The sequence below is a fragment of the Chionomys nivalis genome, chromosome 6 (assembly GCF_950005125.1).
Source record: "Chionomys nivalis chromosome 6, mChiNiv1.1, whole genome shotgun sequence".
NCBI classification, from domain to species: Eukaryota; Metazoa; Chordata; class Mammalia; order Rodentia; family Cricetidae; genus Chionomys; species Chionomys nivalis.
Window position 1 is genome coordinate 30,089,906 of NC_080091.1, and position 283,183 is coordinate 30,373,088.

At 44.0% G+C, this 283,183-nt stretch overlaps 4 protein-coding genes across 11 annotated transcripts; all 4 read left to right on the top strand.

Annotated features, from left to right (window-relative positions):
* The first annotated feature begins 9,406 nt into the window (after nucleotides 1–9,406).
* Nucleotides 9,407–130,484, top strand: Grb10 (growth factor receptor bound protein 10). Of its 6 annotated transcripts, none has more exons than XM_057771519.1 (17): nucleotides 9,407–9,602; nucleotides 66,757–66,835; nucleotides 86,654–86,894; nucleotides 90,529–90,612; nucleotides 91,611–91,761; nucleotides 110,189–110,345; nucleotides 114,895–115,010; nucleotides 115,721–115,789; nucleotides 116,097–116,234; nucleotides 116,814–116,924; nucleotides 117,575–117,673; nucleotides 126,973–127,050; nucleotides 127,605–127,721; nucleotides 128,416–128,482; nucleotides 128,669–128,756; nucleotides 129,597–129,690; nucleotides 129,962–130,484. In XM_057771519.1, the coding sequence occupies exons 3-17, from the start codon at nucleotides 86,680–86,682 to the stop codon at nucleotides 130,106–130,108; spliced, it is 1,731 nt and encodes a 576-aa protein (XP_057627502.1). In that variant the 5' UTR covers nucleotides 9,407–9,602; nucleotides 66,757–66,835; nucleotides 86,654–86,679; the 3' UTR covers nucleotides 130,109–130,484. The 6 variants fall into 6 exon arrangements, with proteins under 6 accessions (XP_057627502.1, XP_057627497.1, XP_057627499.1 ...); XM_057771514.1 differs by lacking the exon at nucleotides 9,407–9,602 and adding an exon at nucleotides 19,939–20,013; XM_057771516.1 differs by lacking the exon at nucleotides 9,407–9,602 and adding an exon at nucleotides 19,939–20,013 and having other exon boundaries at nucleotides 86,654–86,879.
* A 25,559-nt stretch (nucleotides 130,485–156,043) lies between these two features.
* On the top strand, nucleotides 156,044–156,553 carry LOC130876220 (60S ribosomal protein L21-like). The gene has a single exon (XM_057772688.1). The coding sequence runs from the start codon at nucleotides 156,071–156,073 to the stop codon at nucleotides 156,551–156,553; it is 483 nt and encodes a 160-aa protein (XP_057628671.1). The 5' UTR covers nucleotides 156,044–156,070.
* Nucleotides 156,554–162,245: 5,692 nt separating this feature from the next.
* On the top strand, nucleotides 162,246–244,091 carry Ddc (dopa decarboxylase). 3 transcript variants are annotated; one of them, XM_057772058.1, is made up of 15 exons: nucleotides 162,246–162,326; nucleotides 174,318–174,526; nucleotides 178,546–178,659; nucleotides 181,538–181,657; nucleotides 189,820–189,954; nucleotides 191,230–191,373; nucleotides 210,959–211,025; nucleotides 219,972–220,066; nucleotides 223,678–223,745; nucleotides 229,601–229,677; nucleotides 233,446–233,465; nucleotides 236,478–236,576; nucleotides 238,899–239,000; nucleotides 242,601–242,818; nucleotides 243,691–244,091. In XM_057772058.1, the coding sequence occupies exons 1-14, from the start codon at nucleotides 162,269–162,271 to the stop codon at nucleotides 242,799–242,801; spliced, it is 1,509 nt and encodes a 502-aa protein (XP_057628041.1). In that variant the 5' UTR covers nucleotides 162,246–162,268; the 3' UTR covers nucleotides 242,802–242,818; nucleotides 243,691–244,091. The 3 variants fall into 3 exon arrangements, with proteins under 3 accessions (XP_057628041.1, XP_057628040.1, XP_057628042.1); XM_057772057.1 differs by lacking the exon at nucleotides 162,246–162,326 and adding an exon at nucleotides 163,523–163,633; XM_057772059.1 differs by lacking the exon at nucleotides 162,246–162,326 and adding an exon at nucleotides 168,068–168,116.
* Nucleotides 244,092–251,930: 7,839 nt separating this feature from the next.
* Nucleotides 251,931–257,488, top strand: Fignl1 (fidgetin like 1). Its single transcript, XM_057772441.1, has 2 exons — nucleotides 251,931–252,026; nucleotides 255,103–257,488. Exon 2 carries the CDS (start codon nucleotides 255,113–255,115, stop codon nucleotides 257,132–257,134), a length of 2,022 nt encoding a protein of 673 aa, XP_057628424.1. The 5' UTR covers nucleotides 251,931–252,026; nucleotides 255,103–255,112; the 3' UTR covers nucleotides 257,135–257,488.
* The last annotated feature ends 25,695 nt before the right edge of the window (nucleotides 257,489–283,183 follow it).

Below are 283,183 nucleotides of genomic sequence, written 5' to 3' on the forward strand. Positions count from 1 at the left end.
TTTCCAAGATGGAACCTAATGGGAAGTCACCGGAAGCACCAAAAGGATTAAGGTAGGTCCCAGAAATGCTGTTTGTTCTCACCAGGGGGCTCTCACAGAAACAGTAAACACAGTCACGTGAGCTCTGCCATTTACATTCATTTAAACTGCTATTCTGATACTGCTGCTTGAGGTCCTTGCTAGAGTGTGCTGATGCCACGTTACATACACCCTTTCCCCTACAGAACTCTGAGCTGAATAAGCTTCTTTTCTCTATGAAATTACCTAGCCTCAGTTATTCCCTTCCACTGACGGACTCACACAGTGGGGTATGTTACAGTTTGAAACTCACGATTCCCAGTCGGTAGAGACGTTTGGGAAGATCATAAGGTCTAGTGAATGGAGATGGGTCATGGAGAGTTTCTTCCACACTGCCTCTGTTCTAATTCCCGGCATCCTGATCTGGGAAAAGCAACAGGTGCACTCATTCACAGCCTGAGCCACTCTCCCATACGTTCTTCTCAATGAAGAACAATGTCCTCCTGAAACCACAATTCAAAACAGGCCCTTTCTTCATTAACAACCTATTATGTCAGGAATTTTGTCACACAGAAGAGAAAAATAATGAATCTAAGTAAGAGGTACGTAGTCATGCTTGCTGCTCTGTCTTGTGATCCACAGTCCTGGACACACAATTCTTATATGTGATTTAGTATGAGTGGTTTATGCTATATTATGTTATTGAATAATTAGGGACATCACCACGTAAAAATACACAAATCCATCAGAACAACCCAATTAAGTAAGACTTATCCTGAGGAAATTGCATCAGTAAGTCTGGAGAATTTGCTCATAGCTCAATTCATACGAAATCAATTTGGACCTATTTTCATCTAACACCAAAGCACAAGGCCTTTTCCAGGATAGAACATGTAGCCCCAACAGGAGCATCTCCATGGTACCCAGGTGAGTTTTCTTCAAGAGTGATGGGCTTGTTGCAGAAATTCCCAATGGCTCCAGCTTACGGACACACAGAGATGGTAGCTCTAGCGGAAGCACCTGATAATTGCTGTCTGTGCCAAACAATCTACAAAGTCCCACAGTATCCTTGAACTCTAGACTACTCAAATGCGTGGGGTCCCTCGGTGGTCCAGAGTGTCCATGCAGTTCTCCCTGTGAGAGGACTCCTGGGGCACCTCTGTTCTGGACATCCCAGTCCCCCACCCAGAATCTTGCCGCAACATTCCTGAGGTCTTGAGAAGAATGTAAATACTGCATCCTACCTGCCTACCCAAGAAGCTTGCCCAATGTCAGCATTTCATCCATGCTTGGCAACTGAAGTTGTCAGTCCCAAGGCCAATGATGCTGTGTAGTGAAGGCTTTCCTATTGGTTCCACTTTTTCCCACTTGGCCATCTCTCACCTCCATCAACAACCCCTGTGATATAGGGGTTCAGCTTGACCTAAGGGTAAACTGAAGGAGACCCTTTCTGTTCTGGAAGTCAGTCACGTCTCGGTGGTTGGTACCTATCTTCTCTGTAAATTAATCTTGAGCTCCTAGCCCCATGTCCTCCTGATAAGGACCCTGTCTTCTTTTGGTCTAGGGCTTGAAGCCATGATCTAAATGTCAGTCCATAAATAAATTGCTACCCTTACTAGCTGGCTCCATCCACTTGACCTATGTTATAGTTTTGAATGACACCTGATGTCTCAAGGCCCATTTGTAGGACAGGTCCCTCTTTTAGACTCTTTAATACATTGGTTAGTTGCACACCCGCTGCCCTCCTCCTTCCATAGCATTTTGAATGGCTTTTCAAGCTACCTAACAGGGTACAATTCCCAGCATGTGGGTGTCTCTAAGCTCTGAGAGGTCAGAATTCCCAAGAGGGCATTCATAGCCAAGACCTCAAATTCTCCAAAAGCAAGAAATCAAGAGGTGCAGGAGAGACAAGTTAGAACCCTGCTCAACAATGAACTTAATATTTTCTTTCTATGACTGTCCCTTTTCCCCACCTTGGATCCAGGACACACTGTATCACCCGAAAGTAAACAAGAATACTTTTCCTGTAGAGGAAATATTAATGATACTAAAATCTAATCGCAGAATTACACACAAAAGATACCCTGTGAGGTAATGTGTTGAAATATCTGATTTTAAAATAAAATAATAAAATGGCAAGGAAATGACAAGAGAGACAGCTCTGAGTAGAGAAAAAAGATGCGTAGGTGCAAAGATAGTCAAACGGGTTACAGTAGCTTGCAGTTAAGTCGTCTTGAGACATCTCATTTCTCTGAGCTAGCTTCCTGGGCTATAAACTAAGACTGTAATGTATAGTAAGTATTAACTGAGGCATGCACACAGAATCAGTGTGTACATACAAGAAACATATGTCTAAGTATATGATGAAGCAGATGCTTAAAAGATGCTTGTTTGGGGAATAAAGAGGGAAAAGAAGAAGGAATAAAAAGTACATAGAAAACGAGAAAACACAACTTTTCCTAGAAAAAAATCTTCCATATACAGTCCATAGATCTTTGGTTCAGATAGACTGTCAGTCATGAGGACCCTGGGTTACACCTACACACGAATGAAGGAGCAAGAACATACCCATGACTGTTAAGCATAATTTGCTGTACAACCGACATGATCCCTGACCAATAGAGGGCACAAGGTCCCCAAAGGACACAGACCCTCAGAGCACTGCTCTCCACCTGAGAGAACAGCTCATGGGCCTAAGTCCAACCATGCTGCCTTTTAGCAAGCACGTTTCCAGGGCTATCCTCTCTGTTTTGCAGAGAGATGAATCCTCTTACTGAGTCTATACTGTCTAACAGGCGTTTCTGGTATTAAGAATTTTGACGCTGACTGCAAGTTCTCACTTTACAAACACACTCTTCCTCACTGCCTGGCACACTGCGGAAGGTATGCTTATATTAAATTCCTTTTAGCTCTGCATAATTTTTACTACTTAAGTAATTTTACTCTTATTTGGGGGTCCGTCTGTTAGCCCTGAAACTTACGTTATTAAAACCATGAAATGCATTGGATGAAAATATATTTCATTAATCAAAGTTTGTATGACATTAGTGGTTAATTAGCTCATAATTGAAATAAGGGGCTAAGTTTTTTTTCAGGCTAAAAAGGACCTCACATTTTAGAGACACAACTAAGCATATTCCAGAGTTTATAATTGCATGTAGTCCTCACATTCTAACACCATGTATAATTTCATTAGACTATTACCTTTAACTATAATGGGGCCCTGGATTTTAATGTCTGTAAGGGCCAAACATGTTTGTTTAGGTCCTTCTGGTTGTCTAGTTACCAACAATGTACTCTCTGAACATTATGTCCTGCTGTGTCAAAGCTTAAAATGCTGTATGCTCTCATACCTTTCTACAAGGCTGGGACCTTGTTCCAGACAAGGTGAAAGATGAAATTTCCTAGAGGCTTCCAGCATGCGCACAGGAGAAATGTCCCCTTGGTCCCTTGGACACAGTCACTAGTGTAACAGTTTGGGAGCTATGTCTGTATTACTGCGGACAAGCATTGAGATGAAGCCGGCACCCTGAAGTTGTTCAGGCAAAACTGGAAGTGCCTAGGATTTGGATTGGGGAGCCTTGTGGTCCAAATCGTGTAAACGGATGCTCAGTTTTTCAACTCGGATCAAGATGTCTTGTGGGGCAACTCTGCCCTAGACTCTATCATGGTGAAATCTTCCTAAGTGGCCTGGACTATGAGCTCTCCTTGCATCCTTCGCCTGTCTGCATCAGGTCTTGTGCGGGCTGCCCTGTGGTGTCTATGGTGTATTCCATGCCCTGAAGAATCAAAAGGGCAAATATCTGTGATCTCCACTTTTATCTGGAAAACTAAACCTCCAAAAACAGAGCTCAGTGGGATCCTTCAGAGGCATCCTTAGAGTCTTGCCCCGAAGGCACAGAGCCTGGCTCTCAGCTGACTGAACCTTGGTCCTGTTACCTGGTCTCTGCAGCAGAAGCACTGGCCTCCACGTGAAAGGTTACAGCTCTTCCTTAAAGCAGCTTGGTGTTTACATGTATGCTCCTCTGTGGATCCATGTGTGGGTGAAGTTACCTCAGCCACCAAGCTTCAGACTATGGTTGCCATGTGAGAATGTAGCACACTGTTGACCTTCCCCGTCTCAGCAATTCTTCCCAATCTGTAGAGAAATCAGATGGGATTTTCTAAAAGCACCTGGCGTCATCTAATTCCTTCAAACCACCCATCAAAAAAAAAAAAAACACAAAACAAGTTAAATTGGCTTATAATGTAAATGTAAGAGCTAGAACTAAAGAACTTCTAATAAGTTTCTGTATCAAGTGAGGCAAGAGTTTCTTAAACAGGACTCGAAAAACAAGCCATTAACAATAAATTGATGGCTTATCCTCCAAAATACAAAACCTTCCTTTTGATTCTTGAAACAGTGGGAGGGGGAGAAAGAATGAGAGAGAGAGAGAGAGAGAGAGAGAGAGAGAGAGAGAGAGAATAAGCAAAGCATGCATCCATATTAAAGAAACTCTAAAACTTAATAATATGAAAACAACCCAAAAGAAACATGATTTGAGCAGACACCTCACAAAATTATGGACAGACACAGCAAGTAAGCACATGAGAAAGTGCTTAACATACTAACTATGATAAGAATGCAAATTAAAATCCGGAAAGACATACCACTACACGCTAATATGGACGGCTACAACTGAGACGACTGATGAACACGTCTGGAGGAGGTGGAGTAACTGGGACAGTCATGATTTTTGGTGCAAATGCAAGTGGTATAGTTACTTTGAACATAATTTGGCAGCTTCTGATAATACATACCGCAGGACCTCTCTGCTTTGCCTCGCTGTTTACCCTAGGGAAACGAAAACTTGTGTTTCCACAAAAAGCCTCTCACGAAGAATTCTAGTAATTTTATTCATAATTGCCTAAAACTGAGACTGACCCACATTTCTCCTCACCAGCGAAGGGGTGAACAAATTCACACACACATCCATATGGTGGGATCCTGCTCTTCATTTAAAAGGAGCATGGTACAAAATTGGGAAACAACACAGGTGAACATCAAGTACATTGTACTGAGTTACTTTCTACACTATCGGTGCATCTCCCCCAGCAAAACCACAAGGTCACACAGCAGGTGGGTGGTTGCCTGATGTGGGGCCCAGGGGGTGGGGTAGGGTGGGTGTTGACTGCAAGGGTGGGGTATGAAGCAACCTTTCAGGGTCAATACTGTCCAGTGTCTTTACTGGTTACACAACTGTGTACCATTCTAAACTCAACAACACGTACTTAAAAAAAAAAAAAAAAAAAAAGAGTGAAGTTCCCAGTCAGCAAATTATTTCAATAGGTGAAATTCAAGGAATATTTTCCAGTGAGCCCTTGTTTTGCTTTGAAAAGTTCTTCTGATTCCAGCTATTTTTAAAAAGGAGAGTTTCTTAAGATGTCAGTAAACAGAATTAAATAGGTAGCCCAAAGAATGTCATACTATCCCAAGCCGGACCAGAAGACAGGAATTGGAGGCTCTATTTGGGTCTACCAAGCCCCACTCCATGGTCCTCACCTGGTGTCCTTTGTCCTGACTTCTATAAATACTCCAAGTTCATAATCCCAGGTGTAGCGTCTGATTGCTCAGCTCACCACTCTGTCCACTGACTAACCTACCTAGGAAATGGACTTCTTGGTCCTGATCTGTTGGGGATCAAAAAAGTCAGGATTGTTGGGGAAGTCATGATCTTCTAGTGTCCTTAGGTTATGTGCAAATGCCTAAACCTGATGAGTAAGGTACTCCTTACCCCTCCCGCCTCGACTCTTCTGACTCAACCTCACCACCCCATCCTCCAGCTGCAGCTCCTGTATCCTATGACCAAATGTAACTACTGGGAACTTCTCCCCAAAGGAGCCAAGATTTCTCCTGGCACAGTTCTGAGATACACGCTTCTCCCTGGGCCTAAAGACCATTTTAGTTTCCTTTTTGCCTCACCTTCCGAGTTTGAGATTCTAGGACTCTGTGGGGTCACTGCCACAGCTGCAGCCAGAAAAACTCTGAATGCCACCAGATCATTCTTCTGTAGAGTCTGGGGGAAGCTTTAACTCTGGCTTAAATGGTTCAGAGAGTTGACACATTTGGACTACTCATGTGCAAGTATACATGTTAGGTTAAAAATGCAGATCAAGCTGGGCCTTGAGACTCATGTCTGTAACCTCAGCGCCACAGACACTGAGGTAGGAGGATCCTGAAGCAGGAACGACCCACGAAGGTGATTGCTGTGCCACCTAGATGAATGTAGGAACCAGTAGTGTAAATATTCTCCTGGGGTCCTGGGGCAGCCACTATGTCAGAATTTGGGTCCCTATATTTTAAAACACTTTAGAAAAACAAGGGAAATTTTTTTTTAAATTTAGTTTGGGTTCATGGCTTCAAAGAATTCTATGCCTTATAGCAGGGAAGGGATGCAAGCTCCCCTTGTGGAGACCAGAAACAAAAGAAGAGGATGAAGTGAGAACCAGGTACACTACCTTTAAAGTTCTGTTTCAAGAGACCTACTTCTGAATCCATCCAGGTCCTACTTCCTGAGTGTCCAGCGCCTCCTGAATAGAGCTCCACTGCTGAAGATTAGTGCACAGTACAGGAGCCTAGAAGAAAAACAAGTCTGTAAATGGCATTTCATATACAAATCATAAGACACTGTGATTTCATTCTGACTGCAGATCACTCGCTGACCCACCAGGGTGTTCTGTTGGACTGTCCTCAGACTGGCTGGTCTCTGGTTTCCAGCTCTGCCTTCTAAGCTATGCCAGAATGCACCATGTGCAGTAGGGACGGAGCGGCATGACTAGCATCTGTCGGGATGCCATTTGCCCTCCACGCTTTCCCTCTGCCAAAGCTACTGGCAACATTTGAGACGATGCCTGGGGCTGAGAGATCACTCCGTTACTCCGTTCATTTACACTACAGAGACATTCATTTGTCTATTATTTTTCCAATGATTTCTTCCACTTAGTTCCCTCTTTGGGCCAGGGTACTCCCCCACCCCTTGCTGACAGAACACTAGCAAAAAGGTACATAGTTACCACTGACACTATTCCTACAATCAGCAAGGGAGACAGATGTTAATCAATTCATTACTAATTTAAAATTAGAGTCTATCAGATTCTCTACTTTCAGCTGAACGAGCCTCCTGAAGCTCATGTTTGGATGATGGAATTCCTCACTACTAGAGAATCCTGTTTCTTGTCTCGACACCCAAGTCTGCTTTATATAGCACCCCTCTGGGAAGTTTGTGAGCCACAAAGTCAGCCTGTCTTGCCCCAGGAGGCTGGGTTCTCCAGGCTCATTTGTATACGGCAAAGCCTTATAACATGTGTGTCTGTCACGGTTCTGTGAGGGAAAATGTGGGCAGGGGACATTGGGAGTCTGGAGATGAGAAAGGTACTAAGGTAGTCTGCCCACAGAATTGGCCAGGACGTCCCCTCTGGAGCTAACTGTAGCCCCAGTGCCACAGCAAGAATGGTAAGGCCGTAACCTTGGTTCAGAAAGGTGCTGTGTGCGTCCTGCCCGCTGAGGTCTACGGGGAACCAGGAAATGTGGGAATGAGGGCCTGTCCAGGCTTTGACACCGACAAGAAAATGCTTGATATTTATTGACATACCATTCGAGTGAGATGTAATGCCTGAAAACACAGATGTTTAGGAACAACGAAATTGAACTTTTTGCCTAGATCACTGCACTGCTCTTGTAAGGAAAAAGAAAGCTCTAACTTATCAGATAAACTGACAAAATTAGAATCTGCGCCTAAATTAACTAGATGTTTCTTATAAAATAAATCTGTGAATCTCAGAAAAGTATGGTGGTTACATAAGGCAACATCTCTATTCTTGGGAAGGCTACATCAACGTACAGAGGGCTGAAGGGTCCATGGTGTTTGGAACTTACCAACAAATCGATTCAGGAGAAAAAAAAGGATTGCGAAAGCATGTAAAATAAAAAAAACTTTCAAACATCTGTAAAAGTTCTATGACCTGCCAGGCTTTGTGTCTGGGGCAGTATGGATCACGTACGAGAGCCTGCTGGAAAACTGCAGTTTGAAGCAAATCAACTCGGGAGAAAGTTTAGCCCAGTTTCCTCTGCTTCGGTTTGCTTTTGAATCCTTTGTCTACAAAAGAGTTCTTGTGTTCCTTTCCCCAGAAATCCAAGATTTATTCACATCATTTTCTCTGGATGTTGTGGGTTTCTGAGTTTGGACCAATGGCCAGAAACAAGACTGAGTGTTCAGTTATAGGAAAGGGAAAACTTTTCATTGATTACATCAGTCTGGGGTCGGAAAAACCACTGTTAGAAGCAAGAGGTACAAAACGGTGCTCAAAAGGAGCGTTGGGACGACACACACAACTTTCAAATCCTTGCCCTGTGCTCACTCCCAGCGCCTCAACCTTCTGGAAGTTACTTCTTAGAGATTTAGTCTCTTTATTCTCTACAGTTGTTTCAGGAACAACCTCAGAGGCCAGGGTGAGGGAGAAGTAGGACTCATGAATGTTTCCCACCACGTGTCTTCTCAACGACGGTGATTTACGGTTGGAGCTGCTTTTACAACGCCAAGACCCAAGAAAAAGGTGTAATTATTGGTACCCTATCTGTACTAAGAAACCGACATAACCCAGATATTAAGAATTTTTTCGACGGGGCCGATTCCCATTAACCCCGTTGCCTTTTCAGCGGTCACTTTAGAAACCAGGTACGGCCCGTCTGGCCATTACTTTCACGAGGGCCCCCACTTCAGAGGTAAAGGACACGAGACTCGCTCGGCTGCCTCAAGAAAACAATGAAGGGCCTCTCAGGCTTCCCTCCTTCGGCTACTCACACGCAGCTGGCGAAACTGAGGCTGAGAAAGGTGAGGCTCGGACCCGACCCGCCGTGAGCAAGCCCGAGTTTCCATCTCCGGGACCGGGACTGCCCACGACGGTGTCGGGCGGCCTCAGCCCGGGAAGAATTGGAACTGTGCGGTTGGGGAGTACTTTCTGAGTTTCGAACAATTCGCTTACGAGTGGCCCTTCGGGACAGGTCCGGTCGCTCTTCCGCCGGCGCGGCCGCGCACCCGGGCGGTGGCGTGGCGCCGGGGGTCCCGCGGGCGGGGAACATGGTGGGCGCGCGCTGGCCCGGGCGGGAGCATCGCGCCACGCCAGCCCCGCGGCCGCTGGGCCCGCGCCCCCCGCGCCACGCCCTGCGCCCAGGCCGCGGCTCCTCCCGCGCTGGCGGCCGCCGAGCGGTCCGGGCGGCGGCGGGAGGAGGAGCAGGAAAAGCGGCCGGGGGAGGAGGCGGAGGCGGAGGCGGCGGCGGAGGCGGGGAGGGCGGGCGGGGCCCCGAGAGTTTAAAGCCCATCGAGGGGGTGGGGAGGCCGGGAGGCGGCAGGAAGGGAAGGGCGCTGCGGCTAGTGGCGGGCGGGATTCGCGTTCCGAGACCCACGGGAGCACGAACTTTCCGCGCACCCTCACGCGCACAGCGACCGGGACCGTCCAGTGTCCGTCTTTGCCTTCGGGTACCCCGTAGAGGAGCGTGCGGAGTGTGGCCGGCGGCCACGCGGAGGCGGCGAGGAGCAGCGCGGCAGGTAGGAGTTGGGCGGGGAGCGGCGGCAAGTTACTTTGTGGTCCGCGCCTCGCGGGGCCCGGCGGCCGGGCGGGTCCCCGCGCCGTCATTGTCTGCGCTCTGGCCGCCCGCGGCTCGGGACGCGGGGCCCCGCGAGGCGCGGCGGGCGGAAGGGCGTCGCCTCGGGGCTGGGGGCTGCGGCGCCCCAGGCCCGCGCGGCGGGCGGCGTGGGATGGCGGGACCGGACGGGACGGCGGGGTGCATGGTCCGGGCGCCCCCGCGGGGCGCTCCCCTGCGCTCCCGACCCTGGGGGGAGGTGCGGGGCCGGGGCAGCGCATTCTTGAACCATCTTGTCAGACGGCGGCGGCTCGGGGGCTGGGGCGGGGGCTGCGGTCAAGGCCGCGCTTCGGGGGCAGCCCGCTCCCGGGGCCACCGCCCTGGAGGGTGGGCGCCCAGGCGCCGCTGGAGCGGCGGGTGCTCCTGCTGCGCCCCGGGCCTCGCCGTGCGCGCCTGGCGGGCCGGGCAGCGGTGCCAGACACTCCCAAGTCCCAAGCGAGCGCGGCCCAGCCGCGGACCGACGATCTTGCCCTCCCCCCCACCCCCCACCCCTTTCTTTCTTTGGTTCTCGTAGTGGCCCTGCTACCCGTCGCTGGGGCCTAACACCAAGTTTTGAGGGCTCGCGAACTAGCAGCCCGCCAGCGGTGGAAACGTGATAAGAGCGGTACCGTTTGCAGAAGGAAATTTCTGATGCAACTCTCCGCCTTTGCTGATTGCCTCTCCAAACGCCTGCCTGGCGAGGGCCTGCAGCATGTGCGTTATGGAAATTAGGGTATTCTTTACTTTTTAAAATTGTATTCGCCTTTTCTTGGCATTGGAAGAAACCCCGCGAACTTCTTTTCGTTTGCTTTGACCGAAACTGGGTAAAGTAGGGGAGCCACAGGTGATTTTTACAAGGCCCTGGTTCTTTAGGATGTTTTTGAAAAACTCTTTTCTTGTAACTCTTTCATTCAAGAGATGCAAAGAAAAAGTCCCAAACAAGTAGCATTCGTGAGTAAATATGTGTTATTGCACAACTTTCTCTTTGCGGCTGTTTAAAAGGCCAGGCCCAGAAGACTTTGTTTCAGAAAATGCTGATTCAGCCATTTGGAGCCCCTGAGTTTCAGAAATGGTGCTCAATTTAACGTTTCGCTGTGCTTTACCAGAACTCCAGTCCTTAGCTCCCCAGTGGCACACGCTGGGGCTTACACTTTAGTGAGGTTCGTATTTTACAGAAGTGGACCTCAAGTTCTGGATTTCTGCAGCAGAGGGAATTGTGTAAGGCGATGGATGGAGAATCCTGAGAGTTTTTCTTTCTTTTTTTTCTTCTTTTTTTTTTCTTTTTCTTTTTCTTTTTTTTTTTTTTCTAAACCAAGAGCACTGCAATCAAATGTGCTCCCAGGAATGATTCTTGCCTACCGAATTTTTGTCTTAAAAATCAAAACTTTAGGATGACTGGAACATAACTTTTTTTTGAGTTTTACTGGGAACATTTAAAGGAGGGCTGCACGGGCCAGTCCGCACATTACAGGGAGGGAATTTGAGGACAGAGTTCCAGCCCAGCAGGCATTGCAGTAACTGAGACGCGGAGCCGCTGATACTTAGGTAGCATTTCGCACTTTACAGGGCACTTTCAAAAGCCCTGTTGCTTTTTAGCCACTTGGTCGGGTAAGCCCCCACGGTCCCCATTTTACAGGTCTGGAAACCAAGGCTCTGGAGGTTAACTGGTGTGCCTGAGGCCATACCAGCTAACAAAGGACAAAGCTCTTGGAGACCTCCTGAGCTTTTCCCGTCTGCAAAAGCACGTCCACTTCTGGAAGAGGGACACCCTGCCCGACACACAGCACAGCAAATGGAGGCCGGGGCCTAGTTTCTTAGTCCAGTTGCTTCCAGCCTTCCAAGATTAATGCCACGTAGGCCAAGCAATTATCACTGTTTATTTTTTTTTTACACTTGCACGCTCATTTATTTTGAGAAGAAACTTCAATGTTCATGAAATCATGAGTTTGATATGGTAACTGTGTTCATTATAATTAAAAAATTTAAAAAAAAATGTGTACCACTCAACTCACTTTTTGCACATTACTTGTGGCCTGTATTGCTTTTGAGGTTGGGTTGGGTTGGTCAAAGTGGATTTTGTTGGTGGACCAGGAAACCAGAAAGCAGGGCCGATTTTTGGTGGCTAATTGTCCAGGACTTTGTATGGTGGTTACTGCTATGGTTGGAAGCCAGAGCAGCTGTCCCTGACCAGTCAACCTCCACTGGGCAGCAAGAACAAAGTCAGAACCAAAGATCCAGTTCAAAACTTAGGACGTTGCTGAACCCGCTGGGCCAGCTTTGCAGAGTTTGGAAGCCAAACTTTGGTTGAACCAAGGCACCCATGTGCCTTTAGCTCATTTTAGAGCTGTACAAATTCTTGGTTGGCTTATCTTTAAAAAGAAAAAACTCGTATTTTATAATTTAGATAATTAAAATTTAGAGAATTGCTTAAAATTTTGTTCAATGTGTAAGAAAGCACAGGATAGCCAGGTGTATTTGCAACTATGTGCGTGCAGGGTGAGATTGGCCATCTATAAAGACTTAGCCCTAACTGCCGGAGATTTCAGCCCTGGCACCTTCATGGGAGGGAAGCCTGTATATAATCCAGTGTCTGTTTCTCAGTCCGTTAAAACAACATGGAGGGCAGGCAAAGCAGCTCAGTGGAGAGCCATGATGAGGCCTTGGCTTTAACTCCAGCGCCAAATCCTCCTCCCTGCAGAAATTCCCCTCACAAAAACCTACAGCAGTAATGGAGCTGTTTGGGAGGAAAAAATCTGACTTGCTTTTCATTTAGGTAGTTGTTCACATGTTCAAATTTAAATAAATCTTTTCCATTAGTGAAGCTGTTCTTGATTTTTTTGGGGGGGGTTTCTTTTCTTTCTTTTTTTTTTTTTTTTTGAGGGTTGGTAGTTTTTACCCATCGTTTTATTTTTCATTTGCCTGTAGAAGTTTATTTTTCTCCCCTTTTTCCGCTTTTGGGCTTCGAAGTTCATCGAAGTCACAGACGTTACAGTGTTCAGAAACTGAACTCCGCTTCAACAAAGACATCTGTTGTGCCTTTAGTTTCATCCAAAAGCCGTAGAAATTCTTAATTTTTAAAAAATTTTGTTATATAAAACCCTAGAGCCCAGATTTTAGACCTCGTTTTTTAATACAGGATTTAAAGCTAGGTGTCTCCCTGTAAGCACTGTTTTAATACAGGATTTAAAGCTAGGTGTCTCCCTGTAAGCACTGTTTTGGCTGCATCCCACAAAGTTTGATATTGCAGTCATTATTTTCTTGTAAAATCAAGTTCATAAATATGGGAGATTATGCGGGGGGGGGGATGAGACAGCCAAATTACCTGGTAGAGCTTGGCAAATAGGTGCTCTGGGATTTGGGGTGTATTCTTCAGGGTTTGTACACTAATGAAAAGGCAGATTGATAGCTTATTTATAAAAATGAAATGAAAATGGCATGATTGTCCTTTGAGATATCAACCACAGAAAGCTTTTTCTAGAGTTCTCAAAAAGCATCTCAGAGGTAGAAATGGGTGCCTCTGTTTTCTCCTTTGGAGGTGTACAATTAGGCAGCTTCCCTTTTGCTCCCTGTGTTAGAATATTCTTTATTTTTAGCCATTTACTTCTCATTAGATTTTGGAAAGACTTTTCCTTGATTGTTAAGATCCTAAATTAGAGGCGCTGGTTATTTGATCTGAGCCCTGCAAAACAGGACTTCTTGTTGCCCACATCTACTGGGGCAATAGAAGTTCATGCTTAGAGGAATTGCCTTTCTCGCTGTAGCACTTCTTTATGATTTGCTTGACCGGCAATTCCTTTGTGTCTCTTGGTTCCACAACTTGCTATTTTTGTGAGTCTGAACAAGTTAACATCATTTGCAGAGTGGAACTTTGTGGAATAGCTCAAACTCAAAAGGTACAAGCTCAGATGGCTGAAAGTTGGTATATAAAGGAGTCTCGGGTTTGCAGGCACAGGAAACCTGCAACATTTGTCTTCAGAGTCTAAAGATTTGCGTCTGGACTCCATAGAGGCTTTTAATCCCAGCCGGGACTGAAATGAGCACGTACACTTATCCTGGACATGCTGACCACGTCCCCTGGGGAGTGGCTGCAGCCCCATTCCAGGGCTGTGCTGGTGGGCAGCCCCACCCCTCACTGACTTCCTTGCAGGGTTTTGAGCCAAGTAATTAGGCCTGGGTAACTGCCATTAACAAGACGCTCCTAAAGCACATGGCACAGAAAGAGCTCTGTTGGTCCTTATCACCCTGCCATCATTGTCACCACAGCTAATGCTCAGTTGGAGGCCTGGGATTCTCGCTTGCTCTTCCAGAGCAGGTAGAGCTGCAAAGTAAATGACTCTTTGGCTGGTCCAGTGTGATCAGGTATGCTCTCTTTCTCTCTGCTGGCTCTGCCTAAGCCTCTGACAATAGGAAAGCCATGCTGGATACCTGCAGGCCTTTCCTCTCTTCCCTTCCTGCCCCTTGGGAGCCCATGAGGGACATGAAACAGGAAGGCTGAGAGGCGACTTGTCACAAACTGCCTTTACTTTTGTGATTTGTAGGGACTTTTGACTTTTTTTATCTTTTCTCTCCAAGTGCTGGGGATCAAACTCAGGGCCTTGTACGTGTTAAACATGTGCTCTATCATGGAGCGAGAACCCTAGAACTTACTTTAATATTTCCAAAGTACCATCCCTGGGCGTTCATGAGCAAGTTTCCAACCAAGGTGCTCCTCAGTATAAAAGTTGTTTTTTATATAATACTGGAGGACCACCCATAATCTAAAAATTAGAAATCACAAATCTGAAAGGTTTTGGGCAACAATTTAATACTGTAACAAATGAACATTCATTTCTACCCTGTGAAATTTATTTTAGGCATGGCATTATTAAAAGTGTTGTTTAAAATTATCTTCAGGCCATGTGTATACAGTATATAATAAAAAAAATTCATTTCATGTGTAGACTTGTGTCTCATCCCTAAGATATCTCATGGCTCCTCTGTGTATAAATATTCTAAAATCCAAAGCCAAATCAACAAATAAATAATCCCTTGCATACCAAATTTAAAACCTGTAGCAATACTTTTAGGATTCTCTGCTCCAGGAAACTTAGAATAACCAAAAGCTACTATGAGTGGAGCAACTGTTAAATTTAGATGTTTGCACAGTAGCCTCATGACTGAGGACAATGCCCAGCCCTGAATCTGGGGCCTGCTTAGAAGTACTGCTACCAAGGAGGTCTTTGTGTTGGGGTGTTGGGTGGGAGGTGGAGCCAGGTGAATGTGGAGCCTCGAGTGTCTCTGTGGGCTGGCTTCACCCAAAGCCTGTAGTGCCCATCTTTCCACTTTGGCGCCTCAGGGGCCAGCATAAGCTGTGGTGTGCTTTCCCCTGAGAGCCTGCAGGTTGCCAGTTTTAGGGAGCTGCTTGCTTTCTTTCAATGGAAATCGTGTGGCCCTTACAGAAATCATTCCAGGGTGTTCCTGGAGAGATGGGAACACTCTGCCCTGTGCTGTGCACCCCCTTATTGTGGTGGTTGAGCACAGGAGGAGGGAGGAGGTGATAAAAGCAATGCCTCTCTCCCTTGCTGGATCAGCCCAAGATAGCAGGTTGTGCCTGACTCTTCTCTAGCCTGCGGGGCTACAAGTGGACTCAGGCTGGGGATCTGTCACCTGGCGCCCTGGATTACTGTGTGGAGGGACACAGGCTCCATTCCTCCCTTATCAGATCAGTGAGGGTTTTTTTTTTTGTTTGTGTGTTTGTTTTTTATTTATCAGAATGATAGATAAGCTACTAGTCGTTTAAGCAAAGAGTTAAAGTATTATTCAAAGCTAGATTTAGCTGCAGCCCCCACGCTTCCCTTCACAAACAGGCTAAATAGTACAAAGAAATCTCTTGTCACCTTCCCCCCACCCCCTGCAGCTCAAGTTTGCAGTTTCCTTTGCTGTAGAAGGTGAGGATTTTACCTTGCTCTGTCCTGAGTACCTGGTTCCCTCACTGTTTCTTTTGGCCAGATGAAGAGTAGGCCGAGTGGGGACAATCCCTCAAGTGCCACTCACATGTCTGCCAATGTAGTCTACAGTGGAAACTTTGTTCTAGACTCATAGGACATTTTACTTTGTTGCTGCAGTTCATTTTGCCTAGGTGTTTTTTATGTCATTTTCACTTCCACTTTTCCCAGACATCACACATGGCAGGTTTCAGCTGCAATAGGTGAGCGCTCTTTTTTTTTTTTTCCAAACAATCTCATAGATACCTATGCCCATGCCTACTGTTACTGAAGGCTCCCTGCACATTGCACACAGCCAATCCTAAATCATTCTTAACATGGCTTTTGCTTTTCTTATAGATCTGGCACCTTTTTTTTTTTTAATTTCTTGGTTTATTAAATCTAGTGGAAGGCACTCTACATCAGTGTTTCTCAAACAGGATACATTGTATGTGTGAAATGTCCTTATTCTAGCCCTGTTTGTTGAATGAATTTCTCAATGTCAGTCAGTTTTCCCTCCAAGAGTTGAACCCAGCTACTACTGTTTTAGGGCAGCCAGAAGCTGAGAATGAAGCTCATTTGCTTCTTTTATTTTTTTTTTTTTCTTTAAATGAAAGAATACCAAAGTGTTTGTTTTGGGGGATGGTGGTGGTTTGGCTAAGTTCTTGTTGTGTCTGGTAACTTTAAGGGATTCTCTTTGTATTTGCTGGGTTTCTTTGGAGATGTAACCTGGTGAAATCTGCATACATCGAACAGGGTAAGTTGAGGACTCTTTCAAGCTGGAAGCAACTTTTTTTCAAGTCTTGGACAGTTGTATCAATTACCTTTATTTTCCAAGAGTGGTATTTATTTGGTTTTCTTAGCCTTCTGGACTTGATCTCTAGTGACTGAACCCAAGGTTTCATTCATGAGAGGTAAGTACTCTCTTATTAATTCCTTATCTGTTGTGTGACTTTAGGTTTGGGATGATATCCTTAATTTTAGCTTTAACTTTTCTATTAGGTTTTGTTTGTATTTTCATTTTTAACTTTGAAGGACCTCTTAATTTTTTCTTTTATTTGTTGTATTGGGAATTGAATTAAGGACTTAGATATGCTGGACAATGGCTATATCCCCAGCCCTCTCTGATTATGTTTTTGCAGTAGGTTTTAGTTTCACGTGTACTTGAAGACAGGGAATACGGCTTTTCTATATGATCTACCATGATGGCCCCTCTCCCCAGCATCTGCCATGGTACTACAATCCCACAGCAGAGTAATAGATTTGTTTTAGGTGGCTCACCTGTGTTGATACCTTGGTACCCAGAGCTAGCAAATGTTCTTTTAAAAATAGCATAGTATTCTAGTGCCATTGTGTATTATTTTGTTATCTCATTCAGAAATAAAACTTCTTTTCTGCATAGTTTCTTCTAATTTAAATCTTTATATGGTTTTATTTGACTTTGTATCTGACTTTTCATGTGAAGTAGTGTGAGCCTGGAGAGATGGGTAAGAAGCAGGGGGCCTAGTGAGCCACCGTGAACCCGAGGGGAGCTGAGATCAGCAGTATGGTGCTGACTTGGACTGACGATGAATCTGGGAAAGCTGGGGTGCAAGGTTGTCTCTCTCATTGGTACCTCTTGCTGTTGGTCGACTATTGCTCCATTGACGCGTCTAGGGACTGAGTGGACAGGGCAGTGGCTCTCACTCATGCTGCAGTGTACCAAGGTAGCGGAGGAAGAAGTTCTGGAGCAGCAATGGTTAGGTACAATGGTGGACAGGTCCCAGGGAGGCTGAGGCCCATAGCTCACTCCTGGGACACTGGAGTGACTTCTGTTCCTGCCATAGGATCCCCTTTCCCATTTTAAAGGCATTGTATGGACCTCTTCGGCCCTTTCTGTTCTTCCACTTGAGAAGCATGTGGCTGTGAAGCCTGTGGAACCCAGTATGAATGGTGGCTTTAGTTGAGCTAAGTATGTGAGGCATCACTGATGCCCATGTCTTCAGAATTCTCCATAGCTCTCTAGGGAATGGTTCTTGGGATCTTTCGCTGGGCTCATTCATTGTTTCTAGTCTAGGAGCAAAGGCTTGTCTAAGTCTGCTGACTCCTTCCAATGATTTGCCCCCCTCCTTCTGGTAGTCTATTGAGGAGGAGGCTGAGAGGTCTCACTTCCTTTAGTTGGCCAGCGCTTCTTGCTTTGGAATCTGCCCTTCCTCTGTCTGCAGAAGTAATGGTGCTAACTTCTGAGACTTTTTTTTTTCAATTTTGCTGAGTATGTCACATTTAATCTCTTTTCCAGTTAGATTTCTGCTCTGAGGCATTTGATAAGTCAGTTCCCTCTTATCCACTAACTTTGATATCATAGCTGAGCATAAACAGGTTTCCAGTAGGTTAGAAGGCACAGGCCTGGCTTCTCTGGATTCCCCCTCATTCATCATTGGGCCATTTCCCCTTTGTTTTTTTTTTTTTTTTTTTCTTGATCGAGGAGAGTGAGACTCGTTCTTTGTCCTAAGCCACCTATGTGAGTTGACTGTCCAGAGTGAACATAATCCTGAAACCCAGATTTTCCCTCTCTAGGCATGAGCTGAAGTGTGTTTTCTGATCTCTACAATCACAAGGTTGACTACTGTTATCTTGTGCCTAAATGGTGTTTGCTTTGCTCAGCACCTCCACTAAAGAAGTACCTAGTCAAAATTAAATTTTCAGGCCATAGCCAGTGTGAAATAGCACACTTTCTAGAGCTGGCCAGCCTGAAGGGCTTGTTGTCTTTGATTTGGGCTTAGCACTGCTGGTGGCCACTCCTAGAACTGCCTCAAACCTGCTTTTGTTTGATTGGCTTTACAGTAAAAGAATTCTATAGCGCAACTACCTTGAAGTCTGTGCTCCCTAGAGAGCATCTTTAGTCCTTCGCCATTGTGTCCCATCCCCCCCTCCCCCCCCCCCCCCCCCCCCGCTCCCGCTCTTTTAGGGACCTGAGCTGATCTCCAAGGCTGCTTACCTCGGTGCACCTTTTCTGTCTTGCCTCAGAGAGTGGCTAGATGGGGTTCTCAAAGATTCTTGCTCCCTTTGCAGATGTAGACCATTCAAATCTGTTGAATGCCCCTGTTTTTATTGGCATCTACAATTTCTGTCTGTTCTCTGTTAGAGGGGAGTGTAAAATCTGCTTCCTAGGTCTGTTACTGTGATAAGATTCACAATCTCTCCCAACCTTCTCTTTTGCTTTCTTATTGTGAACCTGAGTGTGTGTGTATTGTGTTGTGTATTTGGTGCTTTATATTTGTGGGTTCTGTGTCCACAATTTGAGTTAACACTGAGTCAAAAATATTCGGAAAAATTGCTAGTCTGTTGAACATGCTCAGACTTTTTTCATGTCATTGTGTTTAAATATACTATATATTTAATATACTATAGCTACTATTTATAGGTATTTATATTGTGTCAGACAATATAAACCTAGGGATGATTTAGAGTACATGGGAGAAGATGTTCATAGGCTATATCTAAAAAATTATTTTATAGAGGTGACTTGAGCATCTGTGGATACCTGTAGGGTTCTAGAACCAGCTTCCTGAGGCTATGCATGTGTGTGTGTAAAACTATAAGTATTTCCTAACCTTACTGTTGCTTCCTTTGTTGCAGCTGTGTGTGCATATCTCTGTGTGTGTGTGTGTGTGTGTGTGTGAGAGAGAGAGAGAGAGAGAGAGAGAGAGAGAGAGAGAGAGAGATTAGTACATAGCAGATGCTTGCTACAGAATATCTTCTTTGCTAACTCTTTATACACACTTTCTCACCGAGCTATAATAATGGTGTGTTTGTTGTTTCCAGAAGGAGCCTCTCCCTTTCTGGTATTCTTGCTTTGACATTTTGAGGAAGGATTTGAGATGAAAATGATTCTGTATATTGAGGTTGACTGGCTATAGTCAGTCAGAATTCCCCTCCTTTGCAGGTCAGGAAAATGGTGTTGCTGGTGGCTTTGCTGACCTCTGGTGGGCTCACCATCATTTCTGAGCTCTGTATGTGGTTTAACCGGTGGACATGGTGATCTTTTGGCGTCATGAGATCTGTGGGCGGCGTTCCTGTTCTTGCCCATCACAGGGAAGAGGAGATGTGGGGGAGGGGAGGATGAGAAGCTGGGAGCAAGAGGTTCTTCAGGGTTGCCATGAGAACCAGGGATCCGGGGATTGGGCAGCAGAGGGCCCCCGCTGGGCCTCGGGGCGTGGCTGAGTCACATGGGTTTGGTCCTGGGGTTCCCGTAGTGCGCAAGGACCAGCCGCGTCCCTCGTCCTCACGGTCGTCAGGGGTGCTCAGACAGTCCCCTGGAAGCTGAGGAGAGCGGTAGAGGACCAGGGACCAGCGCGGCTGAACAAGCCTTCCAGCACCTGTGCAAAGATGGGGGTGGGTCCAGGCGGGCATGTTCGGGGGCGGGGAGGTACGGCACCCTTGCCGGGTTGGCCTCCTGGGAGGTTACGTTGCTTGGCTTAGCGTGTTGGCCCGTGTCGGCGCGTGTCTGTGTGTGTCTGTGCGTGTGGGCGCGTGTCAGCCGTGTTGGCGCGTGCCGGCTCCTGTCGGCGCGTGCCGGCTCCTGTCGGCGCGTGCCGGCGCGTGTCGGCGCGTGCCGGTTTGTGTCGGCGCGTGCCGGCGCGTGTTGGCTCGTGCCGGCTTGTGTCGGCGCGTGCTGGCACCCTGCCGGCCGCGATCATTCTTATCTGAGCTTGCCGGCTCTTCCTGTTGGTTTACACAGGAGCTTATCGGCTGTGTTGGTTTGTGTTAGCGCCTGTCGGCTTGTGTTGGCGCGTGTAGCTCGTGTGTCGGCACGCGTGTTGCCGCGTATCGGCGCGGCAAGCGCGTGTTGCCGCTTGTCGGCGCGTGCCTGGCCGGCCTCTGCGCTTCTCAAGCCCCGGAGTCCTCCTCCTGCGCTGTAGGTCCTTAGCTGGGGCGGAGCCGTGGCGAACCCGAGCGAGCCGCGCGGCCGAGCGCTGTCCATGTGGAGCGCTGTCCACGCGCTGGGCACTGCCGGGTTCGCGAGCTGTCCGCCGGCCGGTAGCGCGCACGCAGCGACCCCGTGTGGTGAAGGCTGTGCTAGCCGGCCGGCTCTCCAGGTACGCAGGTAGGCTCCGTCATCCGCAACATTCCGGGATCTGGGGGTACAAGGAGACAAGCTGAAGTCACGGTGGTCGTTTGGAAAGGGTTCGCCTCCCGAGATCTGCAAAGGTCTGAGTGGTGAGCAGCTCCGGCGAGCTTGCGAGCACGAATGACCGCGGGCTCGGCGCGCTGTTGCGCTGCTAGCTGCTGGCTCGCTTGCCGGCTCGCTTGCCGGCTCGCCTACGGTCCGGGATCGCGCGAGCTTGGGTAGACCATAGCTGTAGGATAGTCTTATGTAACCATTTTTAATCTCGATTTTTTAAAGTATTATGTAACAAGTAGTAACTGTACCCACGTAAACCTGTGACTGGAACGTGGAGACGTAGCATCTGCTCGCAGCCAAGTGGTGGGCAGTGGTTGTACCAACCAGCTTGGTCTGTGAGCAGACACGAGCATCTGGGGTGACTGGACCTTTTTTCTCTGTTAAAAATAGGATCTAAGATCAGCCTGGTCCTCTTTTAAACCACGGTGGAGAGTAGTCTAGTATAGTATAGGAGCTTGGGATAAATACACATTCTCACTGTGTATCTTTATTCGTAAAACCTCATATTTCACTGAAAGAAAATAGCAATTAGTTAAAATTGAGTGATAGAGATTTTGTCGTCGGTTTTATGTTTTTAATTGAATTCAGCAAATTGTCCACATGACCGTAGCAGCTCTCCGTTACTCCTTGACGTAGATCTTCAGACAGATCACCTGTTTACATTTTGACTGCCCTTCTCATCAGCTGCCATTTTTCTGTTGATGGTGGGAGCTGCTGCCAGTGTATTGATAAGAGAACTGGACGGAACATTCACTCAGGCAGCTACTGGCTGGGGACATTGCTGTCTATATTAGCAAATAGTTTCATTCCTGGACCAGTGGGTAAAAAGTGAGTGTTTTTCATTTTCGTTCTGTCTGAATCTGGAACGCAGTGAATGACTGCAGGGATTTTGACCTGTTGGTAGCCAGGGTGCTCGGACTCGGCCTTTATTTCTTGCATGTTCCTGGTTTTTTTGTTTGTTTGTTTGTTTGTTTGTTTGTTTTTCTTCTTTCTCTCTCTCTCTCTCTCTCTCTCTCTCTCTCTCTCTCTCTCTCTCTCAGCAGTGTTGGCTGGGCTGGGATTTGTTTGGTTGGTTGATTTTAGTAATGGCCCTATGCCATTCCCTTTTATCCCAGACCCTCTGTTTTTTTAGCAAATGGGGTGAGGATGGGGGTGATGGTAGGCTGGGGGGATGGGATTATTGGGATTTTTCCTTTACATCAGGTAAGTGACACTTCCCATTTCGGGTTCCACACAACTATGCGCTTAATTGTGGGGTAGGTGTGGGGTCCCTGTGTGGACCTAGGGCTGAATTCCTGTTGCGCTTCTCACCCCTCCCTTTATCTGGACTAGAAAACGGAATGATAGATCCTGCCTGGCAGTGTTGAGAATCGTGCACTAACGGTTGGAAGAAGGTGGCAGATGGAGTTAATGGCAATTTCACTACCAGTTTGAAGGGGTGGGAGAAGTGCCAGATTGGTAGAATTAAAATGTGAGTTATTTTTGCTTCTAAACCCTCTCTTAAGGATTTCCATCCCCAGCCACTCTTCTCGCATCATGTAATTACCACCCAGAACTGGGCTTCTAAAATTTCAGAGAACAGTGCATCTTTTGAATTTTAGAATTAGGTGACATTTAGGCGACAGTCTGAATTTCACTGACTTTCAACCCTTGTGGTCCCACAAAAACCAGACAGTTTCATACTGGTGACTTAGAAAGAATGTCTTAGGAAGCTTTCTTGGACTAGCACAGTCACACACACACACACACACACACACACACACACACACACTTGAGAGACTGAGGTCTAATGATGCCCAAGGTGACAGGATAGGGGGAGGCCCAGGGTATGGCATTGGAGCGCATATCTTCAGACACATCTTGGTTCCTGCTGGATCTGAGAACAGAATCCACCATCACTGTGAGACCCATTGGAAATTCTTTCAAAACTGTTTTTAAATTTATGCATTTTATTTATGGGGGTGGGGCACTCGTGCACAGACCATGTGTGGTGGTCACAGGACAATGTTAAGTCCTCTTCTTTTGCTGTGTGGGACCTGGGGATTGAACTCGGGTTACTGTGCTTTGAATGCAAGTGCCTTTATTTGATGAATCATCTCACCAGCCCCCATGATTGGTTCTCAATGAACGTGAAGCTGGAGGAGAGATGCTGCGTCTGAGCCTTGTAACCACGTGGGGTTTGGGGTACTAGGGCAAAAGGTTGGCAACCTTCATCTGGTGGAGTTACTGCCTAACTAGAGGGACAACAGCAAAATGAGGGGTGGTGTGGAAGCAGTCGGAGCCCTTTGGACTCTGGGAGGTCTGGGAGAGTGTGTCATAAGAGGCCTTTGTATGAGCCATCTTGTTCTCTATTTCATCATATTTAAAAAAAGGAGTTGGCCTAGGCCCCAGGATTCCAGCTTCAACCAGTGCAGGGCACTGAAAGGCAAATCTGACAGTTGGTGCGGTCACTCATCGCGTCCAAATTTGTTTTGATAGTCTGTTTGTTTGTAATCCATAGAATGCACGACAGAGGGTCCAGGACATGAGAGTTGGGCTCAATTTTTTTAATTTAATTTTTTTTGAGAATTTCATAAGTGAGTATTGTGTTTATCATTCCTAACCCAGACTTAAAATGTTTTCAACTTTATGGTGTAATCTATGCATTCAGTAGAAAGTCTGCCTTGAATTTTGATTGTTTCCTGGGTTAGTGATGTGCTGTATGTAATATTCTCTCATACTTCTGGACTGAGGCAACAAGCATGGCTCCTAGTCAGCTGTGAGAAAATGAAGCTAACATCCCATAGTGTACTGAACTGCAGTGATGCTCTGTAGGTGGGTGTGTTAAGTGCTGTTCAAGTACAGTATTTTTAAGCTTTCAAGCTGCTATATGTTAAGAATTGTGTATGCAGTTGGCATCGACCCATTGACCCAATATTTTGCCTTATTCCTGAAGCCATCAGTTCCTGAACCCTTCCTATGGAGGTTTGAATTTTTTTTTTTTTTTTTTTTTTTTTTTTTTTTTTTTTGGTTTTTCGAGACAGGGTTTCTCTGTGGTTTTGGAGCCTGTCCTGGAACTAGCTCTTGTAGACCAGGCTGGTCTCGAACTCACAGAGATTCACCTGCCTCTGCCTCCCGAGTGCTGGGATTAAAGGCGTGCGCCACCACCGCCCGGCCTTGAATTTTTTTTTCAATAGCATATTCTCCTTCCTTGTTTCCAGCTAAATAGACTTTGTTCCCCTTGAGGTGGGTGGGAGTTAAATAGTAAGAAAAGGAGGAGTTTGCATAGGGAAGTAGCTGATTGACATTTGGGGGGTCCGCCTTCCTGCTTCTTTGAGCTGGGACTTGTTTAGGAATATTCCTAGTCTGTGAAAAGCTGCCTGCGGGCATCAGGCAGTACCAGGGGTGAAGTCAGGATGCTTCAGGCCGAAACCTGATATCAGAGAGGAAAGAAAATCCTGATGGTATAAATGGGACTTTAAGTCACCTACACATGATTTCTCTCCATTTTGGTGCTAGGCCAGGAGCTGTTTGTGTTCGCTAGCCATGGCCGTGATGGCTGATAGAAGCTCAAGCGGTGGGTTAGCACGTAAGTGGGGTGAGAACTGAAAGGAGTGCCTTGATGGCTTTTGACAGGACCCTCTCCTGTCACATTCAACAGATGCTTGAGGAATCAGTCTGTTCTCCCCAACCTAGGTTGAAAGCAATGGCTACAATTTGGCTCCTGTGTTTGAGCACATGGTCCCCCACTGATGCCATTGCATTGGGAGATTGTGGGGCCTTCAGGAAACAGAAGAAGTAGGTTATGGCTTAGTGTGTAGACCTGGTTCCCACTGCAGTTTTCTCTACTTCTTGCTGTAATGTAACCAGCTGCCTCGCCCTCTTGCAGCACAGTGCTGTTCTTCCACTGTGCCTTCCCTGCAGTGATGGACAGAACCCTCACAAGCCATAAGCCAAGAATAAACCCTTCCTCTTGGGAGTTGCTGTGGCCGACATTTTGTCACAGCAGCTATCACAAATGTAAGAGAAAAGAAAGTGATGGAATCATGAAGTCAAAGTGAAGCGGTAAGAAAAGAGTCCAGGGACAGTCAGGGTGACTCACCAGGAAAGCAGAGCAGCCCAGGAGTCCCTCTCATCCATAGGAGTGCACCCCAGGGTCCCCAGAGGAAGCGAGTTAATCACTTTCTATCACACTTTGCAAATACTTGGGGGAAATCAGGGGAAAAAAAGCCTCATTTTAGCTCATGGATTCAGAGGTTGCTTGTCTCCATTTTGGGCCTGTGCCAACATAGTACACCATGATGAGGGGAATGTGTTCCAGAGCAAAGTGTTCACACTGTGAACATTTCAGAGCCCCTTCATAGGCTAAAATCTCCCTCTAACCCCCCCCCCACATCTTAAAGGATGCAGCCATCTTTTGTAGCTCCAAGGTAAAGATCTTTTAACATGTGGGTTTTTTTTTTTTTGAAAGACATTTAGAACTAAACTATGGCAGCACTATTCATATCTATGGTAGAATTTTATTTGTAAATTAGGCACAGTTTACTTATTTCTGGAATTTTACATTTAATGTCAGATCTTGGTTGACCACAAGTAACTGAAACCACAGAAATTAAAGCTATGAGAAAGGAGGGAGGCTCGCTATTAATATTTATTTATTGTCTTAAAGGGAGCTCGCAGGTTTCAGTTCTGACGAGTTAAATGTTAATACTGTTAACTGTTAATATTTAACACTGTTTCGCTGTTTGAAAGTAGTACTCCTTAAGGTTGGCATGCATAAGTCTCTCGGAGCCCTGCTAAAATCTGCAGTAGGTGTGGTGTGGGGCCCAGGTCTGATTTTCTGACCGGTGTTGCTTGACACCTATGCATTTGCGAAGTGACCAACCAGGCTTTGTGCAATAAGGCCTTAGGGTGGTTCCTCCCGTGCTTTTTTTCTCTAGAAATTTTCTGTTAAGGGTACTTCAGTCGTTAAGAACTATCATTAATAGTGCTATTAACCTTGGAATATTTGCCAAAATTTTGCTGTGACTAGTCCAATATTGTCATAAGTAACACTCTTACATGTGCTCAATTATAAATCAGTTTTTCAGTTATAAATATTTGGAGTGTCCTGCTGGACACTTGCATTCCTGTAGATTTTGTGAAGTAGCTCTTCCTTCATTTGGAACAGTGCAATTCTTGGAATCTTTTGAATCTTGAATGGCTTAGGAAACTAGTTGCCTTTGTCTTCCTTGCCATGTTTGGGTGTATTGAACGCAGGTCTTGGGCTCGTTACCCAAGCACGTTATCACTGAGTAGCTCGCTTTACACTTGTATGCTTAACACCTTGCTTCTCCAGGGGCCCATGCCTTCACCTCTTAGAAACAGGTAAGGACCAGAAAGGGCCTTTCACAGTGTCAACCACGACAACAAAGATGTCCTAGTGAAGCTGCAGACTGCGCTCTTTCCCTGTCTTCTGTGATGAGGTTTGCTGTGTCCTGAAAGGTAGGTAGGTCTAAAATGTCTCATTGTTAACCATCTTAGGGAAAATGACATAAAATTAGCTTTCATCTTACTTGTGCATGTGACCCTACATTCTATATTTATTGATCCACTCCACCCCTTTTTAGTGCTACCTTTAAAAAATTCTCACACCAAAATACCTGCCTGGATAATAAAAGCCCTACTGAATTCTTGTATTCATGCCTATTCAAGTTGCTCAATGGATGTAATAATAGAGCCCATTGGACTTTGGGCCCCATTCCTTGTCACCTTTTTATCAAGAATCATCCTGGTCACGTTGAGATATTGGGCAACTTAGTGCTTTCCTGAAGGTTCATGGCCCAGGAAGCTTAGAAACAGTGGGCTAATACAGGTTCTTTGTGGCTGTGCTTTCCAGAAAATTCACTGTGCTACAAAGTACTGTGATACTCTGAGGGGAGGAGCGATTACACTGGCTTGAAGTTGTGGGACATAGAACTCCCTGTTTTGCCTATTACTTCATGACAGTAGCCTTTTGTAGTGTTCTCTTCCCTTCATTTTTACACAGTCACACTTACTGAGGTATAATTTACACACCATGAAATTTACCCATTCAAAGTATTCAACTTAATTGCAATTAGTATTTTTGTAGATAAGTGCACCACAGTGGTCCAAATGTATGCCCCAAAATTCTTGGGTTGCAACTTACTTACTAATGCAATAGCACTAAAAATCGCAGCTCTTGGGAGATAGGGAACATCATGAGGTCAGAGACCTTCTGAATGGGATTTGGACTTCAGTAAGAAGGATTGAGTGAGTAGATCTGCTCTCAACTGCTCTTAGTGCATGTAGAGATGTTTGTCCCTATGGATGGCAGAGCAGTCAGCTGCCATCTTGAAAGCCAGGAGCAGTGAAGACAGCAGAACTACTGGTGCCTTGATGTTATATTTTTTCCAACCACTAGATTGTGACATTTCTATCCAGATTTGGAAATGTTTGACCATTTAGTAGCTTTGTGATTAGCATTTAGGAATTGCCAGACTTTCCTCAGTGGCCAAACCATTTTACATTGTTACCAGCAATATATTAGAGTCTCCCCCTTTCCACTTTCACCATGCTGATACTAAGCTCATCTTAGTATATGAAGTGGTGTCTTACTGATGTTTAAAGTTGTTGTTGAATTTCAGGTTCTCACAGACACTGAAGATCAGTCACCGTAGATGTATTTTTCTTATGAGTTTTATCTGGATAAATGTCCTATAATGAACATTGTTTTTCCTTTATTTGTCGTTGTAGTTTTTGTGGGGTGAACTTAGAGCCTCACGCATGCCAGACAGGTACTCTACCACTGAACTATATTCCCAAGCCCCTCTTTTGTGATGAAGTTAAATTTGTTTCAGTCTTTTACTGGCTCTGCTTCTGGAGTCATATCTGATTGGACCATTATCAAATCTCATCACGAAGATATATTTTTCCCTGTACTTTTGTCTCCGAGTTGAACTGAGATAACTTCACTTCTGTCTTTACAGTTAGGTGCCTTTGTTGTTTCTGTCACTACTTTTTCTCTTGCTTGTCCTGACTAGGACTTCGGAACTAAACTGTGCTACATAAAAGTAGCAAAGGGGAGGACGTGTCTTGTTCTCCGTCCCAGAGGACATGCTTTCACTCTTCACTATTGAGTGTGGCATCATTGTGGGCTTTTCACAATACTAGCACAATATTGGGTAGAAGCTCTTCAGTTCCCCACCCCGATAGTTTTCAAGGAAGAATCCATAGGGGTTGATAGTCCCGTGGGTCCCTGTAACTTACTTTGTTGGGTGTTTGTCACTTTGGAACATGTGTGCCATGATTCACAACATTCCTTACTCTAATCTTTTTTCCATTTCTGAGGCCGTGGAGATAACGATGCGGCAAGTAAGATTGTCTGGACATGCACACCGCCATCAAGTCTCTTAAGCACTCTTCATTTACCATCAGATCCATACGACGTTAAAATTAGGTTGAGTTGGTAACCCTCTCTCAGGGCCAACTCTGGCCTTTCAGGGGAGAACATTGTATACTGTACTATACCAAATCCTCAGGAAAAGTAAGAGGTGTGATGAGGCCCTTGCCCCATTTGGAAAGTGCCTCATGTTCCCAGGTCAGAAATAGATCCTTGAAGAGCTATGCTCAGTCCCGGATGTGGTGACCTGACCACAGGCAGAACGTGGTTGGATGTTCCAACCCATTGGGAGGCCTGGGATGCACAGTTGTTCACTGGAGCCTCACGGTTCATTCCTCCCAGGCAGCAAATTCTGGCCTCTTAACGTCACACATTTGGAACAGATGGACACAGATAGTTTGTGTCAGTATAAGCTGAGCAGTGCTGCTCCTCTGTAGCTAGGAAGATCTAATTTGGGATTCCAATGAATGTTTTTGAGCTTAGCCTCTGAGTTCACATAGACAAAGGGAAGATGGATGAGCTCTCGCTACCTCGGGGTGTTGTCCACCCCTAAGAGGCTGTCAGTTATCTGGGCTGCATTTCAACTAGAGGCAGGGCTAGAATTTTCTTGGAAACTGGAAATACTAGAAGTGTGACATTTTTCCTTCTGCTTCTCCCGATGTGTGTGACTTGTCCAGAAGGGTGAGGTCTTGGTTTTCAGGGGAGCTACTTCAGGTTTGGGGTCTATAGAGACAGTGGACATTGTATGTGAAAAAAATTCTTAGACATTTTAGACCCATTAGTCCTTAAAAATGACTAAGGAGCCTGAAGAACTGTGGGTAAATGGATAAATGTGTTCATCCCCCACTCCTTGTTTTCAGGTAAATCTTGCTATTTAGTTAAGAATGCCCCTGAATCTCTGTTCTTTCTGCCTCTGTCTCCAGAATGTTAGTATTACATGCAACACCATACCCAGAGTTTTTGAGCAGTGCTGGGTAATAAATTCAGGGTTATCCATGGTAGGTAGACACACTACCAAATGAGCTACATCTGTCAGTACTTGACATTTAAGACATCAAAGCAAATATATTTTAGTGCTTTCCCTCCCTTTAAAACAACATAAGTATAATGTCACTTATGGAAATAAATTAATATTTCTTTTAATCTGAAGAGAGACACTGCTGGCCATTTTTCACGTCCTTTTAGTGCCTAGTGTAGAAGAAAGAAGCTGGATTGTCAATCACATGCCCTGTGAATCCAGAATATTCAACCTCTACGTAGGCAAAACTGAGAGAGAAGCAAGAAGATTTCATTGTAGTCTCTTAAATGTAATTACGCCTCCTGAGTCCTGGAGGGTTCTTGTTGCAGTGCATGAGGCCTATCATGTGTGCTCCAAGGAGTATGGGGGTGCTTCAGGAACCTGGAGACCTAGTGGGGTCTTGGCCCCTACAATATCCTACCAGAACCTGCCTGTTCATTGAGGCATCTAGGTCTACGGTGTCGATTGCAGCTTTAGCGATATCTTCCTGGTCACTAAGTTGAAGCGCTGAGTTTCTCAGGGTTCCCATGTTTCTGTTGTGTCCATGGGTAAAGATAAAGGAGCAGCCTGGAAATGTTGATGACCCAAGCCATTTCCCCCCTCAAGAGGAACTGGTTGAAGTGACCAGTTTTCATCAACCATGTAACAAAAGTGAATGGGACCAGACAGGGTTGTACCTGAGGGGTGCAGAAGCTCTACCTTACTCAAGTCTGGGGGGCTTGACACAATGAACTCAGGGAGCTGTTTCTACCTTGTCCCTTGTTTGCTGAACATGTGCCGTGAACTCTGATCTGAAGAGGTCTACTGACAGACAAGCGCTGTCTTCAGTCACTCTTGCTAGTATCATTCCCGTGCCATCCAAAAGTACTTAAGAGCGAAATAGAGCTGCTTGGCAGTGGTTGGATGACCAGGGGGTAGTGGGGTACATGCAAGATTGTAAGAGGTCTAGAAGGAAGGGTGTTCCCAAGAAAACAGATCATCATCAGAGGACTTTGTTGCCTGAAGTGCAAAGGTCAGCAGCTTAAGGTCCCCTTCCATACCCCTGAGGGTAAACTCAGTCAGGACATATTCAAACACTTGCTTACTTGCAGTTTTTGCAGAACTGATAAAAGTAATGGCAGACCATGCACGCCACAAGCTGTTTGTCTTTCCGAACTCTCCATTCTTGGGTCTTGAACAATGATAAGAGTTGGTGATACTGCTTGTGGTTTGTGTTCCTAGGCTTAAGGAAGCAAAGTTAGGACCCATTTTAGAGACAGAACCAAGGCTATTAAGCCTGAGAATGTCATGAGCACCCAGAAAGTATTAATTCAATAATTAATAATGATTAATTAAATCAGTAATGAGATTTATATCAGTGAATTCCAAAGCCTAATATAATCACAACTATCATCTTAGTAACCTTATTCATTCCCTGCTAGATCCAATCCAGAAGAGGAAAATGGGTGTCACCTTTGGAACTGTAGGACAAAGAATAGAAGGGCTCACAGCTTAGCCTTCTTGTCTCTAGATTTTCTTCCTCACACTGCTGGTCTTCAAGGCAGTAAGACTCGATAAGCTACTGCAACATCTGAGCAGCAAAGATAAACTGAAAGATTATTAGTAGTTTTTTTCTAAACAGCTGCCAATTTTTTAGAAACATAATACAAATAGGTTATATTGTTAAGTGAAGTAAATTTAGTTATTATGTCTATTCCTTACATTTTATCAGACCTTGATCAGTCCAATAGAGTGCATTTCAGAGTCACTAATAGTTGTTTTCTTGCTGTTCTTTTTTCCCATTGTCTTTGCTGAAATCTTGATTCCTTGAAAGACAAGATTTCCTCACACTTGCATGTATATACTTGGTTCTGAAAAACTGTTACTGTCCATTCCAGTTGCTTGTGGAATATGCTGGATGGAAAGATGTGATAGAATTTAAAATAGCAGTGCTGCTAAAGGTTGCTGGACTTTGAGGAATGTGGGGTGACATAGCCAGTGTTGATAGTAAGCTAATAAAGTACCCAGAGAGCTCTGACTCCCATCTTTCCAGAGATATGCCCCGTGAGGAGAAGGAACAGGAGACAGACAGATGGAAGGAGGAACCATCTTATCCCGCCACCCGCTCTGCTGCCTCTCGAGCTGTAGCTGCTTCCAGTGCCGCCCTTCATCACTTTCCCTCTCTGTGCTTTTCTTTTTAAAATACATCTCCTTTAGTGAAAAAAAGACAAAGGGAAGAAAAGGATGAATAAAAAAGACAAGAAAATAGAGGGCTAAGTTCTTCCGGGTTTCTGGAAGCAAAACACAGAGCAGGGTCTGTGTAGTCAGTGTTCATGTGACTTGGTCTGAAGCACTTAATAGGCCCATTGTGTTGAGGTGTGAGGAGGGAGGGAGAGCCACTCAAGGGCAGAAGCAGATGGGGCCCTTCCTGCCCTTTACAAAAGAAGGCTGGCAAGACAGGAGAGTAAAGACCACTAGTTTGAACCTTGACTAAAACCCCTCGTACTTCGCAGGATTTTAAGTCTTAGATAAGTCACCCCTGGTCCATATTTTAAAACTTGCAGCCTACAGGTTGGCAAAGTAAGATTCCCATTTCTGCCTGTTGTCTCTTCTGTGTAGTGGCCAGTGTTGGGGGGGGGGGTGTCTTTGAATTGTAGATGTGACCACACACCAATTTGTCATTGTGCTTTTATAAACATGATGCCCTCTTATTTCTTCTCCTCAGCCTTTCCCACCCGTTCCACTTGGTTTCCTTCTGCCAACCAATATGAAGCACCTTTCAGCTACTTTGTTCACATTTTGAGACTGTTGTCTTCTCATTTTAGTGTTGAGGGAAAGAAATCAAGACAGAGAGGTTACCTCCTTTGCCTATAGAGGTTGGCTTCCCAGCCACTTCCATGGCTGCCTGTCAAAGACCAGAGACTCATTGGCACTGTTCCTCTTCTGTTGCATACTTAGAAGGCTACCCACCTTCTAAGAGTGCCTTAGACTAGTACACTGGATTAGACCCCTCTGGGGCCTTTTAAAAATGTATTCTTTTAGTCCTGTCCTAAGACATAGAGTAGTAGTAGTCCTGGTCTTGAAGTGGCTTTTTAATGAAGAAATCACTACAAAATGAGTCCACAAGGGAAAAACAGCAGCAATAGACCTGCTTTTATAGGATAAGGAAGAGGAAGTGAGAAGGTTAAGCACCAGATCTGCTGTGGAATGGGTTAGGAGTTTGTAGGCTGGGTCCATATCATAGGGAGCAATGGAACAGTTGAGGCAGATAGAAGCTTTGCTTCTGCACTGAGGGGTTTTAGGCAGTAAAGGTAGATGGTTGGAAGTATTTTGGAGGACAGAATATTCCAAGGATATAGGAACAGGCATGCCTGGAGGCGATAGGCAAGGCTATTCAATTGAGGGCTATCTATTTTTAGGCAGCCTGAAGTAGAGGCAGGAACACCATGGAGTGTTCAACTTCCATTGAACATTTGGGTGAATTCAGAGTACAGTAAGGATTATGATTTGAATTTTCCCTTTGCATGCTTGTTGAGAACTAAATTTCCAAGTTCATATGTTAGTAGTCTCTAGAGATCTGATTCCTTTGAATGGGTAGTAAGGGTTAGGTGAGGAATAAGATTCCCATGATGGTATTAGGGAATTTAGAAGAAGAAGAAAAAGAGCTTAGATGCAGGCTAGCGTATGTTTTGTTTCACCATGTGATGCTTCCACCATGTTCTGATGAACCAAGAAGGCCTTTGCCAGATGCCAAGCAGATGCCAGGGCCATGCACTTGGACTTGGCAACATCTAGAACCATGAGCAAATAAACTTCTATTTATAAATTATCTAGGCTCAGATATTTTGATATCTCAGCAGAAGATGGGTAGGGATGGCATTTGGCTGGTACTTAACTCATGGGCTCTGCAGTGCTGGGGGATGGGCTGGTTATGAGGATGCTGAGGGATGAAATAAGTTTCTATGTCTGAGAGAAGCCAGCCACTGCTGGCAGCAGTAGAGGTAGAAGTGGATGGCTCTTGGTTGCTTTTATAGCTGAGCTTTGTTAGGCTGGTGGGTTGAGTGAAAGGCATGTAGGAATGGAGGAGGGCTCTTGGTGCACTTTGGTAGGTGCCCAGTAGGTGAACAGAATTGAAGAGGTGAGGATTTCAGCAGGTCAGTTTAGGTTGTTCAAAGTCTTCTATGTGTTCTGTGGACATGAATGTCTCTTCAGCAAGGAAACTAACTCTCTGAAGACTGGGTGTGAATTGAGCTGCGTTGCCCTGTCCCATAGGAATGGTAATAGGAGTAGTTTCCTCCAACCAAGGGAGTGTGTTTCTACATCTGCTCTTTCAGGTTCCTCCATGAAAGCCTTCCATTCTTCTCCAAGAATCTTATGTCTATTTCTGTCTGGAATATGTTATTTTAATGCTTTTGTGAGTGGAACAATTTTTACCATCACATTTTCTAATTACCCTGTTGCTAGTGAGATATAGAAAGAGAGTGGTTGCAGCGTGCTGCCAGATTGCAATCTTATTGAATGTTTACCTTGGTACTAATTGATTATCCATTTCATCTGTAAATAACAATGATCTTTTTTTCAAAATCTCTTTTCCTATTTAGTATTCCCTTTGCGTTTCTGTTTATGATTTCATCATGTGATCTTTGGCCCCTGGGATAGTTAGATTTCATGATGGGTGGGCTTTTTGCCTTTGGTGTAATAGAAATGGCCTTGTTTTGCCCCTTTTTCCCCTTTCCTGTGTGTGTGTGTGTGTGTGTGTGTGTGTGTTGTCTGCTGGAAGTTTCTAGCATATACCGTGTATAATGTTACAGGTATGTAGTGTTTCATACTTTAGCACCAAAATCTTCAAGCAAGCAGAGGATATTTTTTTTTCCCTTTTGCCAATGTGCTTTGGATTTTCGACTTTCTCTTTTAACCATATTTTTCTTTTTAAAATAATAATAATGAGGCTAGGGACATGTCGGTCAGTAAAATGCTTGCTCTGCAAGAATAGGTTGGATTTTCAACACTTACATAAAAAACAGTCATGGCCATACCCATAGGTAATCCCAGTGTTAGGGAGGCAGGAGGCTCCCTGGTTCTTGCTGGCCAGCCAATCTAGATGAACTGGCAAGTTCCAAGTTCAGTGAGTGTTATTAGTTTCTTTTCTGTTCTTTCCTAAAAGAGTTTGTTTTGGCCAATGGTTCTAGAGGTAGAGTCCATAATGGTGGTGAGAAAGTCATTGAAGCACATGGCTGAAGTAGGAAGTTAGCTGATCACACTTTCTCAGATAGGAAACCAGGAGAGTGAAGTGGAACAAGGCTATGAACTCTTAAACCCCTACTCTCATGACTTTCTTACTCCATCAAAGCTCTACATCCAAACCATGGGGATACTAGTTGCACACCAAATGTACAAATACATGAGCCTATGGGGAACAATTTTCATTCATACCACAACAGTGAGAAGCCCTTCCTCCAAAAGTAAGATAGAGAGCAATTGATAAAGATTTCTGACATTGACCTGTTTCCCACATATACATATATACACACACACGAACACATACTTGTTAATATGCCACACACATACATACATGTACTTCACCTTTTATTTTTTGAGACAAGATCTCTCCCTGAATCTGTGGTTCGCATTCTTAACGCTGTACATGGGTTCTGGGGCCCCAATCCAGACCCTCATCCTTGCACAGCAGGTATTTTACTAATAGAGTTTCTACCCAGATTTCTTCTCTTTATTTTCAAGATGCTGGTTTTCGAATTCAGGGCTCTACACAGGCTGGGTAACTGCACCACCACAACTATACAATATCTCCTGTATTTAATTGTTGATACACTTTGAAACTGCCCATATGTTCTGTCCATAGCATTCTGACATTTTGTGATTGCTTTTTAGAAATCTACCTTTTCTCCCATTCCTATTTATTCATATAGTTCTTAATCTATCCTATTAAGTACCTTACTTTGTGAAAACACAGTAGTCTCTGGTATCTTTCCAATTTGGAATTTGCTTTTTAAAATTTATTCTGTCCCCTTTCAAAAAGCCTAGGCTTCCCTGTGGCCAACCAGGTTGAATATCTTTGTTGTGAAAGTTGGAATTTGTTGCGTGTCTAAATAGTCACTGTTATTACTCTAAATATTTAGTGTGTGAAAGCTAGACAGGGGAACACTTTATGTTAGCTCAGGAATTTTTGGAAGATACCAAAGATACCAAACAAGAATCAAGGAGTACCTTGTTTCTGGAAAATCTTGGAGTAAGCTAAGATATCTGTTTTGTCCAGGTTAGTATCTCCCTTAGTAAGATCTTAAATTTTTGTGCTGTCCAACTATACAGCTGCATGAGAACATGTTTTCTTGACCAAAAGGAAGACAGATAAAGGAATTTCATCTGAACTCAGTAGGTGCCTGTTTCCCACAGGATGGTCAAGGTCAGCCCATGACCATGATGTTGGTCTGCTTTGGAACATTACCAGAGCCTGTGGCAGGTCTGGGGTCATGGTAAACAGTGCTCAGGAGAGGTGTTTGTATAGGCTCTGTGACTATGGATCAACCCTGAGGTCATTGTGGTGGGTTGTATATTACTCAGTTCATTTTGTAAGACTTAAAAAGTGTTTTGTTTTTCCAAATACAAAGTTTAACATCTATTTTCTTGAAACTAGACAAAAATAATTGATGTGGTGAGCTTCCTAAATTTTTTAATTTTACCTTCGAGATTAACTTGTTGTGCTCCCACAGCAAGTCTCTAAATCTGAAGGCACATGTGTGGCACCGGCATTGGGAAGTAACTCTGGGGCATTCTACCAGAATCCAGGAAAAGGTTAGATCCAATGGGGGTGGAAATCTCCAAGTATGAGAATTAGACGTGATCCATGAGCTGTCCTTCTAGCGGCTTTAAATCTGTTTTTCAGGGCCATCTCAAAGCTAACGACTTTTTATCTGATAATGGGGGACCATTTTCTATGTCACAGATGGTAACAGCAGGTATTTATTTAATGTTTACTTATGATTAGAGCTTGTCCTCAGTCTTTATGTGCATTAATCCTCACAAAAATCCTATAAGGGATATTCTACTTTATATTTGTTTTGTAACTAGGGACACTGAAGCTCAGTGAGGCAAATAATTTGCCCAGATGTAGCCTGCTGAGTCAGGGTAATGTCAGGAGACAAACTAGGGCTCTGTGAGTCCCATGCCTAGATTTCTAACAACATGCCTAGGAGAACTGACAGGTAAGAGATAGCAAGGGTCTTATTTTCACCCTTAACAATTAGGAAAAATTTGTTGATCTGTCCTTCATTGAGTTTTCCTGTTCAGAGCACCCACATCATAGATAGACCAGTGGAAATGGCAGCAGCCTTGAGTGAGTCTCTGTTTACACCCTTGCTCTATGCTAACAACCACTCTACCAAGTTAGTTACTGTTTGCATCACGTAGAAATATTGAAATACAGTGGCATCTTAGTACAGTTTATTAAGATACACAGCGAGATGGGCTTTTATCAGCCCAGTATCCTGCAAAGGATTTGTGGTTTAGGAGAAGGATGAATTGTCTATCTGCTGCAGGGAAAGGGTTTGTCACTGCTTTCCCATGCTCAGAATAAGACCTTAGGCTATTTGGCACACAAGGCTTGAATATGTAAATGGCACACAAGACTTGAATATGTAAATCTGAGCAAATCATGGGGGCTAGACATCAGACTACAGGCCTTCCTGCTCTGTATCCCTCCTGTAAGAAAGCTCATGGGCCACTCAATGTTCTTTGAGCCAAGAGTCCCCAACAACTCTACCCAGGCCATAAACTGGTACCTGATCTGAGAAACAGGCATATTTCTACTCTTTGGAGTAGGTCAAGGGTATGAATGTAGCCTAGGGGGACTCTGAAAGTGATATGAAATTTGAACCAAGCTCAAAACTTAAATTTTGGGTAAACTTTTGCCTCTTAGGAGGACATAGTTCTATGCTCTATATCCTTGAAAGTCACTTGCTTTTCGAATAAGGGAGACACCCAGGCAGTGAGCTGGAAGCCACTGGTATATTTAGGTACTCATCCCTAAAATTAGTAGACATGACAGTGGAAACCTACTTCTTGTCTGGATTTACTTTCATGTTTTGTTCTTGGAAAGTCAAACAATCTTCTTGGGAGAAGAAATATTCTTTTATATCTTCAGCAGTTTTTAGTCCTGAGTGTGTTCAGATTGAGCATTCTAATCTATACGTGTTCATAGCATGTTTGATAATGACTGCTTGGATTTTCTGATTTTGGAGCTGAGGGGAAGACCCAACTGCAGATTTTGTTTTGTACTGGAGGCTGGAAGTCTATTGTGAGTTGGTGGGTTGGTGTCTCCTAAGGCTTCTCTCTCCTCTTGACTTCTCTGCGTAGTCTTCTCTCTGTCTTCACACACTTGTTTCTCTTTGTATGTCTATGTTTTAACCTCCTCTTCTAAGGGTGTGACATGAGTCATATTGGACCAGGGCCACCCTCATGACCTCATTTTAACTTAGTTACCCCTCTATGACCCATCTCCAAAGACAGTTACACTTTAAAGTATTAGGGTTAAGACTTCAACATATGAATGTCTTGGAAACACAGGTTGGCCCATTACAGGGAGGAGCCAGGTTGGAGGGGCTCATGTGGGGCCAGCGAACTGGACTCCATCAGTTGACTTTGCTGATATCCGCAGCCATTGATAGAGTATTCTGGGATGGTTTCCCTTCCTTTCAAGTGTAGCCTCATGGGGAGCTGTTGAATTACTTTACATAAAGTGTTCTAAGTCCTGCAAGAGCATGGATAGACTTTTCTTGTTTCTCTCCAGACAGATAATATTCAAGCTTGAGAGTCCAAAGTTCTTCATAAATCTTTGGGTCCTGGGACAGGGGTGATGGGAAGGATCTAAGGAACCCCACCACCTCCCATCCATGCCAACCCAAGAATAAACTGACTAGTCACAAATGTTCTGAATTGCTATCCGGGTGGACAGAATGTGTGGTGGGACAGACTGGGTTTTTCAGGACAGAGGTCCATATCTTCCTCATGGCACAGATGAGTATGGGTGTTAAGGATTTGGTGAGATCCCAGGGAACGGTTAGAAAGTGGTGTCTTAGCTTTCAACTGCTCATTATAGAGAGTGCCTGCAGTGCCTCCAGTTCCAGGCTGATATACACCTAGAGAGGATGATCCTAAGTTGGTGGCCAGAACTGGTGCTGTGACATCCAGCAGTAAAAGCCTCCCCCCTTGGACCTCTCTGCCCGTTAATATTACCAGAGAGTCTTTCTCCACAACAAGAATTTATTGTGAGCAACACTGAGGTTCCTTGAGGTGTAGGTCTATTTTTGTTTCTGGCATGCCTTTGCAGGGTTGAAGAGACACATCTGAAATAGGCAGAAGGCCATCTCTAACCACTCCTGGTCCCACTGGGATCATCTGACCAAGTTGCATCTCCTGTGTTTTTCTTTTCTGGTTACATCATTCAAATGGAGCTCTTCCTCAAAGCCTCTGCATTCCAATAGCCTGATCAGGACTGCTTGATGTGGACATGGCATGGAAATGAAAACTCATTTCACAGTTGGCCTTTCTGACTTGAAATGTGGTTATCAATAGCAGCTTAAGTAATGGGGCCTCCTGGCAGGAAAGGCCTTGTGCTGTGGCAGGCCCCACCTTTCATCTGGGTTCCAAGAGCTGGGTCTGTAGATATCCATTGCCATGTTTATTTTATTTGGTTTTTCTGGTATTGGGGATTGAACCGTGGACCTCACATGCACTAAGGAAGCATTCTCCCAGTAACACACCCTGAACCTTATTGACAACTTTTGAGTCCTCACAGGTGTCAGTGAGTAGTGACTAGGGTGTGGCCCACCAAACATTGCCCCAAGGAAGTAATTTCTAGGCTTTTTTAGCTGTAAGATTTTTTTTTTCCAGAGAGGTTGTTTATGAGACCATCTATTGAGCTCAAACTAGCCTTGAACTTATTATATAGGCAAAGATACCCTTGTTCTCTTGATTTTTTTTTTCCTGTCCTGCTTCTTGAATGCTAGAATTATACGTATGTACTACTATGGCCAGCTTGCACACCTCCCACAACTGTCAAATGTGAGCCTCACTGGCTGAGTGAGCTTGTGGTCTGAAGTGCCACCCCATCTACGCTAAACTCGCTGAGATAGCTCTGACTATTGTAATTCTTTAAGGCTAGGTCTAGGGTTGGAAATGTTAGACTTTAGGAAAACCAGTTAATGTTGGTATGCCTATGCTTCTGGCTCTACATTTCATCCTAAATCCTGGCTAAGACAGTGTGATGAGGAAATGGCTGTAGGAGAAGATGGTAGTCTCTAGACAGTACCAGCCCAGCGGGGTACCACCAGAATCCCTCAATATCCCTGAGCCCATTTGTTAGGGGTCTCGCCTGGCACTAGACTGACTGGATTAGGTATGCTTGTGCATCTGAAACTGCTAGTGGATTTGGTCTCACTTTTCCTGTTTTTTACCGTTCAAGCCATGTCAGAATCTGGGAGTGAGTGGAATACTACTCCCAATGTCTCCCTAAAATTAGTGGTAGGGGTCCATCTTTTTCCATCAGTGCTTGGCTAGGAGGTACTGTTAAAAAATAAAAAAACCTGGTTCTGTTGGGCACACTCTTACATACTGTTCCTGTGGTCAGTGAAACAGGCTTTCTTTCCTGAAATCCTCCAGCAGTTCTGGTTTGGTGTTGCCCAGTACCTCGTCTGAGGTGCTTGCTATGTCGGAGGTCCAAGGAAACCTGCCTCTTCCTACCACTTCCTTAGGTCTTCCTTTGCTGCTTAGAGTTAGGACTTGTAGTAATAGTAGGAGGGCCTAAGAGGAACGGCACTGCGCCATCTTGGCAGAATTAGAAACTTCTACTTTGGCTTTTCCCCGTTTTTTCCAATGGGTTTTGCTATGTTGCCCAGATTGGCCTCAAACTCATGGTCTTCCTACTTCGCCTCCCTTGTGCTGGAATTTCAGGCACGCACCACCACTATAACCAGTCCTACTTTGGTTTTTAGTTTCCTATTTAAACATTTTAATTCCCACATAGCTGGTGCATTTTAGGTCGATGTTTAGGGATTTGTTATTGGGCCCTTATGAGGTTCAGCCAGAAATCGAAAATAATTCTCAGAATTCTCACAGTACCTTCTAGAAGTCAAATCTATGGGTATTTAAAAAGCTGCAGCACTTTCCTGAAATGGAAGGACCATAGCTGAGTGATCTTTGAAAGTCTGGTAGTTTGTCAGTCTTCTGTTTCTTCTCGATTTGCTGACCCATCTCTTTACTATTGTTCTCTGGGTTCAGAAACAAATGGTTAATTCTCACTTATTACACCAGTCAGAACTGAAGAAAGATCTGATTGCTAATCATGAAATCATGGTGCTTTAATTTTGGTCACTGCCAGTGGGTCTATAAACCAAGAGTTTCTCCAGAGAATGAAATCATATTGAAATATTCATGGTTATTAGTACATTTCTGGCACTGGAGGGTGTTGGATCATTAGACGTAAAGCTTGATCTTACTGTTTCTAAGCAGTGCCAAGGCCAGTATTACAGTAGGATAGTATAGCGCAAGTCAAGAAGCAGTTAATGTGGCATTTAAGATAAGTCACAGAGATCAAAATCTAGCAGTCTCAGTTCAGGCACAATCTCTGTAGCTTCTGATATCATAAAGTGTGGTCTGGTCCTTGGAACATGTACAGATGTTGGGAGTGGTGTGTTGGGAAGTAGATAACAATACGGAGTACGTGTCAGACGAAGAGTAGAGTAACAGTTATAATGGGTACAGAGACCAGATAAGGTTAATAAGTTTAGCAGTAGCACACCAGTTCAAACGTGCTGTACTTCATATGTGCAAGGTAGTGGTCTGTTTGGTCACCCATAGATTGACACGTGTCAATAGATATCCTTCTGTGGAGAGATGGCAGCATCAAGACATTCAGAAGCTAGACACTCTTGATACTTAATATTTGAGGTTTCTTTGTTTGTAAATTATACTACTTGCTGAAGCTTCCAGATCTATTATTTTGTAGACCTTTGTGGTCAGTCACAGATACACCTGCAGAAATACGAAACATGCATCCTGGTGGAAGTCAGACAAGGATTCTATACTGGAAACCAATGTTTGTACTATGGCCTAGTTGTCATCAGATATTTTATTATTGCTGTTTTAAAGTATCATTAGGCAGAAACATATATAAGACAAACTTTTGTATTTCTCTGTTGGCAAAAATTACAGCCAGAAGCTTTCACAATTCCAGCTCTTTATGCATACATAACAACAGATTTCACAGCCACAATGCTCATTAGAATCTACTTACTTGTTCTTGCTCATTGTTTTAGCTACTTTTGTTGTTTGACAGCAAATGATCTAAGGGAAGAAGGACTTAATATGGTTTATGGTTCTGAGGGACTTATTCCTTTATCATGGGGAGGCATGGGACAACAGGCGCAGGAAGCTGACTGGTCACATGACATCCACGGTCTGGAAGAAGAAGTAGAATTGACTTACCTCCAGTGGCTTCCTTTGCCCAGTGAGACTTTATGCCCTAAAGGTTCCACAATCTTCTCAAACAGTGGCATCACGAGCCTGTTGGGGACATTTCACAATCAAGTAATAATATTTTGCTCCTGCCTCCTGTAGGTTCATGTAAATTTCAAGATGCAAATTTGATCCAACTTGGATAGTCCTTATAGCATCTAATAGTGCCAGACTCCGTACTGGGTCTTGATTGAGTGTGCTCCCAAAAATTAAATAAATCACATATTTCCATTATACAGTGGTACAAAGTAAACAATTCTATGTTAAAAGGGAGGAATTGGGGGGGGGTAGCAAACAAAGATCGACCAAAACAAAACCAGTAAGGCAAACACCAAATCGTTGAGCTCCATGTCTAGCATCTGAGTCTTGATGGAGTCGACTCCAAATGACTAGGTAGCTCCAACACTCCAGCTCTGCTGCCTGTACTACAATAATATCTCTTAAGCTGGCTCTACCTCATTGGTTCCTGTAAGTTGCCTTAGCAGGTATCCTATGGTCTCAGCATCTCCAGTATCTTGGAGGTCTTCGCTGAAACTTGGATGCTTACCTTCACATCATGGCCTCTCAGGGCCTCCTTGTAGGGACTGCAACATTGGCACTCATTGCCTGGCATCCGATGCTCTCCAAAATCATGGAACAATGAACTCTTCTAACTTAATTTTTATGCCTGAAAAGATGGGGCCATGAGGATGGCACTGCCCCTTTGTTCTGCCATCTCTAAATGGAGCCTAGTGCACTTACAGCACAGTTTGCAGCAGGCTCTGTGCTGGCCTGAAGGTTCCCTAAACAGTCACAGTTGAGCAGGAAGTCCCTGCAGTGGCAGGTCTGGGTTTAGGCTTTCTCCAGTTAGAGATTTTATGGGCAGGATCTTGCCATCAGGTAGCTTTCCTGTTGTTTCAGTGAAGATACTTTGTCATCTCCCCTCTCTTTTTTGAAACTTTAAGCTTGCTCACATACTTTCCTCACCAAACTTCACATTTTTTTAAACCTCTTTTTGCTCTACTTATTGCTGTCCCTCCCTGTGGATGTGAATACCAAGAGTGACGACTAAACATGCCACAGGTTGCAATTTCCTCTGCTAAAGAAATTCATCTACTGCTTTTAAATTCATCCTGAAACAAGTTCTCAGGACAGGGGAAGAATGTAGCCAAGTTATTTTTTGTTGTTATTGTTTTGTTTTGTATTACCATACCAGCAATATGGCCTCTTTCTCACCTCCCAATAAAATCTTTGTTTCCTCTGATACCTCATGAGCCAGGCATCTTCCGGCTGTGTTTCTCCTGGCCTTCTAATCTTCCAGACTCTTACCAGAAAAGCAGTACTTTCAGAACCTAAATATTTACCCCTGGGCCTAGCTAGTAAAGGTTCTACCATGTCTCTTCCATCACTGCCACACAGAGCACCAAGCACATGTGCCCTGGAGAGATTGATTTTTATACACAACTGCCGACCTCTCCATGTGACCAGGTTGTTTTACCTCAAAGTCTGATAGAGAAACCACATCCATTGAAAAGAGAATATTACTAATATAAATACGCAGGGAGCAGAAAAATCACATCCGTTGGGGTTTTGCTAAGTGAGGTACCTAGACTGAGAATGACTCACCATTCTACCGTTTTCCAAACTTTACCTGTACTTCTCAGCAGAAATGCCCTCTTGAGTGTTCATATCACACATTAGACTCTTCCCATGTATCTTCCAGCTGATAGGAGATCTTTGTGCTCAAGCTGCATCCTCTGGGGTCTAGGCAAAGGATTCAGCTGATGCCTCAGCCTTTTCCCCTGTCCCTGTCCTCTACAATATGTCCTCTACACAGGAACCAGCACGACCCTATAAGATGGGGACCTGTCTTGCCCCACTGACTTCCCAGCTCCCATATTTGTGGTGAGTCTGAATGGGCAGATGCTCACAATAGGTTCTCCACCCCACTGACCCAGCCAACTCCTCTGTATGGGAAAGGTATGAAGAGAGAGAATAGAGGGCCAAGGTTGAAGGAGGAGGGAAAGAAAGCATAAAGCATGGGAGGGAAGTTAAGTCATGGAAAAAGCGCTTCCTTTCACCTTGCTTTAGAGAGCTGCCTTGCTAGATTAAAGGCTTGAAGACATATTAGGGAAAGCCAAGCCTTTGGCTTTGTATAAAACCCAAACTTATTTTACTATAAAGCCTTGTCTGTTTTGTGGATTTGGAAGGCATGTGGGAACTTTCTCCAGACTTTTGCTGTGCTTTGCTCTTTTTTCCATCAAGAGCATGTGCCTCAGCCAACTTTGGGGTTTAAATTCTGTACCTGCTGTTTCTGGCTTGAAGAGGATTCCTCATCCTTCCCCAGCCTCGCCCACCACCAGTGACCTAGAGAGACAAGACCACTAAAATCTCTAAATGCTTTGGAATCTTTCCCTGACTTACTGTACACATTGTAACTATTTTAAAACAAAGTTCCTGTTTATACCAGTTCTCATCTTTCCAGTGTAGAATCCCACACACGAAACCTTGAGAAAGACCACATCTAAAACTTGTAGGTATGAACCTAGGAGATTGTCTGCCAGGCCATGGTACGTGGAAGCGCTACAGAGACTGTTGTGCAAGTCATAAAGCGCTGGGAAAGAACGCCATTGGAGGTGTTATGGTCTTGAGAGACTGTGATTCGGACTCCTGAGCTCTGTGCATTACAGTGAGTTTTGTCCCTGGGAAGACATGGAGACTTCACATATCTTTCTTGATATGGGCAGTGCACACAGTTATTCAAGATCCAAGGGAAGGAAGTGGTGAGGAGCGAGTGATCACACCTAGGGAAGTTCAGAGCAAGAAAGAATGAGTCCTTCCATTCCTAGACCTGGAGACATAACATGTAGAGTGAACAACTGAAGCGGAGCCAGTCCATGTGTTCTGCTAAGAGGGCTGTTGAAAAATCTTTTGGTTTTGTAGGCCATATCGTCAGTGACTATGTGACGGTCACTGTAGCATGAGAATAGCCATGCGTAATACAAAAATGAATATGGGGAACTCATCCCACAAACTTGGTACTTGAATGCACTAAAAGGAAGAAAAGAAAGTCAGATAACGCCGGCCTTCTTATCTGCTTCTTGGCCACCATGATACAAGGTACTAGCTCGGGTACATTTTCCTTTAAGTGATTTTTTTTCCCCCAATTTCATGGTCACAGCAATGAAAAGGTCTTAAGATAGGAAACTCGGGCTAGAGAAATGCGATCTTCGCTTTCAGAACTGACGTGAGAGAGGTTAGAAATGATTGGAAATGTAGCTAAATAAGCCCAAGATTGTTGTAAGCAAAGTTTAATGGGCAATTCCAGTGGGAGATTAGACGACTAATGTGATATAGCCAGTAACTCTTGTGTTCATGTGGATGGATTTCATGTGGGAACATGGACTCCTATGAACTGGACTAGAGGCCATTGACATTACATTTTGGCAGAGAACATGGTTAAGTTTGTTCATACACTGAAACTTTGTGAGAGGTGACCTTAATAGACTAATATAGCAGAGGAAATTTCAAGATAGTCCAGCATTCAGGCTATGACGTGGTTATTGCTTTCTGCTTTTAGCCAGGTTTATATTAAAAATTGGGAGCAAAAGTAAGACAAAAGACTGAAAAAGTCTGTAGTTTGGGAAGAAAAATTGTAATGAAGACACTTTGTATTGGTGTTGCCAGTAGAACTGGGGTTCCCTCTTTTGAGTTCTTAGTCTTGTTAATAAGGAATTTAGAAGTGTTCTCGGAAGGAGGCTCAAGGACAGACAAGCTGTGCAGCTCAGAAGCAGCCAGAAAGTGGGAGTTGGAAAGGAAGAAAAGGGAAAGCTACAGCACTTAAGTTAGGCCATCATGTTCTGCCGTGGAGACAAGCAGCTGTGTGGTGGGGAAGGGGTTAAGGTGGAAGAGAAAACTTGAGAGAGTGAGTGGAAAAGTCCAGAATGTCAGAAAAGCATGCCCGGGTTTGGGCTACTATCCCAAAGAAAAAGAAAATAAACAGGCTTGATCTTGAGGGTCTCTCTTGGGGTTAAGATGGTAACGGAGGCTGTGCTCAGAGAAGAGAAATCCACAAGTCAGTGCACACACTCATGCACACCACTTGGGCTCTCTTGAAAATCTGCAGTAGTTAGTAAGATTATCCAATTCCATGGCTTTTTGTATAATGGAAATGGAGATAGGTTATACTCAAGTTCATCTTCACTGTTTCCTATTTTAAGAGTTTTAATTTATTCTTATTTTTAGTATATGTTTTTTAAGAAAAAAAAATTGTCCTAAACAAAAGTTCAGGCTGAAGAGACTTTTTTCCATTCCCTACAGGATGAGCTAAGTACCCAACAGGTATTTTTTCTCAGTTTCTCCTTGTGGATGTTATCATGGCAGGTTTGGTGTTCTTTTGTTTTTTTGGTTTTTTTTTTTTTTTTGCTTGTTTTATTTATTTATTGACCTTTTGTTGAAGTATAACACTCGTTCTACTTTTGTTCCTCTTACTTATTTATTTTTTAAGATCAGTGTCTTTATAAGTAGCCAGGATTGGCCTATGACTTGCTATGTAGGCCAGGCTGGCCTCAAACTCACAGAGATCCTCCTGTCTCTGCTTCCTGAGTGCTGGGAATAAAGGCGTGCGCCACAACACTCCACCTCATTCTTAAAACTTCATGTACTTCATTTTTTTAAGAATTTTTTTAACTTCACTATGAATGGTTTGTCTGCATGTATGTATGTATACCATGTTTATGCAATGCCCACGGAAGTGGGCAGAAGAGGGAGCTGGAATGCCCTGGGACTGAAGTTACAGATGGATGGAAACCTCCAGGTGCTTGGTAGAAACCAAGACTGTCCTGTTAGACCAGTCAGTGTTCTTAACCTCTAAGCCATCTCTCCAGTAATGAGTTTTGAACTTTGTAAGGATAAAGGTGTAATGTATCTTTTCTTATAAGTTACAGTGTTAACTATTATTGGTGTGTCATTTTAAAATTTGAATTAGTTTTTCTTGGCCTTTCCCCGTGTCTTCCTAAATTATTCTACATTCCCACTTGGTTTTCGTAAGTCTCTGTTCTGTTTCTTTCTCTTTAAAACTTTTCTCAAACATTTTTTTCAGTATTAGAATATGTGTGAATAAAGTCTTGAACAGGAGATAATTGGGCAGTTGACATTCATTGCCACAAGCCATCTATCTTCTATCGTGAATTGTCTCGGCTTTAAATGTTTCTTCATTTGTCTGTTCTCTGTTTTCCCTTTGATGTTTAAAGTATTCATTTTGTTTTATCCTTTCATTAAGATTGAGAATGCAAATGTTCTGTTGTTTGTTCTGAATGTGATTATCTTAATAGATCATGAACATTACTCAATTCTCTTCATAAAGAATAGAATTTCCCAGCTTTTATGGAAGGTACAACCTTTTTGTGGTATTAATTTAAGACTTAAACTTCTTTTTAATTTTTAAGTTAAACTGTATTACTTAAGCTGCCTTCAACAATTACACTATTTAAAGCTGGGTGTGCTGGCATAAGCCTGTAATCCATAGTACTTTGGGAGTAGAGACAGGAGAATCAGCAGTTGAGGTTATCACAACCATGTGGCTCCATCACAAATTTAAGGGCACCCTGGGCTCCCAGAAACCATCTTAAAACAAAAAGACAAAAACAAAGCAGACCAAACATAGCTATTAGTCAGAAAATTACTGAGACCCCGTTACTGTGTGACTTTCGGGGCATGACGAGGAAGGTCACACCAGGTCTCTTCTGAGCCTACCTCCAAGCATATATATGATCACTTCCTCCTTTTTGCAAGCAGCTTTTTTTTTTACTTTTTAAAAACTTTTTAAGTAAGAACATAATATGTAAAATACGATTATGTTATATTCAAACAGTGTATATTTATGTGATTCCCTTCCGACCTCAGTTTCTCCTTGCTAGTTGTACTTAAGCAGATGTGGCATGTTTTGTAAAAGAGTAGATCAGAGAAAGGAAGAGGCCCTCATGTTGGCCACAGTGTTGACAGGGAACAGCATGAAGCAAGCTGAGGGCCCAAGCCGATCAAGAGAGGAGAAAGAATAGCAAGTCTAGTAGATCTGTCATCCCTGTGTGCTAGATACGGCCTGGGAATTCAGGGGCCAGTCTTTGGACTTGTAGATGTGGAGGAACAAGCATCACTGTCACAAACCAGGACCCTGTTTGCAGATTGTGGGCCAAAAGCCCTCAACCATGCTTTAAAATCAAGGTTTGGCCATGACAAACTTCTAAAATAGAAGAGAAAACTTGCATCCCACAGATTTTTACCATACAGTGAGCATACTGCCAAAGGTCTTAAAAGACAACTGAGGTAAATCTGGCTTGGTAACAGAGTGTCCTTTAGTCATCTGCTTGCTTTGGTTTGTCAGCTTGACCAACAATAGGGTGGGAGTATGTACACTCCAGGTTCAAGTCCACCATGAACAGGGTTTTCAGTTAGCTGTCATAGCTAGGCCTTAAATGTCACCTGCATTGTGCCAGTCTCCAGAGGCCAGTGAAGAGTGCCCAACATGCTTTTCATAAAAAGTGTTACTCAGTACAATGTTATTAAGTTTATGAAAATAATTTAATTGGTATGAATGACCCTTAGAAAAATAAAACATAATATCAGAAGAACAAAGACATATTCACGTTCATCTGTGGGATCTAGAAGTATAAATATTGACTCTAGTATCATCCAACTCTTGACTTTGTCTTGACTGTATTTCAGAGCTATAGTTTAATAAAGAAAAATAAACTTTATAATGATGATTATTTAAGTACTTATGAGGTCACCACTCAACATAGATCAACAGACTGTCATACATTATTTATAATGACAGTCTGCAAAGAAGGGTTTAGCATTAAGTGGACACATGAAATCAAGACAGCAAGACAAATTGGCCAATAGGCTCTCCAATCAAGGAAGACAAATGGGCCTCAGTTATTGGCACACGTGTATAGTCACTCCACAGCTGTTAATGAGAAAGCCTGGTGTCGTTAAAGAAACTAATTTTCTGTAAATCTGCTAGCCTATAAAACTTTTCCTCAGTGTCTATGAGCATGGTATATTTTATATATTAATACACACTTTTGCTTTTTGTGGGGTTACAGGCAATAGCAACCACATTTTATATTCATGCTCACAGTGCAGAAGGTCTCCAATCTGTTCACATCCTCACCAACACTTGCTAATAATTCATTCTCTCTCTCCCCCTTCCCTCTCTCCCCTTTCATGTGCTTTGGGTCCTAATGCCACATAAGAATTTACAGATATTTTACCCCAACTCTGGATTGTTCGTTCATTCTGTTTGTGATATCCTTTAACACATACAAGTTTCGTAATGATTTTCACCTTTTATTACCTGTTCCATTGATTTTTATGTCATAGTAATCACTGCCGTACAAGTTATGAAGATTTTCTCTGTTTCATCTGTGAATTCTCTGAGGTGGCTTCTTGGCTTGGTTGCTTGGTTCCTTTCCCCAGCTTTGTTTTCTCTTCCTGGTGGCCTTCCATCTCTCCAGGTTCTCGCCCTGAGCTTCCAGAAAGTTTTCATCTTTACTGTCCTTCAACTTTTGCTTTGCTCTCTGGGCGCATAGAGTCTTGACAGTTGGTCCTTGACTCTTTATATTTGAGCAGTGACTCTTGACTTATGCTTCTCAGTACTCATATCACTTCAAGTACTTGTACCATCTCTCTTGGGCCATCATCCCTCTACTTGGTGGAGCCCTTGGTTTTGAAGTTCTTTCATATACTGGCCTTGATCAGATTTTTGCACTTCTTTGAATGTGTTTCCTCTCCCTTAGTCTGTGAAGTCTCTTTTTAGCTAGGGATGAGAAATTGCCTACAGTGCCATGGCTGCAGAGTGAAATCTTTTTCATTCTTTTTTGCTCTCGAAGTGGAGCAAATCTATAGAGAAAGTTGAAGATTAGGAATACCATTCATTCTAATCAATGAATCTGATATAAAGGCAAAATCAGTTACATGCCAGGAAAGGAGATGAAAACTGTAGTCAACTGTGAAGGTTGGCGGCAACCTACGCATCTCTTTAGTGGGTGAGCTCTTGTGCAGAAGTTCAGTTCCCTCTGCCTCGTACTACTGGTTTCCTTGTTCTTAAAGAGGCTGGGGCTGATTGAAGCTCTGTGCTACATCCATGGGTCACAGGCCTGATTGCCATGTGGCCTGTTAGCTTTGGCTCATACTGCAGCCCTTCCCTCTACATGCTGTGTGGCCCTTCATCCCCTCTTCCAAAAAGAACAGAGTGGGCAGCTCAAGAGTATGGCATCCCAAGGGAGAAGCTCTCCCGGTTATTTTACTAGTACAGGATAGACTTTGAGGGCCAAATAATGGCCCAGGGAAGGGTAAAAAACACAAAGACTCTCTTACTTTTCAATCACCTCCCCCTGGCGTTTTCCATTTCCTGCTGGTACATACAGAAATGGCAGCAGCACAGACTCCAATCAATGCCTTACTTTGTAGACTTGCTGGGTGTTTGTCCTTGATGCTGCTGTGCCCAAGGCTGCTTCCCTAGGAGCCAGGACACCAGGAACGCACCAGTGCTGGCCATTCTCTGCTCTCCTCTGTCATACTTTAAGGACATGCTCAATGCTGTTCAGTGGCTTTTGAAGGCACTGTCTACTCTTATAAAAATCCAGCAGCAAGACTTGGCAGTATGTATTCAGTGTTCCTGGAAAATTAGATGACAGTTCCAGAATTTCTCAGAAAACAGGATGATTTACAGTGGGTTCCAGTCTTGAGCAATCTGCAATTACAGCAATTAGATAAATCTCCAGGGTTTTATAGAGAAAAAAAATCTTCTTAAAATCTTCAATATACAAATAATTTTCTAATTCTAGCTGTGTTCACTAATAGCTGTGGCTTGGATCAGATATATAATTGAGTCAATGAGTCACTGATAGGTGAATTTTTCATACATACAGAAGCTCCAAAATTGTTGCATGCATCTTTCTGCTTTCTGCTTGAGTGGTGGAGGTAGTAATTGAGTTGTAGGGCAGGGAGCTATCAAAGCAGAAGATGACTCGTTTCGCATAGAAAGCCTAGTCTCTACCTTTAAATTTGGTACTTCGTAGTTCTCTTGTCTTGGTGAAATCAAACACCTTCCCTGTTCCTCTGTTGGGTGGACAACAGTGTAATAGTTATCAAAGGGTCAGAGGAAATGCTTGGAAGTTACTCAGCATCAAGAAGTTAGTCAAATGTTGTAAGATTGAATTTTTAATCTCTCAGATATTGAGTACCATCTATGTACTAGAAACATTTTGAGGGTCAGGTTGCCATCTTGAACTTCATTAGACAAGTAAGTGGACTCACAAATTCTACTGGGAGAGGTAGATTCGGAGTGATTGGTAAGTGAGGTAATTATGGACAATGGTAATAATCATGAAAGAAATATAATAGGAAAATCTGGCAGAGGGTAGGGTGTCTGGGAAAGGGAGGTCAGAGAGGCCTTTTGAGGAACAAGACGTGTCCCACTACACCATGAAAGAGCCAGGAAGGGACCCCCCCCCCAAACATTTGAGGGTGGTGTGATAGATCACAGAAGACTGTGAAGTATGGAAGGCCCCTTGGTCAGAACAGTGTAGAGTTTGCTTAACACAGAATGAGCATCTCTGGAAACTTCTGTAAATACGAGCCAATAGCTCATTGTTAATAACTTTGAAATCTCAAAGGCTTTGAGTCTAGAAAACTTCACTTCTCTTGTCCAGATGGGCTTTCCTGTCAGGAACTCTGCCTTCCATACTGCCTTAGTTGTGTGATAGGGTTTTCAAGGCTCATCATGGACTCCATGGCATCATCCTGATTGTGGAGATCACTTATCTTTCTGATAAACCCTCCAAGCCTCTTAGTCTTTCTCCACACCTGGCTTCGATCTAATCTTGAAGAAGGATTATATACCCATGACAAATGTTTTGATAAATAAAGCAATGTTAGTCATCAGAAAAATTCAAAATAGAAAATAAAGCGCACTTGGCCACAACCATCTGAACAGTATGCACAGTACATATTGAATGATGCATTAGAAATAAAACACCCTGTTGTAAATTTTATATTACTAATTTCACTTTACTACAAAATTTCAAAAGCAGTAATTTATTTTAATTTTCCCCAAGTTGAATTAAAACCATACACGATATTAGAAATGAGCCATATAGAAACTCTTCTAATTTCTGCCCTCCACAACCACAGCTTGCTGGTAGAGACATGAATGCAGAGTGCAGCATTGATGCTCATCATTGAGATTACCGAAGTTGCTTGTTTGGGTTCCACTTCGGGCAGCATCCCTAAATCTCTCATACAGGAGGTGGTCACCTACAGACCCATGCCAAATTTATACTCCCTGACTGCTTTTGTGAGTAACGTTGTATTAAAACATAGCCATGCTCATTCCTTTATGTTCATGGCTGCCCTAGGGCTGCATTGAAAAGTTGTAGTCTTTGGACCCTTTACAGATTTGCTGACTCCTATTCTAGAATATTGGTTTCTGTAATGAGTCCTTTGGAGGGACAGAGCCACATGAGGTGTTCTGGGTCAGTTGGTCTCCTTTGCTGTTTTCTAGACATAAGATTTTGTTGCTTACACCCAACTTGGGATTTTTCCAGCGGATGCTCCCATTCCTTTGTATTTTGACCATATCTGGAGGGACTGAATGATGACATCAACCATTAAAGCAACCTTGATTTGGAATTTGTGACTGGAAATTAATTCAATTGTCTGTTCCTTGCATTTTTTTCATAACTTACGCTGACAGTCACTTCTACTGTTGGGTGAGGTAGAAGGATGCAGTGATTCTATGAAGAACTTCTTTTATGCGATAGCCTAGACACTTGCCTTTATCGCACTTTGGTCTAACGAAGTTTTACAGATCATAGTAGATTATAATTCCAAATTCAGTAGGAGCAGTGATGGAAATGCTTTGGGAGGTGAGCCAGGTAAGTTCCTACAAGTGTCGGCATTGCTCCTCAGCTCTGTGATAGTTGTTACCGTGTTCAAAGGTGGTGCGCATTTCTTCTGTTTGCAGCTTCATAGTGAGAATTAGGGTTCATGTAAAAGAACATCATTAAATTAAAGCTACTATAGTTTTACTTTTTTGAGAATATTGATCACTGTTGAGGCATGAGTTGACATTAGATTTTTTTAAAAGAATATGGAATTATTTTTAAAGAGTGAAAGAATAGCATTTTAAAGTATCTTTTAAATAGTACCTGTGTAAATTGGAAATTACAGTGGTTTTAAACCTTTAAAATCACAGTGCACTATTCATTTCAAAGTAATACGGCGCTTGGTTTAGAAAAATGTTTCTCACTGCTCTAGCAATTACTGTTAACTGGCTTTATTTACTGACATTGAGTTAGTTGACGCCTGGTTAACATGTCGTGAAACATGGAACAGTAGAATAGCTAAGGCAGGGGCTTTGAGCATAGCCCACTAGTCTGACCACCACTCTGCCACAAGCTGCCTGTCTGGCCTTGGGAAAGTTGCCAACATGCACAGGTCTCCGCCTCTCTGAATACAATATATATTACAACATGTGCAGAGAACCCGTCACAGGATTAGGCACAAAGAGAAAATAATATACAGAAACTATGTGATAAAATCGGGATGATATTCAGAATCGACATGTTATTTAGAGAAATCTGTAAGTTGAAAGCCAAACTTAAGAAGACAGCGCTGTTCAAAAGATAATTTAGTCATGACTATAGCACTCGCCCAAGACATTCATAACAATATGCATTTTACTTATTAGCCATATGGATTCTAGAACATTCTTGTATCCTCTCTTAGTGTTTCTGAAGGGCTTCCTTCTTCATACAGCCTTATTATGTAACCCTGGCTGGCCTAGAACTACCTGTGTAGATCAGGCTAGCCTTGAATCCAGAGATGCTCCTGACTCTGCCTCCTGAGTGCTGAGATTAAAGGCATGCACCCCCAGCCCTGGCCAGAACATTTGTTGTTGCTGTGCTTTGGGCAGTGGGGGACTGATTAAAAACTTTTCATAGTGGCGACCCATTCTGGATATATCAGTGTGCTTGCTGCATAGCTTAAGACTTAAGAAAATGTAGGGTTTACAGAGCAAGAGAAACTTAGAAAAGCCCTGATGAGTGAGGTGACACACGAGGTTCAATGTCCTCCCAAGGGCATGACGATGAGAAAAGACCCAAGTTGACTATGGATGGAGAAATGAAACTTTTGAGCTATTGTTAACAAAGATGCTGTTGCTTCACTACAGCTTTCCTCTTGTCAGAGAAGAAAGGTTGGTTTGGCGTTTTTCCTGACTTAGTGTGTTTACCGGTTACCATTTATCTTATCTCTTTAGAACTTTGCTGGAAGAAAAGTAAATTTTGTATGAATGTCCTTTATTGCCAACATACCAATCACATACCAATCATCTTTCCATTAATCTTAGGCTCTTGATATTTGCAGAGATATGTGTATTTTTCCACCTCCACAAAGTCGGAATGTAGACTTTTAGCATGTGTCATGGTGAATGTCAGAGTATCTAGAGAAACAACTTAATCCTCTGGGATCTATCTTTACCTCAGATGGGTAAAGAGGAATTAAAAATGTGGTGGCGCACGCCTTTAATCCCAGCACTCGGGAGGCAGAAGCAGGTGGATCTCTGTGAGTTCGAGACCAGCCTGGTCTACAGAGCTAGTTCCAGGACAGGCTCCAAAACCACAGAGAAACCCTGTCTCGAAAAACCAAAAAAAAAAAAAAAAAAAAAAAAAAAAAAAAAAAAAAAAAAAAAAAAAAAAAAAAAAAATATCCTATTGAGGACGTGGACAGGAGTACTGGCCAGTTCCTCCTTCTGCACGTACACCCTGAGTTCTGCGTACAACCAGCCTGGGCTATGCACTCTGGGGGCCCCAACCCAGGCCTGTTCCCAGCTCAGGAAGGTGGGCAGTGGCTGGCTCTTGGTGATGGGCGGAGCCAGCTGTGCACAGAGGCCTGCAGTGATTTCTGTATTCCGAGAAAGTTTAAAATAGATTCCTAGTCGGGTACCTTTACTGTGCTATAATTCTTCAAGTGTGGCAAGCAATACACATGGCATCTTTGTTAACAGTTTGTTAACATCTTTGTTAACAGTGGATTGGGGCATCCCTTCTTCTCTGGCACCTGGATGAAGCATGTGTTTATTTTGGTTTATTTTGACAATCTCACTGCCTGGGTTCGGGTACTATAAACCATTCTCACTCACTCAGATACAGAAGTGGGGAAAATGCCTGGATAATTACAGTCAATGCTTTGAATAACCAGACAAAGAAAAATGATATGTTCTAAATAGGAAATAATTATATATTGATTGATAAAAAATTAGGCAGTTGGCAACTGATTATTTTTAAATGATACATTTTAAGAGGGACCCTAAATTACTCCTTTTACTAAAGCAGAATAATTTCAGCATGAGTTTATTTAAATTTTCCTATTTAAGTGTTTGGCTTTAGAGTTAGTCCATAGGCCACATCCCAGACAGGAAGCACAGCAAAAGCATTACTTGTTTAGGGAGAAAAAAAAAATACAATAAGCATGAAGAGATTCACACATGCAGTGAAAAGGCCCCATGTGACTGGCATAGGAGCACACAAATGGAACTTAAACAGCTAATAACTCTAAAGCCGTATGGCTACTTTTGATTTATTTACGAGATTACATCCTACGCCTCTGGGCTGGATGCTCACTAACTCTCATGGGACTGGGACCCAGGATGGTCACTTTTTGGTTCTACAGTCGGGGTGTTTGAAATGTGCCAGCACAGGCTAAGCGCAGAAAGCCCCAGCCTTGATTAGATTATAGATAAGAAAGGATCTAAGGGTGACTGGTTTTCAGCTTGGTGACCATTGGAAGGGTGTTGATAGAATCCAGGATCAGGCCAGTAGATATTTTTAAAAGAAAGAAGTATGTGGATCCCATCCATCTTACTCCCCACAGTGCCTCTTTTCGGTATCTCCTCCTGTGTTACTTAACCCTCATCCTGGTCACAAAAGTGTTCAACTTTGAAAAACTGAGGCTCCACTTCCCACCGCTTTTCATATCCATCGTGTCTTCCTTGCTCCCATAGGAACTTAGGTGTTTGAACCACTGGGTTTCGACTTGGAAATTCCCACAACTTGCATCCCCCTAGAACTTGGTCTCTTGAGCTGGAAATGTTCGAGCAGGAGAGATCTCATTCTTACCCTTCCACTGGGCTCCTCAGGAATGACAGAGGAGGCAGTGTCCTGGGAAATTGAGATATGACCTCCTTTGTTCTCAACTCTTCCATATTGAACAGCTTGATACTGTCCACCAAAAACATGGCCGTGGACTCCCAGGTTCTTCCATACACTGGTCTCAGAACAAGGTTATCAGATACGTAGCTAAGCGCCCATTAGCCTTTGAACCCCATTCTTAAAAAAAAAAAAAACTATGGATGGAGAAGGAAGACATTTTGAAACTAGCTAGTAACAAGTAAGCAGGCAAGCAAGACTGCCATGGATGTCCTTGGGTGGAATCAGTTCATATTTTGGAGGGAAAGTCTCTGGGTAGAGAAATGTTTTACAACTTTAATAGTGGAAAAGGCAAGGGCCTATGGTAGCTACAGGTGACCTGTATCCATAATTAGTGTAAGTGTACCACATGTACACACACACCATATCTATGTATGCATATACTTACTCCCACAGTCCTCCATCTTCTCTTGCAAGTGTTGTTCCATTTGTTGACAGTATTAGAAGTGCACAACCTGGCAGCTGGGCTTCTGCGATGGCGGCCAGCTGGCTCTTCCTCCTTGCTGTCTGTTGAAGCTAGAGTGGCCCTATGAATAGCCAGTTTGTTGCCATTTATAACTGCTATTCAGGCATGGAAAAGTATGTACACAGCTTATTAAACAGAAGAGTGGAGGCCTCCATGTTTTTCCCTTTGGCTCCTCACCCACTACCACCTCTCCCCCAGTTCATATTAAGCTATGATACAGTTGGAGGTCATCTCCTCCGGGATAGCCAGAGAAACTGTCTTGTGTATTGTGACTGCCTTCCCAACAAACCCTTTGGAATAGGCATAATTATAGGTGCTACTATCTGAATTAGTCTACAAAAGGCAACGCTGAGCTCCCTTCCATCTTCCCAGATAGCAGGAGGGCAAGGTAGGACTCATACTTGGGGTTGGTCTCCACAAATTTCTTCTAATGGCCACTGAAGCTTGAAAGAAGTCTCTACAGGCAATGCAGCAATAACTGATAGAGCTCAGGTCATTGTTCTCACCTTCCTAGGACTCTTTTGAGACAGGCTCCAACTATGTTGGAGCTACCAGGCTGGCTATCAACTTGTGAACCTGCCTGATCATCTCTAGTATTGAAATTATAGGTATGCACTACAGTACCCAGTTCATAATACTGTTTTTCACCATGGGTCTAATAGAGCCTCTCAGGAATATTTTTTATAAAATGTCAGTCTTAGAACTGAAAGGGAATTTACTGATCCTGTTTTCCAGAAGAGGAAATGGCCCATACAGTGAAGTGTTAGCTTACATTATTTAGTTTGCCACACTAGTAGTTCATAAATATTTTATTCCTGTCACAATAAGGATTAAGTGAACTTCTTGTGTCCCAATCATCCTTCATAATATTAAGGCAAGCTGTCTTACAGAAAGAAGGCACCCTTTGACAAAAGGACTGAGTTTTGTTGTGCTCTGATTTAACCTATATGATCCTTTTCATATTAGCTTCATGCTTACTCAAAGGCAGAGTGGATTTTATATCAGGTCTTTTCTGTTGCTTTGATAAAATGCCCTGACAAACGCAGTTAATGAGAAAGGTTTGGTTTACAGTTCAAAGGGATACAGTCCATCATAGCAGGGAAGGCATGGCAACAGGAGCAGAGTCTGCCTGGTGATCAGGAAGCAGAATGGTCATTTCACCCACAGTTAGGAAGCTGAGAGAGAAACAATAGGAAGTGGTACTGGCTTTTAAAGCTCAAAGCCAGCTTCCAGTGACATACTTCCTCCATCAAAGGCTCCATTATCCTAACGGTCCCATAACCATCCTAAAGAGAGCCATAAGCCCAGGGGTAGGGTGGGATGGTTCATATTCAAACCACAACAGATTTTAAAGACTGTCACCCTGAACCCTTACCCCCTTGAACTCCAGCATGCTCCATCTCACACCTGTCCTTTGAGGAGCATTCACACCTAGTCTAGATATACTGTGGGGATCTAGGCTGGAGCTCTGGGCCAATATCATTCTGCCTCTGGGTTCTTGGCCATGAGCTGCCATTTACCCTTGGCTCTCGGCCCTCTACAGGGACTTAGAGATGAGGAAGAACCACTACCAAGGATTACATCACACTCAACCCTGGGGCCTTTTCCCGGTCAGTCAGGACAGTGAGGGCCCTTTCCAAGTTCTGAGATTATTGTTGAGCAAGTTCAGGGAAGGAGTGCATGCCTTCCTTCTGCTAAAGTAGGGGCAGAGTATAGGCATATTGTATGCCTGCTATGGACTTGGTTGGTACTGTACTCTGAAGGCAACTCCATCCAGTTAATTGTTCTAAAGTGTGTTTCAGGCTCTGGCCTTAGTATACATGTTACAGGAGTTATGGAACCAAGAGAGAACATACAAAGCATCGAACTGGAGAGTCTAGGTTCATTTTGATGGCAGTGCCTCCGTGGCGATTCCTATTTAAGACAAGGCAACTGAATCTCTGAGGTGCTTGGGGATTGTCCCTAAAACTAGCAGACCAGAATGTCCAAGTTTGAACTCTGTACTTGCTAACATGCCACATTGCATTTTTATTAGCTAGTGCCTGCTCCTCTTTATTTGGGGGTCTGTGAGTGGATAATTCTGGGTAATTCTTGAGCTCCAAAGGACTGAGCCTCTTTGTGACCTTTTAGTCTGCTTCTTTGAGGCTCCCTGGAACACATTATATGTAATAATTTTCTGTGACAGAGGAGGGGAAAGTGATAGGGGAAAATATTCAGGGAGTAAAACCTGGAATTTCTCCCTTTTCCAAAACTTTTTTAAGTCATGGGGCCAGAATTTCTTGAGGTCAGAATCAAAATATTTTTATTCAATTTAGAAATAATGTTGTTTTCCAATATGTTCATGCCCCAATTTATGCCTTGACTGATAGTCTTATATCCTTTAAAGGCTGTAGTTGTTAGTCTTCCTTATTGGATAGTTACGGGATGTGGGTAGAGATTCTACAGATAGAGCTTCCAGTTGCTGCTGAAGTTACAGAACTCACAGAAGACTGATGATGCTTCTGACAAAACTAGCCTTGTGTAATTGAGGTGGAAGTTCTGGTGTCCTTTCAGTTGTCTTTTCATAGGAGAAGTGGTTTGTTGAAGATGAGGATGTGTAGGCAGTGATTGTAGGTAGAGAGAAAACACATGGCAGCTGTGGATTGACTGTTTAAACTAGTAGAGGGAAGAGGTGGGAATGGAGTTCACTGGAAGTTGTGGAAGCCGAGGAGGTAGAATGCAGTTGCTAGTTGATGACAGGAAGGCTAGGTAGAAACTGATGCAAGTAGAGGGAGTAGTGGAAGAAATAGAAATGGTGAAAAAAGAGGAACAGTGAGAGAAACTGGGAAGGTACTGATGGAGGAGAAGGGAAGCGGGAAAAGTTATGGCGGAGCTGGAGGTGGAAATGATGGGAGAGCTAGAGGTAGTGGAAAGCTGGAAGGATGCTGGAGGCAGTAGAAGTGGAAGAGGTGAGGGTGATCGGGTGAAAAATGGGGGAGGCTTGGGAGAAGTCATGGAGGAGAGGTGATGGTGGTGGTGGAGAAGGTGGAGGAAGAAGTGAACTCAAGTGGTGATGACGGTATTATAGGAGAGGAGAGGTGGTGCTGGAGAAGCAAGAGGTAGAGGAGGGAGACATGGCACACCAGTGGTTGTAGTGAAAGCCGCTGCTGACATTTGCTTTGAAGAGCACTTATGGCCATGATTTAGGTTGTGGAGTCTTCCCCAAGGTCACGTAACTGCTCATCTGCAGAAATTCTAGAGCCAGTGTCCTTCACCTTAAGGCCAAGCTGCCTCCTTGATATGGGAATACCGGATCTAAAACCAGGAATAAAACTGACTTGGCAAAGACATTTTATTTTGGGAAAACCATTTGTCAAGATTGACAGGCCCTGGACATGAGGTTTCTTTGGAGGGTGATGGAAATATTCTAAAATTAGAACCTGGTGAGGGTTGTATGCTCTGTCTTGATAGCAGTACTCACTAGATCATACACGTCCAACAGAGGAAGTGTATGCTATGTAACATCTCAGTGTAGGTGTTTAAAATATGAAACATTGACAAACTCTACCATGAATAACTCAATCTGATGTGTGTGTGAGTAACATAGCAGAAGAGGTGTTAAAGTTAAGCAATTCAAAATTGCTTTTGCTGATGTCTAAAATATCCTCCTTTGGAGGTAGTTATGTTGCACACATGCCAAATGTGGAATGCTAGGACTTTTCTGTGCCTTTGAAGACATTAACGAATTTAGGTTAGTTAGAAGATTAAAGTGGAAACTTGAGCACATATACACGTGTGTGTGTGTATGCACATGCACATACACACATGCTTACCTTTCTGTCACATATATATTCATATATATGCATATATGAGACAAGTTTTTTGAAGTCTGGCCAGAAATGATCCAAACATTTTCATGATAGACTCAGCAGCTTATATAAATAGTATCATAAGCAAAAAGTGTAATTGGTACCATTACAGATAAAAAGTATTGCCCTCACTCCTTGATAGAGACAGCTGGCTTGCTGAGCTTTTCTTCTCTCCTTCAGACTCTTGGAAACTGTTCTGGCCTGGGCTTTATGCTGGATTGACATGTCTTTGCTCTCCCGTCCTTTACCTTTACATGGTTATAAAGTGTGGCATCTAAACAGGCAGGACTATGTGGGGCAAAAGCATACCTCCAGCTCATTTGTAGTTAGTGTTCTAGTCATCGGGAGGTCTGATTTTGTACATCTTACTGAAAGAGAAGTTAGGAGTGCCGATTACAGCTTTCACCACATTGTGTGATACTTCAGGCACTTTCGGGAAAATAGGTACAGTAATATCTTCTACTGTTGAGAACTCAGGAGCTCACACTCATGGATTATGTACTGCACAACTGGACAAAGTCCCTTTGTTTCCCCCGCCCCTGCCTCTCAGTTTAAATCTTCTCACAACTTTGACTGCATTTAGAATAACACAATTAAAACCCAACACTACGGGAGTTCATGTACTCTCTTCAGAAGAATCACCTTGTGAAGACTCTGGTGAGGACTCCATCATGATGAGATGGTGTACCATCTCAACAGATGTTCCCAAGTGGGAAGATGGTCAAAGGTTGGTTTTAAACCGAGACATTATGGAGGGATGACAGCAAGTAGGTAGGTGGTCAGTGCATAGCAGATACTGGCCTTTCCCCTGAATTGGGTTCCACACCCACCCCTGACACATGTCCTCCTTCCCCAAGTCACTTCCCCAAGCTTTGAAACACCTGGGCTCTTGATCAATAGAATGGAAGAAGTTAAATGCTTGCTTATGAGACCAGGATCTCAGGAGTGTGCTGGAGCAGAAGGGAGAGGGTTATTGGAAAAACTGAGAACAGTCAAGAGGAGAGAAGGTTGGCCTCAGGCTTTGACCAACAAGAATCGCTAAGGAGCTTTCACACAGCAAGCTGATATATGGCTTATGAAACACAGTCAATCAAGACAACAAAACTCCCAACCAGCCCTTATCCCTCCCTGGCTTACCTTGCTCTGTTGGCCACCATTTTGTGAAATTAAAGGCCCAGAGATGTGATCATGCAATCCAGGCACTATCTTACTCTCTTAATGCAGAGACAGAAGGGAGCTGACCATCTTCACTGTCCCTTTTCATCAATTTCAGTGTTTTGTGTGAGTCCCATTTCATCATTTAGTGCAGTGTCCCAGGTTGGGCCACCCAAGAGTAGGGTGGGCTTTTCCTGTTTTCACAAAGGCATGTTTCTACTTCGATCTGCTTGGCAGGGCAGACTTGGACTTGAGCGAGTACTTCCAAAACCACATGGATCTGAGAAGGTCCAGCACTAACTAAGAAAGTGCCCTTGATGGTTTCAGGTAAAGAACTTTTGGAACACACTCCCAACCCTCCCACCTTTTTCTGGAGGCAGACAGCATAGTAATTAAGAACCATAGTCTGAAAAGTATTTGCTATTAGCCTGGCCTTCAGAAAATAATCGTAGCTTTCCTCTCAAGCACCCGGGCCTCCTGCTCATGAGGGAGGCAGTGACCACAAGGCCACCCTCTCTTTCCCCTGCCCAGTTCTATCTTCGTGGAGGCCAGGAGGCTAGGAAGCAGACACACAGATAAACAGAAACTAACCTGAAGAGGAAACCTTTAGTCTGGCCTCGCTGTTCATTCCCTTGCTCCTGGCAGCATGACATTGTTTGCCTCGGAATGGCGGGCAGACATTTACTCTTGACCTTCTGGGTGTCAATGCCACAGTCAGTAGGTAACTTTACTCGGCTGCCTCTGGAGGGGTTGATTTCATTTTACAAATGCCATGATTTTTAATACACAGGTTGACTGTTCCCAGTTGAAAATTCTGAAATCTGAACTATTCTAAAATTAAAAACTTTAGGGGAAAAAACAAATAAACAAGCAAACCATAAGGCCACAATTGTCAAATCTACTCCCTGAACCTGCAGACAATTAATAAAAGTACTGCATTAAGGTTGCTGTGAGGAAAAGGCATGTATGAAACATAATTGAATTCATGTTTAGACCTGAATTTCATCCCTAAGATCTATCAATATATCCATGTACACATTCTCCAAAAGAAAGAAAGAAAGAAAGAAAGAAAGAAAGAAAGAAAGAAAGAAAGAAAGAAAGAAAGAAAGAAAGAAAGGGAAAAACTGTTGGTCCCAGGCATTTCAGCTAAGGGTCACTCATTTTGAGTCAAGTCTTCTTGACTTCTTGAGGGAATAGAATTCTTGTCTGAAGCTCTAACCTGTTTAATTTTAAAAGATGACTTTCTTTTTTTTTTCATCTGGGGATTTTACAAACATGCACTTCTTCGTGGGATTTTGTGACTACATCACATTTTAAACAGTGCTTGAGATGTGCATGAATGTTGTCAGATAAAAGTAAAGACTGCCTAGCGAAGCTGTAGATAAACTACAAATAATGTTTAGGTCAAGTCCTATGTAATATTTGGTTGCATACTTATACCAAATAATAATTTTCTGTCTCAAACATTTAACAACATGGTATATCTTTTTTATTCCTAGTTCTAAGAAGGTATGTCTATATAGCCCTGTTCGCTTGTGATTTTTGAGACGTCTCAGGGAAAATGGTGTGTTGACTGTATGAATGAGTCTCAGACTTAAGTATTCATAGAATGTAGCCAGATGCTATCAGGTAGCGAACGGATATATTTAATCAAAACTATTCGAGATCTGTGACACGAGAACCCAGACCCTTCCAGTCTTAGAAATGATAGGTTTGAATATCTTGATGAATGTTTCCTAGCATCCTTGTGAACTGCTTCCAGGCTAATGGTCCAATAGTGGTATTTCCATGAGTGATAGAAGCACTCATTCAAAGATATATTTCAGATGAGACATTTTAACATTTTAAGCAAACTTTAAAAATTAAACTCATGTCATGGAAACGTTTTAAGAAATGAATCCTTAGGCAATGTTATGTCTGTATAAACATCTTAAAGTGTGGTTATACAAAGCTAACTGATTGAGGTCCCTGCATACTTGGGTTATATGGTATAGCTTTTAGCAGACATACAGTCTATACTGAATGAAGCTATGTGTTCTGTGACTTTTCTAAACCTGTATTAAATCTTTCTTGGCTCAGAAGTTTGCTTGGAAGAAAATGACTAAGATGTTCATGTAAAAGAAGCGAGAAAGGAAATACTCTGCTGATGATAAAACCTGTTGGCAGGCTGTGCAAGTGGAAAATGCAGGGTGTCAGCCCAAGAGCAGACAGATGTGTGGAACTGATGAGTAGGGGCTTAAAAGAAGGTGTATGTGTGCATGCGTGCGTGCATTTGTGTATGTGTGTGCACAGCAACCTAGAACAGGCAAAACAAGGATTGGGTAACAAATAGTGCTGTCGTTTGCAAGTTATTTATTGAACTAAGGCTCATGTTAAGGGTTTGCTTTCCAGGGTGGCACTATTGGGAGGTAGTGGAACCTTTGAGGGGTCAGGCCTAGGGAGGGATGGTTAAGTCTCTGGGGGCCTGCCCTCAAGAAGAGGGCTTCTATGTCTCTGGCTCTCTTTTTCCATTTTCTCAAAAACCTTGACCATGAGGTAAGCTGATCACCATGTACTCCCTGCTGTTGCCACCAGGTACCCAGATACATTGAAGCCAACCAGTTGTAGACTGAACCTTGACAACTGAATCAGATTAAAACCTTTCCTCAAAAAAAAAAAATTAAAAAAAAAAAACAAAACTTTTCTCATAGTAAGTTAAGATTGTTATCTCGAGTGTTTGCTGTATTAACAGAAAACTAGCTAATACCATTTGGTCAGATGACATCTGTAAAATCTCTCCCTTTCTCCTGGTCACCAGATTCCTCCCTTTCGACAGATGGGCCTTAGTGGGACATCTTAGATACAAGTTGGATTTAAGTATTCATAGAAGTCTATATATTCATCAGCAGAACACTGGCCAAATAAATTAATATCTATGCAGCGAGGAATGCTGTATCTCTGAAGAGATTCATCCAATGGTGGTTACATATGTTGATCAAACTGTGTCAGAGATTACTTAAATATGATTGTATATCCCTTCTTTAACAACTAGGTTCATATTGTCCATGTGATTCCAAAAACATACATTCTCTGCAAATAATGTAGACATTTTGTCTGTATACATATGTTTCTTCTTTTAAAAATAATCTTTGGGATACAGATAGGCTAAATACTTTGGTATGTGATTAGAGTGGGGTTTATCTTATTTTTTTTTCTTCATATTTTAACAAATTCTAAAATAATTTCTTTTGAGGGGAAGGAGGTAGGCATCAGTTCTTGGGATTTTGTTTTGATTTCATTGGGTTTTCCTTGGAGAAAGTATGGAGGCAACTTGTCTTCCTTTGAAGTATGTTTGTGAGTGCCTTGGGTGAGCTGGCCTTTGGTATCTCTTCCTCAGGGTATTCTCTTGCACACACACACACACACACACACACACACGGCAGTGTTCTGAAGCCTAGTGTGGATCTTACCTTAGCTCTTCATTTTACACATTGGTGTGAAGTATGGCTGCAGACCCATGCCCCACCACTCCGACACCTTTGCGAAAGCAATGTGCTCTTCCTAGACCGGGAGGTGATTTGGAAGGAAGGACTGAGTGAGGGGTGTTGAGCCAGCTTTCCATGTCCTCCTCTGTGGACAGCCCTGGTGCGCTGGGAATGATGATGTGAAGCTGCACCCTGCCCGGAAGAGCAAAAACTCAAGCTTACATTTGAGATGTGCTACTCAGATTTGCTCAGTGAATTTAATAGAGTAGCAAGCTTCTTATTTAAACCATGAGTTCAGCTCTAGTTCTATGAAGAAATACATAGAAACACCACAGGATAAAGCAAAAATTAAAGAGTAACTTAAAGAAATTTAACAAAATTGGACCAGTATAACTTCTCTATTTTTCATCACCTTTCCTATTGATATTATTGACGGTGCCACAGTCTTATAAGCAACTTGTTACCTGTGGTCAGTTTCCGAGAAACCCAACAGACCTTGCAGTAATCCATTATTTTCTTTTGAAACAAGATGCTGCCTCCTGGAGAAATTATAAGTTTTTTATTTACTCATAGTCACATACCAAAGCATGTTTTCCTAACATTTTCAGTTTAGTTGGTTGAATACATGGAGTCATAAGCAAAAGCACAGAAGGCCAACTGTATATTCTAAAATATCCTTGACCCTAGCAGAGTAAGATTCTCATTCTATAGTAGCTTGGGATTCTTGAAACAATGAATAGGTACAGTTGTTATTTGTACAATAGGTTTATCAGTTGTAGATGATCATTCCCCAATCTATGATTGTTTTGCTTAGAAAGTTTTTGACGTTATGATTGTGTAAAAGCAATATACATTCAGCACAGGGATTTTGAATTTTCAACTTGAATCTTTTTCTGGACTAATACCGTCGTATGATGCTGTCTTGCTATGCAGGGCAGTGAGTATGTGTCATAGTTCATGCAGTGCTGAGCATCATGGTCACAGAGAAACAAGAAGTACTCCATAGTCCGCCATGTCCCAAGCACAATGTGGCATCGGTTGGATGTGCTCAATGCCCTATTCACCTCAGATATTGTGTGTTTATGATGAATTTAGTGGGACATGATCCCACTGTAAGTGAAAGGAATCTGTGCTCTGCTTGTGACTATATATTTTTAATAAGTATACTTAAATGAACACACTGTTCTTTTGGCACAGTTCAAAACCTTCCTAATTAAAGAAGTAGTATGTGATTTCAAAATGTTCACAGATTTTGCAGATTTGTAAGAGGTAGTTAACATCTTACTACCAAGAGTTAGTCACTTTTTTGTAAGCGTGCGGATATAAAGTGGCATATTCCTACCCATATTGTAATGTTTCTTTCATTGGCTTAAGATGTTTCTATGAAGATGTTTTTTCTAAAATTTTGGATCTGCTGTCTTAATTTCTGCCTAAAACATTGTCTTCATTTGACCTGCGCTGCGCTCCTCAGCCTCTGTTGGCAAGGAACACCTTATGGTCCCTGACTGGATTGTTCTGACCCAGGAAGTCCAAGATTGCTTACCCAGCGATTCTAGAAAGTGCCATGTGCTCAATAGAGTGTTGATTATTGACATTCATTGCCCAAGCTGAGCAGTCAGCAGTTGTCCTTTTTAAATTACTTTTCGGGGAAATCTAAAAAAAAAAAAGGAGCCCCTTCTAGCTCCCTTGACAACAGATCACCATTTGTCATGGTTGGTTTCCCTTCCACAGCACATTTCTACCTGTCATTTAAGACTGTAAAAAAGAAAGGAAGAAATCAAAAGAAGGAACTGAGCAAGAGAGAAATTGGTGGTGGGTGCAGTACCTCCTTTCACTCTATTGTCTTTTTGTTTTTTTTTTAGGACAAAGTGGGGCAGTCATCTTCTAAACCAGAAAACCTAGCCCGGACTGGGTTTTCATCTCAATCGAGAAGCCAACCAGGTAAGAACTGACTGTAACTGTGCAGCTCCGTGAGAACTTCATAGTGGTCCTTGGTGCCCATGAGGCTCCAGGGTACCCTGTAGATAGGACAGTGTGAAAGGGACTGAGTCATTAGTATCAAGTGTACTAAAACCGCCAGGCAATGGTGGCGCACACCTTTAATCCCAGCACTCGGGAGGCAGAGGCAGGTGGATCTCTGTGAGTTCGAGACCAGCCTGGTCTACAAGAGCTAGTTCCAGGACAGGCTCCAAAACCACAGAGAAACCCTGTCTCGAAAAACCAAAAAAAAAAAAAAAAAATAAAATAAAATAGTCTTGCCATCAATAAAATAAGATTCTAGCATCCTCTTTTTCTCTTCAGACCAGTAAAATCCAGCATATATATCATTACATATTTCCTTTCAATGAGCAAACTTCAGTGAATCAAAGGTTAAATTATGTTTTGTGTGAATTAGCTGGGATTCACCTCTGACTTTGCTAGGGCACCGAATTCTACATAAATGCAACTGGCCATTGCCTGTTGGAGTCCCCCCGTAGGAAGAGCCTCTCTTTTACCTTTTGAGTGTCCTTTCACCCTGGGAACTGCTGGGTTTTCTGTTGAGTAACTCCACAGCAGATCCTTTATATTTGGGTAATTTTGTATTTTCAGTTATGCTAGTTTTATATGCATGTACTATAGGCATCTCTCTTCCCTCCTTTTTTTTTTCTTTTCCCTTTTCTTGTTCCTTCTATATTGTTAAATTTCTGGGAGGGTGTCTATGGGGAAGAAGGCAATGTCTGTAAATGAATATGAAAATAATTTGGTAAGTTAGATCTAAGAAATGGAAATTCTGATCAAGAGTGAAGCCACTGACCTTGGTGTGGCTCTGGGGAAACTCACCTGGCCATTGTTGGGCTCCAGGTAAGTAAGTGTAAGTCAAGAAACCGTATGTTTTTGAGCTGGTAATTGGAGTAATCAGATTGTTTTAAATTGTTTAATGAAAATGAGGATGACATTTAGCAAAAAGTAAACACTGAAGTGTACCATGTAATCAAATAAGTGTTTTCTCAAGCATTAGGCAGCTCGTAAAAGAGCCAGGATTGTCTTTGACAAACAAACTCAGGCTCACACTTCAGAAAATTTTCCAGTGAGATAATGTAAATGAAAAAGTACGTGTCTGTGAGGGCTGGTTTGACTCAGCACACCGTGCCGCTGATGAATGAGCTCACCGAGGTTGAGATGTTTAAACAGAAGTCTGTGCTTAACCCTTTTATCATAAAATTAGTAATCAATCTAAAAGAATTCTTAAAAGCTTACCTCTTATCTATTATCTTTACATTCTACTCTCAACTGCCGTGTAGATAGTGGGCAGAGCTGGCCCCCTAAAGAGAGCTCTTCATGGCTCTTATGTAGCTGCCAGTGGAAACTAGGACTCCGCTGTGTCACAGCATCTGAAACAGAGCTTCAATGGAAAAGAACCACGTTTTTATATTGAGTTCAACGGCTTATTGCCCTGAGAGAGTTTTTACCTTTAAGCACACCGGTGACATTGGCTGTTGTTAGTCCTTCTTTTCCCATAGCATGTAACACAGGAAAAACCAAAGAACCAAAGGAAAACATGGCAGTACAGCCATAGAACCAACAAAGACAAATAGAGATTAGTTCAGAGTAATGGAAGCCAAGAAAGTTCTGAAGGGATGAAATAGATGTCCTAACACACTATGACACTGATAACCAACTTGGGCACAATAAATGTCAGATAATATGATTTATTTTCAAAGCACTGAGGGAAAGATAACTATTCATCTAGAGTTTTATACCAATGTAGACTTCCTAGTAAAGACACAGTAGAAATTTTTCAACCGGTTCTTCAGAAAACAAGTTACTGGCCAGCCTCATTCAAAGAATATTCAGAGCTAGAGAAACATCATAACTTGGTGGTAGAGCTCTTACTTAGCTGGCACAGACCCTGGTTTTGATTTTTAGTATTTAAAAGTGGTACTTCAGGAAAGGAGAATATGAGCACTGAGGAAAACATGGCAAACAGGAAATGGTGCAATGGAGAGAAACTAGCATGGTGTTGAGTTCAGTGCCATGCAAATGGTTGAAATGGGAACAAAGTGAACACCACATATTCACATATTGGGAGTCTTTGGGGACTATGAGTCAAACGTGAAAGGCTCTAGTTTGGAATAAAATGTGGAATAACTTGTGACCGTAAGAAAAGGTAAACTTAATAGTCCATTTGAAGACTTTAAGTGCAGCTACAAGTTGACTGTACTCACTAAAAGAGCACATAGCTATAGTTTCTGACTTACTGGAAAAAACAATACATTTTTAAAAAATCAAACAATGTCATATAGAAAAGAAGAAAAAATATGATGTGAAAGGAAAAATGAAACCATACAGAATATACACAATAGTAGGCTAATTGCAAGCATATCCATATCAGTATTCACAGACTCACATTTGAGATTCACCCCCAAACCTACCCACTAGACACTCTAGACTCTTCTCTGAACCTGTATCATTTTTTGAAAAGTTGACCATCTATGGAAAGTTGCAGTAAATTTTAAGCAATCATTTCATGCAAGCCTTGTTCTTTGACCTACTGTGATTAAATCAAATTTCAACACAAAAAGTTCAAAACAAAGCATGTAAACATGTTTGTAGACACTTTAAAACACATCCTAATTTCACTCATGACCTGCACAGGAAATCATGGTGGGAATACCAGTCATTTAGAATGGAATGAACATGAATACATCGCAACTACTTAGTCTGTCATACAGCTAAAGGGGTGTGCAGATCTTAACTAATGTGTTCCAGAAAGAAGAGTCATTGAAACTAGAAGAGTGTAAATTGAATAAATCTAAGAATTTCAAAGAAAGAAATTACAAAGACTAAAATAGAAACTCATTGAAATAAGAATAGAGCAACAGACAATAATGAAGCCCAAGCTAGTCTTTTGTGTTAATACATAAAGAATATAACACAGTGCACAGACATGTATGAGAGCAAACCATGTTAGCACAGGCTAGAGGTTTAAAAAGGAGAAAACCTTGAACTGTAAATGTGGAAATATAGGGAATGTATTGCAGTGGTGTCAAAGCATATCTGCTCTTGAAATAGATAAGTCTTTGTTTATATGTAGTACTGGTGGTTGAATCTCTAAGGCCCTGGGCATACCAGGCAAATGCTCCACCACTGAGCTGAAACCTAATACCTAAAATAGAAAAATCTTAAATAACCATTGAGAAAATGGAGCCAATGATCAAGACTCTTCCTTCAGCAATAACTAGGCAGTTTTACAGGTGAATATTACAAAATCTTGGAGGAACAAGTAATGTCTGTCTATGCAGATTGTTTCAGAGAGATGGGCACAAGAACAGTCCTACGGAAAACAGGTTTATATTGGAAATAGTACCAGAAGTCAAAATTATAAGCCTGTTTCACATGTTAACATATTTTTAAAGTATAAATAACTCAGTAGTTAATCAAATTCTTTAGTTGAGTCTTAAATATTCTACCCAAGTTGGGTTAGCTATAGTAATGCAGAGATGATTTTATTATCATAAGCTGGGGTGAATACAGCAAACATGTTACAAGACTAAAGGGAAAGCAAGTGATAATATATAGTCAGAAAAAAAAGAGTATTTAGTACTCGTTCCCACTCGTTATAGTAGAGAACTGACCAACAGGGTTACAAAATAACCTCCATATTTCCTTCAAATGGACGGTCAGAAAGCCACAGCATTTGTTATACATTGGAGTTGTGATTTGAGTGTGAAGTGCTTCCCATGGGCTTCTGTATTTGAATAGTTGGCCATAGATGGTGGTGCTATTTTGGAGGATGTGGAACCTCTGGAAGGCAAAGCCTCACTAGAGAAAATAGGTTACTGGGAGCAGGCCTTGAAGTAAGATAGAAGAGTCTGACTTCTTGTACATTCTTTGCTCCTGCCACCAGCCATGGTAGATTGTCCCTTCAAGCAATAAGCCTCAGTAAGTTCTTCCTCTTGTAAGTTGGTTCTTTTCAAGCATTTGATCACAGAAAAAAAAAAAAAAGAATTAACGCATGAGGAAATAATAGTTGTGTCCTGGATAACCCAGAATCAGTCAAGATCTGAGCCATTATGTGTTAAAACTGTAAACATAAGAAGAAAGAAGCCCTTCATTTAGCTGCAAATGTGATTATCTAAAGAAAAATCATGTTTAGAATAGTGGGAAACTTTTAACATGATTAAGAGTTAGACTTAAGGGGCTGGAGAGATAGCTCAGTGGTTAAGAGCATTGACTTCTTCCAGAGGATCCGGGTTCAGTTCTGAGCACCGACATGGCAGCTCACAACTGTCTGTAACTCAAGTTCCAGTGGATCCAATTCCCTCATACAGACGTACACGCAGGCTAAACAGCAATGTGCATTTTTAAAAAAGGGGGGGGGAGTTATACTTAAAAGCATGTGCCACAGATGGTGACACATGGCTAGAATCCATCATTAGATAGTTGAAAGCAAGAGGATAGTAAGTTTAAAGGAAGCCTCAGCTATATAATTTGTTTCAAAACAAACCAGAACCAGTAAAAATATAATACTATTCCTATTTATCAATAGGAAACAAGCATAAAATACAGTATAGAAAGAAATCCCAAGTATAAGAGTAGTAAAAATTAGAAGCTACCCAGGATGAATGAATTCAACACGATTCCCAGTGTGAAAGCACCAGAGTCTAGTGCCATAGAGCAGAAGCAGAGAACTGTGCTGATGGACGAGACGATGTACAGCAGGGAAGATGATCACATCTTCCCAAATTTGTCTTCGTCTTATTTGTGAATGCCATGAAATTCCCAGCGGAGTTTTGGGTTGTCGTGACAAAAGTTTCCTAACTCTAGCTAGAAGAGCAAGACGATAATGGCCAGGAGAAACCTGAAGAATGAAGTTGATAGGTGGCTGTGTTATGGTCAGATAGCAAGGGTTCTTAACAGAGAGGAAGTGATGTGGCTTATTCAAGGCAGGTAGAGGTAGCACTAGAACAGACATCTAGAAATGAACCATGCAAAACTAAGTACAACAGAGAAAAGTTGTGGCAGAAAGGAAATGCCTGCAACTACAACTAACTCTACCTGTAATTGGTTAAGAAGATGAATCCCATGATGCATTCTATCCTATAGTTAAGTTGAGGCCAATTAAGTAACAAAAAGTGTTGGGGGAGGAGTTATGCAATGTCTTAGTAAAGGATTGTAGCCTGAAAGCATGAAGACTCTAACTTCTCATTTATTCTTGTTACTCAAATAACCCTAAAGGAAAATGGTAAGCTTGCATATAAATGTATTTCTGTATAAATACACCAAATATCATGAAACACTGAGTGGTACTTCAGCCCAGGGAGGTGGGCGTGCAATGCATGTAACATGTGTAACATTATTGTCTTCTGTTAAAAATAAAGTATAATTCTTAAAAATAAAAAGTACAATGTCAAATAGCAAAGGTAGTCATGAGCCTGGACAGGCAGTTTGCAGAAACATCGAGCATGGTGTCTTCCTTCTGATTCTGGACACTCATTTCACACAAAAACTAAGGAAACCAACTGAGTGGAAATCAAGGAAGCCGATGCTCTGAGGGAGGTTTCGGGGAAACACGGGCACAGTCCCTCTTTCAAGTGTGTCCAAGTGCAATGTTCATCTTCCCTCTTGGCACACACACAGCACTTGGGAGTCTGTGGTGAGCAGGCCTGAGGAGTGCAGCTCTCTGGCAGTGCAGTACAAAGGCCATTCCCTTCCTGGGAGAGAGTGGATCAGCCTGTCTCCAGGCAAGCATGGAGCCCACAGGAGCATGCAGGGGGCCTTCCCAGTACTTTCCTCCAAACCACCATCTTCTCTTCCCACCCCACACCCAGAACCAAGTTCAACGTATGGGGTTATTTTTAAGAAACCTTCTTGGAATATTTGGCTGAATAGAACCAACATACTGTGCTGTTCCTTCTTGCTTCCTAATTTCTGATAGACTTTAGGGTTGCATGTATGTGGTACCCAGAGTTGCCGGCCAGTCCCTTACAAGGGGCCTAATGTATAGAGTAGATTAGCTGTGCCTTTCCTTGACCTCCTACTTCTCTCTGGCAAAGAGGATTTGTCGTTCCTGTTTGATTATCTCATTCCTAACATAAGCTGCTTATTTTTATGTGGCAGTTGCTAAAAACACTCCATGTATTTATTTCTTAGCAGCACCAACAGGAAGGGCCACACTTTCCTTTGAAAATGGCTCATTTTCTAATACTTAAAGGTACACTCAACTATTTCAAAGAACTACTTCTTCATTGTGGAAGAAAATATATAGTTTCTTGTTCTAACCATCATAAGTGTATGATTCAATTTTATTCACAGTGTTGTACACCATCATCATTATCTGTTTCAAAACTTTAACACTCCACAGAAACTCTGAGCCAATTAAGCAATAAATCCTACCTCTTGTAACCTCTAGCCCACATACTGTCTTTCTGAACTTCAAGGTTTGTCTATGTTAGCTTATATTATTGCCCCATATCTTATATTACTAAATAATATTCTGCTATGTTGACTTCATTTGCCTCTGGATAGACATTTATTTGATTTTCTTCCACCTTTGGTTCTTGTCTAAATCTCTAGATTTCAAGCCTTGTGTGTTTATACTTAGGAATGAGTGGAATTGTCAGTTTTCCTTACTTCCATCTAAAGGCCTAAGCACCTTTGTTGGAGTCAAACTATGAAAACTTAGAAGAACCATCTCTAGTTCTTTCCCCACAAACTCTCTAGTGTCTACAGTCCTTCTTCTGCACTGTGGAAAGTGAAACAGCTCTTGCCATACCAGATAATGATATTTATATGTCACAATGACTTCCATAGTATCAGATAGCATGAGAGATTATAAAGTGTTAGATTTGACAGGATTTTTTAGCTCTGTCTTCTACTTAAGTATTTATGTGACTTCTGTATTCTAAAAAAAAAATAAGTTCTAGAAATAGTGAGAACTTTCACTTCATATTTTAGTTCATCAAATCCATTTCACTAGTCTATGTGGTAGGGATTGTTACTAGGGCCATATTTATAGGGAAGAAAGAGGCCTGAGGTAGGAGCAATGTCCAGAGCTATGTGGGCTAGAGCTAGACTTGAACCCAGGCTGGTAGATTCCACCCTCTGAGTCTTTTGTGCCTCTGTTCTTTATGGCCTTCACGTTGGAACTTTGTCCTTATCCACTATTTCCCTTCATTTGTGATTCTTGGGTTTTTTGTGGCTCACACTGAGATTTTGACCATGGGCTTGGGAGCAGCTGAGAAGATGCCATTCCTACTGTCACCTCTGCACAGTGAACACTGGGCTCCCATTAATTGTGCTTCTTCCCTCCTTCCCACTTTGAAGATCATTTATCTTCATAAGGAAGATGGGAACAAAAAGGCACTGAGGAGCTTGCATTCTGTCTTTGGCTAGTGTCAAGCAAGCAGCCGACCTCTTCCTCCTGGTCCTTATTTGGAGCAGAACTGAAAAAGCCATTGTCATCCTTTGCCATTTTTCAAGTCTCGGCTATTCTGGGCCTTGCTTTGCTGATGCTCTGCCAGTTCACGCCACTCTTTTGTCTGGTCCCTTTGAGCAGATAATTGGGCTCCATTAATGTTTCATGTCTCCTTTAGCTGTCAGGATACTCAAGGTTCAGTAGAGGGCTTTATCCCAGCAACTCTTTCTGTCCCTTTGGCAGGTTTGCTTTTCATTCTGCTTGCTTGCTGAGTAGTTCTCCTGTGACTTCTATTCATTCATTCCTTCTTCCTTCATTATACAAGCGTCTATTGCTTACCAAGACCCTGTGAAACATGGGGAGGGGGGTGGCTCCCAGGGGATGCAGCAGTGAGCCTCACACACACTATTCTAACTTATCAATCATGTAGTGTGGATCATTTTGTCCAGTAAAGTCCCTCTCAAATTGAGCAGGAAACCATTTAAAAATAAATAATCTTTTCACTTAATTATGATCAGTGATGAAAGAAAATCTTCGGATTTCTTCTAGGTAGAAAATAAAAGCTCTCCAAAAATCCAATATTATTGTCCATCACATTATTCTCAGATTTTTTCCTTTTTTATTGTTTTTTTTATTGAGCTCTATATTTTTCTCTGCTCCTTGCCCTTGCTCCCCCTCCCCTTTTGCCCTCTCCCATGATCCCCATGCTCCCAATTTACTCAAGAGAGCTTGTCTTTTTCTACTTCTCAGGTAGATTAAATCCATGTATGTCTCTCTTAGGGTCCTCATTGTTGTCCAGGTTCTCTGGGATTGTGAATTGTAGGCTGGTTTTTCTTTATTCTCAGATCTTAATAAAAGTGAGAGATGGGAAAAAAAGCCCAAAACTACAACTACAATTAACCAGTATTAATACCCTCTCTCTATATTCAGGTAAAGAGAATGATATGGGAATGATTTTTTTCTGCCTATAAAAATTCTATCTGAAAGCGAGGAGGACTTACATAGAGGTTTTCAGGAAAAGGCAAAAGCCCCCTGACATTCAGAAACAGTTGTGGGGAGGCTCTAAAGTCACTTCTGTTAGCATGGGTCACATTTGCTCCACTATGAACCCTTTCTCTAAGACACTGATGGATGCTGGCCTACAGTGAATCACAGAAATGTTTGAGTGGAGTTAGAAATTGTTTGCAGTATCATCAATCAGTAGGGACCAGAGGCCAGCATCTACTGATTGCCTCATTTTCTATTTTACCACTTAAAATGTGCGTGGCTGGTCACTAGTGCCTGCTTGACTGTAGATTCAATTTTGTTTTTTTAAACTTTGAAAGGATTTGATATAATAGTTCTACAAGATGAAGTTAGCACACAGGTCCTTAACTCATCTTTTTGGCTTATTTTTAAATGTAGCCAAATATACTTTTTGTCAAATAACGAAAAGTCTGTTGCTTAGCTCATAAATTCTGTTAGGGTAGCTTACGTAGTGAATGGGTACTCCCTTCCTTCTGGCTACTACTGGAAGGACAACTAGAAGAGTTGACATTTATCAACCTGGTGGACTACCTTGTGGGGCTTTTCTAAAGAGTGGAAGAGTGGAGCTGTAGATGACCACAGTTTGACAGCTCTACCTGGGTGTTTGACTTCCCAGAAGACTACAACTTGACTAGTGGAAAATTTATTGTCTGTTTACTCGACTACCATTTAGAACCTACTGTGTGCAGACTGAATGTTGGGTGATAAGGCTAAGGTGAAAGAACTTACTTCCAGCCTTCTAGAAACTCAAGTTTAGTGACAACGGGAGATAGAGACATAAAGAATTAAAATCCAAGTTGGATGATAAAGGAACTAATGAAGGTTGTTAACATATAAAAAGGTAATATGTCCAACCTTTGACTTAGAAATGCCATAACCAAAACTGCTTACAACTTTATTTTGGCTTATGGTTCCAGGAGAGAGTCCATCATGGTAGGGGAGGTATGGCAGCAGACAGCCAGAGCAGGAAGCAGAGAAAGTAGAAAGATCGTATTTCATCCGTACACAGGAAGCAGAGAACAAGCTGAAAGTGGAGTGAGGCTATAAAACCTCAAAGCCTACTCCTGGTGATAAAATTCCTCCAGCAAGGCTACACCCCCTAAAGGCTCTGTTAAACACCCCCTCAACATTGTTACCACCTGGGGATCAAATGTTCAAATATTTGAGCCTGTGAGGGGACATTTCTCATTCATACAATTATAGAGTATTCATCAGTCTCCATTGGGGTAATTGCATGGCTCAGCCCAGTTTTCTCTACTTGGAAAAAAAAAAAAAAGTTAGAAAAATGAATACTTGACTGGTTTGGTAGGAGTATTAGAAAGTTAGGAAAATAGCCTGACCTGTGAGATGTGCCACATAGGACATGCCCCTTGTAGGTAATGAGCAAGTGATAACTCTAAAGTGTCCTCATCATTACTAGCTGCAACCCTTTAGATAAGTGCAGAGAGAGAGTAACATGTTGTTTGTTCCCTGTGTGTCTAGTCTATGAGGTCTCTGTGGAACTTGTTCCATCCATCAAGATACAGGTCTGTCATACTCTTGACTGTGAGGGAGATGGCTACTTAGTCTTGTGTATGAATTTCTCATAACGTAAAAAAGCTCCTATGAAAATCACAGCCATTCAATTAGTAACTGTCCTAATCCTTTCAGAATGTTATAATCCAGTTCCATAGCTTGAGTGGCATATAAACAACAGCAATCTTATTGCCCTCACCTGAAGACTAGAAGTTCATGATGGAGGCCTCTGCAGGTGCAGTGTCTTCCTTTTTGCTGCCTTCTGGCTGTTTGCTGTCAGTAGGTAGGGCCAATGATATTAACCCCTTTCCCAGTACATAGCCCTCCTGACCTAATCACTTACCACCGGAGGTCCCATCCACCAACAACAGCATCTGGAGTTTCAAGACATGCAAATATCCAGACCTTAGCAGGAACTCATTTCTACTATTCCCTGAGCTCAGCCCTAGAGACTGGGGTTCATTCCTCCAGGTGCACTCCAGGAGCATATATTTACCCACAGAACCCCAAGTATTCCTGCATTGCGGGCACATGAGGAGGTGGCGCTAGATGTTCTGCTCTGTCCAGCCCTAGTCTGAGTGTGCTGTCCTGGTGAAGCTGCAGCCTGGTCTCTGTCCCAGAAGCCAGCTTCTGTCTCCTGGGCTTTTTGGTTCAGGGTTCTCCTGGAATGACTTTCCACCTCTGATGCCTTAGGGCTGAGGCTCTTCTGAGAGTTGAGTGCCCTTTCTACGACTGCCTTGTCTGTAAACAGAGGTGGCGTCAACTGCTCTCTCTTAAGCACTGAGCAGACCCATGCTGGGAGGAGCGCTGGCCTCTGGAGTGTGTTTATAGACCAGGAACTTCACTCTGCCAAGAATCCCTTCATCTGGGGACACAAGCCTGTCGTACCTTCCTACTTCCCCCTAAGTGGGAGCCAGGAACCATCCCTTCTTGAGCTGACCCCTCTCAGTTGGGAACCCATGCTCACATTCCTACAGGACACACTACTCCCTGCTCCCCTGTTCAGTGCCACTTAAACTGGAATAGGTTTTAACTTCATAGGAGGAATTACTTTTCCAGAAGTTGTAAAAGAAAGTTTCATATCCTTCCCCGCTCCTTTATATTTAGCATTGTAACACTTTTCCAAAGTTTGTTGCATAAGTCTTCATTATATTTGGTAGCAGGGATATTTTTTACTGACAAGTATTACACGTTTATGGGCACTATACAATGTTTTAATACATATATCTATTTTATAATGTTTAAGTCAGGGTAAACATATCCTTCTCAAAAGATTACCCTTTGCAGTAAACATTTAAAAATATGGAATGCTTTATGAACGGTGTGGCGACAGGGAGCTTATCTGTTTATCACCATCTGTATTCTAGTGCCTTAAATGATGTCGGGTAGGTAGGATGTACCCAAATATAGAACAAGGCAGTGTAGGATAGGTGAATAGATTTTGAATTTATAGAGTTAAGTTCATGAATGTACAGTGTTCCTGTTTAATATAATGATAAAGATTCCCTAGTGTCTCATTTGGTTTTAAAACATTGACTCTTTGAGAGCTCAATACCCATGGGTGACAGACTTTTGGACCATCACCTTGATTTTCCTTTTTCGAGTCCAGTGTTTTTAGACTAATATTTTTAGGGTTGATGGAAAATGGGAACCTTCTAAAGTGACAAGTTATTTATATAGTTTCTTGTACTCAGGCTTCTGCCTGATTTATGATGTAATAGAAAAAAAAGTGGAAATTGAAATTAGAAGGTTGAAAAGAAGCAGATCAAATTGCTAAGAAAGATTGAGAGAGTTACAATTTATCTTTTCTCCTTTCTGAGTGTTATTTTGTAGATTATGCACACATACAAGGTATCTTCTGAAAGTAAAAATGGAAATTGCATGGCTGAATCTGTGCTTTTAGAATGTAATTGGCAGCTCCGGTCTTTGATTCTCATTTGGCAGGCCAAAACATTTTAGTAGTGGAAAATTCCTTTTCTGTGTTGCATGAGTCTTTGGTGCAGAATCCAAGTCATCTTAAAGAACTGGGAAGAGACTTAGTAATGCCCAGGTGCTTCCTTGTACATTGTAGGAGGATACTATAAAATCTGAGGAAGGATACTACACACTTTGCTGTAGGATGGTCATTGAACACTGGGTGCCAGTTCTTTAGTTTTAATGAATGGAATCATTGAGTAAAATAAGTAGCTTTCCTTATTTTTTTAAATGGAATTATTGTACAGTTCCCTGAAACACAGTTTTAAAAATAAATCTCACTGGAATCAAAGTATAAAGCAATTAATCATTTTCTTACTAGTTTTTGTAGTTGTTTTTAGAGGGTGGAGATGGTGTGTAGTTGCCCAGCCACCAAGTGATCTGCCTTCAACTTTGTGAGTTGCCCTAGACTTTAGCCCATGGCACTAGCTGCCCCCAGGGTATTGTGGACCCCAACTGTCTATAAGAGCAGACACACTTTCTGTTTATCTTAGTTCTGTTTATTAAGGCCCCATTGTCAGTAGAGCTTTGCACACATTATTGTGATGTCACCACGTTGAGCATCCGCTTCCTGCCACTCGCCTGAGTAGTGAACAAACATTAAATTTGTACTGAAGATTCATTCTCCTGAGGAGAAGACCCCAGGCTTACTGCAACTCACTTAAGAAACAGACAGCATTTCCCAGTGTGCTCTTGGTATAACCTGGGGAAGTTCCCACAAAGCTGGTCTCAGACACCCTAGTCCATCCTCCCTATTTACTGAAACTCATCTGACTCAGAGTTTTCCTATTCTTGTCTTACCTTCTGATTCGGGTTCTTTCTTCTTTACCTTAAGTTGAATAATTTTCTCAAGGATTCTCTATGACATTTCTCCCAAACCAAGCTTGTGTCTTCTTAGGTCATTCTAAAGTCTGGCTTGCACCATGAGCCCAGCTCTATGCTAACCACCAAGAGTAACATTCGTGTCTGTCTTGCCTCCATCTGGTCATGGAATGAGGCATGATTCAATAGGCAGTGCTGGGCAGGTTGAGAAGAAAACGGTGGTAAAAGTGGCTCTCAATTGGAAATGAAGTGATTTTAGGGGTGTGCTCCCTACAAGAATCAGGTGGGATCAAAAAGCCTAGAACAGGTGAGCTCTGGGGTATGAGTGAACAGAATCTAAGAGATCAAGGTAACATCAGGCTTTCTATGATGTCTGAGCATGGAACATGGCTCCATTCTGGCAGAGTGTTACCCTAGCAAAGTAGTACTACAAAGGCTTTAATTGACCATATTTGAGGGTATCTACAAGTCTAACTTTTAAATTGCTTTTTTTTATTGTTTTTTAAAAATCTAGGAACACTTAGAGCTGTGTGTGGGTTTGCATGCCTGTATTCCCAGTACATGGGAGACTGAGATAGGTAGCCAGACAATGTCTCAAAAAAAGGAAGGAAGGAAGGAAGGAAGGAAGGAAGGAAGGAAGGAAGGAAGGAAGGAAGGAAGGAAGGAAGGAAGGAAGGAAGGAAGGAAGGAAGGAAGGAGAAAGAAAGAGAGAGGCCATTACCCAGCTCCAGCCATAGAACTCCATCAGTTGCCACTCTGAACCCACAAATACCAGCTCTTACTCTCTGCCCCAAGATCCTGGCCACCTCACTGCCCTCTCTGTGGATGTGGCTACTTTAGGTACCTCATGGAGTGGGGTTGGATCATTAACTACTTTTTGTGTATGTGACTGCTGTTTTCACTGTACCGCCTTTTCCTTTGGGGATGAATAGTACTCTGTGTAGCTGTCCCGTGGTTCCTCCATCTATCCACCGAGGAGTATCTGAGTTGCTCCTAGGAGTGTTGAGTTGCAGTGCTCTCTGCAGATCCTCCCTTCACTTTTTTCTTGGTGTGTGTAGTTCCTCCCATTTGTGTAGATTGACTTCCCGATCCCAAAGAAACTAAGCCACACATGCCTGAGTTCCATGTGCAAAATGGGAACGTTTCCCCATGTAGATTACTGCTAGCTTGTTTATAAACACTTAATTCTATGTAAATAGTATAAGCTATACTGTGTTGTTTTAGAGGGATGTCAAAAATCATCTGTACATGTTCAATGTAGATGCATAGATTTTGTTATCTCAAATAATTTTGCTGTGATTTTTTTTATCCATGGAAAAGGCCTTCATCTGTTTTTTTAAAAAGTGAAACATAGGAAGGCCAAAGTGAATTTTAACATCTTTCATCTAGTTACTGAAGATTCTTAACAATAAAATATTAGTGAGCTCCAGCTTTCCATTCTAACATTTGTGCCATATTTAATTGATTGATTTCCACCCTTTCAGATTGGGGAATGAACTGTGATAGTTGCTCAGTGCCAAAAACTATTTTTTAACAATGAAGTCTTGTTCATTAGGTCATTGTTTTTAGATTCAAATATGTTTTTGAAGGAGTGTTGATATTCATTTCTGTCTTCAAACTTTTTAAGCAATTGCCATAAAGTAACAAATCAGAAAACACAAAGTAGCAAATATACTGATTTTTTTTTTCTGAATTGGGAAAAAGAACTATGAGAAACAGGGGGTGCTTAGAAAAGAACATGATCCTGTAGCTGGGATGACACAGAGTAGTATGTTCAGTTAACCAGGTGTTGCTGATCACACAATCAAAAAGAACAAATACATGCAGCCTCTGGCCGTGCCTGAGGGGGCTTAGATGACTTTTCCAATAAAGATCTCAAGCCTGGGAAACTGGCAGCAATGACATGGTCCGAAATGAAGAGTCAGAAACTTTTCAGATAGAATACTGTTTAAATTTTTCTTCACAGAGACTCAGTCACTGTCATTCAGACACACAAGCTTGCCTACAGCTCATCATTTCCTAACAAATGTACCTTCCCTGTAAAATCAAAAGCGCAAACAAGGCAGGCACTGAGTGCTGGAGAGGGTGTGTGAAGAAGGGACCACCATAATGGATACTTCGTATATGCATAGTGCAGATCAGACGCCTTTAAGGAGACAAAATAATTTAGTGAAGAAAACCCGGAACCACCGTTAATCTCCAGTTCGCGTAAAAAAGACACTAGATGGTGCTGTGAACCAAGAAGTGTGTTCTTCGTTAAGGTGCTAAGGTGCGCCCGGGAGTGAAACTCTCCTCGGCTCACACCTCTCCCCCACTTTTTGTCATTCCCGGATCAACACCCCTCACTTGACTTGGGAGAGACTTTTGCCAGTTATGGCTTATGAACCAAATGAGAATTTATTTGCCTGAATTTATATGCATTTCCAAACAGAACTAGCCTTGAGTTTGCTAATGACAGTGAAGCAAGAAGAGATGTGAACCTAAGATCAGATGACCTCAAGTATGTAGGGCAAAGTCCATGCCCAGCTGAGACCGGGCTCTTTAGCGAAGGGATACAGCTACCACTAAGGGTTTGATTGGCAGCCCTGTTTGTTCAGGAAATACATTCTTACAAATTGATCTGAGGTAAAATTGTGTATATAAAGACATTTCTTTTCTTCCCTCCTTTTCTCTCTGAAGTGGGTGCCCTTGTGGAAAATGGTGTTTCCTCAGGTTGACACTGAATAGACAATCTGAATGTTCATTTCCAGAAACATCAGTGCGCCTCATTCACCCACTTCCGTTCACTGGCAGAAAGCTTTTCACAAACGGCTTATTGGAGATCCACTGAGGTCACAGTATGCCAAACAGTTTAGCACACAAGGTCCCCACTGAGAAAAATACAAACTTATATAATATTAGCAAGAACTGAATGTGAGACAGGTCAGTGGGGAAAGAAAAAGAAGGAACATGATTTCAGTATATCTTACTCTATGAGCAATTGCCTACTTAAAGTTTAGAAGATTTAATTTTTAGTCTACCTTAGAATTTTGGGAAATTTAAATAAAATCCTTTCACAGTAATTTTTTTAAAAATCTAAACATTTAAGTTAGTAATTGTTCTCATAGGAACAATGGCTGTAGAATAAGCCATTTTTGAACTTTGAAATTTATTTTTATTCTGAAGATTACGGAAGGTTTGAAAAATCTGAGTATTATAGCTATATTTGATTGTTGAAGATTGTAACCTGGTAACTGGGTGTTATCAGATTAGCCTGGTATTCTTTCAAAGACCACCCAATAAAGTGTATCCAGTTAAAGAAGTTGCCAGTTCAGCAGGGAAGATAGTAATCTAGACATTATTGTCTCTCCTAATATCTTCCTGCCTTATATGAATAATATTTGTATAATGTCAGAATTGCTTTGACTTTGGCTTTACTGAAGACAACCAACCCAGGAATTTACCTGTTGATCAAAAAATAAAAGAAATAAAAAGGACAGGAGACACCAGGGACTGCCACCAGGGGTCGGCACAGCCAAAGGCTTGCAGCAAGCTCAGGGAAAAATAGCTACAAATGAAAATCTGCCAGCGTGAACCAAGCCATTTCGTTTTCTCAGAAGCTGGGAGCCCTGTTAGAGCAGGAACCATGCTGCTGTTGGGTTTCAGTAGGACCAGAGCAGTAGAATGGGGCTCAGAGTCTTATAAGCGCTCCTGTCTAAACACTTAGGAAGTAGCTCTGTGTGTAGCAACATTCAGTTCACACGGGATTCCCGTCGGTGAAATTGGGCTGGCCTGCTCCCCCCCACCACTACCACCACTATTAGTATAGTAAACTTTGTTTCATCCAGTGTTGATTCTTAATGGCCCATCAAGGTAGCAATACTCAGCTGTGGTGGAAGCATGAGTACTTAATTGTTCGGAGAGCTTAGACTAAAGCACAGTTATATGTCAACTACACCTGAGTATAGATATGTCGGGAAGCATGTATTCTAGAGCTCTCCTGGAGTCTCAGACTTGTGAACCCTGTGGTAACGTCTCTTCCCGCTGAAGTCGTCCCCTTAGCGTCCTCAGGTTTCCTCCTTTGATGTCTTGATCAAATGCTACTCTAATGGAATTCAGGCAAGGGCTTTCTTAAGAGGCATATCCTTTCAGAGTACAAAGGGACCTGCAGGTATAACCCCTAACTGCCCCACTAGAGTCTTGAATTTTTATTAGCCAGTCAAATCCTAGCTGAGCATGTGCTGTCTTATGGCCCTCAGCAATCCCCTTTGTGATGTCTTAGTTTTACAGGGATTATTACCAATTCAGCCCTTCTGTCCATTTACTATCTGGCAATAGGGTTCATAACTAATCATCCAAAACCTGTACTATATCAACATCCTCTTCCTCCTCTTTCCCTTCTCCCTGTATATAGTTCCTAGATTTCACTGACAATCTGAGTCCTTGTGTCTACCTCAATACTTCTTTCTTGGGTCCACAGCCAAGTTCCCTCCTTGACAGCACATTGCCTCTGTTCTTATTCCTGTAGTGACTACACCAAGTCAGACAACAAGGGCTCATCACCATGATTTTCAGAAGCCTGCTGTCTTGTATCTCCTATTGACTTTGGAACATAAACTGCCTATGTGTCGTTTCCACTATGCAGTTCCCATCAGGGTCTCTCCTGCAGCTACAAGCCAGGGGGATCCAAAGTTCTTCCGCTTCGGCCCAGATATTCCCACAATTGTGCCCTGTCTCCTCACCTCCCCAAAAGATACTAATTCTTACAATGCACAGTTTCTTCCCATCCCCTATATCATACCAGATATCCTCTGGTGGCCTTTACTATCTTTTGTGGTCACATCCTTTGTCTTGAGAAACAAGAGGCACCCAAGAAAGGCCACCTAAGACATTATAGTGCTGAGGAACAAAATCCTGCTGCACATATCTTCCAGATAAGCACTCTACCAAAGAACTACTTGCCCAGCCTGCCACATGAGTATGGGGAGTAGAGGGGATAGAGAGGATCTGGTATTCTAGAAAGATCTTTGAGCCCATTTTTTGCTCATAGTCCTAGTCAAACATCTAAATTTATTTTCAAATTCAAGATGTTCTCTGCTACTTATGTGATCCAGGAAAAAAAAAAAAGCAAGTGACTTTGTTTCTCAAACCTGCTTCTTGAGTTGGTAGACCAGTTGCTTGCTTTGTGTTGTATTTATGATTAAAAATAAATAAATAAAATTAAGCTACTTATTCCGTATCAAACTATTATAAAACAAATTATACTTGATTTCATCCTCACAGTCCACTAGGGATGGATATATTGTTAACTCTGTGTTAGACTTGAAGAGGCTTAGAACAGAAAATTGTAGGAGAAAGCTGAGCATGATAAACAAATTCACAAATGCCTTTTCTTGGTTCTTTTGCAATGCTTAGGAGTCCTGACCTGTTAGGGTGAACATCTTACAGTCTGTGACTTGTAGCCGCAGTTGACAACTTTAGGAAACACTGTTTCATAGCAGACTTCCTGGTATTCTGACTCTTACCGTCTTTTCGCCCCTTCTTCCTCCATGTTCCCTTAAGTTCAAGAGTTATGTTGTACATGTATTCATAGGGACTGAGTGCCCCGTGATCAGTTGTTCTCTATATTTTGACTAGATAGACTTTCTGTAATAGTCTCCATCTGTTACAAAGAGGTGAGAGCTACAGTTATCTATGGATATAAGGATTAGTAGGATGTAATTAGAAAGTGTGCTGATTTGGTAAAGTGATGATAAAATGTTTTCCTCTAAGATCCATGATGTCACTAGTCCTGAGAAATTGGGTACTAGGCATGATTTCATCCTTTTGAGCAGGCCTTAAGTTAGAGAAACTGTTGGTTGCCACCAAGATATGGGTACCACTATTGCACTGTTATATCTTAGTCATGCTGTGTTGTCTGTGGTTTTCTGTCCTGCCCAGTTCCCATAATCATTAAGTCCCAAAGAAATCACAGAGATCTACATTAGTTATAAACTGATTGACTCATTAGCTCAGGCTTCTTATTAACTCTTATAACTTATATTAGCCCATTATTCTTGTCTATGCTAGCCATATGGCTCAGTACCTTTTTCAGTGAGGCAGTCACATCTTGCTTCTTCTGTGGATGTGTCACAACTGCTGAGGAATGGGCTTCCTCCTTCCCAGAATTCTCCTGTTCTCATCATTGACCCGCCTCTACTTCCTGTCTGGTTGTCCCGCCTCTACTTCCTGCCTGGCTACTGGCCAATCAGCATTTATTTAAAATATAATTGACAGAATACAGACCACTCTCCCACACCAATGCTGGACATTGTTGTTACATTAATGGGTGCTACTTCTGGGTAAGACTGTTGGTCACTGTCTTCTTTGATAGCTTTTCTGACATTTTGGTATGATGAAAGCTAATCCTCAGGGAGCAGACTTTCAAGTGAAATCCAGCTTGGATACTCCAGGTCTAGTGTCTAAACTGAATGGTGTTTTTTTTTTTTTTTTTTTTTTTTTTTGGATTTTTCGAGACAGGATTTCTCTGTAGCTTTTTGGTTCCTGTCCTGGAACTAGCTCTTGTAGACCAGGCTGGCCTCGAACTCACAGAGATCCGCCTGCCTCTGCCTCCCGAGTGCTGGGGTTAAAGGCGTGCGCCACCACCGCCCAGCCTGAATGGTCTCTTTTGCAATAGGAACTTACCTTTAACCTCTAAAGTGCCACCAAGAGCAACTGCAATAGCCTATGTTGTTTTGAGGGTGTCTTGAACTCCCTGACCAACAACCCAAAGCGGGTTTCTCCTGCCCGGTGCTAGGGTTTTTGTTAAATATTCTCTAGCTTTTGCAAGGAGCATTGTCAGTCCAAGTGGGATAAGGTCATTTTAAACTGTATCTGTATATACATGGATTTATATTTATTGTATTAATTAATAAGTAATAGTATGATTTCATAGTATTTTTTAAATATTATTTGGTTACAGTGCCTGGTCAGCCAAAGATGAGCATCCTGGTAGAACTCTATACCCTCATTGACATTTCTTTCTTCTCTCTCTCTCTTTTATGCAGAGCATGGTTTTGGGCTTCAACTGCTAATGAACGATATTAACTCGTCCTTGGAAAGCCTTAACTCAGCTTGCAACATGCAGTCCGACACTGACACTGTGCCCCTTCTTCAGAATGGCCAGCATGCCAGCAACCAACCAGCAGCCTCGAGCTCTCGGAGCCTGCAGCCGCAGGCGTCCCCGAGGCAGAAAGTGCAGCGTTCCCAACCTGTGCATATTCTTCCTATCAGGTGGGCCCAGAGAAGGTACTGTCTGCACAGATACTACTCTCTGAGCCCTAAACGGTGATGGGAAATGGTTTTAAAATCGAGTTAAATGGGTTTCTCCCAGGAGGAAATACGGTTGTCTCCCGATAATTTGAGGAAACTGAGCCCTAACCCTTTAGCCAAAGCATGGTCCTGAGTGCTCTCTTTACTGTAGTTGTCCTACACATACAGAACAATGGTGAATTCTGGCTTATAAATTCGACATAGTGAGATATACGGCAATAGTTAATGGTAAAACCTAACAATTATAACAATAACGGAAGACGTCACATGAGTTGGTCCTACCTTTGTGGTAGTGAGGGGACACAATGTGATAAGAGAGAAGGAAGCAAGTAGAACAGGTATTGTGATATGTCAAGCTACTTTTGACAGCCTGTGGGTATATCATCAAAAATTTCAAATCATGCCTATGCCAGCTGGCCTCAAAGAACTAAAAGTGCAGCTCTCAGTGGCCCTGGGTATGCTATACAACACTGCAGCATTTGGTGTGAACTGGCTGCCTCGCTTAGCAGCTGTACATTTTCCCGAGCTCCTGCTTCACAGCAGACACCATGACCAAGTTCCTGTTCTTCAATCTGTAGACCAGCTGCAGTGTCCTCCAGGGCCTAGTCAAAAATGGACAATTCCAAACCCCAGTCATGGTTCTGTTCTGGCCTTATCCCTGGGGGATCTAACAGGAAAGCATATCTGTGCTGGCAAGAAGAGAGCCCTGGGACCTTGAGGGAACTAACTTCCTGGGAGGTGGCAGGTCTCCGAGCTGAGTTCAAGCTAGTGAGAAGGGAAGTGGAAGCAAAGAGCAGACTCTAAAAGGCTTCTGTACCTCTCCCAGCAACTGGACAGAGGAAGGTTTAGAACATACAAGAGAGGATACATTTTGGTTTGGGCAGTACAGTTCTGGCTTTGAGCACAGTGGGGCGGGAGGCAGAGGTCAACATGGTGGCAGAGAATGCACTGGTGTGAAAGCTGTCAGAAGAGCCCACAGGCCTGTAGATGATGGGGTCCCAATATGAAGAAGGATGCACTTAGTTGTGGGTACTGCTGAACAAGAAGTGGTCCTGTTCATTAAGTGTGTGACTTTTGTATGGACCAAGAGAACAGGGAAGAGTGGTAGAGAGGCTGGGTTTGTATCAACCAAAAACCAGAAGGGTAATTAGAGTGTTCAGAGAGTCCTGTAGCCACCTCTGGTTTATGAAACCCCAAAGTTGAGGAAGATAGCTCCTCCTGAGGTTCACTGCCTTTCCCTGGCCCAGTCTCAGGACTCCATGAGTTTCAGGCGTGCATGACCAAGCAGGGATGATGAGCTCTTAGTACAAGCCTCTCCTGCCTCTCTGGGAATTCACAGATGTGTATGCAGTGGACTGTGCTGGGATTACTGCCCAGCCTTTGTCCAGATGGAGTTCTAGTGGCTGTACTTTCTCAGCACTGCCTATTCTGGAATGTTCTACTCCCCCTTGTTTCCAGAAACTTCTAAAAGGGTTTTCTGGTCTGACAGTTTAAGTTTTTGTCAGCCTCAGTAACCATCTCCCCCTAAGTGGGTCCTCTGTCCTAGGAGGTGGTGAGCAATGCTGGCTCCTAATCAGCTGCCTCTCAGAATTTCTGCATTTTGTTATATTCATGGGTGAACTGACCTTCTCACCCACTTCTGTTTCATTTCTTTGTGAGTTTTTCCTAGGTTCAAGGGTCTACTGGCAGCCTTGAGAGTGCCCCAGCATGAAGGAGCCTTCTTACAACCCAGAGGAGGAAGGGCCCAAGGGTGGGTCAGAAGGAGGGTAATGCCAGAGAACCTGGCTTCTGATGAGAATTCATTTGTTGGCTGCAACATTTCAGCTTCAGGTTCTAGCTAAACTTGCCATTTCTGTGATGTCAGTGGTGCCTCTGAGCAGTAAGATGGCAGCAGTGACTATTGCAAAGTGACAGGCTTTGCCTGCTTGCTCCTCTCTTGGATGCATGTGAGACCTTTTCTCTTGCCGTCAAGTGAGACTTGTTTTAAATGGTGAGAACAGGATTGACCATGCTCTGTAAAGTGACACATCTGTTGAGCAATGAGCACTGGACTCCATAAAGTTTCTCTCTTATCAACTGGAATCATTCTCACCCAAGTCCTCTGAGTTTGTCCTTTGGGGTCATTCTCAAAGCCCAGGCTCATAGCAGAGATAGGCAGGGAAGGGAGGGTTTGCTCTCCAGCCTGCTTTCTTATGTAGTGGTTCTCAGCCTTCCTGACACTGTGATCCTTTAATACAGTTCCTCATGTTGTGGTGACCCCAGTTCTGTTGCTACTTCATAACTGTAATTTTGCTACTTTTATGAATCAAAATGTAAATATCTGATATGCAGGATGTCTGACATGACCCACAGGTTGAAAACCACTACCCTAAAGTGTCATGATGGGTGCTGAGTGCACACTATGGATGGGTTCTCAGTGGTTGTCACAGGCTAATTGATGGAGCAGGAGGAAGGCTCAGAAGAGGGAGTGAGACTTCTCGGGTGCATGATCCAGGCAAGGTTTTAGAAGCACGGCCACCTCCACCTCCCAGGTCCTGGCAGTTTTGTAGCCATCTTGACATCCCCAAATCTCAGTTGCTCTCCTCAGACACTTTTGTTTGTAGCCTCAGGGGCATACTCTTTTAATGTGGCCCTCTGTGACAGATATTGCTTTCATCTTTGCATAATGCCCCTTAAATTTGCTTCTGGGCAGTATCTGTGAAATATTATAGCATTTTAAAAAATTAATGAAGTTAAAATTTTTAATTATAAATTTTCAAAACACCCTAATAAAGAAGGAGACTTTTGTGAGCTGCTGGGCCATCAGAAACAGCCCTGTCTGGTTCTGTAGATCAAAGATGCTGAGGCTGCGGCTGTTACAGGAAGAGAGGATTTGTTAACAGTAAAAATAAGCCTTCTGCCACATCATCAAGCTGGTATAGGAACGACTTTCCCATGTTTCACAACACAGATGTCCTTCCTGCCTCAGGAGATCTGGTCTCTTAAAAGTCAGTGCATCATTTCCCAGTCCACACAAAATGGCTTAGATAGATCTTCCTTTGAAGTTAGACATTGGTTGGTAAGGCCAATGGTCACATAGTGAGTTTTCAAGTAGCAGTTCTCCCAAAAAGGCTCATGGACCAAAGATCTTATCAGATTATAAAAATATTAAAAAATTATTTGAAGATAATATACAAAAGGTGTGCTTAAATAAGAGGAGGACCAGGCCTGCCTAGCACACCATGAGTGGACCAGATTCTGCCTCTCCCGAAAAAAAGGCTCTACATACTGATCATGTCCCCTTGCATGTGGGTGGATGGGAGGATGGGTGGATGGGAGGGTGGGTGGATGGGAGGATGGGAGGGTGGGTGAGTGGGAGGATGGGAGGGTGGGAGGATGGAAGGTGGGTGGGTGGGTGGATAGATAGATGGATATGTGAGTGAGTGGATGGGTGGAATGAAGTGTTTCTCCAAGAAACCCTAGGAAATGTGGTCAGGAAGTCACTAGCAGGACTCTACAAAGAAAAGCATTGGGCAGTTTGCATCGTTCTACCTTTGACTTTGAACTTCGTTTCTGTGCTATTTTCATGATTATACCCAATTCCTCCTCCATTTCCTTATGGTGTCTCAAGTGAGCTTTGGATTTTTCAAAGGAGGAAAGGAAGGAGAGGTGACCCTGGAGAAGTGCCAAGGAGTACAGAGGAAATGTTGAATCGGTAAGGACACTCCGAAAAGATAGCTCCATGAAACGTTGATTTCCAGTTTAGTACTAACCACCTTTCTGCACAGCTTGATCATTTCCACAGCTCAGATGAGGAAACGTGAAGCCTCCTCTAGGATTAGACATGTGTTTATTTCAAAGGCTTTGCCAAGTCCTGTTCTCATGAAGCTGCCTTACTCACAAAACCTTTTTACATATGGGGTACATGTTGAACAAATGACCAACAGAGCATCATGTACCGAGCAGCAAAATATAGGTAGTGTAGTAGACACTTTTAAAGTGTCGCTGGCAGCAGTGGCGCACGCCTTTAATTCCAGCACTCAAGAGGCAGAAACAGGCAGATCTCTGTGAGTTCAAGGCCAGCCTGGTCTACAAAGAGAGTACCAGGATAGCCAAGGCTACATGAGAAACCCTGTCTTAAAAAAAAAATTAATGAATAAATAAAATAAAGTATCTGAACACTCAGAATTGATAGCCATTCTCTGCAATATTTTCATGTTACAGAACAGAAACTGTATTCACTAACTAGCAGCTCCCCTCTCTCCTCTGCAGCTCCCCCGCTCTCCTCTGCCCCTGGAAACTACCACTCTGTTTTCTGAATTCTACTAACTTGAATGTCCTCCACAAGTGGAATCTTTCAGTATATGTCCTTCTGTTCCTGTATTATTTCTCAGCATAATTTCCTTAAAGTTCACTCAATTTATAGTGTATGTCAGAATATCTTGCCTTTATTTTTTGGATAATTCTCTTTTTAAGGCTACATATTTCATCAGAAGGATGCACCACATTTTGCTATCCTATTCATTCATGGCTGGACAGGTGGGTTACTTCCCAATTTTGTCCATTGTGAATAATGCTATCATGAACACGAATATGCGAGCGAGCATCTACAGAAATCTACATTCCTTTCTCTGGGGCATAGATGCAGCAGCAGCTGTGCTAAGATGCATTGGGATGGCACATGTTAACCCATGTTTGCCTCCTTCCTTGCAGGCGTCTTCAGGAGGAAGACCAACAATTCAGAACTTCATCTCTTCCAGCTATCCCTAACCCATTCCCGGAGCTCTGTGGAGGGGCTGGGAGCCCTCCAGCTGCTGCTCCGAGCTCCTTACCTCCTCCTCCAAGCCAGCCCCCTACCAAGCAGGTGAGTGGGCCTTAGCTGCAGCACAGTGGTGCATTTCTTTGCAGAGAAAGGTGGAAAGTTTTGAGATTGCTCCTTTGGGTTAATACTGAGTTTTTGTCTCTCTTAATTGATTGGTCAAAATTCAACTCACTAAGGTAGGAGCAATTTGTAGGTAGGGCATAGATTTGTACAATTTCACTTGTTTATGAGGGGCGGCATGTGTGCCTTGGTGCATGTGTGGAGTCAGAGGACAGTTTTCAGGGGTCGGTTCTCTCCTTCCACTATGTGGGTCCTAGAGGACCAAACTTGGTATCCAAGTGTCTTTAGCCTCTCACCAGGCTGAGGAATGCATCATTGTGTTTCAAAGATACCTAACTGTGAGTTTTGTTTTGTTTATTAATTGTTTATTAATTAATTTGTTTATTAATTAGTGATTTGATGATTGCAGAAGAATTTGGCTCTTTAAAAGAAATTGTGCAACCAGGTCATCCTGGTCACCCAGCCCTTCTGCTATGGTATGGCCGGGCCTTCCTGTGAACCTCCTCTTTGGTACAGGATACAGTCAGAGTTTCCATCTTGAGATCTGAACTTTGAATGTGGCCTGCTCACAGCCAAGGAATGGCCACTTGACCCAGGAGATAATTACTGCCCTTTTAAAACTTAAGTTTCTCTTTTGAAGTGGTACTGTGAAGTAGAGATCTAGTTACTGCCCCTGTGTGAGAAACTGCCCAGTGACAGCCACTCAGCTTATCAGAGACACTGACAAGGGGAATCTTGGCGTCTCAGACTCCCTGAGCAGTGGGCTGGGGACAAGATGGTCTGGGGCTCTGCAGGATACCACATCCTCCCGCAGTGTGGGAAGGGAGTGACTATAACAGAGACAGCAGCTTTCTGTTCTGAGCTGCACTTGTGCTGCTGCCGTGCTCACTTACTGCTCAGGTCGGCCCTGGGAATTCAGTTCAAGTGTCACTGTCTCCTACCGTGGGGGAAACTGAGGCCGGTATCAGCATAGACTTGTGTCTGACCCGCCTTCCAGGCCCAGAGTCCTCACAGGCTTCTTTCAAACAAATCGCAGTTTAAAGGGTTCTGTGCTTTCCTGCTTGCCCACCTCCACTGTTCCCTGGTACAGGGAGCCAGCGAGCCCAAGTCTCTGTAGTCTGGTGGCACACAGCACCAGGCTCTGTTCTAATATCCGCTGGCTTTAGAACACTGCTCCCCCTGAGCGCCTCTCAAGCCGCCCACATTACAGCACTGTCAGACTTAGAAGGTGAGGTCAGTGTTCCTTGTCTGGGAGCCAGCACTATCCTGGCTTCCGCACATGGTCACATGCTGAAGTGCATCTGGGCTGTCTACCTCCCTGGTGACCTTCTGCCTTGAGTAAGGATCCTGATGAGCGTGTATAGTTTGTCCCCGAGGTTGTTTACAAGTTTCCTGTCCTGAAGTAGACCACAAAAGTACTGTCTGGCCCTCGCCTTGGCTGGCAAGAAAATGAGCCTCCTCCCCACCGATTGTCCAAATTTGTAAGAATAAGGAAACCCGGGAATTTTGCCTGCTTGTGTTTTTCTTGGGATCAGAACTGGCTCCTCATGAGAACAGTGCACTGGCGTGTTTGTCGTCAGATTCCTCAAGCCGACTGGGACCAGTGGGAGCAGGGAGGGTGTTTCTCACTTGTGGAAGGCCGTTGTTCTTCGTGGCTGTTTTCATTTTGCATTTATTCTTTGATAACCTCGTGCAAGTAAATTGTGTGTTTTGATCATTATCCCTCATTACCTTCTTTAATCTTCCCCAAAAGCCCCATCCTACTTTCATGACTTTGTTGTTAATTTTTTTTTATTAAATTTATTTAGTTAGTGGGGGGCTCATATGTACTACATACAGTGAGTGTGGAGATCCAAGGGCAACGTGAAGGACTCAGTTCTCTTCTCTCAGGTGGATTCTGTGGATCAAACTCAGTTCCTCAGACTGGATCACAGGTGCCTTTACCTGCAGAGCTAGCTCACCAACCTTCTTGTTTTTATTATGACCCATTGAGTTTTATTAAGGGTCAAGGTTATTTACTGCACATGGACAACTTATTAGTGGCTACACCACTGAAGAAAGTGGCATGCTCCCCCCCCATAACTGGGGCTTTTGTTATCTTATTAACTGGATTTGTTCTTTAAATTTTTTATGCATGTATATAATGCATCCCGATGACTCTCATCCTCCTCCCTCTTACCTCCGCCCCACCCCCTCCTCTTCCTGCAGATCTCTTTGTCACGTCTCTGTTTTGTTTTGTGACCCACCAAGTTTAACCAGGGCTGTGTGTATGACTGCGGGATTGGGATGATGTTTTCACCTGAGAGAAGGGCTGTTAATCATCTTTGTGAACTTGAGCCTCACTAAAGTTCTGCGGTGCCTTCTGGGAGTGAGTACCAGGCTACCAGTGGGTACCTGCTGGACCATGAGTCCTGAGTCTGCTGTTAGCTGCGAGTTCTGGGGGTGATAGTATTGCTTGAGTTCCATTTGGGTCCCACTTCTTATTGCTTATTTATTTGTCATTTCTTATGCAGTCAAAGGACATAGTGTTGGGAGCAGAGCCCAACCAGGCATTCTAAAGCATCATAAAATAGACAGTATAAATAGACAGTATTTTTGGTTTATCCTGCCTGGGAAAAGTTGCCTCATTTTCTGGAAAAATGGTAGGAAAAGAAGGCAATGTAGAGCTCTTGAAAAAGTACAAAGCCACAGGGATGCTCAGAAGAAAAGGTAGAGCTGTTAATTAAATAACAGTCGGAAGATGAAAATCACTCTTGCCTTTAGAGCAAAGCATGCTTAAGTCCTGTGTAGGTGAGGGAGTGACTTTCCTGCCCAAGGGGTTTTTCAGTGGCTGCTTAGTGGAGCAAGAGTGGCTAGTCATAGATGTTTAGACCCCAGCACTGCTAGGGGTAGACTGGTTGCTTATCAAAGACAGCAGACTCCCTAAGTGCCTGTTCCTCAGAAGATGAGGGTGTGAGTGGACCCCCTCCCTCATTGGGACAACTCCGTGAGTCAGTCACAGTGGCCACATACTAAACACCAAAGACCACTCTGCATCCTTTTGGGGGATCCCAGAGGGCACATCAGCCACCAGGGTAGTGGCTGTGCTATGGCTGAAGTTTTGGCAGATGCTATGCCACAGGAGTCTTCAGTTCACCTAGGTCATCTTCATGGATGGCAGATATGACAGTGCTTCCTTCCCATAAGTACCTCTGATCCTTTGACTTGGGGACACTGAAAATGACCAAGAGTGAAAGCTTACAATTGGAGATTACCATGTTGAAACCCAAACCCGCTATGGTACTTTGTCCCTTCACCAGTAGGGCTTGACAGCTTCCGTGCTCCCAGGCTCTGCTCCCCATCCTGCACGGGGACTGTGATGGTAGTGTAGGGCGGTCTAAACCCAGCTCATTACCATCTCCAGACACCCACTGTTCTGAGTACAGCTTGTCTAGGGTGCTGTGGACTCAGCAGCCTAGTAACAGACCATTGTTTGGAGGGGCATAAGAGACCCATATCACTGAAGGCTGCCATAGTTGCCGATGACAGTGGTCGTAACATGGCTGCTGGATTTATGGATTTCCAAGCTGTCTCAGCCACTGTCAGGATATATTTAGCTGCAGAAAGCCAAACCTGGCTGGCTTCCTTCATGAGGACACTTAACTTTCATGGGATAGAATATCTGGGGCAGAAAGCCGAAGCTGCCCTGGCCTTGTTCTGTGTTGTGGAACTTGCACACTGTCTCTGCAGCTGGTGCTAGTGTGACCAAAGTAGGGACTGTCATTCAGCAGCAACCTTTCCACCACAGTCGGTGAGCCAGGTGCTTGGACACATGTAGTGGTAAAAGGGGAAACTGAGGGACTGACTATATGAGGTCTCCTGATGAATAGAGTTGTGACTGGCTTGTACTATTCAAGTCTGCTGAGATAGATGGGGGATCAAAGGAATTCAAAGCTCATCTGATTTGTGCTAGGTAGTGCTGTAGCCAGGACCTTTTCTGAATTCCTAACAAGCTCAGCAATGGCAGGCTTCTCTTCCTTTCAACCAGTGGAGTTTCCTGTGACCACATAATGACTCGTTAGAGCATATTTTTCCATTTGCTGTTTAAACACAATTAGTCTCATATTGTGCCCCATCATTAATGGGGCATAAATATTGTCTCAACTCCAATCAGTTCTTTTTTCTTTGCTTAAGTTTAAAAATTAATTTTCTGGAACTAAATTAATAGCCTTACATAGGATTCCACTTCTGCGTTTACTAATGACCAAAGTGGGGTCTTCTGAGGCTTCAGCTGCCATTCACTGTGTCCCGCTTAGTGTCGTGGGCAAATCTAACCCTGGCCACCATGTGAAGGGTAGTCTATCATCATTCCCCAAGAGCCTCAACCCACATTCCCTAGTCCTCCTGCTCTTAGTGTCTCCGTGGTTTGTTGTGTCGTCTTTTTCTGGTACCTTCTGGGATCAGAAGTATCAGGACCTAGACCTCACTGAGGTTTAGCTTTAGTTCTGGGACCCTTGCATAAGGCAGATTGTGGCTGCTTAAAGAAGTCCTGGGCTATAAGTCTTGGGCTATAGCAGGTTTAGAGCAGAGACAGAGATGCCCATCCCCAGTGAGACAGAAACAATGCCAGCATCTCATGACAGCCTAGCATAAGACATACATCAGCTTATCCCATTTAAAAATAAAATCCTTTGTTGGGCACACCCATCCCTTTTTCCTCTGACCTGCTGCTCACTCACAGCTCTCCAGGGAGGTCCTGCCTGGTGGCCTGCCAGCCTAGTGTGTGGAGGGTGAGCCCTAACCTCATGCATTAGGACAGGACTAGTGATTGCTTCTAAGCAACAGCACCTCCGAAGGCCTCAGTTCCCTGTCTATCGGAGAGGGCCAGCATCATTGATCCTAGCCTCTTAGACCACTTGTGAAAGTAATTCAGCACATGGAAAGTGTAGGCACAGGACAACTGCTTCTATATTTAATAAATACCTAATGCCAAAGCTGCCACTATGGGTGCTTGCTTCATCCTCATCTCCTGTGGAATAGAATAGACCACCAGAGGCATGCTCAAATGTCAGATGAGGTCCTTGAAGGGCAAGGAGGCCTTGCACAGTCAGTAACTAAAGTGTCATAAGAACAGAATTCATATCTAAGGCCACACACTTGTAAGCCTTTGTGCAAACAAGGTGCCACAAGTCCCACGTGGCAAAAACACCTCTGAGCAAACTGAACATTGATATAGCTAGGAGCATCTATGAATTTACCAAAGGCAATCAGGTAAAAAACACCACCTGAGGCTGAGGATTTAGCTTTGTGGTACAGCATTTGTCTAGTGCAGGGCTCTGGGTTGGAAAACACATAACTCCATAGTTAGGGAAATCTTGTATTTTCTCCCACGTTCTTGGGAGTTCACATTTCCTGCTTGGTTTTAGAGGACCCAAAAAAGTTAGTAAGGAAAACTCAAGTTAATCTAGAGCCTTTTGAAGTTTAAAAAAGAGAAAAACATTTCATATCTTTTAAATATTTATTAAATATTCTATACTTTAAAAATACTTACATAGAAACAGTTCCCACTGAGCCTATTCTGGATATGGTGCTGAATTGCCCAAGATAAAATCATGAGGGCTGCCATGACTGTCACAGTTGATTGGTGGTGTTGCTAAGTCCTCAGAACCCTGAGCATTATGGCCCCTGGAGCCAGAGAATAATCCCTACTGCCTGGACGACGTGATGGTACCTTCATGTCTCTGTTCGCCTCTGAACAAATGATGCAATCACAGCAGGGAGTCGTGACCTGGAGCAGACCATGTGCTTGGCTAAAAATGAGACAGGAAATCATCCCAGGAATCTCATGTGAAATCCCAGCCTAGTGTTTCTCTGCACTATAAATATCTTATATAAATTCTATAAATTTGAGAAGCCGGACTGATTACTACAGCCTCAGATCTCTCTTATCTTGAAAGAGTACTGCAAACATGAGCCTTTAACTTTTATCTTTTTGTGGAAAGAACCACCGTACTCTAGCCGCAGAAGTGAGTCTGTGCTTTGCCTACATATGGACCTGCACGATAAGATCCTTCTGCAGAATCAGGGCCCAGCAAGGGTCCCGGGCATTGGTGATTCCAAAAAGAGCCTCTTGGTCTGCTGGGAACCAGAAAGCATTTTCCTGGGAAAATTGATTTGCAAATTCTTACTTGATGTTTCGACTTTAAATTTCATTAGAAAATGGGAAAGTGGCCAACTAGTGAACCTCTTACCTGATTAGCTTCTGTCCTAGTTAGCTCCGGCTGTCAACTTGACACAGCCCAGAGTCATCTGAAGGAAGGTTCAATTCAGAGATTGCCCAGATCAGATTGGCCCGTGGCCATGTCTATGAGAGATTGTCCTGACTGATGATTGATGGAGAAGGGCCCAGCCCATGGCTGGGCAGCTCTGTCCCCTAGGCAAAAGCTGTATAAGGAAAGCTAGCTGAGTGAGCTAGCCATTCCCCTCCCACAACGATAGGCTGAGATCTGGAAGCTAGAAGTCAAATAGCCTTTTTCCTACCAAGTTGCTTTTGGTCAGTGTGTCATTGCAACATCAGAAAACAAGCTAGCATACCTTCCATGATGGCTTGGTTTGTCATCTTCCTTGTGTTTGTATTAGAATCCACAGTTCCCCCTGCAAGAGTTCCCTGTTACGCCCACAGCCTGTGAATGTCTGCTCTTCAGAAATGCAGGCTAAGCATCTCTCATCCAAAAGTGAAATCTGAAATGCTCCAAATTCTGACATAATGCCAAAAATGGAAGATTCCACCTAGGCTACGTCATTAAACTATTAACATATTAAAATTATTGTTTTATTATATAACCTTCAGTCTAAAGATTAGTCCACTCACGAAATATAAATTTTACATTTAGATTTGGGTCTTCTTCCCAGATAACCTCATTGTGTATACGCAAATATTCCCCCGAGTGAAGTAACTCAAAAGTCACGAACATTTCAGGTAGGCCACACTTGGCCTATGAGCAACTGAGAGATGGGTATCTTCCCACAGTCCACACCTCTGGTGGTTCCTCCTGGTTTAGAACAAAGGTATCTCATGAAATTGCAAAGTGAAAAAGTCTCATAGCTTTTTGTCTTGACTGAGATACTTCCATGAGGAAGTATTCACCATTACCAAGACCCTTCCATGAGACATAACATGAGGTGTTTACCACCATTACATTAAATCTTACCCTTTTTGCTCTTGTGGGGAGTATTAATCTACATACAAAACTGCATTGCTGGGCTGAGTGGCTTTGCCTGGCCTGTGAGGCTTCTTTTTGTCCTGCCTAGATGCAGCTGCCCAGCAGGCTGTATGTGTCCTGCATAGCTCCTACTTCCTCCTGTCTTCCACGTCCTTGTACTCATCTCCCAGACTTTCACCTACCTCAGTCTCTTAACCAGCCTGAGTGGACTCATAGCAAATGTAAAAATGATAGCGAATCCCTGGAGAGAAACAAGCAAGAGTGTTTTGAGTGCCTTCAGCAGGAGAATGTGGTAAACATCCTCCCGTGGCCATGGGTGCCAATTCTCCACATTTCTAGGAAAGAGAACCCAGATGTTGACCTCATCTAGAAAGGTTGATAATTACATGTGTCCTGCTTCTCTAGAGAGCTACATGCAAATGACTGGCTGTTTGTTTTCACCTCACCTCACAGTCGTTTTCTCCTTGTGAGTTCATCAGCAGGCATCCGCGCTGCATGGAAGCAGCAGGTCCTAACGAATTTATGCTGTCCTGGCATTTTGGATTCGTTTATATGAGTAGTGCATTCCTCGGCTTTTGTTCCCTGGAAGTGTTTCTGTTCACACCGTCCCTAGTTCCTCCACCGAGCACTGGAAAGGAACCAGATCAGTGGCAGGAATATCATAAATACTTGAAGAAAAGAGAAGCAACATTGTTTTCTTTTTCATTTAACTTTGGAGTAGAAATATGACCGTGATCTGAGTCCTGACTACTTAGCCATCGCACAACAGTGTAAGAACAGTAAATGTGTTAGCTTGCCATCATTTCAGCAAAATCCACCTGAGGTGCCAATTTATAAAGAGAAAAAGGTTATTTTGACTGAGAGTTATGGAGGTTCTGGTCTAAAATCAAGTGGCCCTCCTTGGGATGGAGGTGCTGCTGGCAAGAGAGGCACATCATGGCAGAAGCACGTAGCAGAGTAAAGTCTTCACCTCAAGATGTAGCAACCAAATCACAGAGTGCCATAACGTCTTCTTGAAGGGCATGCCCACAGTGACTGAAGAGCCACCCAGAGCTTCCATTACCCTAATTTCACCAGTCTAGGGACCAACTCCTGGACACATGGGCCTTCTGGGGCTACTCATTCAAACTGTAACAGTAAGACAGTTGATCCTTTCTTGTAGCTTTAGGTTTCTAAATATGTCCCCCAATAAAAGGACTAAAGACTGAAGGTGACCTATTACAAGGATGTAGTGGGCACCTTGAAGAGCAGAGAAGAATAGTCACTTGAGTGCAGGGCAGGAAGTCTTGAGCAAGTGATCCCAGTAAACACTTCTAGGAGTGGGACACAGAACAGCATATTGGCCCTTCAGACCTGGCAACCCAAAGGGGTCTCAGCTTCCTCTCTAGTGGCACAGCTGCCCTGAAGTGAAGCCTGGACATGTTCTGCTGAGCAGCCATAGCTCTCCAGAGCTTTCCAGTTTGTAGGAAAGTTCCAGAAAACAAAATCTACCCTTTAGGGAGTACGAGCCCTGGCAGGGAGTGTAGCTCAGTCCAAGTGGGGTCTGTAAATTAGATGATGGCATGGGCCACTGATAATTTCCGGCTTCTGATCATTGAACTACAGTTAGGTAAGAATGTTCTAAAAGTCACACAGTCTGTTTAACAGACCCAAGTAGACAGAAGAGAATGGAAATGTGAGCAAGTAAATGGGGCCAGATGTTGCTGTTTGGGGAACCCTGATGAAGAACATGCAGAAAATCTGAACTACTTAAAAATTTTGTGCAAGTGTGAAATTATTACAAAATAAGATGCTAAACCAAAAACAACAAAAAGCCCTCTTTTTAAAACTAAAACTATGCCCTGTGTACACACAAGGTGACAGAAATCTCCAGGGCATGCTACCAAAGTTCTCCATATCTACAAGAACTACATCTTTGAATTTTTGGTGTCCCATACCAGAACTAGATAGTCTCTATATTATTTTCTTCCAGGACTCAAGTCCAAGTTGTTTTTCTTGCCAGGGATATTATCAAAACCTCCAGCTCAGCTAGCCTCTACCTTCTGCTACTTCCCAAAAGAGGTCCCCACCCAGGACCTGAGTGACACCTTGAAAACAGGGGGCACCTTTTGCATAGTGATTTCACATTTGGGGTAAATGCCCACATGCTCCCTGCTTCTTTCCCCTTCCCCTTTCCTGAAATCATCTCTTTAGCATCTGTTATCTGACACCTTGGCTTCTGCCTCTGTGTTGGTCATCTGTGTCCCCCAATTAAATGAAGCTCCATAACTCCAAAGACATTTGTCAGAGGGCCAGATCCCTAGAACCTTCATGCCTGGCTCTTAATGGGTCCTTGGGGAGTATCAGCTGAGGGAATGAGTTTTAGCATGCACATCTCACCTCAGCCTGTGCAAATGAACCCGAAATAATTTGCAGAGTTCCACCCAGTCCAACTCAAGTCTTAAATTTTTTATAAAATTATAAATTACATTTTAGGTTTATTTCATACTACGTGTGATAACTACAATTTAAAAATATCCCCCCTTTTTAAAATATTATATATCCTGCGTGTAGCTGTGTGTTGCTGATTACTTTGATGGGATTGCTAAATTATAAAAATATTGTGAATGGGTGCCACAACTTTAGGCAAAGTTGCAGTCTAGCAGTTGAAAGTTGTTAAATGATTTCTTATTCACTTTGTTTTGCTGAGGTTATTAATAAAGGCAGCTGTACTAGAATTGTACTATCAGTTGCAAAGAACTGTCTTCCATTCATAGATATATTCCCCCCATGCACCACCCTGTCACCTTTGTAGAGATGTCTGTGCTGCTGACATTGGCCAGGCCCAGTGAAGGAGCCAGGCACTGCTTCTGCCAAAGCACCCCTCCCCTCTCTGCCCTGGCAGGGTGGGAATGGAACCCACAGCAGGCAGCCCAGCATGATAAGGCTTTCTTTGTACATGACACTTAGGAATGATCTGTGTGTCTTTTAAGAGCCACCTACTCATGGGAAACGAACCTCAGATAAAAGGGATCCGCCAGAGTCTAGCTCTTTTCATATAACTTCCATCTGTGTCCAGCCAGGAGACCAGAGGAAAATGAACAGCAACAGCACAGCAGGTTTTTTAAAATTTTGGAAACAATAAATTTTCACATTAAAGGCGAAGAGTTAAACAAACACTGGCAGAAGGTATATGGGGCTGGGCGTGTAGCTCAATGGGCAGAATGCTTGCCTAGCATCCATGAAGCCGTGGGTTTGATCCCTGCAGGATGTTACATAAAACCCATGTGGGTGATATATGCCTATAATTCAGCACTCAGGAAGTAGAAACAGGAGAATCAGAAATTTCATGATCATCTTTGGCTACATAGTGAGTTTAAGGTCAGCCTGGGCTACATGGGAACCTTTTCTTCAAGTGGGGGAGGGTATGGTTATGGCTGTAATGACTAGTGTTACTTCTCAGCCTGACAAACCCTAGAATTGCCTAGGAGATGGACCTCTGGGGGATTATCTTATCTTTACTGTGTGCTTAGGCCCTAAGTCCCATTCATCTTTGCTCTCTGTTCCTGATTCTGGATGTAGTGTGACCAGCTGCCTCAAGCTCCTGCCACTGCACCGTAATCTGGAACTGTGAGCTGACATAAACCCTTACTCCCCTAAGTTGCTTTTGTGGGTATTTCATCGCAATTGTTAAAGATGAGACTAGTCTCTCCTAAGTGCAGTATCATTTCCAGAGGCGAGCAGTGTGGACAGTATCCACATAGAGTGTTCGTAGAATTGATATGCATTTCTGTGTGTTCTGTCACACAGAGGTATCAGGATTCATTTTTAACTGATTACCCCTCTGATTAACATTTTCACTGTTTGTAATTCCATCCTTATTGTTGTAATAAACAAAGTTGAAGTGACCATCTTTTACATATGTCTTTGGTCACTTAATAGATGGGGTGAATAGATTCCTAATAGGGTCATTGCTGGGATAAACGATTTACGGTTTTATAAGTATATGCACGTATATATAAAAGTCATTTTATAAATAGTGTCAAATACAGCCTGCCCCTTGGAATGAAATGTGAAAGCATGTGGTTTGGTGGGACTGGCCCCTGGCCTGGGTCTATGATTTGTTGCAGTCTGGTTTTAAATTCCTACCACTGGCCTCACATCCCTGGGACTCTGGGGCGACAGTGGCCCAGGATGTGAAGGCAGAGGACCAGACAATCCATCATGTTGATTAGTTGTTTCTGTAGTTTCAAGAAACCCTAGAAGATGTTTACTGAGCCTGACTGGAACAGAGGGACAAACCAAGAGGTTCAAGGCAGTGTCATTTGCTTTCATATCTGTCCTGGAAAGCTCTTTGACTCTGAGAGCACCAAGCAGTTGGAAGAAAGGGCTAAGAGATAAACCCTTGGTTTCAGGTCCTCGTCCCTTTCTGAGGTTCTGTTCAACAGAACCTTTATCCCTTGGTTTAAAGGACTTAGCACACATACTGCTATTTCTTGGTTTGAATTTTTTACTTGCTTGTCCTACAAACACATCTTCCCAGCAGGCCAGAAGTTGCCAATGGTGTCCTCAATGACAAGTTTTGCTTGGGATGCCTGAATTTTAGTACTGGAAATACCGTGGTCTGAGAGGGTGTGGCATCCATGAATGCATTCTGTGTTGTCTCTCGGTATATGGTGGCCTGTTGGCACTCAGCTGACTCTGTCAGGAATCATTTGCTGAGGGCAAACTCTTTGTTAGCTACTTTCATTCACTGCCCTGTGTGGCACTTGAGCCTGTAGGACCATCCTGTTTTACTGCTAGGAACACCCAGTCAGAGGGGTTGACACATGCAGCAGGTAGCAGTGCCTAGGAACAGATCTAGGACATATGGACTGAAAGGCTATGCTGTCCCACAGTTTCTACTGTTGTGGGTGTAAGGAGTTGGCACCAGGGGAAATATCTACCCAGGAAATTGGAAAAACTGAAAATCTGGAGATGACAGATGGATTTGTCCACAATTTTACTTGTTCCTCAACAACTTGAGCATTTTGCCTGAAATGTCTGGCAGACTAAGTTCTTGGGAAATGTTTAAACCTAGTAGAAAGATATTTTAACAAGGCTTGGTATCTAGCAATTCATCTTAAGAAAATAAACATATGCACTAAGATATATATTTGAAGATAATCTTAAAGAATTCTATAATAAGAATGAAAAGCTGAGGGGGGGCCATGGGCAGCGTGGGAGAATTCTGCTTCTTTGATGCTTGTGAGCACTAAAGCAACGAAGAAGCATGATGACATGGCGAGGTGTTTATGATGTAATGCGAAGCTGCACAGCCCAGCTTAAAAGTGTGCGTGCAGTATGATTACAATTCTGTCAGGGTTTCTATTTATAAATATCTGTGCAGAAGAATGCTGTCCCAGTGAGTCTGCGAACTGTCAGTGATTAGCAGTTTGTTTCCCCTTTGTTCCTTACTGTATTTTTCCAGTTTGATACGAGAATCCCGTCATTTCTATATAAAGCTGACCTATGTTTACATCTTTATCCATCATCTTTATAGAAATGTATTTATATATGTGTGTACATATTGGTATTTTATAGATATGTTCCTATGTACATATTCTTACATGTAACTGTATGTTGTGGTATCACGATGCTTGAGTTCAAGCAGCCTTTGATACTTAAGAGCTCTAAAGCCCAATATTAGTGATGATAGCCACTCTGAAAGGACAAAGAGAAGCTGTAAAATACTTTCTTTAACTGGAAAGGTAAGAGTAAATCAAATATTTTGATAGCAGTGCCTTGTTCGAATAACTTTTACCACAGTACATCCTCAGAATTGTTTTATTTTATTATGAGCTGTATTGTTTGTTATTTTAAGCTGTTAATTTCAGCCATGTCTGTAACTAAACTTCATCATAGGCTCACAGTTATAGAAAAACACATGTAGCTTATAGCACTATCCTTTGTTCCAAGCAGCTCCGGGGGCCTTGAACAGAATCCCTTGACTGAGAGCAAGGAGGCCTTGTCTTTTCACTCCTCTTTGATTCACTAGTAAATTTTTCCTGAGCTGCTTTCAGTTTTACTTGACATGACAGGGTACCAGTTTATGAAAGTTGGTTTTGTCAAAACAGCAGGCTTTATGCGTCTCAGGTGAGTCAAACGTGCGTACGCAGTAAGTAAAGGCCTTTCTGTTGAAGTACAACTGGTGCAGGGGCAGCCCTGGCTGGTGAGAGGCCCTTCCCTGCAGAGAAGTATGAGCCATGACTGCAGAAGCCCGTCAAGTTTGAGAACTATTTCTAGTGATAGAACTGTTTGATTTGTAAGGAGTTCTCAAGGACTTAAAATATCTATAAATCTTACTGAAAAGTGAGACTGATAAGATTCTGTGAATCACAGACTTTCCAAAGTAGAGTTAAGATGGTTGCTGAGCAGGGTCGTCCATTGTTATGGTTAGGGAGTCGTGACTGTGGTGTGGCATTGAGTCCTGCACTTCAGGATCAGCCCTTAGAGACAAAACAATGCTATCTATACCTTAGAACAAAGCTCAGGAAGACTCCGTGAAACTACATTCTTTTTTCCTAAAATTAATTTAGCCCATCTTATTTACCCTAAAACTCCTAGGCATCAAGCTCCCTTCTATTCCTCTATTTGTGGGTATTAAGGACGTCTCAACTCAAAAATTTTGAGGCTTCTGTGGCAGGAAGGATACGAGGTGCTGAGAGGCAGCTGGTTGGTAAAGGAAGAAAAGACCAGCTAGGTCAGAGAGAGCCCTGGGTCCAAACCCTTTCCCTGGGATTGACTATTCTTGTCACTGGGGAAGCCCTGCTGCCTCCAGACATTATTCTGAGGAGACTGATTTGATGTCTGCCTTCAGGCTAGCTTTCCTCCTGCTGCCTTAACATGACTTTTCCGCCTTTGCCCGTCTAGATCCTGCAGTTTCAGAATAAGTCACTGTGGAGACACCCGTGCTTGCCTTTCACGAAAGCATGCTTCTTCTGGTCCTCTGATTGCAGCCAGCCTCTCCAGGAGGGAGGTCTCTAGAGTAGGCACAATTCTATCTTACACCCTACAAGGTCCTTTGATCTAAGGAGTTATTTAGACGGAGATGAAGAATGAGGACAGCTCAGGGTCCCAGAGCTTCTGCTTTCAGACACCCACCACTGTCCCAGTCACTGTGCCGCGTCTGGGAAGAGCGGGCCTTAGTGATGCTGGGCCATCAGCCTGCACACCCCAGGGACCAGGCCGTCTACATGGGGAAATCTCGCACTGCAGACAGCTGGTGAGGGGGGCCAGGGAGGCACAGAGCTTCGAGTGTCCTGTTTTCTATTTTTATAAGGTGAGCCTCTGGCACAGTTTCACTGCCAAAGTCAGAAGATCTTTTGAATTCAGTAACAAGATTCCTTAGTCCCCAGCCAGCAGCAGCAACAAGGTCTGACTAGTACAGGAAGCTGTGGTGAGAGAGTGCGCCAAGGCTGGGAGCAGGGCAGCCCAAAGACCCTGTACTGTCCACCTGCTGGGGACCACGAAGACAAAAAGCCAGGCATCCCAGACTGTAGCTTGGGGCCACGGAGCAGATGTGCCTCAGCACCTCTTGTTCTTAAACACCTTCCCTTTTTTCTGCAAAGAAAGGGGCCTTTGTTCCTTCCTCTATATGGTGAATGTATAGGAAATGACAACAGAAAGTCTGGGAACAATGGAACGTTTTATTACCTCATCAGGACCCTTACAGCAGAGTGTGTAGTGGGCCAATCCAGCAAAAAAGCACTCCCTCCCCCGTCCTTCTCTAAAAGAGAGTTTCATGTTGTTGACGTAATTGTGCCTGTTCTCTTTCATACTATTTATTTTTAAAGCAATTAACTATTTGGTCGTTTTCTTTGTGATACTTTTCCATTGCATCTTAACCAGTTGAGGTCTGCTTTCTAAGAACTAAGAATGCTGGGGAACAGGCATTTACAGCCCTCCCCATCTGTCTACTAAGTTGCCTCCAGGCTTTCAGCTGGCCCAACCTACTCATCGTGGGTCTATGGACAAAGATGACTGTAAGATTTTCAAAGAGACATCTTAGGAGCCAGTTTCATACCCAAACTGTGATGCTGCTGTCCCTCACGGGTTCCCACTTCACAGATGGAGAAACTGAGACTCAGAAAAGTTGAGTAAATCAGGAAAGGATTTGTGGCTCTCTCTGACTCCAGAGTTACCGCCTAGAGCCAGTCCCAACTGCCATACCAAAACTTCTTGCCAGTGCCAAAGTTGCATACGTGGAGCATCAGACTTTATGTATTCCACTCGTTGACAAAACAGTGTCCCGTGGTTCAGATGCAGAAAATAAATCGTGGGCAGATACCTGGCTGTGTCAGGGTAGAACTGTGGGTCTCCAGCTTCCCTGCCTCCTAGTCCTGCACAGATTCCCGTGTGCCCTGGACAGTTTGCCCATGGAAAATAACTGCCAGTGCTATGGCTCCTACCCTGCTGCTGAAATGTGAGTTGCTGGGGGCCCAGAACCTTGATCTCCTTGAGAGAACCTTCTGTGTTCACCCTGGTTAAGAAATGAGAGCATTCAGTGTGCCTCAGAGGCCCAGGCTGCTCCCAGGAGCTCTTGGCCCAAGTTCTTGCACAGACCTATGAAATATACAACCTTTACTTGATTCCTTAATGAGCGCCAGCACAGCTCAGAGGTCTGCTAAGGGGGCAGATGACAGTGTGGCACAAAATGCTCCATCTAGAACCGTCCTTTGAAAGATCCTGTGGAAGGAGGTTGGAGCCGCACACAGCATTCGCTTTGTGCCTTGTATATTTGCTACAGAACGTCCCTTCTGTAGTCTCCCACATTTACCCACACCAACACTGCTGCTATGTGTAATGGTTTTTCCAGAGTTCTGTCTTGGAGGTTGTTTGGCTTGCGGGCAGCAGGCCCTGTGGAGTTTGGGGAAATAGCCAAAGAATGGTGTGTCAGTTAGAGTCTATAACGGGAGGTGTGTGCTTTTCTGTCTGTTCTCTTTCACAGGCTTTGGGGTTCAGGGGGAGGGGAGAAAGTCTCAGCCTTTTTTTTTTTTTTTTTTTTTTTTTTTTTTTTGCCCATCACGTACTGCCCTGTCCTGCCAACCCAGCTTTTTGTGGGAATCTCAAAGACGTGGAGATAAACCTGTGACAGAGTACGTGTTAGCTTGTACTGCCCAGACTATATATAGATTGGGGGGGGAGGCCCGCGGGCTGTGGAGCATCTGAGGGGAAAAAGAGGGAGTTTAAAGAAAAATGCAGTGGGCTCAAAACAGACTTTGAAACGTGGAGCCACGGCTGATCTGGGCAGGAAGAGTGGCGAGTGGACTTGGGGAGACATGAAACACATACTTCACCGCCACATAACTTTCCTGGAGGAGACAGTGTTTGCTGTAACCACATAAATGTTTCGAAGCTTAGGAAAGGAAGAGCATTAGGAGGCTGATCCGGGGAGTGGAAAGCTTCACAGACTCAGGAGGCCCTGCACACTGCAAACCAGAATATCAAATGCATTTCTACTTTCCAAATTTCTGTTTCTTTTATGTTAAAGCATTTTAGAAAGAATGTTCCTGCCTAGAGACCACAGACATATTTTCTTGATTTGAATTAACTGTTAGTTCCTAGACTGAGTCAGTCATGTGAGCCCTGTGTAGGCTTCTGCTTTGCTGGGAGAGGCAAACTTTCACTGAGTGAGACAGAAATTCCAGAAGAGGGAGGGGTATTTTTCTTTAAAAGTGAAAGTGGGTTTGAAAGCAAATCCTGGTATTTTTCTGAGTCAGGGAGCAGCAGGAATAGAGAGGCCCTCTGGGTTCCCCCAGCTTGTCTCACATAGAGAAGTATCCTGCCTGACACCCCTGAAGCATCCCCACCCCCATCTCTGAATTCCAAGCCAGAGGAATATGACCTCTCTCTCCCCAGCCTCAGGGCTATTTTGTCCTTCACTAGTGGGACCCTTCTCTGCTTGCTGCAGTGGGTAGCTCCTAGCCCCGGGGCCACAGTCCCCTCCCCAGTGCTGCCATTGACTCCCCTCCTTAGAGCCATCCTTCTAAGCACGTGAACTGGAGAAGGGGCAGAGAACACAGATTGTCTATGGCAGACTCAGCACTGAAGTTGCCGCTGATGGCAGCAGTTGGGGACAAAGATTAGCAGGAGTTTGGTCTGAACCCGAAAGATGCACGTGCTCGAGCCTAAGTGGTCTGTTGCTGTTTCACTGCCCAGGGATTTTTGCAGCCGATCATGTTGTGTGCTGTTGACGTTGTCACCATTGTCATCAGCCTTAAGACCCATGGGGTGGTTACATCAGTCCGGGGAAGGGCACAATTGGGCTGTTGGAGTGGTTGGATTCCTACCTCGGGGACAAGTAAGATGGCAGGGAGGCAGACAGGAGCAGCCTTGATCAGGGCAAAGCCCTTGCTGGACCGCGAGCCCGACCTCCCAGGGAAGGTAGGAAAACACCAGGAACAAAGTACCAGGCAGTAGTCATTCGCAGTTTAAACTGCCACCTCGTCCCTCCAACCGCTGTTCCCATGCTATCAAGGTAAGAGTCTTGGTAGAGCTTTGTTGTGGAGGGTTTTGTTGTGGTGGTTGTTTTTGTTTAAATACATCCCTTGAAGACTGCATCCCTGTCAATGGATCAGGGACCATTTTTAATCTCTGAAATTTTTGCTATGCTTTTTTTTTTTCCTAGGAACTATTTGGTTTCCGTAGATTTGAATAGGACCTGGAAACTGTAGCTTGTTTTCAGTATTTTAGGAGAAGAGCCAAACAATTTCATGACTGTATTCTTCTGTACCCCTTTCCATCGGTCTATCTATCTCAACTTCCTCCTGGGCCTCAGGAACTAGGAAGGATGTCGAGAGAACAAGAGCTGCAGGCCCTTTGGACTCTGGGAATAGAGAGAAGGGGTCATTACAGTTTAGGGGAGGAGGAGGGTCATCTCAGACATTTGTTGCATTTGTACAAGTGTAAACTGTCCAACCTGGAACCTCTATAGTGTTTAAGTGAGTTCTGTGATTCTTTAAGCCAGGCTGGTGGCTTGGCTGTGTGCTGTCTATGCCTATGAGATTCCCGGTCCTTCCAGAGAGGGAAGGGAGCCCCATAGCCCTTGACCTACATCTGTGGAACCCGAGAGACCACTTGTCCATGTGTTGAAACACTAATGTTTTTACTTGTGTTTTATCTTGTCTTTTTATTTCTTGTAAATGCAAAGTTGTTTCATCTGTGCTTGTCCCTTTTGTGTGTTGCAGGATGTTAAAGTCTTTAGTGAAGATGGGACAAGCAAAGTGGTGGAGATTCTAACAGACATGACAGCCAGGGACCTGTGCCAGTTGCTGGTCTACAAAAGTCACTGTGTGGACGACAACAGCTGGGCTCTGGTGGAGCACCACCCCCAACTGGGCTTAGGTAGGGGCGGGTCGCCGGGCTTGGGAACAGCACCTGGGGACCTCAGTGTGTACTCAGGTGGGCATGGCACAGCCAGATGTAAATGTGTCACCATCTCCTGCCACATGGGAGGTGGTAGTAAGCTGCTCGGCATTCCTTCCAGCCCTTGCTTTCTCCTCAATTTCACCCTCCCTCCTTCCCAGTCCTCACCCTCTGATACTCTGAGAATCTCACCTTGGGTGCTCAAAGCAGTAACTTCCCAAAGGCCTAGCCTAGGTGATAGATTCTCTAGGACTTGGTTCTTCTTCCAGAGCCTAGGGGTGCTTGGAGCCATCGGCCAACTGGGTTACAGCTCCCCATCTCAGCCTGTTCAGAGAAGGGAGCCATGGTTCCCTGGGGTAGCCACGGGGAGGCAGATACTTTATAAAGAGCTCTCACAGTGCTTGCTTGGCAGCTTTCTGAGGCGCCGCTTGCACTGCACACAGGCATGTAGATGTCTGTATCTTGCCTACGGAACAAGAGCGCATTTTATACCATAAAATATTTGAAAACATATACAATTTCCAGAACTTGCTGAGGTGCGTTTTATAGTTTTATACGTTTTTTTTTTTTTAATTTATTTATTTATTTTTGTTCGGTTGATTCATCTCAGGTAAAAAAGCCTGTCAGACTTTTGTTTAAAGGTTTCTTTTCCACACCAGCTTCTTCCCTTGTTGGAACAAGTGAAGTACGTTTACCGAATGGGCTGGATTTTAGGGAGGATTCTGTGAGTTTTTAAAGTTTTTTAGATTCACCGTCTTTAGGTGAACAGCCCCAACACAGGCTCCATTTCTGCCTTCCCAGTTCTCACATTTCTCTCCGTGTGAAGTGTGTGTGTGTATGTGTTGTTTTATTCAAACCTACCATTTAATTTAAAAACAACAACAACAACAACAAGACCCAGCTTTGTAGCTCTTTAAAAGGAAATCCTATTTCTGCCACAGTCCCACAGCAGTCTCTTGTCAGGGTCCCACTGGTGGAAAGACCAGTGCTCTGTGGTTCTTCTCAGAAAGCCCTGTTCATGTCCCAGCGTTAACCTGCCCTGCTGTGGATGAGTGAACCACAGACTTGTGGGAGGCTCTTTGTAATGGATGTTGCTCTAGGGTGTGTTTTTTGGGTCCTGGCCTAAAGAGTGGGGCCTCACCTCTGCTCAGTGTGGAACCACCCTGCCCCACATTCCTGGGTATCGCTGTCTCCGTGGAAACCACTCTCTTAGGCAATTCTATATTGAGTCTTCATATTAGGGAGGAGGACACACAAAAGGGAAACTGTAAGTGCAAGTCTTTCAGGCAGATTCTAAAACAGATTACAACACAAAACTGTTACGATTGGGGGCATGAGGCTAGCGGATAGCATTCTGATATTTTTGGTTTATGTGTGTTCTCAGATTAAGGTTTTTCAAAACAATGCTACTGTGCTGATCTTAGCAGCTGAAATACTGGAAACTTCTGATGAACAGCACTTTCTATAAGGCCTCCCTGCTGGAAATTCTTTAGCCTTGGTGTGTGGGGACAGTCAGTGATTAAGGCCAGCAAGTGTGCTAGCATAGGGTAGTTGGAGAAGTCCCATCTGTTCAAGTGTGTGAGCTGCGAATCTCTAGACTCTCCCCTTCCTCCAGGAAAGTTTCCCACAGAGACGACGGAGCGATAGAACATAGCCATCCCACACACATGACAAACAGAGTACTTTTTAAAGAAATTTTATAAAATACACTTTTAAATGTGCAAAACAGTATTTTGGCGCTTTATACCCTGCACTTGAGCATGGAATTGCAGTGTGGGGTCGTTTGGTTCCAGGGCTCTCACATTCAGGCCCTGACACGTTGCAAGCATCCAGCAGGAAGAGTCCAGGGCTAGGGAGCTTTGTGTTTGTTCCAGTCAGGTATGGCAGTGCCTTGGACATGGACACCTAAAGAGTGCCTTTTGGTCCTCAGTGCCCAGAAGGAGCCTACCCTGGCTTGGTGTTCCTTCCATAGCTCCCTGGCCATTCATTTGAAAAGGCCGAGTGATATCTTTTTCCCATTAAAATATATAGATAGAAAGAAAGCTGCTGACTGACTTGGCGTCAAGGAGGCTTGGGCACACTTCCTCGCCTGGTGCCATGATTCCCAGCAGTCAAGCTAGAGGCCTGAGACTTTCTACCAGGTGGGAGGGGCTGAGCCAAATGAAAGGCTGTACTGAGAGCCTTGTTCTGTGCTCTGTTCTGCGCGATCTCTCCATGCCATCTGGGCTGGCCGAGTTTCTGCCGAGGCTCTAAGTAGCTATGTACTTTAAAAGCAAAGAGGTTTTCTCTTTGAGTTGTCTGATGCCCAAGCCTTTCTGTCACAGAGTGAGGTATTGATACAGATGCTGAATATCATTGCAGATATTTGAAAAACAACAAATGGCCTTTGAGGAGTCTGCACTTCCTCCGCTTAAACACAGAGTAGTTTAGGAATATCCTAAAGAAAAGCATTGGTCCAGTTTTACTCAGAACCCCTGGAACAGCAGGAAGTTCACAGGCAGCCCTAGGAAAGGTTTAGCAGGGCTTCTCCACTGTTTCCCAGCTTACTGTGGAAGGAAGCAGGAGTTGACACTGCAGCTGGTTTGCATGAAGAGTCACAATGAGGCCCCTCTGGGGGTCACCAGACTGTCGGGGGAGGGGAGCGTGATCATTTAGGGCTGCATAGGCCAGCTCGGTAGTCACTGGTTACCTGAAACCACAGTGGGGCCCAGTTTCCCCTGCTCCTTCCCCGGGCATCAGACCCTCCCCTCTGTGTACGTGCAGGATGTGTGCAGCTTGCCCACGAGTTCTCCTAGAGAGCTTCTGTTGGGGGTCAGAGCTGTAGAGACCACAGCGTTGGTCTTAGCTGGGAAGCTCCCCACAGGGTCCTTTGTGCTCCTCGGAGCTCTTTGGAAAACACCACACTTTTTGATTTAGAGCAAGCCACTGCATCCTTACTTAGGAGACTGCTACCTCCCTTTTTACTCTGTATTTTAAATGGAAAAGTAATTTATTCTGTAAAACAACCACCCACAGGTTATGGGGTTGTTGAGTTTTGTTTTTAAGTTTGTTTAGAATATATTCTCTGAGTAAAACTCCTAATGGAATTCACTGATCTGTTTTTAGATGAAGAAAGTCTGTTTAAAATGAATGAACTTAAGCCTGACTGTTTTTTCAAACCATGCATCACAGTTTTAGTCAATGCCTAAGTTGTGTGTGGTTGTTCGCATATGTCTTGAGGAAATATAACCCTTGTGTAAACATAAGCGTTCGTGTGTTACAGGGAGAATTCTCCCAGATAGAGGTAAATGGAAACTATTCTAGGTTTGCAGCAAGCGTGGCTTTTCATGTGCTGTGAGCTTTGTATTGCCATGGGGACAAATTCTGTTTTTAAATATACTTCTACCAAAATGTCCCCTTCTTACAGTATAAAAATGATGGCCAAAGATTCATGAGCCCAGAATGTGCTCTTTGTAACAGAGGGGTCCTCACAGAGAAATGCACATGGCCACAGTTCTCCTCTTTGGACAGAAATTCTTTCTCCCAATTCTGAGACTTTTTAACTTAAAGTGCCTTTTCCTAAGCGTCTCCCTTCCTTCCCAGCTGAGACTCAGCTCTGGCAGCATGAGAGGCGTTGGGGATTTAAAATACAACCCCTGTGTTTACTTAATCTGTGTATGCCTGGCTGGCATCAGGTCACACACTAAGCCTGGGGTGGACTTACTGATACAGTTTATTCCATTGTCTGATGTAGTTAGCTCTCTGTCACTACCACCTCCATTATGGCTTTCCAGGAGCTCTGTGGGAGGAGCTGTGATCTCCATTCCACAGCTTCTCTGAACATGTTATTCCTATCAGTGGGGAGCAGGCTGAGTTCACTCGCCGTGCTCCACATAAGGAGAGGTTCAGAGAGGGGACTAACCATCCTTTCCAGACCCTTAGATAAGCTGTGCTAAGAGGTATGTGTGCATGTGTGTGCACGCACCTGAACACCATGCGCAGCACGTGATCTGTGTGGAGAACGTTCTTTTCTTTGCCTTCACACAAATCCGGCTGATGCGCACATTCCGTGGTAGAGCCAGTGCTGACGGCCAAGTATGAAAGACGAGTGCTCTCTACATCTCAGCGCTTATGGTGTCCTGTCCACAGCTCCCCTGCTCTTAACACCCTGCCTCTTGCACAGCCTCCTTGCCTGGGGTCTTTGCCTTTTCTTTGCTTTTGGGTGTTTTCCAGGTTGTGTTAGTTAATTTGCTGCAAGAGTTGAAATTTTGTAGCATGGGGGGAAAATCATTTGTGCCCCTCTCATTAATGTTGTGTTGATTCCAAGTGCAAAAGAAATATATACTTGCCAGTACTAACCTGAATTTTGCATTTTATTGGATTTTAAGACCTCTTTTAGATATCCGTCAGCATGGTAAAAAAAAGGCTTAAATTTAGTGTCATTCCTGACATACTCTTCATTCTCAGTGCTTAAAGAACAGGTTTCGGCCTTGTAAAATTGCCCTGAAGTTTCTGTCTCAGCTCACGTGTGTCATGTTTCTCCCCACAGAGAGGTGCCTGGAGGACCATGAGATTGTGGTCCAAGTGGAGAGTACCATGCCAAGTGAAAGCAAATTCTTATTCAGAAAGAATTATGCAAAGTACGAGTTCTTTAAGAATCCAGTGGTAAGTCTCCTTTTGGGGTTAACATTGTGGCTCTTGGAATTTGTACTTGGGTTGAATAGAATGCTACTTAGTGAAAGAGACCTCACGTACAATGCCATCATAACTAGAAGTCATTAAGACTGGTGAAGGAAACTATCTCCTTCCTCAGAGAGTAGAGATGGTCACACTGGAACATATTGATCCAATATTCAGCAGAAGAACTACTCATTAATCATTGCAAATACCAGATACTTTCTTGATTGTATGTTGGAATGAACAGCAATCAGTGATTGACATCAACTCCTTGGTGTTTTGTTGGGGTTTTTTCCCCCCATTTCTTTTTTTTGGGGGGGCAGTCATGTGACATAGTAGCAAAGTGTATTTCGTGACATCTGAGCCTTTGGTTTTGTCCTGAGTCACCAGGGAGACTGACAGTCAGCTCAGGGAGATCACTTGCGATTGTGATAATTCCACTGGTTTAGTGAAAAGAAAGAAAAGTAATGAGTTCTGGGTAATTCAGCCCAGTAAGCTTTTTGTACAACTGCAGTCACTTTGTTGTTATTTATTTTGTGGTTGTGATTTTCTTTTGGTACTGGTGTTGTGCAGGTTTTGATAAAAGAATGAGAAGGGCTGTTGTTTAACATACAAATGATTGTGATCATACCTGAAGAATTTTTAACATTGGCAGGTGTGCTGTGTATGGTAAGCTTATTTTCCCCCCTCTCTCTCAGAACTTCTTCCCGGATCAGATGGTCACTTGGTGCCAGCAGTCCAATGGCAGTCAGGCCCAGCTTCTGCAGGTACTAAGCAAAACTGACTTCTTACTGAAATAGACTTGTTGCAAATTTGAAATAAGGAACGGATTCTTGAAATCCTCCATCTTCTAAGGAAACTTGTGACATTATGTCCACCCCCTTGTGAGAGCCATTTGCTTATCTCTGTTTCAATACTAATTTTGCTGAGATTTCAAGAAGTTTGAAGGAAGAAAATTTTGCCTAACACCCCACCCCCAAAGTATTCATGAAATGTCAGCTATATATAATGATATAACTGCTTTCATTATTTTGTGTGTATATTCCCTAATTTTAAAAATTTGTTCCTCCATAGAATTTTCTGAACTCCAGCAGCTGCCCTGAGATTCAAGGGTTCCTGCAGGTGAAGGAGCTTGGAAGAAAGTCTTGGAAGAAACTGTATGTGTGCCTGCGCAGATCTGGCCTCTATTACTCCACCAAGGGGACTTCAAAGGTAAAGTTTTAAAATATTTCATTTCTTCCTGTTCTAGGTATGCTTACTGTGAATGTGGGCTTAATTTTTAAATGCACCAGAACCTCTTTTATGCTAGTGATAACTTACTGGTGAGCAGTACACAAAGGGATCAGCACACACCGAGCTCCTTCATCCCATCAGTCCTGCACCTCTGGGGTACCCAGGCATGGATCCCTGCTGGGTTGAGCCTAGACCCTCCTGGCTGATTCAGTCAGTGCAGGGATATATTTGGTTTTCTTAATTTTGAACTCGGTTCCAGGCTGGCCGTAGGATAGATGCTGAATTGTTGTCCTGTATTCAGGAGCAAAATAGGGTTTTGTCTCTGCTGGAGCAAATTTAAAAACTACATAGTTGATATAAAATAAAGTGAATCCATTACAACATGTAGCTGACATTTTTAGCTTATGTCACTGTTAGGATTACATGCTGTCATTTAAGTTTCATGTGTATGACCAGTGGAAAGATGAGAGTTGCAAAGTGACTGCAGACTTTAAAATGAGCTTTTAGCATGATAGACTAAAAATGTGACCCCACACTTGGCTTGACTGCTGTTTGCAGGAACCCAGACACCTGCAGCTGCTGGCTGACCTGGAGGAAAGCAGCATCTTCTACCTGATTGCTGGAAAGAAGCAGTACAATGCACCCAATGACCATGGGATGTGCATCAAGGTACTCCACGGGATGCTGCCCTTAGGCTGCGGCTGGGAACCATGCAGAGGATTCTTCTGCCCACTATCTGGATGCTGACGTAGTTTTTATACTGGTTTTACTGTGTGCTTAGGATTGGGTAGTTTTAGAATAGTCCATGCTCTAGGGAGTACTCAGTGGACTTGGTAACTTAAGGCCAGGTAGCTGTTGGCCTCCTGGGTGCAGCTTTTACCTGGTCGTAGTAAGGAGAAGCAATGGCTTGTTAAGAAAAGCAACTCCTGACCTGACACCTGATTATCTGTAGCCACTAAATGAACTGACACTGTCTGTGTGGGCGTCTGGTCGTGAGGACTGACCGCAATACTGACGACCCTCTGTGTGTGTATATGGGAGCACTGCACATGGATGTGTGTGTGTGTGTGTGTGTGTGTGTGTGTATGTGTGCGCGCCTGTAGTCAAAACACACAGATGTGGACATGTACTCATGTACATAGGCACAAACATGCATTTGTATAAATCCTCACACACCATTGTACATAATACACACACTCCTTGGCCAAGCCTTGTTCTTTTCCTCTTGCCGAGACTGTGGCGGTGTTGATTTATCACTCACTACACTGGGTGTATACTTGCTCACTTTTGCACTGGTGGGGTTTTCATTTCTCCTCTAGCCAAACAAAGCAAAAATTGAGATGAAGGAGCTGCGTCTGCTCTGTGCTGAGGATGAGCAGATCCGTACTTGCTGGATGACAGCCTTCAGACTCCTCAAGGTATGTGACCCAAGGCTGCGGTGGCTGCTTCTCACGCAGAACAACTGGACGTGGGTCCATCCTGGCACAAAAACACTATGTTGTTTCTACCATTAAGTCAGAATTGACGTATCAAGTGTAGCTATACATTCTTCTACTTAAGGTCTCAGAGCCAGATTTCCTAACTGAGCACTGTCAAGTGTTTGTGGAAATGTATTCTTTGTTAGCTAAAAGGGGAGCCCTGTGCATTATAGATCTCTGCCCACAAGGTGCCCCCAATCAGTGGAGGCAGCCAAAAATCCCTCTAGATGTTTCCAAATGTCCTCTGGGCATCCAGAATTAAAAAAATACCCCACAGTAGACAATCCTCAGTTCTAAGCCAATGTAAAGTCTATCATCAAAGTAACGGAATGTAAGCTATCATCAAAGTAACGGAATGTAAGCCAGCCATGAAAGGAATACTTTTTATATGTTAAAATAATGAGATTTCTAGGTGTGGTGCACATGCCTAGAATACCAGCAATTGGAAGTGGAGGCAGGAAGATTGTTGAGACTTTATACAGAGACCCTTTCTTTTTTTAAAAAAAATTAATAATGAATGGTCTCTGTTTTAGAAAAACTACTAGTTAAAAACCAAGTGTATATCAATATTAGGATGTCCTCCATTTTTTGGTAGGAGAAAGAGGCAAAGTCAAAATATGTTTTTGACTCTTCGGTACAGGAAAAAGAAAGGTTGCTGAGAGATAACCCCACTATGCAAGTAGGGACAGATGCTAGACACGAACCTTTGTATTTCTCTATACGTCTGTGATTTTTTTTTTTTTACCTGAAAATGTGTATCTTTTTTTTGTTTGTTTGTTTTTGTTTTATTTTTTTTTATTTTTTTTTTTTATTTTCGAGACAGGGTTTCTCCGTAGCTTTTTGGTTCCTGTCCTGGAACTAGCTCTTGTAGACCAGGCTGGCCTCGAACTCACAGAATCCGCCTGCCTCTGCCTCCCGAGTGCTGGGATTAAAGGCGTGCGCCACCACCACCCGGCAATGTGTATCTTTTTTAAGATGGCAACAAAAGAAATAGAAAAATGGTATTGTACACTATAAAACAATGTATTTTATTATTTTATTATGGTGATACATAATCCAATCAGTAGGCTCCAGTTTTAAGGTACTGTGACATAGCTAATCTCAGGCAGAAGTGACTGGGACAGCACCCACTGAGTGCAAATCAGGAGATCTGACACCATGGTAATGCTAACATGACACCATTAGCCTGTTCTGAACGTCCGTGCCTCTGCGCCCAACCTCATATTCTCCTCACAGCGCTTTGTGTCATGATTGTCTCATTCACAGGTAACAACACTGAGGCTGGAGGGATGGCCGCTGGGGTGTAGCAGAGCCAGGTTGAGAGCAGCATTCTGGCTCCTGAGCTCACTTCCTAAGTACTGTGCTTTGCTGCCCTCCCCGAGAGCCCTGGGCAGTTGCATGTCCACTTCCTGTTTTGTTTTGGTTTGGTTTGTTGTTTTGATACAGGGTTTGTATGTGGCCCATGCTGGCCTCAAACTCAAAATATCTTTCTGTCTCAGCCTCCCCGGTATTTGGGATAGATTTGATTCTGCATTGAGTTCTAGTGCCCCAGCTACTTGCAGGTATCATTTGATCCAGTGATCCACAGACTCCAAAGGTCTCGGGATGCATCTTGAAGGGCACTTCTTGCAGGAGGCAGTGCCATACTTAGGAGTAGCCAGTCTCCAATGAGGTTATAGTAGAATTTTTTTCTGCTTCTATCATAACTCATTGTCATTCCTAAGCAGACCATAGGATGTGGACAGCTGTGTGATTGTTGCCTACCATACCCCAAACTGTTTCTTCTCTCCATATATTCTCCTGGTAGAAGTTGTCTTAGTTAAAATTGGAAGACAAGGTTGGGCAGGTCATGGCAGTACAGCCTCATACTGCCTTCAGAACAGGAAGTTCCAAGCCATAGGAAACCTAGAACCTCACCTGTTTCTTATACCTAATAACTTCCCCAAGGCTCTTCTTAGATGTGAGCAGCAGGCTGTAGAAAGCGAGATGAGGCAGGACCCATGATCCCAAACCCTAATTGAGGACAGGGACTTCTAGGCCCTCAGGATATAATAAAGGCTCTTGAAAATGCCAGTTTACCACTTGTGCTTCTGGCTCTGTGTGTGGATTTGCCTCTGTCCATTCCTCCTACCTGTCTGTCTATCTTTTGCTAGATAGACCTACCAATGAGGTCTATCCTCAGGCTTCTTTGTACACATTTTTAGGCAGAGTCTCACTCAGTAGATTGCCCAGGCTGGGCTTAGGGTTTCTCTGTAACTTAAGCAGGACCTGACTGATCCTCTTGCCTGAACGGGGATTGGCACCCATGTGCACTCTCTCTCTTTTTTTGAGGCCATGCTTCGTTATGGCCTCCATGTGTCCTGGTGATGCAGAGTTGGGCTGTTGGGAAAAGCCACCAATTGGGGACTTTGAACTAAAGATTACAGACTTGGTGTAGCACAGATAACAAAATGTCAGACTGTATCTTCTCAGAATTAGTGTTAAGGTCTTGGTCTGTAATGCAAGAACAGGGCCTTGAGCTTCATCCTCTCAGACACTTTTGCTTGCTAGACATAGGCTTTATTTTTCCATCTGGAAAAAATGAATTCAACACAGAGGTTTCCTTATTTTATCACATGGTGAACATAGAGACCCTGGAATCCTAAATCATCATGCGAAGTCACCTCCCACCCTCCCTAGCCTTGTCTCATTACCATTTCTGATTAGTGGACATGGACTTGGTGCCAGCAGTGTTGAGACAGTAATTTATATAACGTTGTGATCCTGTGGCTTCAAGAAGGAAAACTTTGTTATTTAAAGTTAACCAAGGATGATCTTATATCTGTAAGTGCTTTCATAGATATGCTTTCCTTTGAAAAAGAAAGAAAATCTAAGTGCTAAAGGCATTGCTGTGCTCAGCATTCGATCTACTTAGTGGACAGTGCAGAACATAGAGTCGGGTTGTGCTCTGCATCCTTTTCTGTCACATCATTGAGTCATTTCTTGGACAAAGGACTGTGCCAGAGTGTTAGAAAGTTGTAACAGTTACCTACTTCTCCTGTTCTCCCTCCTTTTAGAAAAGTTTCTTAAACTGACGTAAAAATTCCCTCCACAAAATGTCTTGCTATGTCAGCACAAGAGCCTGTCATTGTGGTTGCTTTGGTTTAAATTGCCCCACCCTGAAAAGGCAATTAAGTTCGTGTTCAGCAAGACAGCAGACCACCAAGAGGCACAAGGAGCCTCCTCTGCAAAAGTACTTTGACAGTAGGACTAGCACATTGGAGACAAAGAAGAAACTCACTGCAGCACTGGGTAGCAGCTAAATAAAGGAATCAAAGTCATGGCAGCAGTGAGAAGGGCATACAGGGCAAAAGATGGCACTCGGTGGGACGAGGTCAGAGAAACCTCGCCTCGTGAAGCATAGGCATGCCAGGGAGGGCATAACACCAGGAATCACAAAAGGACTGGGGTGTCCCCGTGCTCTCGGCCTTTCCTCTCCAGATGTCCCATGTGCAAATATTCCCTCCCAGGTTCTCCTTTAGATGCCGAGATGTGGACCTAGGGTCCCACACAGGAGTCCTTGGTTACTGGAAGGAGACAGCTTCTGCTCATGGCAAAAACGCAACACACAAGACCAGTGTGGGGCAAGTCTGACCGGAAGCCAGTTGTGTTCATAGTGAGAGCGGGTCCATCTGTGATCCTTCAGTCCGAGATTGTGGTTTTTTCCTACGGTTACAATTAATTACCTAATGATGTTAAAATAACCTTTGTTTTATAAAATATTATTGAGACCAAATGGAAGCTTTGGGTCAATTTTTGTGTGTCAACGTTAGTTATCTAATTTGATAAATCAGTTGTCAAACCTTAGGCAATTGGGGCTTTTTTTTTCCCCACCTGCCCCAAATTTATTTCTTTGTCGTATATGGAATGTAAACATTCTGGATTTAGGCTTTTCCTTGCATTCTTTTTCTAAAAAAGTCAAATCAAAGATTTTCTCAAAGATTTTCACAGCAGAATTCTTCCCCATTTCACAGCAAAATCTGTAACTCCCCAGTATGACAAACAGAAAAAAAAAAGGCCTGATTTTCTTTTAAATGTAGTTTATTAGAATATTATAGATGGCAGGCCTTCCCCCAGTTTTAGTAACAGCTTGTAACAGCAAAGACTTACTCCTACCCTTGGCCTGTTAGAACTTGGCAGAGGGAGTAACCACAGCCTGGGTTCCCATAGCTGGAAGAAAGGATAAGAGTACTGTCTCACTTCGCCAGTTAGATGCTGAAGCCTATAATGGCGTATGCCACTTCTGAACCAGGGACATGGGCCATCAAATCACAGGACCGCAGGAAGACTGAGCCTAGTTGGACTTAATAGATTCCTTTTCATTAACATCTATGCTAAACAGGGTGTGCTCCCATGCGATTACAGCTCCCTTCCTGTTAAAAAAAAAAAAAAAAAAAAACAACAAAAAAAAAAACCTCTTAAGTTTTCCTGTATTCCTGGAGTTGAGCTGTGGTCTTTGAAGCGTTCTTCAACCACGACGCTAAACCTTTTTGTTATCTTTGCATTTGCATAAAGCAGTAAACTTGCCTACCACCTCACTTGAGAACCTGCACGTCTCACTGCGTCACTAGAGAGAGATCTGTCCTTTTATTCAACATGTTGGGTCTTCCAGGGTTAATGGCCAGAATGAAAACTAGGTAATAAAGGGAATCTGTCAATACACAATGGGTTCACAAAGCAAATGGATTCCTTTCATTAGATCCCCAAACTCAACCCCATTTGTAATGTTAAACTCCTATGAACTTTATTGATGCTTATGGTTCTTTATTATGTTAATTTATTAATTAGTTTCTTTAGGGGAATGTGTGTGGGCAGTGTGTGGAGGTCAGAGGACAACTTGGGGGAATCAGTTCTCTCCTTCCACCATGTGGGTTCTGGGGACCAAATTCAGGCTTAGTGACAAGCACCTTTACTCACTGAGGCATCGCATCAGCCCAGAAGGACATTTCTTCATGGCAAGTTCTGAATGTGGAGACATGGCTGTTGTCTCTCTATACAAAGAAACAAAACAGTCCACTGTTACCTTAATCCTTTACTGTTGAGGAGAGTCACTTTTAATTTGATGTGAATAGGAAGTGAGAGTCTACACTGCAGTGAAGCAGGAAACATTGTTAGGTCATACTTTCTTTTGCTTCTGAAGCAATAGAAGGAATTACAAAGGAAATACCATTAATTGGACTATACACGTATCTTTAAAGCCCAGTCAACTAAAATAAAAAAGGAAATGAAAGAAAGTAACTCTATAGACAGCTGGTGCATAAATGGCTAATGGTTTAACAATTTCAAGACTTTGTGTGAATTCAAGTACTACCATGTAGGTTCTTGTATTTTTTAAGTAGAGACAGTGTAAATTTATAGTCTTTTAACTACAAACAGTAAATATGAAAACAGTGTACTTCCTTAGTAACTGAGATAAAAATAATAAAATACCATGCAAATAAAGTATAATTTTATGCATAATACCTACTTACAGAGATGATGTATTTAAAGTAATTCATAGATCAAGGATAGAATATAAAAGAAAATCAAAAGATATGTCACATGAGTAATTATAAAAGTTCCACAAGTTACAATTACAGTAGAACTTCCGAGGCAAATTTTTGGTTTTTTGAGACAGGGTTTCTCTGTGTAACAGCCCTTGCTGTCCTGGAACTAGTTCTATAGACCAGGCTAGCCTCGTACTCACAGAGATCTATCTGCTTCTGTCTCCTAAATGCTGGAATTAAAGGTGAACTTCACCACTGTCTAGCTAAGAGAGGAAAATTTTTAATGCTAAATGCATGTTTTTAAAAAGGAAATAAAAGGAGTAAAGCTTAAAGGCACTAATCTAAGTGTCTCCTTGAAGATATTCAAAAAGACACTCAAGTTGAGCCAAATAAAGAGCAAAGTTACTAAAAGGGAAAATATATATATAAGGGTAATATACTCCCAAATTTGGATCATTCCAGATTGAATGACCCTTCTCAGAAATACTTGGGACAAGAAGTACTGTGGATTTTGTGACACAGGAATATTACATAAACATGATGAGATGACCTGGGGATAGGACCTATGTCTAAACATGAAATGCATTTGTTTCATGCATATATTTTATATACAGCATGATGTAATTTTATATGCTTGCCTAGGTTTTAACTGATCTATCACACAAAATTAAATGTTGGATTTCTACTTGAGACGCTATATTGTTACTCAAAAGATTTGATTTTAGAACACTGTAGATTTTAGATTTACTAGGTGTGTCACTGTGTGTTATGGGGAGAGACAGGTAGGCAAGTTTGGAAGACCCTCTATAGTTCCCTCCCCGTCATTAATGAACTAGGGCTACAAATTCAGCAAAGCTCTTATCTGGAATGTTACAGTGAAAGGAGTAGATATGAGTGAATGGCTTAAAAGTAATCCAGAAGAGAGGAGTCAGGTACACCGTACTTGAATCTGCTAACAAAAATGTATGATAACACACTCAGAGCATTACTGACTGGGGAAACTCACTTGAGCCTTACTGTGTACCCCAATTTCCATGCATTGTTGGCCATATAGACCTATCACTTATGTGGCTGGCCTTAGTCCCTAGCATGGTCCCAGGCCCAGCATGAATCACACTCAACATAAGCTTTGTGGTCTGGCCCATGGCCCCACCAGTTAAGCACTTACATTAGACAGGCCATTCTAATGACTAAGAGGTCATCTCTCAGAAGCTGATGCAAGCTTAACCCCTTATTTTCAGCTCTCCATTATCTATACAGACACAGAAACCCATATTTGCTTGACTAGCAAGATGGCTCAGTTGTAAAGTCCTTGTCATGAAAACATAAGGACCTGAATTCAATTCCCCATCACCAGGAACAGCCAATGAAGCAGTACGCTTGTGTAACCCCAATGCTGGGGAAAGAAAAAGGAAGATTCCTGGGGCTACTGGTTGGTCCATGGGAAACCCTGTCTCAAAACATGACTAAGGAGGACAGCACCCCACACGTGTACATACACACAGAGACCACACACAAGCATGTACTTGTATGTCTACAGTCGGCCTTGCCTAGCCACAGGCTCCATATTCTCAGAACCAGCCAAAATAGATGAGAAATGCTCTTTAATAAAATTATATTTTAGACTTGGGGAGGTGGCTCAGTATGTAAAGTTTTTGCTGTGCTAGTCTAAGAACCTGAGTTTCGTTGCCCCAGCACGCACATTAAGAGCTGAGGAGGTGGTATGCATATAACGACAGTACTGGGGAGTCGGGGAGACAGGCCGTTCCCAGGGGCTTGCTTGCTAGCTACTCTAGCCCAAACGACAAGCTCCAGGTTCAGTGAGAGAGGCTCCACCTCAAAAGATAAGGTAGAGAGTGATAGAAGGCACTAGACTATAGTGCAGTCTGTGGGAAAAGGTACATAGGTTCTGTGCAAATACTAGCTGTTTTGTTATTTGTAGTGTGTTCCATCCAGAACCAATTCCCCTGACAGGAAGGACTATATACAAACCATGCGTTTATGACTGAATTTAAGTGTATGCATTACTAAGTGCTCAGAAGTTTACGTTGTTTACATCTGACAGGCTTCTCGGTCTGTGTCATGGTGAAACACGGTTTATTGTTTCCAGTGACGCTCTGCCCTAAGGTCTTACTCGTCTAATGTTTGCGTTGCTGCCACAGTTGATCTGATTAGTGTCTGCATCCCTTTTCTTTTACAGTAACTCTCTCCATTCATGTTTTCCCTGTATGCCTGTTTCTCATCCATTGATTTTCTGTTTTCCAGTGGCTACCACAGCGCCACAACATGCATCTTTTTGACTTACTAAAGCCGTGTAATTTAGTCCTTTCACCAGTCAGGCTGACATAAGAGCTTTCTCCATTTCTCCCACCAGCCGTCTGAAATGTCCTTGTTGTGAATAACCATTCTCTGTATATTAAACCCCTCAAGTGCACTGCTGCTGGGATTTATATACCCAATTTTTATTTTAATCATCTGCTTAGTTGCACTATGATTTTTTCCCTAAACATGCATTCTTCTCTGTGGGACTAAAAGAACTCAGCTCTTATCAATCCTTGCAGTGTGGACCAAAGAAACTCTTAGTTTTGCCTCTCTTATTAAAGGAACAGCTCATTAGTAGCAGTTACTTCTTCATCCTCACCATTCCACTGTCCTTTGGAGTTCATCATTTATATAAAAATGTCAGTTATCTGTTTTGGTACTGATGTTTTCTCCTTGTCTCTGTTTTTGTTTTTGTCTTTAGCAGTTTTCTCATGATGCATCTGGTTTATGTATTCTTGACTCTATAGCTTGGTGTCTTCTCAACAATATGGGGGAATTCTTGGTGGTTTTTAACTTCAAACCTTTGTCTTGACTTGTCTTCCCTGTCTTCTCCTCTCACAGGAGTGCACTTACACTCATGGGAAATAGTTTTGTCTTGTGATACATGTTTGTGCTTTAGGAAGGAGTGTTTACTATAGGACCAAGAGCTGCAAGAGGGTTTGTCTCCTGTGAAACAAGGACAAGAAGATGATGTGACCACTTCCAAAAGTTCCTTCTTTTTCCTGGTGCTCGCTCTTGTTCTCTCTCTCTCTCTCTCTCTCTCTCTCTCTCTCTCTCTCTCTCTCTCGCTCTCGCTCTCGCTCTCTCTCTCGCTCTCTCTCTCGCTCTCTCCTTTCCAGTTTGGTGTTTTGAATCAGTAGTTTGGGAGTATTGTTTGGGCTGTCCAAAGCATGTGAGACCTCTGTCTTCTGGAGACTGGCATCAGAAGTGGCTATGTACACTTAAGTCGTGAATTCTTGCTTTCTCGTGGCCTTGGATCACTTGCTTCATTTCTTTGTGTTTCAGTTCCATTATCAGTAAAGTGAGGCTAATGATTGTGTATAGATCATAAAAATGGGGAGTAGTCAATGAAGTAGATCACTTAGTATATATAGTACTTGACTCATGCAGAAATCAGGAAAGGTAATGATTCTTGACCTTGGTACCATGATATGTGTTGCTGCCCTGTTTGTTTCCCACTCCAACAAGTCCCAGACCAGTCAGCGCCCCCTCTCTTCCAGGACACAAGTTCTGAGGCAGAACAGAACAGCGTGTTAGGCTCATGGGGGGCCTTTGGCAGAGAGTAGTCGGCTCTTGTGTATCAACACTGCCCTCCCAGCTGTGGGGTTTGCTGTGGGCTGGGGCTGTGGGAGCTTTTGGGTGATGGTACTGACACTAGTCTTTCCTCTTCAGTATGGAATGCTCCTGTACCAAAACTATCGCATCCCTCAGCAGAGGAAGGCTTTGCTCTCTCCTTTCAACACCCCTGTGGTAAGTAGAAGACTTTCGACAGTCAAGAGCTATGGGAACCTCATTGTAGCATACCTAACCGGTTGCAAAAACATCAGCAGCCACTTCCAGCTCTCAGGGAGCCGTCTTGCCTATTGGCTTTTGTTCCTTTAAGTCAGGGGACGCATGGATGCTGAAGTCATTCTCTTGTGAGGATGTCTAAAAGTACAGACATATTACCAATGTGATCTTCAAGGTCCTCTGGTACTTAGTCCCAGGAGCGAGTGAGAGCAAGCCATGTCATAGAAGAGTCTAGTGTTTGCTTCCCTGAACTACTGCCCCAAGCATGGTCTACAGTGAGGAGTTGGGGACAGATCAACCAACTTCCCTTCCTTCCCATCTTTTTAAACCAAGCCCAAAGCCATTTTTGCCATTTTTAGCCTGGTCCCACTTAAATCACTTGAGTTTTCTGCCTGATACAGGGAACTCTAGAGCTCCCTTCCCAGTGTCTTTATGATTGTTTCATGGGGTGGTCTCCAGCATGCTGCCCTGGCTGATTTCTTTGTATCTTAGTATCTGTGGCCTTTGTCTTACAGCGCAGCGTTTCTGAAAATTCTCTGGTGGCAATGGATTTTTCTGGACAGACCGGAAGAGTGATCGATAATCCGGCTGAAGCTCAGAGCGCTGCCCTGGAAGAGGGCCATGCCTGGCGGGTAAGGCACTAGCCCCAGTCTGGGTGAAACTGGTTACACACAAACACCCAGGTTTTGCCAGAAGGGCTCTTCTGGTCCTGGTGAGAGGGAGTTATGGGAGTAAGTGCAGGAAGTGGCTGTCCCGGGAGCCCTCCCTGCTGTCGGCCTTCCACACCACTCTGTCCTGAGCTGCTCCTGCTGATGAATTACTAGTGGCTGTTTGTGGAGGGCTCCGCAGGGAACAGTTCTCGCACTAAGCTCCAGTGCTGAATCTGCAGATGGGAAGATTATCTCCCAGCTCAGGTTTCCCTGAAATTTAAAGACCATGTGCAGAACACCTGCCCAGGGCTCTGCTTCGGAGACATTCCCAGTCCTACAACCATAGTGTGGGAAAAGGGCAAAAGTCTTCAGCACAGGGACCCTGGAGAACAGTGCTCTGACAACTGCCAGGGTTTAACGCAGTAGCCTGTGCTGCTCTGCTGACTCTCCAGGATTTACATCATGGGTAGTCAGAGTAAGAAACACGTTGATGCCTCACTGCACCAAAATGCATATGCTTTACCAATTTGGCCAAGAAACTCTTCATTCTCCATAGTCAGGTGGTACCATCAGAGTCTGAGTGTTTGGGGACACTGCTCAATCATCCTGTCCTGGGCAGTGGATGACTTGGTACATCAGTCTCTTATCTTTGCTAAAGTAGGCATCTCTTTTGCAGAAGCGAAGCACAAGGATGAATATTCTAAGCAGCCAAAGCCCCCTTCATCCTTCTACCCTGAATTCGGGTAAGCACTGCTAATCACTTTGTATTGGATGGAAAGGCAAAGAAGAGCCCTGCTCTCTGAACCTCTCTGAGCTGTGCACGGTGCTGCTAGAGCTGAGATCCAGGTTGACTGGAGTTGGCTGGCTCTTGGGGTCTGTCTGCAGGGGAGCCAGGTCTTACCCTCTGTCCGCCTCCATCTTCCCCACAGTGATTCACAGAACTCAGCATTGGTTTCATGGACGTATCTCCCGTGAGGAGTCCCACAGGATCATCAAGCAGCAAGGTCTCGTGGACGGGTAAGGAAACTCCCACTGATGGAAGCTTCGACTTACTGAGTGCTCACAGTTCCCTGCAGAAGCCAACTCAGAGTATGCTGGCCTTGCCAAGTTAAGGGCAGAGATGACTCTGAACTCTCCTGTCCTGGATATATCCAGATGTGCCCTTTACCCCTCAAATAGAAAAGGACAAGGCTAGTTATTTTTTTTTTCTTTCTAAGGCAGTAAACAAATAGTAAAAAAAAGAAAAAGAAAAAGAAAAAAGAAATCACCAACACCTTTTTATTTATATACTTTATAAAATTGGCTTTTACTAAGGTTGTTATGACTTAGACCTCAAGTAGGTTGTCTCTACTAAGCTGGGCAAGGCAACAGAGGTTGGCTTCACTCCTGTGTGCATAGCGGATGTGGCAGCCACTGACCACAGTGACTGATCATGCTTGTAGAAGGTGACCTGCAAGCACTCATGTCATAGCTGTCACAGAGTAACCAGGGTCAGCAAGAGACTTTGGACTACAGGGTGCAAACTCACTAGGTCACTTCTCTAAGGAAAAACTTCTCTTGTTTGGGTAATTTTGGCATGTTCCTTTTGGACTGCGAGCACTTTCTAACCCTGTAACATAGAACATTTCACCTTCGTCTTTGTAGTTTCCCTGCCTATGTCAAAGGACATTGTCAACCTTCTGGGTGCTTTGCCACTGAAAGCCTCTCAGGTGCCCACACACCAAGGTGTCACGGCTGTAAGCCCATTTTATCAGCAGGTCTAGCCCATGTGCCTGTGTATACATGCGTACTCATACATGGGAAATACACTTGGGTTTAGAAAAATCAATAATCAGTTGCTGGTTTCCCATTCCACAGGCTGTTCCTGCTCCGTGACAGCCAGAGTAATCCAAAGGCGTTTGTACTGACTCTGTGCCACCACCAGAAGATTAAAAACTTCCAGATCTTGCCCGTAAGTACTGATCCCTTCAAACCAGTCCTTCTTTTTGCTTCCATTCCTAATGGAAGTTGCAGTTCCAACTTGAATATAACAAACTATAGATAGTGTAGCAGACGGCCCTACCCACCGTGTTTTCTGACCTACCTTGCCACATTTGTGTGTGTGTGTGGCTCTCAGGAACAAAACCATGAGCAGGCAGATTGGCTCCTGACCACAGGCCATGGGTTGTCCCCCAAGGTCACCTCCTCCTCTAACGTGGCAAGTATTTACTATGTCTCTGCAGTGCGAGGATGATGGGCAGACATTCTTCACTCTGGATGATGGGAACACCAAGTTCTCCGACCTGATCCAGCTGGTCGACTTTTACCAGCTCAACAAAGGTGTTCTGCCCTGCAAGCTGAAACACCACTGCATCCGCGTGGCCTTGTGACCTCCTTGCCCTCTCTCGGAGGCTGGAGGCAGCAACACTGGAACGGAGAGGAGACGCCTGCATGAGGGAGAGAACACACACCTGCTCCCACCCAAGGACTCAGAACAACATGGCTTTTCGATCGGTGCCAACCGACCAACATCAATTAGTTATTTGGACTTCACAAAGATTTGCCGCTGCGGATCAAGCAGGACCACCTCCCTCTGCGTCAGCCATTTAAATTGGGGGAGGGTTGAGATCCAGTGCAAGTGTGGGAAGAAACTGGAATGATGATTTTTGATTAGGCCACGTAGGGTGAAAACCGCAGAGAAATGATTGGAAATGAACTCTTGCCCTGGAATAATCTTGACAATTAAAACCGCGATGTTTACTTTTTTGTATCACTTTTTTGCACTCCTTCTTCGTTGTCAATGTTGTACTCAGCCTATGGTAGGAGGGGATGTGGCTTTGCAACCCAGATGAGACAAAGAATTTTGAATTGGCAGATTTCAGCTTGGAAAAAAAAAAATGGGTCCCCAAAGTTTTGTTGAGGGCATCCTGCTTACCACAGGTTGCCACAGTGTGGATTTGGCTCCTACATTATGGACACCCCAGTCCTCCCCATCATACTTGAAAAGCTTTTTTTTTAAAAAAAAAAAAAACAAAAAACAAAATATCAAATCAAAGGTGTCGACTGTGGGTGACACCAAGCATGTTTTGTGGACTCAGTCAAGCTCCCACAGTCTGGTCACCATTGTTGTTGTGCTGGTGTTTGGTCATTTCTTATTCGTGTATCTCGTTCTCCACAGTGCAGGAGACCTCGTTACTTTGGAAAACTTGCTGTTCCCCCAGCACAGCACAGCTGCATGACCTCAGCTTTAAACTGATGTCAGCAAGCCTTCTTGGAACACATTGGTATTCATTGTGGATGCCACATAGTCCATCTGGGGTGCCCTGTGCCTCACGTTTTCACAGCCACCCACTGTTGTAGAATAATCGCTGCCTTTACCCTCTGCAGTGGCCTCAGTCACTTCAGTTCTCCCACCGGGGTGGGGTGGGATCGTGGGGTTAAAGGATTTAAAGAGAAAATGTCAACTTGTTGGCCTTGTGCTCTGTCAATCTGAGCGTCTATGGATAAAGATAAGGAAACACTGCAGAGGGCACTGGCATAGGCTGGCTTTGAGTCTTTGCTTGATGACCCCTGCGCCCTACTGAAAACCCCCTAAGCCAGCAGGAGCAGGGTATGCAGAGGTTCTGCCTCTATTGGCTTAGGGCGAGAAGTACCTCACAGTGGTTGTGAACATTGGACAGTTTTTAGCAGCATGATGTTTGCTTTCTCCTCCAAGAGAGGAGTCAGAAGGTGGCTGGAGTTGTCACTGGGTCCCCTGAACCCTTTGGAGGACCCTCTGTTGTCCCCTTAATGATTTATCAGGCATGAGGGTAGCAGACAGGACTCCCGTGAGAAACACACAGACAACCGTGGTGAACAGGTTTCCTTTCCTGACACCACCCCTGGCTGGCCCTTTGAACCTGAGCTAGCCACTAGATTGCCGGTCCCGACTCACTGGAGTGCTCCCCAGGGAGCACCCATGATTGCCCTGCGGTTGACGGCCTAGTGGAAGATAGATGTGTCAGCGCTTTGTAAAACGAGTCAGCTGCAAGCTGGTCCACAGTTATAGAAACACTGTAGTTCACAGACCACGCAACCCGTGTTTCCACGCGATACTTATTACAACAAATGAAGAATTTTTTTTTCTTTTTACTTTTTAACTTTTTATCTATCTTTTATCTTTTTTTTTTTTAGTAAGACATTTTCGTAAGCATAAATGCTCAATTGCATTTCTCTTTCTTTCGCAGCTAGTTAATCATTCAGTTGACAATGAGATAATTCTCAAGTTCATGCCTGGCAGCAGGTTTCCACTGATCTTCCCCTTTGGGACAGATAACGGACATTTCAGTTTTACCATACTCATTTCTTTTTGCTGACTTAAGGTCAGAACTTTACAAAACAGACAGCAAACAACTCTAGGGTTTCTTTCTCCAGTTTACACAGACCAGTCCCCACAGTGCATAATCTTTTTCTCTTTTGCCTCTACAGTAGACAGCTAGGACGTGTATCTCATATTTATAAGTATGCATTTTATTTAAAAGGAAGTATAGGCTTGACTCTGGTTCACAATTTTGTATGTAGCTGGTTTGACGTAGTATTTTGTACTTCCCTAGCCGAAGTGAATTGTCGAAGGCTGCAACCCGCCTTGAGTGTAGCAGACTTCAGTGGCCCCGAGCTCGCCAGCCTTTGCACAGGCAGCTGGGAATTCCACCTGAAACAGCTAGTCCCTGGGGTAGTGGGTACCCAGCCCCCCTAGCCAGAGACTGAAGGACATTTGACTTTTATTTTTGTATTTAATTGACATGAATGTAAAGGGGACAGCTCAGGGTTGTTTTGGAGCCTGTTTGACTTTGTAATCTCTGCCTGTGATTTTCTTTTCTAAATGAAAACTCCATGTAGCCACCTGGACTAAGTTGAGAAGGAAAATGCCAAATGCTTTGGGTTTTTAGAGTTTCAATAGGTAGGCTCTGTTATATTATTAGGTGTTAGAGTTTCTGAACGTGTTTTTTCTTCTTTTTTTTTTTGTTTGCTTAAACTTTGAAGAAATATGTGCCTCAGCTTAGATGTTTTGTCTTCTCCTTTCTGCACTTAAATACCTGACAGTCTGTCCGATTGCTGCGCCTCCGTGAGCATCAGTAGCTCACCGTAGATTTGTGATGTCATAGTGCAGACCGCAGTGACCGGAAAGTGACCTGACATGTAAACGTTTTCAGGGAATGCAGAGGGTGTTAATTAACAGACAAAACCTTTACCCCGCGTGCTTTGCCTCACTCTGTGCTATATAGCTCTTTGGCTCGTGAACCTAATTGTAAACTTTCAGGTATTTTTGTACAAATAAGGGACTGATGTTCTGTTTCTTGTTATTAGAAATAAACATTAATACAGTGTTCTTCATTTTCTGTTGTCTTTTTATTTGCGCCCGTATCTGAAGACTAGGCTTGGGGTGGGTAGCTCAGTGGCTCAGAGTGCTCGCTGTGAATGTAAAAGAACCAGGTTTCAGATCGCCCGACCTCTCCCTGTCCTTCCTCCCCACAAGACAAAAAAAAAGACAGGCCTGGGCTGGAGAGATGGCTTGGTGGGGAAAGTGCTTGCCACACAAGATGGTTTCAATCCTCAGAACCCACAGAAAAGTCAGTAGTGGTACACACTTGTAATCCCAGTGCTGGAGGGAAAGCCGGGTCTCCCGGGCTTGCTGGACTTGCTGGTCAGTCAGCGTAGCCTGATTGGTGAGTTCTGGATCAAATCAAGGAATTGGTCTCATAAAACAAAGTGAATAGCATCCAAGGTTAACCTCTGGTCTCCAGATGCAAAGAGCACCTAAGTTCCTGTCCATCTATATACCTAGGACTGTGATCATACACAAAGTATGGTGGACTTTAGAAGGTTTCAGAGAGTCACATATCCACAAAAGCTTAACCGTCACCTCCAAATCAAAACACTTAACATCTCACACACATCTGACAAGGCATTAAATCATCAAGGACCCAGGTTGTCAAGTAAGAAATTCAGGGGGCTGCAAAGATTGCTCAGCAATTAAGAGCGAGGCTGATCTTCCAGTTATATCCCAACATTCACGTGACAGCTCACAACTGCCCATTAACTACAGTTCAGGGACTCTGATGCTCTTTTTCTGGCTGCCTCAGGCACCAGGCATGCTCACGATGCACAGGTATACATATGGGCAAAACATTCAGACCAGACACAAAACAATATTTTTGAAAGAACTTGACACATTAAAAAAAAAATGATGCACTCTGCCACTACTGTCCTAAGCACTCACGTGAATGAAGGTCCCCATCCATGTGGTCTGGAGCGTCACTTGCTGACTTCATGCTTCCTCCACAACCTACCCCAGTCACTCACTGTAGGTAGAGACTGCTTGCTCGTTTCATAGCAACCCAGTCCCGAATAATCACACAGAAACTATATTAATTACAACACTGCTTGGCCTATTAGCTCAGGCTTCTTATTCACTAACTCTTATATCTTAACCCATTTCTCTTAATCTGTATCAGCACAAGGGCTGTGACCTATGGGTAAGGATCTGGCTTTTGTCTCCTTCATCAGCTAATGATCCTTCCATAGGAGGAGACAGCCACCAGATTTTTACCGGTAGGCCACAGCCTCATGCTGATACACAGATTAATAGAAATGTGTTAATTAAGATATGAGTTAGTAAATAAGAAGCCTGAGCTAATAGGCAAAGCAGTGTTGTAATTAATATAGTTTCTGTGTGATTATTTGGGTCTGGGCGGCTGGGAAACAAATGAGCAGTCTCTACCTACAGCCCCCTTAGGGAAAGTGGATGTTGTCACCTGCAGTGACATGAGTCCTTGGGGCTATGGGGATGACTCTAAAGCACTTGGAGGACCAGAGTTTGGATCTCCCGAACCTACATTTTTATGTAGCCCAGCAAGTGTGGCAGCTCCGTAATCCCAGCATTCCTAAAGCAATTAGAGAATCACCAGCCTAGCCAGAATTAGTGGGCCCTGGGTCCTATGAGAGACACTGTTTCAGTGAATTAAACAGAGAGTGATCAAGGAAGAATAACTAACGTCTACTTTAGACCTTGACGTGCATCCCAGACACATACTCACACAATGTGGTTGCTACAAGAGCCCCTCACAGAAACAGACAACACCCCTCCTCATCATGACATACCATGACACAGCCCTGTGGCCCCTCACGAGTCTACGATAATGAGGGTGGGTGAGGGCCACCAGATCAGAGTTTCAAATGTACCTTGGTCACTCCAGATAGGATGACAGAAGCCAAACAGCACAGAGTGAAAGAAAAAAAAAAAGTCAGAGCACAACCTGAATCTTGATTGCACTACATCATAAGATACATCATCTGTGCCAGACACAGGTGCACAGACCTATAATACCAACACTTGGGAGGCGGAAGCAAGAGGATCAGAAGTATCAAAGCTAGCCTTAGCAACATAGTGACTTACAATCCCAAAGCCAACTTGGATTATATGAGATTGTTTCAAAAATATATTTTTTCAATGACCATTAAAATACTAAGAAGGAGCTGGCAATGGTGGCACGTGCCTTTGATGCCACCTCTTGGAGACAGAGGCAGGTGAATCTCTGTGAGTTTCAGGCCTGCCTGGTCTGCAGAATAAGTTCCAGAGCAGCCAGGGCTACACAGAGAAACCTTGTCTCAAAAAAAAAAAAAAAAAAAAAAAAAAAATCAAGCAAAGCCACTAAGAAGGACAGCTATATATAGTTAATGGTAAAGGAAAGTTTATTAAATGGTAAAAACAATATTTGCTTTTAAAGTAGAAAACTCATTCATATCACTTTGCACCTTGGCACTTAGACTTCACTCTTAAAGATTAGGAACAACAATGGAAAATGTGGAACTGGTACTGTTGGACTTTGTCTTAATTTGTTTCTATTACTGTGATAAAACACTAGAAGCAAAAGACGCTTGGAGAGAAAAGGGTTTGTTTCATTCTACAACTATGGTCCACGATAACGGGAAACCAGGGCAGGAACTGAATCCAAAGCCAAGAAGGAACACTGTTCACTGTCTTGCCCTCCTGGCTTACTCGGTTTGCTTTCTTACACACTCCAGAACCACTTGCTCGTGAATGGCACTGCCCACAGCAATAAAGAAAATATTCATCGGCTTGCCTGCAGGCCAGTCTGACGGGTGCATTTTCTCAGTTAAGGTTTTGTGTCCAACTGATGAAATATTAACCAACACAATTGTGACTCCTGGTCACCCTGACACCCACCACATCACTATTACACCATAAACTTTACCTTCTTGTTTGTCCCCAAGAATCCATGTTAATATTAATATCACAAGATAAAACAAAGCATAATTTTATAAAGACTTCAATGCTTTAAAAGTCAAAGTTCTCTTTAAAAAAAAAATACAAAAAGCAAACACTGCCTCTTAAAAAGTCCAAACGCTCAACAGCAGTTTCCTGTAAAATAAAAAATAAAGTACAAACTCTTATTCCACAAGGGAAGAACCAGAACACAGAAACAATCAAAGCAAAATCAAAATTCAACAACGTGAATTAAATCTTGTAGCTCAAAGTCCCACATCTGGGACACACCTTCCCAGTGACCTCTCCTGGTCTCTCACAATGCCAAGTCTCAGCTGTTCTCTATGGCCCTTCATGGCTTCAAAATTAGTAGTACCTAGCGGACTCCTACACTTGACCAAGTTCAGCTGCCAACATGAGATACGGCCTTGGTACTCTCTGAATTCCACCTTCCATGTGTTAACCCTGAAGAAATATTGCCGTATTTCACTCCAATGATACTGGTCTCCTCTTAACCACAGCGGATTTTCTCAGCCCCAGCTGACCAGCATCAATTGTCCTAGCAAAGTAGTGGTTCTCAACCTGTGGGTCGTGACCTATTTGGAAGAAAAACGACCCTTCCACGGGGGGTCACATATCAGATATCCTGCATATCATGTGTTTACATTACAATTCATAATGGTTGCAAAATTACAGTTATGAAGTAACAACAGAAACCATCTAATGGCTAGGGGTCACCCCAACATGAGGAACTGTCTTAAGGGCTTGCAGCATTAGGAAGGTTGAAATCCACTGCAGTAAAACAAAGGGTTGGCCTCAGTGGTGCTGGCCTCTTGTTGATCATGGTGATCCTTCAGATCCTGCTGACCAGATATCACAGATTCTTACTGTAGATCTAGCACATGAACAGCCCTGCTAAGTCTTTGAGAGACTCTCATGCTACCTTCAGAAGCGTCAAAAGCCATTTTCCTTTTGAGAACATGGTTTTCTAAGCTTCCACAACTGCTCAGCAAGCTCAGAGAACTCAATGGCTTTTCCAGGCCAAAGTTCTGAACACTTCCACAATCGCCTACCCTCCTCCAAAAGAAAAACATGGTCAGTTCTGTCATAGCAACAGTCCATACTCCTGGTGTCCATTAGTGTGATAATAACACCGGGTGCCCAACGTGCATCGCCAGGCATGGTGGCACACGCCCTTAATCCTAGCACTCAGGAGGCAGAGGCGAACAGATCTCTGTGACTTCGAGACCAGCCTGGTCTACAAAGGGGGGTCCAGGACAGCTGCAGCCGTCACACAGAGAAACCCTGTCTCAAAAAAAAAAAAAAAATACAAACAAACAACCACCTTACATGACCAAAAGCAACTTAGGAAGAACAGGGATTATTTTAGTTTACAGCTCACAGTCCATCATGAGGGGCAACTGGGGCAAGAACTAAAGTAGAAACCATGGAGGAATGCCGGTTATTAGCTTGTTCACCTTGACTTGTTTGGTTTACTTTCTTAAACCACTCAGGACTACCTGAACTGGGACGGTACTACCCACGCTACAATGTGGCCCTCCCATGTCAATCATCAATCAAGAAAAAGCCCCACAGGCTTGTGGACAAGTCAATCCAATGAAGGCATTTCTCCATTGAAGTTCCCTCTGCTCAGATAAGTCTAGTTGGTGAGAAAGAGAAGCTTAACCAACACAGGTCTTATGTGTCATCCCTCCATCTACCACAGAGGTGGGGCTGCTATCAGGCTGACAAAAGAGAGACATGCCACCAATCTCAACCCAGCCCCAGAAAGCATCTTCAAGAAAAATGGCTTTGAGGAACCATGAAAGACAATCTCCAGAAAAGGCAATGAATGTAGCTGTCCTTTTCGAAGAGATTGGTATCGTTTTTTTTTTTGTTTTTTTTTTTTTTTCTGGAACACAGTGCAAGTCTTCAAACTAAAGGTTTGATTTCTTAGATTAGTTCATGTATGGCATCTGTGGTTTTTTGTTTTATTCTGTTTTAGTTTGTTCTTATTATTTTTTTCTTAAACAGTACTAGAGATTAAACCCAGGACCTCATGCATGCTAGGTAGGCACTCTACCAATGAATTATATTCCTCACCCCTTATTTTGGTTTTAAAGAGCACAATTGTTGGCATGTTGGATCACATTTACCTTCTGCTTACAGCATCTGTTTTTCCCAAGCCCTTTGGCACTCGTGTCCATTCAACTCTTTGCTGCCCCTTCAATTGCTCCTGGATGTTGGTACACAATCTAAATCAGTGAGCCCCGAGACAAAGGACTATGTGGAAAGTTCAAGAGCCAGGCATACGGGCCATTATAACTGATCATCTCATTGATTCAGCCCTTCCCTTCCAGATGACTCTCCTGAAATGCTGTCCAATAATTTTATAACCAAAAGACATTTTTTACTTGGTTTTTCCATTGCATATTAATCACATGTCATGTTGGAGGCTTGTTGTTTGAAATAAAAGCTATGGCCAATTCTCTTAGTAACAAAATCTCTGATGGAATTATAGCCAGACCTTTGAAATCCGCTGCTTTCCGTAGATTTAAGTAAAACCGAACTGAAACTGTTGCGTTGCTGCCAATGTGAACTCTCTAGTGAGGTTCACAGAGGTTATATAGATGTTGAATATTTACAGCCTCTCTTTTCCTTATTCCCTGAACAGCATGTAAAACAACTATTACACAACTTTTATATTGCATTAGGCACTATGAGTGTCCTATTGAAAATATAAAGTTTACAAGAGTTTATATTTAGGTTATATGTAGATATGAAGCCATTTGGTATATAGGACCTGAGAATTTACAGATTTGGATATGTACAGATATTTTTTATCTATAGGACATATTGTAACCAATCCCCCATAGATAAACAGGAGTAGCATTGTGTGCTTTCTCACGTATACACTGTGTCTGTGAGGGGTGCAGAATAGAATGTTCAGGAATGGCTCCATGAGTCAAAGCACTTGCTGTGCAAGTCTGATGAATTCAGTTCTGACCCCTAGAACCACTGTTTTAAAAAATAAAAAAAAAAAGCATATGGTAGTACCTAATACCCATCTACAGTCTGAACGCTTCTACAGTGAGTTGAGAAGAGGAGACAAGAGTATCACTTGAAGCCTGTGAGTCAGCTAACCTGGAAAATAGACTACTTGAAAACAAGGTATAAAACAAGAACAGATGACACTCTGCCTCAGAAACAAGACAGAAGGTGAGAATTACAAAAAAGACTACCTGAAAATAAGTTGGAAAATTAGAACAAGAGACACTCTACTTCAAAAACAAGGTGCCAGGTGAGAACCAAAGGAAAATTAATGCCTCCAAATAAAATACAAGACAATAAAAACAGGAGAGACTCTGCCTCCAAAGAAGCTGGGAGGTGAGACCCAACCCCTGCCATTGTCCTCTAACATCTACCCGTGCACCACACACACACACACACCTCCGTGCACACCATACATATGCACATACACACATAATTAATTATTAAAGGCATCGTAGTAGTGTACCTCTGTACTCATGACTTTAAGACAGAAGATTATGAGATCAAAGCCAAGATATATCCTGTCCCCTGTCCAAAAAGAACCTAATATAGAAAAGGAAAGTTTTCACCTCAGGGATTCCTCAGCTATGTTTTAAGTTCTGAGTTGCAATAAGTAGATAGTAGCCCTTGCAGAGAGTACAGAGAAAGTAAATTTGTCATCATAAAAGGTTCAAGTAAAAGGCACTAGAGTAAGTGAGAGACTGGAGAACAGAAGTGGTAACAGGGGATAGAGTGAGCAGTGATCCCTCTGAGAATCTGCCCCTACCATGCCCTTTCAGGTTGTTAATCTGTTTCTGCAAAGCTTCGCTCTAGATTTGAGGACTGATCCACCAACTGATCACATCCTATGGGTAAGATGCATGGTTGGGTCAGATTAATCCACATTTTAATGAACAGCCTACTGTCAGTACTCAGTTTGGTCTTTTTACTCTCTGCTAACAACTGAATGCCAACATTCAGTTGACAGTCACATCATAGGTGTATATTGTATGTAAAATTCAATTTTTTGAGCCTGATTTTCACCCCAATAACCTCAGCGAAGGAAAAGAAAAAAAAACACAAAATAGAAAAAAAAAAGCACATTCTGTTAAACTAAGTATTAGCCTGTCAAGAAGCAAGCATGAGCCAGAGATCAAAAATGTAAATTTTATATTCTTCAAGCTAGGCACCACTATCCCAGCATTGCCATCAATGGGGGCTTTCTGGAGACTGGATTGTCTCAGTATAGATCACACTGGCCTGTAAAAAGTCAACTGATACAACTGTAGGAGCGAGAGAAAGAGGTTGGTTGGCAGAACTTCTTAAAAGATGGCCTTGTCTTGACAAATGCATTTGATGTGACTACATGGCAGAATGACACTTCATGTGGGATGCCCTTTTATATGCTGTGAATATGTCTTGTTACCATTGATTAATAAATAAGCTGATTTAGTCAATAGCCAGGCAGAATATAGCTAGGCAGGAAATCCAAGCAGAGAGGCAGGAGGGTCTAGGGAAGAAAAGGTAGAGTTGGGGAAATGCCAGTAGCTTCTGGGAAAGCAAAATGTGAGGTAATAAGCCACAACCCTCATGGTAAAAATATAGAATAATAAAAAAAAGGTTAATTTAAGTTGTAAGAGCTAATTAACAATAAGCCTGAGCTAATAGGCCAAATAGTTTGTAATTAGTATTAAGTCTCTGAGTGGGTATTTTTAAAGCAGCTGTAGGACCAGGCAGGAGGAGAAACCTCCAATTACAAATGGCATACCAGTATGAGGCTCTCAAATTTCCATAGGGCTTGAGAAAGCTTTAAAAATGTTCTAAATGCACAGAAACAGAGCTGCACTGGGATTCCTAGACTCTCATGCTGGCCACCATATAGAGATATGTCTCCCAATAGCTGCCTGCAATATAGAGTCAGTCACCAACCACCATGAGCTAAGTAGCATGGTGCATTTCCATAGTCTCACACATACAGAAAGACTAATCAACCTGTGCTGTGTGATGGATTTAGCTCGTACTCAGACAAAAAATCATACAGACAAAAAAGTTTGTGGGCCCATTGCACACTACCTAATGGCAGTATTGGGAGAAGGGAGTAAGCATGAAGTTTGTTGCTACCTCCACCATGATAAAATGTCAAGTAGGGCAGAACCAACAACCAAAGTAGGCACTTTGATTCTAGCCATGCCTGCTTACCAGTTTAAAACATAAAACAGTGATCAAAAAATGATTACAGGTACACAATAAAGACAGATTCGAACAAAAAAAAAAAACTCTAAATGGGTCATAGTGTATTTTTTAAAAAATGTATGTAGGCTTGGGCGAGAAAGAGAAGAAAAAGAATATAGGTGGTTATAAAAAAAAGTTTTAAAAAATAAAGTCTTTAAAGAGACAGTAAAAGTAATATAAAAAAAAATAATAAGCCAAAAAAGGTGAAATGTTCACAGAGTCTAGATTATGCATACTATTGCATTATTTTTAAATTTTTTGACTGTTAATGAGCTAACTACAGAAAGACATTTCATTGTGGGGGCTTCTAAGCTACACCAACATAAAGGTATCTTGACTTCAAACTTGGGTCTAAGGATATGTTGCTTTGGGAAAGAGGTTCTGCTTTTGTTTCCACAGAAGATGAGAAGCTATGGATTCCTTCCAGGGTAACATGATTTGATCAAGCAAGACCCCTGAGAGGACCCCATGGGAATGATGGTCCATGTGATCCAATATCCAGAACATCTTCAAGCAACTGGCTGAAATGATGCAGCCTCACAGACGACTACAGCCAAGACTTGACCATAATTCTAACTTTTCTCAGGATCCCTATAAGACTACCATCACTCTGAATCAGCAGAAAGTAGCATAAACTATGGCCAAATTCCAAAAATATTATTTATAAATGTCTGTTTTCATTTAAAGGGGACTGATTATAAGTGGTTAATGGTAATAGTAAATCTCTTTCTACAGAAAAAAAAGGGGGATATGATGTAGAAATGATGAAAAAAGGTAGATTATTCAATCTATTTTAAACCAAAAACAATTGTTAATCTCAAAGTACTTTACATTGGTATAGATTTTGGTTTATTGATACAAATTTAAGGTCAATTTTGTTATACTGTATGTTTAGTTCTACTCTTGTTTAAGGTATTATATTTATGCAGCTCATTTAAAAATGTAATATATAGTTAAGAAATACAAATTAATAGTCATCTTTAATAGTTAAACTTATAGACACATTAGTTAGGTTTTCTAGGTATACAAAGATATATTTCTGATTGATAGGTAATCTTCAAACACTTCAAAGGCCTACAGAAATGGCATTTTAAATGTTTTAAGAATTTAGATTTTTCTTGACAGTGAGAGAGGTCTACTCCTGGCAGTACCAATTACTTCAAGAGGATGATAGGCATTGAAGAAGTTCCTTATGAAGTTTGCTTTCAATGTGGCAAGGCTAGCCATTTGGGCAAGAAATTGCACTTTCATGAACTGCTTGACAATATGCTGCATAAATTAGACATGCAGGACCCACAAGAAAATGACTGCTAAACTTCATCAAAACAAGGCAGAGTGATTTGTGATCCTTCAGGGTTCCAGCTTAACAGAAAAAAATCTGCCAGACATTCTGCAGAACACAGAGAAAAATGACTGACAAACTGCCAATATGGGCAAGACAGTCTTTCAAGTTTCCTGCTTTATTGAAAAGTCTGCCAGATACTCTAAGTCTATAGGCTGAAGATGGATGCCCCAACATTACAAAAGAACTTTGGGTGACTGTCCAGGCAGCCAGCCAGATATTTCTGTCATTTCTAGAGTTTTAGAATTTGCTTGCAATGTACTTCTTGTTTACTTAGGTAATATTATATCCTTCTGAGGTTTTTGATAGAGTTGAAGACTAAATAGCTATAATTATAGTTTTCCTTAGATAAATAGGGCTGGGCGGTGGTGGTGCACGCCTTAAATCCCAGCACTCGGGAGGCAGAGGCAGGCAGATCTCTGTGAGTTCGAGACCAGCCTGGTCTACAAGAGCTAGTTCCAGGACAGGCTCCAAAACCACAGAGAAACCCTGTCTCGAAAAAAAAAAAAAAAAAAAGATAAATAGGATATGAAACTTTAGACTCACAAAGATAAAATAGATGATAAAGCATTTTCTTTTATTTTGCCAAATACAAATAGAAGAAATATTATAGTTGTAATTCCTGCTTGATACCTGCTTTTTTATGTAATTTTAGTATGTTAAAGTTAAAACATTCCACTGGGCAGTGGTGGTGCACGCCTTTAATCCCAGCACTCGGGAGGCAGAGGCAGGCAGATCTCTGTGAATTTGAAACCAGCCTGGTTTACAAGAGCTAGTTCCAGGACAGCCAGGGCTATTACACAGAGAAACCCTGCCTCATAAAATCAAAAACAAAAAGAAAAACACAACAAAAAAAGAACAAAAAGTTAAAACATTCCTTTTTAATTAGGCAGAAAAGGGCAAATTATAATTATGTGGGATCCCCTTCTATATGCTGTGAATGTCTTATTACCATTGGTTAACAAAGAAGTTGATTTGGCCAAAACCCCGGAAGAATATTGCTAGGAGGAAAATTCAAGCGGAAAGGAGTGGGTAAGGAAGGCAGAGTTAGGGAGACACCAGCAGCTGATAATAATAAGCCACAAGCCTGGTGGTAAAATATAGAATTAAAAAATGGGTTAAATTGTAAGAACTAATTAATAATAAGCCTGAGCGAATAAGCCAAACAATATGTAATTAACATTAAGCCTCTGAGTGATTATTTTAAAAGCAGCTGCGGGACCAGGCAGGACAAGAAACATCTAGTTACAGATATTAATCAATTAATTAGCATTAACTAAGTTAAAGCAGATTTCATTCTACATGATTCAATAGTTATTTAGGGCAGGGAATAGTGGTGCTTCTCTGTCTTGTTAGTTGAGGTAGATAGGCCAGTTTAATCTCATTAGCCTCTTTCAAGTTTGAGAAATGCAAAAATAACTCCCAGTCAAACCACAAAACATCAGCCACAACTTCCTGGTACTTTTCATACACGTGCCCCAGCCCTTCTAAATGTACTTACCCTCATTCCACAGAATGGTTGCAGCCCCTTACTGTTCTGATAAAGCAGTCTCGACCTGTTGGAATTGAGTCTATCTGCTTTTCTGCCTCATTTTTCTTAGAGATACAAATAGGAAAAAAAAAAAAGCCAAATTATCTCGATTTGCAGATGATCTGATATGGTACATAAGAGAACTCAAAGATTCCACCAGCAAACATCTAGAACTGGCAGAAAAGTGGCAGGATACAACATCAACTTAGAAAAACCAGTAGCATTTCTGTTGTAATAAGAGCGGTGGTGCTGCATCCCGCCACCCAGCTAGCTTTACCCGTAATAATTACACGGAAACTGTATTCTTTTAAACACTGACTGGCCCATTAGTTCTAACCTATTATTGGCTAGTTCTTACATATTGATCTAACCCATTTCTAATATTCTATGTAGCACCACGAGCTGGCTTACCAGGAAAGATTTTAACCTGCGTCTGTCTGGAGTGGGAGAATCATGGCAACTGCCTGACTCGGCTTCTTTCTCCCAGCATTCTGTTCTGTCTACTCCGCCTACCTAATTTTCTGTCCTATCAAAGGCCAAGCAGTTTCTTTATTAGTTAACCAATGAAAGCAACAGATAGATACAAGACCAACCTCCATCACATTTCTATAAGTGAACAACAAACACTCTGAGAAAAAGATCATGGAAACACTACCATTCACATTAGCCTCAAAAGAGAGAAGAAGAGAGGAGAAGGAGGAAGAGGAGGAAGAAAAGATCAGGGATTGGAAAGATGGCTCAGCAGTTAGGAGGTTTTCTTCTTCCAGAGAATTCAACCTGATTCCCAGCACCTGACAGGCAGCTCACAACTGCCTGTAACTCCATCCCTAAGGGATCCAATGCCTCTAGTCTCCGTGGGCTCCTGCACTCACACACAAACACCTACACACATACTCCCCACTCCATGATTAAAACTAAAATAAATCTTTTAAAAAATAAATATCTAGAGACGTGAAATAAAAATCTGTGATGTGAAAGGCTTTCACAGTGGTAATTTAAAGTCTCTGAGGAAAGAAACGGAGGAAGATGTGAGAAATGGAGAAGCCTCCCATGGTCGGGGGTTAGGAGAACTAACACGGAAATGATTGTTTTGCCAGAAGCAATTTATAGATGCAATACAATTCTAAATAAAAAAAATCGCACTCTATTCCTCAAGGAGAGGAAAACACAAACCCTAAAGCTCATATATGGAAGCACAAAAGGCCCTGGGTAGCCAAAACAATCCTGAGCAAAAACAGGGATGGCTATACCAGATTTCAAGTTATATTACAAAACCATAACAATAAAAACTGCATGGTATTGGCACAAAAACAGACATGTATAGTGCCAGGACAGGCTCCAAAGCTACAGAGAAACCCTGCCTCAAAAAACTAAAAAAAAAAAAACAAAAAAAAAAAAAAAAACAGACATGTAAATCAATGGGACAAAAGGGAAGACCATGACATAAGTACACAGAATGACAGCCCTAATATTCAACAAAGATACCAAAAATATACACTAGAAGAAAGACAGACTCTTCAACATATGGTACTCAGAAAACTCAATGCCCATATGTAGGAGAATAAAATTAGACCTTTCTCTCTCACCCTGCACAAAAAAATCAACTCCAAATAGATCAAAGGTCTTAGTGTAAAAGTCTAAAACAGGGAGTACCCTACAGGATATAGAAATAAAAGGACTTTCTGGATAGGACACCATTCACTTAAGAATTAATGACACCAATTGATGGGTGGGACCTCATAAAAATAAAAAAGTTCTGTACAGCATATAAAACAGTCAATCAAATTAAGAGGAATTCCACAGAATGGGAGGGAATCTTTATCAGTTATACATCCAATAGAGAATTAATATCTAAAATACACACAATAAAAAAACCAAAGAATTTAAAAATCAAATGATCCAGTCAAAAATGGATTGTAGATAGAATAGAGTTTTCAAATGGGAAAATAAAAATAGCTAAGAAATATCTCTAACAGTGTTCAACATCCTTAGCGGGGGGGGGGGGAGGGAGAGAAAGGAAGAAAGGAAGGGAGGGAGGGAGGAAAGAAAAAAAAGGAAGGGAACAACGGACAGCAAGTGCTGAGTGGCTAAGGGGAACTCTGCTTTACCATTGATGGGATTACAAACAAGTGTAGCCGCTCTGGAAATCACTGTGAAGCAGTCTCAAAAAAAAAAAAAAAAGCCAAAAATAGATATACCATATGATCCATCTTTTTAACTCCTTACTATATGCCTCAAGGCCTCAAAATCCTATTATAACAATACTTTCCAACTGTATTCATTGCTACTCTGTTCACAATAGCTAGTAACTAGAGCGGCTTAGATGTCCGTCAGTTAATGAATTGGTAATGAAAATGCACTACATACATGCAGTGCTAGCAAAAACTGAAACCGTGAAATCTCTAAAGAAATGGATGGAACTGAAAAATATATTTAAGTGATGTAACTCAAACCCTGAAAAGTCAAATGCCACATGGTGTCTCTTATTTGTGACACCTAGCTCTAAAGTTTTAGGTAGGCTTGACTTTATAAACTTGAAGTTACTGTAGAAGCTGGAGTAGACATTGTCGGGTCTGAAGGAAACCCCAGTTTTCCCCCAAATTCTGGTGGTTAGACAAAAGCCAGCATTCCTCAGGAACTTGTGAAACTGGTTCTCACTTGCCAAAAGGAGTCATTCTTCTTATCGAAAGCAAAAGGGAAGTATGGCTCTCCATTAACACAGGCCTGTGGCGCCTCTCAACACATCAAGGTGTGTGCTGGCTTGTAAGCCCCCTCAGTGTACTTGTTATATACTTCAAAGTACTCACAGGTACTTGTTAGACACTTCAAAGCCCCACTCCACCTCACAGGCTCCCTTTTCTCCCAGGTACCCATTCCCTCGTAACCCTGGAGATTATCCCCCTCTTGATTCCCTCCGGTAGACAGCCTTGGTCGTGTGGAATAAACTTTTCCCTTTTCCGCCCACAGAGTGGCTATTTTCTTTACTGAGCTCCTTGCATTCAGAAAAGACCCACTGGGGAGGCAGGGAGAAGGAGTTCTAGAGAGCTGAAGAGTAAGGCCAGGGTGCTGTGACAAGGCGAACGGGGGGAGGGGATACAAGAAGAGATTTAATTAGCCACACGCGCACACACGCGCACATGCACTGACGTCCATAGAGAGACTTATTGTTTTATAAACTTACTTAAAAATTAATAGATAAAAAATACATACATAAGTCTGTGTATAAATGAAATTACCCCACACTGAGGAGTAGTGTTCTCCCCAAGATCCCAGAACCAGGTAAGGGATACCTCCCTTAGAATAGTTTGATAAGGGAGTCCAAGAGACACCCCTCCTCCAAACAATATAGGCTACTGCTAATGCTCTTCGTGACTACTTAGTTTGCTTTCTGGTGATATGAGAAACACCATGATCACAAGCAACCTAGGGAAGAAAGGGTTGTCTCAGCTTACAGCTTGTCATCCAGCATGAAGGGGAACTCAGGTAGGAACCTGGAGGCAGGAAATGAAGCCGAGGCCACACGGAGGAAAACTGTGTACAGGCTTACTCCTAGCTAGCTCAGTTTGCTTTCTTCTCATAACACAAAACCACCTGCCCACAGTGGTCTGGGCCCTCCCACCTCAGTCATCAATCAAAAAAAATACCCTACAGGCTTGCCTACAGGCCAGTCTCATGAAGGCTTTTTCTCAATTGGGGTTCTCTCTTTGCAGATGACTCTAGCTTGTGTCAAGTTAACCAACACAGTGTCTCCCCAAATTTAAAGGTAAGTCCCTATTAGTAAAGATGCTACATACTTAGGTGACAGGACTTGAAACAAAATCCAGTTAGTACTAACGGACCTGGAAGCCTCCTCCCTGGGGGCTGGCACTCCTAATATCAGAAGATGGGAACAGGCAGCTGTGGGAGAAGAGTTATCAGCAGTGCTACCCAACAACACTGACCAGTCTGACAATGTAGTGATGAGGAGCAGCGGGCTGCGGCCGGCTCCCGCATGGCTAGCTTTACCCAAAATAATTACACGGAAACTGTATTCTTTTAAACACTGTTTGGCCCATTAGCTCTAGCCTCTTACTGGCTAACTCTCATATCTTGCTTAACCCATTTTTAATAATCTGTGTAGCACCACGAGGTGGTGGCTTACCAGGAAAGACTCAGCATGTCTGACCTGGCGACTAGCCCCCTGGCGTCTGGCTCCCTGCCTTCTTCTTCCCAGCATTTTGTTTTGTTTACTTCGCCTACCTAATTTTCTGTCCTATTAAAGGGCCAAGGCAGTTTCTTTATTAACCAATGAAAGTAACGAATAGACAGATTACCCTCATCCATCATGACAAGGTATTCCCAACAGTGCGAGAATAGGATTTACACATTGGCATTTACCAACAGCTATCTAATTGAACAAAAAACCTGTTCATTGGGAGGGTACACTTGCCTGGTACTATAAGTGCAACCAAGAACCCACAGCCTTGTGTGGTCATAGACCCTAAAGGAGATCCTGCTCCTACCAATTTGCTAAATTAATGTAGGTAACCTGCTATCCAAATATGTATCCTTACATCCATAGATGAGTACAGCTCTTTTCCTTCATCTCAGAAGACAGAGGCTATTACAGAGATCTACAACTGTCGAAATGCAGTGAATAAGAGACCCAGGGTAACTAAGCCCAACTGGGACACCGACCCCTACACCTTAGACTCCGGAAACATGAAACAGGGGGAGAGAATATGGTAGGAGCCAGGGGACTGGGATGACTGCCGGAAGACAAGGAATTCTCTTCTCAGCATATAATCACCCACTGGGTCTACACAAGAGCACACAGGTCAACATGCCAACATGTACAGGGGGAATTTCATAATGCCCCACACATAGATGAAGAGCTATAGGCCATCAATGGCTGCTCCTCAGGAGAGGACAACAATGATCTAGGTTTCTCAAGCCTGCGCCATCAACCTTAAACACATGTACACACGGGCAACATGTTGGTCTGTTTGTCTGTCTATCTCAATATTAATTATAGACGAGGCTATGAATTTGACAGTGTGGCTCGTATATGAAATTTTCATAAAAGTAAAAATTAATAATCATAGGAGCAGCCAGGCCGCCTATAAGAGTTGCCTCCTCTAGCTTTCTGTAGTTACTGTTTAAACCTAATTTTCATATTGGACAAATCCTGGACTCCTCTGCATCTATAGACAGAGATCGCTTCTTAACTGGGCATGGAGGCTCACGCCTAGAATCAATCCTAGCACTTCAGAGGCAGAGGGGGCAAGAGCAGCAGTTCTAGAGCAAGCTCAGGCCAGCCTAGACTATGAGACCCAGAGAGAAAGCAGGGCAGGGTGTGAGGGCAGTGTCACCGGTGTTTGGTGTTCTGGAGGTTTTTGTTACAGTAAGGAAGATGTTATATGTTGTGACATGAGGTGCACATAAACGCATGCACTTGAAACCGAGTTTCAGAAAAGGATATTCTCACTAGTAGGTGCAATATTCCTTCTTTTCTATTCAATTTTGTTCCTGTTTTTAAAAAAGGCTCATCTTAAGACCTTCAAAACTGATGATATGGCCCACTGGTAAGCTAAGGCCATCAATTTGTAAAACACTGTATGAAATAGAATGTGCAGCCCAGAAACATACCCATGCAAACACAGCCTGCTGGCTGTTGACAAAGGAGCCAAGATAATGCCACCAAGGGAGCAGCCTTTGCATTGGGCAGTGCTAGGACAGATGCACAGCAACATGCAATCAGCCAGTAAGCAAAGACGTAGTTCTGAGACCTCACACTATTTTCAAAATTAATTCACAATGCCTCACAGACTTCAAGTCCAAGTTTAAAATTATAAAACTCCTAGAAGAAAATCCAAAAGCAAAGGGGAGGTGAGATGGGCTTTATTAACTTTAAACTTTTCTCTGTAAGGACTAGGGAGATGTATCAGTGAGGTCGTGTTTGCCAGGCCCTGTGATTTGCATCTGGAATCCCTGGGTTCCAACTGTAAGACGGAAGGTAGAGACATACCTGGAAGCTCCCAGGCCAAATAGCATGGCATGCATACCAGCAAACTATAGAGAGACACTGTCTGAAGATGGAGGGCAAAGACTGGCACCCAGGGTTGAACTCTGACTGCCACACGTGCACCAAGGTACATACATACTTGCACTCGCCACTCATGCAAAAGTAGAATAAATACATTACAATTTTTAATTTTCTCTGCAAGAACAATTAAGTTCATATTCTTATCCATTCTTCATTAGGGTAGCTTTTCTAGGAATACTGGATTTCCTTGGCATTCCTCCTCTGTGTTTTCAGCCACAGGGTTGGTATTGTAGGGTGGCCCATCCTTCTGCCCTGAAACCATCTCTCTCAGTCAAGTCTGCACTCCCAACCTTGCTCCTGCAACACACACAGTGCTGTCCCTGATGGCCCAAAGCCCACTCACCCCATCTGAGGAGCAGCATCCATTGTGGCATGTGCTATCTCCTGATTCCCTGGGTCACCACAAGGTCGCATTACATCAATAGTTCTCAGCCATCATCATGTTGCCACCAGAAAACATGAGCAATGCACGGAGACACTTACGGTTGTCACAGTAAGGATGAGTGGTACCTAGTGAACAAAGTCCAGATGTGGCCGAACATCCTACAATGCCAAGATAGCTCCCTTCCTGCTCTCCATTCTGTCAATAGTGCTGACATGGTATTTCTGTGTGTCCGTGTGAGTGGAAAAGCATTGCCCAGATAACCGGTACAGCGTTATTTCTAAGTGTATCTGTGAGGGTATTTCTAGAAGAAATCAGCGTTTGACTACAGAGACTAAATAAAGAGTATCTGTCCTCACCTCGAGAACCCTAGAAGGCAGAAAGAGGATGGAAGGAGAGACAGGACCACAGTACTGCATAGTTTAAATAAGGGCCGAGAGGGAGCACATTAGAAATGGGAAGGCACAAACAGGTAGAATGGTGAGGGATGGAAGCAGTGCGAGAACAGAAAGAGGGTCAAACTGGACAAAGGGGATGAGAAAATCACTCCGTAACTTTCTCTCTTTCAGTTTAAAAACACAAGAGAGTAGGAAGACAGATGCCCAGCAGGACGAGACAATACAGGTGCTAGAAGTAACGGACCATTCAACAAAAAGCCTAAGACCAAGTGTGAAACCCCAGAGGAGTTATTCATCAGAGATAACCCTCAAAATAAGCTCTTACAATTCAGCTGCGTTTCCCACCAGAACTATTTTATGAGCCTTTACTACTGTAGATAGCATACACGTCAGAAGCAAGATGTAGAGAAAGCAAGTTGGAACCAGGCTAGAAGAACCCTCCATTCTGGTTGACTCTCATGGCTCCAGATGGTGCTACTCAAGGCTCCTGTGCCAGGAAAAGCACCAAGAATTGAACCCAGCGGAGAACTCAACAAATTATAATACCAACCTTCCAGGCAAGATATGCCTATCACTTCAATTGTGGCATGACTATTATGGATGTAACAACCACCGCTCCCTAAGTGGATTTGGGGCTTGCTATAGATGAGAGAATCCATGCCTAATATTGTAAACCTGGTCCAGAACCCATGACTAAAGGGGTCTTAGACCTTGTGGGATGGTAACCTAAGATGGCTGCTTAGCTTAATTGGCATAGTATCTGTTTATATGCACCAGAGACATGATTGATTCTCTCAACCTTAAATGGAGAAGCCTTTGTGTGTGTGTGTGTGTGTGTGTGTGTGTGCGAGAAAGAGAGAGAGAGAGAGAGAGAGAGAGAGAGAGAGAGAGAGAACAGAGGTAAATGCAAGGACCCATGGCTGTATAAGACACTGAGAATAAAGGATAGTTGAAGCCACATTTACACCACTCCTTTGAATTTAGGGAACATTGCAGGAAAAGAGACAGAAAGACTGTGAGAGCCCAGAGGAAAGGGGAGAGAGGCTTCCAAACACCGCCTCCTAAGCATGACACAGCCCTAACAGCCATGAACTCACAGCAGCTGGGTAGAATTAGCATCGGATCCACAGAAGTTGGGCTCTCTTGCAGTCAGTACGGAGAGGGAAAAACTCCTGGGGCCCTACCGCAGGTTCTGCCTTTCTATTGGCAACCACAGATTCTAAGAGAGGGAGACATCACATCTAGCTGTACACCACTGGCAAGGCCAGGCTCTGATGGTTAGCTCCCTCCAAACTCAAGATTGTATAAATGGCCCAGATTAAACCCGTGAAACACTAAGCCGAACAGAAACATCTAAACAGGGAAAAGAGACTGATAGGGAGGAGGGAGGCTTTTAAGGGTAGGAGAAGTTAGGTGGGAAAGGAATCATGTGCCTAGGGCACAATCATGAAATTGTGAAATAACACAATGTATAAAAGGAGTGTCCATCCTCACCAAAGTGCCACATAACCCACAATATTAACGGCGAGTGGTAGTGGAGGGCAAAGCTTCTCTCTCTGCTTTAGCTTGACACCCATCATCTACCCCGGACGTCGGAGCTCCTGATTCTGGAACCCTCACACTCAGACTACCCCAGTGATCTCCTGTTCCACTCCCATCAGAACTAGGGTGATAGGTTCATGCAAGGACCCAGCTTATGCAGGAGCTGAGATTATTATTTTGAGGCGCAACTTTTTTTAAGCTGCGTGTTCTTATTGCTTCAGCTCTTATTGCTCAAGTCATGCGCTTCTTATTGCTTCCTGCCAAATCCTCCCCACTCATAACTTGATTTCCTGTGCAGACACCTCTTCTGAAATTTAAGCTCAGATACTGAAAGGTCTACCGGATATTTACTCTTAGATAAGAAGAAGGTATCGGAAATTTAATTCCCAAAGTGAATGCTTAGTGTCCTCCATCTATCCTGAGCCCAAACTGGTCTCATCTGTCATGTTCTGTTAGGCCATAACTACAAGCTATTGCCTTTGGTTTTAATGCCCAGAATCCATCTCTATGGCTCCTTCTTCTTCCCAAGAAGCTACCTGATGTGTGTACACATGCTCGCATGCATACCTAGACACATGCGTGTCTCAGACCTGTCTGCCTTATCTCAACCTTCTTCTCTCCCCAGGGAATCCTCTAGTTCCTCCCGGTTTTTGGAACATTCCTCCCCTCAGGAAAGCAGAGACAATCCCACTCTACCCTGTCTTGCCTCTGGATTCCACACACGAGCCATAGTGAGGTTAAACATAAGTAAGCCAGGGAACTGCTTTCTAGAGAACTCCAGTGTCTTCCACTGCTGTTGAGGGATGCACAGAACGTGGCTTACAAGACTCACCATGGGTGGTCTCTAGGCTTGGCTTTCTTTGAGGCCTGGAAGGGCTTGGATGCAGACACTGGTTCCCACCAGGACTCCTCCCTTCACGCTTCCCTTGCTGAGAATTTTCACTTCTCAGGCCTGAGCAAAAACGTGAAGGATGGGGCCTCTTACGACAGGTCCCTGTGCAACTGCCTTGCCATGTTTTTTTCCCCTTTATTTATTCCCGCTTTCTTTCCTCCAGTGATTCTTGGAGGGATCTGGAGTCTTCTCAGTGTCAACCAGATCCTCTCCCAGGTCCCAGTTCCGACAATATGAATCCTTGGGTCCAAACCCACTCCCACCACCATTCTTGTCCCTAGTGTGGAGTACAAACAGCTCTACCCAGCCCCTAGTCTGTGGCAGCTACCTCGGGCGACAGCCATTCTGTCTTCAGCTGCCTGTGTCCATTCCTTTCCCAGTTGCCGTACGCAATCTCACACCCATTCTGTTCTTTGTTCCCAGTGGTCCAAGTTGGCGATCTGCCTAGAAGGCCAGCACTTAGTGCTCTGTGGACTTTCCCCATGTGCCTTCTTAATGACACTTCCTTGGCTCTCCTTTATGCACCAGTGAAACTCTGTCAGCTTGGATTTCCTGAAATTAATCAAAATCTCAATCATTATACTGTGCCCTATATCACAAGTGTCAATGAGTTGGGATGGAAGGCAAGCAGATGGGTTCTGCCTGGTCCAGCTCTAGAGACCCCAGAGATATCCAGGCAATTTAAAGGCTCTGGGCAGAGGGAAGGGCCTTTTGTAGGACAGCCTTTTCCTGGCACAGGGCTTGGAGTTATGGAATCACCTAGCGGGGCTAACAACACGGAACTGAGGCAACATAGGAAAGCATAGATGTTAGGGTTATTCAGTAAGAAAGACCCAACTTGTCATGGCTTGTAAATCAGGCTCACCCGATAACCTTTCTTAGGAGCCCAAAGAAGAACTGCACTCCAGCCCCCAAGCGTGTGTACGGCTTTCTTTAGACTGTCTTGACCTTTATACCACTTGCCATTAATGTTTAACCAGAATACGGGGCTAAAATGCAAGGACGAAGAAATGCATCGGTGCCAAGCTGCAAAGATAGTAACTGCCCAAGCACCAAGTTCCCAGCTGAGCTGCCACCTTCGCCTCAGTTCGCAAAGCAGGGCAGTCTCTCACGGCAGAGTGGAGCTGCAAGGAATCCAAACTCTCAGCAAGTAAGTGTTCTATTTTGTCCGACTCTAGTTGCTGAAAAGGCGCCGTGTCCATTGTGACTCTTGGGCTCCGCGCTACTGAGTGTGTGCTGAAAGGATGGCTCTCCGGAGAATGGGGACTACTGATGACAAAATGCTTCCTCTTGCGCTGAAGCCTTGGTAAACCTTTTGGTCCTATTGTAACCTCAGAACTGGTTGCACATGTGTGTATACACACAGACTCCGCTGGAACTCACACGCAGTGGGGCCACGGTAACTTCAGCTGGCTGTTCGGTAGCAGATGAAGGAGACAAGGAGTCTCCTTCACAAGAGAATACACACTAAGGGGGCATCAGGCATTCACTCCCCTAGGCCTCCTCACCCGGGAAATGGGGGTGTTGGTGGAACCTGCCTTGCCAGGTTCCTGTGAAGATTAAACTCCCTGTTCCGAACGAGCTCATCACGCACATGGGAGATGATTTATAAAGTATGAAATCTTTCTTAACTAAACAGTGTCTGTGGTTCTCTAAGGGGCTCTCTTTTTTCAATACTTCAATTTACTAGACATTTTAATTTACATCACTGGTTACAGTTCTCCTTGAAAAGTAGAATCCTGGGAGGGAAAAGGGAGGTGGGGAGGAGGCAGAAATTTTTAATAAAAAAAATAAAATAAAATAAGAAAGAAATTTAAAAAAAAGAAAAGTAGAATCCCCCAGGAAGTGGTAGCACACACTTATAATTCCAGCACTCGGGAGACAGAAGCAGGCAGATCTCTGTGAGCTTGAGGCCAGCCTGGTCTTAAAAAAGAAAGAGAGAGAACACAGGGAGGAAGAAAGGTAGATTCCATGGAAAGAAATCATGGTCTGCATCTGTACGAGTAAAAATGAGTGTTGTGCGTTTGGCTTGTCCTGGTCTCCATCAAAAACAGAATTTATGTTAGGCTCCGTCTCCCCAGTGCACAGACTAAGGCAGAAGAGGCGAGGAAGATGGCATGCGATCTTTCTCACAGTGAATGTGATGGGATCAGAACAGCAATTACTTTCACTTCGTAGCCTGGCATGTTCTGCTCTGTCATCCAGGGAAAGATGTGCTTTGAAGCAGTTTCTGGGGTCCAGATACTATAGTGGCTTTATATGAAGTGAAGGTTCCTCGGAGTCCCTTAAGTATTAAACATGCGTATGATTTATTACTGATGGGAGAACCAAAAATGAAAAATCATCACGAATGTTCCATCTGAAAGGAAAACATCAGCATTCAAAAAGTATTTCAAAACCCTGCCGGTTAGCGTTCTTCACTGATGAAATCTTGCTGTCTTCTCTGTGGAATCCATGGCCAACTATATTTTTGAATTTATTCTCTGTTTTCAATACAAGCTCTTCTAGTTAATCACTAGAATTTTACGATACTTTGACTGCATAAAAGCTTTAGGAAGAAGTGTCACAGAATCATAAGAAGGAAGCAATAAATGTTTTTTAAGAATCAAGCTATCCCGGGCCGCGGTAGCCATCTTTCAGTAACTCGCCAAAATGACAAACACAAAGGGAAAGAGGAGGGGCACTCGCTATATGTTCTCTAGGCCCTTTAGGAAACATGGAGTTGTTCCTTTGGCCACGTACATGCGAATCTACAAGAAGGGCGATATTGTAGACATCAAGGGAATGGGCACTGTTCAAAAAGGAATGCCCCATAAATGTTACCATGGCAAAACTGGAAGAGTCTACAATGTCACCCAGCATGCTGTGGGCATCATTGTAAACAAGCAAGTTAAGGGCAAGATTCTTGCCAAGAGAATTAATGTGCGGATTGAACACATCAAGCACTCGAAGAGCAGAGACAGCTTCCTGAAGCGGGTGAAGGAGAATGACCAGAAGAAAAAGGAAGCCAAAGAGAAGGGCACCTGGGTTCAGCTGAAGCGCCAGCCTGCTCCACCCAGAGAAGCACACTTTGTGAGGACTAACGGGAAGGAGCCTGAGCTGCTGGAGCCTATTCCCTACGAATTCGTGGCCTGATGTACAAAAAGAAATAAAAGACCTGGACTGTAAAGGTTTTTTCTTAAGTTGAAGTGTGGTATCTTCTCCCTGAAAGAAAATGCTGGTTCACTGTGTCTTTCCTATTCAGATTTTACTAATTTTTTTCCTGCTAATTGATACAACTTAGTGTCCTGGAAATACATTCTTGATTAGAAAAATTAAAAAAATAAAATAAAAAAATTTAAAAAAAAAAGAATCAAGCTGTCCCATGCAGAGAGATGAGACAGGAAAGGTAGGGTTATAGGTAGGAGAGTGAGATGAGAGTAGAGAGAGTGGGAAGTGCATGGGGTGAAGCTAGAGCCCAGCTGGAAAGCCAGAAGCGCAGGACCAGATTTGAGTGAACAGTTCTGGGCTTTTAAGTTAGCACGCAGTACGGGACTGGTGCCACCAGAGCGATGAGGGCTAACCATCATCCTCAAGTGGGTCTACTCATAAACCTCAGAGGGCTCATGCTCCCAGACCTGAGACAATCCCCTCACAGAACTCTGAGCTACCTCAGAAGGGTCTCCGGCCTGGAGGACACCCCCTTGGGGGGCTGAGGAAGAAAAGGAGATTTTCAAATTTGAATAAAGTTCTTTGAGTAATCCACTCAGTAATTGTGGTGTATCAGTAAATCAAATGACATTCCGCTCCGTCAAGAGTATAATACAAAAAGAAACAGTCCAGACAGACATATGGTTATTGAAGAGAGCCCTTAAAAGCAGTGGTAAAGATGCTGAAGTGTAGCTCTTCACAGTTGATGGCTTCCACGGGGAGGGGCACTCAGTATTCTTTAAAGTGCTGGCCACTGGGCGTTTGACCATGCTCCAGTGAGTTTATGGGCAGCACAGATTGGACTTTGTGGCTTTTGGTTGTTGTTTTTCTCTTTGTTTGTGTTTTTTGGGGGAGTACAAGGTTATGAGGATGGACCAGGGGAGGATGAGAAGTGTGATTGAGGTGTACTTCAGAGTTTCCAAATAATTAATAAAAATAGTATGTTAGGAGAAAAAAGAGTATAGTACAAGTTCTAAACACATAAAAGTTTAAATACATACAAGAAACCTTAATGCAATTATAGGGAGAAATTATAAATAGGCCACCAGAATGGAAAATTCCAGCATGTCTTTACTACTTATAATTATTTCTACACCCATGAGAGATGGATTTTGGAACCCTGAGGATGCCAACACCCATTAATTCATTTTCTTTCTTCCTTTCTTTCTTTTTGGTTTGTTTTGTTGTTGATGTTGTTGTTTCAAGACAGAGTTTCTCTGAGCTTTGGAGACTGTCCTGGAACTTGTTGTGTAGACTAGGTTGGCCTGGAACTCAGAGAGATCCACCTGCCTCTGCCTCCCAGGCCTTTCTCACTCTCTTTCTCTCTCTCTCTCCTTCCCTTCCTTTCTTCCTTCCTGTCTTTCTTTTCTTTTTTTTTTTTTTTTTCCTTTTTTCCAAGACAGGATTTCTCTGTGTATTCTGACTGTCCAGGAACTCACTCTGTAGACCAGGTTGGCCTGGACCTCAGAGATATGCCTACCTGGGATTAAAGGCATACACTACCACCACTGGTTACCTATGAATTTTCAAGTCCCTTTTAAAAGCTGGTTGGCCTATTCAGCTTCTAACCTACAGGTACTCCCATCCTTGTGAGTCCTCTCTAGATTACATACGATACCTAATACAGTGTGAACAGTTGTTAATACTTGATTGTACAGAAATAATGGCAAGAAAAAAATGTATGTGTTCAGTGTAGATATAATTTTAAAACTCATTTCTGATCCATAGACAGTCAAATCCACAGCTGAAGAACCCACGAGTTTATTGGACATGTATGGAACCTTCAGTTCTCTCATATGTCCCTGACATCTAATCCCTTCACCTCAGAGCCAAGGACAAAAGAAAAGACGAGGACAGGGCTGAGGCCCCAATATCCCCTTCAAGGGCACCTTCCCAATGACCCAGTTTCAAGTAGGTTAAACCCTTAAGCTTCCACCACCTCCAAACAGCACCATTGATGGTGCAGGATGTGGCGAGGCTCAGTGACCTCTGGGGGACACCCCAGATCCAAACCACCTGTTACTCATCACACCAACAGTTTGGGTAAGGAATGCTCTATGGCTTTCTGATATAAAAGTTGATTAACTAAAGCCTTTATTATAAGAATATGAACAGAAGAAAATCCAATACTGAATTCCCAGTTATAATTCACAGCAAAAATGTTAGAAACATTCCTTTCAAAGTCAGTAGGACCAGGCTGCATGCTAAGTGCTTTTAAACCATAATGATTCCTAAATAAGTGTTTCTTATATAAGTGTTTCCTATATAAGTGTTTTCAGGCCCAGGAACATGAGTAATTTCCAATTTTAAGTGTTCTGGTTGCCATATCTTAAAAGGTAAAAAGTATATCACTACCACAATGGAGGAAAAACAGATCCTTTTAATGCAATTCAATTGTAGTTTTATACTAACATTGTGTTTCATGGGGGACATATTCACATGGCTTTGATGTAAACTAGATTGAGCATACATCTGTCCAATAGCCTTGGTTGCACTGTGTTTACATGTACGTGACCTTTGTGCATATATATAGAAGGTGCCATATGTGTGGGTACCTTCTATACATATGTGTGCTCTACATGTGTGTATTGTTGAGAGCTCCAGGGCCCGCTGGAGCATGCAGCAAAGGGAGGCCAGAAAACACTGACAGGAAAGGCATGAACCTGTTACACTCAGAGGAGGGATGACTGTCGATCTGGAAATCCACCTGAATTAATAAGCAAGATATTAAAATTTTAAAGAGAGCATAGATAAGTGGTCAAGACATAGGTTTCCTTATAAAACAGTCTCAACCCTAATTGTTTCTAATAAATAGTCTTTTCTCTGATTACCAACCACAAGGTTGTATCCCCATGCTCATGAGAATCCTGGATTCTATGTCTCACAAAGGCTTGCTTTTCTTATAATGACTTTTTTTCTTTTCTCTCTCTCTCTCTCTCTCTCTCTCTCTCTCTCTCTCTCTCTCTGTCTCTTCCTCCTTCCTTCCTTTCTCTTCTTCTTCTTCTTCTTCTTCTTCTTCTTCTTCTTCTTCTTCTTCTTCTTCTCCTCCTCCTCCTCCTCCTCCTCCTCCTCCTCCTCCTCCTCCTCCTCCTCCTCCTCCTTCTTCTTTTTTTCTTTTTGGTTTTCTGAGACAGGGTTTCTCTATGTAGTCCTGGAACTCACTCTATGGACCAGGCTGGCCTTGAACTCAGAAAGCTCCACCTGCCTCTGCTTGCCACCACCTCCTGGCCGGTTCTTATTTTTTATTCGTAGTTGCTCACCTACAGTCAGGAAGATGCCTCCAAAGCCTCCCTCTAGTTTCTAGCTCTTGTAGTTTGAAGTACTAGAAGGGGGAGGGGGGAATCAAATCTGTCCATCTTTTATGCTTAGCTGGAAAAGTAAACCATTTAAGAAGTCCTTTTGCTCGGATATCATGAAAGACATGCCCCTCGGTTTCTTTTAGACGCTGCCCCTACCCGCCAGGATGCCGCGAGGAAAGCATCCAGAGTCACGTCCTTCCAAGTGGAGCACAGTTGTCGCCGTCGCAGCGTCTACTACCCCGCCCTTTCCATTTTGGTCTGCAATGTGCACCTGTCAATTTTCCACACTCAGGGCTCTGTTTTCTCCCTTCTGGAATTTCTACTCTATTTAGCTGCCCAGGAGTCTGTTTGCACCCTGCAGACCTCATTCCACACACTGCACACGGCACCACCGTGTTTGTGAGTCTGGAGACTGCTGCCCCTCCTCCCCTCCCCGCCCCCACGCCGCCGCCATCCCCAGCCCCCACCTTGCTGCCGTCAGGAGCTTCCTTCTCAGAACTCCTCTGGCCTTTCTTAGACTTCCGCTTTTCCACTTCTATTTCAGAGCCCGAGACATGTGTTGGATTTTTATTACGGTGGCACTGAGACTGTTCGCCTGTTAGGGAAGAATTCAAGTATTTATAACCTTGGCGGTTCCTATTCAGCACCGGTTTGTTTCCATTTAATCTCACCTTCCTGTGTGTTTCTCCACAGCCCCGCAGAGTTTCTGCCGGCTTTTGTTGGCTCCGTTCCTCTTGGTTTGCTTCTGTTGTAAATGTTGACCTATCCGCTTCACTGTGGCGCAAAAAGCGCAACTCTCCCTCACAGGTGGTCAGAGCAAATTTCAGCACAGGACCTGCGGCCTGCTGGTCAGACTGCATACCTCAGGCCCTTCCCAGGCCGCCTCGGGTCTTTTCCCTTCTACTCTTTTTTTTTTTTTTTTTTTTTTTAAGAAGTCTTACATCTCTGGGTGCTCTCATTCCTGCCTGTCCAACCTCCAGTTTTCTCCCTGAGAGCTGCTCAGGGAGTTTCTACACATGAACCTGAGACAGGGTCACATTCTGCTCAAACCTCTGAGGGCCCATATGCCCTTCAAGCACGCAAGCATGGTCCCTGTGCTGTCTGGATGTCCCCGTCCTCTTCCCATCTTTGCCATCGCCGATCTTATTTTGTTGAATGAAATTTGTGGGGGGGCGGGGTTCAAAACAGGGTTTCTCTGTGTAGCTTAACTGTCCTGGAACTCACTCTGTAGACCAGGCTGACCTCAAACTCAAAGAAATTCACCTGCCTTTGCATCCCAAGTACTGGGATTAAAAACATGTGCAGCTGCCACCTCCCGGCACTGTTGACTGATATTTAAGAATAGAAACATTTTATATAATGTCAGGGTAAGCTGGGCAGTGGTGGACCATGCCTTTAATCCCAGCACTCAGGAGGCAGAGGCAGGCGGATCTCTGTGTGTTCGAGGCCAGCCTGGTCTACAGAGTTCTAGGACAGTCAATGCTATACCGAGAAACCCTGTCTTGAACCCCCTCCCCAAATAATGATGACGATATTGGGGTAATGTTTCCATACATGTATTTAAAGGAAGTTAAAATGCCTATTTCCTCAAATGTTTCAGCAAGTTCCCTGACCTCTCTGAGGTTGTTTCCCCATCATCTGGTAGAGAAAGGTGTTGTGAGGCTCAGGGAAGCCTTAAAATGCCAAGTGCTACCAGGGAAAGTTTCCATTAAACAGAGGATTTCCCTTTGCCCACGGACATCATCTCCAGACACTTGTGCCTGGGGTCACGGGCTTCTTCTTGTATGCAGCCAGTTTTTCCCAGGACCCTGCTCCAGGTAGAGCTCTGTGTCTTCCCATGGGTCTGATCTTCCTAGAGTCCAGTGTGTGTAGTCATCTTTCCTGTCCCCTTGCTCCTGGCCAGTCCTCCCTGATCAGGGACCCTTCTTCCTCATAACAATATGGGCAACAGTGAGACTGTGCTGGGGAGGCGTCAGTCTGAGGATATCATCTGTTCAACTTGGTGACTGCCTTTCCCACCCACTGGGGCTCTCTCCAATAGTCTCGGTAACCGGGGGTGGGGGGTGCTGCCAGTCTCCTGCCCGTTAAGCTAGGCTCCACTGATGATGGTACCAAGTGCTGGGGAGCTCACTCTGTGCAGATGGACCTAATCTCCTTACATCCTCCATTTTGGGCATGTCTGCCGTCTGCACGGGTAGTAGAGCTTGCGCTGAGGGTCAGGGTTCCTCAACCATGGCCGACAACCATGTGCTGGCTCCCCCTGCTACATTGCCCTCACCTCTGGTACATTCTGCTGTCCTGGAAGCCACTGCCTCTGTCCCAAAGGTGTCTGTGAAGAGATCCTGCTGGGGCCACACCACGGATGATCAGTTCTCCTTGGAGAATCCCTGATTCTGAACTGTATACAGACCCTGAACACGGTGCGTGTGTGTTATATGTGTAACTGTATATGTGTGTATATGTCAGTGTATGCATGTGCCTGCATACATGTCCATTTTATGTGTACACATGCATGAGCATAGTGACTGCATGTATACATTTGTACTGGTGTGTATACACACATGCATGCACATTTGCATGTACCCCTGTATGTGTGCTCTTTGAGCATGTGTATATATGTTCTCTGTTTATAGGTATGTGACCTTTGTGCATGTGTGGATACCTTCTATACATGAGTGTGCTCTCTCTATGTGTGTGTATTGTCTATGCATATATGTGCTCTCTGTGCCGATGGATGTGTTCGCTGTTAATATGTGTGCCCTCTATGCATGCGTGTGTCCTCTGCACACATGTGGGTATCCTGTATGCAATGTGTATGCTAATTGTGTGTGTTTGTTCTCTGTGCATGTGTCTGCTCTCTCTGGCTGTGTGTATACTTTATTGATGTGTGTGTGCAATATGTGCATGAGTGTGCCCTTTGTAAACGTGTGGGTACCCTCTATGCATATATGTGTGCTCCGCTCTCTGTGTGTGCGTATCTCTGGGTGTGTACTCTCTGAACATATGTGTGTTCTCTATGCACATATGTGTTCTCTGTGCATGTGTATCTGTAGTTCTGATAGAAACTTCTGAATGGTGATACTGTTCAGAATGACTCTTCTTCCATCTTTTCCTTATCTGTATGGCCCAGGCTCCTGTTCTAGAATAATAATAAGCCCCTTAAGTCCCACTGATTAGCAGGATGTAAGGTCTGCCTCACCCCTACACACTAAACATAAGTGTACAGAGCCCAACATAGTTTGGATGGTGATTGGTACTGTTCATTGGAGGAACTGAGTGGGATTTAGGTTTGGTGCTCTTAGTCCCTGACAATCCCTGTGTCAGGCAACATTCCAGTGGTGCCCAAGGAAGAAGAAGGGTCTGAGTCAGGCTCTCCCCTAGAATGGAGCCTAGGGTTTGAGTTGCTAGGAGTCTCCAGGAGCACTGGTCCCTAGTCTGGGACCCACATAGTGACAGGGAACCCAGGACCCACCTTTCCTGGGCCTCTCTCCAGGTCCCATTGTTCCCTCTCTGCCCTGCTGGGCTCCATCCTGTGGAGCAGGAGGAACACAGAGAGAGGAGCAGGAGAGGCTCTGGGTAAATAATGCGGAGAAAGCTGCTGATTGGCTTCGGGAGGCGGACACTTTGTCTACATAAATGGCAATCGCATCCTCTGTGCCTTTTAACTGTCACCAAGGAGAGAGAGAGAGCAAGAGAGCGAATAGAGAGGAGGCGACTCCAGCTGCCTGTGAGTACAGCCCTTTGTTTACATGGCTCAGGGTCAGACCCCAGCACCCACTTCTGCCAGACAACGACCCTGGGGCCGGACTGGGCGTCTCTGGTTGATTTTGGTCATGGTGTCTTTCTAAGGACAGAGATACTGCTGGCTGAGAAGGCTTAGGCATCTGACATCGCAGGTGGCAGGACTGCTAAGGGAACTTTCTGCTAAGGGTACCAGCCTCTGCCTGCCTATTTAGAATCATTTCTATATGAGTCCAGTGGAGAATTGGAACTTCTGGTGGTTTTTTAGCCCTTGTTATTTGAAGTATTGTAGCAAGCAAGTGAACTGGTTTTCAGGAGACTCCTATACCTGATGGATATGAAGTGAGGATGGAAAGTGGGATGGAAGTGAGGAGGCAGCTTTGGGGTCGCAGACCTGGGTGTGCTTTGCTGGTGAAGGAGAACTAACAACAGCCTCCCACAAGTTGCAGTAACCGTGCTCTTAAAGGGCTGTACATGCAATGGACGCACAGACAGTATCTGGGAGCTCTGTTGTGAATGAGCAAGGCGACCACACTGGAAGGGTGCGTCCTCCCTGCCCTCTGCATCCTCTTAGCTCCAGTTTCCAAGGCAACTTCAGCCAAGTTACCTGGGTTTTCTTCTTACTTGCCTTTTTATTTCCCCCCCCTCAAAGGCTTCCAGTTCTGCTCCTTATACACAAGTTCTTACTTGGAAACACCATGTTTCCTCTCCAAAACAGGATCAAAGCAAAAGTGACAATCTCAGGAAAGCTGGCCGCTTTTGGAACTTTCAGGGGTGCCAGAGGGAAACAGACTTCATTCAGGGTCACCCCAAGCTTGGCCACAGCCTGCAGAGTCCTGGATCAGGATATCCCAGGACAATGAAGAACTAACCAGGGAGGAGTATCTGGATGTCCGCAGAGAGAGAAGACCTTGTCCTCTGTGACAGCACCCTTTCCTCTCCCCCTGGGCACATGGTGTGTGGGCCTCCACACAGGGGCTGTGCTAATAAGATAAAGAAAATGAAATTATTCTCTAAGCCTCCACACAGCCAAAGAGAAATGTCCAGGGATCTGCTTCCATCTTTTTCCTGTTCTTGGAGCTATTGATTACCATGAAGGCTCTACCCTGAACTGTTACAAACTCATCTTAGGTCTGGTGTTAAGTTTAAGGAAGTGTCGGGGAAGCAATGCTCGCCGGCATTTTAGAACAATCCTAATCTTCTCTCCCATTGATAGGCATTTTGGCAGGAATACCCTCATGGGCACAGATGTACCTCTAAAGCAAGCAGAACAAGTTTATAAGGAAGGTTAAAATTCCACTGCCTGAGCTACATAAGGTGGGAAGGAACTGGGTTTGCCTTGCTGCTGGGCTAGGTTCATGTGTGCAAGCCCCCTTCGATCTGTGCAGGTGTAGGCAAGGCAGCTGCTGTCTTACTTCTGAAGGGGAGGTAACGTTGTCACTGTTCTGTAGAGCTCTGTGTAAATGGAGGGAACGAAGGACAACGGGGTTAGTCCAGCCCGTTCCCATGGAGATGCACCCAGGAGGATGGGCAGCATGGTGACTCAGTCCTCTTGCTGAAGCTTCTCTTCTGATCTCCAATGTGAGGGGAGAAGCAGGACCCTAGTGGCATAGGCAGAACCCCTGCAGTTTGCACTTGGGGTCAGTCCTGGCAGGAGACCTTGTTGGGGTCCACCTGTGCTTCTCAGCCTTCAGGGAGTGTGGAACGTCCAGACCAAGGGCTGACTGGGAAGAGGCTGGTTTCAGAAGGCAAGAGGACAGCGCCCTCCTGCTGGCTGTGTGACTTTGGTAATAGCAGCCGTAATAATCCTCACCTTACAGGGTTACTGGGTATTAAATAAGATACTGTGAATACCGTGCACTTAGCAGAAGGTTAAGAAATACTGACTTGTTTGGTTTCTCGGACAATAGAATGTGCCAACCAAATGTCAATGTATTCCCAGAACTGAATGTGGGAGAGCCTGAAATACAGGGTTCTTAGCAACACAGTGACAGGCCAGCAACTGTGCAATACAAGGGATAATGAGGGACCGAGAAGTCAGTGTTTACCACTGACCTCATTCGTGAGAGAAAATTGAGACTACCAGAAGCGGGTACCAAAGGGCACCAAATAGACTCACAATGCCAGGTGTCTGTGTTTGCAAAGACAATAAACCAATATGAGACAATTACCAAGAGGCAGCCACTGGAACACGGTCAGAGGAGTCTCTGGCCTATAGAAAAGGCAAGTGGCCTGTGATCTTTCACCGACGACTGATGTGACTTCAAGGTCAAAAGCAAAAAAAAGAGGGGGGGACGAATCGAGGGGAAAACACAGAGTGGGGGAGGAGCATTCCTTCTGCAAAGAACTCTTGGGGTGCTGTCAAATAAGGAGGGAGTTTTCAATGAAGATCACCTGATGCTTCTTGGGTAAATCTTTAAAAATAGCTCACGTGAGTAAAAGCAGGAAGACTTCGATGTTTTTATTTGAAATTTGGGTGGATGAGAAAGACTAATTGAGATGCAGGTTTGGATTGTTCTTATGTAGAGCTAAGCTTTCTGTGGTGTTGTTGGTTTCCTAGGAAGAATTAAGTCATAGGCAAAAGGAACCGTACAACTCACACCCGTTCCGTGCACGGCAGGAGCTCATATCCTTCCAGGACACCCTGGATGGTGTCACCTGCCCCGCGGTGCTTCAGTCACCCCACCTGACCCTTGGCAGTCCCATCCCTTACATCGGGCCCCTGCTGGTCAGTGGGGATGAACGAGAGCAAAGGAACGCTGAGGTCTCAGTTTCGGTTGTGTTGTGTTTTTGCACACCGACGTGTGGAGAAAGCAAATTGTAAAGTGCAAAAAACGCAAAAGGAAAAAAAAAGGCTGTGTCTTTGTCCCCAATAGTCTCTTTTTGCTTTTAAAGTCACAAATGCGATGAATTTTTCTAGGTTTCTCTAACTTGCATTGCACAGTATGGTGACGGAGATATGATTGGGAACAGTATTTCCCCGTGAGAACATGGCTGAAAAGCGTTAAACTCCACGCATCGTCAGACAGAGAAATGCTTAGATGCAGCACAGTGGTTATGAAGCAGGAAATGAGAAAGAAACAGTGGCCCTTGTCACTTGTGCCAAAGTGCAAGGGTAGGGCACCCTGGCAGACTTTGAGCATCTTGTGGCATCATTATAGTTCTGTGTGGGGTTGGGAGTGTGGATGTTTCACAGATTGGAAGCAGAGTTCAAAGGACTGTGACCTATATTGTCGATGCGCCTATGTTCAATTTTTACCGCAGGACCTGATGGTATTAGGAAGTGAAGCCTTATGAGGCACACTGGTCAAAAGGATACAGTCTGGAAGATGGCAAGGCCACCCTTGCAGAGGTCCTAAAGTGAGCCCCTGTTCCTTTGTCCAAGGACATTGCAAGAAGTCAGCAGTGTGAGCCCGGGAGAGGCATCTCACCAGAAAGCAGACATGATTTCAGAATCCCAGCTTCTGCAACTTTGCCAAACCACTGTTTGCGGAGTGCAAGCCACCTGGTTTGCCATGTTCTTCTGCGTAGCACAAATGGACCCAAGTGAGGGCCTGACTATGGTTACATTTCAATGAGTGCTAACCAAACCCACTAACTTCTTGCTTCCCTTTGTGATGAGCATGGTCTCTCACCAACTAAGATGCCTTGGAAGCTTCTATTCTAGGTGCCCTGAGAGGCATTTGGAATCATGACTGTCCCTGAGGCTCAGGAAATGGTTGGGCTTCAAGTTCTGATGTTCTTTTAGGTCACTTTTCTAGAGACTGTCAAGTAAGGGGCATTTGCAACAGCTGCCTGGATGCTCTGGGTTCGAGTCCAGTGGTAGCAAGAGCTCAGCTGAAACATGACCTTGCTAGCAGTCAGTCTCTCTGTGCCTCACCCTTACTTGTTAAGAATCCTGACAAAACTCTCTGCTACAGCAGAGCGTCCACCCAATATCTACTTGTTACGCTGGACCCCTGAGTGGAGTTATTGGCAGGTGACGACCTCTAGTGGGCGGTCTTTAGGTCACTGGGATCATGCCTGTGAAGGAGACTGTGGGGAGATGATTTCTTCTTCCCTCTTTGCTTCCTACATCACCAGTGGCCAGAAAAACATGTCACTCACAGAAAGACCCAAACCAGCAGAGACTTGAGCTCTACATTCTGGCTCCGTATTCCCCTGCTCTGACTTTTAGAACATCTGTGGTCAGTGCAGCCCTCTTCTCAAGACTGGGAAGAAAATGGTGACTGTAGAACAGCAGGCTTTCCATCCCATAAAGGGAAGTTTGTGAGTCGTAGGGCAGAAACGCAGTGAGATAACCTGAGAGAGTGCCAGAAGGTGAGGCACTTCTGCTCAGTGATTTTCCTTTGACTTAAAACACTAGAACACCCAACTTTGTGTCTAGTGTATTGTATAATAGGCTGTGGTCTGTGAACTTGGGAAGTGGAGGCAGGAAGATCAGAAGTACAAGGCCAACCCTGGGCTACGTAAGTGAGTCCCAATCTAGCCTGGATTGCAGAAGGTAAGGAGGAAGGAGAGGAGAGGAGAGGAGGAAAAGGTAGGGGAAGAGAGGGGAGAGGAGAAAAGAGGAGGGGAAGAGAAGGGGAGGGGAAGAGAGAGGAAGGGAAGGAAGGAAAGGAGAGGGGAGGAGAGAGGAGAGGAGAGAAAGGCATTCCCACATATCCCCCCTTCCTCTGCACAATACTTACCTGATTACTAATAAAAGTTTTGTCCTGAGTGTGGACTGTGCAGCGGGCCCTCAGCATGTGCCCTCTTTTCATCCTGCCGACGGCTCTCCTGGTGGTGCTTTCATGCCTGTTTGCCTTTGCAGGAGCTGACAGGAAACCTTAGAAAGGTTGAAGGTTGAAGGCTCCATGGTAACTAAAGAAGTACCCTTGACCTTGGGTCGCCTGACACTGGCGCATACCAAGGCTGCTCTTGAGCCAGTTTTGACTATTCCTGTGCAACACAGTCACTAGTAAAAATACTCACCCAAAGTTCCTTTAGAAACATGCCACTTCGCCAGCATCTTAGGAGTTGAAAAAGACTCAGGGGACGTGGCGTTTCGTTGCTGTTGTGAGGTGAAGCGTCAGATAGTCATTCTTCAGATTGTTAGAGATTTCTCGTGGCTAGACACTTTGTTATGGTCTTGGGTAGAAGTGTGGAAAATGTGAAACGCTAGGCAAGACGCACGGGTGCTCGGAACTCTGCTGCCCTTCCCTGAACACACAGGAGCTCGCTCCTTGGAGTACACCGTGGTAGGACGTGAGCTTCAGGTTTGCTGCCAAAATTCTTCACAAAGGTCCCATGGAAGCAGAATTCCTATGCTATCCCCGACAGCTTGTAAGAATGTCAGCAGGGGCTGGATGGAGCTCTGAAAAAATGCCTGTGGCAGAGAACTCCAGTAAGTGAAGATGCAGAGAGTAGAGACTCTATAGGCTGGGCATGGTGAAAATTACCCAAATTGAAGGGCCAGATGAGGCTGTGGTTGTGGGCCTTACTTCAGTAGCTATGACTCTCTCTCTACCAAAGATGTGGTGACCTGGTGTTGGAAGTTGTCACAAAAGCAGGGTAGGATCCAATATAGAATAGAACAGAAATAAAATATTTAGAAGGCCAAACCGATTTATTTATTTATTCGTTCATTCATTCATTCTCAGTTACCAAAGGGCAGTGGTAGAACGGCAAATTACAACCATAATAATAACTTCTTAAGGGAGGGTTGACTGGGGGGCCCTGCGAGAGTTCAGGGGGAGTTCATATATCCCTGACGCCCATGGGTATGGAGTTGTGTTGACTGTCACTGATACAATAAAACATCCAGGGAGGTGGCCGGCTCACCACACATGCACCAACGATGACAGGGGCTCCATGCAAACGCCATGCGGTGCAGCTGCTGCCGAGACAGATCAGGTTGTGTCAACAGAAAGTCTTTCAGGGGTCTGGAGAAGCCTAGGCCGTTGCCCTTATCACAGTCTACATCTTCCAGCTAATATTTGCCCAACTTGGAGCCATGAATATCAGACAGCTCCAAAATGAGCGTGAGAGTCTCTTGAGGCTGTGCCCTAAGTACCTTCTGTAAAGGTTTCAGTGGGAAATAATCTTCAAATAAATGACAAGATGGTTTGAAAAGAATAACCAGGTATTATATTACAGTTTGACTAGGAATATTTCCTTTCAGAGTGAGTTGGGGCGTGCTTGTTTGTTTTCTCCCTGGCACATCCTGCTTTGTCCATAAAACTCTCTTATTCCCAGGAGAAAGGCTCGGCTGCTGCTTTTCTGAAAGGCTGAGGGGCTCTCGCGACTTTGTACGACTTCTCTTTTCGAGACTTCAGCTTCCTGCAACACATGCACCCCCACTTAGTAGGACAGAGACTGCAAAAAAATGGTCCCTTTTAGACGATTATAAAAATCACATACAAGGTCTAAATCATAAAGGGAAATATGTGAGATTTTGCCAAAAAAATTAAATTATAAGGCCTCTTTATTCTGACTCTTGCAAGTCATCATCCCAAATTAGAACAGGCCTAAAGAAGGAAAATGTCATAAAACATATCACAGATACGAAGGTAGAAGTTTTAATATGTTAGGATCCTTGCAATTAAATAAAAAAAATAGCTAATATCCATGTGGAAAAAATATAATGAATAAGCAATTCATAAATGAAGAAATCCAAACGTCAGAGACACATCAGAGCACTATTTGATTTTAATAGTCAACATTAAAAGAGAACCATTCACGGTTATGAGACGGGTAAAGTTTAAAATTAACCTCAGAGACTGTACCACACACCCCATTAGAAGAGTAACTCGATAAAGCCATGTGTTCAGAGAAATTTGGCAGTATAATTTAAAAACACTAAAGCCATATATCTCTAGAAAAATCTGTCCTAAAGAAACGATTTAAAAAAAAAATAAATGTTTTCTACTTTTAGGATTTTCTAACGTAAAACGAAAATGTGCAGGAGCAGAGAAGCGGAGGTAGGATTTGGAATTGTAAGGAAAAGCTACGACAGTAGTTGCCTGTCACTCACAGAGACATACAGTTCAAGACCTCCGGGGGCTACCCGAATCTCAGGACAGAAATGTATGCTGTGCACACACACCTGGGATGAAGCTCATTTAATAAATGAGGCACAGAAAGAAGTTAAGGGTACCAATTTGCAACAAAGCAGCTACTGTGTTAGCGCGAGGCTCACTTGAATGAAAGAACTGCTATGCTGTGACAGTCTGATAACCACCAAGTGGCTAACAGGCTGGTAGTATATAACAGGCGGTGGAGAAACACTGTGATAAGGGATGGTTCCTGTGCTGGGTGACACGAAGCAGGAAGGCCCAGATGCCCTCTCGTCATTCAGAATAAAATTTTACCTATTTTTCATTTAATGTTTTCCGATTGCAGTTGACTGAAACCTCAGAAAATGAAAAGGCAAACAATGGGGCGCTGCTACGGCTGACAATTCCTGAGTGATTATTTCGTACCACTGTTCAAGGCTATTGCTATGTGTTTGTTGAATTTTCACAATGAAATTCTTATGGTGGTACTATCATTATCTTCATTTTTGTTTTTAGTTAAGGAAAACAGGGGCTAGTGTTCTGGCAGAGGCTCCACCCCAAGTCCCTTCTCCCTCGGAGTTGCCTCAGTCCAGACTCTACTGGGGAGAAAGCCCCGCCAAATGATGACCCCTCTCCAGAGATGCTCAAGACCACATCCACAGGCTATTTAAACTGCCTCCCAGAGAACAAATGGGTGGTTTTCTGATCTTCCTTTCCCATCTCCTCTCTGGGGAGCTGGAAAGCCATCCAGGAGCATTTGTATTCATTAAACCTGGGCTTTTTTCTAATTCGGTTTGATTTGGTCTGATTTGGATTATTGCGTTGGTGGAAAGGCTTATCGGGGCACAGAAATTTTTCATTTAGTGTGTCAGCAACTCATGTAGTGTGTTAGTGTATAGCCTGAGTCTGAGCAGGTCAGCCCTTAACCCTGAGCATCAACCCGGAAACCCGTTCCCCGACCCCCCACTCCCACCAAACACACGCACGCACACACACATACACACATGCACACACATACACACGCACACATACATACACACACATGCACACACATACACACGTACACACACGCACTCACACACACATACACACGTACACACACGCGCACACACACACACACATACACACATACACCTTCCCACTAACAGAATAGGAAGCAGGTAATGACAGTAATATTCCTCAACTACAGCCCAGTCACAGTGTGTAGAAGGCACACAACTGAAATACATTTACCAGGATGTTTAGCACTTGTTGTTGCTATAATTTAAATCTTATCTCATGCACCATCGGCTCCCAAGCACTCATGACTGAAATGTTCACCCAAACAATAACTCTAAAATGGGGGCTGGGACGTCTGTACCTGTGTGTTGTCCTTTAGGGGAGAACACTGGAGGTAGGAAAATCCTGATCAGGCAGGTTGTCCCTGGAAACCAGCTACCACCTAACACAACCATAGTCAGCTTAAACCGAGTTTGACAAAGAAGCTCGGCTAAATCTACTGGGCGGATATTGCTAGTATCTAATCAGATTTGTCTCCTTCCACCCTTGGTATCTGATGGAGCGTGCTACCCCTCCCGGCCCCAAAACTAACTCCCACGTTCTCAGTAATTTTTCTTGTCCACTGGTTTTTACCAACTGCTGTCATGATTGTCCCTGGTTGTTACTTGGTTGGAGTTAGAAATACCTGGGAAATTGGGAAAGCCCATTTCTTGGTTCTTCTGAAAAGGCATTACCAGAAAACCTTAGACGTGATCCATGAACTGAGGGAGACTCGCTTTGAGTCTGAGCAGCACCAAAGGGCTGGGTTAGATGAATCGAAAGGCAGAAGAAAGGCGGAAGGAGGAAGCCCCACTGCTTTCTCCCAGCAGGCTTAGACTTTTGCAGTTCTGGTCACCTGGGACATGGGACTCCAGCTTCTCGGGCCTCTCAGTAAGTCCCAGCATCCAATGACTCCCTGAAGCCCTTTCAGGACCTTGACCTCTGTCTGACTGGGCCTGCATCATTGGTCTCTCCTGTTCCGAGTCTCCCTGGACTTAAGTGGCAACTGGTTTCTCCAATCCTCCCTCCAGTTTGCTGACAGCCATTGTGGAAATAAACAGCCTCTGAGCATGTGAGTCAATCCAATAAACTCCCTTTTGTAGTTAGAAGTATATGTATATGGTGGGTTTCACTCCTCTGGAGAGCCCTGAGTAATCCCCTTTGGCTACAATTCCCCATCTGTCCCTGGTGTTTCAAAGTTGAGGTCAAACTCTTTCCCCTATGCAATACTCTTGAATAAAAAGTCTGTCTTCCCATTTTAAAAAAGTGTCTGATGAATCATTTCTAACGCATTTAACATCACAAAATCTGTCCAACCCCCCCTCCCATCCCAGACAATGGGGAGCATGGGGAAGTGCTGGGAACATGACATGAAGGTCAGCCCCATTGCTAATCACAATGGATTTGACTCATCCCCAGTACTTATTCTGATGGAAAATCCATCTTCAATTACAAAGCTCTGGACTAAGGGAGGGATTTAGAAATGTATCCTTTGTTTAGCATTCAATTGTCTCTCACAAATTTAGGAACTATTCAGGAAAGACACATGTTACGATAGGATTCTAGGGGGGTTGTCCATCTTTCTTGTTTTGCAAATACGTTTGGTTTTTTTATTGTACATAAATTCCAGATGTTCGGATTCTCCTGCTTGCTAACTTGTATCTGAATCCTCAGTTAAGGCTCACTGAGCCTTGCTGAGCAAGTGCAGAGCTGGGGAACCTGTGTGAATCATCAGAAGCACACAATTCCTCTGAGGTTGAACAAGGCTATACTTTGCCTGGTATTTCAGCTCCTGTGTTGTAAATACGAGTCCTCTTTTTTTTTTCTTTTCACGATCTGTTTTGACGTCATCCTTTATGTTGTTATTGTTTTCCTTAGTGGTTTTACTGTTTAAAATGACACTCAAAATGTACTGCCAAAATGTCATGATCCTCAGCCCTAGCAAGCCGCAGTAAGCCCCGTGGTAGCCAGCGTCGCTCAGGTTGTTGCGGTGTTGGTGATAGTTGCCTGTGTGTATGGCGTGGGTGATGCGAAGAAAGCGCCGTTCTGAAAAGCAGGTTGTAGGCAAAGGTGCAGGTCCCCAGGATGTGGGATGCCAGGAAAAAACATCTCTAACTTTGGCCAGGGCTGTGCTGTCCTGGGCTCTGGGCTGAGCTCACACAGTGATCATACCCTCACCCACTCCTCAGGGGCTGGGATTATTATCCTCATTTCAGCTGATGAGAGTGGGGGTTGGGAGCCTCCCAAGTGCAAGGCTCTTTCACATCATCACAAAGGGTACAGGCAGAATGTGGGCCAGTGTTTGTCTTTAAACTTGGAAGGATCCATGAATGTGTGCTTCTTGCATTTTACTGAAATAAAAATAAATAAAATGATGAAGGTGCTTATGGGGTCTTCACTGAGTGTCTTGTGAGGTGTGGAATCAGCATTGTGCTCCCCTGGGTGGATCCGGTGGCCTGTCTGTCTCATCTAGATGTGGAAGAAAGCAAGGGCTGCTGAGTGGTCTCTAGGATGTAGTCACAGCCCCCTGAACCTGCCCCTCCGGTTCAGAGACTTCAGAGACGTAAAGTTTTGTGGGTTGATTTCTCTTCTCAGTTTTCAACATGGATTCGAGCGAATTCCGGAGGAGAGGGAAGGAGATGGTGGATTACATAGCTGACTATCTGGAAGGCATTGAGAGACGCCCAGTGTACCCTGATGTGGAGCCCGGCTACCTTCGGCCCCTAATCCCCACTGCTGCCCCCCAGGAACCAGAAACGTATGAAGACATAATCAAAGACATTGAGAAGATAATCATGCCAGGGGTGAGTATGTCTATGAGGTCAGAGAACGGCTGGGTTTATGCTAATATAGCACAACTGGAAGCTACAGTTCCAGTGTCATGGGGTCACCGAAGCAAGATAGGTTAAAGAGAAATGCCTACCTTTTTTTTTTTCAGTCTCAACTAAGACAACTGAGATTTAGAGAAGTTAGGTGGTCCGTGAAGTTCTCGTGGGCTAGTCAATGATAGATCCAAATTACATGGGCTCCAAAGGTAGAGTGAGGGTTTTCTCCCAAGGCCCCCACAACTCAGTACTTGCTTCACCATACTTGGTTCCTAGTTATCCTATGAAGGAAAAAAAAAAGCTCCTGGTGGTTGATTGCAAATAGTTTAATTAATTATCCTAAATAAAGAAATAAAGACACTTGTAGCATTCTTACATCTGTCCAAAGGTACTTTCATGTACCGAGGGAATATTTTCTTCAGTTTTGTTGGGCACGGGCCGTGTCCACTGCTTTTGCCCAAGGCCACGGAATGGCTGAGAATCCCTGATAGAGAGGGATCAAAGGGCTGCAGCGAACCTCAGTGGTGTGTCTCCACAGTACTGCTTTACCCATCAAGCAATTTACCTAAAAGCCTATTCATTAACAGGATTCTGACCAAATGGGTCTGACCCTGATCACCAAATCACGTGTAAAGTCTGAGCTGGGCCTCTGCCCGCTTCCCCAGCACTTAGGTGGCTGCGGATATAAGGGGAATGAGAAGCAAACACGTGATCTGCAGGGCGGGGGTGGGAGGGGGACTCACTCTTGTTTTCAGACAGAAGATGGAGGCTCTGGGGAGGCAGCTGGTCTTCAGCCTCAGCGCCTCTGTTCCAGAGCACCTCTCACAGCCCCTGTCAAGTTTCGTCTTCAGGAGATTTCCCCTGCCGTTTGTTCTCTGAGTAAAATTAAAAAATTCTGACTCTGGCCTACAAGTTGAACAAATAAGCTAAGCCAGTCAGCACAAAGCCCGTGCAGGGAGGTACAGTCAAATGTCAGGCCACGGGGGAATACAGGAGCGTGGTGCTGGCAAAATGTGCAGTCTCCCTGCAGGGGTCTGCGCTCTATAGGAGTGTTTACTGGGCAGAGCAAGAGTGCTCTGGGCTTAGCTCCCCGGGTAACAGTTTCAGGCAGCCTGGTGCTAGCCCTGTGGCTGACCTGCAGCTACATGAAAATTCTGGGTTGTGCAGAGCCGGTGTGGGACTATCCAGTCCACTTGCTCTGGCTAGTCATAGAGAGCAAGGCAGAGGAATGTCCCTTCCAGTCAAGAATCACCCTGGCCTTTCCAAGCCCTGGGTAGTGAGGAGAGAGAGCCGCGGGCAGAGTGGAGCCCTCCAGGTACCTGGAAGAGACTGGGGCCCTGGGCTCCAGCTGTGCCCCCTGGCCCCATACATTTGTACAGTCTGGCCTCTTCCTCTGTTGGCCCCTTGCAAGTTCCACTTTCTCAAGGCATTTCCGTGAAGACAAGCACGTTACCACTACAGATGTTTTGGTTTTTATCTGAACATTCTTTTTTTCCCCCTCTCTCTCTTTCTTTTTTCTTTCTAAAGCCTCATGGGCCCCATTCCTGCTCTGCTGAACACATCACTCAGCCTGTGAAGTTCTCCAGAGCCTCTGAGACTCACTGTCAGCCTCTCCCTCCCTCCCTCCCCCTTCCTGTTCTTGCTAACCCTGATTTTCTTTCACTCTCACTTTTTTTTTTTTTATCCCCCCTCTGGCTCTGTCCCACGCCCAGGCCTGGAGACAGGCATGTAATGCGTCTTACTGGAATCTTCCAGTTTTTAATGAGCTATCCTGGTTGGTTATCTTTATAATCACAATCGGGGTTCCTCGTGCCACATATTGGCCGGTAAATGTCTAATATGCGGTTTTACTGAGAAAAGACATGTTTACGTCTTTGCAAAATCTATGAAGAATGGCAACGTGTTAGTCAGCTCTCTGACCCTGTGACAGCTGAGACGACAAACACACAGGGACAAGGTCCATTTTCGCTTATAGCTTTGGGAGTTCAACCAGGACTCGTTGGTCTTATGGCTTTTAGCCTGTGGTGAGCCAGGGCATCGTGGCAGAAGCACAGGGAAGAGGAAATCTACTCGCCTCGTGGCTGGAAAGCAACCCAGAGAAAGAGGAGGGGACCACCAGATGGGGACCACCAGTCTCCTTGGAGGGTTCATCATCAAAGACCTAAAGGCCTCTCACTACCTCCCAATAGTGCCACCTTGGCACTCTAACATGTGGAGCTTTGGGGATTCTTGAGAGTTGGACCCTAGCCAGTTGTTATAAGAAAACACGTGGACTAGGCAACGTCAACGTTTCTCAAGACCCAGAGGTTGGGCTCAGATGAGGACTTTGTAGGTTACCGCAAGCAGCTCTGTACCCTCCAGTGGTAAGGAGCTAGCTCCCTCGTCTTCTCCTCTTCCTCCTCTCCCTCCACCACACTTAGCCTGTCCCTCCCAATAGCTCCTCCTGCTCGTGACATCCAAGGCTCCTCGCATCCTGCAGACCCTTCCTTTCATCTTTACTTCAATGTTTACACGGAGCGATTTGAGCTCCCAGCTTCTATAGCGACAGGATCTCGGGCCCCCTCCCGCTCTCAGGGATCGTCTTTCCTTAGACCCTGGTGAAGAATGAGTGCTTGTTTTACGTCTCTGCCCCCAGTTCACTTTGTGAAATCTCTTCCCCAGGACAGGCACATCCTTTAAAAAAAAATAAATAAATCTATCATTTTAAAGAATGTCAGCCTAAGACTGTGCATAACAGCCTCATCACAGGAGTCTGGTGATAACGGAGGGTAGTTTCCATGTGGCTGTTTCTTACAGGAATCATACTGATTTCAGAGATCCTAAGGCTCAGCAGAGTTTTGTTTTATAATCAGTGAACAAGAAGAATTTACTTGACTGGAATCTGGAGGAGAAAGATAGAGATGGTCTCGCTGCCTAACAATGCAGAAAGAAACCCAGTTCCTGGATTTGGGGAATCAGGAAGAAACCCTTGCTCCAGAATCTTTGGTTTAGAACCGTATAAGCCTTTTGAACTTTGGAGAGAGAACTATTTCTTTAGTCAGCGACAAATCGGAACAACAACTTTCAATGTTCCAAAATCACACATTTTTGGTTAAAGTTTGGGGTGGGGTGGAAGTGTTAGAACTTTTCAAACAAATGCCATTGCCCTCCATAGATTCAGGAATTGTTAGCTATGGTCAGTCTGATCTTTTCTTAGAAGGTCCCAAATTCCATCACAAAGGCCCTACTCTCATGACCTAAGTCCCTCACCAAGGCTTCCTAATACTGTCATTTGGGGCTGGTGATAAGGTTGTAGCACATACATTGAAGGGGAAGATTCTACCCACGAACCAATCTGGGTCTGTGTGTCCTCACCACTGCCCTGGTTTCCATCATCCCTGGGATTCCCAGGAACACCACATCAGGGCATCTCCTCCCTGCTCAACCTGAGCTTTACCTCTGTGCCTTATCCAGGCTTGGCATGGAGCAACTGTTTGCTCTCTCTGGGCTAGAGGAGGCCGGAGAGGCAGTAGCCATTGTGGGAAACAGAGGTAGCAGCTCCCCTTAAGGGTGCTGATTTGCCAGTGGGAAGGGACCACATTAAAGAGGGGGGGGCGTTAAAAACAAAAAGATAAATAAATAAAAAATAAACAAAAGCAACTGAATTTGCTAGAGCCATTTTGGGAAAGCCAAGCTTTTTACTCTAGGATCTCAGATGTCTGGTGCAGCACTTTGCCCAGCACACCCAGCAAGAACCTGAAGCAGTATTGCTATCATTCCTGCCTCGAGACTTCATGTGGTATGACAGTTGATATCTTGTGAAGACAGCATCTTCATCTTGGCTAGCAAAAATAGTCAAGCGCAAAACAGGGGGTCTCTCCACTATCGTGACGATGGGGCGAAGCTGGAAAGTGTGAGACATTTACATTTGATAAGCTTTGTCCAAGTTGTCTTCTGTGTGCATCCTCGGGCACAGCCTGACTCCTCTGGCCCAGAGTAACTGTTCCGCCTCCCCACAGGTGACACACTGGCACAGCCCCTATTTCTTCGCTTACTTCCCTACGGCTAGCTCATACCCAGCCATGCTTGCAGACATGCTGTGTGGGGCTATCGGTTGCATTGGCTTCTCCTGGGTGAGTATTGCCAAGACCCTGTGGTGGGGTCTGTGCTTGCATGGGGAGGTGATCCCTTTATACACGGGACAGAAACGGGTGGCTCTGTCTGTTGCCTGTAGGCAGCAGGGCCATGTTGCAGAGAGTGGAGTCTGGGCCCCCAGGAGGGAGTTTCTAAGGAAATAGAAATTCTGAAGGGGAAGTGGGAGAGGGAGGAAGGAGAAGGAAGAGAAAGAGAGAGAGGAAGAGAGGGTGGGAGGAGAAGAAAAGGGAGGGGAGGGAAGGAGAGAAAAGAGAAAAGAAGAGGAGGGGAGGGGAGGGAAGGGGGAAGGGAAGGGAAGGGAAGGGAAGGGAAGGGAAGGGAAGGGAAGAGAAGAGAAGAGAAGAGAAGAGAAGAGAAGAGAAGAGAAGAGAAGAGAAGAGAAGAGAAGAGAAGAGATTCCACACAGGGCTGTTTTGGGTTTTTTTTTTTTTATAAGCACTTGATTTTGATCCAAGGTTTCTGCAGCCCAAAGCTGGATCTTCATTTCCCTAAGACCAGAAGATTTCTATGCAAGCTGAAGTCTGAGAATGCTACCACCTCTGTTTCATTCCATCTGTCCCCCACCAGGCCACTGCCCAGCCTATCTGATGGGCAAGCAGGCAGAGCAAAAGTGTCTGGAAATAGGCTTAGGGCTGCCTGCAGGCCCTTCAACCCTCCCTGTGTGAGGTCTCGCCCTACATGGAGCAAAGATTTAGAAAGCTCCCTACTCTGAAGGTATCCAGCCTAGGTCTTCCAGCTCTCTGTGTCCCAGCTGTGTGCTTCTGGAGAGATTCGAAGCAGATGCCATTGACTCTTAGGTTCTGGGGCTCCTCACACTATGAAGAGTTCCCCAAAGCCTAGAACTATCTTTGACTCTCTAGTTGTAGAATGTCCTCCTTATGTGTGCATCAGAGCCCACTCATATTGACTAGTGTTGACTGAGGACTTGGGATGTAGGAAGGAAGGGCAACTCATGGTTCTCAGCAGCCAGCAGAGTCCAGCTGAGCCAGGTGCTTCACCACATGGCACGTGCTTTCCTTCAAGCTGGGCTCCTAGGAGTGGAGCAAGTGGGAGTCTCAGCTTATGGGAAGAGTTACGAAGGCCTCCCTCTTATCATCACTCTTCTGTCAGGCAACTGGTGCCTCCTTTTCCTAGGGACAGGCCTGGCTTAGGCTGAGGGTACCCTTTTCTTGAAATCAGATGCTGTAGAAGCAGGTTTCACTGATCGTTCTGCTGCTTCTGCATGTCTGTCTGGAGACCCAGCAACAACCTCTGATTTATCTGCCCCTCTGGAGTGGTCTCTCATGCTTTGAACAAGGAAATGCCTGCCTCCCTGTCTCAGAAGTTGTATTATTTAATAGCTGTGGTTCATAATGGGAAATGCCTGGAGTTCAGATTATCCTGGCTGCAGTAGAACCCCACCAGGAAGGCGATGACCGTCCGACCAGCAGCGAGAAAGTCTTCAATTCTTTTAGTCATCCATGGGTCATAATGCCAGAACGCAAGAGTACTCTGGTCACCACGTTGTGCTCGTTAGGTACAGACCCAAATGAAAATGGAGACTCATTTCACCTTTGTCTGGACCTAAGAGTACACCGTCACCTTCTGTGTGCAATGAGAGGCCAGAGGCCAGACACCAAGTCACTGAGGAATTAAAAGACTACATAAGACAAGTAGCTTGTCTGGTGTTACCTAGCAGATGAAAGTAGCTGATGCCCATTTCCTTGGCTCAATCCTGCATGCTACAATTCACTCGTAGCCATAGGTGAGGGTCTACAAATAGACCTTGCTGGATTCTATTATAGATCAAGCTCACGGTGCACAGCAGGCAGGCATGGTGGAGTGAGGTTCACAAGGGTACTGACTATCCTTGCGCCAATCTGGATGAAAGAAGCTAAGTCTGAGACTGAGTTCAGGCACTTGAGGTCCATCTGAGTTTGTGAGATTTTAATCTGGGATTCAGTCAGAGTCGACCCCAAATTCCTTAGTATCTGGGACCTTGCTTCAGCGTTGGTTCTTAAAGAATCATGGGTGTGTGTGGTGGAGATGAGGAGATTGATGTAGCCAAGAACTGTTCTCAGCTTACGCCCTGAGACCTTCTGTCATGGAGAGGGGATGGGGATAGTGAGGTAAGTCAGAAGGGGCCCGGAGAGAGCTACCCACCATGGCTCCCTGTGTCATATCTGGAAGGAGCTGAGGAAGAGCAGAGAAATCTCCTCCTTGTAAAGTTCTGTCAGTGCTGCCAGGCCCAGGCCCTGCTTCCAGGCCTCTTGGCAGAGCTAACCCCCAAGGCTCCTTCAGATCTCTGGGAAATGAGAACACAGCATTGTCTCAATCCATTTGCTGAGGGAGAACAAAATACCATAGACCGAATCCTTTATAAACATTAGAAGTCTACTTGAGGGTGTGAAGAACATGCTACTGGCATCTGGCAGGGAAGCCTGCCGTGTGATTGCAGCCAGTGGCAGGCTTCCATGAAACAGACAAGAATTTGGGTGAACATCCTCTTTTCCATCTAGTCCACTCCTGAGATGACCCGTTTTCCCGTTTTCCATCAGTTCATGACCAAGGAGCCACGCAGGCTGGTTGACCCGTAACATCCCCCACCTCTCAATACTCTCGGAGAGGGCTCAGGTTTCAACAAAGGAATGTGGGAAGACGTGCTCAAGAAAAAAAAAAAAACAAAACACGGCGACCAAGGGATTAATTCCCCCTACCAAGGGTAAATTTGGGGGACAAAAACAAAAGTGAAATTTTTGTCAAATTGATCAAATAAAAGTTACCAAAGAAACAATGCTCTCCCGTGTCACCGTCTTGTGCAGAGACCAGCTGCCCCGTGGCGGCGTAGGGCCTCACTTTCCCCCACCCCCACCGCAGGCTGCAAGCCCAGCGTGCACAGAGCTGGAGACAGTGATGATGGATTGGCTGGGGAAGATGTTGGAGTTGCCAGAGGCCTTTTTGGCTGGAAGAGCTGGTGAAGGGGGAGGAGTGATCCAGGTAAGACGGGGAAAGTGGGGAAGGCGGCCTTCTGGGCGTGTGGGCGCCACAAAGGACCTCGGCTGCAAAACAGAAACCAGTGCCCCTGCTGCTGCTAGCTGTGCCCTTAGCTTTCTTCCAGAGAACAGGAAAGCTGGGACACCCTGGTCTGCAAGGACTTGATGGGAATCTGGATTTAGATCCTGGTGTGGCTTTCCACAGGCTGTGGACGAGCACTTATCTCCACAGGCCCTTCTGGTAGATAAATCAGTGACTACCACATAGGCAACGAATATTTTTGTTGGGCTATCCACGGCCGGCCACCATGCCTAAGCACTCTCCAGACACACTGACTCCTCCTAGCACTGGGAATTAGGTGCTCTATTTTACGACTGAGGAAAAAGAGGCACCGGACAACTGATACCTTACCCCCACCCCCATTCTAACGGGGAGATTATAGACCTTGTGTCTGTGTATTCCAGAACCTAAAATTTGCTGTCACCGTCGGATCCTGTCTTTACCACGAGTGACAGCTGTAGCCATGCTTCCCCGTCTGTATGTGCTACTTGGCTGTATGTGCCGTTTGTCTGCGAGCCAGCAGCTTACCTAAGTCTCTTGCTATGTCTATGCATACATTTAATTCATTCTCCATATTCACGCAAACAACTGTAAGGCTTACATGAGGGCGCACAACAGATGCAAATGACAGCCGTGGTGAATTTTCCATTCCGCCAGGATCTTCAGAGTGAATGATTGGAATTTATGCTCTCCCTCCTCCCCCCCCCACCCTTTTTTGAAACAGGGTTTGACTGTGTAGCCCTGGCCTGGATCTCACTATGTAGAGCAGGCTGGTCTTGAGCTCAGAGATCCACCTGCTCTGTCTCCCAAGGGCCGGTATTAAAAGAATGTACCACCATGCCCCAGCAAATGTGAGCTTAAAAAAAAAAAAAAAAAATTTAGAGTAACACAATGAGCTACATTAACTCATCACCGCCCCTTATGTATTTTTTTCATGTCAAGTTCACGGTTGTAATGCTGAGAAAGGATTGTTAAGTTTAGAAAGAAGGATTTAGATGTATATATTGTTTTCTCTGAAGCTCCCAGTGTAAGGTCAAGCAGTAATGGCTCCACGTATTTTATGGGTGAGAACCCTGGGCCCGACAGGAGAATGTCTTTGTGGAAGATCACATGTCTAGTGTGTCCAAACTAAATAGGAAGCAAGGCCCTCGATTTCTAGTCCTGAGACTCTTCAATAAGACCCCGCATTTTAACCTCCAACATATGACCTTTTCCTTAAGGATGCTACGCATAGCTTAGTGGCTTCAAGCACATTTATTTTCCTATGGCTCTGTAAGTCTGACTTAGGTTTTAATGAGCTAAAATCGAGATTGTCATCTTAGAAGCCCAAGGGGAAAATCCATTTCCCCACCTCCTCAAGTTCTCTAAAGCCCTCCGGAATTCCTTGGCCTGTGACTCCTATCTCCATCTCCAGAAGCAGCTGTGTTCCATCTCACTGACCTTTCTTCCCCTGTCCTGTTCTGACTGCAGATGTGAAACCGGGTCTCCACTTTTAAGGACCCGTACGATAGGATTGGGTCCACTCCGATAATCCAAGATAATCTTTCCAAGTCAGGGTTCTTAATGTTAATCACATCAGCAGAGTCCCTTTTCCCCTTGAAAGGTAAACAAGCTCACTGCCTGGGAAAGGGGCCTGGTATCTTGGTGGTGGGAGATGCGGTCTGTGCTGTGTTGCACGCTGTCTGCAGAAGAGACCTGAAAGGGTTCCTAGCCTTTGCGGCCGGCCAGGCAGGAGAGAGTCAAACTCAACAGGGCTGCGGGGGGGGGGGGGGGGGGGGATGAGGTGGGGGAGGGGGGAGAAGGGGAGTGGGCTGGGAAATGTAAATTCTCCTTCTTTCGGTGCAGAGATCTGTGGGCAGGCCAGCAGTACTGCGGCGGCTCAAACCACTTACCAGTCCTTGATTAGGTTACTTGGCCATAGCTGAGTCCCTGCAAGTAGGGAGTAGATGGGAATGAATTACTAGAGTTGGGTGGGCTGGGACTGCTGGCAATACCAACAGCTGAGGGTTCAGGTAGGAGAACCAGGAGTTCCTCGTCACCCTCAGGGAGTTCACACAAGCTTGGTCCAACATGAGACCCTATCTAAAAGCATTCTACTAAATGTTCATATATGCCGTCCTGTAACAGAAACATAAACGAAGACTGTGGGCCAGACTAAATATGGCAGCAGGAATGTTCTAGAGAAGTCCCACTATCATTTCTCAGGACCGTTTTCTTCTTTTCAGAGGTTGTGCCACACAGTCAAACCTCCTTGGCTAAAAGGCTTGTGCCACTTGAGAAGGGGCTACCACACAAGTCCCCGAAATGCAACCAGAGCCATTTCCAAACCTCCTTGGCTAAAAGGCTTGTGCCACTTGAGAAGGGGCTACCACACAAGTCCCCGAAATGCAACCAGAGCCATTTCCACTAGGTGAAGCCCCGACGACTTCACCAGGCTCTGATGCTGAAATCCTGGTTTTCCAGGGATAGATACACTTGCTGTCCTTGACAAGGACAATCAAGTCAGAGTGTCCAGAGAAGAGACAGCCGGTCAGGGCTGCCGAGGCCAGCAGAGCTGTCTGCAGAGGCAGGGCCTGGAATTCTGGCTGATTTATTTCTGGGCAAGTATCTCATTCTTCACAGTCGGCCTGACCCCAGAGCAAGCTCTCCCTGTAGCTCCACACTCGCCTGAGAGCTTAGCGTTTGGTAAGCCCTCCTCATAACTGAGCTTTCTGTCTACCTGGGGCAGTCTCTCTCCCCTGTTAGTGAGTAGGCCACCTCCACGCTTCTCAGGAGCTTAAATTTACAGGCTCAGTACCTTTTCTACCTTTTCCACAATTTCTCGCTCCCTCTCTCTTTAAATAGTTCCCCCTCCCCTTTTTGGCCATTTTCTCCTCTATATTTTCAATAATTGCTCATGGTTTTCTGTGTATCTCTGTAATTTTCCACATTGCCAATTTACTATCTTCAATGTCAGTTTTGATTACACTTTTTCACTTTTAAAAATTATTGTGCCCTCTGTATTTATGGATAATGGGCACTCGCTGGAGAAATGGGAAAATGCAGCAACTATTTTAGAGTATAATTCTCTCTAGGTCTTATCCAATATCTTTATATTTGTGGGTTACATAAATCGAGATGATGCGATATACATGCACGTTTTCTGCACGTTTTATTTTGTTATATCTTCACCGTTTAAATATTTAGTTTATCATCATTAATTACTATTATTATTATTACCACCGCGGTGTGTGTGCATATTGGGTGTGTGTGTGGATACTCACGCCGTGACTCTCATGGGAAGGTCAGAGGACAACGTTGTGAAGTCAGTTTTCCTTCCGCTTCATGTGGGTCACCAGGCTTGCAGGGCAGCCTAGCCATCGCATAGGCCCTCAGACACTTAAAACCAAGATATTTCTTTCCCTTTATTTTGGTTTTCAAGACAGAATTTCTATGTGTAGCCCTGACTGTTCTGGAACTCTCTCTGTAGACCAGACAGGCCTCAAACTCACAGAGATCCACCTGACTCTCCTCTGTCTGCCTCTGCTTCCCTAGTGCTGGGATTAAAGGTGTGTGTTGCCACCACCACCCGGCTAAAACTTTTTCTTAATTTGCATTTTAAGTTAGAAAATGAAGCAATGGGCTTCATTATGGCATTTCCATACACGTGGTATTATACTTTATTTTTATCCACCTCCTTTCTTCAACACCTATCCCTTCTTATTCCTCTCATTCTGGTCCCCTTCTTGACCAAATATTTTTTGAGAATAATATTACTGTACAATTTTTTATGATGTGTCACGATTTATGTAAATACTAAACCACAGAGAAACCCTGTCTCGAAAAAAAAAAACCAAAAAAAAAAAAGATATTCATGTCACAATGCACTTTTCAGTCTTGTAAGATTTCAGAAGACAGTCTTTTTTTTTTAAAAAAGATTTATTATTTATTTATTATGTATAGAACATTCTGCCTCCATGTATGTCCGCACGCCAGAAGAGGGTGCCAGACCTCATTACAGATGGTTGTGAGCCACCATGTGGTTGCTGGGAATTGAACTCAGGACCTCTGGAAGAGCAGGCAGTTCTCTTAACCACTGAGCCATCTCTCCAGCCCCTCAGAGGACAGTCTTTAGGATAAGGGGCAACAGTCTTCCAAGACCATCAGCTTCCTTCATGCGACACATCTGTCATCCACCAAGACCAGAACATAACCAAAGAAGAAAGCATTTCTGGGTCGCTTGTCATATGACGAAGCCAATTTAATTTTTTGAGTCTTTAGTATCCAAAGATGAATCTTCTAGTTTGGTACTTCTCAAAGAATTTTACAAGTAGCTAAGTATATTGAATGACCACAACAAACCTGTATTTAGTCTATTTATTGTGCTTTATATAATCAATTTTTATCCTCAAAATACTTATAAGGATTCATTGCATTATCAACCATAGTTTTCATAGCAAAAACAAACAAACAACCCCCCCCCCAAAAAAAGAAACAGAGGCAGAAACTAATCAAAGACAGTGTGTAAAAGGTGATTCGGAGTGTTAATGCCGGCTTGCCCAGGCTCTTTGCTTATGACATTGTGTGGAGGTTTGAATGTTACCGTGGGTTAAACCATCTTTAAAGACAATCTCATTTGTAGAAGTTCCAGCCTTAGGTTAGGACTAATTCTGGCATCTCTCAGACCAGGCTTCAACAAAGCCCTTGTGAGTTCAACCCACTTAGTTTGGGTTGGGGAGGGGGAGAAGCAGACTTCCTTGTGTTTGCTGCAGGGAGCTGGCCCTTTTCAGCTCGCGAGGCTGATTGTCTGTAATTTGTGTAGCCTTAAAGACCCAGAACCAGAGCCCAGTGACAACCCGCGAGGCAGCCTGCCTTATCGATCCCCTCAGAGCTCTAATCACAGCTTAGCATTGGCGCAGCAGTGGGTGTCTGAGCCCAAGGCACACCGTCATTGTGAGGCCGGACAAATGAGACCTGCAAAATGGGTCTCTTAATTGGGTTTGAAAGCTCTCGTGGAAGAAAAGCTGCCAATTTCTTACCCTGTGTGAGGTGACATTTGTAAAACCTAGAAGATGAAAGGACCTTTCGGCTCAGGCCATCAGCAGCCTTGAGCATCCACTCTCCCAAAAGGTCCCTCCCACCTCAGAGCAGGCTCGCCATGGCAACCTTTGTCTGCCTGAAGCAAAGGCATCAGCGAGCCACACAAAGACGCGGGGGAGGGGGGGAGTGGTTCCAGGTAAAGGAGGCAGCGAGTGTGTGGGCTTAGCTGGATGCAGCTCAGGTCTGTTCAGTTCCCCACTTCTCCACCACGAAGCGCAATGGTCAGCTACTGCTTTCTTAACAAAGAACAATTGCTCTCTCTTTTTTCCCTCAACAAATCCCCACTTGCAGAAAGAGACAGAGCCACTCACCTTGATGTTCAAGTGTGCCCGAAACCGATCTGTAATGGCACGTTGAGGTTCAGTGTTCAAGATAATCTCAATAATTCAGAGATTATTTTTTTCCACTGGACTTCGTTGCTATTTCTTAAATCATTTTTTTTTTGTTGACAAAATAAAGAATTTTCTCTCAGAATGTGGACAGTGCCCACTGAACTCATAGTGAGCTTGGCTTGCCTTGGTGTGGCATGGCCACTCAGAATCATTCATTACAAAAGAAGTCCAAGGCTCTGAAGAGAGGATGGGGTCTCACAATGTAGCTCTGGCTGTTCTGGAACTCACTATGCAGACCAGTCTGCCCTTGAACACACAGAGATCTGCTTGCCTCTGCTTCCTTAGTGCTGAGATTAAAAGTGTGTGCCACTACTTCCAGGTTTTTTTCTTTTTTACCCTCTTTAAATTTTTTTTTATTAAAAATATTTACTTTTCGGGACTGGAGAGATAGCTCAGTGGTTAAGAGCACTGACTACTCTTCCAGAGGACCAGGGTTCAATTCCCAGCACCCACATGGCAGCTCACTACTGCCTGTAATTCCAGCTCCAGGGGACCCGACACCCCCATAGCAAAACACTAATGCACATAAGATAAATAAATTTTAAAATATATATAGAGAGATTTACGTTTCGTTTTCCATACCAACCCCAGTTCCTCCTCCTTCCCCAACACCTCCATAGCAAAACATTAATGCACATAAGATAAATAAATTTTAAAAAATATATAGAGAGATTTACTTTTCATTTTCCATACCAATCCCAGTTCCCCTTACTTCCTGTCCCCTCACCTCCCCCACTTCCCACCCCCATCTACTTCTCAGAAGGGTTCTACCCACTTTCTTTGAAAAACAAAATGTGGCCAGAGGGACAGAGATAAGCAGGACTGGGATGCACAGGAGAAGGGGGAGATGCCGCTTCTGCCTTCAGAAGCTTGAATTTCCTGAAATAGCTGCCAGTCTGGTCAGCCAGGCCTCTTTGACATGGTCCGAGACTGTGCAAAACAACCACTTGTGAAAGTACAGCCTGAAGGGGATGTGTGAGTCACTCAGATGCTGAGTGAAGACCGTGGTCTATCTGTTTATTTGAATTCATGCGTTACTGCTGCAGAAATAGGAACACACGTATCTAGCTGAAAAACCTACCCCATTCCTCAGGGAACAGGAGTTGATTCAGAAGAGTAAGTTTTAAAAGCAGTGGCTGGGAGATCCAAGTGGGAGATCATGATTGATGAAGGAGAAAAAAAATATTAATAAGAAAAAATTTCATTTCTGCACAATCCACTGTGCTGTACATTTATCTGAAAAATTCCACGCTCTTATAAACTTTCGGAATCAGCAAAAATATGATGGGTTTCCCCCGGGATTTGTCTACTGGGGAAGCTGAGCACAAACGGTAGGAGGTGCCAGGAAAGACCCGAATGGAGCTACACTTTCAGCCGTCCCTAACTCGTGCAAGTCCGGGGAATGTTACAGAAACCCACCCGAAGATGAAAGACTTTAAAAGAGGACTATCTTACAGATTAAACGGGGTAACACGACGGGCACTGACTCTGTTTCTCTCGGTCACTCTCAGACTCGAAAGAGGGATTGTGTCCAATTCCTTTTTACTTTGCTGAGCTAGATGGTTGAGATTTCGTGCAGTGGCTCACTAGGCCTGCCGCAACAAAGCACAGAGCTAAGACGGCTGAAACAACACATCCATTGCCTCGAGTCCTGGAGGCTGAAGGCCCAGACCAGAGCGACAGCAGGATTGTTTTCCTGAAGTTCAGTTTTGAGTTTTTTGTTAACTAGCTTCTCACTTCTGTCTTCTTGTGTAGCCTCACCCCTGTGTACGTCATGTCTGCTGGCTAGTTTCTTATTCTCAGGACAGCAGTCAGATTAGATTAGGGTCCACCCGAAAAATTCAATTATTACTTTAAAGGTCCCCTCTGTCCCTCCCTACTTCTTTACTTCCTCTTATCTTCCTTGCTTTCAGCCTTCTTTTCTTATGGGTATTTTGAGACATTCTCATACTGTAGCCCTAGCTGGAACCCAGGTTAGCCTTGAACTCACAGTTATCCACGGGCCTCAGGCTTGTTAGTGTTAAGACTACTTGTTTGTACATCATGTCGTGTAGACCATGGCTGGCTTTAAAGATCTTATTTCTCTAAATACAGTACATTCTGAGATGCTGAGGCCTAGGGCCTCAATATGTCGAGTGCAGGAAGTGAGTGAGCACAACCCAGCCTGTCCCATGAAGGATTGGGAAAAACTGTCCAAGTCCACCTCCGTGTGTCAAGGAAAATGCATTCCTATGTTATAAGCAAATACAAATTGTTCCGTCCACATGCATAGGAACACAGAGCAGGGATTGGGCAGGGTGCCCTGGATCAGTCTCTTCCTCTGATGGAAGTGGAGACAGTATGTCCCAGACCAGGCCTAAGGAACCCATGAGAGAACACCTGCAGAGTCTTGTATATGCTACAGGATCAGAATGTTAGCTCGCTGGGACACAATATGGATAAAGCAATGTCAAACTAATTACAAGAGCTAAACCAGCCCCTGCAGATGTGAGATGCAAAAACGAGTGAATTTTGCAATTTCTGGCTCAGCTTTTAAAGGAAACTATGGACACAATAATATGTCTTCCAACAGTTTAGACAGAGGTTCTTGTGCAGCGTTTCCAATTTCATTTGACCTTTTTCTCTTGGATTCAGGGGAGTGCCAGCGAAGCCACCTTGGTGGCCCTACTGGCTGCTCGAACCAAAGTGACCCGCCAGCTGCAGGCAGCCTCCCCAGAGTTGACCCAAGCTGCTATCATGGAAAAACTGGTCGCTTACACGTCTGATCAGGTAAGTGTGCTGGGGTAGGCATTGGCCCAACACTCCCTTACCTCCCCAACCCCCACCCCGGAGCGGAATCCAAGGAACAGCTAGGATCATGTCAAATCCAAGAGCAGTTCCCCAGGGATCAGGAGGGGTGAAACTTCCTATTCTATCATGGGAGCTTGATAGATCCAGTCAGAAATAAAGTACACACGTGGCGAGCCCGCACAACTGGCTGCTTACCATCTCTGCAGTGTGGAATTGCACTGTGCCCCTGTGGCCTGCCTTTAAAGCTCCGCTGTGGAAAAATTGGAAGTGAGGCTCCAACCTGATGCCAAATCCCAGCTTTGTAAATCATGTACATTTTCAAAGCCTATTTTTTTTTCCTATTAGCAAAAGGGATAAAAGCACCGTGCTTGCTGTGACCACTCAGTCCAACTTGCGGCTTGAGAGGACTGACTTGGAGTTCATTATCATGTTCATAAAATCCTACAGACAGAAATGTAGTAGTTTTAGCTTACTTATTTTATTTTCTTGACTTTTTGATTAACTATTTTATATTGTTCTTTTTCCTTCCTTTTATTTTATTTTTTTTAGATTTTATTTATGTATTATGTATACAACATTCTGTTTCCATGTATGCCTGCAGGTTGGAAGAAGGCACCAGATATCATAACAAATGGTTGTGAGCCATCATATGGTTGCTGGGAACTAAACTCAGGGCCTCTGGAAGAGCAGTCAGTGTTCTTAACCTCTGAGCCATCTCTCCAACCCATTTTTCTTCATTTTAACCTTGCTAGTTGTTGGGTTTTTTATATTGTTGTTTGTTTCCTTTTTCAAGGCAGAGTTTCTTTGTGTAGCCCTGACTGTCCTGGAACTCACTCTGTAGTTTAGGCTGGTCTCATACTCAGAGACCTGCCTGTCTCTGCCTCCTAAGTGCTGGGATTAAAGATGTGTGCCACCACTGCCCTGTACATTCATTTATCATACAGCCCTGTCACCTTTGGTGTGCATATTGCTACATATTTAAATCTACCTATATTTAAAATCACACAAAAGAATGAAAAACTTAGTCAAGAGAGAGTCAACACTTCACTCTTGGGAGTATTTGATTCATTAGATTGAAAAGCAAGACTCCAGGATGGAAACCAGTCCAGAAAAGAGTTGACTTCATAAAGGAGGAGGAGAAGAAACCAACTCTGCCACCTTCATGGGGCATCAAGAGCCGGGGCCAGGCACTCTGCACACTCAAGAGCCATGGGAACACACCCTCAGACTCAGCTCTGCTTCTTTTCCTTGCAGGCACACTCCTCTGTAGAAAGAGCTGGATTAATTGGTGGAGTAAAGTTAAAAGCAATCCCTTCGGATGGCAACTTTTCCATGAGAGCTTCTGCCCTTCGGGAGGCCCTGGAGCAAGACAAAGCAGCTGGCCTGATTCCATTCTTTGTAAGTTCAATGCTTGTTGGATATGGCACTGTGGGATCGGATCTTCTGAGTCCGGCGTGGGTCTAGGGTAGAGTTCGAGGCATGCGTGAGTGCATGTGCATGTGTGTGTGCATGTGTGTGTGTGTGTGTATGTGCGTGTGTGTACATGCACACGTGTGTTTTGGGAAGAGGTAGTCATTGTCTTCACTTGTTGCAGTGATTTGAATGACAAATGACCCCTCTTGGGCCAGGCATTTGAACACTTGGTCCCCATCTGGTGACATGGAGTTTAGTTGGTGCAGCCTTTCACTAGGAATGAGCTGTGAGAAAAAAAGCCTTACACCATTTCCAGTTCACTCTCTCTGCCTCTTGCTTGAGGCTCAAGCTGTGAATTCTTGCCTCCTGTCCCTGCCGCCATACCTGTTGCATGCTGTCCAGCCGACATTTTGGACTCTAACCTTCTGCAACAGTGAGCTCAAATCAAGTCTTCCTTCTCCCCCTTGGTCATGGTGCTCGATCACAGCAACAGAAAGTAACTAAGATACATGGCTACCTACAGCTACCTATAGCTCCTCACACCCCAAAGGATGCCCTGAAGCTTACAGTCATACAGTCAGCCACGGTCAAAATTAGTGGGCTACATGGCAAAGTCAAACAATGTTGAAAGTAAGGAAGAGACTTCTTAGGGGGAATGTCAGAGGGAGAAAGGAGATTGGAGAGAATGGGGGCTTGGAAGTAACCAGAATGTGTTATATACATGCATGAAATTGTCAAAGAATAAAATTAATAAGATTACATTAACAAATAACCACTTGAGGCTTTATTGCCTGGGTTTGTTGCTCTCAGCTGATACTAAGAAGGTTCCTTTTGGGGAGGCTTATGAGCAAACGGGGAATTACCCTTCCGATGTAAAATATCAATACCTCGTCAAATGGCGGGCTGGCTCTTCTGTGCCTAGATATGCATTCTAGCGGGGGTTGCACCTGGAGTTTGAGAATTGTGTTCTTGACGTAGCCACAGCGCTATGTTCTGCCTGGGACTAATATGTCATGTTTGAAGCCATTGGAGTGTCACGGCTTTGGCTCTATGGATATTGTCTGGCTACAGAGTGTTACCAGGGGAGCTTCAGGAATGCAGGCTCCAGGATCATTTTGGAAGCACGTTTATTGGTAGAACCAGGCATAGGTCATATTTAATAGCAAGATTCTAGTGTGCATCTGGGTTTCAGGAGGTTGTTCAGAAACCCCTTTTCCCTTTTATTTTCCAGTGCAGGGGAAGGAACCCAGGGTTTCTTGGAGTAGCCTTAACTCCTCGTGTAGGGTGCCTACATCCAAACCCTATTATTATGATTTTTAGTAAGCGTATAAAATAGCTGCCTTCCATGTGGATTTTTAAAACACCCTCGGTGTGAAGTGATGCGTCCCCAAGCCTGTGCTTCACACTACACCCCCCCCCCCCCCGTCTCTCTCCCCATGTAATCCCCCTGTCTCATTAGGCTCCTGTCCACCTCACACCACCTGTGTTCTGCTATCCTCTTAGCCTTAAGCTCTTTATTTCTCTCTCGTCCCCCACAGCAGGCCCTTCCTACTACCCTAGCTTCTCTAAGGGCTCCAAGGTAAACACACAAATCAGAAGATGGCTGCTAGGATCCAAATACAGGAGATAAAATGTGGCTGTAATCTTTCTGGGTCTGGGTTACCTGGCTCCATCCATACGCTTGCAAATTTCGTTTTTCCTTAAAGTGGAATGGAACTCTGCCGTGTGTAAAAACCGCATCTTCGTTAGCCATTGGTGAACGGAGAGGCGGCGCATCCCATTTGCTAGCCATCTTGAGTAGGGCGGCGGGCGATGGAAATGGAGGAGCAATTGTGTCTGGAGTAGGATGTAGAGCCCTGATCACGAGGCAGTTCTACTTCTCACTTTCTGAGAAACGTCATACTGATTTCCATGTCCCAGCGTCACCAGTTTGTATCTCCACTAACAGTGAGTAGTGTTCCCCTTTTCTCAAAGCCTCGGAAATATCTTTTGTCATTTATTTATTTAGGCCATTGGGACCAGGTAAGGTGAAATACCAAAGCAGTTTTTTTCATTTGCATTTCCCTGATGGCTTAGGATATTTCTTAGCCGTGTGTATTTCTTTATTTGAGAACTCTCTCCCATGTTTAGCCCGTTTTTAATTGGTTGTTTGTTTTCTTGATGTTTCTGTTTATCAGCCCCTTATACATCCTAGGCACTGATCCTCGGTCAGATGCATAGCTGGTAAAGATTTTCTCCACATTCTCTATGCTGCTCCTTCACTCGATGTCCGTTGCAGCATAGAATCTTTTTAATTTCATGCTCTACAGCTTGTCAGTTGTTGGCCTCATTTTCTGTACAGTCAGGGCCCATGAGAAGTCCATGTCTCTGAGTCTATATCCTGAACTGTGCTTCTTATTGTTCCCTTCAGATGTTTTGAGTACAGCGTTGAGGTCTTTGGTGCATTGAGAATTGATCTTTTTGCAGGGTATAAAATAAGGATCAAATCTAGGTAAGATGACACCTACAACCACCTGATTTTGGCAAAGATTAAATAGACAAAACCCTCATGAAGGCTGGAGAGATGGCTCAGAGGTTAAGAGCCCTGAGTCTTCCAGAGGTCCCAAGTTCAATTCCCAGCAACCACATGGTGGCTCACAGCCATCTATAATGAGATATGGTGCCCTCTTCTGGTGTACAGGCATATATGCTGGCAGAACAATGTACACATAATAAATAAATCTTAAAAAAAAAAAAAGACAAAACCCACACTGAAAAAAGACCGCACCTTTAACAAATGGTGCTAGAAAAAACTGGAAGTCTCACTTTTTAATTAAGGGAGGCTTGCTGTTAAGAAGTACCTCCTTCCTCTGTAACAACTGCTACCCAGTTCTCCACTGATTAATCACTGATGATTAATCACCAAAATTAACCACTGATGGATTTAAATGTTATTTACCATTTAGTAATTGTTTTCTGTTTGGCTCACTTATTTTTTTCTCTACTTTTTTGACATTTTAAAAATTGATTGTTTTTAAGTTGTTCCATTCTCTTCCTTTTTATCTTGTTGGTTATATATTATTTTATTATACCTCCCCATCACCTTTTGTGTGATTATTAGTATGCATTTAAATCTATATGTGCTTAGAGTCTACTAGACATTGCATTTTTACAAGAGCAACATAAATCTAGGTAAATCTACCGTACCAGCCCATTAACACTCATATGTTTTTTATTTCTTACTTTCTTCTGTTTGAGAGACATTTAGAATTTATTCTAGTGAATCGACAATGTGGTCTTCTGGCTTTATTTTCATGAAAACATCTTTCTTTGCCATTTGCTTTTGGAAGATAACTTTACTGATAGAATACCCTGGCAAAAACAACCGAATGACAGAAGGGTGCTTTTGCTTTGTTTGATTTTTAAGATTTTTATTTTATTTCGCATTTTACTTGGATGGACTCTGTGCATCACTTGTGTGTAGTGCCCCTGGTGGTCGAGGGTATCAGGTCCCCTGAAATGGGAGTTATAGATGACTGTGAGCCTCGGTGTGGGTGCTAGGAATCAAACGATAGTCCTCTGGAAGAGTAGCCAGTTCTCTTAGCATCCTGGCCATCTTTCAAGGTCCTGCTTGGGTATTTTGAGCTCACAGTTCAAGCCAGTGCGTCCAGAGCAATGACCGCATGTACACTCATGCTCAGAAGGCTTTTCCGCTTTCGACAGTCCAGCTGCCCGCCCAGGAAATGGTCCTGTTTACAATTACGATAGGTTTCCCATATCTGTTAGCACAGTCAAGATAATGCGCCACAGGCTTTCCCAGAGGCCCATCTCTCAGGTGGCTCTAGATCCCATCAAGTTGAGGATCAACACTAACCATTAAGGCTGAGCATCGACTGCTAAGGAGGAAGCACATCTCCATTTGTTGACTTTCTTCTGTGATGTCTGGTGAGATGCGGGTTGTCAGGATTATTGCTGCCTGCGGGGAGATAAGGAGGAAAGCGGCGTTCCTCTTCCCAGTGGCTTATAGGATTTGTTTGTTGTCTTGACTTTTAGGTGGTTTTACCATGACTCAAAGAGAATTGTTTCTTGTATTCCTTCTATTTCCGTTTCATGAAGTTTCTTGAGTCTAAGGTGGATTCTGATACCAGTTTGGGGAAGTACCCATGGTCTTCTTCATAGTTCACATCTGTTCATTTTCCCCTTCTTTTCATTTTAGGACTATGATTACACGGACTTCCATCTGTTCCCCTGAGTGTCAACTCTCTTCTATGCCTTTTTTTTGTGCTTTCCTTCTTTAAAAAAACATTTGGTTCCCAACACCTATGTCAGGTGTCTACACTCTACTTCCAGGAAGATTGAACGGCTCTGGCCTCTGTGGATGCCTGCACTCATATGCATGTACCTATACACAGACACAAACATATAATTTTAAATAATAAGAGAAAAATCTTTTAAAAATGAAAGCAAAGGGATTCTATACCTGTTTTGCCCCAAGTATTACAGGTCATATATTTCTGTTTGTTTGTTTGTTTTTTTCGAGACAGGGTTTCTCTGTAGCTTTAGAGGCTGTCCTGGAATTAGCTCTTGTAGACCAGGCTGGCCTCTAACTCACACAGATCCACCTGTCTCTGCCTCCCAAGGGCTGGGATTAAAGGCGTGTACCACCACCGCCTGACTTTCAGGTCATATAATTGCACTATAGCATTACAACCCAGAAACTGGCCCTTGTTTACTGTGTTTGTATCTTTAGAACTATGGAGTCCCCCAACTACTCAGTTAGTTAAACTATGGAAATATTTGCTGGGTGTTGGTGGCACATGCCTTTAATCCCAACACTCATGAGGCAGAGGCAGGCAGATCTCTGTGAGTTTGAGGTCAGCCTGGTCTACAAGAGCTCATTCCAGGACAGGCTCCAAAGCTACAGTGAAACCCTGTCTCAAAAAACCAAACCAAAACAAAACAAAATACTGAAATGTTTTCTTTTTCCCTGAAATAATCTTATTTCCTGTGGTTCTTTTCTTTACTCTTGCCTTCTTGTCTCCCATTATCTTCACAATCTGGTTTGTGTTCTAAGAGTCTGCAATATTGAAAATGTTATAGAAATGGGAACATATAGTGTGTGAAAAACTGAGATTAGCATCTTTTTACTCAATTATGTGCCTTTGTGACCCCCCCCCCAAGGTGTCATGTGTCTTCCTTTTTACTGCTCCGCCACAGATTTGGTACCAGGCTGTGTTTAACCCACGCCTTGTTCGCCCATCAAATGCTTTGATTTGCTCTCATTTTCCAACTACCGCAAATCAAATATCTGTGAATATCAATACATAGGTATTTGTATAGAGAAATAGTCTTATTTCTTTGGGATACATTTTTAAAGAAATTAACAAAATGTTCTCTGGACTGACTGTCTTGTTTTGCATATCCACTATTTAGCTTAAAAAAAAATTAGGTGCTTTTGCTTCCTCGCAAGCCTTTTGGTGCTGTCATTTTTTATTTTAGTTCTATCTAGGAGGGTAATATCTCTGAGGGGCATAATCATTTTTCTGGTTACTGTCAGTGTTAAATATCTTTTCATATGGATATGCACCATCCATACATTTTTTTTGTTAGATGTGAAGCCATTTCTTTTGTCCGTGTTCTAAATGGTTGATGGAATTTTAAAGGCTTTTTAAAGTGTGTGTGTCTGTGTGCGGGAATATGTGTATATGTGTGTAGATCTGTATGTATGTGTATGTATGGGGGTTATACAGGTACCCCCAGAGTCCAGAGGAAGGTGTTGGGTTCCTTTGGAGCTACAGGTAGTAACAGGTGGTTGTGAGCTGCCACATAACGGGTGCTATGCACTGAAATTGGAACTTCTGCAAAAACAGTATGTGCTCTCAGCCGCCGAGTCATCTTTCCAGCCCTTATGTTGATTTTTTAAATGCTTTCTTTTTTAAATAAAAATTTTTATGAATTCCCTGAGACTTTTGCACAATGCACTTTGATCATCTTAACCCCCAATTTCTTTCCCTAATTCTTTTCAGAACTACCCGCATCTCTATCTACTCCTAAACTTATGTCTTTTTCTTTTTCTTTTTTAATAACCTACTGAGTCTACTCTGTGTCGCCCATGGGTGTGAGACCATCCACTGAAGAAGAGTTGACATACCAGGAGCTGCATCCTTAAAGAAACTGACTCTCTCCTTCAAAAACCACCAATGTCAAAACCTGGGTTGATTTTTTTTTTTTTTTAGTAACAGATTGATTTTGATAGGGCAGTTTTAGGCTGCTGCTACCACAGAATACCTAACAGAAATAACTCAAGAAGGAAAGGATTATTCTGGCACGTGGTTTCAGGGACACAGCCTATCAGACGGCAGCAGGGGCTGCTTGGAGGGCAGCTGGAATGTGAGACAGCTGTTTGATCATATCAGCATCAAAAAGCAGAGAGCTCAGGCAAGAAGGGAGCTGGCCAAGAATCCATAAGGCCTGCCCCGCAATGACCCATTTCCCATAGCAAGGCCCCATGTCCGGAATGTTCTACAACATTCTAAAGCTGAACGACCATCTGTGCAAGTGTTGAAATACATAAGCCTGTGAGGGACATTCCACAGTCAAGCCATAGCCCGGTTCCCAGAAGAAAAATAGAACACAAAGTTTCCATACTGACTTGGTGGTTTCCAAACGTCTGCTCACAGCCTGTAGCTTGTTATTATACTCTCTGAATCGTGTCTTCTGTCTTTGGTTAAACATATCTAATTTCAGTGAAGTGAAGTGCAATTTATCAATTCTTCCCGCAGGCCAGGCCTTTGGTGTTACACGTAAGATGGTGAGAGGGATGTTTCCCTTCCTGAAGGAGTGTTAAACACTGCTGATAAAAAAAAAAAAAAAAAAAAAAAAAAAAAAAAAAAAAAAAAAAAAAAAAAGCTCACAACAACAGCAAACACTGTTAGTGTTAACGACAAAATCCTGAAGAACTCCTCGCTATGCTCATTTCTCATAAATAATTAAACACGTAGACAAACGACATAGTTTGACTCCCTAATTAGCAGCCTTAGACTCCCTTTTGCTGCCTTAGCTGCAACAGAACCGTCCGTCAAGTAGTCAGCTACCCTTACGCTAGCACCAGCCGTGGCAAACTTTTCACAGACACCCTAGGAAAACTACAAGACAGCCAGTCTCAGCGGATTGCCCTGACTACTCCAGCAAGGGCTGATGGAAACCGCTTGTGGCAGCCTCCTTGCTATCCCATGCTTCCATGAGCTCTATATAACCCTGCAACCATTTTCACTTGGGCCAAAAGGAAACCACACCTACATCGGCCTAGCAAAGGAACTACTGTGACTGGTGGTAAAACAGCAAGGCTGTGACTGATCCCACTAGAAGTCTCAGTGGTGTGATTGATGCTAAGAGACCAAGCTACGTGGGGCCAAAACAAATGGCAGTTTCTGCCTAAATGCTTCTCCTCAGGCTGTGCTCCCAGGTTTTCCAGCCCACTAAGTGTATCAGCTCCGATGTACTCTCTTGTGCTGCCTTCCCTGGAGATGCAATATTAGGGCCTAATAAAGGGATTCTCTCCAGTGGTTTTTTTTTCCTCCAGTAGTGTGGCCGAGCGGCAGAGAGAGAGAGCAGAGCAGCAATGGTGGCAAAGGCAGCAGAGTGGCAGTGGCAGTGACAGCTGAGCAGTTGGCAGGCCGGGCTGTGAAAGAGGCAAGGCAGCTGCTTGACAGCTGAGGAAGAATCAGATGAACAGTCTGAGAGCAGCTAGGGCGGGCTGAAGAAGGGCCCAAGAAGAGGGGCGGCTTGAGAGGGTGGACAGCTGAGACGGAAGAAGGATAAAAGACTAGACGGTGTCAGAAAAGAAAAACTGCAGGCCCTGGTTGCCAGAGGAATTCCAGAGAACTGTCAGATCTTTAGGACCAAAGGGCTCAGATGCCCCAGGGCTAGCACGTAGCACTGGGCAGGGTATGGGGTTAAGGAATCCCAACTTCCTTGGCCTACACAAGATCTGTGACACTGGTTGCTGTCAAGAGCTGAGAAATCCTTATTCTCCCACTGCCCACAAACTTCAACCCTAATTACAACCAAGGGCTGAAAAATCCCAGCTTTCTAGGCTTACACAAGGGCTGGAGCACGTACAGAGCTTAGAGTCCCAATATCCAAGGCATGCATGAAGACTGTAACACTAGAAGGTACCACCTGCTGCTGCTCCCACCTGCTTGCTGCCATCACTCACGGCTGCAAAACACCAAGGGGAACAAAAGCGCGCAGAACTTGAAGGTTGTCTCCTTGGCTACACATTATTTCTGTATAAACAGAACAAAAGAACTCCAGCCAACTGATTCAACACCATGACCAGATAGATTTTCTCCAGAGTTACAGTCTAGGAGCTTTGTAATTTTCTACTTTATCCTCAAATTTTTCATCTACTTTCAGCTGATTTTTGTGAAAGAAGGAAAATGTGTTTAGAGTTTTTTGAGGGTGCGTGTGTGTGTGCGCGTGTGTGTGTGTGTTGTGATGGGCCATTGTTCCAGAGTCGTCTGTTGAAAACTTACACTTCCTCCATTAAACAACCATTCCTCCTCTGTCAACGCTTGGCTTACACGTGTAGACCTATTTCTGGTCTGTTGGTCTGGCCTTTTCTTTCTTTTTCTAGAAGACCGCACTGCCTTGGTTATTGGAGGTTTGTAGTACGTTGGCTAAGGTGGAATCAGAACTCTGATATTATTGTTCAAAAATAATTTTGTTTTCTTCTTGAAGTTTTTGACTCTTGATTATAAACTTTAGATTCAATTGTCAATATCTATCATGAGACTTGTGGCTATTATCACGTTGATCAGTGGAGCAACCAAGGAGTCCAGACACAATTTCAATACATGCAGAACTACTGAGATTATCTATTTATCTTTATGTAAGATTTACATTAAGTCTCTCAAGAAATTTATGCATTTCATTTGAGTCTTTAAATTTGTGGACACTGAGCCCATGATATTTCTTATTATTCCTTTAATGTCTATAAGATTAGAGCCCATCATATTCTTTATCATCATTCCAGTGTCAATGAGATCAGCAGTGATGATTCCAGTTTCAATTTTAATATTAGTAATTTGTAACTTTACTGTTTTGTTTTAGCTAATATGGCTAGAAGGCCATCATATTTATTGATCTTTTCAAAGAATCAACTTTTTACTATTTTCCATTTCATTGGTTTATTGACACTTCTTTTTATTTTCTTATGTTCACTTTGCACTTAATTTTCTTCCTTTACTCGTTTTCTAAAGTGATCACTTGGGCTATAGATTTTAGATTTTCTTTATTCAAGTAGATGCATTCAGTGCTATAAATCTCTCTCTAAGCAATTTCACTTGGTGATAAATTATCTTGAATTGTAGTGTCATTTTCTATGAGCTGAAGTACCTTTTAGTATTTTTTTTTGAGAATTTTCCTAAGACATTTAGAAATGGGTTTTATGATTATTCAGAATTTGGGGTGTAATCTAGCTATATTTTGGTCACTGATTTCTCATTAAATTTCACTGTAATTTAAGACTGTATCCTGTATCTATTCTTTCAAATTTATTGAGATATGTTTCATGACCCAGAAAGTGGCTTGCTTTAGTAAATGTTCCATGTAAACATGTGAAGAAGATATTCTGTGATCATTATGTGAAGTATTTTTACAGATTTAATTAGGTCAAATGATTGATGGTACTTTTCAATTCAAGTACATCTTTATCAAATTTCTGTCTCTTGGATCTATCTATTCCTGGTAGAAGAGTATTAAGAGTCTTTAACTGCGAGGGTTGGCTCATCTGTTTCTTTGTACAGGTCTATCAATTTTTAATTCCTGTATTTTGTTGAGGGATGCATACCAATAAGGGCTGTTGTTTTCTTGGGGGAACTGACCCTTTGGCATCATGAAAAGTTACTCTTTTGTTACTGCTATGTTGTCCCCACTTTATCCTCTGTGAATTTTTTTTTTAATTTTGATTTAAGGGAAACACACATAGTATAAAATACATTAATCACTTCCAAATGTGTTTTTCAATGCTGTTAATACATAATTAGACCTAAGGTTTCGGCTGTGTATCACTGCCACACTGCCATGAGTTTGAAAAGTTTGGAGTCACACTACTGTAGGCCAGGAACCATCTGGGTGTCTGTTATGAAATATGAGCTTTCAAAATAATCCTTGCTATTGTTTTACTCTAGAAGCTAATATTACAAGTTTTCTGTGCAACTCTGCACCTGCATGTGCAACTTACCAAACTAACAAATGTTCAAATGATTAGTATATATGCAATCATTACCCTTTGCCAATGCATCAAATTCCTTTCTTCTCACAAGACTGAAATTTTGTGTCCATTAAATAGTAATGCCCACTCCCTTAAGCTCCTGGAAATCGCTTGTATTTTGTGTGCCTATGAATTTTATTGCTTCAAGTACCTTAAAATATCATTTTTCATGAAAGATATTTTTCACTTAGCATAAGGTCTTCAGGGTTCTTCTATGTTGTAACATATACCAGAGTTTCTAGTCTTTTTTTTTGTTTGTGTTTGGTGTCGTGTATGCATGTCCGTGTGCATGCATGCATGTATACGCAGTAGTATGTGTACAAGTGTCCTTGTGTGTGGACGTGTGGAAAACAGCTGTCAGTGTTGGACATCTTTTTCAGTTATTCTCCGTCTGAATTTCTGAGACAGGGTCCCTCCCTGAACTTGGAGCTAGGTTAGGCGATGAAGTGAGCTCCAGGCCCTCACCTGTTCTCACCCCCTCCCCAAGCTCTGGGATTACAGGCACATACCGCCACACCCAACTTTTTACATGGACACTGGGGATCAAATTCCAATCCTCATGCTTGCATGGCAGATACTTTACCAACTGAGCAATTTCCCCAGTCCGTCTGTTCTTCCTAGCGATGATTGATAGGAAGAGACTTGCTTCTGCCTTTCTGATTTCTGTCTAGATGGTGTATAATATCCCCTGTCCTGTTTTGTTTTCTGTTGCAGTGATAAACACTGACCAAATGCAACTTGGAGCTGAAACTGTTTATTTAACTTATGCAACCCAATCACAGTCAATTTGAAGGGAAGTCAGGACAGGATCTCAAGTCAGAAACCTGGAGGCAGGAAGGAAAACAGAGACCATGGAGGAATCCTGCTTGCTGGCTTGTTCTCATGGTGTGCTCGGTTTTCTTATACAATCCAGACCTTCTGCCCAGAGGTAGCAATTCCCATAGTGAGCTTGGCCCTCTCACATCACACATTAATCAAGAAAATGCCCCCACAGACTTGCTTAGAGGCTAATTTTGATAGGAGCATTTTCTCAGTTGAGGTTCCCTATTCCCTTGCTTGTGTCAAGTTGACAAAAAACTAACAGCACACTCTCAAATTTCCTGCGGTACTGGGCTCAGTTTAATTTTTTTGTAATGAAATGTTTACATTCAATATATACATTGGGCTTGTGGAAAATGTACAGAAATGAGAGGTTTATGCATACAGATGTATTTCACTATCCACAGGATATTGTTTCCAGGATGCCTGTGGATGCTCAGGTGCCTTGTATGAGAGCCCACACTGTGCACATATAACCTTGGTGTCTTCTTACGTATTTTAAGGGCTTCTGATGTCTAAAGCAAATGCCTACACATCATTTTATTCATGATTCGGCACACGATACTTCATGACCAGCAAAGAAAAGTGTTTCTTTTTGGAACTTTCTGGATTTTTTTTCCTAATATTTTTAAATTTTCACTTTTAATTAGAAATAGTTATTTTTGTACAATATATTCTAATCATGGCTTCCCCTCTCTCACCTCCTCCCAGTTCCCCCACCTCCTCACCTTTCCAACCCCACACATTGTTTCTCTTAAGAAAACAAGCAGGCAAATAATAATAAGAATAAAAGAATAAAATAAAATGAACAAGCTAACGAACAAAAAAGAAGGGCCAGGTGGTGGTGATGCACACCTTTATTTCCAGCACTCAGGTCCCAGAGACAGGTGGATCTCTGTGAGTTTGAGGCTAGACTGGTCTACAGAGGGAGTACCAGGACAGGCACCAAAGCTACAGAAAAATCCTGTCTCGAAAAAAAACAAAACAAAAAAATTACTACTGTTAATAAAATTTAAAAAAAAGAAAAGAGAAACAAAGAAAGATCACAAGAAATACTTACACACGGGGCTGGAGAGATGGCTCAGCGGTTAAGAGCAGTGACTGTTCTTCCGGAGGACCTGAGTTCAATTCCCAGCAACCACATGGTGGCTCACAACCATCTGTAATGAGATCTGGCGCCCTCGGGCCTGCAGGCATCCATGGAGGCAGAATGTTGTATACATAATAAATAAATAAAATCTTTAAAAAAAAAAAAAAAAAAAGAAATACTTACACACGCATACCATAAAACCACAAAATTAGAAGCCACAATATACAAGAAAGAAAAAAAGAGTTAACATAATGCAAGATGAGACAAAAAAATAAAACAAAACAAAAACCTTCAAAAACACTTTTGAGTTGATTTTGCGCTGTTCATCAACTGCTGCACATGTGTCTGCCTTAAGTGCGGTTTGCATTACCCAGTGAGACTAATTTTCCCTTTGCAAGCAGTTGTTATTTAGAGCTAGATCATTAGCCGTGGGTGGAAGTTCCTGTGTGCTTCCCCAGCTCAGTACTGGGACCCTGTCTAGTGTAGCTCTGTGCAGCCCTGTCATGCTGCCACAGTCCCTGCGAGTTCATATGTGCATTAGTCCTGTTGTTTCCGGAAGACACTGTTTCTTTAGTGCCGTTCATCCTCTCTGGCTCTTACAACCTTTTTGCCTTCTCTTGTGTATAGGGGCGTGATTGGGTGAATACCTCCCTTTTAGAGCTGAGTGTCCCAAGATCTCCCACTCTCTTCACACTGTCCAGTTGTGTTAGCTCCTATCTACTGCAGGAGGAAGCTTCTCTGATGAGGACTGAGCGAAACAGTCATCTATGGGTAGATCAGGATGTCATTAGGGCTCATTGTACTGATATGTTCGTGTCACAGAGCAGTAGTGTTTGGTTTTTCTCCTAGGTCCGTGGCCTATTTAGTCTCAGATTCTTGGCCACCTAAACAGTGTCAAGTTGTCAGAACTCAACCTTAAATCAAACCTCAGATACAGAGGGTCAACTGTGTTCGTGTGCTCAGTTGGAGAAACCAAATAAGGAGAAACGCAAGCACTGAAGTGAAGACTGCACAGTTCATGGAAACAGAGTCAAATTTTATTTTCATGCAGGAGGGGAGAGAGAAATAATATGCCATTTTTGAACTGTGCTTTACTGAACCAAACTGGAGAAAATATTTGAGGAGAAAGAACCTTGCCGCCGTTTTGCAGACAGAAGTCACAGATATCACCAGTCCTACGCATTGGCACAAAGGGAAGTGTCACAGTTCATTCAAGCATTCAAACATTTGACAAACGTTTGTATCTCAGTGTACCTTTACCAACCCTGAGGGTATCTGACCAACCATCATCTATTTCCTCTTGGAATGGCTTTTCACGGCAAAGCTAATAGATATGACCGGTCTTTGCACCATTTCATGATGACTACAAATACAGACAAGAGTAGAAGATGCAATGTTGAAGGAGGCCGCTTGTTTGTTTCCTAGCTTCTTATTGGCTAACTCTTACATATTAATTTTACCCATTTCTGTTAATCTTTGTATCACCACCTGGCTGTGGCTTACTGGCTAAAGTTTCAGCGTCTATCTCCAGCGGGGCTACATGGCTTCTCTTTGACTCGGCCCTTCTTTCTCCCAGAATTCAGTTTAGTCCCCTCCCATCTACCTAAGTTCTGCCCTATTATAGGTCCAAAGCAGTTTTCTTTATTCATTAATGGTAATCACAGCACACAGAAGGAACTCCCACATCAATGCAATCAGCTTTGGAGAGGATCAATAATGCCTTGTTGCTAAGCAACACTATAGCAACTATATCCTAGAGGTTGGACAAGCAGGGATTCATGGTGCATTGCATTTTTTTGTTAAAGGAATGAGGACTGACAACATTCATCAGTGTGAACGAGCACAGGATATTTGAGACAGTGCAAATGGTTTGCTATTTCAAGGTGCAAGCTTAGGACTGTTCACCTAGGATACAGCCTCCTGCCCCAGATGAAGAATGAGTAGGAGCTAGGCCTTGCCTTAGTTCTCTAATGCTCCGTGGTGGTCAGAAGTATTTGCATATGTACATGTGTGTTACAGGTGTGTAACCTTCAGTATATGTCAAGAGTTGCAGGCCCCTCAAGCTGGATACCCACTAGTGAGAATAAGAGGCATATCAGGCAGAGTCTGATCTGCCTAAGAACACCGACTCTGTCCTTCCATGGACCGGAGTCCTACAATAAAGCATCTCTCTTTCTATTTTCTTCATGATAGTTTGCTTCTCCAATAAAGCCATCCTAATAACATCAGCAAAGGGCAATGCCCGCGAGGCACGTACGTGAGGGAAAAGGGCTGGTGGGGTGGGGACAGCAGGGGAGGAGGTCACCCAGGCTCTGTCACTAGGAGAAAGGCCGCAGGCTCTGAAGATAGAGGCTTGCTCTGGCTCCTGCCCCCTCCTGCTGCACAAATGTGATTAGGGCTCTGCAGAGCACACTGAAATCAGGTTAGCGTCACTGAGCGCTGCTGAGCTGGGGTAATCAGAGCCTGGAGCAGAGCAGGTGCTAGCTTTAATATGGCTTCTGAGAATTAGGACAGGCTGACTTGTAGCTCTGTGGGATGTGGACAAGCCATTAGAACACTGTCCATGCAGCCCCCTGATGCCTTGCCATCTTAGGTCTCACTGCCTGTTCACAACTCCTCCGCAGTTCAAGTGGACAGGGGTCTGTGGCAAGCACCCGGGACCACTGTGTCCCAAAGGTGTGGCTAGTGGTATCACCATTGATCTGTCCCTGGCCACGCGCTCTTGGACGATTACGGGCCATTGTGATGAGGAGAGACACTGAGAGCAGCCAGACTTCACCAGCGAAGCGTTAAAAACAGTCACTCATTTCTTATCCTCCAGCAAGGCTCCTTCCAGAACAGGGCAGAATGTTATTGTTTGTGCGCCGTTGTTTCAAGCTCATTATAAATAAATCAATACTTTGTGTGCAAATCTAAGAACGAATGTTTATGTTGACCGAAAGCTCATCTCAGGCGATAAGCAGTAATCATATTTGGCAGAAATCATCCTCTATATTCTTTGTGCACCCAGTAATAGATAAAAGCTGATTTTAACAAGCAAATGTTTAACATGTCTGAATTTAACAGCAGAGATTATTGTACTTAGGCCAATTAGTGTTTAGATGAGAAAATGAGATGAAGCTTAAGCAATTGCTACATTGCAGTCACGTCATTTCTAAGAGACACAAATGGAGACGATAGCGCAGTATTAATGTCTCAAGTCAATCTGTTTTCACTGAAACTGCAGTTTTACCCAGAATAACACAGATGAAGCATTTTAAAAGTCCTATGATGAGCCGACCTAGCTATCTAGGTACCTAAAGCAAGGTATTTTAATATTCAGTTAAATATCAGGATGAGGTTACAGATACCAGAGAAAAGCCACACGTGTGCCCGAGGTTCATGGTGTGACTCATCTTGTACAAATGAGGCAAGGGTGGAGAAGGTTGAATGCATGAAGTGCAGACACTGGGTTGAGATTTAGAGGAGTCTGAGGCTCCAAGAAAGCCTGGAAACAGGGAGCTTGGAAGCCCACTGGTACCTTGCACACTGGACAAGTCCTGTGTCCATTATGTTACATTGTGAGTGAGGAAGATGGGGCCTGGCAAGCAGTCCAGCAAGGCAATACAACCGGGCTTCATACCAAGGGCTCTCTCTTTCTCTCTCTTATTTTGTCTTTTTGGAAAGAAAGAAAGAAAGAAAGAAAGAAAGAAAGAAAGAAAGAAAGAAAGAAAGAAAGAGAAAGGAAAGGAAAGGAAAGGAAAGGAAAGGAAAGGAAAGGAAAGGAAAGGAAAGGAAAGGAAAGGAAAGGAAAGGAAAGGAAAGAAAGGCATTTGTTTTTTTGTATATGTGGAGGCCAGAGGATAACTTGGAGGAAGCAACTCTCTCCTTCCACTACATGAGTCCCTGAAACCAAGCCTAGGTCATCAAGCTGGTGCAAGAATCTTTACCTGCTGAGCCGTCTTCCCTGTCCTGGTTTCTCTACATAGTCCAAACTGACCTCAAACTTGAGATGTCACGGCCTCCACCCCTGAAAGCTAGAATAGCAGCCTGTGTCACCGCTCACGGTCTTTATTGCTTTTCTGACGCAATGATGTCCCTAGAGAGCCTTCCTCTTCTGAATCAAAGACGGAGTGGCAAATCCAATATTCATATGCTATTTATATGTGCACTAGCCAAGGAAGAGCCTCAGTGAGGTTCTTTCTTCAGGGTGCTGTCTTCCTGTTTACCTCTGAAACAGCCAGGTACCAAATAATTAAAGGCGGCCTGAGCCTCTAAAAATTAGTCAAAGCAGCTTCTCTTTGCCTGCCTTGACTGTAACTTCCCATGAGCACCAAGGGAAAGGCCGCATGCCCCCACCTCCAACAGGTCCTGGAGTTTCTGCACGTGTTCCCTATAGTCCACCCCACAGCACAACAGGCTCCTCTTCCCTGGGGCTGTGATTAAGATAACAAACTACCTTCAGGGGGTGACTTCATCATCTGCTGAGTCACCAGAGACACACATAATTGCAAAGCCTGTATTTAAATGCTTGCCTCTGTTGAGCCTGAGGCCAGGTCTGTTAGGAGTTGATCTTTGTGGATACAGATGGCTGATAGAGAGAGAGGCTGTCAGAGCCTAGCCAGCACCTGCCTTGCCTCTCTCTCCTACAACTGGGGACAGAAAAACTCTGGTCCCTGGTAGTCCCCCGTAGTTCTCAAAGGTACTAAGTACCCATAAAAAATAGTGCAAAGTATCTCCACCAACCCAGGCCTCTCTGTGAGTAGCAGGACCCAGGCAGTTGAGTGAGTGACGCCAGATGCCGGGTTACCTGGAAAGACAGTAGAATCTTGCCGAGAGGCAGGGTTGTCTTTCAGAACAAAGAGAGGTGGTCATCTGTATAATGGAGCCAGAAAGGCCGTTCCAGATAACTATGCCTGAATTTCTGACTTGCCGAAGTTAACACTTGGGTCCTGCCGTGTAGCTGATATTATTGGAGCAGGGGACTTGACACAAGGGTGCAAACTTTGTTCAAATAGTTTTGTGTGACACTATTTCCGGAGAGACTTGAACAGTTATGCACCCTTGACATCTGACGTGTGCTGAACACAAGGATGCACGAAATTTCATGTTTCTGTCAATCCTGAGGAGAAAGTTCACTCTTTGGACAGCATGGCCTCTATGAATCTGGCTGACCCTTGGCTTTCATAAACAAGACTTTTTCTTGTCATTTGGAATGTGTCAGTTCAGCAAAAACATTTTAGCATCCACTCCAGGTCTAGCAAGGTAAAAATTCCCACCAACATAAAGACCTGGTTTTAAGAATATTGTGGGCCTAGAGAAAGAGACAGTCACACAAATGAACACCATGGGTACCAGCAGCACAAGGTCCTGAGAGGATGGATTCTACAGTGAATTCCAGGTTTTATTTCACATTGCATGACTCACAGTACTCCATGTTTTCTCAGAACACTCTTTAGCGTCACGGCCAGCACCAGTAGAACTTCCTCACAGAGCTTTTGAAGGTTGAAGCAAATCTTTGATTTTTTTTTAAATATAATTTATTTATATTTTACAAACATTGGTATTTTGCCTGTATGTATCCCTGTGTGATGGTGTCAGATCTTGGAGTTACAGACAGTTGTTAGCTGTCATGTGGGTGCTGGGAATTGAACCCAGGTCCTCTGGAAGAGCAGTCAGTACTCTTAACCACTGAGCCATCTCTCCAGCCCTGAAGCAAATCTTTGAGAGCAATGGAATTCTGGATAAGAAAAGTCCCAGAGTAAGGACATTGAGGCACACTCTTGAACAATGTTCTGACGTGTGGGTCCAGACCTCCACACACACCAGCTGGCCTCAGTGTGTGTCACCTCTGATGTGCTTGCTCTGTGCTTTGTATACATACACGCACACTCATACACCAAAATAGGTGAAAATGTCTAAACTCTTGATTCTATGGGAACTATGTTCTTATCTCTAGCAAGTAAAGCTGATGAAGTAGCATATAGGAATTCACATGACTGAATTCCTTCATTTCTATTCAAAGAACCATTCCCTGAAAACCTTTTATAGGACAAATGTGGATTCATCCGCCAAAATCAGCACTTCCTAGCCTCACAGGGCAGAGCTCAGACTGGTGTATATTTATGGTTGAGTGTGTGTGTGTGTGTGTGTGTGTGTGTGTATGTGTAACTATTTATGGGGACACTTGAACAAGCATCTACTCACTCTAGATTGGGAACCCATGACAGATCAAAGAAAGAACATTATCAAAATCCAAAATAGTGAACCATTGAATTTTATTTTTCTTATTTGTCTCAAAAACAAAAAAAGTATATAGAATATTAGTTGTTGGGGGAGACTGCTCATTCGTTCCTGGTCACTTAGACCTGAAATAATCACATAGAAACAATATTATTTAAATCACTGCTTTACCAATCGTGTAAGCATATTGTTAGATAGCTCTTATATCTTTGGTTAACCCATTTCTATTATTTTATATTTTACCACAAACTTAGTGGCCTACCGGCAAGGTTCCAACTAGCAGCTCGTGTCTTTCCCCTCTGGCGGCTCCATGGCAGCTCCATGGTGAATCTCTGACTCCACCTTCTTTCTCCCGGCATTCAATTTAGTTTTTCCCCCCTAGCTCTGTTCTGCCCTGTCAGAGACAACCAATAAAACCAATAAAAGCAACACATATATAGAAGGACTTTCCACACCACATAGTATATATATATATATATATATATATATATATATATATATATATATACCCATACATTATATTTAAAACACTCACTATATATATATATATATGGTGTGAATGTTTTGCCTCCATATATGTACGCGTGTCATGTGTGGCCTGGTACCCATGGTGCCCACTGGATCCCCTGAAACTGGAGTTATGGACAATTGTGAGCAACCATGGGGGTTCTGGGAATCAATGGGACTGAAACTCGTGTCTTCTATAAGAGCAATAAGTGCTCTTAACTGCTGACCCAGCTCTCCAGCCCTTGTATTATTTTTTTAGGTAGGATCTCTCACTGAACATGAAGCCCACTGTTTTGGCCAAGTCAACTGACTAGAAAGTCCCGGCATCCACCGGTGTCTGTCTCCCATTGCTGGAGTTCCAAGCATGCGGGGCCATGCCTAGGTTTTATTTGGAAGCAAGGGATTTGAACTCAGGTCTTTTGCTTTCACAGAAAGCAATCTTACCCACTGAGCCATCTCCCCAGTCCACAGATGAGAATGTTGTTCATAGGTTTGCTCTCTTTTTCTGCTAAAATACTTTAACCAAAAGATTAAACACAGATTCATGGGTTTCCATCTCCACATAAACATTCATTAACATTGTACCTAGGCTATCCACTAGCAATGGCTGTGGAAGCGGGGCTGGGTTATAAAAATGGCAACATGGGAGATAAACTGGTTGTTTTATTACTTCCTAGGTGGTTGCTACACTGGGGACCACATCTTGCTGCTCTTTTGACAATCTCCTAGAAGTGGGACCCATCTGTAAGTATCGGATTCATTTTTTTTTTAAAGTATTCTTCCCATGGAGGGGAGGATTTAGCCACCCTTTCACTCCGAGCTGTGCTCCTCCTCATTAATTCTAATCTTCTTGATTTGCGTGCCTCATCCTCTGTTTACAATAATGTAACCCCATTGACTTAAATTACAAACTCAGAGTTTGAACTAATTGCACAACAGCTGAGCTTAACAATACCAACATACTATTTGAAAGGGAGAAAATGTCCAAGTATTTTGTGGGAATATAATGCTTAGGAAATGGTGGCCATGCTGAGGAAACTAAACGCCCCAACATTTGGAGCAATTACCCCAACATGAAGGTTCTGTGTGTTCATGGCATTCATATGGCATGCGTTGTTTGAATCCAGTCTTTTGTCATGCCCCCCCTTTTTTTTTCGTTTTGGTTTTTGGTTTTTTGAGACAGGGTTTCTCTGTGTAGCCTTGGCTGTCCCGGTACTTGTTCTGTAGACCAGGCTAGCCTCAAACGCAGAGATTCACCTGGTTCTGCTTCCTGAGTGCTGGGATGAGCCACCCCTGCCCAGCACATTTTTATCTCTCTCTCTCTCTCTCTCTCTCTCTCTCTCTCTCTCTCTCTCTCTCTCTCTCTTTCTCTCCTCTTAGTTTTGGTTGTTTGAGACAGGGTTTCTCCTGTGTAGCTTTGGATCCTGTCCTGGTACTTGTTCTGTAGAGCAGGCTGGCCTCGAACTCACAGACGTCTGTTTGCCTCTGCCTCCTGAGTGCTGGGATTAAAGGTGTGTGCACACCATTGCCTGTTGCATTTTTATTTTTTTTAAAGAAGGTAAATTATTGTAAACCAGGCAGTGGTGGCACACACCTTTAATCACAGCATTAAGACAGCAGAGGCACGCGGATCTTTGAGTTTGAGGCCAGCCTGCTCTACAGAGTGACATCCAAGACATCCAGGGCTACATAAAGAAACCCTGTCTTTAAAAACCAAACCAATAAATAAATACAAATAAATACATTATTGTCATGTGCAGTAACGTTTTCAGTGAGGGTAAACCCCAGTTAGGATGGCATAGGCTACACCCCGGGTGTGTACAAGCACACTCTACGATGGCCACCTTGAGGAATGATACATTTCTCAGACTGCTCGACATTAAGCAGCGTGCGGCTCTTAGTATTGATTTAACAAATCAATACTGTCAAGCTAAACTTCTACAGAGAATGCTCCATTTCAGATAATTTCCAGAGCCCGTGCTCTTCTCCTTCCTTCCTCAATCAGGACATTTTGTCTTTCCGCATTGAGACTAGAATTCTGTGCTAGCCGCAAAAGGAATAAACGCCTGTGTTTCTAGAGTTTCACCTTTGATGTGAGCGCTGGGAACTCAGCAGGCCTTGGAACTCATTCTATGGCACCAAGGATATATCAGCTCATGAAATTCACTCCTCTCTGTCCTTTGGGGGATGTGAAGGCTCGGGTGGAGTTGTCCCTAGCAAGCTCTCTGACCTCAGTCCTTTGACTGGTGCCAGACATCACGCCACCTGTTTGGCATCTGGCTTCTTTGTCAGCCTGTGTGGGCCAAGCACGTTTCCCACCTCTCCTAACCCCATTTGCTTGTGGTCTCTTCTCAGGATTGGGTTCTTCTCCCCTGGGTCATTATTCCCTGGCTAGCGGGAGATAGGGATGGAGGTAGCGCAGGCACTCTGATGTGGTGGTGGTGGGGGCTGGCCATGACCTTAAGCACTCAGAGGAGCTTATAGCTTACAGCTGCATGTCTTAAATCCTGACCTTCATTTTCCCCTATCTAAAAATTGGAAGGAAAAACGGCTCTCATAATGGTAAAACAGTATTTCCTTCACAGCGCAGCTCAGGGGAGTTCACGCAGACAATGGGCTGTAGGAAAGGCATGGACTACGTGTGGAACATGCTTGTTCCGCCAGGACCGTGAGGCTAATCACCAACCATGAGAAAGTGGGGTAGACACAGCCTTGCCATTCACTCGGAATTTGGCCCCACCTGTGATGAGCTATGGCACAGCTGTGATTATTACTGGCTAAAGACAGCCACACACAGCAGGCTGAGAACACACTGAACTAGCTGGCCATCCCCAGCTATGGCTGTACTGTGGGCCTCGTTAGCTGCAGACCTTCACAAGCTCAGCCAAGCTAGTCGAAGTCCTCTGACTCAGATGTCAGGCCAAGGACTGAATGTCCTGGCCAACAGCAGGCTGATGTCATTCCCCAGGGCTATCGGATTTAAAGCACTGAAGTCTTCTGCCAGCTAGAGCCTACAGGGCTGCTATCCCTGAACTCAATCTGGCTCCCCACAGGAGCAGGAAGATGACAGCCAGCAGGTGGCCCTTGCCATGAGCCCTCAAAGTGCTGGGTGATTACAGCTCAGGCTGCCCTGCTGTCCTGCAGCTCCCTCTGTCAGGCCGGTCTGGGGCCGTGGCAGAGCCTGATGTGAGCTTTGCTGGTTTGAGTTCAATCCCAGAGATTGCTCTTGGGACAATGTCGGGGGTGTTGACAAGGCCAACACCAAGCCCTTTCATGCATGGCCAGTGTTCATACTGGAGGGCAATATTACTAACCAATGGTAGTGTCTTATAGTTAAGACCTTTGTAACCCACTGTCTCTAAACCGGTGCCTTTTTTTTTTTTTTTTAAGATTTATTATTATGTATACAGTATTCTGCCTGCATGTGTACCTGCACCCCAAAAGAGGACACCAGATCTCATTACAGATGGTTGTGAGCCACCATGTGGTTGCTGGGAATTGAACTCAGGACCTCTGGAAGAAGAGTTAGTGCTCTTAACCGCTGAGACATCTCTCCAGCCCCCAGCCGATGCCTTTTATTTAGCTATCATTAATTAGCATGCTTCACCACCAAGCGCTGTGTTCCGAGCTGGCCTTCTCCTATTGGTTACAATAACCTAGTCATGACAACACCGAGTTCTCCACTCACCATCTCTCAGAAGATGACTTTCTTCCAGCTTCTGCTTCAGGAAACTCGGGCTCTTTTTAACCCCTTTGAAAATGGTGACCCAGAGAGGATGGTAACATTAGTTCACTTGGATGGATCGATTGCCATAGGAGGCGTCAATTAAGAAGAGGTTAGGTTATAGCAGATGGATAGATGGGAGCCTTAGAAGCTGGGTACACACTTGGGAACACTGAGGAAGGGGTCTGGCTGAGGAAGGTAGGTAGTCTCAGGGAATTGGGAGGGGAGGGATGTATTATGGCTTGCCATAGCTTCATCTTGAGGGCCAGAAGGGCTGTAAGTAGGCTATGCACCATGGCCAGCCTGGCCTGGCTTCTACAAACTGAGGTGGCCTCTTAAAACATAGGTTCTAGTGAGAGGAGGAAGCCAAGGGCTGCAGAAGCCAAAGGTGGTGTGACCTCAGTGCTAATATGCCTGACATGTGTAACTCCCTATATCTAGCTGTTGTGTGTTCAGCTGCATCCACATAATTCCTACAAGTGTAGGAAGGGCCTGGATGATGGGGCTGAATCAGCCAATCATGCAGAACACAGAGGCAGTGTCAATCCTATCTCACTTCCTCATAGGGTTCTTCTTCTTCTTCTCTTCTTCTTCTTCTTCTTCTTCTTCTTCTTCTTCTTCTTCTTCTTCTTCTTCTTCTTCTTCTTCTTCTTCTCCTTCTCCTTCTTCTTCTCTCTTCCTCCTCTTCTTCTTCCTTCTTTGATTTCATTTATTTACATATTTTTTATATATGAGTGCTCTGTCTGCATATATACCTGCATGCCTGAATAGGGCATCAGATCCCATTATAGATGGTTGGGAGCCATCATGGGGTTGCTGGGAACTCAGGACTTCTGGAAGAGCAGTCAGTGCTCTTAACCACCTAGTTATCTCTCCGGTCTCCATATAGATGCACCTCAGGAACATTTGAGAGTTATTTTTTTGTTGGAGTTTAGAACTAATCCACATGAAGAAGACAGTCTCCACAAGGTAGTCCTTGCGTCTGAGAATCCCTGTTCAGACATTTGCTGCAGCTTCAGGACACCTGCTAGAGGACTCAAAACTTACTGAGAACTAGCTCACAGGGATGGTTGAAGATAAGGATTAAAATCAGCCAAGGAGACACATAGGATAGAGTCTTGAAGTACTAGCACACGGGCCTTCTGGTGGTCTCTGAGGAGTCATGGTGGTATGAACTGCTCTAATTATAATGTGCAGCCATGTGCATTAGGTCAAGACATTTCCTATCAGGCAAGCTCTCCTAAGGCTTTACTGTCTGTTTCTATGAGGACTGGGTCCTCCTCAGCCCCTTCTGGAAGTCCAGCTAGTATCTTTAGACAGCAACTCCTCCAGAAGTCAAAACTGCTATGGCATCACCTAGTGTCCCCATCATAAATCATAGTATCAGAATGTCTGGGCCAAAGCTCCAAGCAAAAAATGAGGTTCATAGGTCATCTCTTAGGAACCAGAGTGAAGATTAAATCTTTTACACGTAAACTTGCTTCTTCAGTCAAGACAATTTGGTGTTCCATTGGGTCTTTTCCTACCTACCGAACCAGGTTTATTGGCAAAGGTATCAAAAGCCTTTCTAGAGTGGCCTTAGCTGTTCGTCCCTTAGCTAGTGAGACTCGGACTGAGCTGTCCCTCATCTGGGTGCTGTGAAAGAAACTGAATGACCTGCTCTCTTTTCAAGGTCTCACTGGCTTACCCAGAATTCCTTTATCTCAAGGGTAGAGGATATGTGAGGAGCAACAGAGGGATGAGAGAAAAAGAGACACCTAAATGTCCTTCCAGGCCCCTACCTTCCCCATGAGTGTTTCCTTTTTTGTTTGTCTGTTTTTGTTTAGTTTTTCGAGACAGGGTTTCTCTGTGTAGTTTTGGAGCCTGTCCTGGAACTCCCTCTGAAGACCAGGCTGGCCTTAAACTCACAGAGATCCGCCTGCCTCTGTCTCCCGAGTGCTGGGATTAAAGGCGCGCACCACCACTGCTCAGATGTATAAGTGTTTCTTACTGTGGGCCCATGCAGCCTTTCCATCTTATTCTTTCATTCAACAACCTGAACTGAACATGAACAGTGTGGCCAAAAAAAAAAAAAAAAAAAAAAAAAAAAAAAAAAAAAGCAAATGCTATAGATAGTGGGACCCAAGTGGCACCCATGGAAAACACGGAATCATCTTGTTTTAGTCCACACACCCCAGGGGCTGTAAATAACAGGATTCATTATTTAAATTTCTGGTGCGTGAAAACGCAGCATCAAGGCACTGGTGCCACACCCTGGCTAATGGGTGGCACCTTCTATGTGTGCTCCTGTGATAGAAGATGTGGCAGTCTCTCCGGTGTCTCCTTTACAAGGGTGTTAACTGAATTCCACCATGATAATCTGGTCACTTCCCAAAGGTAATATCCTCAGCTTGATTTAACGGACATTCAAATTACAGCATGTCTTGTCTTACAAAGGAGTATAGAGTTCTTCTGGCTTCACAGCTAATCTGAGTAATGGCTGTGATGGCCATCCGTCATGATCCTGCTGTTCCCTAGGGAGAGTCTTGTGGTATCCTAAGGCTTTGTCTCTTGCTTCATCCAACTAACTGAGGTCATGTGAGCAGCTGCTGAGACTGACACCTTCACCCTTGCTTCTGATGACTGAGTTTCTCCTCGTACCTTGGTTTTTAAATCCTGTGTTCTGGCATAGTGGTAGCCACTACGCCTATAATTCATCTGACCTTGATTTCCTAAGAGTCTTAGTTTGAAGAGAGAACTGAATCAAAGCTTTGGAATGTCTTTTACTTCTTTTATCAGCAGAGTTCAGAGTGACTCATTTTTCCTCGCAGCACACACAATAATGGTCATCATGTATGAAAAAAAAATCAGTGGTGGATCCATCATTTTGTATAAATATAAGGACACCAGTATCTTGGCCTGTGCAGGAATGGCTGCCTACTACCCTCTCTGTAGCCTCAACCTTTAGGTCTTACCCACCTCGTGACTATACTTGGTGGCTGGGCTATTTCTCATGTTGTATGAGTTTTCCTAGAAAGATACAAAGCATTACTCATCCCAGAAAGGAAACCAACGAAAGACCAAATTAGCCCACAAAAGTCGGACTTGGTGAACCATTGACTTTATTGGGGTTATTTACAGGAGTTTGGGTGAGGGGTTACTCACAGGAACATGGATGACTCAAGGGTGGCTACATCACTGAGAAGCCCACACGAGTCTGGGTGATATCTCACAGAAGCTGCACCCTGGAGCTCCCCACAGAGCTTGTAGGCAGCATTGCTGGCCAGTCTCCTTTCCCTAGTAGCTATTATTGTTTATGTAATATGGGGGAGGGGGGTCTTGTAAATTTTACAAGTTTCAGGAACTTCCTGACACATGTGAGATTTCTTTACTTCCTGAGTCTTAAGAGATGCTTTAATTTGTATGAAAATTGCAGTGCAACAATGAAAATCAATTTTTGTTTCTTTTCTTTTTCTTCTTATTTTTTCTTTTTCTTTTTTTTCTTTTTCTTTTTCTTTTTCTTTTTTTTTTTAACTTTTGGTTTTTCTTTGTGATAGCCCTGAGTGTCCTGGAGCTCTCATTGTAGATCAGGTTGGCCTTGAACTCACAGAGATCCACCAGCCTCTGCCTCCCAAGTGCTAGGATTAAAGGTATGCAGTATTATGCCTGGGCTCAAAAATGGTATAGGCAAAGTAGGAGCATTATCTAGTGTGTTCTCAAAGCTATAGGTACCACCCTTACCTTCATTTGCCTGTGAAAGAATGAAGTTTAGGTTAGGAGGATGGATGGATGTAGGCAGACGCTGCAGAGCAGTGAGCAAAGATACGTACATATTGAGAGAGCATGCTTTCAGAGAAAGCCCTCTAGGTGTGGTTGCAGTGAAGGTTAGTGTTGACTGTCAATTTGTTGGGGTCTAGAATCACTAGGAAACAAACTTCCAGGCATACCTATACCTTTATTAAGATTAGGTTAGCCTCTGGCTAGAACTTTAGGATTAGGTTAACTGAGTGGAAATACCCACCCTAAAAGTGGTAACACAATTCACTGGACTAGGAACCTATACTGCATAAAAAATAAAAAGCTAGCTGAGGACAAATCTTCATCATTTTCTGCTGCCTGATCATAGACTGGACAGGATGACCTACTTCAAACACCTGCTGTAAGAACTATCCTACCTTGAACTGTAAGCCAAGTAAACCCATTCTCCCTTAAATTGCTTTTGTTTTTATTTGTTTTTGTTTTGGTTGTTTTTTTTTTTTTTTTTTTTCTCCAAGACAGGGTTTCTCAGTAGCTATGGAGCCAGTCCTGGAACTTGCTCTGGGCTCACAGAGATCCGCCTGTCCATACCTCCTGAGTGCTGGGATTAAAGGTGTGCACTGCCGCCACCGCCACCACACTTTTAATTGCTTTTGTTATGTTATTTTTCATAGCAACTGACTATGAAAGTGACTGATTCAGTTAGGAAACATAAGCCATTTATGACAAGGGCCAAGGTTAGTTTTTTGGGTTTTTTTTTATTTGTTTGTTTGTTTTTGTTTTGTTTTTTTTTGTTTTGTTTTGTTTTGCTTTTGCTTTTCAAGACAGGGTTTCTCTGTAGCTTTGGAACCTATCCTGGAACTAGCTCTTGTAGACCAGGCTGACCTCGAACTCACAGAGATCTGCCTGCCTCTGCCTCCCGAGTGCTGGGATTAAAGGCATGGACCACCACCGCCTGGCTCCAAGGGTAGTTTAAGACAGTGTAACATAAATTACCTAACTTGGTAGTGGGCATGGAGGAGGCAGATCAATGTCAGTCTATGGATATGCAGAGTTCTCCAGAGGAATGGAACCGATAGATTGCATACAAATATATCCTATACACACATATATACATATATGTGCTATAAAAATAGGATGAATTAGGTCATTCTGCAGCAGCTACCACCATGTAGAAAGAGACACAAGGAACTCAGTCACTGCTCAGGAACCCAGGATGCAGATGCTTCAGGAGTTCCAGTTCAGTGCTGAAAGCGTGGAGATACCTGGAAAGTTTCTGGTATGGAGTCCATAGGGGAAGGGAGAGGAAACTGTAGTGTGAAGTCAGCAGAGAACAGCCCCAGCAATAAATGACTAGCTAACTAGTGACGAGCTAGGAGACAGCAGGAGGCCAAGGAGGTAACAGTGTTTTTCCTCTCTCTATGAGACCTACACAATGGAAGGTACCAACCACTTTCTACACATGGCTCTTTGCATCCTCAGTTAATGCTCCCTAGAAATGGTCTCACAGGCATGCCAACCAAGAGCTTGGTCTTCCTGGGTGATTCCAAATCTGCTTAAATTGACAACCAAGGCCATCAGAGTAGGGATTATGTGTTCAACTTTCCGTGAAGGATATTTCTCAAAGGAGGCCTTGAGAAGGGTTAGTGAATACAAAGAGGAAATACACTCCAGCTGAGGGGGTAAGCATAGTAGGGGTGCCATGTGCTAGGCTCTGCCCTCTACTCCTGGGTGGTTGCTTGTGTTTCCCTCTCCTTCCTTTCTTTCTTCCCTTTTCTTTCTTTCTTTCTTTCTTTCTTTCTTTCTTTCTTTCTTTCTTTCTTTCTTTCTTTCTTTTTTTTCTTTTTGTTTGTTTTTTCAAGACAGGGTTTCTCTGTGTAACAGTCCTGGCTGTCTTGGAACTTGCTCTGTAGACCAGGCTGATCTTGAACTCACTCACAGAGATCTACCCCTCCTCCCAAATGATGGGCTAAAAGATTTACGCCACCCCCCCACCACCACCACCACCACACACACACATATACACACACCACTTTCTGACAGCTCTCTGGGCAAGTATCTCTGCTATCAGTTTTACAGTCTCCTGATGGGAGGGGCCTTTTGGAGACCCAGCTATTACTATTGATATGCTATACATAAGAGGTTTGCTAGACTCTAGATAGGCGTTTCTTGCTCTGCATGAGGTGGGGGTGTGTCCAAGTGTGATCTCACCATTTGCTTCTGACCATTAGGCAACCTGGAGGGCATATGGCTGCACATTGATGCTGCTTATGCGGGCAGTGCCTTTATCTGTCCTGAGTTCAGGTATCTTTTGAATGGCGTGGAGGTGAGTATGCCTTAAGCTGTTTAACAAGGTCTTTTATTTTGACTTTTTGCACTGGGAATCAAGCCCAGGGGCCTCCTGTGTACCTGGCAAGAATTCAGCCACTGAGCAGCACTGCTACTCAAGATAAAAAAAAAAAAAAAAAAAACCCTCAATGTGTTATCAGTGAATTTTGCTTTTGTAAGAATTGGAACCCCAACTCTTACTGCTTTGGTTTCTTTTAGCAAACTACTTTCTAGCCAACTGCAATGGTTATTAGAAATTACATCTCTCCAGGGAGCAGGAGAAGTGAATCAGTGATTCCAAGTACGTACTGTTCTCGCGGAGGACCTGAGTTTGATTTCCAGCATCTACTCCCACTCCCATAACTGCAGTGCTAGGAGATTTGATGTCTCTAGCCTGTGCACACCTGCGGTCACATGTATCTATCCCATGCCTCCCCCTCACACACATAATTTTTAAAAGTGAAAACTAACTTAATAAAAAGAAATTACACTTCCTCAGGAAAGGGGCTAGGGACATTCTAGTCACGCAGTCTGTCTTTTGAAGCTTTCCCGAGACTGACAGCGATTTCCCAGTTGCTATAAGTTCTGGTCAGAGCTGTGCACCATAGGTTAGACTTATACTTATAAAGCTATGGAAAAAATATTTCTGAGCAAAATAAAATTTCTACGCATCCCACCCAAACAATAATTCAAAACGTCAACCTGCAATTCCCACCAATATGGCTCAATGTGTTGTTCACATTCTTCTCGTATACCTGAGCGAGACGGTCTCCTTAGTCAATATCCCATAGAAAGTCACCAATGCACTTAAGTGTCCCACGGAGTCTTCTGAAAAATCACAAAATGTGTCCTTTCATAGCAAATGAAACTTTTCCTTGAGAAGTGCAATCAAAACAGTTAGCTAGGACTCTTCTCTCCACAGAACTACAGATCATAAATCAGTGCAGACTTACCACAGGTATCACCCATAGTGTTCCAGACTCATGCAGAACTCTTGTTTGGCAGTCCACAGGATAGGAAACTTTTCTACCTGGCAACTAGCAGATGAATGCACTAAAGAGCCCCAAGAGGCCTTTTGTAGAAGTGTGTCCAAGGCATACTAAAATAGAAGAGCCAGTGCTTTAGCCAGGAAAGAATTGCTTTCTTCGTGGAAGAAGTGGTTTCTTGAGACCTCACTTTCTAAGGGAAGCAGAATCAGCACACAGGCTTTAGCTTTAGGCTCCTGGATTGGAGTCACCATGTGACCTTGGGCAGTTCAGGTACCCTCTCCTCACGCGTAAAATGGATTTCCTCCTAGGTTTATCCTAAGGAGAGGCTGTGCTAATTGCACTTAAAGGGTTTAAGACGAGTTTGCTGCTTAGACAAGTGAGCACGCATTAGATGTTTTCGCTACTTTCCACCAGGGCTTGAAGAAACTACCTCTAAACCTCTTTCTGCTTGCACATCAGGCTTGCCCATCAATTTTCTAATTACTACTTTGGATTCTCATAAGACTGTAATAACAGAAAAGCGAGCATCAAAGGTACGGAATACAAATTGTCCCATCTTTGGAGAGAATAATCTCTCGCCTTCTTGCTAATGAACAAAATCGCGTTGTGGTTTCTGTCTGTGCGGCATTCACTCATTCGCACAGGCAGTCAGTAATTCCTTATTGAGTGTTTCTCACATGCTAAACTTAGATCCATCCTAGGAAGCAGAAAGAGGTTGAAACCACCAAGGACTGAGGGGTGCGTTAACATGTGGGAAGTTCTGATACTATGATTCTGATGCCAAACCCCTTTCATGTCCCACAGCTCGTTTTGTGGGTGTTTGGGTCTCAGAAATGAACACTAATCTTGATGATATGTGGACATTTCAAAGCCAAACTCCAACGTCCAAAATCCGAAACTTTCCGAGCACTCATGCCAAAGAGGCAAATTCCATATCGTGAAGCTTCATTTCATACATCGACATTTTAAAAACACTGAGTAAAACTACCTCCAAGCTGAACCAACAGACACTTATATTTCATGTTTAGTTTCGGGGCCAGTGGCTAATCAGCTTCACTCTGTACGTGCAAATACTTTTAAATATAAAGAAGCATTTCAGATAAGGGACACTCAGCCCATTTGTCCTTCAACCTAGTGGAGGGAAGAAGGGCGGTGCGTCTCCTTTCCCAGAGTCAGGCGGAGGCCGAAGGCTGCTGAGTCCAGGTTTAGGGTTTCCTGATCGACCAGGGCTCTTCTTTGGCCTGAACCGACAACTCCAAAGCTTCGCCTTTCACAGAGGGGTGCGGGACAGACAGACCACCACAGCGATGGGCACCGCAGCCAGATCCTATCAACAGTAGACAGCTTTTGCGGCACTCACAGGGACAAGGAGCCGCTGCAATTTTTCCTCCATTAGTGGTACCGCTCTCTCCTTGCCTGGCTGAGGGCTTGGCTGCTCCGTGGTCAGATAAGCGGCTGCAATATCCTGCTGTGGCCCGACCCTTGCAGATAAGGGCCGTCCTCTCTGTCAGCGGGAGGAAAATATCACTGTACCGTAATGAAAGAAGTTTAAACAGATCAGCCCCAGCGGAGGAACTAATAAAATCCCCAGCAAACAATGCTCCTCTTTAACCTTTTGTTTCCTTTTATCAACAAATGAAACTTGCTGTAATTTCCTGTCTCCTTCTCAAAATTACTTTTTCTGAAACCTGGGAGGAAATGAATCGGCACCTCCAGCTTGGGTCCATATGGAAGCTTGCTTGGCTGGCCCCAAGTCTATCACTGACACCAATCAGGCCCCTTAGGGCTTTGCTGCCTCCTCCGTGAGGGTCCCTGGAATTAAATAAAGAGGAGCCACCGCAAAGCCTTGGGAAGTTTGAAAAATGTCTCTTTAGGAAATTGGGCGAGACTGAGCCTCGCTTCTATCTAAATTGAGCTCGGAGGCCAAATCCCTGACATTCAGAAGGACTCATTGCCTCTCATCAGTCACATGGGAACCCGGGGCCTGCGTTTGGGAAAAGGCAGAAAGCAGCCTTTGTGAGGCTCTGGGGTTTGTGTGTGCAGAGCTGAAACCCAGGAGCCGTCAGTTGCTGTCGGTAGCTGAAACCTACTTTCTCCCTGAAAACATGGTCTCTGAGGCTGCGGCTGTTAGCTGTGATCCTCCAGTCAAGAAACCGGGGACTGTCAGGAATTCAGGGAACTTAGACATCATCTTTCAAATCGAGGCAGAAAACCCTTAAGTACGTGGAAAGTAGGATCTTGTTGTCTGGCTGGCAAAGGAGCCTTCAGTTAAATAAAAAAGGGAATCTCTAATCACTGTCGATTTAGTTGTAAATTTTTTCTCTTTCTTGGGCTCACGATGATACATATATTCTGTGGACTTTGCTAGTTTGGGTGGTTGAAGAAAAGGTGTGCATAAAGTATTTGCAGGCCCAATCTGTCTTTTCTGAACATAGTACTTATAAATTAAATATTCTGTATTTCCAGGGCTTTGAACGCTCGCACTGGGGAATCATGTGTGATATTAGTGTATGTAATGAACTCTTAGAAGGCACAGGGTCTTGCTTTATCCCTAAAGAGTGGTGACTGTTTTCTTTCTTTCTTTTTTTTTTTTTTTTTTTTTGTTCTTATTCCTCTGCAGTTTGCAGATTCCTTTAACTTTAATCCCCACAAGTGGCTTTTGGTGAATTTTGACTGCTCTGCCATGTGGTAAGTTTCTTTGTTGTTCAGATACTCATTGCCCGCGGTGACCCTTGCTCTGCAGAGATGGGGGGACCTACCTGCCAGAACACATCCAGGGCCCTGGTGAGAGCAGAGAAAACACATCTAATCACTTAGTTCATCAGTCACTTCCATTTCAAGAACCACTGTTGGAATTCTTGCTCAACCTCACTCCGGCTGTAAACTTTTATCTAGAATGTATTGTTGCAACAGATTAGCTTGAGGGAAGAGTGGAGACAGCCGACCTGCCGTTTGACTTATCGCTCCTGAGCGGACAACAAATCTAAGGGAACTTCAGCACTTATATTTAATTATTTTGCTTCTGTGTATCTATTCTTAGCTTTATCATCAGTCTTTCTGACTAGCTCTGAGTTTAAACAACCTAAATGCTTAAAAGTACTTGCTGAGAACAAATAAAAGAGCCATGTCTTTAAAACTCTCTGGAAATTCTTAATAACAGTGCAGGAATCACTTTGGCTATATTTAAGTAAGAGAAACAAGTTTAAAAATCAAATAATATTATAGCACATAATGATGTTTTAAGAAATAATGTCTGGAGGTGATGTAGGGACATTAGAAACTTGTTTCTTAAAAAAGAAAATCAGAGTGAGAAATTGATTAATTACTCCATAGAAGCAGAGGGGAAACTTTTGTTTGACTTTCATATAACAGGTAAGGTTAACATTTTCAATATGCTTGCTTTGCAAAATTACTCAGTGTATAATGTAATTAAACGGATGATACTTTACCTTAAAATGAGAAGGAACCCACCTCTCACTCAATTTAAGTAATGTCAAGTCCCCCCAGTTTACCAGCTAATCGGTTTATTGTTTTATTATCTTATCTACAATCCTTTAACAGCTATAAAAAGCAAATTCATTTTTGTCAGAGTCTTTTCACCCAAGATTTTAATAACCTTCTACAAATTTTATTTATTAATTTTAGTGTATGGTGTGTGTGTGTGTGTGTGTGTGTGTGTTTATACAGGCATGCACATGCCTTAGAATGTGTGTAGAAGTCAGAGGGCAACATTCAGGAGTTGACTATTTCCTGTCATCCTGTGGAATCTGAGGACTGAACCCAGGTTGCCAGGCCTGTAGGGGAGACCCTCTACCCACTCAGCCATCCTGCCTTCTGTCGTTAGAACAAAATACTGAAGCGAATGAACTTAGAAAGAAGACAAAGGTTTGGGTTTACAGTTTCAGAGATTTCAGTCTATGGTCAATAGGTTCCATTCCTTGTGGCTTGTGGTGAGACAGCATATCATGGAGGAAACACATGGTGTAGAAACTGTTTGTGCCCCAGCCAGCCAAGACACCAAAGAGATAGGAAGGGCCTGGGCTCCTATGATTTCCTTAAAGAGCACAGCTTGCCATTGGAAGATTTCCAACTAGGCCTCCTCTCTGGAAGGCTCTACCAACTCCAAATACTGCCACAGGCTGAGGACCAGTCTCTCTGGGCCTTTGGAGGTACTCGTATCACAGGCGTGTTAGTAGAGTTACGTTGCTCTAACGAAATACTACAGGCTCGGTAGATTACTAACAAATTTATTTCTGGCAGTTGTGGAGAAGGTTGGAAACCTAAGGTTAAGGCCACAGTAGACTCGGTATATCAGAGTTATTTAGGGCTCGTTTCTTCACAGACAATTCCTTTTTAGTGGAAGGGGTGAGGAGGTTGTCTAGGATCTTTTATAAGAGGTATTTGGTAATTCCATTAAGGTCACCATCGTGACCTAGTGACCATGAAGTCTCCAACAACTTCTAATCACTTCAGTCAACATTCAGATTGCAGCTAGAAGAAAATTCATTGTTATAATATAGTTGTACTTGAATCTGAACATTATGAAGTTAGAGCAAGAACAAAATTGTTCTATACTCTAGTGCTCTTGGCCACAGAGTGCCAGGAAATAAAATAATAACTGGTGTAAGCTAAAAAACTAGATAACATAGAGGGGGACAGAACATAAAATGTAGGTAATGGTGGCTTCAGTGCCTGTGGTTAGAATGCTATCAGGGGAATTCTTGGGGAAAGATGAGGAGAGATATTTCAGTGAGGAGGGCCTGGGAGCTGACATGAGGAAGAAAAAGTGCCCAGGACACCGTGAATTAGCTCTTTCATTCCCTGGTCAGTTATTTATGATAGGGAGGTCAGGAGAAAGCCCTTTGGGGAAGTGACATTTGACCAGACCTCTGAATAGGGAAAGGACAGGCAGGAGTCAAAAAGTTTGTGCAAAGGCCCTGAGGTAGAACAAACCCACCGCCTAGCTCAGATTTGGTTGAAAGAGTTGCAGATCATCTTGTTGGAAGATGGTTTTGAATTTGTTTCAAATAAGCTACTACATTTAAAAATGGGTGGTTTTCTAAACATGTGTTTCTTTTCAAAATGTCGTTCTCATCGTTAGGAGGGGTTACTGCTGAGTATCTCTGGGCAGGGCACACGCTTTCAGATTAAACACAGCCCTACGAGTCAGCTACCCAGGCAAGTACAAGGCTCCCAGAAAAGCAAACCTTGTCTTGAAGAAAGGCATTGTCAAGTTAGGTGACAATAACAGACTTCTGCCAAGAAGCAGCACACACCAACGTTCTCAGGCTGTATGGACAGAATTCCTCTACTCTTCTCTGGTCCTTGCTCCAAGTGATGAAGGACTTGCCACAAACAACCCCATGTCAGACATCCACTGCAATAAGGGTGCTTTGCTTAAGAGTTTTACCTTCTGAGCAATGCCTGCTCTTTCTCCAGCACTTCACAGTTTATCTCACCCTCTCAATAGCTCTGCGGGTTAGGAATTGCCTCCCTGTTTTATGGGCGAGGAAGCTAGGGCTTAAGGCTTAATCCAGAAATACGTGGTGGCATGCACCTACCGTCTCAGCTCCTCAGGAAGTTGAGATAAGAGCTTTACTTCAGTCAGGCCTGGAGTTTGAAACCAGCTTGTGCAGCAAAACAGATTCCTTCAGAGCGACAGAGAGATAGGTAGAGAGAGCTAGGGGCGCTGGGGGGAATGTTTTTCTCTTATGAAAGGGTACATAGCGATCTGTATCAGGGCTGGGGGACTGGTGTCTTAAAACGCAGGCCCCAGTAAAGAGTAAGACAGAATTCTGTGCTTCGAGGCATGCCGCCGCCGAGGAGCAGATACAGGAAACAGCGCGTTATCTAACAGACCCATGCAGAGATGTGCACAGGGAACCGAGCGGGGTCATTCATCATGGGCCCAGAAGAAGCTGAAGAAAGGGGCTGTGTTTGGGTGAAGGGGAGGGCCAGACTCAGGCAGCCATTCTGTTTCAACTTTCGTTCAAACAGTTATTGACTGTGTTTTCTCTCTGAACACTACAAAAGACCCTGAATTTTAGCCCAGCAAGTACAGCCTGAAGGCAAAAGGTCACTAGCTAGACATAACATCCCCATCCTGTCTTTCTCTGCCCAGCTGCCTTCACGGAGGGGTTCTGTGGAGCATGCTGGGGAGGGGGAGGGTCCCTTCTGAGTGTTTGCAGAGGGCTTTAGGGGAAGATGGCGCCTCGTAAGGTGGTGACAGGGAGTCACTCAGAGGATGAAATCTGAGAACTTTTTCAATGGTCTTTTGCACTGTCCTGAACATCTATCTGCTAAACAGAAAGAAATCTTTTGCTAGCCCTGATATCATTGCAGTAATGTGATCTGCCCTGTCAAAACAGAGCGCAGGCCGTCAGGAAACCTGTAAGCGAACACCAGGGTTCTGAGGTGCCTGACCCTCAGACCCTGCAAAATCTGACACGGATCAGCAGTCCCAGGTTAATAATTTTTTACAGATACGGTTTAAGATTTGACTAAAACAAGGAACAAATACAGTTTGGTTTGAGGTGGGATTTCTGTGTTTGTTTGTCTTGCCCTCCGTGTGTAATCTTTAAAACAGCAGCGTCTCTCTTTCCTCCAACGAGACTTCTCCAACGGCTTGCCCATGACGTAACGTAAATACTTCGGTTGACTTCTTCAAATATCGAAATAGACAAGATAATGGAAGTTTTCTGAATCTGGCCATCACTAGAGGCACAGTAAATACGTTTCTTAATGAATTCATTATTTTGTGCCTAAGCTTTTTACTGTTCATTTGGTGCTCTGGCTCCTTCACATGGAAGGAAGTCTGAGATGATCTGCTCAGACCTTAACATCCCTTCCATATTAGAGCCGCAGAGACGACCAGCAAAGTCAGATACTGGTTGCTGTTCTGTCTGCTTAGATAAACGATCTTGGGAAAGATGAATAGAAATTAAAGAAGGGCTGGGATGCAGTAACTGCCACCCCACCCCACTTCCCTCCAGCCCAACCCCAACTCCCCGTTAGCACATGGAGGCCCTGGATTCCTTCCCCAGCACCACAAATGAAGAAGTCATGTCAAGAACATCCACAGCTACACATACAATCCTACAAAAAACTTTTTTTCCCTCCAAAACTGACTTAAGAATAAATAGAAAACTCGTACACTGTGTCTGTAAAGCAATCGAATTTGGCCCTTCTGCGGTCTATCAGGGGAGTTGTCATTCCAAGCACAAATGCAGTTAGTTCATAGGGAACAGTAAATGTCTCTTATGTCATCGAGTTAGTTTCGGCTCGATTCCAAATTTAGGTGAGAAGCCCAGAAAGAAAAACAAAGGATAACCCCACAAACTTAAAAGTTTGAATTCTAAGTCAGATGTTAGTAAGACACAGTGGTGCGGAACAAAATAGCATAATGGGCCAGACCGCATGTACCCCACATATGTGTGTGTTAGAACATTAGGAGGTTTGAAAACGTCGTTTGTCATGCTAAAGAAAAATGAGAAACAGAGTTATCCCATCAGGTTCAGGAAAGGCATTAGGTAAAATTCAATACCCCTGCAGGACAAAACCAAAGGCACATACATGACACTATGCCTGGCCCTAAGTTTGTATTTTTTTTAAAGATTTATTTATTCATTTGCTTGTTTATTATTTATTAATTCATTGTGTGTGTGTGCGCGCGCATGTGTACCACTTACATGCAGTGTCCAAGACAAGACCTCTTTAGTAGAAAGTAATCAGTTCCATCCATTATGGAACTGCAAATGAAGGCCAATCATAGTGATGAGCTAGTGGTGTAGCCGGCTGTCTGTATTAGAGCACTTGCTTAGAATGAACGAGGCTCTGGACTTGATCACCAATAGCAGAAAAAAAAGGGGGGGGGGGCTGAATTGCACACATAGAAAGCCACAGTGAAACACCACCGATTGCTGGAAATCAAAGGCCCCATACAAAATGTGAGACCATGGAAGCCAGTACAGTGGAAAGCCCAGTGTGGTGCTGTCTGTCCAGCAAGGTGTGCCCCCTGAGTTGTTAGGGCCAGAGCCTGGACTCCAGCAGCTCTAACAAGCTAGGCTTGCCCACCTACCCTCAATATGCCAATTAAGAGGCATAGTAATGTTAAACAGAAAAAAAGGATTTCTTCAGTGTGCCACACTGCGAAGAGAAACAAAAAGAGGCCCAGCGACACTTCCACCCTCCTTTTCTGGGTACTGACATGGAAATCAGGTTTAACTAAAGAGCAAGGGATCTGCATAACTAAGCAGCCCTGGTCAATGTGTGGTCCAGCCCATCATGGCCCTGGCTCCACTGTCCCCCTACAAAAGTGACCTGACAAGTCCTCAGAACTCAGTGAAACCTGTTTCTGGGGGACAAGTTACCCTCTGGCTGGCCCTGGCTTCTATCCTTTTCCTTTTCCCAGCACGAAATTCCTGGGGAAATTCCAATCGGTGTTCTTAACAGTCTGATAGCCAAAGGGAAGGGTGCAAATGTCTCTAGAATATTTTTATTCCTGCTGTGATTTAGAGGCCCCGTCTTTTGTTCTCTCAAATCAGGGTGAAAAAGAGAACTGACTTAACAGGCGCCTTCAAAATGGACCCTGTTTATCTGAAGCACAGCCATCAGGACTCAGGTGAGAGGCCTGTTCACCTCTGCTGCCTGGTCAGGGTTTTGTGTTCTTGCGTGCTGCCCTGGCAATGCGCCTTCCTCGGAGCTTGAGGGGTTCCATGCTGCCCCGGTTTACCCTCACAGCTCCCCCTACACTGTGCTGAGGGCAGCGGCTGCATTTCTCTAGCTGAGGCTCCTTTTCACCCTGGAAGCATCGAGTTACACAGGGTGGGGGCAGGGACAGGAGGAGAGCGGCCACCGGCCCGGCCGCAGTACAGGCACAGGCAAGTCTTCCAAGAAAGAAAATACAATAGTGACGGAGCTGCTGCCATTCCTAAACAGGAGTTCCACAGCATCAATCAATACCACGAAGACGGTCACAAGAGGCAAGGAAGAGGGCTGGGTAGAGAAGTGGAATGGAGAGAAAATACGGCGAAAACTTAGGTCGGGCCTGTGCACCAATGCACTCTCCGGCATTCGGTTCTGTGTTCTGTGCCTGGCGCTGATGGCGCCACGACTAAGGAGGCTCGGTGTCCGCACCAGCGCGCCATGAGCAGTAGTGGGAGCGTCCACACAGACTTCTCTCAGAAGCCGTAGCAGGAGGCCCACAGTTACAGGGGTGGCCTCTAATTTAGCCACGTCCTTTCCAGAGACCATGACAGAAAGCAGGCACAATGAGGTGTTTGAGCCACGATGACTGTATAAGTGAGCCTCCTGTTCCGACTGTGGGATGCCTGAGGCACTTAACTCATATTTCTAGAAGCTCAAGTCCGAGACAGCCCCGTAGAGTTGGGCCTTTGGTGAGAGAAGCACACCCTGGCAGGAACAAGTAGTTGTTCTGTGGTATTTCGATTGTATTCTGATGCTCTCAAAACTGCCAATAAAATTTGCTTTGAATCAGAGGGCGGCGCTAAAAACTAGTGAACTGAAATTAAGCAGAGAGATTTTGGGAGACTGAGGACAGAAAGAGAGACACTGGAAGTAGAAGGGTGGGACTTAGAGAGAGTCCCCAGGCCTTTTGGAGGGAGGGGAGAGGGAGGGAGGGAGGAAGGGAAGGAGGAAGGGAGAGAGAGAGAGAGAGAGAGAGAGATCATTGATCACTATTCCACTGCTTCTCTCATTTTTCAGCTTCTTACCCCATATCTGACTCCCGAGTTTTTATCGTTAAAGAATAATTAGATAAATGCATCCCATAGTAAAATAAGTGCTCACACTGTGGCATATTCATACGTCAGAGGTGGGAAGAAGAGGGGAGAGGAGGGGAAGAGAAAAACGGGTGGGTGATCGCAATTCGTTTTGAAAGTACATCCCCAGTGATCCAAGTGCAGCCCAGTAGGCCCTGCCTCTTGAGGCTCTGAAGCATCCCCAAATAGCACCACTGCAGGCCATGATCTGCTGAAATTATAGCAGGGGCCATAGTACTGACAAGAGCATTCTCTCTCTGAGACAAAGAGAGAGAGGGGAAGTTCCCCCAGAGTCTCCTCATCAAACCCTGGTAAACAACGCAGCCGAATTCTTATAAAACATAAAGTACTGCATTCTATGCGACTATTATTCTTCCTTGTAGGCCACAGCCCCCAGTACGAAATCATGAGTCAGGGTAGGCTTGGGTCTGAGGGGTACCAAGAGAGTGGAAGTCCAGATTTCCCTGACAATTAGTTCTGCTCCACCGGGTAGCCAAGGATGGTCTTGCCTCTACACTTCCCCCCAGAGTTGGGGTTACAGAAATGTGCCCCCCCACAACCGGTTTATGATTATGGGACTCAGATCTAGGTTTTCTTGCATGCTAAGTAAAACTTCTACCAACTGAGCCTGTATCTCCAGCCTGAGGTTTTTATATAACAGAAAATGTTGGCTTCTGTTGACGGAAAAGGGAAAATGATTGCTCTCATTAAGTAAGCTTTTCACATATAATCTGTGTTAATAAAGACCCATTTTGCAAAGTAGAAAAGAATCAATGCTAAATTAGATTTTCTAACTCAGCCTTCCAAATGCAAATATTTCTGTGTTAGTTATTTTTCTGTTACCATGAGAACATATCATGAACAAAAGAAACTTAGAAGAGAAACGGGTTAACTGTGGCTCCCAGTTCCAGAGGGAGAGAGTCTATGGTGGTGAGAAAAAAGCCTGACAACAGGCAAGGCTCAACAGGAACAGAAAGCTAGCTGGTCACATTTTATCCGCACGTAAGGAGCAGAGAGAGAGAGGGCAGGAAGTGGGCTCAGGCTATAAATCCACAAAGCCTGCCCTCAGTTTTGTACTTCCTCCAGCAAGGAAGGCTCTGCCTCCCAAAGGTTCCATAACCTCTTCCAAACTCGGGACCAAGTGTTCAACTCTATGAGCCCTTGGGAGGCGTTTGCCATTCAAACCACAATTGTCAATATATTGTATTTCTCACAGTTTTAAGCATTGCCTGATTTGATTGCTTTAATGTTCCATTTAAAAGCTGCCCACACCGAATTAAATTATGAGGGTTTAGAGATGCAGTATGTCCGTGAGGCACATTAAGCAGTCCGCAGTGTGGATACAGCCATAGCCATAGGAGCTTGTTGGTGGAAGGGAAGAGTTGGCCATTGCTTCTGCTGGCACTAAGTGATTGGACAAGGAGCTCAGGCGCGGAGGCCAGTCCTTACTCCTCCCCAGTGAAACAGACTCACGAAGAAGCAGATTTTCACCCATGGAAGCTTTCCACATGGCAGCCACGACCCCCCAGTGAGTGGACGGCACTTGAGAGCTGGCTCATCTGGCAGAACCACCTTTTCAATTTCCTTTGGTTTCACACAACAACTTGATTAAAGTAGCCGAATGTGCTAGCGGGACTCTATCAGATGGCTCAGACATAAACACTCCGAGGAAGAAATGTCATTCCTTCATTGTCACTTATGAGTCATGGAGCTCTTACCAGGTACCTTGGGCCTTTGTGAGTCACTATCGGGTTATTTTTGACACCGCGCTACTGCCGCTGGGTTTGTTTAATAGCTCCATTACTGACAAGAGGCTCCGAAGAAAAGGTCAGAGTGTGGGATGGGAGCTGAGGACCCCGTGTAAAATGCAAGCTCTGTCTCAGAGTTATTCAGAAGATAGACAGACTGTTATGCATGGCCCCCGACACCGCCACTTTTACCTAGGCTATCCTGAGGCCGGATGGAAGTCAGGTAATAGCTTTAGGCACCCTGTGAATAGGATGTGAATCCTCCTGCACAGTGGATGCTGGGTATATCAGAAACGGCCATGTTGCAGTGACTAATTGCCTAAAAAGTAGGGACCCTTACAAACTGTAGCTGGCTTTACCTAGCCTGTGTTCGTGGAGGAGACTGTGCCCAGCTGCACAGCCTTTCAACATTCCTCCCTAGTCTCTGTCCAGGACACTCTAGAAACTGGTTTGTGACTCCCCACCGGCCTTCTTCACACTGTCCTGGGATCTAGGGTTCTAGGCACCAGAGTGCAAAACACCTTTTCATAATCAATTGGGGACACTGAGTCCAGGATGAGGAATTTGACTAAGAGTATATTCACAAAACCAGATGCCAGCCAACACCTGTGAACTACCTCTCCCCACCTGGCTTATTATTTGAAGCATTTTTCTATATCACCAGTGCCATTAATAATGCAGCCTTCCAAATATGCCCTGGGCATCCTGCTCTCAGGGACTTCCCTTGAATCTGTTATCTTGAGCCACAAAGGAAGTGTAGCCTTAGCCAGTCCTTGGGTAGTTTCTTGTCTGCCCCCAGAAGACATCATTTATAACATCTCCCTCTCTAATGGCCGCTCTTTGTCTTTCTCTTTTCTCCAGGACTCATCACTGACTACAGGGTAAGTAGGTGGTTTTGTCCTTTGTAATCCAAACTGAGCAAAGTGACAGGGGGTTTCTATCTACTGGGGTTGCTGCGTTCCCCACCTCCTGAGTGGGAGTCTACAAGAGGCACTTTCTAAGTGTGCTCCAGCAGACATATTAGGTGGCTTGGCAGTAAGCAGCTCTGCCAAGTCCATCAGAGGTCCCAGTTTAGAAGGCATAGCCCCAACTGCCTTCTAAAACAATGGAAGGAGATTTGACATTAGCTCCTGCAAGAGTCTGTCCTCATAGCCCATGGCCCTCTTTTTTGCCTTCTGTGGTGTGCTTGGGGCAGCACCCTAAGGAGTGCTAGAACAGAGTTAGGGAAGAGCGGATTCTTGGACAGGAGATTGTCACCTTGGCAGCCTCTCTTCGACTTGCTTTACTTCTTTCTCCTTTTTTTTTTTTTTTTTTTAAATTATTTGCCACAAATGTTTTCTGGAGTTTGAAAACACCAGGTTGTCCCAGCTTTACTCTGGAAAGGAATTTGGAACCGCAAGTAATGCTGGGAGGCTCCTTCCAAGAATAGAAGCCAAGCAGGCCGGGAACATAAAGGGGGCCTACTGCATCTGTTACCGCTCTCAGAACACGAGGGGCCCACTGCATCTGCCGTTTCTCAGACTCAAGAAATGACCCGGCTCATTTGCTGGGTGGGGAGGCGGGTGTGCTTAGTGAGCACAGGACATTATCAAAGCATCTTGTCTGAAGTGGTGTGTCTAAATTCTTGGGGCAGTATGTCAGCCACTGATAATAAGGTAGCAGGATTGCCTCTCATAGACAGAGAGTACCCTTCCCGCTTCTGGTGACAGCTGCAAGCTGGCAGGTGCAGGTCACCAGGGAATCTTCATTACAGCTCCCCCAGGACAGAGTTTCAGGGAAACTTATCCATGGGAGAAAATCCAGGACATGTGTAGATATGGGTATGGCCAGGAGAACAGTTCATCTTATTTAACTGTGTTGTACACAATCCTCATTTAGGATCCAGCTTACATTTTAGAAAGCATTAGTTAAGGGGTAGTTTAAGAATAATTTTAAAAATAGTTTGAGGGGAAGATCATTCCCAGTCTCTTCATCCTGACATTGCCGTGGGCTTTGGATTTGCATTGCCTTCCTGGGAGTACAATGCCAGACTTTTGAGAAAGAGCTCCCAATCTTCGCTAACCGGAGTTTGGCAAGTCTGTGAGCGATCGTCAGCATAGCCTCCATTATTTTAAGTGAACTTGGCATGGGGTCAGATCTCTGCATTTCCCCAAATGATACTTAAACCGTGCAGAGGCAAAATTTAAAGAAGAATAAAAGACCACAAATTTTGCACATCCTGTGGCCTCATTGTCCCATTTTTATTTTATATGCATGGTAATTGTGTGCCTACTCCATAGTAACTCAGGAAAGCCAGAGCTTTCATCAAGAAATAGTTCAATCCAGTCACTGGTGGTATATGCCTTTAGTCCCAGGACTTGCGGGGCGGAGGCAGGCAGATCTCTGTGAGTTCAAGGCCAGCCTGGTCTGCAGAGCTAGTTCTAGAACAAATGGGGCTGTTACACAGAGAAACCCTGTCTTGAAAAACCAAAAGAGAGAGAGATATAGTTCAAGCCAGGTGGTGGGTGGTGGCACAGGCCTTTAATCCTAGCACTTAGGAAGCAGAAGTAGGCGGATCTCTGTGAGTTTGAGGCCAGCCTGGTCTACAGAGTGAGTTCCAGGACAGTCAGAGCTACACAAAGAAACCCTGTCTCAAATCACTGCCTTCAAAATAAATGAATGAATGAATAAATAAATAAATGGAAAAAGGTCAATAATAAGGAATTAAAATAAGAAGTAAAGTCATGCATGAGGGTGCACACCTTTAATCCCAAGCATTCTGAAGGCAGGACCATGAGGATCTCTATGAGTTTGAGGCCAACTTAGCCTACCAAGTGAGTCCATATCAGCCCGGGCTACATAATGTGACTCTGTCTCAAAGAGCCAACCAAACAAAAGGAATTACACCATAGTCATATATGTCTCGGAAAAACAGCACATATATGTTTGGTGTTGTCCCAAATTCCATCCATCCACAGAGGAGAGATTTTGTAACTCACCCCCTGATTAAGGGAGAAACAACTATATTTAAAAAAAAAAAAATCTTTATTTCTCGAGAAACCCTGACTTGAGGCTAACTCTGACTTGTATCTCTGGTGGCAGAGAGCAGTGGAGTTTAGAGTCCTCTCCCTAACCAGAACAGCATCTCCCAGTCTAGCAGGGAGCAGGAGCCAGAGCCGAGGGACAAGAAGCAAAGGGCTCCCCTCCCCCAGCCTGCCCTTTATAAGCTCAAGTAGAGAATTTCAAAGAAAGCCAGGAAGTGGTGCAAGGCCGTCCTCCCGACTGGCCTGTGTCTCATCCCTGCCCTTCCCTACGTGCTTTTATTGCATTTCCAACCCTCATCCATCACCATCAAGAAGAATGTGAGGAGCCAGTGTGAACAGCCAGTCAGCTGACCGTCTGGGAGAGCTCGGAGAAGCAGAGGAAGGCTTCTTTGGTGAAAGGGTATTGGGGTCACTCCCAGAGGTCAGGGAGACAAAGGAGCTGACACTGCTTCAGAGTGCAGTTTCAGAGCATCCAGGCAGAGAAAGGCAGACACACAAGGGGCTCGGCACCCCCCTCTCTGCCCAGATGACCCTCTGCCCCCATGGAAGCTCCCTAGGGAAGGACCACTCTCTTCTATTTCTTAATCTAGTACCTTCTTTGGTGTGTACTCAGTCTGTCTGGAGAGCCTAATAAACATCAGGACCTCCCAACCAGGGCTTCTGTCCGCATCTCCACAGGATGAGAAAATGGCTCCTGCCTCTCCTCTCTTCAACTCCCACATAAAGGTCTTTGCCATCCGGGCTGGGAAATGGGCATTCTGTAGGAAACGCCGCTTCCAGAAGAAACTGGCCAACGGAGGAGTTGAAAAGGAGCCTGACTACTAACACGCCTCTCTCTCTCACTGACGTGTTCTTTATATTTTGCTGCAGCACTGGCAGATCCCACTGGGACGGAGGTTTCGCTCTCTGAAAATGTGGTTTGTTTTCAGAATGTATGGTGTCAAGGGACTGCAGGCCTACATCCGCAAGGTGACCGACCACCTTCTTTGTTTATCTGAGTACTGTTATAATGGTCTTAGACTCAGAAATGAATGCAAGGGTCTTAGTGAGCAAACGCCATCATACATTGCCTAACAATGGGGACGTTCTGAGAAATCCATCTTGAGGCGCTTCCCTGTTTCCCTAAACATGAAGACACCGGAATTTTTATATACAAGCTGAGACAGACAGTTTCCTAGCACACACAGGCCTTTGGGGACAGAGGGATATGTGGTCTGTTGTTGTCTGAAACAGCACCTAAAGCATAATTTTGGAATCAGGGTGTAGTTTGGGATTTTAAGGTTAGGGCATTCACAAACTGGGCCTTTTGTGTCTTCTAAGACACTTTCGTTAGAATACAGATTTTCAGCTCCAGGAAGTTAGTTAAACCCACTGTGTAAATTTTATTTTATTTTTCCGCATATCTAGTCAACAGTGAGTTTGACTGAGCAATACTAGTAGTGAGAATATTGTGTTTCTCCCCCCCGCCCCCTCAAAAATAAATGAATAAGCAAACAAATAAATAATGTTTTAAAAGCCGAACTAAGAGAACCTTCGAGTTGGTTGGGATAGATATGGTTTAGTCCCCTCAGTCTCACGGAGGCTTCCTGGGCTGTACATAGCTTGTTTCAACAAGCCATGCAGATCACTACGATAGGCACTAAGCGACTTCATGGAACACTGATTGGTTCCAAGTCCTACTACCCTACTTTCCTCCCCTCCCCCCAACACACACACAGCTGGGGAAGCTGAGGCCTGAATATGAGCCAGGACTTGTTCACCCGTTTAGCCAGAAGCAGAGGGCCCCCTGACTTCAGCCGTCCTTTGTAAGCCACAGCATCAATTTGATGAGGCAAGCATGCCTGTGGCTTCCAGCCTGGGGTGGTGACAGCTTTCCCCTTAAGTCTCAGTACCCACTACATCACCAGATGTGCAGCCAAAGGCAGGGGCCCAACGTCTCCAGGCTCCTCTTCTGTGACAAGGGTGCAGAACAGCATTTATTTCCAGGGTGCTACAAATCGGCATCCGTCAGATCACAAAAACCGTTGTGGGGAAATGTCTGCAGGCATCGAGCACTGTGAGAGGCTACGTGGGGGGAAAGAACTAGAAACCGAGGGTGTGTGCGGATTTCTAGGATCCCTGATCCTAGTGAGTCAACTTGGTGTAATGAGAAAAAGTCCCAGAGTGGTTTATCAGTCCAAGGTGACGATGACTTTTAGTTCAGGACAACTCACTGAGATTAGGCTGTGCCAGGTTAAAAACACACCACACCTCTTTCTGGAAAGGCCTAAATCCTACCCTAACAAGAGACAGAAGACCGGTCAAAACTGGCCTTCCTAGGCCTGAGCTAATAGGAGATAGCTTTAGTCCTGAATCTTTGGTGCCCCCTGGCGTGATGACTAGGAACAGTTGCTTCAAGGGGTGTTTCAGTCTCAACAAGACTTGTGTGCTTCAGCGTCGACCCTGTGGCAGCTAGAGCTGGGTGCCAGCAGGTTCCAATTAGCTAACCGTGCACACGGACAGTGATCGAGTGTGTTCTCTGCAGATCGTATGTGGTTTTAATCAGCGTTCGAGTTCTATAAACATCTAGAGATTAAATAGGCTTATGTGTTCAATGCGAGCACAAAACTTTATTTAGGAGATAAGGTCTCACTATGTAGCATTGGTTGTTCTGAGGCTCAGTATGTAGACCAGGTTGGCCTCAGACTCATAGAGGTCTGTGTACCTCGGTCTCCTAGGTGCCATGCCAGAGAGCACATAGCTCTTGAATATGGCAGCCATTGTATCAGACTGAGACCACAGCCCAACCTGTTGCGGAAGTGACGTCCCAGTCTTAGGCAGCTGCTGTGAGTCCCATCTGAGCCAAGGTATGGCCATCAGGCCTTGGTTATGACACTTGTTCTTTCTGAGTCTTCGTTTACTATCTGCAAATTAGTAAAGTAAAACCCCTGTATCACAACATTTTAGGCTATCACGAGGAAGGCAAGGCAACTGGATGTAGCCTTTCTTTCTTCTAAAATCTTCAACAACTTCCTTATGATGTTTACTATAAAATTATTAAAGAAATGGGGGTGGAAACATAGATCCGTGGACAGAAGATGAGTGTTTTTCTGAGGGAACTGTGATATACCTTGTAGTTTAGGGCAGATGAGCTTCCTCCTGACCGGTATGGGAAATGCTGGTGAGGGGACAGGCTTGTGATCAGAAGACGTGAATGAATAACAGATGTATAGTCCTATGAGTTGCTGGGTGGCCAGGATTAGGCTGAAGTTGTGATGAGAAAGACAGCAAGTTTCCCTTCTCTGCTTCTAGCACGTGGCACTGTCTCATGAGTTTGAGTCTCTGGTACGGCAGGACCCTCGCTTTGAGATCTGCACGGAAGTCATTCTTGGGCTGGTCTGCTTCCGGTTAAAGGTATGTTATGCCAATTTCAGCCATCTTTGTTTCCACTGAATGAGATAAAGTATTATTCATGACATCCACATGCAAAGTTGTGTACCAGTTGCCAAGGTCTACAGAACATGACCCGCGGTGCTTAGCAGGCGGTGCTGGCTGGCTGACTGGTCCTGTAGACTCTCCTCCGTAGACTTGTTGCCCAGTTTCCTCAGATGTGATTGGATGCTTTCCTCTTGACCCAAGGCCAAGAGTCCATCCAATACCTCTGGAACTGTACTCCTCTGCTGAGCTGTCTGTGGCCTCAGGAACCAGGTCACCTGTGGACACACAGCATCAGCACATCTGGGAACTAGTTAGATAAACAAGCCTCACGATCCCAGTCATCTGGCTATATATACCTCGGCAAGATTCCTGCACAGAGGGGGCACCTGGGCTGTGTGTTCACTTTGTGAGGGAAGCCTGCCAAGACCGGCAAGGGAGTAAACTATCTTTGCAGAGACTGACACAGCCACGTTACTCAAAAGGCCCCTGCTCATCACTGGCTTATAAACGAAGCCAGATGTTCTGGCCATTACAGAACTGCCTTTTAATAGGCCAACAGTTTTATGTTTTGTTTTCTTCCTCTTCTCTTTCCTCTTCTCCTTTTTACAGTGCTACGGTGGAACCCAGAACTTCACACATACTAGACAAGCCTACACTACGCTACATCCACAGTCCCTGCCTCCATCCACCCTCCCCCTATTTTTCAAAAATTAAGAGACAAGGAACTCATGATGTTATTCAGGCTGACCTGAAACTTGCAATTCCCCTAAGTGGCTGGGTCTGCAGATGCATGCCACGACACTCAACTGGAAGTTTCTGAATCAGTTCTAGGTCTTGCCAGGAGGCCTAGTTGTCTGAGTCTAGACAGCACTCATAAGAAGGAGCAGTCTGGGATACATACATCAGTTTCGTGATGCTTCACCTCCATGTCCTATCTTCTCCCCTCATCTTGATTCTTAGAGTTTGAGATGAACTCCAAACACTGGGAAATCCTAGAAGCAGCAAGCACTAGTGTTGTGATGAGAGAGGTAGTGTGGAGCCCCATGCTCTCTGAAAGTATGAAATGGAATGTCTAGGGGAGATATGTAGCCTACACACATGGGATGCCTCAAGGTATCCATGCTCCTGGAGTTTGGCATGTGCACCATGAAATGTGGCAGGTCTACCAACATTGGTGTCGGCATTGTGTTGACTTCTTTGTCCCTCAAGTAGGTATTTGTTTTCATTGCTGTAGGATGTTGCTATAGGATCTTTTCAGTTTTGTAGGATGCTTTTATTTTAATTGTTTTATTGAGATGTAATTTACTTTTAACTACAGGGCTGTGAGCATGTTTGTCTTCCCCAAAGACCTCTATATAATAATGCCTTTTGTGATTATCTGCTTCAGTCTTGACATGACGTTGTCAAGGCTAAGATTATTACTGGATTTGTATAATTTGAGATTAATACTAAATATACTTTGCCTCAGTTTCTGCTCCTTCTTACTTGCCTGGTAGTGTGTACATCCCTCTCATGGAAAACCCTTCTTGTTGCCGGGCGGTGGTGGTGCACGCCTTTAATCCCAGCACTCAGGAGGCAGAGGCAGGCCGATCTCTGTGAGTTCGAGACCAGCCTGGTCTACAGAGCTAGTTCAAAAAAAAAAAAAAACAAAACAACAACAACAACAACAACAAAACCCCTCTTTGTTGTCTCCTTCCCATGATTACACATTTGCTTTCTTTTTTCCCTTCCTTCCTTCCTTCCTTCCTTCCTTCCTTCCTTCCTTCCTTCCTTCCTTCCTTCCTTCCTTCCTTCTTTCCTTCCTTTCTCCCTTTTGTTTTTGTTTTTTGAGACAGGGTTTCTTTTTTTAGCCCTGACTGTCCTGGAACTTGTTCCTATAGACCAGGCTGGCTTCAAACTCAGAGATCCACCTTCCTCTGCCTCTCTAGTGCTGGGATCAAAGGCGTGTGCCACCATTGCCTGGCTTACACCTTTCTTCTTAAAGAAGCACATTAGCCAAATGCTATTCCTTATTTTTCTGCCTATATAACTGTACAGTGTAATTTTTCTGCTTGTCCTTATGTTCTCCAGTTTGAGTTTTCAATCTTCTTCATCTTTGATGGTTTCAACCAGAATGTATTGTGGCTACTTACTCACTGAGACAGGATCTCATGTAGCCCAGGCTACCCTCAAAATGACTGTGTAGTCAAAGGCTATCTTGAACTGATTCTCTCATCTTCATCTCTCAAGGGGTAAGGTTACAGGCATCAACCACTCTGCTGGCTAACAATATCATCCACTTTACAAAATCCATTTCTGTATCACCGGGGATTTGAACCTGGGCCTCACATGTGCTAGGCAAGTGCTCTGCCACTAAGCTATATTTCTGGTCCTGTGGCCCCTTATTGAACATAAAGTATGTGAGCTCACAATCACATAGTTGCTCCTTTCTCCCTGGCCAGACTCTTCTAATCTTCCTTGGCTTACTCTTGTCCTTTTCATTATTGCTTCTCTATCATTTCTGTTTGCCTTCTGCTCCTACTTGATGGAAGTCCTGTCTAACCCAAACCAATTGAAAATGGTACTCAACTTTTCCCTAACTACTTGGTTTTTGTTGTCTGTGTTATTGTCTCATGTCTCCATCATCCTTGAATAGGACCCCATTGTCCACCAACAGTCTGAATAGCCTGTAGTTCTTTCACTGTGCACTCAAGATCTTCTTGGTTGTCACACTCAGACCCACAGCTAAAGGTGTGTGAATCTATCCAAGGCCAAGAGCAGTTTTCTGTATCCAGAAGGTGTTTAGCTACCATTGTTCAGGTAGAGGGGACACTTTCCTTCCCATGCATCCTCTTACACCTTGACCCTTAATGTCCAGAATAAATGGTCCAGCCCTGCGAGGGTCTTACAATTCCAGAGTGATGCCCGTCACAACCCCTCTTCTATATTTTGCTAGACAGAAAGAATTACTTAGCGGATGGGGAGCCATTTCATGACAACGTATACAAGGAGTGAAGGGCTAGGCAAAGAGCAGCTACCAGCCTATCTACTTGGGGCCCTAATAGAAAGCGAAGGCTTTCTGTGTGTTGGCTGATAAGGCCCTCTTATCTCTGGTCAGTCATTGGGAGTGGAGGACTCTGGCCTCTCTGTCCCCAGCTAGTTGACAATTTTCTTTCTAGAGAGGTTGTATAGAGATCACCCTTGACCCCCTGTTCCTGCGCTTACAGATGTCCTTTGCATATTCTCACACCAGCTTGACTGTGGTGTTCCAGGGTCTCCGTTGTTGAGATCTGCTGCCGGGTCCAAGGTCTCCACTCGGTTCCGTTGTTTATGCTCACCTGTTTGTGCTGACAATACCTCTAGCGACCTTCATCTCTCTTAAACGAAACTGGAGGATGGGAAGGTTAATTTCTGATAACACAGATCCTAGAGAAATGGGGTCACAGGGAGAAGCGATCCCATAAGTTCCATTAGCCTGTGTTAGTTATGTCATCAAGCTCTCTGGCCTCTTACATAGAAAATGAAAAGTAAAGATGGTTTCTTCGTTATCTACCAGACTTTGTGTCATACAGTGGATCTGCTTTCTAATTACCCCAGGGCTCCAACGAGCTGAATGAAACTCTTTTACAAAGAATAAACAGCGCCAAAAAAATCCACTTGGTACCGTGCCGTCTCCGAGACAAGTTCGTGCTACGCTTTGCCGTGTGCTCTCGCACAGTGGAGTCTTCCCACGTGCAGCTGGCCTGGGAACACATCCGAGAGCTGGCAAGCAGCGTACTGAGAGCCCAGAAGGAGTGAAAGCAGAGCCGCTGCAGGTAAGCAGCTATGCCAGGAACATGCTGTCCTCCTGGCCGCAGGATTCCAGCTCAGTTCCAGCTTGGCCACTCGGTGCTGTGAGGCTGGGCTCCACTGTAAAGCGAGGAAGAGAGAGCTGTAGCACCGTTCAGTCAAGAGATGCAGAAAGAATGCTACGCTTAATGATTCCATAGAGTGATTTGTATTCACTTTTGTGACAATACACACGGCGAAGTATAGATGCTCTATGGTTTCCCCTCAGACTCCCCAGACAGCTTTGACCACAGCAGCTATCAGAATAAGCTTTTGATACAGGATAACAATAAATGGGACTGTCATGTGACTGATTGTCTCCGGCAGGCAAGATCAAAATTGTGATGTTAAAGAAGGGCAAAGCTTCCAGGCTGCTTACAGAGGGGAGAGCGTGGCAGACAGCACGGTTATTGTGATAGCTATCATTACACATCTTGGATTGGCAACATAAACATTTTGTTTGTTTGCTTGTTTTTCAGGACAGGGTTTCTCTGTGTAGTCCTGCCTGTCTTGGAATTCTTGCTGTAGACCAGGCTGACCTCAAATTCAGAGATCTGCCTGCCTCTGCCTCTCAAGTGCTGGGATTAAAGGTGTGTGCTACCACTGCCCCGCCTAATTTTTTGAGTTAAAACTATTGATTGTATTGTGTCACTGCAGAGATAGCATGTTCCTTCTTCGTACTCAATTTAGAAGTACACAAGTTTTTTCTTTTTATTATTTCCTTTTCTTTTTTGTGGTACCGGGAATGGAACCAGGATCCTGTGCCTTCTAGGCAGGTGCACCACCACTGAGCTACACTGCTGCTCTCTTGGTTTTCTAAGTTAGCCGCTAAATTCGTGCTATTTTTTTTCCCCTGTAGAGATCAAAAGTTGAAAAGCAGTACACTTCAAAGTGGATTGAGAGAAAAACAATCACCACTCTGCCTTCGTGAAATCATGGATATATGTGGCCTCGTGTCTGTCTCCAAAACTAACCAGAAATCTGCGATTTTCAGTGGCTTGTCAATGAAGACATATTTTCTGTTTTATCCCGGGAGAAATGTTTTCTGTGTGCAAAGCTGATGCCAGGGGCTCTAGCTTTTTTCTGTGTTTGGCTGTGATTTTTGTTGATAATAAGATGTCTTTGTGTTCATAAAGTCATTAGTGGCAGGCAAGGCTTGTTTTATTTTCCAGGGTAGTCTTTGGCCTTACCTTCAGACTATATCTATGGCAGTCAGCTTGTTCTGTGTGCCTCAACATTTAATAAACAGTTGATGTGCAATACTAACTGGGTTGAGTAAGCATCTTGTTTTACAATGTATCAGACTCTCCCTTGTGAGCTTGGCTTACCCTTTCAAACATGCTGCCTTTGTTCATGTTCATTTAGCCATCGTGTGTTTAACGAAAGCCTGGTATATGTCAGTCACTGTTCAGATTTATTAACAACACTCAAGTTCTGCTTAGAAATGAGCTCAGCTTCTAGGCACTTACTTGAATAATCTCTGATCTTTATATAGAATCATTCTGATTTTAGAATAAAATTTTTTGTAGATTTATTTTTAAGTTCGTGGGTCGTGGGCACGCATGCACGTGTGAGCGCATCCAGTGCTCAAGGAGCCCAGAAGAAGCCACTGGACCCTCTAGAGTTAAAGTGACAGTAGTGTGAGCCACCTCATTGAGGGCGTTAGAAATCAAACTTGGGTCTTCCACGAGAGCAGTGTGTACTCTTAACTACTTAACCACTTCTCTAGGTCCAACATATATGTTTTTAATCTCAAGACTAATTATCGTCCTTTGGAGCATTTAGAAATGGCAATGACATTCAAAAGGAGTCCTTGGATTATTAGCACGTGTGGTGGTCCACATTGAGTGTCCACTTGATAGGACCTAGACTCACCTAGGACACAAGCCTCTGTGTGTGAGGGGATTTCTAGATTAGATTGCCTGTGGCCATGCCCGTGAGAAATTATTTTGATTGGGTTACTTGAGGTGGGGAGACCACCTCCAACGTGGGTGGCATCATTTCTTGGGCTTGAGACCTAGACTGCAGAAATGGAAGACGGCTTGCTGAGCACAGCAGTCACAGGTCTCTGCTTCCAGACTGGATGCAGCACGGTTGACTCCATTAACCCTGGCTTTCATTCCGCGATGGACCACATCCTCGAACTGCCAGGCCTATCACACCTGTGGTCCCATAGGTTGCTTTTGTCAGTGTAGTTTTGATCAGAGCAACAGGAGAGAGTAAGGCAGCAGGTATAGTCTGAATTTCTGATGCCTCTAACATTTGTGTAAATGTACCAGGGTGGTACAATCTGTTCTTCAGAAAGCTTGGTGCTTATCATGCATGTTTTCTATCTTATTTGGGCAGGACCTTTGTTTATAGATGAACCAGATTTGGTTTTGTCCCGATGTGGAGGCAAGGGACAGTAAGTATACTGAGACCACCAAAACCATCTGTGATAGCACCAGAGGAGTATAAACACTCCAATTACTGAGCCGAGGTTGATGTGCTTACATTTTACAATGATTGCTTTTCACTTCTCAGTGTGCCCTTGTGTACGCTGGAAGGGTCCCAGAGGAGCTACTGCCGCCATTGACATGATCCCCCTCTTCTGCTGCAGGAAGAGCTCCAGTCAGCATGGTCTTTAACTCGGGCAAGATGGTTGAGACGTTAGTGTGAGCAAGTCATTGGGGGCCCTGTGGCAGAGGACACGTTGTACAAATGGGAGGCAGGGGTTCTCTGAAAGGCTGGAGTATTTCTTTCTGAAACTGTCTGAATCCTTAGGGAATACAGTCTAAGACCTCAGGATGTAATCTTGTCTAACTAGGGCTCAGTTTTAGTTTATTTACTATCATATCAGAGTTTCTATTGCTGTGACGAAATATGACCAAAAGCAACTTGAGGAGGAAAGGGTTAATTTGGCTACACTTCCCATCACAGCCCATCACAGAAAGAGGTGAAGGAAGTAACTCAAGGCAGGAACTGACAAAGAGGGAGTAATGTTGCAGGGCTTTTTTGCCCATTTTTGTTTTCTTACAGTAATGAGGTTCACCACGGGTGGCGTTGCCTACCGTGAACTAGGCCTTCCCATATCAATCTTCAATCAAGAAAATGTCCCACAGGCTTACCAGGTTAAGAGTATTTTCTCATTTGGCAAGTTTTCTCTTGCCAAATGTCTGTAGGTTGTGTCTAGCCGATGCCAGCACACCCATATACTGGCCTCGCCAGGCATTTCTTCAACTTTGTGCTCACACTCCAAAATACTCAGGCCTAGAAACAGGAAGAAGAGTTTCCTTCCATTTAACCAAACTATACACCAGCTCTTACTCTGTGACAGGCGCTGTTACCCGTATTTGAAATGCTCAATTTAATACTCATCTTAACATTTCCCTGAGATAAGCTGTACTGCTACCCCCCTTGTACAGATGAGGAAACTGAGGTGCTGGAAGATTTGATGACATGTTTTCATGTCACAGAGTTAATTGGCACCTGAGAAATGGATGCTGTCCAGGAAGTCGGGCTCCAGAATCCATCTTCTCTCCTGTAAAATTGTAAAACCGTGTGGCCACCTGTGCCATGAACTCCCCAAGCCTAACTTTGGGTTGGTTAATGTGGTTTTTTTTTTTTGTCAATTTGACACAAAGTAGGAGGGAGGAGGGGACCTCAAATGAGAAAATACCTCCCTCAGATTGCCTGTGTGCAAGTGTGTGTAGTATATTCTCGATTAATGATAGATGTGGGAGGGCCCAGCCGGCTATGGTGCAGCCTGTGCAGGTGGCTCTAGGTTGTATAGAAAAGCAACCCGATTTAGCCGTGAAAGCAAGCCAGTGAGTAATGTTCCTCCATGGCCACTGCTTCAGTTCCTGCCTCTCGTTCTTGCTTTGAGTTCTTGACTAGAATTCTCTTCATGATGGACTGCAGGTTGTAAAACAAAATAAACCCTCTCTTCCCTAAGTTGCTTCTGATCATGATATTTATGACAATGGAAAGCAAACTAGGACACATTTTCTCAGGAAAAGTGGAAGTGGGGACATTTGGTGCTTATGGGACAAATTCCATCTTTATCTGCCCAGATAAATCTTGTCTCTGACCCCACCTAAACATTATCTACCATAGAATTCAGTTTGCCAAAGCAGGGCATGGTGGCACGCACCTTTAATCCCAGCACTAGGGAAGCAGAAGTAGTTGAATCTCTGAGTTCAAGACACCCAGGGCTACAAAGAGAAACCCTGTCTTGAAAAAAACAAACAAACAAAAACAAACAAGAATCCAGTATGCCTGGATTAAGACTACCCCATAGTCAACAAGTATTTAAATCTGTGCCCAATACAGTATCATATTAGAACACACTGACCTCTGGTGGCACTGGTACTAGATGCTGCCTGTCTGGCCTCCGGTCTTTGCTGATTACAGGCACTTGCTCTTGGTGTTGGGCAAGCCCTAGACTTATCTGGACACAGCAGACAGCAGACAAAAGACTTATCCGGGGAGAAGAGGAGTGGGGATAGGGGGAGGGAAGTGGGGGGAGGGGCAATATTTGGGAGGAGGGGAGGGAAATGGGAAACGGGGAGCAGGTGGAAATTTTAATTAAAAAAGAATAAAAAAAAAAAAAAAAGACTTATCCGGGAACATCTCTTGTCTAGAGTGCAGCAAAGAGCAGCGTTCCAGGAACCAGAGATCCGAGTCAGGCTGACCACATACCAGTCAGTATGCAGAGAACCCCACAGCAGAAGGACAGGGAAATGTCACAGGTGGGACCTCATCATCTTAAGGGAAACATGGGAAAGGGATAAAGGACAAGACCCCAAGGGAAGGCGGGATTGAGCTTTTAACTAGGGAATCCAATTGATGGCAAAAACTGGAAAGTGGTCCTACTGGCCTTTTATCCAAAAAGTTTGCATTTAAGGGAACACGGTACTTGCCCGGTAGCATTTTGGCCTAAGGATATAGCTTTATGGTTTTGTATGAATCATATAAATTCCCAAATATTAACAGTTTTCCCTACCTTGGTATCAAAATCTGTTTCCTGGGCAGCTCTCTGTGTGTGCCATAACATAAACTAGTCATAAGGGGTGGGAAAGGTGCTACAACACTTGAGAGTTATACAAGTCGCTTGCATAAACTAAGAATATCTGGAACGACCATCTGAAAGAAACTTGCATGGTTCTCAAAAGCAGACATGCAATGGACAGTCAGGGAAAGATTACAGGAATGTACCCCATAGCCAGCTCAAACGGATACTCAACGAAGCAGAGGGATCCACACATGGACCAGTTTTCCCCAAACACAGGAAATTCACAGCAGCCAGAGCCCAAGCTACCTCCCCTTGATTAAGTCCTTCTGCTTCAGTCTCAGAAGAAAAGAGAGCTGAAGTGAGCGGCTATCAACCCATCCGCTCCTCTCCAAGAGTCTTGCCTCCCTGCTTTACAAAACTCACCCTTCTACTTTTGCCCAGTACAGGTTCTCATTTCATTTTGTGGAGTGGCAGTTGCTCTGTTCATGAATATAAAGGCTAATTAAATATAATTAGAACTCAGACTTGTTAAAATTCTGCCTCTGGTCGTAGGGGAGAGCGCCACCTAATTAAAACTTCACCGGAACTGTGTGTTCCACTCGCGTTAGGTTGCCATAGACTGCATATCCACGGGATGGCTGGATATGTTCCCCATGTTCCCTGGGCCTCTTTCACCAAGGTAGACTGGGAGCGGAAAGATGTGGCCGTTGGCTAAAATCCAACCACACTCAGGAACTCTCAGAAAGAGCCAGGTTTGATTATTTACCATCTTTTTTCCTACTTTTTCACACTTGCCTATAAACATATTTAAAAAAAAAACATTTCTTAATGCGTGTTTGATGGGTGGAAAAGGCCCATGTGCCAAGAGGTCAAAGGACAACCGTGTGGAGCCGGTTTTCTCCTTCCATGTTTTCGCGGGTTCTGGAGTGCAAACGAAGGCCACCAGGCTTACATAGTAAGCACTTTTACCTGAGACATCTTGCTAGCCCTCCCAACCCCCCCAAACACATTTTCCCTGGCAAAAAGGATGCACATTTATTTGGGATCATTTTCTCTCTCTGCTCAAAACAAATCAGCTAACTGGACTATACACACGCAGCATCTTAGGTTATGTTTATAGATTCATGGACACATAAACAAGAAGCCCTCTCACCAAGTGTTCTTCACTGCAGGCCCCAAAACTTCCACCCACGAGAAAGTGTCTATCAAGCAGTTTGTGCTCTCAGCAAATTTATTCTTTGCATAACTTAAGCCTTAAACTTGTTCACACTCTGCACTGGGTTGTAATTCTAACAAAGACAATTTTTTAGAAGATGGAAGCCTTTACATAGCATAAGGGTTCAAACTGGATCGGGGAATCATGTTGCCTTTTGCAGGGTTCCTGGTCTAAAAAACATAAGAATTTAAAAACAGACTCCGTAGGAAACTGGAAGACAGTTTTGAGCTTTGCAGAAAAATAAAGAAATCTAGACGTCTCGGCAGCCTCTGGGAGGAGGGAGAGGGCTAAGAGGAAAAGGGAAGCCCATGCTTTGGGAGTTAAAGGTCAGAAGAGCGGCAGGCTCAGCAAGGCAGGCCTGGGAACGGCTGCGTAGGGGTAGGGAAGGTCTTCAGAGCGAAAATGCCCAGAACCCTAGGGCGAGCAGGGCTGGGATTTTGGTCAGTGTCTGAAGAGGGAGATAAAAATGAAGGAAAGAAAAGATAAGTTTTCTCAGTGAAAACAGGCGGGCTTAGCAATGAGGGCTGTAGACAAAGAGACAAAAATAAAGAGCAACCCCCACTCCCCCACCCCACTCTCTGACAATCAGCTCCCGACTGCTTGGAGCCTGACCCAGTGGCTTATGCCCTAAACAATCAATTAAGAACCTAACCTTTAGTGACCTCACCCAAATTGCAAGATGTTTTAGCTGGTAATAGGGAGATGGGAGGTGGGGTCCGAAGCTGTTTATGAGGGGGGACGGTCCATCAGCGACTGCCAAGCTTGTCACTATCTGTTTAGCTACCTATGATGAGTAACCACATAAGCTATTCAGTTGATACTGGATCCCCGCCAGCAACTGCTTTGGTAATTTTGGTATTACGTCTGACGCTGGCTGTCGTCTTTACCAAAGCTGCCTGAATTCGAGACTTATTATTTGATAGCTGTTGATGAACTAGATAGGGCTGGAGAACGAAGAAGCAGGCAGACCCCGATTTAGGGGGTGTTCTGGGCCTCCCAGCGGGAACCCAGCTCTCCACCATCCCTAACAGTTAGTTCTCCCCCTCTTTCAACTGCCTCTATTTCGCAGCATCTAGCACTGCAAAAAGAACGACCGAAACCTGACGTGAAGAGAAAGCCAATGGCGTGCTTGGAAAAAACTAGCGCCATAGCGCGGGATCAGCCTCCCTCCCTCCCTCCCAGACCGCGGGCGGGAAAACCGAATTCCCGCCACAGGGTCCGGCCGGAGACCGCCAGGCCGCCAGGCCCCGCCCTCATGCCGCGCGCGCGCGCGCGCCCCTCGGGGCCCCTATTCCTACGCGCAGGCGCGGCGCTGGCCGAGCGCGTCACTCGCGGCGCAGGCGCATTGCGAAGGGCGCGCTTTTCGGTGGTTGCGGGCGGAGCAGGCAACGCTGTTGGGCCTCGGTAGGCGGCTGGTTTCCGTCGGAGCCGCGGGCCGAGGCTGTGGACGCCGGCTCGGCTGTTTTTTTTTTTTTTTTGGTGTTTTGTTTCATTTTGTCAGCCCGGGTTGTCAGGAGGGTGGGGGGCTTGCGAAGCCGAGGGCGAGGCTCTCGCTCCCGGCGGCGACCCGGGTTGAGGGACGTGCGGGTGGGCGGGACGGCCCTGGGGTCAGGTCGGCAGCCACCGCCTCCCGCCACGACTGTGAGGAAGGCCTGAGCAGGTTTGCCCCCCGAATTTCCTCTCGTTGAGTAGCGTGCTTTCGGCAGTGCTAACACAGGTGACTTTCCCTAATCCGAAAATCCAAACTCCCCTGACATCTGAACTTTTCGAAGCCCAACGTAACATCACAAGGGGAAATTACACTTATTCAAACTTAAAGTTTTTTTTTTTTTTAATCATTCAGCCCTGTACAGAATTATTTAAAATATATAAATGAACCTTCCGGTTATGTGGCTAAGGTATATACTAAATATTGTGAGTCTTGTGTTTAGAATGAAGTCCCCTACCTAATATCTGTGTTAATATCTGGAAATCAGACACGCTTCTGACTCCAAGCATTTGGGATAGGGATATTTGTCAGGTGTGATTAGGTAGCTGGTTCCAGGCCTTGGACTATGACCAAAGGAAAGGAATATTAATTCACAATCTCTTATCTGACATTTCTAAGTTCTGGGTACTCTTTAATGCTTCAGTGATTTCACAAACTTGTCAGCTAAATAATGTTTCACGCTGCAGTTTTTTTTGTTTGTTTTTTGTTTCAGATGAAAACCTCATAGCTTAAGAGATAGACTCCAAGTCACCGCCGAAAGAACAGATCATGCATCCACTTATCGGGCCAGGGAAATGATTTAGTGGGACACGGCTTAGCCAGTAAAAGCTTTTGAGTTTGGGAACCTGAGGTCCAGGATCTTTGAGAATCCATGTGAAAAGAGAAAACCCAGTTCCTGCAAGTTGCCCTCAGACCTAGACCTGGACCCTTCCCAGTAAATACAATTAATTAAAAAAGTTAAAACTTTTATGTCTAGGCTCTGGCTTTAGATCCTGTCCTCTAAGTTCCTATGTTACTTTCCCACTAATACATTAGAGTTATGTAAAGGTCAAACATGATGTCTGGTATATAGTAGGCACTCCAGTCTTTAATCATATATTAGTGGGTACCATGGTTTAGGTACTGAAGAATATCTAAATGTAATAAAAAAAAATAGTTCTTGCAGAAGCCAACTGTCCAGTTTGAACAAGTAGCTTGCTTAATCAGAAAATTAAAAAAAAGTTAAGAAGATTGAAATGCAACTCTGATGCCTACTCATTTACCATAATTTATAGGTTTTCCCAAAACGAGACTTGTTGAAATAACTTGGTATTTTGTCTTTTTTTTTTTCTAGAACTGAGGACTGAACCCAGGGTCTGGCGCTTGCTAGGGAAGTGCTCTGCCACCGAGCTAAATCCCCAACCCCATGAAATAACTTGGAAGTGGTAGACCATTGAGCAGTGGTGACAGTTTTTGGTTGTCTGTGTCTGTGTCAGGACACGACTAAGTGGAAAAGAGGTAAAACTTGGGAGATGAATATTGATTAGAAAGATGGCGGTCGGTGGAAGAGATAATTTTGAGAAGGTGATGAGAGTTGGTGACTTTAGTTTTCATATTTTCCAGGTCACCTCCTGTTAAGTTTCTTATTTCTGGTGTCGTATAATGGAGATTAAAATAGGGTTAAAACAGATGAAAGCAGGGCTGCTTGCCCCAGAACTGTTGTTCTAGTTTTGATACTAGGTTAGGTTTGAGTTATAGTTTTACTAGATGTTAAGTTTTCTATTATAAACAAAGATTTATGTATGCCTACCTATAATGTGGTAAATCCTTTCCACATCATTGTGGGACATAAAAAGCTATATTAAGCCAGGTTGTGGTGGTGGCCCTTGGGAGCAGAGACAGGCAAGTCTCTGAGTTCAAGGCCAGCCTGGTCTACAGAGTTGAGTTCCAGGACAACCAGGGCTACACAGAGAAACCCTGTCTCACCCCCCACAAAGCTATATTAAATATAGCTCACATACATAAAAAGTATTGGTCATTAAGCTATACTTCCAGATAAATTGGAAGTAAATTTAAAATGTAGCTGATCTTTTTACTTTATCATAAGACATCTTAGGAAACCGAAAGGTTTTCTTAAGATTTTTTTCTTGCTAGTGTGTAGGCAGATTTTACATTACAAAAATAGTTTTTACATTATTTAGTGGTGAGTGGGGGCACATTTGTGCCAAACTGTGCATGTGGATGTCAGGGGACTATTTTCAGAAACCATGTAAGTCTTGAGAATTTAGGTTGACATGCTTGAAAGCAGGTGCCTTCTTGTACTAAGCTATCTCTCAGCCCAATTGTATATTTTCCTAAGATTCTTGTATAAAACTGTGAAGGGTTTATGAGAATATCTTGAGGAAAACCTGGCATAAAACTCCTTTACTAGTAGACTGTTTGGCTTGTTCTTGCAGTTCATCTTTCGTAAGATTTAATTTTTTTCTTAAGACAATTTCTCTGTTGCTCTGGCTGTCCTAGAACTTACTCTGTAGACCAGGCTGGCCTCGAACTCATTGAGATCTCCCTGCCTCTGCCTCCTGAGTTCTGTGATTAAAGCGTGTATCACCACCACTCAGCATAAATATTAAATTTTAACACTGTGAAAAATGGGAAAGTTTGGAAGATTTGTGGCATCATGTTTCAAGTGTTTATGCAGGATAAATCATTAAAAATATTAAATATGTCATCATTCATATTTATGTTTCATGCAGCTCAGTCTGCACTGATAGTAGTATTCTACATCAAGTAGTATTCAGTACATGGTAAAGTACACAGTATCTAATGTGGAACTTTGGACCTGACTTCTCACATTTTCATAATCAGCTGAGTTCTCGCTAGTAAGTTTTTTTATTCTTTTAGTCTCAGTTTCTACATTTGGACAGCAGGGATAACAGTTACCACATTATTTTCACGATCAACAGATTTGATTCTCACATGGTTCCTTCAGATAAAATCTGAAGACCCAGAAATTGTAAATGACTTGCTTAGTATTTTTCTTAGAAAGCATGCTTAAGATTTAAAGCTTCATCAGGGCATCTTCATAGCTATATATATCATTAAACTGTGTTCTGATTTAGTTCCCTCAGTGCTGCCTCCTGCTCTCTACCCTTTCCCCTGGTTCCCTTCCTTCTTAGTAGATCCTTTCTGCTTTCCTATTACATGTTCTATTAGCCCATTTCCCACCTCCCTAAAGATTACCTCCTTTCATGATCATCTTCTATTCCATGTTCTACAAACATATATGTAAATACATGCATATCACATACACACACACAATTTCTAAATCTAAATTCTGCAGGAGGAAAAATGAGGTATTTGTCTTTCTGAGTCTGGCTTATTTTCTGTAGCGTATGACTTAGTTGATTTCAATTTTCTGTAAAGGTTGGATTTTATTTTTTTTTATGGCTGCATAGATCTCCATTGTGTATTTATACATCCATTCATATGTTGATAGATGTCTAGGCCGTCGCAAGTAGGGATTAAAGGCATGCATCACCACTGCCTGACTTTGGCTTTAAACTTTGTAACTGAGGGTGGTGAATCCACTGCCCAAATGTTAGGAGTCTAGGCATGCATAGTTATACCCTGTATATGTGTACTGGTGATTAATCATAAGGATTTGGGCATGTTAGTAAGCACTTTACCACCTGAGTCACATTTCCCAACCCCTTTCTTTCATTACCTTTCTGCTAAAACCCATGAGTAGTTTCTTTATTTCTTTTTCTTCTTCCTTTTTTTTTCAAGACAGGGTTTCTCTGTAGCTTTGGAGCCTGTCCTGGAACTCACTTAGTAGACCAGGCTGGCCTTGAACTCACAGAGATCTGCCTGTCTCTGCCTCTTGAGTGCTGGGATTAAAGGTGTGTGCCACCACCGCCTGTTGAATATTTTCTTTGTAGAAAAAAAATATTTTATAAATAAGACACTTTAACATCTAAGAAGTCATTGTTAGGTTGTCCTTAATCTTGAAAACTCTTATCAGTGTATCTTTGTGTCATGAGTACTTGAAATTTATGATTAACTAAATATTTCTTTTACAAATACATCTTTATAAATGAAACGTAAATAAATACTATTTTTCGAGACAGGGTTTCTCTGTAGCTTTGGAGCCTGTCCTGGAACTTGTAGACCAGGCTGGTTTTGAACCCACAGAGATCCGCCTGCCTCTGCCTCCCAAGTGCTGGGATTAAGGCGTGCGCCACCACTGCCAGGCCTAGTGTACCTTTTCTTTTAAAATATTTATTTATTTATTTACATTTATTTATTTATTTATTTATTTATTTATTTATTTATTTATTTATTTATTATGTATACAATATTTTGTCTGTGTGTATGCCTGCAGGCCAGAAGAGGGCACCAGACCTCATTACAGATGGTTGTGAGCCACCATGTGGTTGCTGGGAATTGAACTCAGGACGTTTGGAAGAGCAGGCAATGCTCTTAACCACTGAGCCATCTCTCCAGCCCCTAGTGTACTTTTCTTAACAGGTTTTTTATTCTTGTTTTTTTTTTTTTCTTGATTCTGATTTGTCTTCAATTTTGTCTTGTGTTACAGAATTTCTGACATGGAGAGTTCCAGTTCTAGGTCTGTGAAACTGGACAGTTGGCAGAAGAATTACTTTGTAGTTACATCTGGCACATGTACACCAGGACAGAAGGCAGATGCATACCGTGCACAGATACTACACATTCAGTATGCATGGGCCAACGCTGAGATCTCTCAGGTCTGTGCTACCAAACTGTTTAAAAGGTATACAGAAAAATATTCTGCAATTATTGATTCTGACAATGTTGAAACTGGCTTGAATAACTATGCAGAAAGCATTTTAGCTTTGGCAGGATCTAAACAGGCTGACAGTAACAAGTGGCAGTCTGGATTGTCAGTAAATAATATTTTTAAAATGAGTAAGGTACAGGAGATGATGCAAGCTGGAAAGAAGTGGAAGGATTCTCTGCTGGAACCTGCTGATGCATCATCAGTAGTCATCGGTAAAGAGCCCACTGTCTCTGAACCTTCTAAATTTAGTGTTTGTGGAGGTTCTGGAGAGGGCGACTTTCTATCCAATGACACAGATAGGACTCAAGCCATCCCAGGCAGCAGTCTGAGACATTCGCGGTTTCAGAGTGCTCTGCTGCCTTTGGCAACTAATACCACTAAGGCTTGTCCCACCTTCTCAACACCTTTAGGTGAGTCAGCCACTGCAACATTTCACACTACACCATTATTTGGAAATACCAGAAATGAAAATCACAGCTCTCCTAAAACCAACACAGGACCAAATATGTCTGTATCCAATCTGTCTTGTTTTCCTTCTGGCTGTGAGACTCCACAAAAAAGGGAGGTTTTATCTGACTCTGGCACCATTGACAAGCTTTCTAACCCAATACCGAAAAAGATTTCTAGTAAAACAGAAGATGGTGACCAAAGGGACGACAATAGCCTGCCTTCCTTTAAAACTGCAAAAGAACAGTTATGGGCAGATCAAAAAAAAAAGTGCTACAAATCTCAGCATATATCAAAATCTTCATATGGTGGTATGAAAAGGTCTTTGGGAGCAGGGAAATCAAGAGGAATATTTGGAAAGTTTGTTCCTCCAGTGTCTAAGCAAGATGGAGATGAGCAGAATGAAAGAGTGAAGTGTAAGCCTACTAGGGCAGAGTCTGCAGTACAACCCACTGATGACCGTCTGAAGAATGTGGAGCCAAAGATGATTGAGCTTATTATGAATGAAATTATGGACCATGGGCCTCCAGTACATTGGGAAGATATTGCTGGAGTAGAATTTGCAAAAGCCACAATAAAGGAAATTGTTGTGTGGCCCATGATGAGGCCAGATATCTTTACTGGATTACGAGGGCCCCCTAAAGGAATTCTTCTCTTTGGCCCTCCAGGGACTGGTAAAACTCTGATTGGCAAGTGCATTGCTAGTCAGTCTGGAGCGACATTCTTCAGCATCTCTGCTTCATCTTTGACTTCTAAGTGGGTAGGTGAGGGGGAGAAAATGGTCCGTGCATTGTTTGCTGTTGCAAGGTGTCAGCAGCCAGCTGTGATATTTATTGATGAAATTGATTCTCTGTTGTCTCAAAGAGGAGATGGTGAGCATGAATCTTCTAGAAGGATAAAAACAGAATTTTTAGTTCAGTTAGATGGAGCAACCACATGTTCTGAAGACCGTATTCTTGTGGTGGGAGCCACAAATCGGCCCCAAGAGATTGATGAGGCTGCCCGGAGAAGATTGGTGAAAAGACTTTATATTCCCCTCCCAGAACCTTCAGCCAGGAAACAGATAGTAGTTAATCTCATGTCCAAGGAGCAATGTTGCCTTAGTGATGAAGAAATTGAACTGGTGGTGCAGCAGTCTGATGGGTTTTCTGGAGCAGATATGACACAGCTTTGCAGAGAGGCTTCTCTTGGTCCTATTCGCAGTTTGTGCACTGCTGACATTGCTACCATAAGCCCAGATCAAGTCCGAGCAATAGCTTATATTGATTTTGAAAGTGCTTTTAGAACTGTGCGACCTAGTGTGTCTCCAAAAGACTTAGAGCTTTATGAGAACTGGAATGAAACATTTGGTTGTGGAAAGTGAACACAGCAATTGAAACGAGAAGCTGGCATCTAATAGTAACAGTCCTTTTACCTTTAGCATAGGAAGCTTGGGGTGTGCTACTTCATTGTTGTGGAGTATAGCCTGAATGCTATGCCTCAGATTAGAATGATAACATTTTAACTCCCAATTGTTATATCTTATATTAGTATCTTGTATTTGCCTTCCATTTGTTATGTGGTGTGTAAGCTCATTTCATTTAAATAGAATGACCGTTTATTTCTAAGTGAGTTCACATTAGAACTTTAGTTTGGTAATAATAAACTGCTAGTGTGGTCTGGCTTAGATACAACTAATTAAGATCTTAGCAAAGGCACCAGAAACTAAGCCACATTAACCTGTGCTGGTTTGTAACCTGTTTTGTCGGTTTTTTTTTTTCTATCAAAATCAACTGATAAAAACATGTTTAGAAATAGCAAGATGTAATCTGGTATCAGCGATGTATCACCTATTGCTCCAAACAGGAGACTGTGTTTTTTTTCTAGGGGTCTGGAATGTTCTCCCTTAATATTTTATCTGATACCATTTTAAAGCCTATTATTTCACCCTCTTTCAAAACTAATAGATGTTTTAAAATTGTTATCATTTTGTTTTGTAAAACATGTTCGTTGTAGAAACTTCAGAAGACAGAAGCAAAAAGAATAAAAATAGTTGTTTGCTTATTACTACTTTGAGGGGGACAACTCATTTTGTTTTATACAGTACTGTGATTTTACTATGTATTTCCTTTTGTAGCCTTGTTTCGTTTTGTTTTCTTTTCCCCTCTAACTGGTATGCAGCCATGTTGGCATGAAGCAATCTCCCTGCCTCATTCTTCTAACTGCAGTGATCACAGATCTGTCCACCGTGCCCAGTTAGCCAGTTCCTTTTTCTAAAAGTATGTCATCATTTTGCATGTCATCATACATATCTACAGTAATTTTCTGTTTGGGAGCCTATGTTATAGATGGGCTTTAATTAACACAAGAGTTGATATTTTTGTCTTGTGACATGGCATCTTAAAATGGAATTTGAAACACTTTTAGTGAGTGAGTTTAGAAAGTTTGTACTTCATGGTGACTCACAACAATCTGTAACTCCAGTTCCTGACTTCAGCTGGCAGCATGCACACACATGGTGAATATGCACACATGCAGGCAAAGAAATTCAATAATTTTATTTATACATAAAATCTAAATTTTTTTTAAAAAGTTTGTATTCTTTGATAGAGTATATATCATCCCTTTTCATTTACCTTTTATTTATACATTGTACTCTTTGATAGAGTATATATCATCCTTTTTCATTTACCTTTTATTTATACATTGCTGCTTTAAAAACTTGATTTTAGTTTCCCCTGTGAAATGTATAATTGTCTCATTAGAACTTAAGTTACTGTTTTCAATTTTTATTTTCCTTTTCTTTTGGTTTTTCGAGACAGTGTTTCACTGTGTAACCCTGGCTGTCCTGGAACTAGCTCTATATACCTGGCTGGCCTTGAACTCAGATCTAGCTGCCTCTGCCTCCTAAATGTTGGGATTAAAGACATGCACCACCACTACCCGGCATTTTTATTTTCTAACGTCTTAAAATGTCTCCTAACATCCAATACTTTATCCTTGTAGGATTTGAGTATGAAGTGTCCCTCACAGGCTCGTATGTTCAGTCACTGGCTCCTAGATAGTGGTGCTGTTCTGAAAGGTTCTAGAAACTTTTAAGAGGTAAGGCCTCTACTTCATTTTAAAGGCTCACTCAGGTTTGATCCCCAGCACCCACACGACAGCTAATAACCATCTGTAATTCCAGTATCAGGATTCCTGGCCTCTGAGGATACGAGAGCTTAGGCAGGCAAGTGGTGCACAGACATACATGAAAGCAAAACACCCATACCCATACCCCCCCCCCCCCCAACCAGTGGTATTTATAATGAAGCAAAGCGGTTTCCTTTTGGTCCATTTATATCATGGCAGACTTTCTGAGGAAGAGTTAGACATAGGTAAACAAAGAAAGTGAGGTGGTCATTGCTTGTTCCCAGAGGACATTGCAAGGAAAAAGTGGTGGGAAGATGGGTTGGCAGTGGGGATCAAAACAGAACCAGGAGGGGAAAGGGAAGGATCCAAGGGTTCTATAAAACATCCAACAAAGCTGGGCATGGTGGTACATGGTTGTAATCCGAGAGGCAGCAGGCAGGCAGATATCAAAGAAATAAAATGAAGCTGGGCAGTGGTGGCACACGCCTTTAATCCCAGCACTTGGGAGGCAGAGGCAGTCAGATCTTTGTGAGTTCGAGACCAGCCTGGTCTAAAAGAGCTAGTTCCTGGACAGACTCCAAAGCTACAGAAAAACGATGTCTCAAAAAATTAAAAAAATTAAAAAGAAATAAACGAATAAACAAAAAACCCCAAACCAAAACTAAACAAACAAAAAGCACTCAACCCAAAATCAGTTTACTGAACTTGAACTTGCAGTCTTACTGCAAAACTTTGGCCTTCTCCAGTGTTCAGTCTCCTGTCTTTACCAGACATTTGTTTATCCAGTTGTTTGTCCAGCTAAGAAAATGAGCTTGGGGAATCTGTATCACTGTACCCTGTTACTTTTAACCAGGAAATTATTTGTAGACCTTTGAAGTGCAAGTTTGGATTTTGCTCTGTAGAACTGAGCTTCATGGAAACAGGCTGACTTCTGCTGAGCAGCCTCACGCCAGTCATCCTGCTATTTCTACAGAGTTGGGCACTGGCATTTAAAACTCAGCCACCATCACTGAACACTGTGCTGCAGCCTGGGTGCATTTTATCCTAATCTAAAATCATGTGGCAGCAACAGTGGTGGTGCAGACCTTGAATCCCAGCTCTAGGGAAGCAGTATTTGGGTTTACACACACAGTGCAGTTATTGTTCACAGTGGTAATGTGCTCCATTTAAAAAGGAAATCACACAAGGTTATTTTTAAACTATTGGGCATGAATAATTTTTAAAATTAGAGCATTGCGTGTTGATACCTAAGGGAGAAGTGGGGGTTGAAGTGAGAGACCCTACTGGAAATTACTCTTAGGAAACATTTCACATTACTTATAGAAAATAGGGCTGGAAAAAGGTTGACCGAACTGAAGATGAATCTTTTTAAAAATCAGGTTTAAAGTCTCCATGTTTTGCACATATATAATATTGTATTTCAAAGTAAACCTCAGAATCAGAATCCATAGCTGAGAATCATTCATCCAGCTCCAAACTGAGCAAAACAATCAAACCGGCTTTAAAAAGTAAATGTGAGGCAAAGATGGATTTCATCTGCATTTTAAGAAATTGAATGTTCAGAAACCTATTTTACAAAGGAATATTTGAGCAAGCAACATATATGCATAACATTACATCTGTGACTACAGAAGTGGATAAATTCTATTTCATCCAAGTTTGGGTACAGATTTCTTTGAACTCTCACGCCTGCGAGAAATGTCTTGGCTGTATACAAGCTTCTGACCCAGAGCAACAACACAACCCCCAATGCATGATAAGCACCTGTGGACATAATTTCACAGAATATCAAAAATTGCTGTAAAAACGAGGGCATTATTACAATTTAAGGGAAGTGATGCAGATAAATCTATTTTAATGGATAAGTTTATTTGATGCAAAATAAGTATGTCAGTGCTTCATTATTCCTCTCAACTTGCCCAAATTAGAGTGGAAAAATGCACACTATCTACCCCAGCGCTGTATACAAAGAAATGAAAAACTGTTTTCCTAGCCAAGCTAGTACCTTGGAAAAACTTAATCCTAGTGTATAATTGATTTCAAAGGCTCTGTTGTACTCCTTCAGTTGCACCACATAATCTCCTCTGCACCATTCTTGTCCGGCGTTGCCTAGGTGATCAGTGCTCACCACTGGATGGAGTTCACAGTTCTCTTTTGAATGAATGAATCCCTTCATAGTAGAGTCAGTAATTTCATTTAAAAAATACATTAGACTAAACTGATATTGTTGCCCAGTCAAAAGAGCAATGGTGATGAGCCCAACCCAGATTCCCTTACAAGGCCGTGGTACTTGCCAACTTGATGATTTGTAGTTTATTGAGCAGTAAATATTAAGACATATGTGTACTTACTGCAACATGTACAGCAGAGAGATTAAAAGGCAGAGTTAAAGTCTATTGCTCAAGGACCTGCTGAAACTCCTCTGCAAGTCTGGGGATCTCTGATATGCTTCCTTTATGGAATGCTGTCCTGTAATGTGTGCAGTTTATGAGGCTATAGAGAAAACACCACTTGACAAAGCCAACAAGGGGGTGGAGTGCTGGCTCGGTGGTAAGTATGCTTGCTACTCTGGGAGGATCAGAGTTTGGTTCCTAGCACCTATATTGGGTGGTCTCTGGATACTTGCAGTTGTGTGGCATAATTTCTTACAGATACATCCGTATAAATTTTGAAAAATTAAAGTATAAATCCTGTAACATTTTATTAAATAGGTAAGTAAAAAAGAAAAAAAAAAAACCAAACCAAACATGTTTTCTAGAAAATGGGTCAATGATACCAGTTTAAGATAAATGAGGCCCTCTAGAATTGGTTATCAGCTTCCAAGTAGCAAAAAGAAATGTAATAATTGACAAACCTGAACTTTTAACTGCCTTCGCATGGATTCTTAGCATTAGGGTTTGGGTGCTGGGGATAGAACGTGGGACCTGACATAGGCTGGCTAGTGCTACTCCACAGAGCTACACCCCCAGGCCAACCTTTAGTATTTATAAATGTTTATTGTGGATCCTAATGTACAAGTAGGGCTAGAAGTTCAGGTGTTAAACATATACAGGCCTCTGATTTGAAGACCCCCAAAGAAATGAATGCCTCTGAAAGTGTTCTCTATGCACAATTCTAAATTCAAGAACTCTTGGAACTGGAAATATTTGTTAAGGAGCTTAGACACCTGTGTGTGTGTGTGTGTGTGTATACGTATATATGTGTATGAATGTGTATGTGTGTATATGTGTGCATGTGTATGTACTCATGTGTATATATGTGTGTGTGTATATAGTTGTGTATATATGTGCACATGTATTCATGTGTGTATGTATGCCTGTGTGTATATACATGTATGTGGGCATATATCTGCATCTGTTTGGATATGTGTGTATGATGTGTACTTGTCTCACTTTCACCATTTGATCTAGTTTTTTAGTCTTGATATTGAAGTTTAAAATTTGTGATATTTTCTTTTTTTAAAAAAGTTTTTATTATTGTACTTACTTCATTGTATGTGTGTGTGCGCGTGGGCGTACATGTGCCATGACGTGTGTGGTGATGAAAGGATGACTTGTAAGAATCAGTTTGTCAACTTTGTGGGTCCTAGGGATGGATCACACTTGGTGGCAAATGCTTTTACCTGCTAAGCCAGTTTTCTGGCCCAATATTTATATAGATGGAAGAATGAGTTGTATTTGCTCGCCCAGCCAATTTTCTTTTGTAGTTTCTTTCTTGGGACGGTATTTAAAACAAGTTCCCCGTGCTGATAAAGAGAGAAACATATTAAGGACTGGGGAGGGGGCATGCCGGAGGGGAATATAGAGGAGTAGGCCTGGGCCTCTCTGGACTGGAGAGAGGAAAAGGGGAGATAGGGTAAGGAGAAAAGGAAGAGGGGAGGCTTCATAGCTGTGCACTGTTAGCCTCTGAATAGCTCCCAGGACATTGTGGTTTCTTAGTTTTCTTGTGCAGTAATAGAATACACATATAGTAATTCATATGGAAAATAAATTTATTTCTCTTATTTTTGAAGGGGAAATCCAAGATGAAAGTGTCACATCTGGTGAGAGCTTTCTAGCTGCTCGGCAGCACGGTAGAAGGCCAGACAGGGCTGGACACCCCTGGGGAGTAGATGACAGCATGAGGACCATAGGGCTGGGACATCCGTGTCCTGCTCCTGGGCAATGGAATGAACTCTTGAGAATTTGTGAGCACGGAACACACATGGCCTTTTAGTGGGTGTACTTCCCAATGCACCACCACGGCCACTAAAGTCCATTACGAGTTCTTCAGATCATGGCACAAAGGTATCGAGAATCACCATAGCTGCCAAGAAATCCGGTAGCATTCGGAGTAAAACTCCTAAAAATATTTGGGAGTTTCAAAATAATTTAATCCCAGCCTTCTTAGAATTTAAAACAGCTTTCTTAAGGTAAAATAGAAGTACAATAACTGCACATACACAGAGTGTACAATTTAATTACTTTTAATAGATGTATGTAGTTGAGGAAAGAAATAGTTTTACCTCAAACGAATAAAAGATACGGTTTATTCTGGAGGCAAATATGAATGACCATGGCCTGGGAACATAGAGTTAGATCCCCAAATACCACATTCTAAGGAGGTAGTAATTTCATAAGCTTTTTAAAATATTAGAACAAAGTCACACATCAAGACATTTTTTCTTTTTCTGTTTGTTTCGCTTTGTTTTTAAAATTGTTTTTTATTGAGCTATACATTTTTTCTCCACTCCCCTCTCTTCCTCCCCTCTCCACTTCTGTCCTCTCCCGTGACCCCACACCACTCCCAACTTACTCAGGAGATCTTGTCAAGACACTTTTCAATACATTAATGAGTACATCAGGTAGGGGCTTATAGCAAGGTGGGCAGAACTCTGCCATAGGCCATGAAGTGGATACTGACTGACAATATTCTTTTTTTATTTTTATTTTTACTAGCCTTGGTGTTTTGGCTGTGTGCACGTCTGTGTGAGGGTGTTGGATTCTCTGGAATTGGAGTTACAGACAGGCAGCTGTGAGCTGCCATGTGGGTGCTGGGAATTGAACCCCAGTCCTCTAGAAGAGCAGTCAGTGCTCTTAACCACTGAACCATCTCTCCAGCCCCCTGACAATATTCTTAACCCTTTGAACACTGAAAAACTATGGTTTTGTTAATACATTCTAATTTTTTAAAAAGTCTGTCAGGATGTTAGGTCCAACACAGATGGGAGCAGGGAATAGCTATTTAGTAGGCTAAAGATCACCTAGAAAAAATTGTCCCTAGCCTCTTCAAACAGCAACAGTCCGACTTCTTCACACCATTATACCATTTATGCTTTTTAAAAAATAATCATTTATTATGCATACAGTGTTCTGCCTGTATATCTGCCTGCAGGCCAGAAGAGGGCACCAGATTTCATTATGGGTGTTTGTGAACTACCATATGGTTACTGGGAATTGAACTCAGGACCTCTGGAAGAGCAGCCACTGCTCTTAACCGCTGAGCCATCTCTCTAGCCCCCCACCATGTATGTTTCAACCAGTCAATTAGGCTTTGCAGACACAGGTTTTTTTTTGAATGCTCATTTACACACATAATAGTCAGATTTTGTGTCACTGTGACCAGATACCTGAGCAGGAAAGATTTATTTTGATAAATAGTTTCAGAAGTCATGGCAGTGAGGACGTGGTGGGAAAGAGCAGTTCGTCTCATGGAGGCGAGCAAGCAGAGAGAGAGAGAGAATGCCTGAAAAGCAGTGGACTTAATCCTCTCCTTCATTTCATTCTGGCCGAGCCCCTCCATGCACCACTCAGGGAAGATTGACTCCTCTGTGTCTACCCCTGGCATGCCCTGTGTATACCCTGGCACGTCCTCACAGGTGCACTGAGACGAGGTGGATCTCTGTGAGTTCGAGACCAACCTGGTCTACACAGGGACACCCTGTCTCAAAAGGCCAAAAACAGACAAAAACTCAAGCCAAAAAAGTCCCCAAATATTAGCTTGCATTTGCTAAAATTTGGTGTGGGAGGTCCTTCTGTCTCTGTGTTGCTTTTCTTGGTTAATGAATAAAGAAACTGCCTTGGCCTGTTGATAGGGTAGGCAGGGAAGACGGAACTGAATGCTGGGTGGAAGTAGGGTGGAGTCAGAGACGCCATGGATCCACCACCAGAGATACATGGTGGAACTTTGCTGGTAGGCCACGATCAATAGAAATGGGTTAAATTAAGATGTAAGAGTTAGCCAACAAGAAGTTAGAGCTAATGGGCCAAGCAGTGATTTAATTAATACAATTTTTGTGTGGTTATTTCAGTTCTGAGTGGCTGGGACAAACAAGCGGCGCTCCTCTTACAAAAATTCTCATAAATAGAATCAGACACTATATTCTCTTATTTGACACATCAAGGGAATGTAATTACTATGTTGGTGCATGTAGAGTAGTTCATTTTTCTTGATGAATAGTATCCACAATATGGATAGATCACAGTTTTTTTGTTGTTTCTCTTTCTTTTTTCTTTCTTTCTTTTTAAATAAATCTATCCACATTGATGGATATTGGGATTTTCCAGCTTACACACATAACTGGTAAAAACAGAGCAGAATGACTAGTGTAAATTCAGGTGCCTATTCAAAAATGCACAAGAGCCATCGTGAGTAAATGGGGTAACATGACAAGAAAATGCTTCCAGAAGATAGCGTTGGTACCCGATACTCCAAGTGGGTGTTTGTCTTCCCCCTAACTCTCTGGGGCTCTTCACTATGAAGTTCATTTTGATAACTATATGACAGACTGAGCAGTGCTAAGAGCGTAAGGGATTTGAATGACTTCTGGAAGGAAGCGACTCTTAAGAAGGCCTTCTGTGCACCTGGCTGTGATTTCCTACAGCACTGCATCTCAGTGTCCCTAAGGCCACCCTGGAGTCAGAGGAGTCAGGCCACCCTCTAACGGCTCACCTAAGCTAAGATTTGCTTGCTTGGAATTTGAGCTCAGATCTGTTAACATCTTTTCATTTCCTGTCATTCTCCCTCATGGCATGGTCTGTGTCACTGGCCAGGGGAGCTCGCCAGTGACTGCTGTAGTAAGCAGGCAGCTTTGAGTTAAGTTCTTGCAGAAGGCCGACTGCACCTACTCTGACCAGCAGAGGTCAGTGTTGTTCATAGGTGAGAGTTGGGGGAACAAGAGGCCTCTGGGCTTCATAGTGAGGATGTCCATAGCTCTTGTGGGCTTAGCATTATCAGAGTTTATACAAGAATTGGTTTCAGAAGATACGATTGTTGAGTTCTAAAGGTCATTTCAAAATCAACCCTCAAGTAAAGGACGCAGATAAAAAACATTTACTTCGGGCGGTAACCCTGTGTCGGCCCTCTGGTGGTGGACGCTGTGCTCTCCCTACCTTTAAGATCTCTGGAAACTGGGATGGTCAGTGAAATCGACTTCCTGGTCTTGCCTGCCGTTGCCACTAGGGGGCGAGCGCCTCTCAGATTTTCGCCAGGGCTCGGCCAAGGATCTGGAAGTTCTTTACATCCTTCCCTGGAAAAAAGTTTGAGTTTTGGTACCCTTGCAAGGAATTTCAACTCGGAATTAGAAAATTTCAGTTCATTGATTTGCTAAAAAACTCAGGTTTGGGAGTTCCTTCATATCTTAGCAGTGAATTTAGATGCTTTAAAATTCTCATAAAACTTTAAAAATAATTGTATCTCTATACATTTAAACAATGCATTTTGACCATATCCATCCATTGTTACTTCCCTCCAGCTCTCCCTTAGTGGTCTTCACCCCAGCACCCTCTCAACTTCACGGACTCCTTTTTGTTCTTGTTTTATTTTGAGAGCTCCTGAGTCCACTCTGCTGCCCACATGCAAGTGGGTGGGGTCATTCTGTGGAGTGCTGCTACCTCCACAGCCATCAGCTGCTAATAGCTCCCCGCTAATATGGAACCTCGGGGGTCTCTTCCTTGCTGGAATTTTTGCTGGCTTGATCTTGGGTAGGCTTGCACAAGTAACCCCAGCTGCTGCAGTTGATGTGTTTGGCAGCCCTGGCATGTCCAGGAGCCAATATTTCCCAGCTCTCTTCACCCATCAGCTCTAACATTCTTGCTGCTCTTCTGGGATGGTCCCTGAGCCCTGGATGGAGGAGGCTGAGCCTAACAATTACTTATCTGCAGTACTCTGACAAGACATGAGAGTCGGTGTTTACCACTACTCACTGCCAAAAGAAACCAAAGTCGAGAGCAGCACAAGTCTATGGGCTCAGAATCGTGATATCCCCTTGGCTGGTCTTTCCTTTAGTGAGTGTGGAGTGGCCCTCCTTATCTGACTAGATTTGCTTTGAAGTCATTCTGTCAAACATTATATATTATTATGTATGTTTCATATATATATATATATATATATATATATATATATATATATATAGTATGTTTCTTAGTTCCATTTGCTTGGAATTCCCTTTGCCATTCCTTTACCCTAAGGTACTGTCTTTCCCTGCCCCCTAAAACAGGGTTTCTCTGAGTAGCCCTGACTGTCCTGGAACCTCTTCAAACACCTTGAACTCAGAGCTCCACCAGCCTCTACTTCCTGAGTGCTGGCATTAAAGGCATGCATTACCACACCCAGCTTGGTACTGTTTTTACTTGATGGTGAAGGTGGGTTTATTGAACCTAAGTATTCTTTCTGATATCCTTTGTAGAGCTGGCTTGATGGTCACAAATTCCTTTAATATGTTTTTATCATGGAAAGTTTTTTTTTTAGCAAAGTATTTTATTTTATTCTTTAATTAGCTTGCAGACTTGTGGACTTTCATGAGGCTTCTTCAGGCATTCTTCTCCCTTCTCCTCTGTTCTCTTCACCCTGTCCTCCTCCCTACTTAAAACTTGAACCTGGAGTAGCTCCTGTTCTGTTCTGTTACCTTTGGCCTATTACTCCCTCTGATTATATTATACTTTTTCTTTTTGAAAAACAGGGTCTCACTATAGTACCCTAGCTGGCCTGGAACTTGTTATATACACCAGGCTGGCCAAGAACTCATTGAGATCCTCATGCCTCTACCTTCCAGGTATTGGGATTAAAGGTGTTCGCCACCACACAGGGCCTAATTGTATTTTCTACTTGGATCATAAGATCACAGATTTCCATCTAGCTTTTACATTTGTCCTTCATTCTGGTGAAATTGTAAGTGTCTGTAATTGCATTTTGCTTGGTAGACTGAAGCAGGAGGATTGCTTTAATGGTGATGATGCAGAGGAGAACATGCTCAAAACCCAGGTCCCCTCCTCCCTAACAACATGCACCTTGTGTTTATTCCATGTGAGCTTTTCAACTGGTGTGCTTTTTCCTGGATGTTTCTATAAATGCCGAAAAGTGCTTTGAATCCGGTCTGAGTGAATTGTTCTCTTTCAGATCAAGGAGATAGGATTGTGGTGATGTGGGAAGGAGGGAGTGGCCTGCTAATTCAGCAAACACATGTCCAAGGTTTCTCTGACAGCACAGCCCTCAGCACACAGATAAACCTCACTCAAGACTGCATTTTCCCTGCCAGGTATTTCACGAGCACTTCCTTCACACCTCCAGAGGTGGAAGGGTTCTAATCTTCGGTAGCCTGAGTGTATTTGATGTGTTTTTACCATGAAAGAAGCGATGCTTTATTAGCTAAGTGGGCACTCTCTGCAACCCACAGGCTCTCCAGGTACAGACTTGGGTTAGAAATCAGGCTTTACTGATGTGGTCTGAGTAACTAGATTGATTTGACTTTCTTAAATCCTTTTGCTGCAGGACCTCCAAGAAACCGGCACCATTTGGGGATGCATTCGTGGCCATACTAGGGGGGGCTTGAGCCTCAAGATGGAACCTTCTAGAAGCTCTTTCTGCCCCCCCCTACAGCCCTGTGGAGCCAGAATACTCTGTGGAAGGATCTGCTGATTGCAGTCAGTGTGACTTGCTCTTGATTTTTGTCTTTCAACATAGCACCTGAGACAGCTAAAGCTTCTGGGATGGAGGGACCCAGGGAGACTGGAAATGCAAATGCCCCTGGGAGGCCATTGGGGTCCACAGGGTTTGGATGTGTGGAAACAGCGGCTTGCACAAGGATCATTTCTCTAGCTGCAGAGGAAATTAGGCAAGCAGTTTATTTAGGAGAAGCAGAAGCAAGTGGAAAGTGATTTGCCTTCCTTTCCTCTTTCTCTCCTGGGAGGAGGATGATCCTGCAAGAACTGGCCAGGAGGGCGTAGCCTGTTCTTCCCTATTTCTGGAGATCCCACCCTTTGCCCGCTGCCCATCAGAGTTTCTGTTTTGCAGGTTGCTAGCTTGTGGGAGGGACTGGAGGTCACTGGAACCCACTAGGGCTCAGACTTAAAGGGAGATGCAGCACTCTGGGCTATCCCCGGGTCGCCTCCATCATCAGCACTTTGTATCGGATCAGTGTGAACACGCTGGCAAAACACAGGACCTTAAGCAAATGCCATTTTCCTCCCAGGCAGAGGGAAGAGTCCGTTCACAAACAGAAGTGAAAGTTGCCACAGTAGCTCAGGAATGGCCTGTGGGGAATCACTGAGAGGGCATGGTTTACTTCAGGAGGAAACTCAGGCTCTACAGGTACAGGCACCTCCTGTGCCATGCACCATGCTAGACACTGGGGAAGCCCAAGGAGCATGGCACGCTTGCTTCATGGATGGGCGTGCCCCTTGTTTGTGTGATTCAATAGTGGATGGCAGTCATAGCCAGAGCCAAATCCAGCTTATTGATTACCCAGAATGTTTGCAGTCAAGAGGCTGGATCTTCTCTTCCAATTAATTATAATTAAGTTTAAATAGCCACACATGGTTCGTGTCAAAGGCACAGCATTGTTATAAGAGGAGCTCTATGTGGGGAAGGAAATAAATGTTCTTCCCTGTCATTCTGGTACCCCATGTTATAGTGAATGGATGAATAGCATCCTTATCTTCCGACATGAAGTCAAGATAGGATTGCTGTTTGCTCCTGTCAGGCTTGATTTTCTCAGCTCTCTGTATTTTTTTTTAAACTTCATTAATTTATATTTTATGTATGAGTGCTCTACATGCCAGAAGAGGGCACCAGATTCTATTAGAGATGATTGTGAACCACCATGTGGTTGCTGGGAATTGAAAGTAGGACCTCTGGAAAAGCAGTCAGTGCTCTTAACCACCAAGCCGTCTCTCCAGCCCTGCCTTCCTAACACAGCCTTGCCCAGGGGTGAACCCTGTCTCATACCATCTGGAGGATCAGAACACTTCCCAGTGGACGCTGATGTAGTCACAGCATGAACATCTGCATGGGACAAACACAGAGAAAAGTGTAGCATTTTCGTGGCATTGATGACCATAACTCGTGACAAGGGAGCTATTACCCTTGTTCCTTAGAGAGAAGAGGATCACATCTGAGCTCCCTCTTCTAGTGGAAGCCACACCTTTCATCACCCCAAGGACCCAGTGGGCAGCCTGACACTAGATAATGTCAGCAGGGTAATGCTAAGCATAAAAGGGAGGGCTGAAAAATTCTCTTTCTAACAATTAGTCGCCAGTACATGCAAGGTACACCATGCCCTTTGGGGATGTTCTGAGGCCATGGAAAGATATTCCATCTAAACAGTAAGTGTTAGTTTCCTTTCTGTTGCTAAGACAAACATCATGACTAAAAGCAGCTTGAGGGAGGAAAGGGTTTATTTGACTTACACTTCCTCATCACAGGCCATTGTTAAGAGAGGCCAGGGCAAGAACTCAAGGCAGGTATCGGGAGGCAGGGACCCAAGCAGTGGCCATGGAGGAACACTGCTTCCTGGCTTGCTCTTTGTGGCTCATCCAGCTTTTTTAAGTAACTCAGGACCACGTGCCCAGGGATGGTACCATCCATGGTCCATTGGGGTCCTCTTACATCAATCCATTAACCAAGAAAATGCCCAGCAGACACCCACTGAAATAGTTTACCTGAGCTAATGGGAGCTCACCAACTCCAGCCGGACGGGGAAGGAACAAGCATAGGACCAATCTAGACCCTCTGAATGTGGGTGACACTTGTATGTCTGGGGAAGACTGAGGGGCCACTGGCAGTGGCACCAGGATTTATCCCTACTGCTTTCACTGGGTTTTTGGGAACCCATTCTCTTTAGATAGATACTTTACTCAGCCTAGATATAGTAGGGAGGGCCTTGGACCTTTCCCAAAGCAATGTGCCTTACCCTCTCTGAAGGGTGGATGGGAGTGGAGTGGGAGGAAAGGTGGAGGGGATGGGAGGAGGGGAAGGAGTGGGAACTGGGATTGGTATGTAAAATGAAAAAGGATAGTTTGTTTTCTTTTTTAAAAAAATAAACTTAAAAAAAACCCCACAGACTTGCTTACAGGCCAATCTGATGGGGGCATTCTCTTAACTGAGGCTCCTTCTTCCCAGATGACTCCAGCTTGTGTCAAGTTGGTGAAAAACTAACCAGCATGCCCGCCTTTGCTTCTCGGCACATGCCCTCCTTCATTTGTTAGAACCCGGGCACACAGCACTGAAGCATGTGGCCTAACTCAGTCTCAGGTCACAGGTACTCTGGGGCATTTCTTCTCATGGAGAAACCCAGCCAGAGTTCTTCACCACGTTTCCATTTCCCCAGCCCACTCCGCTCTCACCTGCCGCAACTTCCTCTCAAAGAGTATTGTAAGTAGGCTCGGCACCACCCAAGCGAAACAGTTTTGAGGATTCAGGATTTGCAATCATTGATTCTACGTTGGAGAGTTTGCATACTTTAATAACTAAACCCAGATCCTAACTAGAGGCATTAAGTTGTAAGGAATGTAAATTGGAAAACAGGAAATTGATCCACTCAACCGATACTGTTTCTCCTCTAAAAGTAACTGGAGAGATGCTATTAATACCATATATCACCTCAGCACTGGTATACTGTCCTTTGTTGTTGTTGTTACTGTAGAGGGCGTTATCCTGCCTATCAGGGATGCCTGCTCCGGGAAAATAACTTGTCCTATCTGAGCCTTTGCAGTCCGCATTTATAGGTGGGTACAATAAGCCCTTATGGATGGCTGCTAGCCTGGTGCAACTCAACTAATGCTAGTGCTTTTCCTTTTTATTCTTGTCTCTAGGCATGTAGTGATATGTCTCACTAAGTGCAGACTAGAACACATCTGTAGAAATGGTATCTTAGTACTTCTTGTGGTCAGCTCAGATATTTAGAACCTAGATCTGTTTTGACCTATTCAGTCCCTAGGTCAGGTCTTCAGTTTCAATGTTAAGCCCAGATAGAGACAGCGGTTATAGGTCGCTCTGCCTCCTATTCCCTGTCATAAGGAGAACAAGCCTTAGGAGTCTTCCATATATATAATCTCAACTTTGGACTAGCCTAGCCTTCTCACTATGGGCTGACAAATGGGGCTCAGAAAACAGGTGATGGTTATGTACTAAACCTCTTGAGAACAGAGATGCCAAGTGGCCCACAGATAGAGTAGGTTAAGAGTCACCCGACCTAGTCATTCTGTGAACAGAACCTGTCTTTATTTATGATTCAGGTGCTCCAGAAAGGGAGAGGCCGTGCTGGGACCTTCATGTCCTGAGGGCAGTAGTGTATGTCAGCCTTGGGATTTAAGACCAGGCTGTTGTGGGTCTCTCATGGATCAGGGCTCTTCCTCCAGGGCCCTATTTACCTAAATTGTTTCCTTGCCTAGAGTGACATGCATGTCGAAAACAATGGAAAAACTGTCGTAGGGACTTCCCAGACTAAATACATTTGTGGAAAGCTGCAGTAAATAATTTCAGTCTATTCTCCTTAGGCGTTCACAGGGACATTGTGGGGACAAGAGTGCATGACTTTTCCTGATACTTTTGGCCTCATTCCTCTTTTTCGTATCATGCCTTATGAGCTTTAGGAAATGTGGCTCAAGGGTGACTCCCTGTGACCTTGACCAAGATTCTCTTCTTCCCTGACCTTAGTTTCACTACCTGAAACCAGGGATCACACCCATTTCCACCCTTACTCCAGGGGCTGTGCCACCCAGAACAGCCCAGCAGCTGCTGTACAGGCCAGGAGCTCATCTTTGGCTGGGATGCTGAGAGATGCTTCTGCAGCTGAGTGGTAGCTGCCTCTTCTGGTCTTGCTCAGGACCACTGAAGTCAGCAGGCCTACTCCAACCCTACTACGTGGCTCACATTGGTACAAGCTGCAAAATTTCCTCACCATCTTTCTTTGCCTAAGTCATTCTTATTTCTCAGGCTAGGTACATCTTTAGTGACTTCTGACTTTCTGAATCTGTTACTTCTTTTTAAGAAAAAGATTTGAGCCAGACAGTGGTGGCACATACCTTTAATTCCAGTACTCAGGAGGAAGAGGCAGGCAGATCTCTGTGAGTTCGAAGCTAGCCTGGTCTACAGAGGGAGTTCCAGGACAGCCAGGGCTACGCAAAAGAAAAACTGAAAGAGACAGATGAGAGAGAGAGAGAGAGAGAGAGAGAGAGAGAGAGAGAGAGACAGACAGAGACAGAGAGAGAGAGAGAGGAGAGAGAGAGATATTTGAAAATAACATTTCCTTTCCTTGTTTCTTCAGTGTGTGCACACACATAGAGGTTAGAGGACAACTTCTAAGAGCCATTCTCTTCTTTTAAGTAGGTCCCTGGGATGGAACTTAGTTCCACACAGGCTTGGCAGCAGCTGAGCCATCTTGCTGACCTATAGTTTTCATAGAAGACATAAGAAATAGTTTATGTGTTTTTGTTTTCTATTCTGTGTTTTGAGGCTCTATTGCTAGGCATGCCCATGTTCAGGATTGTGTTAACTACTTATTCCTTATATGGTGGTCCCCTAACTCCCAATAATTTACCTCACTCCAAAGTCAGCTCTGTACGACATTAACAGAGTTACTCCTGCTTTCTCTTTATGTTTTCAAATTAACAACGTACTTCTTTCTCTCTTTTTGAGAGTTCATGTTTTTAATAACAGAAAGAAGGTACAGCAGAAATGAGCATGCTAACACGATTGGGCTGAATTAAGTCTGTCCTCAAAGGTCTAATACATTTCTGTGATGTTCTGCAGCTTCTGATGTTCTAATGTATAGGCTTTTGTTAGTTAAAGGTCAACAATTTTCTTTTAAAATATTTTGAACATTTCCCTCTTTATTATTTATTCATTCACAACTATATACATATAAATATAATATGGACTTTGATCATATTTTCCTCATTATCCTCCTATCCTCCTCTCACTCCCCCAAACCCTTTCTTCCCAACAAGGCTGTCTATTTTCATGTCCTTTATGTGTGTATGCACGCCCCACTGCATCTCATTAGGGTTGCTTGCAGAGACACAGGTGGGGATTGTTAACTAAATTGCAAAGGCAATTTAGAGGGCACACCAATGAGGAACATGACTCCTCCTCTCCTAGCAATCATTAATGGCCTATGGCTCCTCAGGGAGAGATGGGGTCTTATGAGCCACTCCCAACTGCAAGACGTTAGGTTGATGGTCCCAGTCAGGAGCAGCTCTTGTGCAGGCTAAGCACAGCTTCTGCACGTTTGAGTGTGCAACAGTCCCATCACCCCAGAAGAGAATTTCACCACACTTCCCTCCATCCTTGTGTTCTGTTTCCTCTTCTAGGGTATTTGCTGTGCACCGCGCCCCCGTGTCTGCGCTCTGTGCGCTAGAACCCAGTTCGCGAGCTTCGGGAAAGGGGGCTGGAGGTTGAGAATACACACGCAGTGACAGACTGACACAGGCAGAGACAGACCGACACACGGACCTCCAAACGCTGATTCAGAAAGCCCCCCTTTAATTAACACCATGTAGGCTTAAATACACTGCAGTCAATGGTCAACAGGTGATAATCCCATCCTCTGATCCTCTAAGCTAGGCACAGCTTCTAGTAACTTTAATTAGAAGGTTCTAGCATAGTAGAGCAGCTGAAAGCCAGGACTCAATTAGTTCCAACAGGTATTCACTTTGGAGTGATTTAGTTATCCCATTTAAGGCTAAGAACTCAACAGTCAACAGTTCCTAGTGGTTTGACCAGTTATGAATTTCTGCCTTTACTTCCACCCACTGCAAAATGAAGTCTCTGATCGAGACTGAAAGCAGCAACACTGCTCTATAGGTATAAACAAAATCTGTGGGTACAAACAGATCCATTTGATAAAATACAAGTTCTTTACTGGTTCTTCAATTGATTCTTCACTAGGGCCTATGACCTTCTTAGCTATTGGCTTTTGACCAGGCACTATTTCGCTCTGGTGGACTGGGCCTCAAATCCAACCAGAAAGTGGTTATCACTGTAATAATCATGTTCATTCTTACACCAGTGGGTGCATCTTTCCTGGCAGGTTGGTATTGTAGTACACAGGGTCCACAGCTGGATAAAGCCATTAGTGACTTTTCTCACCTAACGACCTACATAGTACCCGCCAGCACCATAGAAGAGCTCATGGGGAGGGCGATGTCACCTGAGTTCTACCTTAATTTCTGTGTCCTATAGACAATTTGTGTGTGTCTTTACCCATACGGTTTTATCATCTGGTTCTGGTGGGTGACCAAAAGCAATGGGATTAGCCTTTCCTGTTTTGGGGGGCCTTTGGGCTTTCTAACAACTCAGAGAAGAACCCCACACTTGCTCTAGGAATTTCATGTAATAATTGATGGCTTCTGGGAGCACCGGATCCTCCATGCTTTTGTTCAATCAAAAAATCTTTGCCTGCCTGCCTGCCTTCCTTCTTCCCTTTTCTTCTCTCTCTCTCTCTCTCTCTCTCTCTCTCTCTCTCTCTCTCTCTCTCTCTTTTTCTTTCTTCCTTCCTTCCTTCCTTTCTTTCTTCTTTCTCCTCCTCTATTTTTTTTTTAACTTTTAACTTATATGTGCTGTTATGTCTAAAGTGAAGGTTCTGTGGACAACCAGTAGGAAAGTCTTAGTTGGGATCCATTCTAATAGTGTCTGTCTTTTATTTATTTATTTATTTATTGCTTTCTTTCTTTTTCTTTTTCTTTTTCTTTTTCTTTCCTTTCCTTTCTTTTCTCTTTCTTCTTTCTTTCTTTCTTTCTTTCTTTCTTTCTTTCTTTCTTTCTTTCTTTCTTTCTTTCTTTCTTTCTTTCTTTCTTTCGACAGGGTCTCACTATGTAGCTCTGGTTGTCCTGGAACTCACTTTAGACCAGGCTGGCTTTGAACTCACAGAGATGCATCTGCTTCTGCCTCCCAAACTCTGGGATTAAAGGTATGTACCACTATGCCTGGCTAGTGACTTTCTTTTAATTGGTGCATTTTGTTTACTGGCACTTAGCATGATCGTTGATATAATTTGATTAGCATCGCCTACATCTGTCACTGTTTTGTTATTATTCCCTTTCTTTGTCTCTTTTTCTTTCTGTCTTCCTTTCTAGTAGGAACCTCTGGTTTTAATTATCTTTTATGCCTCCATCATTCATTCTTTTTGCTGCCTGTTTTTCAAAAGTCAGCAGAGATGTACTTTGTCTGTGGATCCTGACTGCTTGCTGGGTCCTGTCTGTACAGCATTGGACTTGGCTCTGGACACCTAACTCAGCCTTGCAGTCATTGGTAAAACTCTGGCATTGATCTGTTGTCCTCTGGTATCTGCATCACTGGCCTTGGGTCCTGAGATGTCAACGGCTGGGCTGCTCAGAGTCAATGGGATGAAACTCAACTATGCTCTAGGACAGCGTTATACCACTACTCTCTGATAGGAATAACGATTGCCTAAGGTAGAAAATAAAAGTCCGAATCCCTGAGTGACAGCCTCTCCCTTTCACCTGCTGCTGTAGTAGCTAGCTGCTTCCTTTCAAGGGACTGCTCCTACCTTCTCTGCCTCATGGCCCTTCTCTCTGCTTTTCTCAGGGCCACTGCATAGTTCAGGATGAGTCCTTGGATGTGTCCTAATGCCAGGACAAGGACAGGCCTCACCTGGAGACCCCAGGGTGAGTGCTGCTGCATCCACCCTTCTCCCCAGGGGAAGGCTGAAGCAAGCACAGAGATGAGAAGGGGCTTCCGGAAGGAAAGCCAGGAGCTAGGGCCCAGATCATCACCTTAAGCAGGAGCCGTCTTGGAGTCAGGGAATTCAGGACACTGGGAAAACCCATATCACTGGATACCATTATTGTGAGGGGTGAGTCTGGGAAGCCTGGAACCAGCTCAGCTCCCCCTCTCTAACCTCACAGTCTGATGGGGAGAGTCCAGCGCTTAATGCCCAGTACCAGGAATGCCTATAAAAAGAAATAGACTGGGGGATGCTCCAAGTACCAGGTGCCATGAATTCTGTTGTAGCAGCCAGTGCAGTAGGAGAAGACTCTAGGGGCAAGCAGGGCTCTTTGTTTTTTTTTTTTTTTTTTTTTTTTTTAGTTGGTGGAACTTATTTTTATTTATTTAAAGATTTCTGCCTCCTCCCCTCCACCGCCTCCCATTTCCCTCCCCCTCCCCCAGTCAAGTCCCCCTCCCTCATCATCCCTAAGAGTAATCCAGGTTCCCTGCCCTGTGGGAAGTCCAAGGACCTCCCACCTCCTTCCAGGTCTAGTAAGGTGAGCATCCAAACTGCCTAGGCTCCCACAAAGCCAGTACGGTGCAGTAGGATCAAAACCCAGTGCCATTGTTCTTGACTTCTCAGCAGTCCTCATTTTCTGCTATGTTCAGCGAGTCGGCTTTTATCCCATGCTTTTTCAGACCCAGTCCAGCTGGCCTTGGTGAGTTCCCGATAGATCATCCCCATTGTCTCAGTGTGTGGGTGCACCCCTTGCGGTCCTGAGTTCCTTACTCGAAGCAGGGCTCTTGTAGTGAGATTGTGTGGGACTTAGGTGGTTTAGAAGGGATGGGTTGGGAAGAGGGCTGTCATGTGGGCGAGAAGGAGCTTTTCCTGAAGAAGAGCCACCTGCCCACTCTGGTCCCTCAGATCATGAGGTTGAACTCATAAAAAAGTCTGCTTTATTTTTGTATCCCTGATTATTTTAAATTAAATTAAATTTTTAAAAAAATGGAGGGAAGACAAGAAGCCCATTTTAACTCATTTGCATCCACAGTCACATGCTAAGTCAGCAACAGCTACAAGAAAAAAGGCTCCCATTTTAGTGTGGAGCTGAAGGTCACTACACATTCTGCTTTTGGAATCAACCAACCAGGAAGAGGCAGAAGCTTTCTAGGCCTGACTTCCTGTCCCAGGCTCTGCTTGCCTGTCCTTACCATCTGCAGAGAGTGTATGTTTATGGTTTTTCTCTCCCAAATTTCGATATAAAACACCGGCTGCTTAAGGGTGTGTATGTGGTGGGGACAGTTTTAATGCCATCTGGCCATCTTGCTGGTGACTTAGGCAATTTGTTTCAGGCTAGTCTTTCCTTTGGCTAGCACCTGTACAGATCTGTAAATGCTTTATTTTAGAGTATTTGTCACCTCAAAATTTGGCGACAGTATCAGTGGATATAAATGCACAACCGCCTTCCTGTGAGGTGTTATAAAATGAATATTAAAAAAATAGCTCATGATGCTTGCAGAAGTGGGAACTTATGGGGGCAGCAGGGAGTCCCTGGAAGGGCTAGAGAAAGGCTGTACCCCATCTGTGGGTGGGGACGAGGGTGTTACCATGAAAGGAGGGGGCCCGAAAGGGGAATGAAAGTGGGGAGCCCTGAAACCACACGCCCTCTGCCCACAGAAAGCCACAGGGATTAGGTCGATGAGGAAGCTCAAGTAGGCTCTAGGGAAGCAGCAGAGTGAGATCCCATTGGCCAAGTATACCAGCAAAGAGACAAATGACCATTAATGCTCTTTGTGAGTCTGGAATATCACATGGTTGTGCCCAAGGTTGTCCTCACTTGGCATATGCATGGGAGAGGCCTCTGCGGGAGTGTCAGAAGCTCACCTTGGGCACAAGGGAGTGACAGAGTGGGGAGAGAAAAGGCTTGGTACCAATTCATGAAGGGAGACAATGGTGAAGATAAAACAACACCCCTAAACCTTTGGACGAGTCACACACTCTACCTCACATCTAGTTAGTCTGAGAAAACATGGGAAAGAAGAAGTGAAATTTGTGAACTATACTGAGATCCATGCAGTTTACTTCAGGGGACAGTTTTGGTACCAAATTATCCCTATTATGCAAATTTCCTCCCCTTGTGGCTGGTTCCTGGTTGTGTCTGGGGACCATGGTAGGCACATCTGCTTCCCTTGGTGCCGACTCACTGAGTCTCCAGGGCCCATCTGCTCTGTCCTTGGCCAAGTGTCTGCTGCTAAAGGGAGCATGGGCCAGGGGCTCATGGCTCTACACAGACCCACTGGACTTGTTTCTTTTTTTTTTTTTTGGACTTGTTTCTTTGAGGTGGAGCTTGAAGCATCCTGATATAAGCAGCTCTCTCCCCAGACACAGGCAGGGTCTGTAGTCATTGGAGACAGGGTCAGAGGTCAAGGATGTCCACTTTGCTCCTGATCTTGGCCTTGTCAGAAGGTGGGAAAAGCCAGGAGACATCCAGGAAGGCTCCCCTTCCTTTTTTGGACAATCTGGCGAAGAACTTGGCACCAGCTGAGACTTGGCACCATGTTGCTGAAGCCCTGGTCTTTGTTAGGTGCCTTCCTGAGGTCAGAGCCTACCTCTGCCCACATGCTCTCTCCCTACACACTCACTGCTTGGTATCCTCTGGAACATCTTAGCCCCTGGTATCCTCTGGAGCATCCTAGCACCTGGTATCCTCTAGAGCATCCTAGCACCTGATACCCTCTGGAGCATCCTAGCACCTGGTATCCTCTGGAGCATCCTAGCATCTGGAACCCTCTGGAGCATCCTAGCATCTGGTATCCTCTGGAGCATCCTAGCACCTGGCTCGGAGGCCTTCCTCAGCTGCGCTCCTCATTTGGTCTTCCTTGGATTTGTAATTCGGTCTCTCTCTCTTTTTTTTTTTTTTGAAGATGAAAACTGGGGATGCCTGCTCAACTGGCTTTCCTTCCATCATGGGCCATTTTCATTTCCTTTGCCTGCTCTTTCTGTTCCTTTGCCCTGTCCCAGAGCTGTTTCCTACTCCATAGGAGCAGCCCCGGTACCGCTCACAACTTCCATGACAGTCTGAGAGGACAGTGCTGCCCAGATACACCTGCTGTGCGTTGGCACCGACAGATGTTCCACAGCTGTCTTAATTAAGCAAGACCTGGCTCTCCACTTCTGGCTCTACCCACTTTATTTTTTTTTCTTGGCTCTGTGGAGCCACTTGCCCCACTTGCTCTGGGGAAGGTCTCAGCGATAGTGACTCTCAGTAAGGGCAAGACTGAGAAACTGATGTCAGATGCAACCTGTGGGCAAATATGGTGAGCACCAAGCTGAGGGCTGCTTTGAAGGCAGGTTTCTAGATGCAAGTATTTTCCTCCCTCTCTGGGAGTGACACTCAAGAGCATCAGACTTTACCCACTTTTCCTTAAAAGGAACACTCAGAATGAAGCAGGAGCCAGGTGGAGAAGGGGTCTGGCTCAGGGCCTGCAGCCCTTTCTGCTTCTGCCCAGCACCACCTTCCTGTGAGACTTGGGCTCCCAAGTGAACCCTGCTGTGCTGTCTTTCATCTGTCCAATGGGGCATGGCCCACACCTCCCAGGGCAATTGTGAGAACTTGGGTAAGGAGAACTCATCAGTGTGGCTGGTTACATGGGAGGAGAGGCCTGGTGCTTCCCGACTACAGCTATCTGGTTTCTGGGACAGTGTATACACATGTCAGACAAAGCAGGAGTATTTGAATGACCCAGCCCATTTCTCACATTTTGTCAAATTTAATGACATTAACTTTACAACCCTTTAGCCTTCAGTGACGAGGAAAGGGACCTCAGGACATTTAGCCCCTGTGTCCACTGTCACACACCTTTAACCTGTAGTGCAAACATTCAAACATAGGCTTGGTTTTCCCCAGAATCCATTCTGTTCTTAATGACTGGACCATACTCTTGGGGGGCATGCCCAGAGAAATGCCCTCTAAGGAAAAGCCCACCTCATGTTCCTAGCTGAGGAAACTGCTCTCCGTTTTGACGATCTGTGGGCAGGGACAGTAACTTGGTCAGATCTCTGTTTCCACAAATCACTTTGGAATCCCATAAAGGCTGGAGTGCAGTAAGGAGACTCAGGAGGCAGGAGGGTAGTGATAGAGACCAAATTGTTCGGCACAAAGTCGCTCGGGAAACCCATGATAGCTGGCATGAGGCCTTCTGTCTCTGCAGAGACAGGCAGAATGGCAAGGCTCTCCCTAGGGAACTAATTAGGTGCTGAGGGTAGGCCACGTGAGCCTCCCATCCTGGCATCTTGCGGGGCATCCCCCCTCCTGCAGGGTGGTCACACTTTGAGGCCTGGCTTTTCTGAGTAGCAGAATGGATATTTTGATTGCTTACCCGATTCATCTGTCTGCGTCTAAGCTGTTGCAGACCCACGTGGGGAGACATTGTTCCTTTATCCAGACAACTGGGAATCCAGACTCAGAAGAGACAAGGCTATATTTTAACCGGTCATCAGTGAACTAGGATTGACTGGTTATCTGCTTAGCAAGCTGAAGGGCTGTCCCCATGCCTCATGGCTGGGGATGGAGAGTTGTCCCATGATACCTTCAGCTCCAGAATTCTCAGTAAATGACCCTCGAAGCTATAGACAAACTATATGTATAGGGCAGGGTGGGGTCTGAGATGCTTCTGAGAGACCAGTTCTGGGACAACTAGGAGTCTTGATACCCGATGGGCTGTTGTTGATGAATTTGGAGCTGGGCCTCTTGTGTGCTAATCCCAGAATTGGTTTGCAAAGAGATGAAGGTTACAGGTGGAATAGAGAATACAGGGCTGCCAGCGGCAGTGCTGTTCTAGGGGCCACGGGAATCCCTTTTGGTTCCGTGAGAGGTGGTTCCGTGTGCTTGGTGGAACCCTTTTGGTTCCATGTGCTTGGTGGAGGGGAGTGGCCTGGGAAAAGGAGGGTGTTGTGAGGCAACAGCAACATCTGACCCCACCTCTGCGTGGGGGCTGTGCCAGGCTGGTTGCTGCTTTAGGTTCTGGGGCAGAGGAGGAGCCAGGAGTTTCCAGAATGATGGAGGAACATGGAGTTCCCACTTTGGTTGTCTGAGAACTTCCTCTGAGTCTCACTAATTGCTCAATGCTCTACCTCTTTTTCTCCCAGATCTGTGTCTTAGTTGAAGCCATGGCAAAAGGCAACATTCAGAAACAGCCAGTTTTTTTTTTATTTTATTTTATTTTGTGTGTGTGTGTGTGTGTGTGTTTCTTTTTATGAAACCGGGTGTGTCAGGTATCAAAGGCTACCCTTGAACTCCCTACGGAACCAAAGAGCACCTTCAACTTCTGATCCCCCTTCCTCTACCTCCAGAATACTGGGAAGGTCTAAATGGCTGTGCCTCCTCCTGTGCATCCATCACTCACACTTCTCATCTCCAGACCTGTGTTCCTTACCTTCTCATCTCTGAGAGACTACAGCAGACTACTCTAAGGGTGGGGCTTCTTTTATGCTTGTGTGGACTTCACTGGATGGGGCAGACAGAGTGTTTGTAGAATTTATTTGTTCTCTCACTACAGAAAAAACACGAAATACGTACAAAAGGATACTCTACACCTCCAGTGGAAATCGCTTGTTCACAGCTAGACAGAGGTCGTCTACCATCACGATGGGGCCAGGGCTGCAGAGGTGGTCCCATTGTCTCACTTACAGTCCTCTGCATGCCCCTGCCAGCAGGGAGTGAAGAGCTGTGGCTGCAGCGATACACAGAGATTTGACCTCAACAACCATCACACACAACATTATAAAAAAGTGTATTAGAAAGGACTTGAAACAATATTGCATATTAATATCTGGTCACACTTATTCACGGTGAGTGCTGTAGCACCAGATGTGCATGTGCTTCTTTGCTTGTTGATGCCTGTACATCTCAAGTCTAATTGTGGCTCACTTTAAGGTAAAAAAAAAAAAAGACATAGAAAAACATGGATGTTAAATGTGGGAGATATGGGATTAAGAGTGTATCCATTCTTATTGCTGGAACTGAAGAGAGGAATAGATGATACATCATGATATGTCTACATAAACCCAGTTCACCTCGTTTGTTTTTGGCAAGATGATGTTATGAGTCACAACGCACTCAAGAACAAACAAAAGAAGAAAAGAACACAAAATAAGACACAGGCATAAAACAAAGCCCCCCATCTCCATGATGAGTGCCTCTGCTTCTCAATAAAGGCTCTAACATTTTATTATGTGGTCGATTCTAAACTGGAAACAGAACGTGCTGGTATCTGAAGCCAGTGGTGCCGGGACAATGCAATGGTAACACAGCGATGCTCCCGACTCTCGTCAGGACACACACACACTAAGGTATGAAGCACAGAAGGGACCTGGGAC

Coding starts and splice junctions, on each gene's coding strand:
- LOC130876220 (XM_057772688.1), top strand. CDS start 156,071: ATGACAAACACAAAGGGAAAGAGGAGGGGCACTCGCTATATGTTCTCT.
- Fignl1 (XM_057772441.1), top strand. CDS start 255,113: ATGGAGAGTTCCAGTTCTAGGTCTGTGAAACTGGACAGTTGGCAGAAG.
- Grb10 (XM_057771514.1), top strand. Junction 127,051..127,604: donor CTCCTTTCAACACCCCTGTG/GTAAGTAGAAGA, acceptor TTTGTCTTACAG/CGCAGCGTTTCTGAAAATTC. Junction 129,691..129,961: donor AAAACTTCCAGATCTTGCCC/GTAAGTACTGAT, acceptor ATGTCTCTGCAG/TGCGAGGATGATGGGCAGAC.
- Ddc (XM_057772057.1), top strand. CDS start 163,543: ATGGCAATCGCATCCTCTGTGCCTTTTAACTGTCACCAAGGAGAGAGA. Junction 181,658..189,819: donor AAGGGGGAGGAGTGATCCAG/GTAAGACGGGGA, acceptor TCTTGGATTCAG/GGGAGTGCCAGCGAAGCCAC. Junction 239,001..242,600: donor TGGTCTGCTTCCGGTTAAAG/GTATGTTATGCC, acceptor TAATTACCCCAG/GGCTCCAACGAGCTGAATGA.